This window comes from Mus musculus, chromosome 10 (genome assembly GCF_000001635.26).
Source record: "Mus musculus strain C57BL/6J chromosome 10, GRCm38.p6 C57BL/6J".
NCBI lineage: Eukaryota > Metazoa > Chordata > Mammalia > Rodentia > Muridae > Mus > Mus musculus.
This window is the reverse complement of record NC_000076.6, coordinates 10,262,002-10,550,359: the sequence shown is the minus strand read 5'-3', so window position 1 is coordinate 10,550,359 and position 288,358 is coordinate 10,262,002. Positions and strand designations below refer to the sequence as shown.

Sequence of the window (288,358 nt, the reverse complement as noted above, 5' to 3'; positions counted from 1 at the left end):
ATCTTTAAGATATGCATGGCATATGCACGACTCATACTGAACAGTCACCAACAGACTGGATTAGCTCTGAGAGCTTTAAGCAAGAGCAAAATGTCAACATTGACTGTGTGTTTCCTCATGAATAAATGAATGGATTTTTTTTCTCCTGTCTTTGGGAACTGCATTTTTTTGTTTGTTTGTTTGTTTGTTTGTTTGTTTTAGAAAATAGAAACACTAAGATACATTTTGAGAAGCTTAACAATGTGAAACCACTAGAGAACTAAGGTTAAAAAAAAATAAGAGGCCAGAGGTATAATATTACTGGAGGGTTGTATAAAAAATAAGGACCTTCTTGAGAAATTCTGTAATAAACATAACATTAATTTGCATATCTGTTATACTGTTCCAGATTATAATATGCATAGTATAGATGTATGTATGTATTCTCTCTCTCTCTCTCTCTCTCTCTCTCTCTCTCGTGTGTGTGTGTGTGTGTGTATGTGTGTGTACATTATTGTTCCTCCAATATTGTTCCAGAGTGATGGCTCTGGGATTCCTGTTGCTTTTACTTTTACCCACATGCTAAGAGATTATTTAACGTCAGTTCTCATCATAATGACGGAAGCAAGCAATGAGTGACCACATCAATGAGGGCGGCCTCAAAGTGTTGAGTCATTGGCCAAGAGTCTCCTGGAGGCATAGTGAGTGGTCCTGGCCATACATTGTTTTGATTAATATTATGCCTTATGTTTTCCTTTACTTTTATGCACAAACAGTTGTGGTAGAAGAAAGACGAATCTCAGAGGTGTTACAGGAGTTAGTCAGCCTGGCAGGAAGGAGGAAAGGCATCGTGGAGAGACTGAAGGTTTCAAGCCTGTGCTCTCTCTGCCCCATGTACAGGCTGGACAATTTGCTCTAACTTCCCATAGGAGAGCAGGATATGTATAGTTACATGTATAGTTACATGCAGGATATGTATAGTTACATGCAGGATATGTATAGTTACATGTCGATGTTGGGGAATTTCCTGTATGTAGGATTTATTTGACCTTCTAGCTAACAAATTTTAATTTTATACAAAAATCTGCTTGTAAAGTTCATAAATGATTGTCAAAGTCATAATACTTATCATTTGAAACTGTATAAGCAACTGACTGTATTACATTTTTTAGACAAGCTACCATATAGAAGAGAGGGGGGAGCATTTGGTAAGGGAACATTTTTGTCCAGTTGTATGCTTCCTTCACATAGCCTAAGAAGAGCTTCCACCTGATTTCCTGTGCAGTGACTCAGGAGGCTTCTGGACTCTAGAATCCACAGTATAACATTGCTGTGCATTTTTGCTTTAAGCGTTTGGAAGAAATTGAACTGAGGCTTTAGATACTACCAATAGATCTGTTTCTAGGATGGTCAGGAACTAACATCACATCTCGATTTTGCTGGAATTCTAGTGGTGTGGTTTTAATGGGTATATAATCAGAAGATAGTCTTGAGTTCACAAATTTATTCTTTTCTCCTTCGTGGCACAGAATGGATTTTTAATATGAAACTTTGCAGCTCATTTCACTGTAGTATGTGGTTTCTGTTCCCATTCATCTCTGAGTAACCACTGATAGAGGGCCATCCTGCTTGAAGAATAATATCTCCACAGGCTTATCTATTAAACACAGATCCATTTGATGGAGGAATTTGGGAAGGCTTAAGAGGTGTGATCTTTTCAGAGTAAATATGCCACTAGGGACCAGTTTTGAAATTTTCTGGTTCCAAATCACTTCTAGTTTTCTCTCTCTGCTTCCCACTTATAGTCTAAGATGTGATGATCTCTCCCTCTTAGCTAGTTGCTCCAGCCACCATGCCTGCCTGCTTCCACACTTCCCCTGCTTCATGATGGTAACAGAACTCCTGGGCTTCATCTTCCACCACAACCATCTGTTCAGGAAACTAACAACAGCATAAGACACCATATTTGTCAAAGCAGTGTATGGTCAGGACCACTCACTCTGCCTCCAGGAGACTCTCCTTGGCCAGTGACTCTCACCCCTCACCTCTTTGATGCTGCCCCACAATGTGGTCCCTTATCACCTGCTTTCATAGGTCTGGTGAGAACCAACATGAATAATCACCCCCTTGTAAACCCACATAAAGCCTTCCCTCCATAAGTTGCCTTGGTCATGTTGGTTATTTTCACAGCAACAAAAATATAACTAATGATGAGAGGGAATGCCAAGAACATAAAGATACTTGGGAATTCAAAGACCCTTGCTTGTGTTAAAAGTTACCCTGGGAGTATCAACACAGTCAGTACGAGAAAGCAGCCTGAATAGAAGCATCACTTCTAAACAGTCCCACTGCCCTAAACAGTCCTGCTGCCCTAAACAGTCCCCCTGCCCTAAACAGTCCCCCTGCCCTAAACAGTCCCCCTGCCCTAAACAGTCCCACTGCCCTAAACAGTCCCCCTGCCCTAAACAGTCCCACTGCCCTAAACAGTCCCCCTGCCCTAAACAGTCCCCCTGCCCTAAACAGTCCCCCTGCCCGAGAAAGTTTCTGCAAGTAGGGGAGCAGACGAGAGTGCACTGCGCTGTGTTGCATTTGGTTGGAGACATTAATGTAAATAGCTTCATACTTAAAACTCTCTGTATTCATATGTGCACTTATTTTCATGTATATTTATAAACATTTAAAAATAAGTAGGTGAGTGGTGTGTATGTGTGTGTGTGTATGTGTGTACGTGTACATATATTTAGTAGCTTTGCCAGCCAAGAGGGCAGGAGACAATAAAACCTTATAAAGTATGACCTCTCCTATTCCTTACCATCCAATTTGTAAATACAATTTATTAAACAAGCAGAATGAAGGTACTGTCAGAAAGACATGGTCCCACAGCTGATTTGAATAGAAAGTGAAGATATCTTTGAAATAGTGTGTGTTGCCTGCAAGAAAGAAAGCATTCACAGAACAGTGTGGACATATCACAGAACGTTGGTGCCTGCATGTAGAAACTACAGAATTACAGGACAATCACAAAGTGAAGAATTATTGTGATGCGTTTAATGGGTAAAACTGATAACAGTGCATGATGAGCCCAAACTAACGACAAATACATTTTCCCTTACTGTAGAGTCCTAACTAGTAAACACAGAAGGACTGGTACAAATGAAAAGATGGTTTCCACTATCATGGTGATAATTGCTTAGAGGATAATTAGTAGGTGATAAAGTTAGCGGGGAGGGGGGGCATGCAAAACAGGATTTTTACCTATTTGTAGTTACCAAGTCCAAAGGGTGAAATGTAACTTTTTAACAAGAAGCTGCCTGGCAGCAGTGACCTTAATCCAGGTGTTACCTGCATGCTGCACACATGGGATGTTGTCCCATTCCCACCAAGAATACAAAACTTGAAGTTAATCAAAAGAAACTATCAGAAAGCCCCCAGGCTGAGGGCTCTTCTCTGGTCGGTGTTTTCCAAGATGTCATAAAAGCATAGCAACCACTAAAACGTTCCCTGTGTCTCATGAAGTAACCTCCCACTCAACATTCCCTGTGTCTCATGGAGTAACCTCCCACTCAAGCTGGGGCAACAGTCCTAATGAACGCAGTGAATCACACACACACAAATAAGACTTGAAAATAGGCGGAAGGCTTCATGGGAAGAAGGGGCTTTCCAGGGGGAGAAGGAGGGCGGATCAGAGAGAGAGTCATAGAAGTGAAACTAAAATTCATTTTTCATATGTGTGAAGCTTTCAAAGAATACTTAGCAAATCAATTAAACCAGTGTCTTGACTTCTTAGTGTAGCAGACACTATCACTGAAGAAGAGGTAACTGACTTGCTTACAGTACGTCCTTTGGTGTGACTCCCTTGGCCCCTTACTGCACTGAACGTTTACTTCCCAGGTCAGCGCTAATCCTTCTTTCCTGTGCTCCCATTACAGGATAATATAAACATCGACGAGGCCACCCGCTTCCTAGTGGAAAACATGCTTGCAAACCAGCAAAGTTTTCCTAGTGAAGAAATCGACCTGGACAGAATTAAACTGGTAGAGGAGCCCCCCACAACAAAGCCCAGGTCCCAGTGCTGCTGATGTGTCTCTGTGCCCCATGTGCTGTCTCCTTGGTCCTGCCTGTATGGAGGCTGCCCCTTTCCAACCCTCGGTGCCACTGTGCCCTGTGACTCTCCCTCGGGGGGCGCTGCTTTACCGTTCAGCTGTACAGGCACCGCCCATCTGAAGATCCATGGAGAACTGTTCCCATGAGAGGCCCTGTGACTTTACCCGAGGACCCCTCAGGCTCTTGTCATACTGCCAAATGCAAACTAATGTTTACAGCCTTTGAAATATTTTTGTACATGAATTTCAAAAGTTAGCTTTTAGTGTGAGTCCTAGGTGGGGTCATAGAAAAGGTCCCCTCGGCCTGGTGATGGTGATTGTGACTTTTCAGTGACTTTGTTCCTGTATACATCCTCACCTAAGCACATTTATTTTTTCTTTTCTAAGGTGTTAGCTACAGAGACCTGAAGGTCACGTGCAGTTATATCCTAGTCAAAACTTTGTACGTCACGTAAAATTTTCATCCTTAAATAACATGATTCCATAACACATAGCTGTTGTACAATGAAGTCACTCTGACTCACCTTAAGAACACCTTCTTTAATTAGTCAAAAAGTCCCGAGCTAGGAATGTGGCTCATTTATGTAGAGTGCTTACCTAGAATGCGATAGACTCTCTGGGTCTGCAGTTCTGAGAGACCAAAAAGAGTTAGCACCATACCTGTTTTATGTGTGTCTCCTTCTGGATCCTCTCTCGGTGTGGTTGCCACTACCACTTGGAAACAATATAAATGAAGATTTTGTTTCTCTGCCCTCTATTCTGTACTTATAGCCTAGGGCCATATTGAACATACAGTGGTACTAAGAGGAACTTGTCTTTCCGGTTCTGTCATAATAATAATGGTCAGGAGGGGAATTCTTTTTCAAAACATATGCAATTATAGCCAAGTTTCTGTAGTGTAAAACCTGGAAGAAAGTAGACCATGTCTAGTTTTGTCTGTGGTTTCTAATACTGGTTATATAATGCCTCGGGCACTTAGGAAGACCCACTATACTGTATTGCCTTTAACTCAGTGAAAGAAAGGAATAAATATTTTAACCTAAGCCTGTGTGTTGAATGAATGTGGTTAGTTCTAGGAAGGAACTGTTCTGGTTTAGAAAATGTGTTTGGCTGAGGTGGTGGTTCACATCTGTCATCCCAGCCTGCAGGAGACAGAGACAAAGGGTGGGAGTGCATATCTTGGCTACATTGCAAGTTCAAGAATAGCCGGTGCTACACAAGAGGCTTTCTCCCAAAATTAAAAAAAAAATAATAAAAGGGTTTTGTGTTGAATTTTAGATTTGTCACTTTATGTGTGCGCTTTGTCTGCATTTGCTCCTATGTGCCAGATATGGACCTACTGCCTGATGTACCTAGTGTCAGAAGAGGGCACTGGAGTTATGGATGGCTGTAGACCATCATAGCAATGATGGGAGCCAGACCCACACCTCTGCAGGAGCAACAAGTGTTTTTAATCTCTGAGCCATCTCTCCAGCACTTTGATTTATTTTTATTTAAGGGGTTTATATTATGCAAAAGTTCAGCTTCTCTAAGAAATTTTTTAATATTTATTTATTTTATGTATATGAGTACACTGTCGCTGTCTTCAGACACACCAGAAGAGGGCATCAGATCCCATTACAGATGGTTGTAAGGCACCATGTAGTTGCTGGGACTTGAACACAGGACCTCTGGAAGAGCACTCAGTGCTCTTAACTGCTGAGCCATCTCTCCAGCCCTCTTAAAGGAAATGTAAAGATCCTTGGTATCATAGCCTGAAGCTAACATAACATATAATAGCGCACATAGTTGTCTCCTGAATCATGTTAACGTGGTAGGTGAGCATGCAGCCACTAACAAGATAAACATAGCAATGCAATTGTTCTGGAGTCTGTGCCCTGGGGATAAAGACGGACTCGCAGGCTCTTTTCACTAAACTTAAGCCCCACCTAGCAATATAAGTGTGGCTGTATGCAACAGAGTTAAAAAAGAAATCATCTTGACTCTTTGGCCATGTGATCATAAAGCTGGATTTTCTGAAGTGAAGGAGTGGGATACAAGGGCTTGATTAATGTGTATAATATAACACGATCCCTATGGTTTTGTCATTTATTAAATCTTGCTTTCTAAGAAATCAACAGCACCCAAGCATAAAGTACAACTTTATAGTGTGTCTGACATCTCACATCCTGTGAAGATGCATGGGATGTCATCACCCCCAGATGCTGGAAACACCACGCTCATCCTAAATCACTATCGAAAGCAATGGAGGCTGTGTGTGCAACTGGAGTTTGGTTTCCATGTAATCTATCACGAGTAAGGTCATTTAGCCAAGGTCTCCAAATCATAATTATTATATTCAATTGTCCATCTTTACAACGTTTTTTAACTTACAGTAATCATTCAGGACAGCTCCTGACAAAACCAGTTTCTGTTATGTCAAGTGGCAGGTTTTAGGCTTTGTACTGTTGATATTTCTGAGAAGAAAATGTTCATCTTTTGCCTTAATCTTAGACTCTTCTGTTTTGTAACTTGAACATAAAATATCAGTTGAGGGTAAATTATATAAAAGGAACTAAATGAAAGAAAAGTACTCTTTCTTTCCTCATTCACTTTAAAAAGCAGTTATACATTTAAACACACACCTTAATCTAGACACTGGTATAAATTAACCAGGTAAAAGATGCGGTGTGTGTGTGTGTGTGTGTGTGTGTTCCTACCTGTATTAGTCTTTGACATCAAAATACTGCCAATTTTCCTCTCTATGTGTGGGTCCTGAAACCCCAAAATGTTTCTTTTTTTTATTACATATTTTCCTCAATTACATTTCCAATGCTATCCCAAAAGTACCCCACACCCTCCCCCCCAATCCCCTACCCACCCATTCCCATTTTTTGGCCCTGGCATTCCCCTGTACTGGGGCATATAAAGTTTGCCTGTCCAATGGGCCTCTCTTTCCAGTGATGTCCGACTAGGCCATCTTTTGATACATATGAAGCTAGAGTCAAGAGCTCGGGGTACTGGTTAGTTCATAATGTTGCACCTACAGGGTTGCAGATCTCTTTAGCTCCTTGGATACTTTCTCTAGCTCCTCCATTGGGGGCCCTGTGATTCATCCAATAGTTCACTGTGAGCATCCACTTCTGTGTTTGCTAGGCCCCGGCCTAGTCTCACAAGAGACAGCTATATCACGGTCCTTGCAACAAACGCTTGCTAGTGTATGCAATGGTGTCATCCTTTGGAGGCTAATTATGGGATGGATCCCTGGATATGGCAGTCTCTAGAAGGACCATCCTTTTGTCTCAGCTCCAAACTTTGTCTCTGTAACTCCTTCCATGGGTGATTGTTCCCAATTCTAAGAAGGGGCAAAGTGTCCACACTTTGGTCTTCGTTCTTCTTCAGTTTCATGTGTTTTGCAAACTGTACCTTATATCTCGCTATACTAAGTTTCTGGGCTAATATCCACTTATCAGTGAGTACATATGTGCTGTAAGATCGAGGATTGACAAATGGGACCTCATGAAACTGCAAAGCTTCTGCAAGGCAAAAGACACCATCAATAAGACAAAAAGGCCACCAACAGACTGGGAAAGGATCTTTACCTATCTTAAATCAGATAGGGGACTAATATCCAATATATATAAAGAACTCAAGAGGGTGGACTCCAGAAAATCAAATAGCCCCATTAAAAGATGGGTCTCAGAGCTAAACAAAGAATTCTCACCCGAGGAATACCAAATAGCTGAGGAGCACCTGAAAAAATGTTCAACATCCTTAATCATCAGAGAAATGCAAATCAAAACAACCCTGAGATTCCATCTCACACCAGTCAGAATGGCTAAGATCAAAAATTCAGGTGACAGCAGATGCTGGCGAGGATGTGGAGAAAGAGGAACACTCCTCCATTGTTGGTGGGAATGCAAGCTTGTATAACCACTCTGGAAATCAGTCTGGAGGTTCCTCAGAAAATTGGACATAGTACTACCAGAGGATCCTGCAATACCTCTCCTGGGCATATATCCAGAAGATGCCCCAACCGGTAAGAAGGACACATGCTCCACTATGTTCATAGCAGCCTTATTTATAATAGCCAGAAGCTGGAAAGAACCCAGATGCCCCTCAACAGAGGAATGGATACAGAAAATGTGGTACATTTACACAATGGAGTACTACTCAGCTATTAAAAAGAATGAATTTATGAAATTCCTAGGCAAATGGTTGGACCTGGAGGGCATCATTCTGAGTGAGGTAACACAATCACAAAATGTTTCTAAAAGTGATCGGGTTGTAACACTGTGACTTCCAATGTGTAGTTTTATGTATTTCAATACATCTAAGAAGCATTTGAACTCCTTAATGAAATTTCCCAAACCTTACTTCACACTTACATGGTTTCTTGGAAATATATCTTTTATGGAAACCCACTATCTATTTTGAAACTTTCCATGCTAACTAGTATACTAAAGATTACTCTGTTTGAAACGTATAGTATACTCAAGACACTATTAAAATATAGGGCTATATTTCCATGTGTTAATCATTATTTTTTAATTGGATATTTTCTTTATTTACATTTCAAATGCTATCCCAAAAGTTCCCTATACCCTCCCCCCACCCTGCTCCCTTAAACACCCACTCCCACTTCTTGGCACTGGAGTTCCACTGTATTGGGGCATATAAAGTTTGCAATAACAAGGGGCCTCTCTTCCCAATGATGGCCGACTAGGCCATCTTCTGCTACACATGCAGCTAGAGACACGAGCTCTGGGGGTACTGGTTAGTTCATATTGTTGTTCCACCTATAGGGTTGCAGACCCCTTCAGCTCCTTGGGTGCTTTCTCTATCTTCTCCATTGTGAGTGCTGTGTTCCATCCTATAGATGACTGTGAGCATCCACTTCTGTATTTGCCAGGCAATGGCATAGCCTCATACAAGACAGCTATATCAGTGTTCCTTCAGCAAAAATCTTGCTGGCATATGCAATAGTGTCTGTGTTTGGTGGCTGATTATGGGATAGATCCCCCCGGTGGGGTAGTCTCTGGATAGTCCATTCTTTCGTCTTAGCTCCAAACTTTGTCTCTGTAACTCTTTTCATGGGTATTTTGTTTCCTATTCTAAGGAGGATTGAAGTATCCACACCATGGCCTTCCTTCTTCTTGATTTTCTTGTGTTTTGAAAATTGTATCTTGGCTATTCTAAGTTTCTGGGCTAATATCCACTAATTAGTGAGTGCATATCTAATGACTTCTTTTGTGATTGGGTTTACCTCACTAAGGATGATATCCTCCAGATACATCCATTTGACCAAGAATTTCATAAATTCATTGTTTTTAACCCAGGCATGGTGGCACACGCCTTTAATTCCAGCACTGGGGAGGCAGAGGCAGACAGATTTCTGAGTTCGAGGCCAGCCTGGTCTACAAAGTGAGTGCCAGGACAGCCAGGGCTATACAGAGAAACACTGTCTCGAAAAACAAACAAAAAATAGCTGAATAGTACTCCATTGTGTATGTATACCACATTTTCTGTATCCATTCCTCTGATGAGGGACATCTCCGGTCTTTCCAACTTCTGGCTATTAAAAGTAAGGCTGCTTTGAAAATAGTGGAACATGTGTTCTTATTACCAGTTGGAACATCTTCTGGGTATATGACCAGGAGAGGGATTGCTGGATCTACTGGTAGTAATATGTCCATTTTTCCGAGGAACCGCCAGACTGACTTCCAGAGTGGTTGTACAGCTTGCAATCCCACCAGCAATGGAGGAGTGTTCCTCTTTCTCCACATCCTCATCAGCATCTGCTGTCACCTGAATTTTTGATCTTAGCCATTCTGACTGGTGTGAGGTTGAAACTCAAGGTTGTTTTGATTTGCATTTCCTTGATGATTAAGGATGTTGAACATTTTTCCAGGTGCTTCTCAGCCATTTGGTATTCCTCAGGTGAGAATTTTTTGTTTAGCTCTGTATCCCATTATTTAATGGTGATTTTGAATTTCTGGAGTCCACCTTCTTGAGTTCTTTATATATATTGGATATTAGTCCTCTATGAGATTTAGAATTGGTAAAAATTCTTTCCCAATCTGTTGGTGACCTTTTTGTCATATTGACAGTGCCTTTGGTCTTACAAAAGCTTTGCAATTTTATGAGGTTCCATTTGTCAACTCTTGAGCTTACAGCACAAGCCATTGCTGTTCTGTTTAGGAATTTTTCCCCGTGCCCATATCTTCAAGGCTTTTCCCCACTTTCTCCTCTATTAATTTCAGTGTCTCTGTTATTATGTGGAGGACTTTGATCCACTTAGACTTGAGCTTTGTACAAGGAGATAAGAATGGATCAATTTACATTCTTCTACATGATAATCTAAAGTTGTGCCAGCACCATTTGTTGAAAATGCTGCCTTTTTTCCACTGGATGGTTTTAGCTCCCTTGTCAAAGATCAAGTGACCATAGGTGTGTGGATTCATTTCTGGGTCTTCAATTCTATTCCATTGATCTAACTGTCTGTAGATGTGCCAGTACCATGCAGTATTTTTCACAATTGCTCTGTAGTACAGCTTAATGATTGCATTGAATCTGTAGATTGCTTTTGGTAAGATAGCCGTTTTTACTATATTGATCCTGCCAATCCATGAGCATGGGAGATCTTTCCATCTTCTGAGATCTTCTTTAATTTCTTTCTTCAGAGACTTGAAGTTCTTATCATAGAGATCTTTCACTTCCTTAGTTAGAGTCACACCAAGGTATTATATATTATTTGTGACTATTGTGAAGGGTGTTGTTTCCCTAATTTCTTTCTCAGCCTGTTTACCCTTTGTGTAAAGAAAGGCCATTGATTTTTTTGAGTTAATTTTATATCCACCTACTACACTGAAGCTGTTTATCATGTTTAGGAGTTCTCTGGTGGAATTTTTAGGGTCACTTATATATACTATCATCTCATCTGCAAACAGTGATATTTTGATTTCTTCCTTTCCAATTTGTATCCCCTTGATCTCCTTTTGTTGTTGAATTGCTCTGGCTAGGACTTCAAGTGCAATGTTGAATAGGTAGGGAGAAAGTAGGCAGCCTTGTCTAGTCCCTGATTTTAGTGGTATTGCTTGGAGTTTCTCTCCATTTTGTTTGATGTTGGCTACTGGTTTGCTGTAGATTGCTTTTTATCATGTTTACGTATGGGCCTTGAATTCCTGATCTTTCCAAGACTTTTATCATGAATGGGTGTTGGATTTTGTCAAATGATTTCTCAACATCTCAGAAAATGATCATGTGGTTTTTGTCTTTGAGTTTGTTTAATTTTGGATTACATTGATGGATTTCCATAGATTAAACCATTCCTGCATCCCTGGGATGAAGCCTATTTTGTCATGATGGATGATGGTTTTGATGTGTTCTTGGATTCGATTTGCAAGGATTTTATTGAGTATTTTTGCATTGATATTCATAAGGGAAATTGGTCTGAAGTTCTCTTTCTTTGTTGGGTGGTTGTGTGGTTTATGTATCAGAGTAACTGTGGCTTCATAGAATGAATGTTTCTATTTTGTGGAATAATTTGAGGGGAGTCGGAATTAAGTCTTCTTCGAAGGTCTGATAGAACTCTGCACTAAACCCATCTGGTCCTCGGCTTTTTTTGGTTGGGAGATTATTGATGACTGCTTCTATTTCTTTAGGGGAAATGGGACTGTTTAGATCATTAATCTGATCCTGATTTAACTTTGGTACCTAGTATCTGTCTAGGAAGTTGTCCATTTCATCCAGGTTTTTAGTTTTGTTGTGTATAGCCTTTTGTAGTAGAATCTGATGATGTTTTGAATTTCCTCAGGTTCTGTTATTATGTCTCTTTTTTCATTTCAGATTTTGTGAATTAGGATGCTGTCCCTGTACCCTCTAGTTAGTTTGGCTAAGGGTTTATCTATCTTGTTGATTTTCTCAAAGAACCAGCTCCAGGTTTGGTTGATTCTCTGAATAGTTCCTTTTGTTTCCACTTGGTTGATTTCAGCCCTGAGTTGGATTATTTCATGCTGTCTACTCCTCTTGGGTGAATTTGCTTCCTTTAGTTCCAGAGCTTCTAGGTGTTCAGTCAGGCTGCTAGTGTATGCTCTCCCTAGTTTCTTTTTGGAGGCACTCAGGGCTATGAGTTTTCCTCTTAGAACTGCCTTCATTGTGTCCCAAAAGTTTGGGTATGTTGTGGCTTCATTTTCATTAAACTCTAAAAAGTCTTTAATTTCTTTCTTTATTTCATCCTTGACCAATGAATCATTGAGTAGAGTGTTGTTCAGTTTCCACGTGAATGTTGGCTTTCTATTATTTATGTTGTTATTGAAGATCAGTCTTAGTCCATGGTGATCTGATAGGATGCATGGGACAATTTCAATATTTTTGTATCTGTGGAGGCCTGTTTTGTGACCAATTATATGGTCAATTTTGGAGGAGGTACCATGTGGCGCTGAGAAGAAGGTATATCCTTTTGATTTAGGGTAAAATGTTCTGTAGATATCTATTAAATCCATTTGTTTCATAACTTCTGTTAGTGTCCATGTGTCTCTCTTTAGTTTCTGTTTCCAGGACCTGTCCATTGGTGAGAGTGGGGTGTTGAAGTCTCCCACTCTTATTGTGTGAGGTGCATTGTATGCTTTGAGATTTACTAAAGTTTCTTTAATGAATGTGGCTGCCCTTCTATTTGGAGCATAGATACTCAGAATTGAGAGTTCATCTTGGTAGATTTTACCTTTAATGAGCATGAAGTGCCTCTCATTGTCTTTTTTGATAACTTGGGGATGGAAGTCGATTTTATTTGATATTAGAATGGCTACTCCACCTTGTTTCTTCGGACCATTTGCTTGGAAAATTGTTTTCCAGCCTTTCACTCTGAGGTAGTGTCTGTCTTTTTCCCTGAGGTGAGTGTCCTTTAAGCAGCAAAATGTTGGGTCCTCTTCGTGTAGCCAGTCGATTAGTCTGTGTCCTTTTATTGGGGAATTGAGTCCATTGGTGTTAGGAGAAATTTAAGAAAAGTAATTGTTGCTTCCTGTTATTTTTGTTGTTAAATTTGGCATTCTGTTCTTGTGGCTATCTTCTTTTAGGTTTGTTTAAGGATCACTTTCTTGCTTTTTCTAGGGTGTAGTTTCCGTCCTTGTGTTGGTGTTTTCCCTTTATTATCCTTTGAAGGGCTGGATTCGTGGAAAGATATTGTGTGAATTTGGTTTTATCAGGGAATACTTTGTTTTCTCCATCTATGGTAATGAGAGTTTTGCTGGGTATAGTATCCTGGGTTGGCATTTGTGTTTTCTTAGGGTCTGAATAACATCTGTTCAGGATCTTCTGGCTTTCATAGTCTGTGGTGAGAAGTCTGATGTAATTGTACTAGGCCTGCCTTTATATGTTACTTAACCTTTTTCCCTTACTGCTTTTAATATTCTATCTTTATTTAGTGCATTTATTGTTCTGAATATTATGTGTCAGGAGGAATTTCTTTTCTCTTCCAGTCTATTTGGAGTTCTGTAGGCTTCCTGTATGTTCATGGGCATCTCTTTCTTTAGGTTAGGAAAATTTTCTTCTATAATTTTGTTGAAGATATTTGCTGGCCCTTTAAGTTCATTCTCATCTACTCTTATTATCCATAGGTTTGGTCTTCTCATTGTGTCCTGGATTTCCTGGATGTTTTGAGTTAGGATCTTTTTGTGTTTTGTATTGCCTTTGATTGTTGTGCCGATGTTCTCTATGGAATCTTCTGCACCTGAGATTCTCTCTTCCATCTCTTGTATTCTGTTGCTGATGCTCACATCTATGTTTCCTGATTTCTTTCCTAGGGTTTCTATCTCCAGAGTTGTCTCAATTTGGGTTTCCTTTATTGTTTTTACTTCTTTTTTTAGGTCTTGAATGTTTTTGTCCAATTCCATTACCTGTTTGGTTGTGCTTTTCTGTAGCTCTTTAAGGGGTTCTTGTGTTTCCTCTTTAAGGACTTCTACCTCTTTAGCATTGTTCTCCTGTATTCCTTTAAGTGAGTTATTAATGCCCTTCTTGAGGTCCTCTACCTGCATCATGAGATATGATTTTATATCCAAGTCTTGCTTTTAGGGTGTGTTAGGGTATCCAGGACTGGCTGAGGTGGGAGTGCTGGGTTCTGATGATGGTGAGTGGTCTTGGTTTCTGTTAGTAAGATTCTTATGTTTGCCTTTTGCCATCTGGTAATCTCAGGAGTTAGTTGTTATAGCTGTCACTGGCTGCAGCTTGTTCCTCTTGTGATTCTGTTAGCCTCTGTCAGCAGTCCTGGGAGTCCATCTCTCTCCTGAGTCTCAGTAGTCAGAGTTCTCTTTGCAGGCAAGCTCTCCTCTTGCAGGGAAGGTGCACAGATGTCTGATGTTCAGACGTGCCTCCTGGCTGAAGATCAAGGCCCAAAACAGGTCCTGTCTCAGAAGATATGTTGCCTCTACAGTCTGCATGCTCACCTGCACAGACTGGTCTCTGAGGGACCTGGTACCCAAGATGGCTCCCTCACCTGCTCAGGGAATCAGAGCCCTTCTGGGCAGGCACCTCTCCTCTGGCGGGAAAGGTGCCTGGATATCTGGATTCCGAAATGGGGTCTGTCCCAGAAGCTGTGTTGCTTCTGCCTGTCCCAAAAGCTGTGTTGCTTCTGCAGTCTGCACTCTCACCTGTGCAGACTGGTCTCTGAGGAACCTGGGACCCAAGATTAATCATCATCATTATAAAGTCTAGGTAGTTTAGACAATGGACTAGCAATATAAATAATGCTTTCATTTACTCTAGTCAATAAACACTTAAGATTCATGCTAACATTGGTTAGGCATTTAATTTCCATCATAGTTCTTTCTCAATTTTTCCAAATGATATATTGAAATTAGCTTAAATATGAGAAAAAGAAATCAATCTACAACAACAACAACAAAACAACAACAACAACAACAACAAAACTATAGGACTTCTATAGGGGAAAACACAATGCTAAGAAAATCCTTTGACATTCTCAAGTGCCAAGAGCAAAAATGAAAGCATACATTTGATAGAATAAGCACATAAATAAAGACAACATGGACAGAACTCTACCAAGCAACAAACAAAATATTCACAACTATTTAATTAGGAAGGAATTAAAAAGTGGAATAATAATAACAAACAATAAATGAAAATGTGCAAATAGTTCAAAGCTAGCATCTGAGTATGTGTTGCATGTGTCTGCACACTACTGAAGCCATGTGCATTCCTGTGAATAATCCAGAGGAGGACATTGGATGACCTGCTGTATCTTTTATGCCTCATCCTCTTGGTCCAGGTTTTCTCCCTGAAGTTAAAGCTTTTAAACTCTTTTGGCCATGCTCAACTTTTGCCTGGGATTAGACCCCAATTTCTCATGGGTTCACAGCAAACATTTGTACTTACTTAGCTATCTCCCCAACCCCCCAAGCCATCGTCACTTTTTGCATAAATGGTAATGTTAAATATTAGTAATCAGAGACTGAAGAGAGGCTCAGTGAGTGCTCAGTGAGTCAGAGCACTTTCTGTGCAAGCATGGACTTCTGTGTTTGGTTCCAAGCACCCACATAAACAGCTGGCTATGGGCACAAGCCTGGTTAGGGAGAGGTACCCTATGATCCCAGTGTAGTGCAGATACAGGAACATCCTAGGACTTACTGTATGTCAACTACCTCAAGATCAATGGGAGACTGTCTCAGAGGAATAAGGTGGTACATGGTGTAGAAGGCTCCCTAGTATCTTCCTCTGACATCTAAGAGCATATAGAGAGAATCTTTTACATCCCTTATCAATAAAAAGCCTAAGGGGTGGACACTAAGGATGAAGCAGGTCAGAACTGAAGGAGAGATAACTAACCATATGGAAGACATAGAATATGGTGAATAGGTGTGTGTGTATATATATACATATATATATATATACATATATATATATATATATATATATATATGTATAAACATATCACTCACTTTCACATACACATAAAATTTACTTAAAAAAATAAATCTGGGATGATGACTTGGTGAATAATGCATTTGTAACATGATGCCAGAACCCATAATCTTAGTTCTCAAGATGCAAAGACAGGGAATCCCAATGCCAGCTGATTAGCTAGAGTAGCCTGAGGTGGGAAGTTCCAAACTCAAAAAGAGATCCTGGCTCAATAAGTAAAGTAGCAAAAAATTGAGAAGAAAACTGGTGCTAAGTTTTGGTTTCCAAATGCAGTACACACATGTGTCTGTACACCTTTACGTATAAATGTACCTTTACACACATAAACACTGATATACCCACAAATGGACACTACATAGACATGCAAAAGTTAATAAAGGAAACAAAGTGATTTGCTATCAGATTAATAAAAGATGTGTAAATTTGGTTACATTTTAAATTATTTCGTTAATGCTGTGATAAATGAAAAAAATAAGGCAGTCCTAGCTGTCATATTGCATTTATTTTTAATAGATGCTGCCAAGTGTCCTTCTGAAACTGTTGCTCAGTTTACATACTAAGTCAACACCCTGCCAAGAACTGAAATGCTTACTGTTAAGAAACAATAATTAATAATAGAAAACTTTTAGTTTTGAATAAGTATAATAAAAAACAATACCCATTATTCAAATAATCCCCAAGAAACTGAAAAAATAAACAGAAAGAAATCTCACTTTTTCATATAGTGAAGTACATCGCACATATCAGTACAGTTCCTTAAGGAAAAACATTAGTCCAGCATCAAGACAAGTTGACATCATTTGTCAAACAGTTCATTCCAAGTCTACCTGGTAAATGGGAGGATTATCTCTATTAATCAGTTGTATCTGAAAGGTGAAAAATGAATTCATATTGTAAAAGTGATTTGGGGGTCTTTTCTATACCCCTCGTGCTCTCAAATGAAACAGAGACCTGGTAAATTTATTAAGAAGCTGCAAGCACTTAGCTGGGCAGGTTCTGAGCTGCTCTAACCTTGTTATGCTGGCCTGAACTACTTCCCAGCCATGTGCCCCATTACTTGCCATCAGGGTCTTGCCCTGGTTTGCCCTGATTCATGTTTGTCCTCACGGCTTTTCTCGAATTGTGACCTCATGGTCTTTCTGGCCCTTCTCATTATTCTTCTCCTGGTCCTCCTCCTCTTCACCCCCCTCTTCCTCTTCATCCTCCTCTTCCTTTTCTTTATCCTCCTCCTCCTTGTCCTCCTCCTCTACTACCTCCTCTCCTCTCTCTCTCTCTCTCTCTCTCTCTCTCTCTCTCTCTCTCTGTCTACCCCCACCCCTGCTTTTAAACCCACTTACTTGATCAAAAATCCTGCCTTATTCTTTTCTCCTGCCCAGATATTGGCTGATCATCACTTTACTAACTAATCAGAGGTGTTGGAAAAAAATCATCACATAGAGTTAATTCAGAAGATGCTCCAGTAATCATGACAATCTCACCGTTTAGACTGCAACCAGATCTCAGGGTACAGTAATCAGCATATGGAATGCACAGTGCACAAAGCCATCCCCAATCTCATATTGTCATGACAAGTAATTCTGTATCTTGTACAAGATGTTCATCAAAGTTAGTTAGCCACAGAAGCAGGGAGGCAAAGGTGGGTTTCTGTTTTTGTTTTTGTTTTTGTTTCATAATGATTACATCTCAAAGAGATGGTCCCTAGGTGCTTGGGCAAGCTGATGAGAGACTATTTTGGTTACAAAAGGACTTCCCAAATCTCAGAGACAGCAAAGGAACTTGGAAGTTTCCTAATACAAATATCTCAGAAATGGTTTGGGACGAATCACTTTATTTTCAACACAGGAATTAAGCCTTTCATTTTTAATATGGTTTGTCCTCACTATCAACCCCAGATAAGCATTCAAATGTGCACAGGAATCTGTCAACTTTCTTAAAGACCAATAGCTACCATGTCCAGATCAAAGTAAACATGTAAATATATATTTAATGACAGTCATCACTGCTTGCATTAACAAATATTCAAGAAGAGCTAGTTGTGCATCTCAATGGGGCTTTATATATAAAATCATATGGACTATCCATGTTTGTAAAATTCTGTCTTGAAAGATGAGCATTTATAAAAGCTATGACTGGGCCTGTAGTTTAGTGATTCAACATTCAGTTTGCCTACTTAAAGCCTTGATGTCAATGTCTATAAACACACACTCAGCTGTACACACACAGGCACATGCACATGCATAAGAGAGGGGAAGTGAGGAGGGCAGAGAGAGAGAGAGAGAGAGAGAGAGAGAGAGACAGAGACAGAGAGAGAGGGAGACAGAGACAGAGAGAGACAGAGCCAGAGAGCCAGAGAGCCAGAGAGCCAGAGAGCCAGAGAGCCAGAGAGCCAGAGAGCCAGAAACAGAGACAGACAGAGAGAGAGACAGAGAGAAAGAGACACAGAGAGAGGTTTCCTACATTCTTTAGATTGTATGTACAGGAGAGGAGGGTACTGAAGTATGTGTCATGGAGGCTTGAGACACGTGTAAAAAATTACTGGCCCTGTCTACACATCATGAATTAAATCCACCATCTTCAAGAAGGCATTTGAAAACCACCTAGTACCCTCTTAGAAGCCCATCAGCATTTCAAAAACTAAATTCCACTTTTTAAAAAAAATTTAATTTTTTATTTTGGTTTTTCGAGACAGGATTTCTCTGTATAGCACTAGCTGTCCTGGAACCCACTTTGTAGACCAGGCTAGCCTCAAACTCAGAAATCTGCCTGCCTCTGCCTCCCAAGTGCTGGGATTAAAGGCGTGTGCCACCATGCCCGGCTACAATGGTATTTTTCCACTGTCATTCTCCCTCCAGCTCTTTCCACACTTGCTCTAAGAGCTTAAGGGCTTATGTATTGAATGCAATAAGTAGAATTACATGGACAACATTGCATGCTGCCTTCTGGAGGCTTGCTTATGTGGTGGAAGTTTTGGGCCACATTACACTTACAGTTTACACTAATAAAAATTTTCTCTTTGAGACTTGAGGATGGTATAAGTCCTGCTTTAAGGTTATGGTTTGGGTGCTGATAGAGCTGTAAAAAGACATATTTGCTTAAAGTGGAGTCTTATAGAGATGGTGATTGAGTGTAGCTTCAATTTCAATTCAGTATACTGCTTCGCGTGTCTAGAAAGGTTAACTTTTATGTGCTTTTCCAAACTGATAATTTTTAAATTTTGTAATTAAAATAATCCCATCCTTTTCCTTCTTCTCTTTCTTCCTCTAATCTATCTCATGTACTGCCCTGCCACCTGCTCTCTCTCAAATTCATGGCCTCCTTTTCTTTGATCGTTGGCACAAGCTCACATTTTATTGATCACAAGCTTTTAGATACTACCTGAAACCTTTTCTTCTGCAGAGATTTAGTTCCACAAAGTACTAGAGAGTGTTTATGCAGCTTTGATTCAGGATGATTTTAATCTAAGTTTTTAAAGTATTGTATCTTTAAAATAGAACAGCTATTCTACAGTGTCATGTAATACTATTTGAACATATTTACATTCATTCCTACTTCACATGGCGATAATGATTAAGCGATGTTTGATAAGTTCGATGCATGCTGCTAACAATACACAATATGGGAAAGGTGTTCTTTCTGTAGAAACAAATTGTAGATAAAATGGAACTTTGATGCCAAGAGATAGTGAGGTATTTCTCAGGCACACAGAAGGCTAAGCATACTGTGTTGTAAAGCAGAGATAACAGCTAACCCAAAATCAACTGTGGTCAAATATTCTAACACTTTATCTTGCAGCATAAGATGAAGCCTGATTGTCACCATTGCTGCATCGAAAGTGTTATGATCCAATAGTACTCATGTATTTAAATACTACAATGTCTATTTCAATGATTTCACATCTCACATTCTTGTTTAACTATAGAAGGAACATGAGATATATATTTCTCTCTGTAACAGACTATCTTTGGCATTTCACAATTTAGGGAAGGTCACCAATGAAGAGAGTCTCTATAGATTTCAAAAAGCTCTCAGATGAAACAAAGTAAGGCCGTAAATAATATGAAACCCTCTGTAGTGTCAGTGCACTGTGAAACTAAGCAGGGTTGAGCCTGGTTAGTACTTGGACGGGAAACAAAACATGGAATAAACTCCTGTTTTCCACCCTTAGCTCAACACTCATGGATGTCCTGACTTGTGAGTGCCAGACAAAGTCTGCTACAACAACTGTCATCTATCTACTCAAAGCAGTAGTCTTGCTTCTAAATCATGTATTGGTTAATTAAATTATTTGTATAGTAAATGTGTGTTTTATGTTTGCTTATGTATATATTTCTATTTATGTATGTACACACAGACATACACACATAGATGCTCAAGGAGGCCAGAAGAAGGAACTGTATCTCCTGGAGATGGAAATGTAGGCAGTTGTAAGCCACTCAACATGGGTGCTGGGAACTGAAACAATACAAGCTTTTAACCGCTAAGCCATCTCTCCAGTCTGTAGATCATATATTTGCAACCAAAGACCCTAACCAAGGTTAGCTGTCCCAAACTGTGAGTCCTCATGCAAGAAATGTAATTATCAGATAAAGAAGGAAAATCATGCTTTCTTTTCTTATTCTTGAGTTGGACAGAGTTCCTTATGACTATTTTCAGCAGAGATTTTTTTTTCAGAACTATGTATTATGAAGAGTCTGTCTTTTAACTTTTACTTCATGACATATTTGTAAGTTCATTTTTAAGTCAGCTTGGTCTTTTCAAACCAAGGCTGATGATGAACCTGAAGGGAAAAGAAACAGGGTCTGTCCAATGGCGTCAATTCCCTAGGAGCTCTACACACCCACCTGCTTTTATCAGAGAAGTACACACTCTGTCTTTAAACACAGCTTTTATTCTGCTGCAATCCTGATATTTTTAGAATAGCATGGACATTTAATTCTGTTCTAATATTCATTTTAGGAGCAACCTAAACTATTGACATTCATTATATCTAATCCAAGATTTTTATATACTATTGGGAAAAAGTTAGTGTTTCCGGTTTAAACATAACTTTGAAGCAAAATTGGAAATGAGTATGCTGTTTACTAAAGTAAAATCACATTGTACTCTTGAAGCATTTGCTCTATTTCCAGATCCTTTTCATCGTTAGGAGAAATCACAGTGCTGGCTGAGTCAGTTACAACTAGAGTAGAACTCATACAAAGACATTAGCAATATGAAGATTGTCTGAGGTGTTGCATGGATGGCGGCCATGTGGAAACACAGAGGAGGTGAGCACCCTGTGAAGACAATGAGGTACTTCATCCCCAAGCCTGGCCCACCAACGATTGTGAGTAAATCTCCACATGCTGTGAGGGGTGAGGAAGTACTCCTCTACAGGTCCTGGCAGGAGCAATTGTCACACATGACAGTCTTGAGAGTCGATTTGTAGTCTTCTGAGCCCTGTACCACTGTATTGCTTTAAACCACCAAGTGAGTGTTGCGCTGGACAATGAAGAGCTACGTCTTGTGGTGGCTTGAATGAGAATGAGCCCCATAGACTCATACAACTGCTTCCTTGGTTCCCAGCTGCTAGCCAGTGGGCAATGATTAGGAGCTATGGACTTTAGAAGGCGGGGTGTCACTCACTTGCAGGCAGTGTTTCAAAGATTCACATCAGTCTCTCTCTCTCTCTCTCTCTCTCTCTCTCTCTCTCTCTCTCTCTCTCAGTCTCCTGCTATAAAACAGGTTGTAGAGCTCTCAGTTAGTGCTCAGCACCACACCTGTCTCCTTCTTCTCTATAATCATAATGAAAGCATCCTCTGAAACTGTAAGTAAGCCACCATTTAAATGATTTCTCTTATACGAGTTGCCTTGGTCATGATGTCTCCTCACAGCAACAGAGCACTGACTAAGGTACCACCTCAGCAGCTTCATTTCCTTTGGATTAGACAAAGAGGACAAAATGAGGGAGAAGCAGAAGCATCAGAAGACCAAGATCTCGGAGGAAGGAAAACAAAAGAGAATAGATGCCTGGAACCACAGGGATGGACAGAGAAAACACAAGTGCTAAAACAAATGGTGATGTGTTCAAGAGCAGGCACTGGGGTCAAGCCATCTGTGCCTTCAGTACATGCTAAAAGTAAAGTAATGCTTTTGACCTATATAACGGTAGGAGAGGCAAAGACACAGTTTGGGCAAATAAAACCAAGCAAAAATATCAAGAAAGTTGGAGTTGAGGAGGAAAGGCATCATAAAACCAAAGAAAAATGGTTTATTACAGAAAGAAGAATCCACACTAAGGATATCAGACTTGTAAGTCATTACACAAGCATCAGTACTCTGAGCGCCATGAGATATAAGAGGCAGTATGATGCAGAGGGAGGAACAGAATACCTGGAGGGCCCATGCCAAGGTGTCCACCTGAAGAATCAAGCCATGCCACAGACCTATTATATAAAAGATTTTTTTCAGGGGGGGGGGTAGGGACCTGGGAAGGGATAGAGGTAGAGAAAGTGGGGAGAAGGGAAGAAAGAGAGAGGAAGAGAGAAAGAAGAAGAGAGGCCAACTAGGAACACTTAGGAAAACAGAAAGAGTGGAAGAAGAAAGGGGATTAGGGTATTAAGCAGTCCTCTTATATGCTACCACACCCAGCTTCCACCTTGGAGAAGAGGAGAATGCAGGCTGTTGCTAGGTAGCTGTTGGGCAGAGCCTAGCAGAATTGTCTGTATGCCAATACAGGAAGCTCTACGAAGTGATAGAAGGAAAACATTTGTATGAGACTTTGATTAAACCTTCTTCAAATAAATGTGAAATAACAGAAGATCAAGCTAAGACACACACACACACACACACACACACACATACACACACACACAGCCCTTTGAGCTTCAGATAGTGTCAAAGTGAAAACACTGAAATCTGAAAATCGAGAATCAAGTTCATGAGTGAATTAATCCTTCATAAAAATGTCAAATTACTTAATAAAGGTGATATAGAACAAGCCCACAGATGTAGTATGATTTTAGCAGAACCGTGTATCTGGCATGAATCTGGAGTGATGGAATCTAAGCTTTGAGGTAATCTTTTGACAATGACTGTTATCTGAGATTTTAGGGGTTTTATTCTTTTGAAGGGTTCTCAGAGTCTTCATATAACTTTGACAGGTCTGGCAAACTAGGAAGTATCCTTTGGCAGAGAATTGCTTCAGTGATATGCTTTTCTGGAAACCCTAGCTCAGATAAGACGTTTTGGTATGTGGAAATTGACTTGCTAAAGATGCCTTTTGTGTAACAATAAAAAGAGCTTCTAGGAAGCTGTCAGGTTTCTGTTTTTCTGCTGATCATTCTGCTGCAGAGAAGACTAAACTCATTCTGCAAAGGCTCTCCTTCTTTCTTCAATCATCCTGTGTAATGGAGAACACCACCACACAGGTAGTGAGACACAGAACAATGTAACTTGAAAGTTTTAGTCAAAGATACTGGCACAAATGTGTAGGAGGCCTAGGTACAGTCTATGCATGCTCTTTGCTTGATGGTTCAGTCTCTGTGAGCCCAACACTGGGTCCAGGGTAGTTGACTCTGCAGGCCTTTCTATGAAGTTCCTGATCCCTCCAGCCAGCCCAACTAGGCCGCATACACGTTTATGGCAGATGTGCAGCTTGGTCTTTATGTGGGTCACCTAACAATTGGAGCAGGGGGAGGGGTACTGCCTCTCACTCTGTTGCCTGCCATTGGACCTCCCCTACCTGGCCTTACTGACAGAGCCTCAGAAGGAGAGGATGTGCCTAGTCCTATTGGGACTAGATATCCCATGATGGGGTAGTGGCTTACCCTTTTCTGAGGAGAAGAAGAGGAGGTACAGGGGGGCAGGGATTTGTAAGGGCAGGACTGGAAGAAGAGAAAGAAGAGGAGCTATAGAGTATATAGAGTGAATAAAAATTTTTTTGAAAAAAAGAAATCAGAATACCAACTCTTGATGCTTCTATTCAGCATGGTCCAGAGCATCTAGTCAGGAAATCAAGGCATCTAAATGAGAGTGAAAATGGTAAAAATGTCTGTATTTAAAGATAATTCATTCTTAACTATAAAAATAGACCTGAAAAGCAGACACACACACACACACACACACACACACACACACACACACACACACGACACATACCACATCACACATACACTCAGAGGCCTCTCTATCTATCTATCTATCTATCTATCTATCTATCTATCTATCTATCTCTCTCTCTCTCTCACACACACACACACACAGATATACACACAGACACACAGGCACACATCACACCCTGCCCCCCACTCAGTCATATACCCCACACACACACGTACACACACACAAATATGCACACACTATACACTGCACACTGAACACACTCAGAAGCATATCACATACTCACAAACACACACACACCACACTCAGAGGTACATCACACACACACATACACCATATACTGCACATCAAACACACTCAGAGGCATATCACACACACACAGACACACACACACAGTCTTATATCACACCCACACACATGACACCATACTACACACTCACACACCATACTCACAGATATATCACACATATACACACACATACACACACCATACACTCACACCAAACACACTCTGAGGCATATCATAAACACACACTCACACATACATACACTTACCACTCTGTCCCCCTCTACACATATATGAATCTAAATCTTGAAGTACTCTCATTGCAGCAGAGCATAAATGGCCGAGGCACACAAGTAAGTCACATGTCCATAGATAATGGTGACAAAGGAAATGTGCTATGAACACAAAATGGAGCACGGCTTCACATTTAAAGACTGGACCTATGATCCAAGTTACTCAAGAGGCTGAGACAGGAGGATCATGGAATTGGGAACACATGTAGGAGTGACCTTGAAGCTGAAAACTGTTCCTGGGAAATATTGATGTGATAGCAACCTCCTTAGTGTCTACCCTGATGGTTGTCTGTTCTACAGCCTGCTTCATGCCACCTAACCCTAATGCAGAATGAACTCTCTGCCACATGGTTGTCTGAGGCCAAGAACAGTCTATGAGTAGTGAAAGGTTCTTTTCAGTCATAAACTAATTGTTTACATTCCATTTAGGATAAGGAGAAAGATCCTCTCGAAAATAAATTAAAACAACAATGTTAACTTTAGTCCTTGTGGGATCAAAGGGACAAAAAAAAATCAGATAAAATACCATTTGTGATAGATAATCTTCAAGCAAGACATAATGGGGAATCATTATGTAACTATTTTTATGTAATATTTTTGTGTAATAATTATGTATTAAGTAAGGGCTGAGTGAGTAAAGGTACCTGAAGTCAAATGGTGCCTGAGTTTGAACCCCAGGATCCATCAATATCAACAAACCAGATCCCTCCACAGCTCCCAGGGACTAAACCACCAACCAAAGAGTATACAGGGGGCACCTATGGCTCCAGCTGCATTTGTAGCAGAGGATGGCCTTATCTAGCTAGCATCAATGGTAGGGGAGGCCCTTGGTCCTGTGGAGGCTCGATGCCCCAGCATAGGGGAATGCTAAGGCAGTTGTCGCTTCTGTCTCCGACCAGCAGAAAAGTGCAACGACACAGCATTCTTCTCAAAGCAGTTTATTCAGGAACCTTTCAACATGCAAGCAGGAATCTCCTTTAGCCTCCAATCGCAATCCCTTATATAACCCCTCAACCACGCCCCATCAGTCCAGTCCGCATAATCTCAGTTCATTGGTCTTCGTCAAATGGCCTGATCTTGCATCATGGTGTGCCTGCGCAGCTCTCACAATGGATGTGGCTTATTTTCAGGTGTATGAGGAAGTCAGGTGCAAGTCATAAGACTTGGCTGAAGTCCTGGATGTCATCTTGGGTCTACCGCCATACCCGCTCCCCACATCTCCCCCTTTTTTCTTTTTTTGGCAGAGAAAATGCCTGTCTTAGGTTGCTCCCTGTGGCAATGCCCCTTACCCATCATTGGGAGACAAACAGCTTTGGTTTGGTCCCTGTCTTAGGTTGGTGACACGCCCAGGGAGTCTTACCCGTCATTGACTACTTCTCTAGCATGCCAAGCCACACTTGAGGAGACTGTCCTGTCTCCACCACTGCAAAAGCCTGTATCATCAAGGCTTGAGTTCTGTGCTGATGAAACTGTATATGGCAAATGCACCAAAAGGCCAGGATGCTGATTAATATCAGACACAGGGCAAGTCCACCAATTCCGGCCCACTCTTTCAAGCAGAAGACAGCTGTAGATCCATCTGGCCAGTCCTTCAGCCATGGACACGTCCACACGGGTGGAGTTAATATGGATGATGGATTGTCTCAATTCCCGAACTAATCCATCAAAATTCTGAGACCAATTTCCTGTAAGGTACTGAGACATATTGCGGGATAAATGAGCAGCATGACTGGCATTCACAAACAGTATAGATGTAACACACAGTCCCAAATATTTCCATTCATAATCCAATTGTGCTAACTCCATCAAAACATCCACTTGTTCCTGGACTAAATCAACCCTTTGATTCAGCAATAAAATTCCTGCTTTCAGCTGGCTATTAATATTTCCCTGAACATCCAAAGCTTCTGCAACATCTGCAAATAAATTATTCTCAGCCACGGCAGTTTGTACCACAGAGGTAAGGGATATGGCCGCAGCCATGACTGCGGTGGCAGAAATTGACAATGGCCGCAGTAATGCCAAAAATCCCTCTTAGGTCTAAACAAAGTCATAGCAAAAAGAGCTTGAACAGGCCAAGGTACAAAGCGAGGTATCCTAGTCACAACAGCTAAATGATATTCAGATGCATTCCAGCACATACTATAATAACAAATATCACTACTACAATTAACAACATTATTTTCATAACTACTATTATAAATAATAAACACAAAAGGAGGCCACAAACAAACAGGCATAGCCTTAAAGGAAGCATTGCAAGTTGAGATACAGAGGTTTCAAACACACTAGACCCATTCCAATAAAACTTGCATTACCCCATGCCCCTCCCACTAGCATACTCAGAGGAGAAAATTCTGTGCAACTACCATTCACACCACACAACAACCACACATTAAAAGGATTACTAGCTCCTACTTGAGCTGGATTTTGATAGGTCCAATTATATCCTGAAAATGAGCTATTATGGACTGTGCCAATTTAAGGAGAAAAGGTAAAATATTTCTTTACAGCCCAAGCTGCCTTTCTAGACTGATATCCAGTTCATGGTGGAAGGGAATCATGGGTACCCTTGCAAAAGGGAGCCCATCTAGGTTGTGGAGGTATGGTATCATTGCCTTTGGAAATACTGGCAGGCCACACCCCTTGAATCCATGTGGCATTAGCTTTAGTAGAACTATTAATTGGCATATCAAACCATGCTGCTGTTTGATTATACATTTGAACCCAGCCACTATTCTGAGAAATATTTTGAATCATTTGAAAGCACAGCAATCCCCTCAACTGAAGCTGCATTGGTTCCTGCACAGGCGCTATTTCCCCATCCCATGGTAAAAAGGGTAACTGCAGCGAAGCATTAGATGTGAAAAATCGAGGAAACACTTGTGCTGAATGCGTCAACGGCATGGGTTTGGGAAACACAGATAAGATTCCCCAACGTGGATCTTCAGTAATCACCACAAGAAGTATCCTCAACACCAGGAACATCCACGCTGTCCCCACTCCACTCATTTTGGACTGCTCTGGTCAACTCTGGGACCCACAGCGCTGTCGATGATCCTGAGGAAACACACAAACAGACCCTCTTGCCCAAACCAACACTGGATCAGGGCCCTTCCAACAACCAGTTAAGACATCCTTCCACATGACCATGCCTTTTGGAGAAACATCAGAATCAACGTGACGCTCGGCTGCGACCTGTCCATGTTTGTCTTCATTAAAAAAAATTCAAGGTAAAAAGGGCAATGGCTAATCTCTCCCTAGGGTTGGAACCAGCAGCGGCAATTCCCCCCTTTTGTTTAATTAAGCATTCTTTAAGGGTGCGATGGGCTCATTCAATAATGCCCTGACCCTGAGGGTTATAGGGTGACCCATGGGTCAATCGGACACCCATCATTTTACAAAAGGAAACAAAAGAGGCAGAAGTATAAGCTGGCCCATTATCAGTCTTTAATTCTTTAGGTTGTACCCAGGCACCCCAAACTTCAAAGCAATGCGCAATCACGTGATGTGCCTTCTCTCCTGTATGCAAGGAGGCAAAAATGACACCAGAAGCTGTATCTATGGAGAAATGAAGATATTTTAACTTTCCAAAATCAGAGAAATGGATAACATCCATTTGCCATATGTGCAAGGGGCGCAATCCACGTGGATTGATCCCCACCCCTATCTGAGGCAATAATGGGGCACATATTTGGCACATTTTCATGATATCTCTCACCTCCGCTCGAGAAATTTTAAATCAGGAGGATAAGGTTTTGGAATTAACATGAAACTGTGAATGAAAATCACGTGCCAAATCAATAGGTGAGGCAATCGAAAAGGCCATGCATGCCTTAGAAGCTTTATCTACAATATCATTCCCTTCTGCAAGGGGTCCAGGCAATCTGGTATGAGCACGAATATGTTGCACCAAAAAAAAAAAAAAAAAAAAAGGTGAATGTCTATTCAAGATAAAATCTTGCATTGTAAGAACTAATTTTCCAATGGTAGATTTTAGATTAACTTTGCCTACCACCTCCAAACATTGCAACATATTAACAACATATTGGCTATCAGAAATCAAATTAAAAGGGCCTGGAATTAATTTAAACACCTTAATCACAATTTGCAATTCAATAACTTGTGGTGATGCGGGGGGGAAATTGTATGGTAACTGGTGATGATCCTGCTACTAAATATGCTCCATATCCTGTCTTAGAACCATCTGTAAAAATAAGTGGAGCATCCGGCAAAGGATGTTTTGAAGTAATGAGAGGAAAAAAAAATCACAAGATGAGCTTTAATCAATTGTAATATTGGATCTTTGGGAAAATGATGATCAAATTGGCCCTGAAAACTGCACCTCAAAATGGCCCACTCATCTGCTGTAGCTGATAACACTTCTAGCTGTTTAACATTATATGGAACTAGCAAATCCTCTGGCAGAATGCCAGAAAATTCCACACTTTGCTGAATACCAAGCAAAGCCAATTGAACAACTGAGGCAGGATAATGAACAAGTGTTTTGGCTGGGGAAATCTTTGGATGTATCCAGAGCAAGGGAGCCCCTTGCCATAAGACCCCTGTTGGTTGTGATTCTGTTGGCAAAATACACAATGCAATAGGCTTTGACTCATCTCGGCGTTTCAAGACAGCATCTTGAATGCTCTGCTCCACCAAAAGTAAAGCCGCTCTGGCAGCATTAGTAAGATATCTGGGAGAATTCAAATCTGTATTGCCTGGTAGAATATCATATAATGGCTGCAATTGTTTATTGGTTAAAGACAAATAGGGTCAGACCTATTGAATATCTCCCAATAATTTTTGAAAATCATTTAAGGTACATAAATTATCGATGTGAATTTGAATCTTTTGTGGGGACATCAATTCTGCAGTTATTTTTGTTCCTAAATAATTTACTACTATATCCTTTTGTACCTTTTCCGGGGCCACTAATAAATTTCTTTCCTTCAACTGTGTTACCACAAAGCTATACTCTTCATCAAGTAACTCTTCCATGGGAGCAGCAATAAGAATGTCATCCATGTAATGATAGCATTTTGCCTCCGGAAATCTCTTCCTAACCCCTTTCAAGGCTGTATCAACATATATTTGACACATAGTAGGACTGCTTGCCATTCCCTGTGGCAAAACCGTCCATTCAAATCTCTTATCAGGTTCAGCATGATTTTGAGAAGGGACAGTAAAAGCAAACCTGACTGTATCTTTATCATATAAAGGAATAGAGAAAAAACAATCTTTGATATCTAACACTATAATGGGCCAATTCCTGGGCAAGGCAGAAGGCAATGGCAGCCCTCTCTGTACTGGTCCCATTAAAATCATTTGCTTATTTATTTCTCTCAAATCAAGTAAAAGTCTCCATTTTTCCTGATTTTTTTTCTTTATAACAAATATAGGAGTATTCCACAGAGAGGTGGAGGGTCGTATATGGCCCAATTCTAGTTCTTGTACTAGTTCCTGTGCAGCCTTCAATTTTTCTGAGGGAAGTGGCCACTGAGGAACCCACACCGGATCCTCAATTTTTCATGTGATGGGTAATGCTCCCTCAGTGGCCCCTAGGAAAAACCCAACCCAGCACGATCATTCTTTCTGCAGACCGGCACTGTGGAGGCTCTTCCTTGTAAAGAGCAACCTAGCCCTTTTCTGGGGACATAGCCCATATTCAACATGGTATCCCGAGCCTTGGTGCTGTAGCTTCCTTCATTAGTTAAAATAAAGCCCATCTCCTTCAGCAGATCACAACCCCATAAAGACACTGGAACTGCCAATACATATGGCTGAAACTGGCCAGAATGTCCCTCTCCATCCCTCCAATGTAGGAGGTGAGAGCTCATTTCCGGCATTTGAGCATATCCCAGTCATCTTAAAGTCTGCTCTGACTGTTGCCTCAACCAACCAGAGGGCAAATCCTTGCTACTGATGATACTACGATCAGCACCTGTATCTAGGAGGCCAGACATGGACTTTCCTTCAATAGAAAGCTTTAATAAAGGTTGGGTATCAAGATCCAAAGAACAAACATTAGAAGTCCCTGTTGAGCCAAAGCCCTTGTCCCCTCGTTCTGAATCTTTTGCAGGAAATTGAAAATGACAGCTAGATAAAAGAAGCAATTGAGCTATCCTATCCCCAGGAGAAATGTCAATAATGCCTCTAGGGGAAGATACCATTATCTTAATTTGTCCGGTAAAATCTGGATCTATCACTCCCAGATGAACTATTAATCCTTGCATAGTAACCAAGCTTCTCTCTAAAATCAACCCCACTGTATCGGGCAGTAATGGGCCTTTGAAATTCGTATCCACCAGCTGGATACCCATGCGTGGGGTTAATATGAGTCGGGTGGCAGAACTGAGGTCAAGTCCTGCACTCCCTCTCATTGCTCTCCTGGGTGACTCCATTGCATTGGGGGTCTCAAACTGGGTCATCCCTCAGTTACTGCCCCATATATTTGTGGGCCCTGGGGTTGGGGGCCCCTCCTCAAGTTTTTTGGCCGAGCACCACCATTTCCAGAATCAAGAGGCTGTCCATGAATATCCTTAATTGAATGACAATCACTGGCCCAGTGGTTCCCCTTTTTGCATTTTGGGCACAGCCCAGGCATCTTAGGCTGCTGATTTCCTGACCCACTCAGCTGTGGGCATTGGCGCTTCATGTGACCTAGCTGCCCACACTTAAGGCAGTTATTGTTCTTCTGGCTGCCCCTACCTTGTGACATCTGCATGATGGCAGCAGCCAGACCAGATTTAGAGAGAGACCCTCCTAGTTCTCTGCATATTTTCATCCAAACCTCTAACCCTTTGTGTTTATATGGATTAATTGCTTACCTGCATTCTTTACTACACTGCTCAAAAATCAGCTGCTTCAACAGTGGCATAGCAGTATCAGGATCTCCAAACACCCGGCCTTCTGCCTCTACTAAATGAGCCACAAAATTTGCAAATGGCTCCGTGGGGCCTTGGACAATCTTGGTTAAATTCCCACTCACTTCCCCTCTATTAGGAAGGGATCTGCATGCTTTTGTTCCTATCTTATTGATCCTTTCATAAACTTGGATGGGATAATTTATTTGAGCCACTACAAATCTTCTTTGCCCTAACAACATGTCCTGATCCCAGGCGGGCTGGCCTGTACCTGCATTTATTGCTGCTTGTTCTGCTGCAAACTCAATGAAAAATGCTTTCCAGTCTAAATATTGGCCTGGTGACAAGCAGATGTGCAGTCTTTGGATAATTTTCCAATCAAGCAGCTCATGGTAGCGACTGCCCTGTGCATCCTGAAATACAGGGAAGCATTGGGCTCTCAGTTCTCTCCAAGTTTCTGGATGTAGACTGTGCCGTGATACTCCGCCAGGGGCATATGAAGGCAGGTGCGGTGGCCCCGGCGCTGATGGCTCTACCTTCAGTTTCACTTTCTCTAAACTGTCAGCTATGCTTTCTAGATTGTCCTCCAACATATCTCCCTCGATAGAACTCCCTTCTGCCTCCGATTTTTGAGAGCGCTCCTCTCTTATCTAATTCAGCGCCTCATTACCTCTCTGGAGTTCTGCACCACATCTTTCTCTATCTTCTATGTAATTTCTCACTAACTTCTAGACCGGCAAAACCCCTTTTGGTAAAACCCCCTGTTCCTCTGCAAACCTCAAGTCTTTCCCTAGTTTTCCCCAACTGGGTACTGTAAAATGTCCTGACACAGGAAACCATGGAGCAACTTGGTCCACGGCTTTAAAAAAAAAATTCTCCAAGGTTTCTTTCTTCAACCCTATTCCTTTCACTTTCAATAAGTCCTTAATGGCTTGGCGGACAGTCTAAACTGAGGTTGAATTCCCCATGGTGCTTGGTGCAACTTGTCCCAAAACCGGGAACCTTATAGTCTCAATCCAAGAACTTAACTCATTCCACTTACCTGGGAATTTACCAGCTAGCTGCCCTGACTGTGATGAGTTCTGACTGAAGAGAAGGTTCCGGTTCGGGCCACCACTTCTCACTTCTGTCTCTGACCAGCAGAAAAGAGCAACGACACAGCGACACAGTGTTCTTCTCAAAGCAGTTTATTCAGGAACCTTTCAACATGCAAGCAGGAATCTCCTTTAGCCCCCAATCGCAATCCCTTATATAACCCCTCAACCATGCCCCATCAGTCCAGTCCGCATAAACTCAGTTCATTGGTCTTCATCAAATGGCCTGATCTTGCATCATGGTGTACCTGCACAGCTCTCACGATGGTCGTGGCTTATTTTCAGGTGTATGAGGAAGTCAGGTGCAAGTCATAAGACTTGGCTGCAGTCCCGGACTCCATCTTGGGACTGCTGCCACACCCACTCCCCACAGGCAGTGAGGCAGGAGTGGGTGGGTGGGTGGGGGAGTACCCTCACAGAAGCAGGGGAAGGGGGATGAGATAGGGAATTTGTGGAGGGGAAACCAGGAGGGGGGATAACATTTGAAATGTAAGTAAATAAAATAACCAATAAAAAATAAAATAAAATAAAAGCTTAAGAATGTATAAGAAAAGTAAAAAAAATTTTAAAGTACACGAATTAGTTGATTTCATCGATTAACTGTACATGATGAAAGTGTATGCACATGCAATGTTGTATGCATGTAAGACAGACAATGAGTTTTAGAAGTCAGTCATCTCCTTCCACCATGTCAGACCTACAGATAGAAGTCAGATTGTCAAGCTTGGCAACAAACGACTTCCTGTGCTGGGCCATCTCACTGGTCCAAAACAAATTTTATTTAAAAGTGTCATATTCAAATACAGACTTCTATTAATCATACCTAAACAAAACACTTGTCTACAATGTTCTAGAAGACACTTGTCAGCTTCTGATTCTGTGGCACCTAACAGTTTAGAAGTCAATCGAAAAGATTGCTATGGGCTACCTACCATTGTTATTGTAGTTGAAGAAGAGAAAGATGTGTTTCTTCCAGTGATGAACTGTGGTAAGACTTCAACTAGATGTTACTGAAAAACAAAGTGGTGACCTCGTGACATTGACAATTTTGTGTGGCTATATTATATGCAGAAAGTGACTACACTGCAGAATTCAATGAGGTTCACTAGGCTGAAGCAGAGAATTACAAGCCAGGGTCTTCACTTCTTCTTAGTCAATGACAAAGACCCTGTAACATAGAAGAGACTTTAGAACGCCCAGTTGTGAACATTCATGAGATACTTAACTGGAGTGAAGTAGGTGCTGTTGTGTGAAAAACAAATCTGAATGAACACTAGAACGACCTGGAATCGTTTGGTAAAGTGCGATCTTAATCAATATTAAACCAATGGTTGCTTCTGGAGGATGAAGCGAGTTTGCTGAATGCTGCTGTTAAAGGAAGTTGATCTAAATGCCTGGGAGTGTGCTTAGTTCTTGCATGATAATGGTCATTATTAGACATCATCTGATCACACAGCACAGAGGCCACACAGACACCACTGCAGAATCCACATAACTGAGATGCAGATGAAAGTTGGAAGACACTTTTATTATCTTAAGAAACAGTATTCACTGCCCAATTTGTGTGTGCGTGCGTGCGTGCATGCGTGTGTGTGTATGTGTGTGTGTGTGTGTGTGTGTGTGTGCATTTTCCAGAGGAATCTTCTTCAAAGAATAATATGAACTAGAAACGTAAAACAATATTAGGAATACTCTTTTACTTAAGGGCAACAATCTACCTAAAATTATTCTAGAAACATCTTCTTTGGGCAGGATGTGAGGTGACATTTGTAGATGCAAGCTGGTGAAGAAGGCAGGTCACCAGTTGATACTAAAAAGCAGAAAGAGCAACATCAACAACATAAACAGCTTACAGTGGAAGACTCACTGAAAGACTATTTACCTCTTCCAATACCTTAGTCAACATGACCTATCAATTTAGCATTAGAATAGAGTGGTCAGGAACAATAGAACATCAGAAGGTTCTGAGAACTCCTTCCTTGATGATATAATGCCAAATTCCTGAGATTTGGCTTCTAAAATTGCTGTTGTGGAAGTCACTAGTTTATAGGCCAGCCTAAAATGTTAATGTATATGAAGAAGTGATGAATAAGATTAAAAAGAGCTGTGACAATTAAAAATGTTGATACAGTTTGTGTTTGTGCATAGACCAAATGATCTTACTATAAGGGGTGATGTATGCTAGGATCATTCAACATTGTGCTATAGTAAGTTTCCTATGTAGGTCCAAACTGAAATTTATTTGGTGCCAGCATAAGAATAGTAACATAGACCAGAGTTAGAAAATCCAAAAATGAATCTGAAGCCATTTATAAATATAGCATATGATGGGACGTTATTTCAAATCAACAAAGAAAAGTTGATTGCTTAGCAGAACGAGTTGCAGTAACTGGATATATACCTGGGAAAATATATTGATTTTGGATTTAGTCGCTGTTCTATTGCTTTGAAGAAACAGCAAGATCAAGGAAACTTTTATAAAAGAAGGCACTTAATTGGGGCTTGCTTAAAGACCATTATCATCAGAACAAGAAATATGGTGTAACACATGCAAACATGTTGCTAGTGAAGTAGATGAGAGCTCTACATCCTAAACTGAAGGTATCAAGAAAAGAGAAAGCTATTGAGCTTGGCATGGGCTTTTGAAAACACTAAGCCAGAGACACCCAGTGACACATTTCCTTCAACAAGGCCACACCTACCTCAACAGACACACCTCCCAATCCTTAATAGCCTTTCAAACAGTTCCATTCCCTGATGACTAAACATTAAACTACTTGAGCCTATGGGTACCATTCTTATTGAAATCACCACATCTCCCAATATCATTATTTGTACAAATATGTTTTAGATAAGATAACAATTTAAATGAACAAATATTTTCTAAATTCTTAATATAAAAACATAATACTTTTTAACAATGACTGTAAAATCAAATTTATTAAACTAAGTGAAAATAAATTCTTGCTCAACATCATCATAAATGAACTTAAAAGGTAATTCTGAAAAAAACATATTCAATTCATAGATAAACTTAGATTTCATAATTTTAAGGAATTCCCAAGAAACAAAGGAAAAGCCTAACAGAAGATTGAGTGAAGAATGGCTGATCAAAGTGAAAATTCAAATGGCAAATTAACACCTGGAAAGATGATAAAGCTTTCAATAATCCAAACTCAAAACCAAACTGAAATAGCATTCTCCTGTGTTCAGTTGGACAAATACATAATTGCTAAACATCGGTAATACAGGCTCTCATGAGCCAGGCAGTGGTGGTGCACGCCTTTAATCCCAGCACTTGGGAGGTAGAGGCATGCAAGGCCAGTCTGGTCTACAGTAAGAACAGTGAGTTCCAGGACAGCCAGGTTACACTGAGAAACCCTGTCTGAAAAAACCAAAACCAAAACCAAAAACCAAAACCAAAACAAAACACACACACAAAACAAAAAACAAAATAAAACAAAAACAAAAACAAAAACAACAACAACAAAAGCAGGTTCTTATATTGCCAATATTGTAAGAAAAAAAACAGTAAAATGTATATAATTTATGTAATATATGTAAATGTATATAAAATATCTATCACAGCTAAAACTACAGTGCTGGGATATATATAGCTCAGTGGTAAAGACTTGTCTAGCATCCACAAGGCCTCAGATCCAATTTCTTATACTGTACAGAGGAATACATATAGAGCTGGTAAGTTGGCTCATTGGGTAAAGGTGTAACTGTCCAGCAGCCATGGATTAACTGAGTACCTGAATGGGAGGCTAGAAATGAAAATGCAGGCAGGTAAGAGAAGGATGAAGCAGAGACAAAGGTTTTTGATCAAAGCTCAAGTTTAATATTTAGCACTGTATTTATATAGGGAGAGTCCACAGCCCCATCCTTTGTTCAGCTGGATTATGTTGCAAGGCAAGCTCAGCAGGCAGTCTGCTCCTGTGAGAAATTGCAGGTGCAGCAAGGCAGAAGACTCCACCTAGGTTGGTGTACTGCATCAAAGTCAGCGGAAGACCAACTGTGGCAAACACTTAAGGTCTATTTAGCCTTCTCAATGCTGGGGGAAGGGCACATAAAGGTCCCAGCCACCAAGGCTGATGACAAGTTCAAGACTCACTTAATAACAGGATATGGCTGAATCCAAAATATTGTCCTCTGCTCTAAAGTGACACTCAGGCCCCACCCCACACAGATCACTAAAAGTTAACTATCTAAGGTAAACATTTACTAAGTAAAGGAAATATGAAGACACTACTTTATATTTCCACACAGAACTTTAGCTCAGGACATACTGTTGCTTCCTGCAGTAATTCTTTCAAAGGCAGAAATTTGGAGTTCAGGGGTCAATAACAGAATGTTGCTGTGGTGTTATTTTTGTAATCAGAGACAAGCATTTATGCAAAATAAAAGCCTTTCTAAATAGGAACATAACAGTTTGACAGGTTATTCTAAAAGCAGATCACTAAAGTAACTGCCATTTGCATTCCACTTTAGAAGCAAAACCTTTCTTATTTGATGTATGTCTCTGAATTCACAGAAATGATGTTACAGTGGTCTATGCTGAACAAAAGGATCATCTTGAATATTGCACTCAATAGCTGCTTTCTGTATTACGGTGACTAATGTCACTGAAGTCCTAGCCTACTATACAAGCTATACAAAAGAAATAACATTGTCTTAAGGCAAACATACCATAACAATTTCTTATAGACTGAATAGCCTATACAAAATAGAAATTTATTCTCACAGCTCTGAAGGCTAGCAAGTCCACAATACAGGTTTTAGTAGATTCAAATGTCTTGGCAGGTTAACAGCTGTTTTCTCTGTGTGTCCTCGTGAGCCAGTGGAGGCAGGAGGGGGGCTCTCAAGTGAAGTGACATGACAGTTGTAATCCTAAATATTTTGTCCCTTGACTAATTCACCTTCCAAAAGCATAGCTCCCAAATCAATAACCTTGGAAGTTAAAAGCCAGATGATCGGAGCACTATTGTAGAGTCCTCTGCTCAACAAAGAGTTGGTCTATTTTTTTCCAGTCAGTTCAGCATATAGTGGGATAAGAAACCCTAAACCAGATCCTAACTTTGAGAAAGAAGAGTACTAAGACCTGAGGCACAAAACCTTTAGGATAGCTGCATCCATATGACATCAGGAAGTTGGGAAAGACAAACTCCTGGCTCTGACTCTCTAGGGTGGACACTTCCAAGTAACTAATAAGGGATTAAGTAGTCTCTCTTGCTGGTGTAAAACAGTACTTATTAACTGGGGTTTCAGCCAAGACTGAATCATTTGGAAACTAAATAGAAAAGCACACACATGATTCAATAATTGTTAATAAGTTAATTGGTGAATACTACAAGCCCATTGCTACACAGTCAGAAAGAAAGAAGATAACACATTCAGAATGCACTATATGATCCGAGTGTACATTTGTATGTGTGTGTGTGTGTATGTCTGTGTACTTTATTCTTTTTTAAAATATTTTATGAGGTATTTTCCTCATTTACATTTCCAATGCTATCACAAAAGTCACTCCTACCCTCCCCCACTCCCACTTCTTGGCCCTGGTGTTCCCCTGTACTGAGGCATATAAAGTTTGCATGACCAATGGGCCTCTCCTTCCAATGATGGCCAACTAGACCATCTTTGAATACATATTCAGCTAGAGACAAAAGCTCCGGGGTACTTGTTAGTTCATATTGTTGTTCCACCTATAGGGTTGCAGATCCCTTTAGCCCCTTGGGTACTTTCTCTAGCTCCTCCACTGGGGGCCCTGTGATCCATCCATTAGCTGACTGTGAGCATCCACTTCTGTGTTTTCTAGGCCCCGGCATAGTCTCACAAGAGACAATTATATCAGGGTCCTTTCAGCAAAATCTTCCTAGAGTATGCAATGGTGTCAGCATTTGGAGGCTGATTATGGGATGGATCCCTGGATATGGCAGTCTCTAGATGGTCCATCCTTTTGTCTCAGCTCCAAACTTTGTCTCTGTAACTCCTTCCATGGGTGATTGTTCCCAATTCTAAGAAGGGGCAAAGCATCCACACTTTGGTCTTCATTCTTCTTCAGTTTCATGCGTTTAACAAATTGTATTCTATATCTTGGGTATTCTAAGTTTCTGGGCTAATATCCACTTATCAGTGAGTGCATATCATTTGAGTTCTTTTGTGAATGGGTTACCTCACTCAGGATGATGCACTCCAGGTCCATCCATTTGCCTAGGTATTTCATAAATTCATTCTTTTTAATAACTGAGTAGTACCCCATTGTGTAAATGTATCACAATTTCTGTATCCATTCCTCTGTTGAGGGGCTTCTGGGTTCTTTCCAGCTTCTGGCTATTATAAATAAGGCTGCTATGAAAATAGTGGAGCATGTGTCTTTCTTACCAGTTGGAGTATATTCTGGATCCTCTGGTAGTACTATGTCCAATTTTCTGAGGAACTGCCAGACTGATTTCCAGAGTGGTTGTACAAACTTGCAATCCCACCAACAATGGAGGAGTGTTCCTCTTTCTCCACATCCTCACCAGCATCTGCTGTCACCTGAATTTTTGATCTTAGCCATTCTGACTGGTGTGAGATGGAATCTCAGGGTTGTTTTGATTTGGATTTCCCTGATGATTAAGGATGCTGAACATTTTTTCAGGTGCTTCTCAGCCATTCGGTATTCCTCAGGTGAGAATTCTATGATTACCTCTTAGCCCCATTTTTTAATGGGGTTATTTGATTTTCTGGAGTCCACCTTCTTGAGTTCTTTATATATATTGGATATTAGTCCCCTATCTGATTTAGGATAGGTAAAGATCCTTTCCCAATATGTTGGTAGCCTTTTTGTCTTATTGACTGTGACTTTTGCCTAACAGAAACTTTACAGTTTCATGAGGTCCCATTTGTCAATTCTTGATCTTACAGCACAAGCCATTGCTGTTCTATACAGGAATTTTTCCCCTGTGCCCATATCTCGAGGATTTTCCCCACTTTCAACTCTATAAGTTTCAGTGTCTTTGGTTTTATGTGGAGTTCCTTGATCCACTTAGATTTGACCTCAGTACAAGGAGATAGGAATGGATCAATTCACATTCTTCTACACGATAGCCACCAGTTGTGCCTGCACCATTTGTTGAAAATGCTGTCTTTTTTCCACTGGATGGTTTTAGCTCCGTTGTCAAACATCAAGTGACCTTTGATGTGTGGGTTCATTTCTTGGTCTTCAATTATATTCCATTGGTTTACTTGTCTGTCTTTATACCAGTACCATGCAGTATTTTACCACAATTGCTCTGTAGTACAGCTTTAGGTCAGGCGTGGTGATTCCACCAGACGTTCTTTTGTCCTCGAGAAGAGTTTTTGCTATCCTAGTTTTTTTGTTATTCCAGATGAATTTGCAGATTGCTCTTTCTAATTCGTTGAAGAATTGAGTTGTAATTTTGATGGGGATTGCATTGAATCTGTAGATTGCTTTTGGCAAGACAGGCATTTTTACTATATTGATCCTGTCATTCCATGAGCATGAAAGATCTTTCCATCTTCTGAGATCTTCTTTAATTTCTTTCTTCAGAGACTTGAAGTTCTTATCATACAGATCTTTCACTTCCTTAGTTAGAGTCCCGCCAAGGTATTTTATATTATTTGTGACCATTGAGAAGGGTGTTGTTTCCCTAATTTCTTTCTCAGCCTGTTTATCCTTTGTGTACAGAAAGGCCATTGACTTGTTTGAGTTAATTTTATATCCCGCTACTTCACCGAAGTTGTTTAACAGGTTTATGAGTTCTCTGGTGGAATTTTTAGGGTCACTTATATATACTATTATATCATCTGCAAAAAGTGATATTTTGACTTCTTCCTTTCCAATTTGTATCCCCTTGATGTCCCTTTGTTGTCAAATTACTCTGGCTACGATTTCAAGTACAACGTTGAATAGGTAGGGAGAAAGTGGGCAGCCTTGTCTAGTCCCTGATTTTAGTGGGATTGCTTCCAGCTTCAAACCGTTTACTTTGATGTTGGCTACTGGTTTGCTGTACATTGCTTTTTTCATGTTTAGGTATGGGCCTTGAATTCCTGATCTTTCCAAGACTTTTATCATGAATGGGTGTTGGATTTTGTCAAATGCTTTCTAAGGAGATGATCATGTGGTTTTTGTCTTTGAGTTTGTTTATATAATGGATTACATTGATGGATTTATGTATATTAAACCATCCCTGCATCCCTGGAATAAAACCTACTTGGTCAGGATGGATGATTGTTTTAATGTTTTCTTGGATACCATTAGCAAAAATTTTATTGAGTACTTTTGCATCAATATTCATAAGGGAAATTGTTCTAAATTTCTCTATCTTTGTTAGATCTTTCTGTGGTTTAGGTATCAGAGTAATTGTGACTTCATAGAATGAGTTGTGTAGAGTACCTTCTACTTCTATTTTGTGGAATAGTTTATGCAGAACTATAATTAGATCTTCTTTGAAGGTCTGATAGAACTTTGCACTAAACCCATCTGGTCCTGGGCTTTTTTTGGTTGGGAGACTATTAATGACTGCTTCTATTTCTTTAGGGGATATAGGACTGTTTAGATCATTAACTTGATCCTGATTTAAGTTTGGTACCTGGTATCTGTCTAGAAATTTGTCCATTTCGTCCAGGTTTTCCAGTATTGTTGAGTATAGCCTTTTGTAGAAGGATCTGATGGTGTTTTGGATTTCTTTGGGATCTGTTGTTATGTTTCCCTTTTCATTTCTGATTTTGTTAATTAGGATGCTGTCCCTGTGCCCTCTAGTGTGTCTGGCTAAGGGTTTATCTATATTGTTGATTTTCTCAAAGAACCAGCTCCTCGTTTGGTTGATTGTTTGAATAGTTCATTTTGTTTCCACTTGGTTAATTTTGCCCGTGAGTTTGATTATTTCCTGCTGTCTACTCCTCTTAGGTGAATTTGCTTCCTTTTTTTCCAGAGCATTTAGATGTGTTGTCAAGCTGCTAGTGTGTGCTCTCTCTAGTTTCTTTTTGGAGGCACTCAGAGCTATGAGTTTTCCTCTTAGAAATGCTTTCATTGTGTCCCATAGGTTTGGGTATGTTGTGGCTTCATTTTCATTAAACTCTAAAAGTCTTTAAATTCTTTCTTTATTCCTTCCTTGACCAAGGTATCAATGAGACGAGTGTTGTTCAGTTTCCACATGAATGTTGGCTTTCCATTATTTATATTGTTATTGAAGATCAGCCTTAGTCCATAGTGGTCTGATAGGATGCATGGAACAATTTCAATATTTTTGTATCTGTTGAGGCCTGTTTTGTGACAAATTATATGGTCAATTTTGAGAAAGGTGTCATGAGGTGCTGAGAAGAAGGTATACCCTTTTGTTTTAGGATAAAATGTTCTGTAGATATCTGTTAAATCCATTTGTTTCATAACTTCTGTTAGCTTCACTGTGTCCCTGTTTAGTTTCTGTTTCCATGATCTGTCCATTGATGAAAGTGGTGTGTTGAAGTCTCCCACAATTATTGTGTGAGGTGCAATGTGTGTTTTGAGCTTTACTAAAGTTTCTTTAATAAATGTGGCTGCCTTTGCATTTGGACCATAGAAATTCAGAATTGAGAGTTCCTCTTGGAGGATTTTACCTTTGATGAGTATGAAGTGTCCCTCCTTGTCTTTTTTGATAACTTTGGGTTGGAAGTCAAGTTTATTCGATATTAGAATGACTACTCCAGCTTCTTTCTTTAGATCATTTGCTTGGAAAATTGTTTTCCAGCCTTTCACTCTGAGGTAGTGTCTGTCTTTTTCCCTGAGATGGGTTTCCTGTAAGCAGCAGAATGTTGGGTCCTGTTTGTGTAGTGAGTCTGTTAGTCTGTGTCTTTTTATTGGGGAATTGAGTCCATTGATATTAAGAGATATTAAGGAAAAGTAATTGTTGCTTCCTATTATTTTTGTTGTTAGAGTTAGCATTCTGTTCTTGTGGCTGTCTTCTTGTAGGTTTGTTGATGGATTACTTTCTTGCTTTTTCTAGGGCATGGTTTCTGTCCTTGTATTTTTTTTTTCTGTTATTATCCTTTGAAGGGCTGGATTCGTGGAAAGATAATGTGTGGATTTGGTTTTGTCGGCGAATACTTTGGTTTCTCCATCTATGGTAATTGAGAGTTTGTCCGGGTACAGTAACCTGTGCTGGCATATGTGTTCCCTTAGTGTCTGTATAACATCTGTCCAGGATCTTCTGGCTTTCATAGTCTCTGGTGAAAAGTCTGGTGTAATTCTGATAGACCTGCCTTTATATGTTACTTGACCTTTTTCCCTTACTGCTTTTAATATTCTATCTTTATTTAGTGCATTTGTTGTTCTGATTATTATGTGTCGGGAGGAATTTCTTTTCTGGTCCAGTCTATTTGGAGTTCTGTAGGCTTCTTGTATGTTCATGGGCATCTCTTTCTTTAGGTTTGGGAAGTTTTCTTCTATAATTTTGTTGAAGATATTTGCTGGCCCTTTAAGTTGAAAATCTTCATTCTCATCTACTCCTATTATCCTTAGGTTTGGTCTTCTCATTGTGTCTTGGATTTCCTGGATGTTCTGAATTAGGATCTTTTTGCATTTTAAATTTTCTTTAATTGTTGTGCTGATGTTCTCTATGGAATCTTCTGCACCTGAGATTCTCTCTTCCATCTCTTGTATTCTGCTGCTGATGCTCACATCTATGGTTCCAGATTTCTTTCCTAGGATTTCTATCTCCAGCGTTGCCTCACTATGGGTTTTCTTTATTGTGTCTACTTCCCTTTTTAGGTCCTGTATGATTTTGTTCATTTCCATCACCTGTTTGCATGTGCTTTCCTGTTTTTCTTTAAGGACTTCTACCTTTTTGGTTGTGTTTTCCTGTTTTTCTTTAAGGACATGTAACTCTTTAGCAATGTTCTCTTGTATTTCTTTAAGTGAGTTATTAAAGTCCTTCTTTATGTCCTCTACCATCATCACGAGATATGCTTTTAAATCCGTGTCTAGTTTTTAGGGTGTGTTGGGGTGCCCAGGACTGGGTGGGGTGGGAGTGCTGAGTTCTGATGATGGTGAGTTGTCTTGTTTTCTGTTAGTAAGATTCTTATGTTTGCCTTTAGCCATCTGGTAATCTCTAGAGTTAGTTGTTATAGTTGTCTCTGGTTAGAGCTTGTTACTCCCATGATTCTGTTAGCCTCTATCAGCAGATCTGGGAGACTAGATCTCTCCTGAGTTTCAGTGGTCAGAGTACTCTCTGCAGACAAGTTCTCCTCTTGCAGGGAAGGTGCCCAGATATCTGGCATTCGTACCTGCCTCCTGGCAGAAGTTGTGTTCCACTCACCAGAGGTCCTAAGATCCTGTGGAGAGTCCTCTGGGGTCCTTGGGGGTGTCCGCAGACTCCTCGCCCAAAGTGCCCAGGTGCTGGTGCCGACTGGAAGGGACTTGTGACCCTGGTCAGGCCGGGTTTTCTGCTTCCCTAATTAATGCTATCTCAGGTCCTGTGCGAGTTGTGTTCCACTCACCAGAGATTCTAAGATCCCATGAAGGGTCCTCTGGGGACCTTGGTGGGTGTCAACAGACTCCGTGCCCAAGGTGCCCCAGTGCTGGCGCCGACCTGAAGGGCTGCTGGCACTAACTGGAAGGGGACTTTATTCTTAATACTTGTTAAGGTATATAGCATCAATATTCTGAGAACTGAAAAGGTAGAGGGTCTAATGTCTGAATTATTTGCCAAGAACAACTCTGTGTGATGAAGCCATTTCTGATCTACTCATTTATACATTCCCTACCCAATAAGCAATCAGCATAACTAATTATAGCATGCCATCAAATTGAGATAGTGTAAAGCATCACTCTTTTATGTTTCTCTAATAGATACAGCCCTCAAATTACCTCCACAATATAGGTATTGCACCATCTCACATTCTAGCAAATTTGTAGTGTATGCATTGATAAACTGATATTTGATATCTTGATGATAATATTTCAAAACCTGATATGCCAGCCTCTCACTGTTAAGACATTTTTTCTCTATTCTTACAGCTTCAGTTAACAAAGAATTACCTGGGTGCCTTCCTTTCTTTGGTATAATGAAGTATTCGTGATGACTGTTTATTTAGTAGTAGATACAACAAAAGAAATTGTGGCTGTCCTTTAAATGACAGACTCCACCATCCTTTTAGCTTTGCCTCACAGCAAAGTAACTACATTCCATAGCAAATCATGCTCTAAAGGAGCTCCGCTGCAGTGAGACCCTATACTTGCTCAGTAGCAACAGCAGTGATTCCCAGCTGTGAGTCAGTAAATCATAGTCAGTGACAAGTGAGTTCTCTTACAACCAGGCAATGGCAGTTGTGTCTTCTCTTCTGTCTGCTAGATGAGAATTGTGAGACTTCAACTATATATTTAAAGCTTTCAACATTAAAAAGAAAATCTAAAGTTAAAATGGACAAAAAGGGGGCATGAATCACATATGGCCCTGGGGATGCCAACAAGAGGTGGAGTGGCCAGTGTGGCCAGAGGTACAAGCCAGCAATTCATACTAGGTGTCAAGATAAATGTAAAATAAATGTGGACACAACTCTTTATATGTGTACCTTCATTCAGTCTTTATAAAAGTTTTATCAGGTGGATACTTGAAGGAGTTAAGAACCTCACTTGTTACCTGGCAGAGTTACCTAAACTTTGTTTAGAGGTTGGAGAACATTTTGTAGGAGGTACCATGTACAGGTGAATAATGGAGAACCAAAAAGCAATCGAGTTAAAGGCAGACTCTCTACAAGAGGAATCATCACAACTAAAAATACTCCTGGGAGATTTGCAACGGCATTGAGACTCATGGCTATCCGTAAAGAGGAGGACCATCCACAGCAGCATATGAATGTGGATTGCAACCTACACATAAGAAGGACCATGCCTAGTCTCATAGCACCAGAGAGACCAATCAAGAAAAACCTTTTAAGAGCTGAATGAAAAGGAATGAGAACCAGGGGGTGTGACTCGGTTAACAGAGTGTTTACCTTGCCATGCATAGGTTCCTGAGATTTGTTCTTAACACCATATAAAACCATATGGTGGTTCACTCCTGTAATCTTTCACCAAGGAAGTGAGACCAGGAGGATGAGAAATTCAGGTTCATCCTCCACTGCAAACCAAGTTCAAGATTACTCTGGGCTGCAGATGCCTTTGTTATGAAAATAACACTCAGATTAAATTTATGTCAATTTGTGAAATATAAATTCTGATATCAAAGCAATGTCCTGACTGAATAAAAGGAAGAGCAGGGCATACTAAAGTTGTGCTCCATCCCAAAAAAGATGGTAACACTGGAAGAATTCAGTTTGGGGAAACACTGGATATTAACCAAAGAGGTGTAAAAATCTCCCCAAAGCATTGTTTGACAACAGTGACCAGATGACACAGAGGCTCAAAGATTCTGAGTGTAGCCCTCTCTAATGGATTAAAACTATCAATCAATAAATAAATATTTCAAGTATTTAAAAAAAAACAAGTCTAGAAACAGGAGATAAAAATAGAAGATGGGGGGCATCATCCTGAGTGAGGTAACACATTCACAAAGGAACTCACACAATATGTACTCACTGATAAGTGGATATTAGCCCAAAACCTAGGATACCCAAGATATAAGATACAATTTCCTAAACACATGAAACTCAAGAAAAATGAAGACTAAAGTGTGGACACTATGCCCCTCCTTAGAAGTGGGAACAAAACACCCTTGGAAGGAGTTACAGAGACAAAGTTTGGAGCTGAGATGAAAGGATGGACCATGTAGAGACTGCCATATCCAGGGATCCACCCCATAATCAGCATCCAAACGCTGACACCATTGCATATACTAGCAAGATTTTATCGAAAGGACCCAGATGTAGCTGTCTCTTGTGAGACTATGCCGGGGCCTAGCAAACACAGAAGTAGATGCTCACAGTCAGCTAATGGATGGATCACAGGGCTCCCAATGGAGGAGCTAGAGAAAGTACCCAAGGAGCTAAAGGGATCTGCAACCCCATAGGTGGAACAACATTATGAACTAACCAGTACCCCTGAGCTCTTGACTCTAGCTGCATATGTATCAAAAGATGGCCTAGTCGGCCATCACTGGAAAGAGAGGCCCATTGGACAGGCAAACTTTATGTGCCCCAGTACATGGGAACACCAGGGCCAAAAAGGGGGAGTGGGTGGGTAGGGGAGTGGGGGTGGGTGGCTATGGGGGACTTTTGGTATAGCATTGGAAATGTAAATGAGCTAAATACCTAATAAAAAATGGAAAAGAAAAAAAAATAGAAGATGGGTGTTAATAAAGAATAAAATCATTTGTTGCAGACATTGCTTTGTAGTATAAAGAAATAACTCTTCTTTCTTGGGGAGGGGGATAAATGTAAAAAATTTAAAGGCAACTAACTACTCAAGTGAAGAGTTTTAACTCTGTGTAAATGGACACAAAATGTAACTTTTAAAAAATATTTTTATTACGTATTTTCCTCAAATACATTTCCAATGCTATCCCAAAAGTCCCTCATAACCCCCCCCCACTCCCCTACCCACCCATTCCCCCTTTTTGGCCCTGGCGTTCCCATGTACTGGGGCACATAAAGTTTGCGTGTCCAATGGGCCTCTTTTTCCAGTGATGGCCGACTAGGCCATCTTTTGATACATATGCAGCTAGAGTCAAGAGCTCAGGGGTACTGGTTAGTTCATAATGTTGTTCCACCTATAGGGTTGCAGATCCCTTTAGCTCCTTGGGTACTTTCTCTAGCTCCTCCATTGGGGGACCTGTGATCCATCCAATTGCTGACTGTGAGCATCCACTTATGTGTTTGCTAGGCCCCGGCCTAGTCTCACAAGAGACAGCTATATCAGGGTCCTTTCAGCCAATGCTTGCTAGTATATCCAATGGTGTGATCGTTTGGAGGCTAATTGTGGGATGGATCCCTGGATATGGCAGTCTCTAGATGGTCCATCGTTTTGTCTCAGCTCCAAACTTTGTCTCTGTAACTCCTTCCATGGGTGTTTTGTTCCCAATTCTAAGAAGGGGCAAAGTGTCCACACTTTGGTCTTCATTATTCTTCAGTTTCATGTGTTTTGCAAATTGTATCTTATATCTCAGGTATATAACTTTCTGGGCTAATATCCACTTATCAGTGAGTGCATATCATTTGAGTTCTTTTGTGATTGTGTTACCTCACTCAGGATGATGCCCTCCAGGTCCAACCATTTACCTAGGAATTTCATAGATTCTTTCTTTTTAATAGCTGAGTAGAACTCCATTGTGTAAATGTACCAAATTTTTTTATCCATTCCTCTGTTGAGGGGCATCTGGGTTCTTTCCAGCTTCTGGCTATTATAAATAAGGCTGCTATGAACATAGTGGAGCATGAGTCTTTCTTACCAGTTGGGACATCTTCTGGATATAGGCCCAGGAGAGGTATTGCAGGATCCTCCGGTAGTACTATGTCCAATTTTCTGAGGAACCGCCAGACTGATTTCCACAGTGGTTGTACAAACTTGCAATCCCACCAACAATGAAGGACTGTTCCTCTTTCTCCACATCCTCACCATCATCTGCTGTACCTGAATTTTTGATCTTAGCCATTCTGACAGGTGTGAGATGGAATCTCAGGGTTGTTTTGATTTGCATCTCTCTGATTATTAAGGATGCTGAGCATCTTTTCAGGTGCTTCTCAGCCATTCGATATTCCTCAGGTGAGAATTCTTTTTTTAGCTCTAAGCCCCATTTTTTAATGGGATTATTTAATTTTCTGGAGTCAACCTTCTTGAGTTCTTTATGTATATTGGATATTAGTCCCCTATGTGAATTAGGATAGGTAAAGATCCTTTCCCAATCTGTTGGTGGCCTTTTTGTCTTATTGACGGTGTCTTTTGCCTTGCAGAAACTTTGCAGTTTGATGAGGTCCCATTTGTCAATTTTTGATCTTAGAGCACAAGCCATTGCTGTTCTACTCAGGAATTTTTCCCCTGTGCACATATCTTTGAGGCTTTTCCCCACTTTCTCCTCTATAAGTTTCATGTCTCTGTTTTTATGTGGAGTTCCTTGATCCACTTAGATTTGACCTTAGTACAAGGAGATAGGAATGGATCAATTCACATTCTTCTACATGATAGCCACCAGTTGTGCCAGCACCATTTGTTGAAAATGCTGTCTTTCTTCCACTGGATGGTTTTAGCTACCTTGTCGAAGATCAAGTGACCACAGGTGTGTGATCAAGTGACAATAGGTGTGTGGGTTCATTTCTGGGTCTTCAATGCTAGTCCATTGGTCTACTTGTCTGTCACTATACCAGTACCATGCAGTTTTTATCACAATTGCTCTGTAGTAAAGCTTTAGGTCAGGCATGGTGATTCCACCAGAGGGACTTTTATCCTTTAGAAGAGTTTTTGCTATCCTAGGTTTTTTGTTATTCCAGATGAATTTGCAGATTGATCTTTCTAATTCGTTGAAGAATTGAGTTGGAATTGTGAAGGGGATTGCATTGAATCTGTAGATTGCTTTTGGCAAGACAGCCATTTTTACAATGTTGATCCTGCCAATCCATGGGAGCAGGGGAGATCTTTCCATCTTCTGAGATCTTCTTTAATTTCTTTCTTCAGAGACTTGAAGTTCTTATCATACAGATCTTTCACTTCCTTAGTTAGAGTCACGCCAATGTATTTTGTATTATTTGTGACTATTGAGAAGGGTGTTGTTTCCCTAATTTCTTTCTCACCCTGATTATTTTTTGTGTAGAGAAAGGCATTTGACTTGAGTTAATTTTATATCCAGCTATTTCACCGAAGCTGTTTATCAGGCTTAGGTGTTCCCTGGTGGAATTTTTAGGGTCACTTATATATACTATCATATCATCTGCAAAAAGTGATATTTTGACTTCATCTTTTCCAAATTGTATCCCCTTGATCTCCTTTTGTTGTCAAATTGCTCTGGCTAGGACTTCAAGTACAATGTTGAAGAGGTAGGGAGAAAGTGGGCAGCCTTGTTTAGTCCCTGATTTTAGTGGGATTGCTTCTAGCTTCTCACCATTTACTTTGATGTTGACTACTGTTTTGCTGTAGATTGCTTTTATCATGATTAGGTATGGGCCTTGAATTCCTGATCTTTCCAAGACTTTTATCATGAATGAGTGTTGGATCTTGTCAAATGCTTTCTCCGCATCTAAGGAGATGATCATGTGGTTTTTGTCTTTGAGTTTGTTTATATAATGGATTACATTGATGGATTTCCATATATTAAAAAATCCCTGCATCCCTGGAATAAACCCTACTTGGTCAGGATGGATGATTGCTTTAATGTGTTCTTGGATTTGGTTAGCGAGAATTTTATTGAGTATTTTTTGCATCGATATTCATAAAGGAAATTGGTCTGAAGTTCTCTATCTTTGTTGGATCTTTCTGTGGTTTAGGTATCAGAGTAATTGTGGCTTCATAGAATGAGTTGGGTAGAGAACCTTCTACTTCTATTTTGCATAATAGTTTGTGCAAAACTGGAATTAGATCTTCTTTGAAGGTCTGATAGAACTCTGCACTAAACCCATCTGATCCTGGGCTTTTTTTGTCTGGGAGACTATTAATGACTGCTTCTATTTCTTTAGGGGATATAGGACTGTTTAGATCATTAACTTGATCCTGATTTAAGTTTGGTACCTGGTATCTGTCTACAAATTTGTCCATTTCATCCAGGTTTTCCAGTTTTGTTGAGTATAGCCTTTTGTAGAAGGATCTGATGGTGTTTTGGATTTCTTCAGGATCTGTTGTTATGTCTCCCTTTTCATTTCTGATTTTCTTAATTAGGATGCTGTCCCTGTGCCCTCTAGTGAGTCTAGCTAAGGGTTTATTTATCTTGTTGATTTTCTCCAAGAACCAACTCCTCATTTGGTTAATTCTTTGAATAGTTCTTCTTGTTTCCACTTGGTTGATTTTGCCCCTGATTTTGATTATTTCCTCCCTTCTACTGCTCTTGGGTGAATTTGCTTCCTTTTTATTCTAGAGCATTTAGATGTGTTGTCAAGCTGCTAGTGTGTGCTCTCTCTAGTTTCTTTTTGGAGGCACTCAGAGCTATGAGTTTTCCTCTTAGAAATGCTTTCATTGTGTCCCATAGGTTTGGGTATGTTGTGGCTTTATTTTCATTAAACTCTAAAAAGTCTTTAATTTCTTTCTTTATTCCTTCCTTGACCAAGGTATCATTGAGGAGAGTTTTGTTCAGTTTCCACGTGAATATTGGCTTTCCATTATTTATGTTGTTATTGAAGATCAGCCTTAGTCCATGGTGATCTGATAGGATACATGGAACAATTTCAATATTTTTGTGTCTATTGAGGCCTGTTTTGTGACCAATTATATGGTCATATTTGGAGAAGGTCCCATCAGGTGCTGACAAGAAGGTATATCCTTTTGTTTTAGGATAAAATGTTCTGTAGATATCTGTTAAATCCATTTGTTTCATAACTTCTGTTAGTTTCACTGTGTCCCTGATTAGTTTCTGTTTCCATGATGTCCATTGATGAAAGTGGTGTGTTGAAGTCTCCCACTAGTATTGTGTGAGGTGCAATGTGTGTTTTGAGCTTTACTAAAGTTTCTTTAATGAATGTGGCTTCCCTTCCATTTGGAGCATAGATATTCAGAATTGAGAGTTCCTCTTGGAGGATTTTACCTTTGATGAGTATGAAGTGTCCCTCCTTGTCTTTTTTGATAACTTTGGGTTGGAAGTCGATTTTATTCGATATTAGAATGGCTACTCCAGCTTTTTTCTTCAGACCATTTGCTTGGAAAATTGTTTTCCAGCCTTTCACTCTGAGGTAGTGTCTGTCTTTTTTCCTGAGATGGGTTTCCTGTAAGCAGCAGAATGTTGGGTCCTGTTTGTTTAGCCAGTCTGTTAGTCTATGTCTTTTTATTGGGGAATTGAGTCCATTGATATTAAGAGGTATTAAGGAAAAGTAATTGTTGCTTCCTTTTATTTTTGTTGTTAGAGTTGGCATTCGGTTCTTTTGGCTGTCTTCTTTTTGGTTTGTTGAGAGATTACTTTCTTACTTTTTCTAGGGCATGATTTCTGTCCTTGTATTGGTTTTTTCTGTTATTATCTTTTGAATGTCTGAATTTGTGAAAAGATGATGTGTGAATTTGGTTTTGTTGTGGAATACTTTGGTTTCTCCATCTATGGTAATTGAGAGTTCGGCCGGGTATAGTAGCCTGGGCTGGCATTTGTGTTCTCTTAGTGTCTGTATAACATCTGTCCATGCTCTTCTGGCTTTCATAGTTTCTGTTGAAAAGTCTGGTGTAATTCTTATAGGCCTGCCTTTATATGTTACTTGACCTTTCTCCCTTACTGCTTTTAATATTCTATCTTTATTTAGTGCATTTGTTGTTCTGATTATATGTGTCGGAACGAATTTCTTTTCTGGTCCAGTCTATTTGGAGTTCTGTAGGCTTCTTGTATGTTCATGGGCATGTCATTCTTTAGGTTTGGGAAGTTTTCTTCTATAATTTTGTTGAAGATATTTGCTGGCCCTTTAAGTTGAAAATCTTCATTCTCATCTACTATTATCCTTAGGTTTGGTCTTCTCATTGTGTCCTGGATTTCCTGGATGTTTTGAGTTAGGATCTTTTTGCGTTTTGTATTGTCTTTGATTGTTGTGCCGATGTTCTCTATGGAATCTTCTGCACCTGAGATTCTCTCTTCCATCTGTTGTATTCTGTTGCTGATGCTCACATCTATGGTTCCAGATTTCTTTCCTAGGGTTTCTATCTCCAGCGTTGCCTCACTTTGGGTTTTCTTTATTGTGTCTACTTCCCTTTTCATGTCTTGGATGGTTTTATTCAATTCCATCACCTGTTTGGTCTTGTTTTCCTGCAATTCTTTAAGGAATTTTTGTATTTCCTCTTTAAGGTCTTCTACCTGTTTAGCTGTATTCTCCTGTATTTCTTTAAGTGAGTTATTAAAGTCCTTCTTGATGTCCTCTACCATCATCATGAGATATGCTTTTAAATCCGGGTCTTGCTTTTCGGGTGTGTTGGCGTGCCCAGGACTAGGTGGGTTGGGAGTGCTGCTTTCTGATGATGGTGAGTGGTCTTGATTTTTGTTAGGATTCTTCCATTTGCCTTTCGCCATCTGGTAATCTCTGAAGCTAGTTGTTATAGTTGTCTCTGGTTAGACCTTGTTCCTCAGGTGACTCTGTTAGCCTCTATCAGCAGACCTGGGAGACTAGATCTCTCCTTAGTTTCAGTGGTCAGAGTATTCTCTGCAGGCAAGCTCTCTTCTTGCAGGGAAGGTGCCCAGATATCTGGTGTTCGAACCTGCCTCCTGGCAGAAGTTGTGTTCCACTCACTAGAGGTCTTAGGATCCCATGGGTGATCCTGTGTGGGTCCTTGCGGGTGTCTGGAGACTCCGAGGGCAAGGCACCCTGATGCTGGAGTGGACCAGAAGGGCCAAAATGTAACTTTTAATAATAACTACATAAAAACTGAATGTCAGAGATATAGAAGAAAGCTTTGTATTCAATTGGATTTATTAAATTTTAAAAATAAATAGTAAAACATTAGTAGTCCTATAAGATATAACAGGATTGAACAAATTAATAATTAATTGAACTAATGATTAAATTTATAAACAAGACCCATGTGTTCATTGATGAATTATGCCAACCATCAAGGAATGATTAATTCCAACACTGGACCAACTTTCCCAGAACACAGGAAGTAAAAATACTTTCTAATTCATTTTAAAGACCATATTCTCAATGTCAATGACAAAGGTATCACACGAAATAAAAGCTAGATGAAATAACAATGCAAATCCCTTAAAAACTAACAAACTATTGTTTTAAAATATCAATATAATAAGTACACTATATTAATACAGAACAAAAAGACATGCATACCTCAATAAAAACAGAAAGAGTACAGTAGCTGTATGACCGAGTAATAGTAAGAAATAGTACATGGTATTGGCATAAAAATACACAGGTTGATCAATGGAATAAAATAGAAAACCAAGAAATAAATCCAGATACCTACAGAACTTGTTTTTGACAAAGAAACCAAAACCATACAACAGAAAAAAGAAACCATCTCCAACAAATCATACGGGTCTAACTGGATGTCTGCATGTAGATGAATGCAAATTTATTCATCTTTATCACCATGAACAAAACTCAAGTCCAAGCTTATGAAAGACCTTGACATAAAACCTGATACACTGATTATAATAAAAGAGAAACTAGCCTTGTAGGCTTTGGTAAAGGAGACAATTTCTTGAATAGTACACCAATGACAAAGACTAATGTCAACAATTACTAAACGGGACCTCATGAAACTGAAAAGCTTCTGTAAGGCAAAGGCACTGTCATTAGGACAAAATGGTAGCCTTCAGAATGGTAAAGGATCTTCACCAACATTACATCCAACAGAGAACTAATATCTGAAATATACAAAGAACTCAAGAAGTTAGACACCACCAAACCAAATAATCCAATTAAAAATGTAGTACAGAGCTAGACAGAGAATTCTCAATAGAGGAACTTGGAATGGTCAATAAGCATGTAAAGAAATGTTCAAAGTCCTTAGTCATATGGTAAGTGCAAAACAAAATGACTCTGAGGTTCCATCTTACACCAGTCAAAATGGTTAAAATCAAAACACAACTGACAGCACATGCTAGAAACGTTGTGGAGCAAGGGGGAACACTCCTCCATTGCTGATGGGATTGAAAACGTATACAACCACTTTGAAAATCAACTTGGCTGTTTCTCAAAAAATTGGGAATAATTCTAACTCAAGACTCAGCTTTATCACTCCTAGGCATATACACAAAAGATGCTCTACCATACCCCAAGGACATTTGCTCAACTATATTCATAGCAGTTTTACTCATAATAGCCAGAAACTGGAAACAACCTGGATGTCCCTCACCTAAAGAATGGATAAAGAAAATGTGCTTCATTTACACAATGGTATACTACTTAGCTACTCAAAACAAGGATGTCATGAAATTTGCAGGTCAATGGATGGAACTAGAAAATATTCTGAGTGAGGTAACCCAGACCCAAAAGGACAAGCATGCTATGTACTCATTTATAAGTGGGTATTAGCTGTAAAGTATAGGATACCCATGCTACAATTCACAGACCAAAAAAAAAGTTAAATAACAAGGAGGGCCCGAGGGAAGATACTTGGATCTCATTCTGAAGTGGAAATAAAATAATCATGGACAGTGGATAGAGGGAGGGAACTTGGTAGTAAAGGGGATCAAGAAGGGAACCAGAGTTAGGGGATATCAGGTGTAGAGAAAGTCTAGGAGAGGGGCCAGAAGAGTAAATGGAAATGGTGGCAGGCAGAGGTGCAGCATCTCTCATATGTGCTCCGGGGTAGGGGAGGCTCCAGGGAGCCTATGAGAGTGACTCTAGCTGAGACTTATAGCAGTGGGAGATTTGGAGACTGAAGTGCCTACTCCTGTAGCCAGCCAGGACTCCTAGTGGAAGGATAAGGATACCAACTCACCCACAAAAATCTTCAACACAAAATTTGACCTGCCTATAAGAATGGGAGTACAGAAAAGATGTATTTGTCTTGTTTCTGGAAGCTTAAGCAGGAACAAAGATGGAGTAGAGACAGAGGGAATGGCCAACAAATGACTGGCCAAACTTGAGGTCAATCTTATGAGAAAGAACTAATTCTTGACACTATTAGTGATACTGTGTTGTGCTTGCAGAGTAGAGCCTTGCATAACTGTCCCCTAAGAGGCTCCACCCAGCAACTGACCCAAATAGATGCAGAGACTCACAGCCAAACATTATGGAGAGCTTGAGGAGTCTTTTGGAGGAGTTATGGAATGGCTTGAAGAACCTAGAGGGGATAGGGAAGACCAACATAGTCAACTAACCTGGACCCTTGGGGGTTCCCAGACACTGAACCACCAACCAAAGAGCAATCATGGGCTAGACCTCGGCCCCCTGCACACATGTAGCAGAAGTGTAGGTTGTTTGTTTGTTTGTTTGTTTTATGGCTATCCTCCAACAACTGGGACAGGGGCTGTCTGATGCTGCTGCTTACCTGTGGATCCTATTCCCCTAACTGGGCTGCCTTATCTGGGCTCAGTGGGAGAGTAAGTACCTAGTCCTGCAGTGACTTGATGTGGTATCAGGGTAGGTTGGTACCCAGGAGAGTCTCCCCCTTTTCAGAGAAGGGTAGGAGATGGGGGGGGGGGAGTGGATATGTGAGGTAGGGAATGGGAGGGGGTTGCTATCGGGATATAAAGTGAATAAATAAAAAATGGGAAAAAATCAGTGTCAACAACATACTATATTAATACAGGAACAAAAAGATATACACACCTTAATAAAAACAGAAAAATGGCAAAAATACAGTACTAAATTTAGTATTTGTAAAAAAGAAAACACCTCCCTCTACATGCCACCAAAAGCAAAACAGAGAAAAAAAAATGTCCCCAAGGGACCATCTGTTGAAATCGCAGAATAAATATCATACTCAATGTTGAAAGATGGAAGCTTCCAGAAACAAGGCAAACACACCTTTTCTATACTTCCATCTTTATTGTGCCAGGGGCTCTTACCTGTGCATTTAGGGAAGAAAAAAAACTGGAAAGGCATTAGGATGAAAATAAAGGAGCTAACATTTCTCTTAGCTGAATACAACTTAATCTTTCCATTTAATAAGCTATTAAGAATTCATTAAAATTACAGTGTTCATTTTCAATGAAATAATTGAGCAAAATTTCAATGTATAACACCAGAGCAGAACACACAACATATACAAATCTATCATGTTTCTGTTCATAGTAATCAGCTGTCTGAAAATGAAATTAACAAATTAATTTATAACATCACCAGATACAATAAAATATTTTAAAATAAAGTTAGCTAGAGAAGCACAAACTCTTGTATAGTGAGAACTGCAAGACTATTTTTTATAAATTTAAATTATTCAAAGATCTAAACGGATGGATAAGTGTTTCGTGTTCAGGGACCTAATGAATTAATTTTGTTGCTATAGCCCTTTTTCCCAAAACTTTTTACAGATTACATGCAAACACTAACAAAGTTCCAATTGCCAAAACCTAACCAAATAAGACCAAAACCTCATCTAAGTTACTTTTGTAAAATATTAACTGCCATTTTTGTAGAAAAGAGTGAACTGATCCTGAAGGCTCCATGCTCTTATAAGGGACACGTGTTAGAAGTCCCATGGCTATGACAAAATGCCAAAAGCCAAGAGGGGGAATTCACTCTCATTCATCTTTGCAGTCTGTAGTCACTTGGCTCCTGCTGTGAGGAAGAACTTCAAACATGGCATGGCATTGGCTCACCTGCTGGCACAGAGAGGTGGGATGAGGGGAGGGTAAGAGTAGCAGCTGAGATGGAAGGAGGCAGGCCGGAGTCCCAGTACCATTCATCAGCACACCCTGGTGACCTCATGGTTCCACCCAAGGCTTAGGGGTATGCTAGGTCTATTATAATAGAACCTCAGAGAACCAAAGTTTGATTTTGAACTTCACACATGATTACAGCAATAAACTGAATTTGTAGAAGCAGTAAAATGTTAATGAAAGGGAAAACACTAAATATAATATTTAGATTTGTAATTTATGTCTTCAAGCATTTGATTTGCTTCTATAGAAGCCTACCTGAACAACACATGTATTAAAAGGAAAGTTCTATCCGTACAATTTTCCAGGCTTAGCATTAAACTCTAAGTGCTGCATGTAGCTTCTTTCTGTTGCTATGGGCAAATTATCTGGATGACTTCAACAGATCCTTGAACTGAACAGAAATCGCTTCCCACTCAGTTATAATTTTACCACGCAGAGGCTAGAGATTGGGACTAAACAATAAGAAAGTCATTCGGGTCCACGTTTAATGCTCTGTGTGGGATGGAGCAGATGACTGGAGCAGAAACATGACCTGGTGGTAGAGAGATCCTGCTTTATAATCTGAAAGACAGTCTGACAGCTCTGATTCTAATTTCACAGGAGTCAGTGGGGAAGAAAAGTGTCTTCAAGGAATAAATATGATTATTGAAGTTAAGCCTTTAAAATTGTACCTGGAGAAAAAAGAAAATAATCACCAATAAAGACAAATGTCGAAGAGAGATTTTCCTTTTATTAAGTTTTTTTATATAGTAGACAAAGTATTAGTTTTCATTACAGTATCCCTGTGTCATTTGCTCCTGATTCCCCGCACTGCTCTCCCAAGGACTCTGGCCTCTCTGACTGGCCTGCTTTTCCATGCTAGTGGACATTTAGAAAGCCGCCCCATGTTAGTGAACATTTAGAAAGCCCTGCTTTTTTCAGGCTTGTTTTTGTCCTTTGTGATGTCTGGCTGTGACATGTTGCTGATTTTTGACTGCCTTTCCTGACAGTCTTTCTTCTCTTTGATCTATTTCATCAATATTGTTTTCAATTGTGGTTTAAAAAATATTTATTGACATTTTCATTTGCAACACCAGATTTTATTATTTAGCTCTTGGTTTCATTGTTGAATTTTCTATGTTTCTTTCTTTTTTTCTCCCTCTCATAAATTAATTTGCTTATTTTATTCTTTTGCTTGTTTATTCTCACTGAAATTATTGATTATATTGCTATATAACAATTTACTATTATATGAATGATTATATTATATGCTGAAATTATGGATTTATATGTAGACATTTTCTAACTATGATATCAGATATTTTAGTATCCTTGGCTTAACCTACTGTGCCCTGTGCTCTCTTAGGGTGATCCATATTGCCTTGCTTGCCCATGTTGCTTGTATTTCTATGTTATGGTCTCTGCATCCTCTGGTTTGGACATCTCCTAGTTGTATTTGAGGATTTTCGTACCATCTTCTTACTTTTGACGATGGCTCACTTACCAGTACTGCTCAGAGAGGAGAACAGAAACCACTGCAAAAATAATGATACCAAAACAAACCAAAATACAAATATCAGGCAAGAGAACCCCACTTTGAGCTATTAGTCAGTCAGGATTGTCCAACACATAGCAGAAACACTACAGGATATTGTTGTTACCTTTGGCTGCCCCCAAGAGGTAGAAAGTAAGTTTGTATTGGTAAAAACAGCATGCATGATGGACCTGGGACCCAGAAGACCTGGGCCTGACCTCAAAGTCTCCTCTGTGAGGATTAGTTTTCATGTACCAAAGGTGTCATGCAACTTCAGAAGAGGAAAATAACCAACAGTCCTAGATAGCTGTGATGCTTATGAGCCAGCTAACTAGTATGGCACATTAACCCTAAGGGTGAAATAGTGGCAGTAATTCATTGGTGGTAGACAACAGCTGTCTAATTAGACTTAAGATCCACCCAATGAGAAAGCAAGTTTGCTTGGTACTGGATACCTAGCCAACTACCCAGGGCCAGTGAAGTCATGGGTCTAAGAGGAGATCCTACAACTGCCAGCTTACTAAAAAGGATAATCCTCAACTGCATTTTGAATATTTATCCATATATACACTGATAACTATAGTCCTCATCCTCAAAGAAACTTCTCTTTGCAACACACAGAAACCATTATAGAAAACCACAACCAACCACAATTCATAGTTATAAAGTTCAGTTCCAACTGATACATGTATGACAAAATGTTTGCCCCCAAGGCTCAAGGAAAACTGTGGAAGAGGAAGCAGAAGTATTGTAAGAGCCAGAGGACCATGAAGTTTGCCCTGAGACTCTTTCTCCTAGAAATGTGAAAGAAACTATATCCATGAGGTCTTACCAATATGGCTGCCTGTACAGATGTGCTAACATAGAAGGAAAACTCACAAGACTTCAACCCTGCACAAAGAACTACAGGCAACAAAGGAATGCTGAGAATGAGAGAACTTCTTAGCCTCAGGAAGAGCACACGGATTCATTACCCAGTACCAAATGGTCGGCCCTGAAAATAGATAAAGAGATACACAGAAGTATGTACGTATATATGTATATATATATATATATACACACACACACACACACACACACACACACACACACACACATATATATATATATATATATATACATACATACTTGAATTTGAAAGAAAGCAAGGGTGTATATATATATATGGAGATGAGATGGAAGAAAAGAGGGAAAATATCATAAATATATTATAATCTCAAAAATAGAGTAATACACAAAATTTAAAAATTATTAGCATGAAGCAATGGCAAGGGAAGCAGAAAGACAAGTTCACACAGAAGAAAAGAAGAAATGAAGAATGGTGGGAAAGGGAGATTGCCCAGTAATAAAACTGGCATGAAGTATATGAATGCAGGAAGAGCGATCAACAATGAAACTAAGATCAAAATGACAGAGGCATACAGCCAAAAGAGAAACAGGGACAAAGGGTAAGAGGAAAGAAGAAATGAGGAGAGAGTTAGATAGAGATGTGTCTTCTAAGCCCACTAGAATTGGAGCTGGCCAGGTGTATGTGTCATCACTGGATCTTGGAGTCTCTTGTCTTTCCTGTCATTCATCCTGGTGCTGATCACAGACTGGTCAAGGACGTGTTGTCTCTTGGAGCTGCAATCATTTTGTTAGCCTTCCCTTCTATGCATTCTGGAAACCTCTGTTAGCCTTTCTTAGTTTTATAGCCGATACATCCAGTAAGTTCTCACTCTGGATACTTCCCAGTTAGTATACCTCAGGGTGCCTAATGTCTGAGCCAAGAGACCCTCCCCAAGGTCATTGATATAAAGAAAGCAGAGAGAACAGAGATCATTACTGGAGAACTGGTCTTGGTTTCTAATCTCTTATCATGTGTTCTGTTAGATGTGAACTCCAGAATTTTCAGTCCTCCCAGCAGCTAACCATGCATCTGAGTAAACAGACTACTGACTATAGGCTCAGGGATAGGACTCCTCCTGCTCATCTTCAGGTGCTGGAGTTTGTTTCTTGCCAACATACAGCAGAGCCACTGACCGCTGTGCACCACAACTGGAAGCTCCTGCTACTGGTCCTTTTCGCCGTGTCTGCTTCCTATTCACCTTCTGTCTACAGTTGCCATCCAGGGACTGGGACTGTGTCCTCTGGCTCCTTCATTAGTGACCATTTCTTTTTTTTTTTTTTTGTTCCCCCTTATTTTCTAACACATTTCAAAACTTATTCCTATTTTTAAGCTCTGGAGTGGCTCAAGCTCTGTCCTCTCTCCAGATGGCACCTGGCTATAGTGATCTGAAATATAAGGAATGACAACGTGACAAAGTGAATTGCTTCCCCAGTGTTGACCTGTCACACAGGTAGAGTTACTGTCACATCAAATTTCTCCATTGGATTCAATGTTTATGAAAACTATGGATCTGCCCTATCGATAGGTTTATAATGGGCATAGCGTTTCAAGTCCCTACCTCCTTCCCAGACAGGGCTGCTGAAACAGGATTCATCGTCGTTTTTGTTCATCAGCACTCCTGTCTTTAGCTATCCTAGAACCTCTGGTGACAGCTAAGGTCCTTCTTTTACTGTTGTTGTAATAGAGTCTACCGTTCTATCCTATGCTGTCCTGACTCTTATTATTCATAGACTCAAAGGGAGTTCCTACTCTGCTATCTTGATGTGTTTCAAGATCCAATATAGGTTTCTTAACATCTGATTATTATCACGGCATTTTTGCCATCTAGCTGGAATATTGTTGAGACAAACAGTAAAGATATTTTAAGACATAGAAAATAGTTTATCCCAAAATGAATTTTTGGGAACCATAGCTTTGTTTGTTGATGAGAAATTCGGGGGTGGAGCAAGGGATGGAATGGTTCAGCTCAGCAAATCAGACTAAATGGATTCAACAACAGACAACAAACTCTCACAGATCTGGAGAACAGCACATCCAAGACTGAGGCACACGTACTGCCAGATTCTGGTGACAAACCTCTTCCCAGACTGCAAATGGCTCTTGTTTTTCTGTTCTTTTACACAAAATGGAAGGAAGGAGGACAATGAGAAGAACAAGAAGGAGGGAGAAGGTAAACAAGGAAGAGAAGATTAAACAAGAAGGGAGAACATTTATGGTACCCTTCGTTCTAATGCATTAAATCTATCTTGAAGGCACCACCCTCAGGACCTCATGAAATAAATCCCTTCCCAAAAGACCCCATCTCCAAGTATCAACCCCTCCCGGGATAACTCATCATATAAATGGTAACTATGCCCTTTGAGAAGTGGAATTGATTTTTCCTTTAGCCAAACTTACCTCTGGACTCTAGAGCTGAATTTCTGACAGTTCCAGCTGAGAAGACTTGCCTGCTTCTGCCTACAGATGCTGCTACCCCTGGAGTCCTGCTCCTCAGCATACAGCTGCTGAGCTGTGAGGCAACATATGGAAGTGCTGTGTTCAACACTCCCTGCCAGGGCTCAGAGTCTTTGCTGTCCCTGCCTGGTGGAGCCAACAGATGCTTCCTGGTCGCAAGACTAGGACTGCTAAGATGATCTCTGTCAACACACAGAACTCTCAGGAGTAACAGAATGGTTCTTTCAAACTATTAAAACTTGGCTGCTTTGTACATGCAGCCATCACTAATCAAAATGTGCATCTTGCATAATCGCTATAATAAATTGTGCTAAAAGGCTAAATATAACAGATGGCAGAATGAATTAAAAAAAAAAAAAGAGCAATTTGACCTATCTCTACCATTGTGTCTGGCTTCTCATGTCTCCAGAGAAGTTCCTCAGGGAAGTTTTTGCAATTGAGAAGATTGTCTTTGGACTTAATCTGTCCCCTTGTATCAAATTTATATTTCTCTGGTTCTGAACAAAAGGCATAAGGAACATCTATAAATAACTCCAGTGTGACACAGGGAAATGCTGTCACCCCTGAACTTCAAGCCTGGAGAGAGATAAGACTTTTACTTAGAATTTCAGGCAGTCCACTTTTTTCAGTAAGATGAGAACAAAGAAATGTCAGGAAGTCAGTTGTGCCACTAACCTTTTACACACTGACAACCATGTAAAGTGCATAGAAACTAAGGCAAACACTACCACACACACACACACACACACACACACACACACACACACACACACACGCACACACGCACACTCACGCAGGCCCCAAATAGTAAACCTAGTCACCCTGAAAGAGGAATCTATATAGGCTGAGTTAAAGTTTTAAATTCAGTGTCTGAATATATTTGTTAAATTTTGATCTGAATGAATCAATGGGAGGTGCGAACTAGTCTACCCTTATAGCTACCTGCATTTTGTGTAAGATGCAATAACTAAGTTTGATGCAAGCAAGTGCCTTGGTGAAGTGACAAAGCAAATTTCCAAGCATCGTCTAAGAGGTGCAGGACATTCCAGGAAATGAATTCCACCCGGATTGTCAGAGTTTCCAGCGCTGAGTTGTGTTCAGTTTCACAACTGTTGTTCTCTAGTGTAAGTTCTTAGTCCAGATCTGTGCAAAACAGACTCATGTCTTCTTCCTTCGATGGCTTTCGGTATCTCCATAGAAGTCATGGTACCATCTAATTTCTGACCTATTCTTTATAAATTAACCCATCTCCTACTGTCAGTATCCTTGCCTCAGATCACCAATTTATCTAAGGGAACTTTCAGTTATTTTTTTTTTAATATTCTTTGGTTTTTAGCCCAGAACAGCCTGGAACTCAGCATATATTCCAAGTTGGCCTCAAATTTACAACTCTCCCACCTCAGCTTCTGGAGTGCTGGGATAATAGGTATGTAGTGCCATGTCTGGCTTTCATTTAAACTTGCAAAACATTCTAACTGGCTTTTTACTGACTCTTTCCTCCATCTTGTTTTCAAATCCCTGTATTTTTAACATGCTCCAGTGTAAACTTTAAACTGCTTAACTCTCCCTCTGCCTTTACTCCAATTTAGTTTCCTTCATGACAATTCTTTGTGATCTGTAGTGGTCTACATTGGCCTGCTTGTTTTCTAGTAACCCAGATTGACAGATTTCTAGGTGACAATAGTCACTGTATATTTCTAACCCTCAGCATATCACCCAGATCACAGCAGTTAGATGATATTTGTTGTATTACATAAGGAATTGACAGTGGAAACTGAATGGCTTCAACAAAATCTTTTCCCTTTTGACACGTGGAGTCATGCCACTTTGTTATACAGTTCAAGATTTAGTTGCTTGTGAAGCCTTACACTCTTCTAGTTAAAGCTTCCTTTACAGTAGCGGTTGGTCTATGGAGAGGGAGAACACTAGGGCCATGTTTCCAATGAAGTTATAATCTAGGAAGTTCTAAAGTGGGAATTCCATCTAGCCAGCACTACTATTTAAAAATCGTCAACTTTACTTGACCAAATAAGACAAGCAATTGTCAACTATTTTTACACTTACCCAGTGTTTTCCCGTGTTCTTAGAAAACTATCTTATGAATCTAACACACTTCAGAGAAATGCAAATGAAATGTGCTCTCTTCTCTATCCTAGTGTTAAATGAGATATAGGAAACTCCAGAAATTTATAAAGATGCCCCTGGCCTGCCCCTGTCTAGATCAGCATTTTCTAAGATTAAAAAGCAAATATCCAAGCTTGCACCCTGCTCCCAAAGTTCCCACTTCCCTTAGCCATTGCACCATTTTGAATTAGTCAACCACACAGGAATGAAAGGCCACTCTCTGACCACAGGTAATGAAACACAGAACCCTCCTGCATTAGAAATATAAATCCAGCAGGGCCATGGCTGTGTGTGCTTGCTATTTTGATTTGGCATAGCTATGCACCCTACTCAGAAATAGAACATTTCACCTTGCCTAGATACTTCGGGCTGTGCCATCATTTTGTTGAGACCCCCAGACCCATTTCTAACACATACTCAAAGACCCTGTATTTTCTGCCAAAACAGGCTTCCTATGCCATCTTTATTTTGGAAATTAGTAGTGCAACTTTGCTACTTACTTACACTCAAATTCTTACCACAACTTTTATTCTTCTACGCCGCATACCAAAACCAATCTGTCAGGAAAAGTACCTGAATCAAAGCATCTTCACCATGCACCAGGAGTCTGCCAGTTCTCACACTCTGCCTGAGTTGCTTTTGTTGCCATGACAAAACAACTTTTGTAAAGGCAATTCACGAAAGACATCATTTACTTGGGGAATTGTGTCTCCAGAAAGGTAGAAGAGTTCTTGCCCATCGTGGTGGGGAACATGGAGACAGGCAGGCAAACATGGCACTGGAGTAGCAACTGAGAGTTCATATCTTATCTACAAGTTGGAAGCAGAGAGAGGGTGTGGCCCCGGGGAGGGAGAAGGACAGGAGGAGGTGAAAGCAAATGCTAACTGGGAATGGTGTGAAACCTCAAAGCCTAGCACCAGTGATCCACTTCCTCCAACATGTCCATGCCCCACCACCTAACCCCTACTATACAGTTCCACTAACCAGGAATTAAGCATTTAACTATGTGAGTCTATGGAGACCACTCTCATTCAAACCACCATACTCTTCTATAATTTAGGCTGCTGTCATTGATGGGGCTTTTCTCTAAACAACCCCAAAAGCATTTCAAGTGCTTTACATGGCTTCCTCCTCATCCACCAGTATTTATTTTCAACATCTCTAAATGACTGCTCCAAATTTAGTTGCTTCTATCCAACTCAGAATAAATGCCATGAGCTTGACAAGGGCATGGGGCCTGCCCCTTCCCCGGGCCCCTCTGAAGTAACCTTTTATGCTTCCCTCTGTTGGGTTCCAGAGAAGCACAGAATGCCCATAGCATGAACCCTTCTACCTCAGAAACTTCCCTTGTTGATGTCCTCTCAAGGAGTACTTTTGCCTGCAGAGGTCTGGGTGGCTTACCCTCCCTCTTGCTTATGGGTCAGGTATCTCTCCAAATGTCACATTATCAGAGCAGCCATTGCTCTGCCCTTCATATAAAATAGCAACTTCCTGCCCAGTTTCCATATTTCATGTTTCTTTTTATCTTTCTTTTTTCTGACCTAATTTTTAACAAACATAATTTATTAATTTATTTACTATGCATTTAATATCCATCTTCATTTACTGGGGTATAAATTCATGAGGGCCAAGCCTTTCCTATTTTTTAACCATTCTGTGTGGTTTTGAATAAAAATGGCCCTCCTAGGCCCATAGAGAGTGGCACTATTAGGAGGTGTGACCTTGTTGACATAGTTATGGCCTTAATTGAATAGGTACTCCCTTGTTGGAGTAGTTGTTCCTTTGTTGGAATAGGTGTGGGCTTTTTGGAGGAAGCATATCACTGTGGGGAGGCTTTGAGGTCTCAGAAGCTAAAGTCAGGCCTGGTGTCTCACTCTTTCATCCTGCTGACTGCCAATCCAGATGTAGAATGCTCACCCACCTCTCCAATACCATGCTGCCTGTGTGTCTCTGTGATGATAATAGGCTAAATCTCTTAATTGTATGCTAGCACCAATTAAATGTTCTCCTTTAGAAAAGTTGCTGTGGTCATGGTGTCTCTTCACAGCAACAGAAACCCCAAATAGGAACCTTCTTACATATCTCATCCCCAGGAACTAGGTCCTGGACATAGAGGGCATTTAATAAATACATTAAGTGAAAGTGAAAGGAGGGATGGATTTGTGGTCCTAAGCATGTTGTTACTGTGCTGTGCTCTTCCTCTGTGATGCTTTACCTTTAAAAAGCTGACTTTTTGGTAAGGAAAGCTTACTTTTATTGAATTGTCCTTTAATCAATGAACGTTGACTCTATGGGCAATCTCTGTACATGTGTGTTTGTGGGGAGAGTGATTGTACAAGCAGAAATAGCATGTGTCATATATGAGATATGCAAAAACTGTATATTTCACAAATGTAAAGAATTGCTGGCAATTCAGCAAAAAGAAAGTGGATTCTAGTCAAACTGACAGGATATGAAATCTTAAGATTCTTTGGTAGGGGAGAGAATATGCTTTATCTTAATCATCCAATTTCATTCTTCTTCTTTTTAATCTTCATGTTATAGAACTTTAAGTTAATCTTTAAGCTCCTAAAAGATGTTAAAAATTATCCAAAATCACCACAAACAAAATTTTACTATTCTCTTCTCTGCAATTTCAGGTTTTGCTAATTTATTTTAGAAACTGTATACAGATTAAGCAATCATGTCTCATAGAAGAATAACTGCTTTTATTTCATTTATCCTTTGTTAAACATAAGCAGCATGTCAATCATTGCAATAAACAAAATGAGAGAGAAAGTCAGCAGCCATGTTGTTAGATGAGAAGCAGAAGTCCAGAGTCTAGCTGGCTCACTGTGTGGTTCATCCAGAATGTGAATCCACTATGCTGATTTCCAAATGCCAAGATATTCATGCCCAGCTGTCTATATGAATCTTTTAAGTTAATGCGATGGCCTTTTTTTTTCTTTTTCTTTTTCTCTTTTTCTTTTTTCTTTTTTTTTCCCCATGGTAAGAAAAGGAAGAGGTCTATCTTCATATTCTTCCAGCTGTTTATTCCTTTCTGTCAGTCCCTTGGATGCATCTTTTTCTACTATCCACTACTTGTTGTATAGTTTCCCAGGGCTGCCCCATGGCCAGGATCTGAGCGGGCATTGCACATCCTGTCCTGTGGATATCACTTATGCAATGCTCACATGTCTTGAGCGCATCAAGGGACTTCTTTCCATGCACACCATCTTATATGTCACCTTGGAGGTGTGAAAGCTAATCTTGTCAGCTTCAATTGAAGAATCGCTCTGTCAGGTTGACCTGCAGGCACTCATAGGGGCATTTTCTTCATTGATAATTTGTGGAGGAAGGTCTTGCCTATTGTGGATGTTGACATCCCTGGACAAGGTAGGTCTGTGTTACAGTATAAATTAATTGGTGGTTTCCACCCCAGCTTTGGATCATTCCGTTCCCAAATACCTTTATATTAATGATAATCCTTAACAGCACTAGAGCTGGGCAGATATCATCTCTCTGAGCTATTTTGTCTATTTCCCGATCAATAAACCCAAGATATATCTTGCCATGTTCCACCTGGGTCACTCTTACTCCAATTGGCCAGCCTTCATGACCATGTTTTCATTCACCTACCTCATGATGTCTTCTCCTCTCTCCCTTCTCTCTCATCTCCTCTTTGTGGTCTCTGCTCAGACCCCAATCCTCTGGGAACCTCTTTTCCCAGCTACAGGCTGTAGGCATCTTTATTGATCAATCAGGGATAATTGGGGGCCAAGGTTGCATAGCACCCTTTGGTATATATGAGGATTTCCTTGTACCTAGGGTCAACCAGACCTTGGGGTGGGAGGCAGTATTTATCATCGCAATGCATAGTAAAAGACTAAACTTCAACAGGCCCAGGCTGTATTAGAAAGGTAGCTGAGCAATCCACGAGGAGCGAGATTTTTAGCAGTTTCCCCACGCTCTCTGCTTCAGGTCGGCCTTTAGGTTCCTGCTTTGATCTCTTGCAGTGACTTCTCAGGATGATGGGTTCTAATGTATAATCTAAAACAAAGTCTTTCCCAGTTTCTCTTGGTCATTTTTTTATCACAGGAAGAGAGAAGTAAACTAGGGCAGTGTCTTACTTGGGGCTACTGTAAAGCTCAATGTTTGAATATCTGGTGGAACCCACTACATTTGTAAATGCCAGTTTACTTTTTGTTTGCTTCGTCAGGGTCTGGAGCCCATTCTGCTCAGGATTAGGGTTAGAAACGCAGAATGCCTGCAATTAAATCTCCAACTAAGACCTACAGGTAAACACAAAGTAACAAAAAATGATATTTATAGTAGATGATGTAAACACAAAGCAGAACAAAATATATGTTATACCTAATAAATACAGCAAATAAAGTGAAAACTATATACTATTGAGAAAAAAGTAATCAATGAGCAGAAATTAACATGAAAGGGATACAGATGGTAAAGTTAATAGATAAGGATGCTAAAACAGCTGTTATTAGCATATTTTTAAAATGGTAACAGATAAGCTTCTTAGCCTTTATAACTCCCAGTTCCTAGAAATTTCATAGGTCTGAGATGCTATGACTCTTGGTACATGCTGCCCACTAATACCTAATTCACCACAGCTTCAAGCTTGTCTGTCACACTGTAATCCCAAATCAGTAATAACTTTCCTTAAAGTTCCACATCTAACTCCTTTTGAGATTTCTCTTTAATTGTGATTAGTTTTACACAATGTGATTATAATAATGAGCCTGAGTATAGAGCGTTTACTACTTGTTAGGCTTAGGGTTCACTTAAATGTTTGCCTCTGTAGGTTTATAATCTTCACAAATTTATAAAAGTTTCAACCTTAATTTTTCATATAACTTTTTATGTATTCAGTTTCTCGGCATCCATCATGCCTCTGGCCATTTGTGTGTTCTAACCACACAAATATTGGGCCAACTGGTGTTATTACATTATCCCAAGATTCTTTTTTTTTTTTTTTTTCAGCAGTGTTTTCTTTTCTCTTTCATTTTAGTTGGCTTCTGCTTCTGGGCCTTCAGAGGTTCCTCTAATGTCTTGTCTGGCATCAATTCAGTGTATTTCTCAATATAACCATTGCATTTTTAAAATTTTTTTTAGATGTTCCTAAATTGAAGTTAAAATATTTGATCTGTTTTCTGGGTTCTTGTGCCGCAGTCTCTGACCCACAGAGACAAGAGCGACACGGACACCAAGGCGGGTTCACGCAGCAGCTTCTTTATTTGCGGCCTTTTCACTTCCAGCTCTCTTCCTCGAAGCTTCTTTCCCCTGTCCTTCTTGCAGCAAGGGCTATACTCCTATCTTCACGGTGACTGACCTCATCTCGCTCCACACCACCTCATCCAATCAGAATCACACATGCTCCAGGCTCGAGCTCAGGTCGGTCAGAGATAGGCTGACAGATCCGGATCACGAGGAATAATCTAGCTTGGCAGGCAGCTTCACTGTGCATGTTCGGGCAAGGCAGTAAACATGTGGGGTTCACGGGGCCTGGCAATGGGCCAGGGCACCATCTTGGCCCATGCAGCCGCACCCGCTTCCTGCATTCTTGGACATATGGGTTTCAGAAATGATAACCATTGTAATATTCTGTCTGCTAACTCCATCATCTATATTGTTTTGTTTCTTATTGAATATATCTTCCTGCCTACTGGTTTGTATTGCTATCAGTCATTGTGAATTATACAATTTTTATACTGGATGTTTCTGTGGTTCTGTAAATGTTCCTGAGATTTTTTTTTTCCCCTATGATGCTGTTGTTGGAAATACTATGTTCTTATTAAGTCTTCTATATAACGCCTGTCTTGGTTGGGGTTTGCATTGCTGTGAAGAGACACCATGAGCAAGGCAATTGTTATAAAGTAAAACATTTAACTGAGGCTGGTTTACTGTTCAGAAGTTCAGTCCATTAACATCATGGCAAGAAATGTGGCAGTGTACAGGTAGACAAGCCAAGGAAAGCCAAGGATTCTATATCTTGATCAAAAAGGCAGCCAGGAGGAGACTATCTCTGCACTGGGCAAAGCCTGAGCATGGCAGACCTTCAAGTCCACCCACACAGTGTCATACTTCCTCCAACAAGGCCACACCTCCTTCTATAAGGCCACACCTTAAGAGTGCTACTCCATACGGTCAAGCATTCAAACACATGAATCTATAGGGGCAGGGGAGCAGGGTTTCTATTCCTGCACAAACATCATGACCTAGAAGCAAGTTGGGGAGGAAAGTGTTTATTTGGCTTATACTTCCATACTGCTGTTTATCACCAAGGAAGTCAGGGCTGGAACTCAAACAGGTCACAAATCAGGAGCTGATGCAGAGGCCATGGAGGGATGTTCATTACTGGCTGGCTTCCCCTGGCTAGCTCAGCCTGCTCTCTTATAGAACCAAGACTACCAGCCCAGAGATGGTCCCACCCACAAGGGACCTTTCCTCCTTGATCACTAATTGAGAAAATGCCTTACAGTTGGATCTCATGGAGGCATTTCCTCAACTGAAGCTCCTTTCTCTGTGATAACTCCAGCTGTGTCAAGTTGACACAAAACTAGCCAGTACAATTGACCCCTTGTCAACTTGAAACACAAGAACATCACTAGTAAGCCTCAACCCTTACAATCTTATTCATCCCCAAGATCTAAATAACTTTAAACATCCCACAGTCTTTACATATTCTTAAATTTTCAATCTCTTTAAAATATCCGTCTCTTAAAATCCAAAGTCTTTTTACAATTAAAAGTCTCTTACCTGTGGGCTCCACTAAAATAGTTTCTTCCTTCAAGAGGGAAAATATCAGGGCACAGTCACAATCAAAAGCAAAAATCAATCTCCAACCGTCCAATGTCTGGGATCCAACTCACAATCTTCTGGGCTCCTCCAAGGTCTTGGGTCACTTCTCCAGCCATGCTCTTTGTAGCACACACATCATCCTCTAGGCTCCAGATGCCTTTACTCCACTGCTGCTGCTGCTCTTGGTGGTCATCTCATGGTACTGGCATCTCCAAAACACTGCATGACCCCTTCAGTCCTGGGCCATCAATTGCAACTGAGGCTGCACCTTCACCAATGGCCTTCCATGGTCTCTCACAGTGCCGAGCCTCAGCTGCTCTTTGTGACCCCTTCATGCCTTCAAAACCAGTACCACCTGGAGTGACCCTTACATATTACCAAGTCCTGCTGTAGCAGGAATACAACCTTGGCTATCTCTGGAGCACAGCCTCTTTGTGCTTTCAGAAAACACTTCCCAGAGATGTCCCCTCAATGATGCTGGTCTCTTCTTAATCACTGCTAATTTCTTAGCTCCAGCTAACCAGCATCAATAGTCCCAGTAATGCAAAAGTTTCTCTTTAGTAGTTCTGGTATCTTATTAATCACAGCTGATTCTTCAGTCCCAGCTAACCAGAACCACAGAATCTCCCCCAATCAAAATAGCAATGGCCCTGAAAAGAGTCTTTAATTTTCCCTCTGAAATTTCACAAGCCAGACCTCCATCTTCTGCACTGTTCTCAACATTATCTTCCAAGCTCCTACACAACATCTGACAGAGCTCTTAACAACAAATGGATCTTCAATCTCAAAGTTCCAAAGTCCTTCCACGGTCCTCCCCAAAACATGGTCAGGTTGTCACAGGAATACCCCACTATGCTGGTACAAATTTGTCTTAGCCACGGTTTCTATTCCTGCACAAACATCATGACCAAGAAGCAAGTTGGGGAGGAAAGTGTTTATTCAGCTTACACTTCCATACTGTTGTTCATCACCAAGGAACTCAGGGCTGGAACTCAGGTCAGAAAGTAGAAGCTGATGCAGAGGCCACGGAGGGATGTTCATTACTGGCTGGCTTCCCCTGGCTTGCTCAGCCTGCTCTCTTATAGAACCAAGACTACCAGCCCAGAGATGGTCCCACCCACAAGGGGCCTTTCCCCCTTGATCACTAATTGAGAAAATGCCTTACAGTTGGATCTCATGGAGGCATTTCCTCAACTGAAGGTCCTTTCTCTGTGATAACTCCAGCTGTGTCAAGTTGACACAAAACTAGCCAGTACACAGGGTATCTATTCAAACAACACAAGATCTATTAGGAGAAAATAATTTTTTATATTATTCTTGTTTGGAATCAGGATCACAACTAAATAGGCTTGACTGTCTTTGAACTTTCTATACAGTCCAAGCTGTCTTCATACTCACAGAAACCGATCTTTCCTAAAGGTTGGGGTTAAAGACATACATTTCTGTGCTTAGCTAGGGACTAATGCCATATTTTCTAGTTACCTTATTTAAATGAATCTATATTCCAAATTTCATTTCAAGCATAACTAGTGCTAAAACTAAAGTGTATTGACTAATAAACATTTTGTGGTAGGGTCACATGGTTTTCACACATACAAAACCCAAATCACCCATTGCAAATGTGGAGGCTAAGCATTAAGGAAAAATGACTGAAATAAAATCGTGATTTGTTGCTGGCGGTCCAGCGGCTCGCGAGGAACAGGTATGGCTGAGATGGCAGACTCGAGCTGAAAGAAAAGGAAGTAGATGTACGGAAGAAAGAACGGTGCTAAGACAATCGGGTTCTGTTCAAAGCTCAATTCTACTAATTTGTGCACCGAGTTATGAAGGAGGTCCGGGAAGGGGCTAATTCCCACCAAATAATCCTGGAGTCCAGTTATAAGGTGACCACGTGTATGGCTCCAGAACAGCAAGGCGGCAGGCTCCAGCAGTGGGCGTGGCAGAACGATAGAGCGGCAGGCTCCACCCAGATGCAAACAGTGAAACCTGAGCAAACAGGTTTCAGGCTGAGGGGGTGGGGGAGGTTACAGTGATTTATAAAAAAATATTTTTAAACATCCTCAGTTTATTCAATTTAAGGATAGGCATGTAGCTCTCTGGAATTCATTTAGTATGCCCAATGCTTTGGGTTCTCTTGATTTTTTGGTGCAACAACAACAACAACAAAGTAATAATAAAAACAGAGTACAAACTCCTTTTAATTGAAAGAGGAAGGGAGTAGGTTGCCTATGAACCTGCACTGTGAAGCAAAATTATATTCTAGTTCCATTTTCTAAGCTCTTGCGTGCTTTAGATTTCAAATAAGTTACTTTGCCTTTGGACAGTTTACTTTTCCTCTCTGTAAACTGAGCTGGTAGTAATCCCATGCTCTGAGTGAATTCATAAAGGTCTTGGAGGTAGTAATCCCATGCTCGCCCTAAGTGAGTTCGTAAAGGTTCTTGGATGTGTGCCAAGCCTAAGCAAGTGCTGATTAGTCATGAGAACCAATCAATACGAGTTTAGGGGTTTTGGAAGTTCCAACTGAGTATGTTGAAAAGATAAGATAATTTCTGCTTTGAGTGATCCCGTAGTTCCATTAGTAAGAAAAGCTGATATGTAAATAAGGATAAAACAAAACAAAACAAAACAAAACAAAAACCAGAATACCATGGGTTGACACCTAGCTTTCTGGAACCACATAAACTATATGGCTTTACATTATAAACTATAAAGCTTGTTGTAATAAAGAAAAAAAAAAAAAAGTGACGGTGAGATAGCCTGCACCAAAGGAGATTCCTCATTTCAGCAGGACCTCAGAGGCCTGCTCGTTTCTGTTGATAGAAGGAAGTGCACCTTTCTAACCACTTCCCTATGAGGTTGGGCTACCACTGCTCCAAGTCAAATCTCTCTTCCTTCTAAAATCTAACTACATGCTTCATAATAATAATTACATTATTACTGCTATTACTATTATTAGAACAACAGCAATAACAACAACAGTAATAGTAACAGCAGCAGCAATAGTAATAACACACTTTTTTTTTTTTCCCCAGTCTGATGTCTGATGAAAAGCAAATTTGAAATCCCCTAAATTGAAACCCAAGGCAACTACCTAGATGATGCAATCTGACCAGTGGGTAACCTGAGGGAGTGATGAGTATGGTCTGCTATCACCTGTGCCATTTCCCCTCTTCAATGCATTTTCATTACCTGTGGGGTAATATTATCACCCTCCTGAGTGGTTGTGACATGTCAAGTACATTTGTGGTATTATTCTTTCTTATTTTTATTTGTTTATTCACTTTACTTCCTGAGTGAACCCCCAGTCCCACCCTCACATTCCCCTTCCTCCTAATACCGCTTTCCCTACTTATCACAGAAGGGAAGATCCCCTTGTATACCAACCCACTCTGGCACATCAAGTCACAGCAGGACTAAGCAAATCCTCTCCCATTGAGGCTAGACAAGGCAGGCCTGGTAGCAGAAGGGGATTCAAAGGCAGGGAACAGAATCAGAGACAGCCCCTCTTCCAGTTGCTAGGGGATCCACATGAAAACCAAGCTGTGGATCTGCTACAAATGCAGGCCTAGATCTAGCCTGTGAGTGTTCTTTGGTTGATGGTTCAGTATCTGTGAGCCCCTGTGGATTAAAATAGTGTCCTGTCTCTGGCCTACCACAGGGATAGGGCTGCTCATGGAGGCAAACATGGGAAGCTTAACTGCACACATCCCATGCAGCTGCCTAATGGGAGTTGGGCTATAAGAAGCTGCAGGACCCTGCTCAGGTGGTAGGGAGGTACAATCTTAGGTACTGGTGGACCTGCTGGAATTAGCTTGGGATCTCTGGACCACACAGAGGCCAGGGATGGCAGGTTCTAGCTCTTAGACACTGCAGACACCCCTCGATGTCACAGAAGAGCTGAGAATGGAGTAGGGGACCATGGGATTGGTTCTGGCTCAGGGCAGAAGGGAAAAGGACAGGAGGAGATCTCCAGATGGTTCCCGAGGAGAGCAGAGTGTCCTTGGCTTAGTGGAAACTGTGGCTGAGAAGGCAGAGAGGCCCCCTGTGTGAGATTAGGCACCGCTCTTTAGAGGAAGACCTGTTCCATTGCTCCAGCAAGGTGGATCCCATTGAGAAGAGACAGACCATGGTTTTAAGGTGTTTATTGTCATGGTGGAGAGTTGTGATGAGTGAAACCATACCCCACTTTCTCAATGCAGGCTTGAGGTTAAATACCTTTTGCTAGGAGGATTGTCTTGGAAGGGGAGCTAAGAGGGTAGTAGAGGCAGAGACAGGCAGAGAGAGAGGGAGAGAGTAGAGAAGTAGAGGCCAGCCATGGTCACGTGGAGAGAAGGGGGAAGGGAATGCAGAGAGAGGGGGTAAGAGAGATAGGCAAGAGTAAGAGAGAAAGGAGGGGGCAAGCAGCCCTTTTTATAGAAGTCCAGGCATACCTAGCTGTTGCTAGGTAACTGTGGGGAGGAGCATACCTGGCTGTAGCCAGGTTACCATGGGGGTAGAATCCAGACCAAATACCAAAGGCTTGGGGCATTGTCCTACGTGACTGCCACAGAATAATGGAGAGCTGAGGCCTCCTGTCAGGAGCCTGGTGTCAAGAAACATGGCAGGCAAACGCCTTTCATCCCTTGCAGGAACTGCTGGGACTCTGGGGTTTAAACCCAGCTCAACCAGAAAACAGGCTGCCTTTTCAGGTCCCACAAGCCCCTATGGGCCCAGGTTAGTTGACTCTGCATCTTTTTGTCTTTGATCTCTCAGGCTCCCTCAATCCTCTCCCCCACTCATCCACAAGACTCCCCTCTCCGGAACTCCTCCTAGTGTTTGACTATGAGTCTCTGCATCTGTTTCCATCAGCTGCTGGATGAAGTGTCTTAGGAGACAGTAATGCTAGGCTCCTGTCTATAAGCCTAGCAGAGTATCATATATCTTGTCAGCATTTGGCTCTCTTGCATGGGATGGTCTCAAGTTGGGCCAGTCATTGGTTGGCCATTCCTTCAATCTCCTCTCTATCTTTATTCCTGAACAGCTTGTAGGCAGGATAAATTTTGGGTCGAAGGTTTTGTGGATGGGTTGGTGTCCTCCTCCCTCTACTGGAAGTCCCACCAGGATACAGGAAGTGGACACTTCAGTCTCCACATCCCTTTTCTTCCCTATTTTACTAATAAAGAAAATGGAAGTTAGATATCTGGCCCATGAGCATTCAATGAACAAGAGCCTGCATTTACATTCAGGGTTATCTCTAAAGGATCCAGCATCCTTTCCCAAACATGGCATGTAGCAGACACACAGCAAGTCACAGCTGGTATTTTAACTATTATTCCAAAATTACATCTATCATAACTATAAACATGGATTTACTTTAAAGGCAGAGCTATAAGGCCACGTCTCCTTTCGTGCCCTAGGACATATGTCATTGCAAGGTTTAGAGAAACACACATGCTACTTATGTGGCTTGCTCAATGATTTAACCCCATAATGAAGACAGGTTGTATCTGTACACACTCCATTCTCAATAGATTTCTTACAGAAGGAGGAACACCAGGCTAGGCATTTCCCAAAACAGCATACTTCTTAAAATTGTTTAGTGATTCCCCTCATTTTCTTCTTGTATATTCTCTGTATTTTTACTCTAACACTAGATGTTTAGGACACAGTTTCTGAGTGAAATCATATCTCTGGCTTAAAGCAGTTTCTCCACTTAATCCTTATCCACACTGCATCAGTGTGTGGTGTTGTGATTTCCTGCAAGACACTTTGCTCCTCTTGGTCTGAGGTTCTTTATACGTAAAATATATTTGTCTTGATTTGTTTGGCATGTTATTGTTTTGATTCGCAGAACTTTTCTTCTCTCAGGGCCTCAGCATTCGCAGCCCTGGGCAAGCCTGGCAAGGACACCCCTGGCTCAGAATTAAATGTACTCTTCTGTGTGGTTAGTTCCTAAAGCTGTGTGTGTTTACACATGGGTCATTTATATCAAGTTATGGTAATATACGTTATTACTTCATTGAACTATGTTGCTAATATTGATTTCTCCTCATTTGCTCTATATTCATTTAGAAGAATTCTATGAAAATTCTAGAAGTCGGCTCACAAAGGGGGACCTTCCGTTCTCTGTAGATCCAGTTTAAAGGAAGGATTTGGGGAGAGGGTGCTTCTGTAGTCATAAATTTAACACTTCCAGCTTTGAATTGATTTTACATATAAAATATGAAGTAGTTATGTGGTTGTTTGTACATATGTAACTCTAAATAATATTAAGATTACAATCCTCTGGCAACCTGGTTCTGCAGAATGGAGAAAGTTGGGCAGTCATTTGTCAAGGTTTAAAGATTTAATTTTAAGAAGCGGCTTTTCAACTGGATGATAGACTTATCATGTTCTTATTCTCAAGAACAGAATTACTTTACTTAAGGAGGCTTACTACTTCCATGTTTATGAGAAAGGTCACCTATATGTTCTAAACTTCAGGACCATAGGTCAAATTTGACTAGAAGTTACAATGGGCTGAAAACAATAATTTGTTTTGTTTTTGTGAGTGGTGGTTTTCCAGTTCAAGCGTTTCTTATTTGAGTAGGTGATCCACAAGATCGTATTAAGCAGATTGGCCATACTCATTCATTCGTTTCATCTGCTTGCTCCCAAAGGGTGCATAAAGAGTTTTACATCTTGTGCTGAACACTTTATATCCATTTTATCCTCAGAGTAGATAAAACCATCACCTGCTAACAAATGGGCGAAGAAGGCTCGAGGAGAATCAGCCCCAAGTCAAGATAAAGAACAGAGGGCCTGAGATCAATGGTAGATCTTGGCTTTACTAAGATCCCCCACTGTCCAGCGTTTTTTTAAAGTTGTTTGTTTGTTTTAGGCCTTTGGCAAACACAGTAGTAGTAATGAAGGAACTGCTATGTTCGGCTAAGAGAACACTCGAGGTGTGACAATGATAATGTCTGTATTCTCTTAGTTGAAAAGCGGAGAGAGTCTGTGTCTAAAGTTCAGGGCCGCAGATCCAGGCATCACAAGTTACAGTGTCAGCAGTCATTTAAGCTTCTCAACGCTTGCCCGCATCACAGCTCCTTCCCAGACACCAACTCTAAAGCTGTCTTCACTCGGCCCTCCAGCCAGCTGGCCTGGGAGGAGCCTTCCGGTTGTCAGAACTCGCTGCCAGTCTCCTGGCAACAGCAGACGCTGGAAGTCTCCTGGGCCTTGGGGCGCGCTCTCAGCGGGCGGGCGGGCGCTGCTGGAGGCTGCTAGAGTGGGCCGCAGGCATGGCTTCCAAACAAGCTAAAAGGAAAGAAGTGCATCGGATCAATTCCGCGCATGGATCAGATAAATCTAAAGAGTAAGGGACCTTTATCACGCAGTGCCTTCCCCTCCCCTGCCCCCAGGCCTGTCCCACCCAGAGCTGAACCTCCTCCCAGATTTGCCTGGCTTGTGTCTGTCCTCCCTTACCGGGAATCTGTCTTAAAGATGCCTTTTCTTTATCAACCTCAGTCTAGAGCCACTTCCGTTCCAGAAAAGCTGCTTTCCTGCTCTTTAAATTCCCATTTGTGAACTCATGTAGACAGAGAATGGTAATAGTCGGTAAAAATACTTAATGGACTAAATTAATAAATAACAGCGATTGATAGATTTTACCAGGCTTGAAAAAATTTAAGTCTCTTCCCCAAATAATAATAATGGATAAAGCTAATCGACATTAAAGGCTCAAACCTATTTAGGAGCTTGGTGGGAAGTCCTGAACCCTAAATCCTTAAAGCAATCAGTTTTCATCAGTGTTTGAGTGGTATATGAGTGTCAGGATCCTGTGATAGTCACAGGTCACACTGGCAAGATGCTGGATCTTCCTTTGCCAGGACTGCTGATTTCTTTTGGAAGAGTTGATGTATTTTAGATATCTTTCCTTCTTTATAGTTATAATCTGAATTGAATTCTGCTGATACAAATGTATGTTTGATTTATAAAGACAAAAAAATAGGTACTTTCACAATATAATATTTTACAGGTAGGTTTTGCGACCATTGATTAAATATTAAGTACCAAATCTTATTTTGACATAGCAATAAAAGAGAGCATGTCAAGTGGATGGCAAATCAAGTCCTTCCTCTGCAGTTTCACCAAAGAAACAGGAGGCTGGCTCACCAGCACAGAAGCAAATGTCACACACTCCCAAAGCACAGAAGCAAGTGTCACACACTCCCAAAGCACAAAGCACTAGGGATTAAAGTCCAGCTAGATTCTGGTGCCATTGTCTTTCATAATACCGTGGGAGAAATTTAGAGAATCTGACATCATTTACCACTCCTGAGGTTACAGAGCCAACAGAATCAATCAGCTCGCCCATGGTTCAGGAAAAGGAAATAAGAGAACAAGTTTTCAGAATTTTGAAAGCAGCCATCCAGCTAGAGCCATCATTCCTAGTACCTTTGACCCTAAAATTATGCATCAGTCTGCAGACAGGGGCCCCGTCCGGCTTTTGCATACTGGGGTCACCGATACCTGATAGGCTCTTAATGTGTGCTTGGTAAGTAAGCTCTTAGTTTGGTTCCTTACCTTAGTTTTCAGTTCTTTGGGACTTGATTAAAGCCCATTTCTCCCTCCATTCCCAACTTGATTTTCTATTGGCATCTTTTATTGTTGCATTCCATGTTGCAACTGACCTACCTATGGTAAAATCCCCTAGTAGGTATGACTGAGTGGTCAGTTTTACATCCCATTAGTATTTGTATTGTAGGCACTCCTACTCTCTCAACCCATATGAAATCTTTCTAGGGCTCACCCTAGCCCCATTTATGAAGTTAAACAAATGTGTGGGTTTCAAATGTTGCATTTTTCTTTTTGAGGGTCGTGAAAATATGATTGATTTCGCCTTAACATTCCCTGCATCGTTTTTCTTTCTTATTCATTGGATTTTTGTTAACTCCAAAAATAAGTGTGGGGACATTGGTATAGTAAAATATTTAAAGTCTCAATGTAGTTGACTTTTTGGTTACCATTTAGCATAGTTTCAGTACCTTAGCCAATCCTAAGCAGTCAGGGAGAATAAAATGCCGGAACTGCAGTTACCAGTACTGGTTTCTCACACCAGAGAGTGATAGAGCAGCAAAGGGGATGGATGGTCCCTCTGGCCTCTGCATGTAAACTGTAGTCACATGTACAGCACTCCCCACCCAAGCCATTAGAATTGTTATTGTGCACTTTGAGATGCTGAAATACTTGGAACTTGAAGGGTGATTCACAGTGGGGTACAAGTTAATATTAGTAGCAACAAAATTTTCTACCTCCAGTAACATATTCAGATCATGATTTTTGAACACTATAAGAGATTTATTCAAGTAACAAGAAATGTGCCACCTTCTAGATTTGTAATGGTGATAACATGTAGTTATCAAACCTCTCTCGAACTGAGAGACACATGACTCATCTCCATGCTAATCTTATCTTTATGACCACAGCGTATGTCTTTACTGTATAGAACTTTCAGAAAAGGCCAAGGTATCTGACCATATGAAATGTGAAAAGCGGGATTATTTAAAAAATTAAATTTCAATGATATTATGAAAGCAATATAAAATAGAATAGTTTCCTTTCTGGGCATTAAATTGAGTTCTTGGCTGTCTGAAAAAGAGAGAGAGAAACCCAGAGAAAGCTGATTCCATGCAGCAGTAGTTGGTAAGTGCTACATTTCCTCTGCTTAGAGTTATCAGGAAAGCCCCACCCACTACAGAGAGTAAGGAGAATGTCAGAATTCAATGTATTTCCATCCTCACCATGCACACAAGGCAGAAGCCAGAGACGCAGAGATGGAGGGTCAGAGGAAGGACTACAGGGGCTTTGTGATTTCCTAGTTGACCTTTGTAGAGCTCAGCAACAAAGAACACCTAACAAATTAAAAAAGCTAGCTTCACTGATAGAAACCTGCTCAGAGGAAGTCCTAATTCTTCATGATATTTGGAACTACTAAATGAGCATGTCTCACAGCCACGTCATTGGAAAGCCGCAAAAGATAAGGAATTTGGGGACATGCGAATTTCCATCAATGGAGTTATGATGTAGGTTGGGTAGGGAAACAATTCATAATGGAAGCCACTAGGAAATCTATGGTAATGTTTTAATTCCCCTGGGGACTTGTTGGACAGCAAAGAAGTCATGTGTCAGCATAAGGTTAGATTAGCAAAATCATGAGACTCCTAGATTGAGGCTGTGTGTGTTAAGAGAGGAAGTTACTTTTCACTGGCGTCTTTCATAATTTCCCTCAACAGTCACTCCTTAGACAGCTAGTGTTGGGGCTGGGAATGTTTGGGGCACAAAAGGTCATCTAGACTGCTTGTGCAGAGAGATCTGTGGGTCGTGATGCAGGTACTAGCTCATTAGGCAGCTGTTTGAGTGTAGCAGAATGGGATGGATAGGCTAAAAGAGTTCAAACTGTAAATGAGTGTGGGAAACACAGACTTTAGATATCTGACAGATCCACAGAACTTCATGCTGCACTTCAAACCGAGGCAGAATGAAACGGGCAAACATTTGAGCTTGTGGGATGCCTCCTTCTGCCAACTCCTGCTGAGTATGAAGAACACAGGGTGGCAGAGCAGATCTGAAAGTAACTGGGAAAATCGACATGAGCTGTGCATACAGCAATGCTGTCCAGGTTCAGATAGGGAAGTGTTAACAAGTGATCGGTCTAGTATAATGAGCTGTTTATTCTGTAGTCTCAAGGCCTGGCACAGTGTGTAGTAATAAAAGCATGTGTAATTTAACTGAGTTGAAGTAGAAACAAGCCTGGTGGCTGGGTCATAAAACCCTCTGAATCAACATGAGAGGCAGAGGGCAGCCTCATCTCAGGACACAAGAACCCCTGCCTCTGGGTAACACTTAGCAGAGATCACGGCATTATGTAAGTGTCCGTTGCATATTTTAAAATACAAAGCAAATATAGATCTGCCTAGTGAAGCTAGGCCTGCCGTTCGACTGTAATGGACTCTGTCTTTAGTTCTCCTTCTTTGGTCTTCACTCTGAAGACTTATGTATTAATTCACTCAAGTTGATGTGATTTAAGAGTTATCTGCAGCAGGGGCTTGATTTGTTGTTGAAGTCAATCTTTTATCTATCTACCTATCTATCTATCTATCTATCTATCTATCTATCTATCTATCTATCTATCTATCTATTTTAAGTTGTAGTGTGCTATGTGTATGTGTGTGCACAGATGAGCTTGTGGCACTATGTACATGCGAAGGTCGGAGGACAACTTTGGGTGTCTGTGTTCAACCTCATCTTTTTTTGTGAGAGTCTTTTGTTTAACACTACACTGGGGAGCAGCTGGCTCATGAGATGCCAAGGGCTCCCTTGCATCTATATCTTATTCTACCCTCTCTGGGATTACAGGAGGGCACTCCCTCTGGCTTTATATGGGTAGGAGGGATTCAAACTCAGGTGCTCTTCCTTACACAGCGAGTACTGTACCCATTAAGCCATCTCCCCAGCTCAGAGTTAATCAAATTTTGACATGTTTCATTTTAAGCAGGAAATAGATTTTTAAAAAGTGACTAGATAAAAAGATTTAAAAGTAGATGCTCATAGATGCTGTTGCTCCTAAAGCATGGTCAAGTTTATGCTCTCATACTGTGGATTCCTGCATAAGGCTTCCAGTGGAGCAAATCAGGGCTTCATTGAGAGCATAATTGTAAAAACATCCCATTCACTTTCAGATTATTTGACATTTCTAGGCCTGAAATTATTTAAATGAAGGAATTAATTGAAATGGTCTGTATCCTTAGTCTGCCATGTAATATAAGGTAAAATGATTTAAGACCATAGCCAAGCAGATTAAAATAAACCTTTGGATAGCATGGAAGGATATCTGATCTTGCTTATTCTCACTCCCTCTGCCCCCATCACCCCAGCAAATGCACATGATGCAGAGCAAATGCACATGATGCAGAAGCACCCAAGCAGGTGCTTTGAAAATTTTGTTGAGAATATTTCCTCTTAGGCTCCTGGGGCTGTCTGTATGCCTTCTCAGGGTAGGTTCAAGCTAATTTCAGAATCTGAGGCCATAGCTATCCTAATTTGTATGGTTAAATTAATACATGGTGTATTTTAAACTAAATGAATATTGGACATTATTTTAATGATATCATAATGAATACTGCAGTCCAAAAATTTAGCAATTCTTTTTATCCTGTTCATTTGAGTGAATGAATATCTGAGCTTCACACATTACTCTGTTCATTTCCTAAGATCAGTGTGTCTTTTCTGCTCCCATTTCCTCAGCCTTTTGTCTGCATCCTAGGGCACCAGCTCCTACTGATAGCCTCTTTGTAGATCAAGACCCAGGGCTGTCTGTTGAACATGGGTGTAAGTGGAATTATGGCAAAGGACCACTTTATCAGGTTGTGGGATGTGTGCAGGGATATCCTGGGGCTGGTGGGGAGCATGTGTCTTGGCCAGTTAGGAACAGCAGAAGCTCCAGATCATCAGTATCTCGTGGGTGCAGAGGCAAAGGAAGAGAAAATAGAAAGAACTATGAAATGATTTAGGCAAGTCTCTGGCCCAGTTATGAACTAGACAGGTAGTTCATAAACTTAGCTAGGTGACATTCAGATAAAGACAAAGTAAAAAGCTTAAACTGGCAACAGAGCCTTTTTTGCAAACTATTGCGATGAAAACTGTAGACAGACTGAGTAGCAGTTTGTGTGGACATAGGGCTGGGAAAAATATGGGCCTTGTTTGTAACATATACAAAGAACAAGATTATGGGGGAAATTGTTGAAGTTGTTATTCATGGACTTAGTTTGAGCCTGTGCATATAAGTGCCTTTCAGTACTGTGGGCTTGTTTCAGTCCTGGATTTGGGGCAAAGAACACTATCTAGGGATTTTACTTCCTGTTATGATTGTTCTTAATAAATATGAGCATCGCTGTGGAAGTGACAGATGGTAATGATTGAAGTAGCCAATGCAGTTGATGTGTGGCCAGAGCAGCAGCAGCCTGCCTTTCAAATGGCTTACCTGATCCCTTTTCATCTCTAAGGGTTTGGAGATGGAGGGCACATGGAAGCTTACTGATTAGAATTAAGTTTCTTGGAAAGAAGCCCTACCTACATTAGACACTCTGTCAATGTTGATTGACAAGTCAAGAACTTTAGTGACTGTGCAGAGGGTGGAATTTTGCAGAGAGTGAGCCAAGTTGTCTGGGGCTATCTTAACCTTCTTAATATCTATTCATTGTTCATATCTGTCTCATCTAACATCCTTGTGACTACCATGTGAGACATTTTAACCACTAGCTTCTACCAACTCAAAATCTAAGAATGCTGTCCAAAAGCATTTGAGGCATTAGAGCCAAGATTTCCCCACTTTGCTATAATCTGTTGCCCTGATGCACTCACAGATATATTTGTCATCTAAACTTGTGTTATTAGGCTATGATCATTCACATTTGGCTCCAGAATAAACATCTCTTAGCCATAGTGAGGTAAGAGCTGTTTTGGTTTAGTTTGAGTTTTGTTGTTGTTGTTCATTTGTTTTTGTTTTAAAATTGTCATTGAAGATCTCCTTCTGGATTCTCTGTGGTTTCATAGAGATCTTCATCAAAAGAATTCAGATAAGGGACTGGAGAAATGGCTTGGAAGTTAAGAGCATTGCCTTCTCAGAGGACTAGGGTTCAATTCCTGTCACCCACATGTCAGCTTACAACTATTTATAACTCCAGTTCCAAGGCACCATACTGCTTTAAGTGGCCTCCATAGATTCATGTGTTTGAATGCTTATCCCATAAAGAGTGGCACTACGAGGAGGTGGGGCCTTGTTGGAGGAAGTGTGTCACTGTGGGCTTGACCTTTGAGGTTTCCTATGCTCAAGCTATACCCAATGTGGCAGTCAGTCTCCTGCTGCTGCCTGAGGATTAAGAAGCAGAACTCTAGGCTTCTCAGCACCATGTCTGCCTGCACATTACCATGCTTCCCAACATGATGATAATGGACAATACCTCTCAAACTGTAAGTCTGATCCAAGTTAAATGTTTTCCTTTATAAGAATTAAGTCTGTTTTCTTCAAGTATGAGGAAGACAGTTACAACCGCCTCAAGAATCATAGAGCAGTGCTCTGCGCCCCTGCCCCCATCCATCTTCATGGAACTTGCAAACAAGATCTACAAGCGGAGAAAGTGACCTCGGAATTGCAGAGGCTAGGAGGGAGGGATCTCAATAAATTATTGTTCAACAACAACAACAAAGAATTGATGTTGGCATGTTGTCTCTCCACAGCAATAAAACACTAAGACAGAAGTTGGTACCAGGAGTGGGATATTGCTGTGATAGGCCTGACTGCTTTTATTTGTAAGAATATGGACTTTAGGACTTTGTGTTAGAAAAGTAGTTGGATGCTTTAAGTAGGAATATGGAAGGCAGTGGTGCTGAGGGTGATTTGAACTATAGAGCCTAGCTTAAGAGGTTTCAAAGGAGAATTTCAGTATGTGGTCTAGAAACTGTTCTTATGATATTTTGTTGAAGAATGTGGCTGCTTTTTTCCCCTTGTCTATAAATTTTGTCTGAAGCTAAAGTTTTGGATCACTTTCAATAGCAAAGAAGATTTTGAAACAACCTAGTGTGGACTATGTAGTTATTAATGGCCATGCTTATAAAGATCTATAATGAAAAGGAGCAAACTGAGAAAGGAAAGTCACAAAACAAAAGGAAGTACCAGGAAGAACGGAGCTAAATCCTGTGTTCAAGGAAATAAACAGACTAAAGAAAAACTGCAAGCTAAGAGGAATAAAGGGAGTAGTGTACTCAGGGCAAGACCCTACCCAGCTAAGCTTTCAACAGTCAACGAAATACAGAACAGTTTGGCTCCAGTCATATACAGGTATAGTGGCACATACCTTTAATCCGAGCATTCAGGAGACAGAGGCATACAGATCTCTGGGTTCAGCCTCATCTACAAAGCAAGTTTCAGGCAAGCTTAGGCAGAAAAGGAAACCATTAAAAAAAAAACCAGAAAGCTGGTAAAGATGTAATTGAACAAGGGGGCCATGGTCCAGCCTTAGCCAGCAGCAGAACTTGGCAGCTTTGGCCAGAGGTTTCTGACTTTAGAGTCAAGGATGAAGGAATGGGGTATGGATTCTTCCTGTTTGACTAAGGAAAGCTGCTGAGGCCAGGCATGTAGCAGGGGTGTCCCTTCATGGATGCTCAGGGAGGTCATTGTGTGAAGCTGTGAAGGTGAAATACTGTGAGATATCTGCCAAGAAAAGCTGCTACCAGGTAGTGAAAACAGTCCAAGAGAAGTATGTTGCAGTCTACAAGCTGGAGGATCTGAAGAGCATTTAGACATCAAACATGGATGTGCAGAGTTTGGAGTTTGCCCTGTCTGTTTTTCATCTTGCTTTGAACCAGTATTTCCTCACTAGGCTCCCTTACCTACATTTTGGAACAGTGATGTATATCCTGTTCCATTTTATGTTGAAAGTATGTGATTTGCTTTTTTATTTTTATTTTATAGTTGAGAGATCGCATGAATCTCAGAAGAACCTTTGAACTTTTTGCTTTTAAATGTTGTTAAAACTGTGAAAGACTAGGAGGACTTTTGAAGTTGGACTAAATACATCTTTGCATTATGTCATGGTTACCAGCCTATAGTGGGCAGGGAGTGGAATGTAGTGGTTTGGATAGGTATGGCCTCCACAGACTCATGTGTTTAAATGTTTGACCTATTGGAAGTAGAACTATTAGAAAGTATGCTCTTGTTAGTGAAAGTATGTCACTGTGGAGGTGGGTTTTGAGGTCCCCTATGCTCAAGATATACTCAGTGTGGCATACAGTCTCCTTTTGCTGCCTGTGGATCAAGTTGTAAAACTTTCAGCTTCTCCATCATCATGTCTGCCTGCACACTGCCATACTTCCCACCATGATGATAATGGACTGAACCTCTCATACTGTAAGTCAGCCCAATTAAATGTTTTTCTTTATAAGAATTGCCATTCATGGTGTCTCTTCACAGCAATAAAACCCTAACCAAGACACCTAGTATCTTTGAAAGCTGCTGGTTCTGGTAAGCTACTTACCAGTATTCACCATTGATTTTATCTCCCTTTTCCACTTCTGGAGTCCATGTTTCCATCAGCCTTCAGCCTTATTTTCTTTCTTCTCCCTCCTAAGTCATTCTCCAATGGTTTGAGTTTGACCTTCACTTTCCTCCCGTTTAACCATCTAAAACAATAGTCATCAATAAAGTGTAACTCCATTAATATCTCTGCACATGCATTCTCCTGCAGTTATACTTGTACAAGTAGACAAATCTAACTGGATGTGTCCTGTTTCAAAGGAAATCTCTCCAATGTGGGGGCCATCTGTCCCCTCTCCAATCTGTGCACTACCTCCTTTACCCATTTAATGGATGCTATTGTCATCTTCCTGTCAGTCATTGCGGACTCCCACTGTCCTTTCCTCAGAGTGTCCAGTAGCTTTCCTCCCCCTTCTTTGGTTCCCCTCTTCAGCTTCATCTCCTTCTCTTCCCATCACACTGTAGTTGAGTCCCTTGTCAGCCCCAAGTAAAATCACTAAGAAAATAACCTAACCCTTTTGTGGTAATCAAGGAGATTTTTTTATCCAGTTTCTGTCATATGTAGTACTGTTAGTGAACTATTATCCACGCTGTATGTCACGTAGGATGTCTCTGATTTAAAAATTAGGTAGAGCAATGGAAAGAAGAGAGGAAAGGTGAGAAAGGAAAAGTGAGAAAGGAGGGTAGAGAGGAGAGAAAGGTGAAGGTGGAGAGAGGGATAGATGGAGGGAGGAAATAAGAGATATATCAGCACTGCAGGTGACATATGCTCCTGTGAGTCTCTGCATCAACCCAAACCCAACACATCAGTTCATGTTTATGCCAGTCTTCCACCTTTCTGCACCCTCCCTTCTTTCTACATTCCTGATCACATTACTCCATCTGACCCATCTTAAACTCAAGGGTTTTTCCCATGAGGCCAACAATGACTTCTCCAGTTGGTCTTTATACTCTAGTAATCTTGTGCCTTTATCTTTTCTAATTTGAGACTAGAAACTGAATTCTGTTAGTCTTTCTATTCACTGTGTTTTTAAAAATGGACAAATGTTGAACTGCTAAAATCAATTTCTATTTAAGTAATGTTAGTAAAACTAAGGGAATAAAAGGTCAGCATAACAACTCATTTCAAACTATTTTTCAATTACAGAATATATATATATATATATACATACATATATATATATATGTTCAATTTTGCAATATGTTTCCTTACAAATTAGATTTTCCAAAGAGTGTGACTCAGAATGCCCTTAAACCAAATTAAGTCCACTGTGTAATTCTATTCATATTCAAGCTCCTTGTGTGTGTTAGCTGACACTACTTAAGAAGGCATGCTGATTGCATTTTGCATAAATAAGCTGCCTCCCAGCAGGAGAAAAGTCATGCCCCCCCCCAACACCAAGCAGCATGCTTTGAGAAAACAATGGCAAAATTCCAGGCCCCCATTTTATTGTAGCTTTAACATCTCTATAGTGACCAACATCCACAAAATAATCTCATTGAGGCAGAGATACTGGATGATGTCTGTGTCTGGACAAACCAGATTCAGATACTGTTTAGTTCTTAAAAGTCTCCAAAGGCCTCATACCTTTGAACTGACTGTTTTCATTGAAGGATTTATTTGTATGTTTGTTTATAGCTCTTGTATAGTTTATATTGTATTAGAGTCTTGTTTATTGACTTAAGACTTACTTTTAACTAATTTATTGATTTTAATTACTTAGAGATAGGGTCCTCTTGTGGAGGCCCTGGCTGTCCTCAAATTCTGTGTCTTCCTGTTTCTACTTCCTCATTGCTTAGATAAAGGGTGTGCTATAGCATGATGGGGGCTGGGGGCAGGGAGGAGAAAGGAAATAGTACCAGAGAGTGGGGATTTGAGCAGAGAACATCAGATGCGTTTGTGGCAATCGTCTAACTAAAGCCCTGACTGTATAATGATACATGCTAAAAATAACTTTAAAATTGTTTTATTGTCTTTGCAAAGTATGAGTTAATAGTGTTCTCATGTCTCCTGAAGTTATTATGTTAATAATAGTCATATGAAATATTTTAAATTGTGGACTGATATTATCATATGTAAAGACAATTATGACCTTGTCTCAATTATGAATCGGGCAAGGTATTTAATTTACTTGCTCTGGACCCACCACAGAGCAGTCAGTGTTCAGTATTACATAGATATAAGTGAAACATGGTTTAGGTGAGAGTTTTCCTTAACTTGATTGAAATGATAGACTTTCCTAAAATGGTTTCTTCTCAGATACACCTGTTATTTTTGCCTAACCTTAATGATTCTGCATCCTCAGTTTCTTTCTTACTATAGTACAGTTTGCAATTCATTCTCCACTAACACAGATCCATCCTTTGTGTTTCCTCTGTTTCATGTCTCATGTCTCAGAGCATCTTTAATCTCTTCTCACGTACATCCATACTCGTAGGTACTCTCTGCCAAGGTCTATAGCTACCTTGTTTCTACAGAGAAACACAAGAATAATTCTATCCCTCAGAATTCCTTTTGTTATCTGTTCTAATTTTTTACATAATTTAATTATATCTTTTGAAACACACAAAGCTATTAGTATTACTATTGTGTGTTTGTAGGACATATTTTAAAAATCTTTGCTAACATGTTATATAATTTACTTACCTTTGTCATTTGAGGCCTGCCCTTATGTTTACTTTTCATTTTCCTCAAGTAATTCCTTCAGGGTTCTTGTCTGCTTTATTAAAAAAAAATGTCATAGTAGAGTCAATGCTACCATGTTTGTATCTCATTTAAGATGAACATTTTTATCTTTTGTATACGAGTTTGGCTGGATATTGACTTTAGACCTGGCAAATAGATTTACCTCCATTCTGAAGATCCCACTTTATTCCTTTCTGGTACCTCCTGTTATTAAGAATTTGAGATAGTTCTTCATTTTAGGTAATTTGGCTTTCTGTTATGGAAATAGAAATATACTATGTTTTCATTTCATACACTAGTATGTAGGCTCAGATTACCACCTGCCTATCTCCTATTCATCTTTTAAAAAATGGTTAAGCTTCGATCTGAAAACACATCTTTTGTCAATTTTACATATTTCTTAAGTCATCTGTAACATGCTAATGACCTTATCCCCATTTCCACATTCTAACAATTTTATCATTCTGGAAGCCCCAGGCTGTCTGTGTTACATTTTAGAGTCTATTCACATCTCTACTCCACACTTCCTGTTTCTTTCTTCCTAGGTAAATACCAGCTTTTAAACATCCTCTTTCTGACAATCCCCCCCACACACGTACACACACATAGCAATATATTATCTATTCTTTATGTTATTTTATAATAATTAACTTCTTACATTTTTACTACTGAATTTTTTAAAAGGTCTTTGTTCACATCTGAATTTCTGTTTAATGCCTTTCCAGTCTCACTCCTGACTAGAAATGCCCCTTTCACCCTTTTTGAGAAATCTAATTGCACTAATTTTAAAGGCTTTTAGAATTATTACTTTTCTCTTCTTTTGGGTTTAACTCTCTCCTTTTGAGACACTGACTGCTCCTGAATATCTCTATGCCTTTTGCTCTGTAGTTTCTGTTTATCTCTTGTAGCTATTCTGGGGTCTGACACTTAATTCCTGCCATCCAGTTGCTATTGTTTTTTGAGTTGATGAGGTCCCTAAGCCACTGCTGAAGCCAGTTGACCTACACTCCTGAGAAGACAGCTAATCAGTTGACAAATGGCTGCTTTGGGGAGTTACCTAAATACTGTTCCTCTTCTCTTGGGCCCTAGTCTCTCTCCAGAAACTCAAAACCTAGCTACAAGCAAGCTACAACATAGCCAGTGGACCAGCAGAGGCCCCTAGCACTTGGTTCCAACATAAAAACATTTACAATGTTTTAAAGTTTTGGCCACAGCTCCCCCCTCCTATCAAATCGTAATGCTAGAATCTTGAGTTTTCTGCCATATGGGAAATATCTTCCCTGATGTTATATTCAGAGTGGAAGTCAATCTCTGTTCAAGGTGCCCAGCGTGCTATACCATAAGCTACAGAGAGTGCAGAACCAGACTTAGTTCAAGGCTAAGGGCTTATGAGTGGCTCTGACATTTGTTCCTTATTGACACCTCCTCCTCATGACCTTTCTGGGATAGCTAGACTTTCAGTTCTTCAAGCTGCACTTTTTACTGTTCCCAGTGAATATTTATGCACTGAACTGTTTCGTCCCACAACTTACTACAAATGCTTTCTGTAATCAGTGTACTGACTGTCATCCACCACTGAGCACCGCTTCCTCACACTTCTTCTCCTCTCCAGCAACATCTTTCCTGGCTTAGCTCTTCTTCTATGGGAGGCAGCTTTTCACTCAGCTATCTGAAATGTTTCCTCCCTCCAAACGCTGTTGGGCTTTTATTATTATTGTTTCTTGCATTGTTTGTTTGTTTTTTTTATTCCATTTTAACCATTTGAAATATGTAGATTTTATGTTACAAATCTACTCCCTTAACTTGGAAGAAGTTTTTTAAAAAAAATGTTTCAATCAAATGTGTTCCATTCAAATTCTATATTTGAAAACTTGATACAGCCTGTGCTTTTAATGATATGCTGTTATCTACTAGTATTTGGGTGTATTGCTAGATAAATTAACTATGTACAACTCTTAGGTTTTTATATTGCTGATTTGAATTTTACAAAACTTGGCAGCATGTATTTTCTATCATTCCAAATTCCCAAATCTTCCTTTATTGTATAGTGGTTAAGAGCATGTGGTCCTCTTTCAGGGGACCAGGATTCTAGTCTTAGTACTTACATGGGAGCTCATAACCAAATATATATAATTCCAGTTCCAGGAGATCCAATACCCCCTTCTGATTTCCACAGCCACCAGGCATGTGGTACACATACATTCATTCTGGCAAAACAGTTATGCACATAAAAAATTTAAAAATATAAATCACATTTAAAAATTACCTTGTTCTTAGAATCATTGATACCAGGCACAAGCTACTTTCCATACTGAAAAGGACCTCAGTTATGCTAGAGCTTTTGCAAGCCAACTTCCAAGTCACACACACCGTGCTGATGAAGTCCTCATCACACACACCGTGCTGATGAAGTCCTCAGTCTACTCGACCTTGGGTTCCACTTGACCATTGTTTCCAAGGACTGGATTGACTGTCTTAAGTGGAATCTTTTAAAGTAATAGTCAGTGTCATTGAAAGACATTTGATGTGTTCTGAGGACAGGCAGCTAATTAGTTCCAAAGTTCAAGAGTGTGGAGAAGAAGCCTTGACTTATGTGACAGACTGCAAGTGGAGGCAGACAGACTGCAGGTGGAGGCAGACAGACTGCAGGTGGAGCCAGACAGACTGCAGGTGGAGCCAGACAGACTGCAGGTGGAGCCAGACAGACTGCAGGTGGAGCCAGACAGACTGCAGGTGGAGGCAGATATTACAAGAGCCCTTGTTTCTTTAAAAATGAAATCTTCCTTTTAAAAATAGTTGTTAAGACTGTTAACCCTCTAGAGCTGTGTGTAGTGGTACACACCTTAATACCAGCACCAGACAGGCAGAGGTGGTGGGAATCAGCCTCTGATCATAGGTAATTCTAGGACATCCAGGACTATATAGAGAAATCCTGCCCCACCCCCAACCAAAAAGCAAACAAACAAACAAACAAACAAAAACAAAACAAAACAAAACAAAAAACCCCAAGGAGCTGTTCACTTTCTAAAGGAGGTAACTGTATCTCTGTTCTTTCATTTGTTTGTTTGTTTGTTTTGATACAATACCATCCTTTCTTTTAACCTATATCTTGTGGCAGTACTCAATAGAACGTATAGACTTATTCCTTGCCTGGTACTTGCCTGGGTTTCTCTACTAATAGTAAGGATGTTCTATTTTTCCTGAACATTTATTCTTTGCCCCCTGACCTCTTCTATATTGTGATATACTACTTAGGGATTTTTTTAAAGCAATGCATATATCCTCAGACATTATTTTTAACCACACAGAAGATGGAGATTTAAAACAAAAACAAAACTAGAAAAACCTATAAAAAAAGCACGGGGAACTTGGGACCCAAAACTGAGGAAGAATTGAAGACAACAGCGTCTGCTAAAGCAAGGTTGGGCAGTATCATGGGATCTTTTGCTTTTAATGCATGTGGGGAAAAGGTCTTCAACACAAAGGAGGAAAGAAACAAACCCTCCAGTCTCTGCAAGCAGCCACGAAGGTGCCAGCTCAGCTCTAGGAGACGGTGACAGAGGATGCTGCAACACAACGTAGCAAAAATGCAAGCTCTTGAACCGGAAGTGTGGAGTCTTGGGGCTCCAGACAGGGAGGAATGAGGAAACTGAGCCTAACTCTTGAGCAATGTAATGGGAACTTCTACTGAATGAAGTTCCAGTCACCCTCTGGCTCCCAGTTGCTGTGGGGAGGAACATGTGACCAACCACACAGAACGTGGCTGTCCCCAGAACATGTTTGCCAAACATTTCCTCTATGTCCCTATACAAAACAATGGCCAGCTTAATTCTGGAATATTCTTGCCTTTCAGACGGTTTTGAGTGGAAGCACAAGTCTGGAAACCTTTGTTGGAATATCCTCAGCAGAGGCCAGCCCAGATTCCCAGTTCTACTGAGAAAGAAGGGGTGACTTTAACAAAAGCACCGTCAACCAGTAGGATGCTGGAATCTGAGGACTGTAGTGGGCACAGAAAGGACTTCGAGAGGGTCGCTGAGTGCCCAGGTGGCTCAGGTGTGAGGCTCAGGCCTCCCCAGGGAGCATCAGGTGTAATACTGTGGGGTAGAGCCTAGGAGGGCCTCCGGCCTAGCTCACTAGGTTACAGTTACAACAAAAATATCTGGGAACCAGTCCATTTGGAGCCTCTGTTGGTGCTAGTGAGGTCCCCCTCCCAATTGCTTCCACCTTGAACTCATTCCTCTCCTCTTGCAGCTTCCTTGTGTAACAGGCAGGGTGGGGCCTAGAAAGGAAAACTATCTTGGAATTAGGAGGGAGACAGAAAAGAAAAGAAAAGAAAAGAGAAGAGAAGAGAAGAGAAGAGAAGAGAAGAGAAGAGAGAAAAGAAAAGAAAAGAAAAGAAAAGAAAAGAAAAGAAAAGAAAAGAAAAGAAAAGAAAAGGAAAAAAGAGAGAAGGGAGAGATGGCTCAGCGGTTAAGGGCATGACTGCTCTTTGGAAGGTCCTGAGTTCAAATCCCATCAACCATGTGATGGCTCACAACCATCTGTAATGAGATCTGATGCCCTCTTCTGGTGTGTCTGAAGACAGCAACAGTGTACTCGTATATAATAAATAAATCTTAAAAAGAGAGGGAGAGAGAGAGAGAGAGAGAGAGGGAGAGAGAGAGAGAGAGAGTAAAAGAGAAGAAAAAGAAAAGAAAAGAAACTGCAAGATTTATAGCAACAAAACTTACAATTTTTTTATAACAATGAAAAATGTGGGACAGGAGAGATGGCTCAGAGATTAATAGCAATGTCTGCTATTCCAGAGGATCAGGGTTCAATTCCCAGCAAGCATGTGGTGGCTCACAACTGTCTGTAACTCCAAGATATGACACCCTCACATAGACACTCATGCAGGCAAAACACCAATGCACATGTGCCACAGACTCTCTGGGTCCCTGGTCTGTGAAGAACGGGATTTCTTAGGCAGATGGGCAAAGAATTTGGATGAAAATGACAGACAGACTACACGAGAGGTGTGTTGAATCTGAATGTATTGTTCTGGTTGAGCTTCAGACTTATATAACAACGAATTATCAGAGGATACAAATCACAAAAAGACAAGATACACTGAAATTCACCAGTTACAGCAGAAAGGAATTTACAGGGACTAATTAAATGTTTACATTAGGGATAACAAGCCCTGCCTAGGATCAGCCTAATGCCAGGCAAGAATTTCACACTTTAAGGTTAAAAGCATCAGGGGGTTGTTAACTCTTGACAGGCCTTAAGAGTAATGCGCTATCACAGAGCTCTAAATTTTTAGGTCTAATAAAACTTATCTTGTCTGGAGAGTTTCCCCTTATCAGGGTAGTATATCAACTTATACTTGACATGGAATGAAGCCTGTAGTAAAAGATTTCTATCTCAGTGAGACTTTTAGTCTCTATCTGTAAACAGCTGAGTAAAATGGCAAGTGCTTAATTGTTTACTGAATGGGTTAAGCTCCTTGCTGCTATCTGGAATCTAAGAACACTGGGAAAAGGCTTTAGCTATGTTAGAATACAATCTTAAAAGGCATTTACTATAAGGTAAAGCTATATAGAGTGCACGTGGATCCATACACTAGACTAAAGTGGATTTGGAAAATTAATTTTATGGGTTAGGGAAATAGCCAAAGATCCGGGAGTAAGTTTCCTTGAAACTTTTTCCTCATGAGAAAGCTTTCAGACTTTCATCTGTCAAGCTGACTCCACCGGAGTCCCTGGCACACATGGAATAAAAATAAATAAATATCTATGCTCCAAATACAAGGGCAGCCACATTCATTAAAGAAACTTTAGTGAAGCTCAAAGAACACATTGCACCTCACACAATAATAGTGGGAGACTTCAACACACCACTTTCACCAAGGGACAGAAAGAAACAGAAACTAAAGAGGGGCACAGTGAAACTAACAGAAGTTATGAAACAAATGGATCTAACAGATATCTACAGAACATTTTATCCTAAAACAAAAGGATATACCTTCTTCTCAGCACCTCATGGTACCTTCTCCAAAATTGACCACATAATTGGTCACAAAACAAGCCTCAACAGATATAAAAATATTGAAATTGTCCCATGCATCCTATCAGATCACCATGGACTAGGGCTGATCTACAATAACAACATAAATAATAGAAAGCCAACATTCACATGGAAACTGAAGAACACTCTTCTCAATGATACCTTGGTCAAGGAAGGAATAAAGAAAGAAATTAAAGACTTTTTAGAGTTTAATGAAAATGAAGCCACAACATACCCAAACTTATTGAACACAATGAAAGCATTTCTCAAAGGAAAACTCATAGCTCTGAGTGCCTCCAAAAAGAAACTAGACAGAGCATACACTAGCAGCTTGACAACACACCTAAAAGGTCTAGAAGAAAAGGAAGCAAATTCACCCAAGAGGAGTAGAAGGGAGGAAATAATCAAACTCAGGGGTGAAATCAACCAAGTGGAAACAAGAAGAACTATTCAAAGAATCAACCAATCAAGGAGATGGTTCTTTGAGAAAATCAACAAGATAGATAAACCCTTAGCCAGACTCACTAGAGGGCACAGGAAAAGCATCCTAATTAACAAAATCAGAAATGAAAAGGGAGACATAACAACAGATCCTGAAGAAATCCAAAACACCATCAGATCCTTCTACAAAAGGCTATACTCAACAAAACTGAAAAACCTGGATGAAATGGACAAGTTTCTAGACATATACCAGGTACCAAAACTAAATCAAGATCAGGTTAATTATCTCAACAGTCCTATATCCCATAAAGAAATAGAAGCAGTCATTAATAGTCTCCCAGCCAAAAAAAGCCCAGGACCAGATGGGTTTAGTGCAGAGTTCTATCAGACCTTCAAAGAAGACCTAATTCCAGTTCTTCACAAACTATTCCACAAAATAGAAACGGAAGGTACTCTACCCAACTCATTCTATGAAGCCACAATTACTCTGATACCTAAACCACAAAAAGACCCAACAAAGAGAGAACTTCAAACCAATTTCCCTTATGAATATCGATGCAAAAATCCTCAATAAAGTTCTTGCTAACCAAATCCAAGAACACATCAAAACAATCATCCATCCTGACCAAGTAGGTTTCATCCCAGGGATGCAGGGATGGTTTAAAATACAGAAATCCATCAATGTAATCCAGTATATAAACAAACTGAAAGACAAAAACCACATGACCATCTTTTTAGATGCTGAGAAAGCATTTGATGAAATCCAACAACCATTCATGATAAAAGTCTTGGAAAGATCAGGAATTCAAGGCCCATACCTAAACACGACAAAAGCAATCTACAGCAAACCAGTAGCCAACATCAAAGTAAATGGTGAGAAGCTGGACGCAATCCCACTAAAATAAGGAACTAGACAGGGCTGCCCACTTTCTCCCTACCTATTCAACATTGTACTTGAAGTCCTAGCCAGAGCAATTTGACAACAAAAGGAGATCAAGGGGATACAAATGGGAAAAGAAGAAGTCAAAATATCACTGTTTGTAGACGATATGATAGTATATATGTGACCCTAAAAATTCCAACAGAGAACTCCTAAGCCTGATAAACAGCTTCGGTGAAGTAGCTGGATATAAAATTAACTCAAACAAGTCAATGGCCTTTCTGTAAATAAAGGGTAAACAGGCTGAGAAAGAAATTAGGGAAACAACACCCTTCTCAATAGTCACAAATAATATAAAATACCTTGGCATGACTCTAACTAAGGAAGTGAAAGATCTGTATGATAAGAACTTCAAGTCTCTGAAGAAGGAAATTGAAGAAGATCTCAGAAGATGGAAAGAATCTCCCATGCTCATGGATTGGCAGGATCAATATAGTAAAAATGGCTATCTTGCCAAAAGCAATCTACAGATTCAATGCAATCTCCATCAAAATTCCAACTCAATTCTTCAACAAATTAGAAAGTGCAATCTGCAAATTCATCTGGAATAACAAAAAATCTAGGATAGCAAAAACTCTTCTCAAGGATAAAAGAACCTCTGGTGGAATCACCATGCCTGACCTAAAGCTGTACTTGAGAGCAATTGTGATAAAAACTGCATGGTATTGGTATATCGACAGACAAGTAGACCAATGGAATAGAATTGAAGACCCAGAAATTAACCCAAACACCTATGTTCACTTGATCTTTGACAAGGGAGCAAAAACCATCCAGTGGAAAAAAGACAGCATTTTCAACAAAAGGTGCTGGCACAACTGGTGGTTATCATGTAGAAGAATTAGAATTGATCCATTCCTATCTCCTTGTACTAAGGTCAAATCTAAGTGAATTAAGGAACTCCACATCAAACCAGAGACACTGAAACTTATAGAGGAGAGAGTGGGGAAAAGCCTGGAAGATATGGGTACAGGGGAAAAATTCCTGAATAGAACAGCAATGGCTTGTGCTGTAAGATCGAGAATTGACAAACGGGACCTCATAAAATTACAAAGCTTCTGCAAGGCAAAAGACACTGTCATTAAGACAAAAAGGCCACCAACAGATTGGGAAAGGATCTTTACCTATCCTAAATCAGATAGGGGACTAATATCCAATATATATAAAGAACTCAAGAAGGTGGACTCCAGAAAATCAAATAACCCCATTAAAAATGGGGCTCAGAGCTGAACAAAGAATTCTCACCTGAGGAATACCGAATGGCAGAGAAGCACCTGAAAAAATGTTCAACATCCTTAATCATCAGGGAAATGCAAATCAAAACAACACTGAGATTCCACTTCACTCCAGTCAGAATGGCTAAGATCAAAAACTCAGGTGACAGCAGATGCTGGCGAGGATGTGGAGAAAGGGTGACACTCCTCCATTGTTGGTGGGATTGCAAGCTTGTACAACCACTCTGGAAATCAGTCTGGCGCTTCCTCAGAAAATTGTACATAGTACTACCAGAGGATCCAGCAATACCTCTCCTGGGCATATATCCAGATGATGTTCCAACCTGTAAGAAGGAAAAATGCTCCACTATGCTCATAGCAGCCTTATTTATAATAGCCAGAAGCTGGAAAGAACCCAGATGCCCCTCAACAGAGGAGTGGATACAGAAAATGTGGTACATTTACACAATGGAGTACTACTCAGCTATTAAAAAGAATGAATTTATGAAATTCCTAGGCAATTGGATGGACCTGGAGGGCATCATCCTGAGTGAGGTAACCCAGTCACAAAAGAACTCACACAATATGTACTCACTGATAAGTGGATATTAGCCCAGAAACTTAGAATACCCAAGATATAAGATACAATTTGCTAAACACATGAAACTGAAGAAGAACGAAGACCAAAGTGTGGACACTTTGCCCCTTCTTAGAATTGGGAACAAAACACCCATTGAAGGAGTTACAGAGACACAGTTTGTAGCTGAGATGAAAGGATGGACCATCTAGAGACTGCCATATCCGGGGATCCATCCCACAATCAGCTTCCAAACGCTGACACCATTGCATACACTAGCATGATTTTGCTGAAAGGGCCCAGATATAGCTATCTCTTGTGAGACTATGGCAGGGCCTAGCAAACACAGAAGTGGATGCTCACAGTCAGCTATTGGGTGGATCACAGGGCTCCCAATGGAGGAGCTAGAGAAAGTACCCAAGGAGCTAAAGGGATCTGCAACCCTATAGGTAGAACAACAATATGAACTACCCAGTACTCCCCAGAGCTCGTGTTTCTAGCTGCATATGTATCAGAAGATTCCTAGTTGGCCATCAGTGGAATGAGAGGCCCATTGGTAGTGCAAACTTTATCTGCCTCAGTACAGGGACGCCAGGGCCAAGAAGTGGGAGTGGGTGGGGGAGTGGGTGGGGTGTGTGTGGGAGACTTTTCGGATAGCATTGGAAATGTAAATGAAATAAATACCTAATTAAAAAAAGAAATTAAAAATAAATAAAAAAATTGTATTATAGAAAGTGAAAAGCTTTGAAATAAAAATTCACAAATTTGAAATTCCAAATTATTGATGCTTAGTTAAATAAAATGTATAATAGAAAATGGTTATTATGAAATCATTATGCTATCATAATATAATAATATATACTATATATTAATATATTGTAATTTGATGCATATTATATTGTGCAATAATTAAAATAATAGATAAGCATTTGTGGACACAGGATGTACATAAGAGTGGGTGGAATATATAGTATACACATGAGTTTTTAAAAAGGAAAAAAAAATCACAGTTTTCACATTGATCTAATGGTGGTAAACAATGTGGTGATTACGGGAAGTGCTTTTTATTTAGCATTGTTTTAAATCAAAATGATGAGCATTTACTACTTTTACATATAGAAACACCAAAATCATGTTTGTGGGACTAATCCAAAACCTATTATTCTTGTAAGAAATTTTTCATGAGCATGAGTTACATTTTAATTATTTATGTTTATATGAAACTCGGCAGTATTCTATTCACACCAATTTTTGAGTGTCCTATATTAGTCATTGGGGCAGATGTTTAAAATTTGTTTTTGAAATGTTAAAACTGCTTTGTGGTGCTTTCTGTGTCTAGAATTGTCAGGTGTCAGTGGTCTTACTGACAAGTGTACCCAATACACTCTACTGTCAGTATCATTCAGTTTATGCTATGCAATTAATTCACTATTTTATCTCAGTAGTTTAATTAAGAGTCTTAAATAAGACTCTCAACTCACCTTTTCAAGTCTCTACCATTTTGGCAGCAATGTGCCACCGGGTTCTTTTGAACAGAAGAAGGGAAAGTTCCCCATCTGGCCAGAGTGGAGCGAGGCAGACATAAATGCTGAAAAGTGGGATGCAGGCAAAGGCGGGAAGGAGAAGGACAAGACCGCCAAGAGCCCCATCTTTGTAAGTAGACGTGGCTGAGGCTGCCGATGAGCGATTGCATGTTTTGCAGTCATGCAGTGAGGCCAGGGTCTTGCCCACACTAGACAAGTTCTGCCCACCAGTTGTATCCCTGGCTCATTAATAATGAGATAAGTTAATAGGAGTTTTCACTCCTCCCTCTCCCTGATCTCCATTCCAAAAGGAAACCTTTTCTTCCCCCTTGATCTCCTCCCCTATTACACTACCTTTTCATTTCCCTAACCTTTGTTATCCTGGGAAAATGTCTGGGAAGAGACATGATGGTATCCTCATGAAATATAAGGAAAACTGAAAGACAAATGAGCAACTGTTTGGGCAATGGGAACTGGTTCAGACAAATGGGAAAAGACTCGTGGTATCTACTTTGGCATTTGATGTTCAGCCTTTGACTGGCATGAGATGCTATAAAAAGAAACAGAGAGTTGGCTAATGTTCCATTTTCTCTGTTTTCCTCCCATATTCCAAACAGATTTGTGTTTTAACAACACAGATACATCCTAGAGTCTGATGCACAAGTGATTTTTTACTATGTCTGGATAGACACCCTGAGCTCCTAAAGGACTTTTTTTTTTTTATGTCACTGCCAGTTTTTAAAGCACCTTTGCCCTCCCCTCCTTAAAGTTTCTTCACATTTTGTATTGACTCATCAGATTGCCACATAGCTCCATTGCTTAACTGTGGATTTGCCCAATCTAGCCTACTGCTGTAAAATCTGAACGGTAGCCGTGTCAACAGAGACACATAGCCACACACAGGCAAACGCCAGATCCCTACAAGCTGCTAAGCATTATAATATCTCATCTTCATTTGAACTTAAAGGGTTCACAGACCTTTTGAGTCTTAAAGGTCCAGTCATTTTAGGTAGGGTGCTAAGAATGCTTTGCCTAACACATTGCTAATTTGGGCATTAAAGTGTTAACAAAGTAGTTAATTACCTTGATTAAATATCATTTGTGCTCTGGTCACTGATTACCACTTACAAATGGAAATCGAGTCTCCTCCAAGGAAGTCTCATCAAGGAGCAAACAAACTTATGATCCGGAAGTGAACAGAAAATGAACCCAAAGACATCTTTAGAGGATCTTTTTCCTACAATGCCCTGTGAGGGAGGGCCTTTTCTCTTTTTTAACTTATTTAAATTATTTTTATACACACAGATACACATTCTTTTCTCCTTTTACCCCACAGATCCTTTGCATATGTATTATGGCTTTCAGTTTAGTGTTTTATGGGATTCCTAGGTGTGCAAACAAATGGCTATGTTTCTTCTGCCTTCTGTTCTGTTTGTCTAATTCTGATGTTGTTTTACTTGTTATATTATATTATACTTCATTTAAATATTATCCCTTAGAAGAATGCTTGCTTTGTAATGAGAGAGAGAACCTGGAATCCAGATAGGAAGTGGGGGAAATTACAATAAAAGAAACTATAAGCAAGGTGCATTATGTTAGAAAAATTATTTTCAATAGAAGAAAAACATAAAAGAATAATAAAATATGGGGGAGATGGCATGTGGCCTAGACAGAACCTTGATTGGAGATTGTTCCTGGGTTAGGGATCGATGGATTGGTGTGTATTTTGATGTCTCCTTTCATGTCTAGGGTACCATCTGGCACAGACCCTTGCAGGTCCAGTGCATGCTGCTTCAGTCTCTCTTGAGTTCATAGGAGGTTTGTTCACACGGATTTAGAAGTCCTTGTTTTCTTGGTGTCTTACATCCCTTTCTGGCTCTTACACTCTCACTGTCTCCTCTTCCCCAGGGTTCCCTGAGCCCTGAGGGCTAGGATTTGATGGAGACTTTCTGTTTAGGGCTGAGTGTTCCAGGTCTCTCACCACTGGCATAGTGTCTGGCTGTGGATCTCTGTATTTCTTCCCATCTGCTTCAGGATAAAGTTTCTCTGATGATGGCTAAGGCAGGCACTAATCTATAAGTATAGCAGAATACTATTAGGAGTCATTTCATTGTCTTTTTTTTTAAGAACAGTAGTATTTAGTTTTATACTAGGCCCTGGACTATCTAGTCTTGGGGTTTTGTCAGATATTAAAATGGTTATACCAGTGAGTACATGAATTATTTATTTTAGCTAGTCGATATAAAAGACACAACATCCTGGTATTTTTAGTACCAGCTGTAAGGCTAGATTGGGCAGGTCTTGACAGATTCTAACTTACATCCCACTCCTTTGTTACTTGCTGTTTGAGTCTCTCCCAGGCTGCCTTTTTCTCCATCAACCTATCCTTAGGATTTCCTTCTCCTGGCCACGGGCTCTCATGGCACCTCCTTCTCTCTCTGTCTTTCTCCTTCTCCTTCTGGCCTCTCCTGAGACCCCTCACTCAATCTTCAAGTTCTACCTTTCTCTCTTTACTGACCAATTACATCTAGCAGGTCTGCCTTTATAAGGTACTTTGTCATTTTCCCTTGTAGCTTTTAATATTCATTATTTGTTCTGTTCATTTAATGTTTCTACTATGTTTGGAGGAGACTTTCTTTAATGGTCCAGTTGATTTGATGCTTTTTATGTTTCTTGTAGCTTTTAGGCATCTCCTTTTTAGGTTAGGCAAATTATCTTCTCTAAGTTTTTGAAAATATTTTCTGTAGGTCAGGGTTTCTTCTCCTTCCTTTACTCATTCTATCCTTAGAATTGATCTTTTCATAATGTCTCAGATTTTCTGGATGTTTTGTGCCAGGAATTTTTTTAGATTTAATCTTTTCTTTGACCTTGATATCCATTTCTTCTATGGTGTCTTTAATGCCTGAGATTCTCTCTTCCATCTTTTGTATTCTGTTGGTGAGGCTTGCCTCTGAAGTTCCTGTTCAAGTTCCTAAATTCTTTATTTTCAGATTTCCCTAGTATGAGTTTTCTTTATTAATTCTGTTTCTACTTTGGGTGTTAATTTTTTCATTTCCTTCTACTATTTGTGTGTGGATAGGCTTCATTAAAGAATTTATTTGTTTTGTTTCCTTTTTAAGGATCTTTATCATATTCATAAAGTGTATTTTGAGATCATTGTCTTATGCTTCAACTGTGTTACAATACTCGGAGCTTACTGTTGTAGAGTTCCTGAGCTCAGTGGAGGTCGTGTTCTTGTGCTAGTATCTAGGCATATGGGTTTGGGAATATTGTAATTCTAAATGCAGATATCTGGTCTTTTCCTTTTTGTGTAGGTGTTTTACTCCTTGGTTTCTATTGCATTCTCTGGTTTTTAGAAGTGTTTGATGGATGGGTGTTGCCTGATACGAAATGTGTCCCTACGTATGTATTAGAAGCTGGCATTTAGGAATGGGATGGCTTGGTGACCCACAGGAGGAAGGGTGGCAGAATGTTTCACAGGGATCTCCTTACTTCCCTGGGAATGGGGGCAGAGAGTGAGCAGACGCCAAATCATGTGGTCGGCTGCAAAGCTGGGGATGAGACTTAGCGGTTGTATTTGGAGGCCTGAGAGGGGAAGATCTGCAGTTAGCCTAGTTGTTTCCCTGGCCACTCTGAATTTCACCATTTAAATATTCCACTGGGTATTTCTGAAGACAAATCACACACACACACACACACACACACACACACACACTCACACACACAATTCTACAAATACTGCTATGTTGATCTAATATTTATATTAGTTGGTTGTTATTAAGATTGGATTTTATTATAATAAAGCCACATGGAAAAAGTTCAATTTAAGTTTTTCTTTTCCATCTAGCACTTTTTCGAAGACCCTGAGGGAAAGATTGAATTACCACAGTCATTGAAAGTATTCTCCTGGAAACGTCCGCAAGATTTTATATTTAGCAGAGTAAGAGTTATCTTCACTAGTGAATGAAATATATATTACCTACAAGGGTGGAATATCTTATTGACCAAAGTTTTCAGTCTTCAAGTACTTTACATGTTTTCCCTGTAGTTTACAGCAAAAGTAATTACCTTTTGGCCTCTAACTCAGAAGTTAATATTTATCAGTACATTTTAATTCGTTTAGTGATGGGACTATGAAGATGCTTGGTTGATTAGGTGCTTTCTGTGCAAGCATGAGGACATGAGTTCAATCCCTGAACCCCTTTAAAAAGCCAGATGTGGCAGCATACGCTTGTAAACACAGCACTGGGGATGGATACACATGCTAATCTCTGGGGCTCACTAGCCAAGCAGCCTACCTGAATTAGTGAATTTCAGGTGAAAATAAAAACTGACTCAAAACCCAGAGTAGACAGTGACTGAGGAAGACACACAAGGCTGCCCTCTGGCCTCTTTATATACCACGTACATGTCACAGCACACATACACAAACTCAGACTTGCAAACACACACACACACACACACACACACACAGAGAGAGAGAGAGAGAGAGAGAGAGAGAGAGAGAGAGAGAGAGAGAGAATAATAACAAATCTTGTACAGATGTCAAGGAGATCATTGTATTTTTATCTACAGCCTTGAGTTTTTCACTGTCTATACAAAACGCCAAATGATAGCCAAAAATATTACTCAAAATCATTCACTATTTCTGACTGACAGATTTTCCCTCTCAGCCTGAGATCACAGAACATGAAGGACTGTTTCCTCTAATGCTGACTGGCATTAATTTTCCAGTCCAAGAGGTTTGCACGTGAGTTCCCATCTTCCAGGCATCCTCCCAGCATCTTCTGAAGCTCATCTTTGTTTCTAGACTCCATACTTAGCCACTGGAATCATGTATCTGTGCAGACACCTCTAGTTTAAACAGCTCTCACACACCTCAAGACTTTAGCTGCTCTAGTCTAACATCTTAATAGCCACATTAATTTGAGTGTATTTCTTGTCCCTAGGGTTTTAATTATCACTAATGCTTTTTCCCTTGCTGAATTTCTTACTGTTTTCATTGAATGCCTAGAATACCAGTAGGGTAAAGTAATTAGTACCAGTCAAATAGTTGTAATGGAGCCGGTTCTTTCTGTGCATTTGGAGTCTATTGAGTCTCTGTTTCCACACAAAGTAGTTTTTGTTTTTCTAAGTGTTAGCCTCCATCAGAGTTGGTACTAATGCAGGAAAATGCAATTCAGTCCTCTTACTAATTGGAAAAGGCTGTATCTATGTTCACAGCGATTTACTAAAACAACAGTGCCTTTTGAATGCTTCCTTGTAAGACATTTCAAATGAGACCATTATGTACAAAACATGCTTCTAAATCAATTTCAATATCAGGCAACATTGACATGAATGTAAATCTCCACTGACTGCATAATGCACTTGAAAGTGATAGGATTTTTAATAATTCTTGGTCTGCTCACTATAAATTAATCATTGATGCCCCCGACACAAATGGTTCTACAAATTGAATCAATAGGTGTTTTGTGAATGATCTCTACTTTTTAGTAAACCTCAGGGCTAAGAGATATGTTTGTATTAAAAATAAATTCAGTCTTCACTGAGAACATCCCCACCCACAACAGATATCATCAGCTGTACACTGCTACCTGTCCTCTGTAAAAGTTTTTCCTAGATGGATCATCTTAGAATGGGGTGGCACAGAACATCTAGAAGGGAAAAATCTAACTAAGAAAAATCTCTAGAATAGGATTTTAAGATATGCCATACACACTCACAATCAGAATCATTAAATATACTCATAAGTAAGGATAAAACAATGACAAAAAAACCTCATAAAACCAAGACTTTATATGAGATTTGGTCCATGAGACCTCCCTTCCTTCCAACTGTCTCATGAAACTATTCTCTCTCTCTCTCTCTCTCTCTCTCTCTCTCTCTCTCTCTCTCTCTCTCTTAAATTGCAACATTAGACCCTTCCTTTACCTCTCTTCAAACACTTTCATATACTTCTCTTGTTGACTGCTGCTATGTGCTTTTATATGTATACACATGCATATACAATGCATAGACATATATTCCTCAATATAACCTGCTGAGTCTGAATAGTGCTACTCCTATGTATGCTTTTCAGTGAAATAGTTTAAGAAAGGTCAGGTTGCCCTGCCCCACCCTTGGGAGTCACATTTGCCTGTAAACAAATGGCTGTTCACTACACTTGATAGCAGGGTTTATTTTTTACAATACCAGAAAGGGCCCTGATTACCTGCTGAGATGGGGTCCTGGTAAGTACACATGGTTTGATTTCTCTGTAGGAATGGGCTTGCAGATGTTTTACAAGATCAAAGGTTACATAGTAAAAGCCCTTCACCTGGTGTGATGTAACCTCAGCCTTTGACTTTAAAGACCCTAATCCTGCTCTTTCTGGCAGCTGGGAGTTTTCCCAGTTCCTAGCTTGTTTTCCTGTAGCCCACTAGAGGACTTAATACACTCTCCATTGGCTCAATAAAGTGTGGTGATGTGTAACATTCTGGAGTGGATTATATCATTCAGGATTTTTGGTATTAGATAACTTCCCTGGGGAAGGCTATTTCTCTTATGAAACTGTCTCTTAGTAAGTTAGGTTTCTTTTACTTTTCTTTTTTTATTCAAATAAATGTCTTTTTTTTTTTTTAAATTTCAGACTCCTGTAGTTGTGAAAAATGAAATCACATTTGACTTATTTTCACCAAATGAACATTTACTCTGCAGTGAGGTAGGTAGGGCCACAGGGCCCCCTGTCCCCACTGAGGAATGGCTTTTTGCCAGTCTATGTTACCAGTTCCTGGGCAGCCATTGGCATTCACCCTTGTTTACCTTTGAGTCATGGTTCAATTGAATGGGCGTTTTGTTTTATTTTGTTTGCTTGATTTTTTTTCCCAAATATCTTTGAAGTGTAACTGTCAATTGAAAATTGTATCTACTTATGTGTTTATGGTACATATTTTAGTGACTCAATATGCATACACACAGAATGAACTATTTATTCATCAAATTAAGAACGCTTGCTTACTTACCATTTTAGCTTACTTGTTCTAAAAGTTCTTAGTGTTCTCTGAAGCAGTTAGCTGTCTTCCACCCCAACATAGGTGTGTGTATGCAAGGTCGATAAATATACAAGTATATGTATATGTCTGTGTATATAAATATACACACATGCACATACTCTGCTAACTCAAAGTCAGTATCAAGTCAACATTTTTAGGTCTTTTAAATTTGTTATTTCATCATACCACAAAAAGAAAAATCAAGGCCTATTTTTTTTCTGCAATTCAGAAATCAAAATGATGACTATACTGTGTGTAAAATTTACAATCACTCTTAGAAACATACTTTTATCATATTTCACTTAAAATGGCCGTATCCTTTTCAAATAACCTATCAATACTAGTGGCTTTTGCTGTTTTTCATTTAGCTTATGAGGTGGATCATCAGCGAAATCTATGCTGTGTGGAAGATATTCAATGGTGGGATTCTGAGCAATTACCACAAGGGGAATTTGGGGGAGCTTCCTATTCTGCCCTGGAAACCCTGGGAACACATATACTCTCTCTGCAAGGCCGTGAAGGGTCATGTGCCTTTGTTCAACAGCTACGGGAAGTATGTCGTCAAACTTTACTGGATGGTAAGTCATTCACACTGCTGGGCATTGGGATTCATTTACCCTTCGTATAAAAGAAGCCCGAATAAAAGAAACCACTGGATTTAGATCTCTCAGGCAACCTTGGATTTTCTCTAGGAAGGTTAGCCACCTATGGGAGATTTCTAGGAGTGTGGCTGGGCAGCCAGACTAAAGGTGGAGTTCCATGATTTCCAGCAATTCTTAGTGGTCTCATCCAAAGAGCACCCTGCAGGGGCTGTTCACAGGTAAACACTGAAACTCAGAGATTTCCATATAGGTTATTTTTGTCAGCAGGTGAGAGATTGGTGGCTACTTGGTTTTCCAGTTGATAAAAATCAGCTGTCTCTCAGCTGGGGAAAGAACTTCTACGACTTTTGAAGCAGCCTTCAGCTAGGAGGGCTCCATCCACAACTGCATATGTGTGCATTACTATTTTTAGTAAAGAATTTAAGTAAATTCTTTGGGAGAAGGTGTACTCTCCCCACCTCTGCTTTCTTGTCCCCTTCCAGACACAAACCTATGCTTTTTGCTTTTCATTTTGAAAGTTCTTCTCCAGTTCTGATGCACTACTCATATTTGTCTATCCGTTGCTTGAACCTGGGAAGCTCTAGAAAACATGCTCCTAAAAATACCCTTGGCTCCCTTTCGCTGTCATCATGGTCTGCTGCAGATGCGGTTTTGCCCTCCTTGGATGGTCCTCCTCTTCATTCTCTCTCCTCTTCTCTCATGCTTTCTTTCACTGTAGTGCAATTTCATTATCTGGTCTTGTCACTGAGATCCTTTCCTCCTTTGCATGGGTCTCTCAGAGCCTTTTTCTTTGTAACTTCTTAGAGGCAACACATGTCCTCAAGGCCTTTAATGTTTAAAATTCTGATTTTTTTTTTAAGACTGTCTTTAGTGACACATGCCAGAAATCTTCCAAACTCAAGAGACAAAGGCCTGAAGTTCAAGCCCTTTCTGGGCTACAGAATAGGTTCAAGGCTAGGGAGGGAAATTTAATGAGACACTTTCTCAAAATAAAAAGTAAAACAAAGAGAAGGACCCAGTCAAGCATGGGCGCTAAACCGTAGATGCTTGCCTAGCTGGAAAGTTCTAGGTCCAGTCCTGCCAGTCCCCAGGACTAGAACATTAAGTAATTTTGTTTTTCACACCAGAATATCATTTTTCAGGAAAATGTTCACATGATGTTCAGCCTGGATTTTCAGCTAGTTGTACAAGGTTCTTTGACATTCGTCAGAGAGCAGAGGTATTGAGTCACCACACTGGAGCAGTGCATAGAGCACAGAGCTTGATTTCCTTCTGCCTGGCTATGATGACAGAATACAGGGACACAGAGCATCTTTCCAAGCACCTTATGATTTCCATATTGCTTTGACTCGCAATTCAGCTATCGCTTCCCACTTGAGGTACAGAATTCGGTGGCCAGCCTCCCCCTGTCTCTGCGCTCTCATCTGCCTCTAGTAAACAGATAGTACATACACCAAGACCAATAATTTATTTCAGTTGTTATCAGTGCATTTATGTGAAAAATGGTTTTTGTTTTTATTTCTCACTGATCTTTATATTTTCATTCACACTATTATCTAACTTAAGTTTCTAGAACTGTGGAGTGCAGCAAAATGCTTGGGAACTTCACACCTGTTTCCCATGCCCTTTCCACAGCACTTCCTTGACCTCTTGAACCTACCCAGGAGAAGAGGCTGTAGTATTGTTTTGCTTTCTGCTGTGTTATTTTCGAGACCAGGTCTCATGTGCACTGGCTGGCCTTGAACTCATATTGTAGGATGGCCTTGAACCTTCCTGTTCTCACCTCACATCTGAGGGAATCAGCCATCAAGAAACACTTACAATCCTCCTTTTTAAATAGATTCTGCATGCTACTCCACTAATTCAATGTAGTGAACAATGCTTTCAAGACCCAAAACAATGGCAATGGAGAAATCTTCTTCTATTACTCCGTTACTGTATCCCCCAAGAAAATACTATGCTTAATTTTATTATTATTTCATATTCATTTAGTAGGCAAATTCATGGACTATTAACATGTTCAAGATAGAGTTCTTTTTAATTCTAGCATATTTAGAAAATCACAGTCATGATTCATATATATATCTTTCCTATTTATTTATTCATTCATTCATTCATTCATTCTTTCATTCACTTTACATCCCAATCATGGCCCTTCCCTCTCAGTCCCCCCTAAACCCCATCCCTTCCCCATGCCTCTTCTCCTCTCAGAAGACAGAGGCCCCTTCTCGGTATTCCTATACCCTGGCACTGCAGGATTAGGCATGCAATCTACTGACCTCAGTTAGGGAAACTGGACCCACAGGCTAGCAACAGAGTCGGAGACAGCCCCTGCTCTAGTAGTTGGGGGACCCACATGAAGACCAAGCTGCACATCTGTGCAGGGGGCCTAGGTACAGCCTATACATGCTCTTTGGTTGGTGGTTCAGACTCTGGGAGCCCCCCAAGAATCCAGGTTAGTTGACTCTGTTGGTCGTCCTGCATAGTCCCTATCCCCTCTAGGTCCCTCAATCCATCTGCCAGCTCTTCCACAAGACTCCCCAAGCTTTGTCTAGTATTTGGCTATGGGTCTGTGGCATTTGTTTGAGTCAGCTGCTTGGTGGAGCTGTTATGGAACTGCCAGAGGACAGTTATGCTAGGTGCCCGCCTGCAAGAATAACACAGTACTGTTCATAATATCAGGGATTGGTTCTTGCCCATGGGATGGATTTAAAGTTGGTTGGCCATTCCCTTAGTCTCTACTCCATCTTTTTCCCTGCATATCTTGTAGGCAGGATTTGGGGTTGAAGGTTTTGTGGGTGGATTGGTGTCCTTATCCCTTCACTGTGAATCCTCCATGGCTACTGGAGGTGGCCCCCCTCATGCTCAATATCTCCCATTACTAGGAGTCTCAGCTAGAGTTAATCCCATAGACTCTTTGGAGGCTCCTCTGACCCAGGTCTTTGGCACATACAAGAGATGCCTCCCCCCACCACTAATTTCTATTCTCTTTCCCCCACTCTTCCTACATGTGGCTCCTCTTCTACATTCCTCTCCTCATTTTCTCTACCACCCAGTTTCCTCTTTCCATTCACCTCTGATGTCTTTTTTCCCTGTCTGAGTGAGATTCAGGCATCTTCCTTTGAGCCCTCCCTGTTAGTTTGTGGGGCATTGGGCTATGCAAAGACAGTCTGGTTTCCAGTCAAGTTGAGGACTGAAATTCGGGAACTGGTGGTGATAATCCACCTACTTGGGACTGAAGGGTTTCTTTCATGTCTCCTGGAACCCTGGCTCCTGTTGAAGTTACCGCTCCCACAGCCCTCACAGTAGAAACATGGCTAGTTGTCATGTAGGCAATGTCCCAAGCTTCTGACCTTCAGGCTAAACGCCTCCCCAGTTACCTAGCAACAGCATACCATAAGAGGGACTGTTTGGCCCCTCCTCACTCTCTTGCTCTCTTACTTCTCTTACTCCCCTTACTTTCCTCTCTCCTCTCCTCTCTGCTCTCTCTTCTTCTCTCTCCCTCTTCCTCTCTAGCCTTTCTTCTCTCTTCCCTTTTCCCCCTTCTCTCCTCTTGGCCATGGTGTCTCTCTCTCTCTCTCTCTCTCTCTCTCTCTCTCTTTCTCTCTCTCTCTCTCTCTCTCTCTCTCCACCTTTTATCTTTCTCCCTGCCTTTCTACAATAAAGCTCTAAAACCATAGACTGTCTCTGTTCATCAAGACCCTCTGTGCAGACTCTTGCCTGCATGGGAACCTCTCCCCCTAAGCCCTCTCTCCCATAACCCCGGGGCTACAGGGTGTCCGCTCAGGGTCCCCAGTCGGAGGCTGCCCCTTGTCCCTTCCCCTCCTTCGAGTGGGGTCAGTGGTTTAGATGCCTATTGGGGGCCAAGTAGAAAGTGTCTAGCAGCCTTCCCGCGTCTGCCTGACCAGAGCATAAGAACTACTCTGGCTGGGCACGGGTTATCCTCCCTTCCCCCTTCTTCCCCTGCCCCGTTTTAGTTCCCACATTAGTTGACTTCTTTGAGTCTGTAGATTATAGTGAGTGGGTATTCTGTGCTTTATAACTAATATCAACATATAAGTGAATATCGTGTTCATACCATGTATGTCCTTTTGGGTCTGGGTTAACTTCCCTCAACATGATACTTTTTCTTTTTGTTCTTTCTTTCTTTTTTTTTTTTTTTTTTCTTTTTGTTTTTTTCTTTCAAGACAGGGTTTCTCTATATAGCCCTGGCTGTCTTGGAACTCACTCTGTAGACCAGGCTGGCCTCAAACTCAGAAATTCGCCTGCCTCTGCCTCCCGAGTGCTGGGATTAAAGGTGTGCACCACCATGCCCGGCTTAACATGATATCTTTTCATTCTATTCATTTGCCTTCAAGTTTCATGAAGCCTGTGATTTTAATAGCCGAGTTGTTTTCCATTGTGTAAATGAACCACATTTTCTTTATCAGTTCTTCAGTTGAAGGACATCTAGGTTGTTTTCAGTTTCTGGCTATTATGAATAAAGGTGCTATGAACATGTGTTGAACATGTGTCCTTGTGGTTTGGTGGAGCAACTTTTGGGTATATGACCAGGAGTGGTACAGGTGGGTCTTGAGGCACAACTATTCCTACAATTTCTGAGAAAGAGCCAAATTGATTTCCAGAGTGGTTTTATAAGTTTACGCTCCCACAAGCAATGGAGGAGTGTTCTCCCTTGCTCCACATTCTTGCCAGCATGTGCTATCTATCACTTGAGTTTTTTTATCCTAAACATTCTACTGTGTGTGTGACAGAATCTCAGGGTCATTTTGATTTGCATTTCTATACTGATTTAACGATGCAGAACATTTCTTTAAGTGCTTCATTGCCACTGGAGAATCATAACATTGAAAATTCTCTGTTTAGCTCTGTACCCCATTTTTATTGGGGTGACTTACTTTGTTTGTATCTAACTTCTTGAGTTCTTTGTGTATTTTGGCCCTCTGACAGATGTAGGGTTGGTGATGATATTTTTCCCAACCTGTTGGCTGTTGTTTTGTCCTTTGGGCAGTGACTTTTCCTTAGAGAAGCTTTTCAATTTCATGAGATCCTATTTATTTTATTATTTATTTAATTAAAAAATATAGTTTTACTTCTTAAATACTGTGTTAGCTACATCACTCATATTCTAAGGGGAATGTTTTCTTTAGAGCTGCAAATCAGGTTTTTCTTCAAGAAGAACTTTCTCCCTGGAATCCACTCTACCCTAATTCCTTTTCTGAAAAGAGATTATTGCTATAACTAGGACTCCAAGTGCTATATTGAAGAGACAGGGGAGAGTGGACAGCCATGTCTTGTCTCTGATTTTACTGGAATTGTTTAAGTTTCTCTCCATTTAATTTGATGTTGGTTATTGGCTTAATGTATATTGCCTTTATTGTGTTTAGGTATGTGCTTTGTATTTCCAATCTAGCCACGACTTTTTAGCATGAAGTGGTGTTGTATTTTGTCAAAGGCCTTTTTAGTTTAGTATAATTAGTGAAGATTGTTAACAATTCTTTCACGGGAATCCAGTTTGCCACTTCATAAGATGTTTTACAAAGTGAGAGAGGGGACTTACCATGGCTATTTTTTATTGTGACCAAATATGCCCATCTAACACATTATTTTAACCATTTAAGGGTACCGTTAAGTTGTGTTCAGTATTATCAGAGTCTGTGAGAATGGTCAGTACTTATTTCTGGCACATCTCATCACTGGAAGTGTAGATGTTCTCAGTGGGTGATGGCTATCCATTACTTCCTGCAGCACCATTTAGTGGTCACTTTCTATTGCTAAGAGACTCCTAATTACATTTCTGTTATTGTAATAAATTATCTTGACAAAAAGCAACATGGGCAAGAAAGGGTTTATTTGTCTGAGTTTTTACAGATAATAGTTTGTCGTTGGAAAAAAGCCAAGGCAGGAAGGTACTCTATATTGAAAATTAGGTAATTAACTAGGAGCACTCAAAAATGGAGATTGGAAATATAAGATTAGTAAGCATATGTCTGTATCAGCAGTAATCAAAATTATATTTAAAGAATTTAAAATTTATTTAGAATATACATTTTTGTATGCAAATTCAATTTTATTTTTGTTAAGTCATGTTTTCATTCTGCTGTTCAAAACATATTTGCTTCATTTTATGCTCAAAAGGCATCTAAAAGAAGGAACAGTATTGATACCACTATAGACATGCTATAATAATAATTTCAGAAACTAAAATAGTCAATCAGATTAGTTCTGAAAACTGTATCTCAGTTTTCTAACATATGATGTTAACATCAGCTCTTTTTTTAATAAAAATGTGAAAGTTAGTGGAAAAATGTAGTAATGGCTGATGGTCAGAAGTGCACGATCCTTCAATCATTGAATGGCACTCCATTGCTTTCTTCTCATCTTTAGGGTTGTTGGAGAAAGATTACTGTGGATGACTTCCTGCCATTTGATGAGGAGAACAATCTCTTGCTTCCAGCTACATCCTATGAATTTGAACTCTGGCCAATGCTACTGTCGAAAGCTATCATTAAGCTGGCAAATGTTGAGTACGTAATGGGAAACTATTATTTGTGTGAAAATAACAAGGTGGGGGCAACAACATCCATGCTGAGGGCCTTTAATAAAATTAACCCAATGGAATCTTTCCTTCTACACAATGTAAACATTCAAATATAAAAGTTAATGTGATCACAGCACAGGTTTAAAGTATTGGTTTAACTGAGTAAAAGACAAAATCCACCCCAAGAAAACACACTCAAAGCGATTCTGCACTCTGTTTTCTTCTTAGGAGTGCATAGTATCACAGAAAATATTTCATGTTAATCAGAGAAATTGTTTCGTAGGGGAAATATTAAATCATTTAGATGTCGAATAATATATACTAGATCCAATTAATGTTTTTGAATCTGTGTTTGCAGCATAATGTATAAGCCTTAAAAAGAAATGAGTTCTTAGAAGGATGCCAAAGTTCTCCTGAGGCTTTTTCAGCCATTGGTCACCTGATATCGTCATGATGAAAACTATTCCTTTCCTTCAGTATATTTGCTTGTATTTATCTGCCCGCAAGACTTTTGCACCCCACATAGAAGTCAGCCATGTTCTACACACAAGCCTTCCTGCCATTTCAGGACAACTCCCCGTGAGAACAAGGCTCTCATTCTGGAGTTAAATGTGACAACATCTGAGCATCCTCACATATACTGTCCATGCCAGATCCCAGGATCTCCTGTAGGGTGCCATAGCAACTGAGGAGGCCCTGTCAGCCCTGCCAAAAGCTCAGCCCTTCCCTTCTTGAAGGATCATTAGCAATAGGATTCCTTTGGCAGGGCTGTATTATGTGGCTAGTCTTCAGACTCTGCTTCTTTTAGTTTTTCAAGGATACAAAACAAAGCAGGCACCACATTGCCAACCTCCTCCTCAGGTTTCTTGGTTATCCTCAATTCCTCCTGGCAATGTGTTTCACTCAGTGTTCAGTCCAACATTTCAATGGATTTATATATTTATTTATTTAAAACTTTTGACCAGATTATTTTTTTCTTTTAATTAGATAAATACTATTAAGTATTTCCACCAGCCACAGTTATGTCTGTTTGGCAAAAATAAGTATAATGCTCTTGGTGTCACTAAGAACTGGAGCTGCCAGGCTGGTGAAGCATTGAATAGATGACCCGGGTAGCTGTGGCAGCATTTCATTAGTTGTAAAGCCATGATTCTGTGGAATTCATTAGGAACATGACTAATAGATTTATTCGTTTAAAATAAATAAACAAAGCCAATTTGACCATAAAAGACTAATTAAAGTATATTTTAATTATAGTATATTTTTAAAAAAGATTTCTAGGAAACCTACCTTACATGACATCACTTATAATTTTTATATAAATTCATCTCAGATTTGATTTTATATGTGAGCTTTAGCATTCTACAGACAAACCTAATGCATTTTGGTGATTTACATACCCATGTGGAATATGGAGAGAAAGAGCATAATTTCCATACAGCTTGCAAAGTTGCTTATAAAATGAAACCGCCAGAAGCATTTAAGGGATACAGTGAACCATACACCACATTTATGTTGTCTTTGAGAAATGTAGAGGCATCAGAATTCATAATCCACTAAATAAGCCAGTGCAAACCATAAACAGTTGGCTATATCACTGACAGTCTATGAATTCCTTCTAAAGGAAAGGATGTATCTTGTCAGTCTGCATTGTTAGCAACATGCTTGGCAGTGTAGACTGTGCTTCCACTCTGGGGTGGAAGGGGCTATGATATGTCTCTTCGTTGACTAATTAATGTACATGTAAATTTACTAGCCAGACAAGGAAAGCACACATAGGCATAAGAACCAGCGCAGAGCGTGGTTTCTGGTTAATGGCAACTTTATGTCACACTGCCAGGTCTACTCTTTCACAGGATAGACAGATATTTCTCATTTCTGTTCTACTGTCAAAGTTTCACTAAGGATTCCTCATGCTCATCTTGAGTTGCCATGCAAGAGACTTAATATGCAGCCTCATGGTCATGTCAACATAGCCTCTGCAGTGGAAATGGTAAAACCGCTCTACTTTGGGAAGAACAGAGTCACACAGATTGTATTAACAAGTTGGCAGAAAGCTATACTATAAAATATGAGTATTTTATGTTTAGTAAATCAATGGAAAATTTCAAGCTTTCAAGTAAATACTTCCTAAAATGTGACCTACTTGTCCAAAGAAAACAACAAAAATTGTATCTTCATGCTGTCAAAATACATGTAAAAGTTTAATATTGGGTCTACTCATGCATTTTTTATAAACAAAAAAAAGCATCTAGCTTGTAAGATAACATTTCTTTATGCTGTGGTGTGCAGTTGCTAGGATTCCCTACATTGATTACTATGATGCTCTGTAGAGTGCTCCCTACTCATTATTCATTGCTATGTGTTTCCAAATGCTGGTAACTGTAATAACTAACATGTATTCTTTTTTTTTTTTCCAGCGTCCATGTAGCACACAGGAGAGAGCTAGGAGAACTCACAGTAATCCACGCTCTGACTGGGTGGTTGCCTGAAGTCATCCCTCTTCAGTAGGTTTTTCAAAAAGATATTCATCTATTTATTATCTATCTATCTATCTATCTATCTATCTATCTATCTATCTATCTATCTATCTATCTATCTACCTATTCATCCATCCACCCACCCACCCACCCATCTCTATCTATCCATCTATCATCTATCTATCTATCTATCTATCTATCTATCTATCTATCTATCTATCTATCTATTTATCTATCTATCTATTGGGCTTAGGGAGTGGTGTGCCAGGGAAGTCAGAGGACAATATGTGGGTTCCAGGAATCAAACTCAGATCAACAGGAGTAGCAAGGCGTACCATTTACATTCTTGGCTATCTCATCAACTTTTCTTCCATAGATTTAAAGACTAGGTTGCTCATATTATTTTTTTCTTTCCAACATTTCTTTAAGATGTTCTTTAAGATTAATTCAAGAATGGTCATGTTTTACAAAATGTTTGGGAGCCCAGCATTTTCTAGTATCACTGAACAAGCCTTGTAAGTTTTAGGATAAGTTACTCTTCCTTAGATAGCAGAGCAATACACTAGATTCCTTGTTGAATCAAGGACAGACTAGTCATAAAACAGACAATCAGGCAAAATCTGTCTTTATCTATCTACAAGATTTATGCCCCCAGAACACAGAAGGCAAGTCTTCCATGTGATACAGACAAACCTTTCTTCAACTATGGTTATTGGAGCACAACTCAACATGCCGATGAGCCACAGGTGCTGGAGCTGGAGGCACACGATGACTGTAAAGTCCTGCTCCGTTGGGCATCCTCACATGCAACCCAGAAGTCTGATCCCGTACCATCTTGCAGTGACACAGCAACTCCATTCTTCACTTAGCTTGCCCTCACGCCTTAGCATACCCTATCAGCCCTGTGTTCAAAGCTCAGCACCTCCTTTTCTGTAGGAACCATAGCTTTGGATAGTTATATTTCATGCATATTGGGAGACATCCAGTTACTTAAATAGCTAGTTTGGACCTCAGCTTGTACATTGCCTTCAGGAAAGAATACTGTATTGTTAGGGAAGAGGCAAAACAAAAACAAAGAGTTGCTACAGGTGGCAGTCTTGGGAAAACAAGTATATATCTTTGCTTGAGAGGACAGATTGGTATAACTTGACTTGTAGGTCATTCTGATGTGGCTTGGAGCCCCATTCAGTCCACAGTTGTCTTCAGCTGTTATTCTTTGTCTGCTGTGCTTAGCAGTGGCTCTGAGCCTGTCCTCAGTCAGTATGTGTAAGCTGAGTTAGTAATTTGTAAGGTATTTTCAAAGTCTTCCCCCCAAAAATGTGTAACAATTTTTTCAGGCTCTCCAAGCAGAAGCATGACCTTGCCTCTCGTCCTGAAACTGATGTTTATACTGACTTCAAAGGATTAGTTAAAATTAGTGTAGCTGATTAATTACTGTGGGAAAATCAACTCAGAACAGAGAAAATAAGGAAGTGGGTTAGAAAAAGTATAATCCCCCCAAAAGTGTTTGATATGTTAGTGAATTCTAGAACATGGATTGGAGAGGGACTAGGGAGGAGCATCAGATGCTATAGGCTTTTGATACCACATTAAAAAAATTCCCCTACCATCTTCAGAGGGGGAGAATATCACTGGAAAATCCTATTCAGGAGGATGCCTGAATATATATGTATACATATGGCATTTATACATGTGTATCATATATGCACATACTGCATATACACACGCATAGCATTTACAGCAAATAATCACATATAGCATATGAATACGTGCATATATTGCACATGTTGTGCATTTAGCATGCCTGTCCCCTCTGACAGCTTGACTTATCCACTAGTTTTGGTCTCTGTATCATCAAAGCAGTTTACATAGTAGGAATGCAATAAAAGCATGGTCAGTGAATAATATTTCTAACAAAAAATTAAGGTAACAATTGAAATTAGTCTTGGGAACTAAGACATTAAGTATCCTGTCAATAACATCTTGACATCAGGTAGAAAACCATCATCTGGGGATTAACACAAATGTATTTCCCCTAAGCCCAGCATATGTGGACAGAGTTTGGGAGCTCTTGAAGGAAATACTGCCTGAGTTTAAGCTCACAGAAGAGCCCAGTTCTGAAAGCAAAATCACAACGATAGACAACAAACTGAAGGAAGCCACGAAAGAGAACAAGGATGGCAAGGATGGCAAGAACGGCAAGGACCTCAAAGATGGCAAGGACATGAAAGATGGCAAGGATGGCAAGGACGGGAAGGATGGGAAGGATGGCAAGGATGGGAAGGATGGCAAGGACAGCAAGGACTTCAAGTTGGAAGTCTCCCTTACAAACCTGAAGATTCCCGAGAAGGTCGACAGAGCTGCAAAGGGTGAGGCACTGAAAGGCATCCAACAGGCCATGGCACAGAGATGCTATACAACCCCTGTGGAGGCTACTGATGTTTTTGTCTTTGTTTTTATGTTGCTATCATGTCTTAACTGTCCTTTGGATTTTAGAACTCTCAATGTGTCTTGTCACGCCCCTTTAGTAAATAGCACAGGCTGTTCTTAATTTTGCTCATATTCAATCACTGCTGCATTAGGAGGAGATAGGATACTAAAGTCTAAATCACTAGAATATCTTTCTCATATGCAGAATGGGATGGAGCTCAGCAACAAATATAAAAAACTTACCTTGTTGTTTTTAGGGAATAAGCATGGGTTACATAAATTAAAATTTTAAGATGGGGGTTCAAATATGAAGAAAATTAATTTCAAATTATGTTTTACAAAGTAGACAGTCATTCCTATTTTCAAGATAAAAAGTTGGCAAATAATTTATTCTGTGTTCACTGTGACTATCATAACTATGTATATGAAGAACCTGCTTATGAAGTAGAATGAAATCTATTAGAAATACTCAGAATTTTTCTGTATATTTTGGTAGTATCTAAAAGGTTCATTCAAATATTAATGCTTTAGAAAGTATTAACATTTTGTCAAAATTATTTTTTATGAAGATTGTTTCTAACCTAGGAGGGAGAAACAGAAGGGTCATAAATTGTAGTCAGCCTGGATAACCGTGTGAGCTACTCCAAGACCCTGTCTTAAGAATCCAAAGGTTAACTCAGTGGTGTAATACTCGCCCAGCATAGGCCATGCCTTAAGTTTGATTCCCAGCTCTGAAAAGACAAAATAAATAAGAGACCATATCTGCTAGTGTTTCTAAGTAGTATACAGAAATTTTACTTCAGATCTTCAAAAATGTACCAAGATAAGCCGTGTGAGTAATGTGTACCCACACAGGCCTAGCTTGATGAAAATAAGCAAAGAAATAGGAATGAATTACTTTTTAGTATATTCCCAATTAGTTTTCTTCTAGAAGCCCCTTTTGATGTTTCATAAATTAACTTCCAGGCATCCAACCATCAGTATTCATCTAAATATACTCTTTGCTGATGAAAGTACTATTAATTTTCTGGGCATTGGTGGTAATCTTGGGAAGCAGAAACAGATGAAACAGATGTGGAGGAAGCCACCTTCTGAACCCGTTGGTCTAGTGAGAAACACTAACAAAAGGAAGTGATGGTATTCAGAAACTAAAACATGAACTTAGAAGGGAAATACAGGAAGCAATGGCAGTCAGCGCAGGGCCTGTTGTAGCCTGAAAAGATGAATGGGGGTAACCCGAACAAAGAGGGCTGTGGCCAGAGCCTTGGCAGCAGAGGAGAACACAGGCACAGCGGCCATAAACACATGGAATATGGCAGGATATTGAAGGGCAGGGTATAGGATGTGCGCAGAGGATGCAGAGTGGAAGGGTAAGTGGGTTAGGAAGAGCTGGATTTAAAGCAGGCAGGAGTGATCAAGGTGAGTGTTCTAGATCATGTGTGGAGTCCTGCTCTTCATTGTAAGCATCGCTGACAGGCAGTGAAGACTTTACAAGGGAATCAAGATGGAATTTGCTTTTTCAAAAGTTAGTTTTGGCCACAACAGACAAGAATATTTTGGGAGATTTGAGAGAGGATTAGCGAGGAAATTGTGGACAAATGCAGAGAAACACAGTTTGGAGACTGTGGGGCCAGCTCATGTTAGACAAAGTGGCGTCTTGGGATACAGAAAGTTGAGAGACCCAGTCAGATGACTGTTTCAAAAAGAAAAAGGAAAAAGAAAACTAATTATAAAATAGCAGAACTTGGTTTGAGTCAGTTATGTAATTCTGAGTTGTTCAAACTGGATTCACGGTGAGGCGTACAGGAAGGCACCACGGAGTGATTTTGGTCATATTTAATCTGAAATGCCTTGAACATAATCACATGAACTTTTATTCTCAAATTGGCAACGGGCATTTAGGAGGCATTCACAGATTCACTCACATGGTGAGTGGTATTTCTCAAAAAAGACAGCATGGCATAAATCGGTAGGAACTGAACTTGGAGACTGCAACTATCTGAGAACTGGTACCAACAACAGGCTGAGGAAGCAGAGCGATGAGTGATCAGAGAAGTGGGGTCAAGAAAACATGTGTGTCCTGGCATTAACATCAAGGCGGGTGGGGTGGGGTTGTTTCTCCAAGAAAGAGAAACACCGTATAGGATACTATGAGAGATGAGCTATGATGTGAACTTCAGTTTCTCCATCCGATGTTGGATGTCAATAGATCCTGGGATTAGTGCACATGGAAAACTCTGGAAGAGAGTTAAGGAGACAGGGAGAAATATATCGACAACTCTGTGAGAAACTTGGCCTTGAAGAACAGCAGTAATAAATCGGAAGCTGATGGTGATTAATGTGTCATATATAGAATGTATAATTGTGAATCCAGTGAGGGTGTACACAACAGTTTCCTAGGGTGGCCCTCCAGAGGGATGTGGATCCAGCTCTCCCTCCCTCCTCAGGAAGCTGACACCACCACTGTCCTTTAAGATGGACCTTCCCAGTCACTGGGTTCCTGAGGAGCCATGGCTCCTCTGATCTAACAGTCAGGGCACAGGACGTTGGGGCCATGGAGTGAGCAGATACAAGTGTAGGTAAGTAGATGAGCTTGGTCTGGAAGAGGATGAGGACTGAATAGTCTCTGTTTCTAGGAAGCCTAGTCATGAGCTGAGAGTGAGGTTGAGCTGGAGCATAGAGACTTGCTGGGAATGTAACAGCAGTGTGGTGAGGTTTGCGGAACTAGGTAGGGAAAAGTAAAGTCCAGTGGCATGCAGACATCAAGATCAAGTTGTTTATAGTGGGGTTTTCTGAAATCATGGAACTAAATAACAGATAACATGGTAGGCTAGTGGTAAACATTTAAAAGAGCCGAATTGTTTTTCTATGTATGTGTTGTAATGAGATACATTATAAATCAAATTCCAAATAGGAATTTGAGAGTAAAGATCACTTTTAAAATTGTAAATGAAATCGCATAATTGCTTAAATTGATATTTATACAAAATAAAGGTTTTGTTAATCTAGCTTTTAATACTTAAATTCCTCAGTTAAATATCTCAGCCTATATTTAAGGTTATACTCATGTTTGCTTTTATGTCTAACATACATTTAAAGTATGTTTCAGACTCTATGAGACAGGCTTATTTTCAATGGTAAGGGACATTGTAAGTCATTTAGATAATAATCTTTATTAATTGTACATCTTTTTAAAGAAGTGAACAGGAAACTAGTGAGGTTTATAAATTTAGCAGTTGATACAGAAAATCTAAACTCACATTCTAAACTGAAGGAATTTATTAGGCAAGAAAAAAATCATGACTTCTTTTTAATTAAAAAAGATAGTCATTCATAGACCTGGTTCATGAGCAAGAATTCCAATGGTGAGGACAGCTCAGTAAATGGTTTATTGCACAAGCCATACTGAAAACAGGCCACTGGTGGATGGGGGGGGGGGTTGAACTGGGGGGTGGATGGGTGTGGTTGGATTTCAATCTCACAAAAGGATATTTTACTGAAAGAAAATGGTGTTTTCTTGAACTCAAGGCCCCAAGTAGAGGAGACTGAGAAGGCCTTGGAGAGAAAGGACTAAACATTCAATGCATGCTTTCCTGGTTTCGTTTGCTTGTTTGATTCCATTTTTAAAATGAGAAAATTGGCCTGGGATTATAACTATATATAGATAAAATATACCCCCCTGGCTGGAGAGGTGGACTCCTGGTGAAGAGCACTTCCTGCAGAGCATTAGGATCTGAATCTGGATTTTAAGCAATCACAAAGAGAGCATGAGGCCACCTGTGCAACCCCAGTGCTGTGGGGGCCAGAGTCAAGTTAATGAGCCAATGAGTCTAACTGAAACAAGGGCTCCAGATTCAGTGGAAGGGAGACCCTGTCTCAAGGGAAAGGGGAGAAACTAAGAGAAGGACACCCACATTTCTCTGTACCTCTACATGTGCATACACATCACAGATACCCATGCACAGATACACACAAGCATGTATCCAAGTTACTATCTCCATACACCATAAAATTATGTATAATAATTTAGTTTTTATGCATATAATACATTAATTCTGCCCAGATTTTACAGCCCGTGTTAATTTTTTAGGATTGTGTTCTCTTGCTTTAGTGTGATATTTCTAATCACAGGAGATTACATTTGGGGAAGAATTAAGGCTATAATTTTACATTTGAGTGTTATTGTTGGACCTTCTTTAGGACACACTGGCTGAATATGTAGCACACTCTGGGGATTTCTAGATAAAAGATTTACTATGTTTTTTTAATGTGTCAGAGAAAGCAGATGCAAGAGACCTTGGGAAGAAGAATAAGAAGGATGGAGAGAAGGAGAAGGAAAAATTCAAATTTTCACTCCATGGTTCGAGACCCTCATCAGATGTTCAGTACTCTATGCAGTCCTTGTCAGAGTGTAAGCTCTCAGTCTCTTACAGTAACTATCTTAGTCGCTACCTAAGCTGGTGGAAAATGTTGACACATAGCCATGGTACATTTTCTCCTTTGAAGTGTCTAAGTAAGCACATTCAAGTTTTCCTCAAACATCAGTCCTTTGTGTAACTGATGGGTTGCATGCTAGAGATGAAAACAGGAGCAAGACTGCCTTTGACAAAGCTTCACCTTTAAACAGGACCGAATGCTGCTAAATGCTGCTTTTCCCCCCTTTCCGTGTGAAAGTAGAGGCAATAATACATTCCCCTCCACTGCCTCAGAACTCATTATTACCCTGAGCATCGTGGTGCATGCCTTTAATCCCAAACTGTGAAATTATAAGCCTGTTAGCAAAATTTCTCTGTTGTTCAGCTTTGCATCACATTGTGGGATTATAAACACCTTCTGAAGAAAGTGGCCTGCAGTCTTCTGGTCAACCTACTCTTCTGCTATTGCTATAAAGAATAATCAATAATGGGGAGTTACCAGAAAGACTAGATAGCCTTTCCCACTCACTTCTCACACTGGCACTTTTTCAACCATGCATCTTGGATACATTTCCTAACCTATCTTCAATTTAGTTTTCTTACCTGAAAATTGATGCCATACAGTTAATTACATAGGGCTTATATGAGAACTGACTCATATAATGAACTTAATGCAGCACTTGACACAGAGGAAGCATTCAATGGAAGTTAGCCACTCTAACAAACCAAATATCACATCTGAAGATAGACGTATAACCTTTAACAGGTGTTCCAGGGACTTGTAGTAATTTTGTAATGATTTGGAGTTCATCTATTGGTAAGTCAATGTTCCAGGCTGAGCTTGTTATTTATTAAAAATTTGTTATAATTTAACAGAGGATGGATCAATGATAAAGGTGATATTTAAGTAATTCTACGTACTTTACAGCAGAGGTTTCTGATATGTGCTTAAAGGAGGCACAAAGAGCTTCGTTCCATGTAAAATGAGATATCTACATCATAGCAACAAGGCAAAATCCTCTAGGCAAGAAAACACTTACAATTAAGATGGCAGTTTTAGCAAGAAGGAAACTCATAAATACTGAAAAATATTTTAAGTCCATTTAAGAAGTTAGGATTTTAAATGTCATCCCTTCATATCAAAGTGGGTCTTGTTTTCCTCCCTCCCCTTAAATTAGTCAATTATCAAGGGTGCTGGAATGTAGGACTGTTTTACCACCTGGAAAGTTCGATAAAAAAAATCACATGGTTTTTGTCATGATTCAAATATTTACCCTTAGGATATTCCAAAGGTGTTTGGGTTTATATCTAACAAAACAAGAAGGCAATGTACTGTTCTTTGTAAAATAAAAGAGAATGACAATAGAGATCATGGCTACCTATTACTTATCTGAGCCCCACTATAAATAATTCTTACTGTTTGTGAGATAACAGTCACTGTTCAGAAGTTTTTGAAAAATCATTGACCTCCTCTACCCTCAGACACTTGGTTTGTGACCATGGAGTGTTCAGTGTTATCCTGAGATATACAGCAGGTTTCAGGCCAGCTTTGTCCTAGCACCTTGCTACAGAACTTAAAACAAATAAGAGGAAATTGTTTGTTGCAGGAAGGACTTCAGAAGTTCTGGTGTTTAATGATGGATAATTTAGGCCAAAATGCTTTTGTACATAAAGATGTTAATATCAAAACTGAGAAAGAAGTGAATGTGGTGGGTGAGTTTATGTCACCACTGGGCCATGTAGTACTCAGAAATCTGGGGAAACTCTGTGTGAGGATGCTTTTTGGACGGTTTTAATATTCAGATTAGCAGGCAGAGTGAAACAGCTTATACTGTCTCCTGTTCACAAACTTCATCCAATAAGGTAAGAGCTGGATATCAAAAGGCGCATCCTCCTCTCCCCTGAGTGCATATAGACTTAGACCAAAATACTGACTTTTTGTGGGACTGGAGTCTGTTCCTCTTCAGGCAGGAACAAGCCATTGCTTCCCCTGGGTCTCTCCCAGCTAGCTGGCGCATCCTGCAGATTGAGCAATACTTACATGGACCAACTCTTAGTAACCACTCAACTTCCATATTGAGTCTATGTCTTAGTGAGACAGGGTTCATGCAGATATTGGTACCATGACACAACATGCCAGTATAACAGATACTGAAAAATTAGGGAGATGATTTTGAACTGATTTGTGGATGCTAGGAAGAATTGAAGATTTACAAAATGAAAAATCCTGAGTGGCTCTGAATGGCTGGTTGGTAAGAGTTCCACATGTGAGAGATCCTGTGGGGAAAGTCGTTGCTGGAAACAAGGAAGATGCGATTGGAAATTGGGAAAAAGTCCCTGTTGTAAACCAGAAAGGGGAGGTTGCCAGAAGTGTTGCCTAGTGTTTTATAGAAACAAAAACCTGCTGGCAATGACACTGGATAGTTACTAGAGGTGCTTTCTCAGCACAGTATTGGGAATGAGAGTTAACTTCCTTTCTATGAGTAGTAAAATATGAGAGAGAAAGGAGGTGAATGGAAAGAATTGTAAGCTAGAAAGCAATAAAAACTTAAAGATTAGAAAATTATTTCATCTAACCTTATCCTAAAACAAGGAAGCTTGTAAAAGTGTGCCAAGGGTGTAGCTTGAAATCATCCATATGGAAGTTACCCACCATGAAGCTAAACCAATGAAGTTCACAAAGACTAGGGATAGAAATGGCATTATTCACACAGAGGCCCCTTTAGAGGAGACACAGATGTTATTGATAAGGAAGGCAGTGGGTCTGTAACTCTACTGGATAGGACCATGGTGCTATTGACTGTGAATGTGAATATGCAGGTAAGTCCCCAAGGTAATCAGAGGTGATCAGGACTGCATCTCACCACCCTCTCGGACTGTTTTCAGTTCATTTATAAAGGGTGGGCCCTGCTTCCTGTTTTCAGTAATCCATAGTACCCATGCAAAGAGCCAGATGGGCCTCTTTGCAAGGACTGTGTATAGGTGAAGCCACTGCAAAATGTTCTTACAAGTTCTCTGACCACAGCAATAAGGTAGACCCACCACTGAGGGCTGGAGGGGACAGTGGGCTCAGCAGGCTGAGACTCCAGACCAAGAGAGAAATGTTCGCAAGCCTAAGATGCAATGGAACTTGCTTTGCTAAGCTTGTATGCTGATGTGAGTGCCTATCCTGTCCTTTGTTTGTATCTCCATTGGAATATGGAGCTATATTTTTTCCCAGGGCCACAGGCTCATAGCTATGTAAGAATCCTAGGAAAAAATTTTCAGTTTTCTTTATAGATGAATAAATGTTCAATGTGTACATGTCAATAAACAAACAAACAAACAAACAAACAAACGTAAGAGTTGTAGGAAGAATTTTTGCCCCAAGATGACTCATGTCTTTAAGTCTTACTGGAGGGAACTTAGATGTTTCAGTGATACTTTGGACTGGAGCCTGAAGTTGAACTGAGTTAAAGTTCTTGGTTCTTTTGGTCTGGGTTGAAAGAAATTTATGTATGAGCATGATATATATAGTCTAAGGAGAGCAGAACATTATGGAGGATATTGTTTCTCTCTTCAATTGAAATATTGAAGCCCTAAACTTCACTATATTTTTGAGAGCTTTTTTAAGGGTAGTAGTTAAGGCTAAGTCATTATAAAAAGAGGAAAAGATACCAGCTATATTTCCCCTCTCTTTCTCTTGCCCATTTCCTTCACTTTCTCCTTCTCTTGTCTTTGCCTCTCCTCCTCTCTTTTTTTCATACCTCCCATAAGAGTCCACAATGAGAAAGTAATTGTCTTCATTCTTGTTGATGAGAATTGTTCACAGTTTAATATATGTTTATTTTCCAGGTTCCTCAGCAATACAGTTACCTCACATGGTCGTATATGCCACCTTTACACCACTCTATTTGTTTGAAAACAAAATCTTTTCATTAGAGAAGATGGTAAGAATTCAAAACCAAAGATAAATATCCTTATGTGTAGTGATGGGGAGGGACATGTTCCTTGGCTTGGACTAAGAAGTTGGAACATTTCAATCGTCTCAGTTTTGCATAGCACTATCTAATTATGTAAAGGTAAAATACAGTCACATTTTATTTTAAAATATTTTTCTATTATACACAAAGATAAAGGATAAAGATAAGGGAAGTAACAGTTCAGTAAAACTTATGTGCATTGCTCCTGATGAATAATTGCTTTTCAGCAACTCAAGTGCACATATTTTTTTATTAATTTTTTTATTTTTATTAGGTTTTTACATTTCCAATGCTATCCCAAAAGTCCTCCATACCCACCCCCCAACTCCCCTACCCACTCACTCCCCCTTTTTGGCCCTGGCATTCCCCTGTACTGGGGCATATAAAGTTTGCAAGTCCAATGGGCCTCTCTTTGCAGTGATGACCGACTAGGCCATCTTTTGATACATATGCAGCTAGAGTCAAGAGCTCTGGGGTACTGGTTAGTTCATGATGTTGTTCCACCTATAGGGTTGAAGATCCCTTTAGTTCCTTGGGTGCTTTCTCTAGCTCCTCCATTGGAGGCCCTGTGATCCATCCAATAGCTGACTGTGAGCATCCACTTCTATGTTTGCTAGGCCCCGGCCTAGTCTCACAAGAGACAGCTATATCTGGGTCCTTTCAGCAAAATCTTGCTAGTGTATGCAATGGTGTCAGCGTTTGGAAGCTGATTATGGGATGGATCCCTGGATATGGCAATCACTAGATGGTCCATCCTTTCGTCACAGCTCCAAATTTTGTCTCTGTAACTCCTTCCATGGGTGTTTTGTTCCCAATTCTAAGAAGGGGCAAAGTGTCCACACTTTGGTCTTCCTTCTTCTTGAGTTTCATGCGTTTATCAAATTGTATCTTATATCTTGGGTATCCTAAGTTTCTGGGCTAATATCCACTTATCAGTGAGTACATGTTGTGTGAGTTCCTTTGTGATTGGGTTACCTCACTCAGCATGATGCCCTCCAGGTCCATCCATTTGCCTAGGAATTTCATAAATTCATTCTTTTTAATAGCTGAGTAGTACTCCATTGTGTAAATGTACCACATTTTCTGTATCCATTCCTCTGTTGAGGGGCATCTGGTTTCTTTCCAGCTTCTGGCTATTATAAATAAGGCTGCTATGAACATAGTGGAGCATGTGTCCTTCGTACCAGTTGGGACATCTTCTGGATATATGCCCAGGAGAGGTGTTGCTGGATCCTCCGGTAGTACTATGTCCAATTTTCTGAGGAAGCGCCAGACTGATTTCCAGAGTGGTTGTATAACCTTGCAATCCCACCAACAATGGAGGAGTGTTCCTCTTTCTCCACATCCTCGCTAGCATCTGCTGTCACCTGAATTTTTCATCTTAGCCATTCTGACTGGTGTGAGGTGGAATCTCAGGGTTGATTTGATTTGCATTTCCCTAATGATTAAGGATGTTGACATTTTCTCAGGTGCTTCTCTGCCATTTGGTATTCCTCAGGTGAGAATTCTTTGTTCAGTTCTGAGCCCCATTTTTTAATGGGGTTATTTGATTTTATGGAGTCCGCCTTCTTGAGTTCTTTATATATTTTGGATATTAGTCCCCTATCCAATTTGGGATAGGTAAAGATCCTTTCCCATTCTGTTGGTGGTCTCTTTGTCTTATTGACGGTGTCTTTTGCCTTGCAGAAGCTTTGCAATTTTATGAGGTCCCATTTATCGATTCTCGATCTTACAGCACAAGCCATTGCTGTTCTAGTCAGGAATTTTTCCACTGTACCCATATCTTTGAGGCTTTTCCCTACTCTCTCCTCTATAAGTTTCAGTGTCTCTGGTTTTATGTGGAGTTTCTTTTTTTTTTTCCAATTTTTATTAGGTATTTAGCTCATTTACATTTCCAATGCTATACCAAAAGTCCCCCATAGCCACCCACCCCCACTCCCCTACCCACCCACTCCCCTTTTTTTGGCCCTGGCGTTCCCCTGTACTGGGGCATATAAAGTTTGCGTGTGCAATGGGCCTCTCTTTCCAGTGATGGCTGCCTTGGCCATCTTTTGATACATATGCAGCTAGAGTCAAGAGCTCCGGGGTACTGGTTAGTTCATAATGTTGTTTCACCTATAGGGTTGCAGATCCCTTTAGCTTCTTGGGTACTTTCTCTAACTCCTTCATTGGGGGCCATGTGATCCATCCAATAGCCGACTGTGAGCATCCACTTCTATGTTTGCTAGGCCCAGGCATACTCTGACAAGAGACAGCTATATCAGGGTCCTTTCAGCATAATCTTGCTAGTGTATGCAATGGTGTCAGCATTTGGAAGCTGATTATGGGATGGATCCCCGGATATGGCAGTCTCTACATGGTCCATCTTTTTATCTCAGCTCCAAACTTTGTCTCTGTACCTCCTTCCAAGGGTGTTTTGTTCCCACTTCTAAGGAGGGGCATAGTGTCCACACTTCAGTCTTCATTTTTCTTGAGTTTCATGTGTTTAGGAAATTGTATCTTATATCTTGGATATCCTAGGTTTTGGGCTAATATCCACTTATCAGTGAGTACATATTGTGTGAGTTCCTTTGTGAATGTGTTACCTCACTCAGGATGATGCCCTCCAGGTTTATGTGGAGTTTCTTAATCCACTTAGATTTGACCTTAGTACAAGGAGATAGAAATGGATCAATTCGCAATCTTCTACATGATAACCACCAGTTGTGCCAGCACCATTTGTGGAAAATGCTGTCTATTTTCCACTGGATAGTTTTTGCTCCCTTGTCAAAGATCAAGTAACCATAGGTGTGTGGGTTCATCTCTGGGTCTTCAATTCTATTCCATTGGTTTACTTCTCTGTCACTATACCAGTACCATGCAGTTTTTATCACAATTGCTCTGTAGTAAAGCTTTAGGTCAGGCATGGTGATTCCACCAGAGGTTCTTTTATCCTTGAGAAGAGTTTTTGCTATCCTAGGTTTTTTGTTATTCCAGATGAATTTGCAGATTGCTCTTTCTAATTCGTTGAAGAATTGAGTTGGAATTTTGATGGAGATTGAATTGAATCTGTAGATTGCTTTTGGCAAGATAGCCATTTTTACAATGTTGATCCTGCTAATCCATGAGCATGGGAGATCTTTCCATCTTCTGAGATCTTCTTCAATTTCTTTCTTCAGAGACGTGAAGTTCTTATCATACAGATCTTTCACTTCCTTAGTTAGAGTCACGCCAAGGTATTTTATATTATTTGTGACTATTGAGAAGGGTGTTGTTTCCCTAATTTCTTTCTCAGCCTGATTATCCTTTGTGTACAAAAATGCCATTGACTTGTTTGAGTTAATTTTATATCCATCAACTTCACTGAAGCTGTTTATCAGGCTTAGGAGTTCTCTGGGGGAATTTTTAGGGCCACTTATATATACAATCATATCATGTGCAAAAAGTGATATTTTTACTTCTTCCTTTCCAATTTGTATCCCCTTGATTTCCTTTTGTTTTCTAATTGCTCTGGCTAGGACTTCAAGTACAATGTTGAATAGGTATGGGGAGAGTGAACAGCCTTGTCTATTCCCTAATTTTAGTAGGATTGCTTCCAGCTTCTCACCATTTACTTTGATGTTGGCTACTGGTTTGCTGTAGATTGCTTTTATCATGTTTAGGTATCGGCCTTGAATTCCTGATCATTCCAAGACTTTTATCATGAATGGGTGTTGGATTTTGTCAAATGCTTTCTCAGCATCTAATGAGATGATCATGTGGTTTTTGTCTTTGAGTTTGTTTATATACTGGATTACATTGATGGATTTCCCTATATTGAACCATCCCTGCATCCCTGGGATGAAACCTACTTGGTCAGCTTGGATGATTGTTTTGATGTGTTCTTGGATTCAGTTAGCAAGAACTTTATTGAGGATTTTTGCATCAATATTCATAAGGGAAATTGGTCTGAAGTTCTCTATCTTTGTTGGGTCTTTTTGTGGTTTAGGTATCAGAGTAATTGTGGCTTCATAGAATGAGTTGGGTAGAGTACCTTCTGTTTCTATTTTGTGGAATAGTTTGTGAAGAACTGGGATTAGATCTTCTTTGAAGGTCTGATAGAACTCCACACTAAACCCATCTGGTCCTGGGCTTTCTTTGATTGGGAGACTATTAATGACTGCTTCTATTTCTTTGGGGTATATAGGGCTGTTTAGATCATTAACCTGATCTTGATTCAACTTTGGTAACTGGTATCTGTCTAGAAACTTTTGCATTTCATCCAGGTTCTCCAGTTTTGTTGCCTTTTGTAGAAGGATCTGATGGTGTTTTGGATTTCTTCAGGATCTGTTGTTATGTCTCCCTTTTTATTTCTGATTTTGTTAATTAGAATCCTTTCCCTGTGCCCTCTAGTGAGTCTGGTTAAGGGTTTGTCTATCTAGTTGGTTTTCTCAAAGAACCAGCTCCTCGTTCGGTTGATTCTTTGAATAGTTCTTCTTGTTTCCACTTGGTTGTTTCGCCTCTGAGTTTGATTATTTCCTGATGTCTACTCCTCTTGGGTGAATTTGCTTCCTTTTGTTCTAGAGCTTTTAGGTGTGTTGTCAAGCTGCTAGTGTGTGCTCTCTCTACTTTCTTTTTGGAGGCACTCAGAGCTATAAGTTTTCCTCTTAGGAATGCTTTCATTGTGTCCCATAAGTTTGGGTATGTTGTGGCTTCATTTTCATTGAACTCAAAAAGTCCTTAATTTCTTTCTTTATTCCTTCCTTGACCAAGGTATCATTGAGAAGAGTGTTCTTCAGTTTCCATGTGAATGTTGGCTTTCTATTATTTATTTTGTTATTGAAGATCATCCTTAGTCCATGGTGATCTGATAGGATGCATGGGACAATTTCAATATTTTTGTATCTGTTGAGGCTTGTTTGTGACCAATTATGTGGTCAATTTTGGAGAAGGTTCCATGAGGTGCTGAGAAGAAGGTATATCGTTTTCTTTTAGGATAAAATGTTCTGTAGATATCTGTCAGATCCATTTGTTTCATAACTTCTGTAGTTTCACTGTGTCCCTGTTTAGTTTCTGTTTCCATGATCTGTCCATTGGTGAAAGTAGTGTGTTGAAGTCTCCCACTATTATTGTGTGAGGTGCAATGTGTGCTTTGAGCTTTGCTAAAGTTTCTTTAATGAATGTAGCTGCCCTTGTATTTGGAGCATAGATATTCAGAATTGATAGTTCCCCTTGGAGGATTTTACCTTTGATGAGTATGAAGTGCCCTTCCTTGTCTTTTTTGATGATTTTGGGTTGTAAGTCAATTTTATTAGATATTAGAATGGCTACTCCAGCTTGTTTCTTCATACCATTTGCTTGGAAAATTGTTTTCCAGCCTTTCATTCTGAGGTAGTGCCTATCTTTTTCTCTGAGATGAGTTTCCTGTAAGCAGCAAAATGTTGGGTCTTGTTTGTGTAGCCAGTTTGCTAGTCTATGTCTTTTTATTGGGGAGTTGAGTCCATTGATATTAAGAGATATTAAAGAAAAGTAATTGTTGCTTCCTATTATTTTTGTTGTTAAAGTTGGCATTCTGTTCTTGTGGCTGTCTTCTTTTAGGTTTGCTGAGGGATTACCTTCTTGCTTTTTCTAGGGCGTGGTTCCCGTTCTTGTATTGGATTTTTTCTGTTATTATCCTTTGAAGGGCTGGATTTGTGGAAAGGTAATGTGTGAATTTGGTTTTGTCGTGGAATACTTTGGTTTCTCCATCTATGGTAATTGAGAGTTTGGCTGGGTATAGTAGCCTTAGCTGGAATTTGTGTTCTCTTAGTGTCTGTATAACATCTGTCCAGGCTCTTCTGGGTTTCATAGTCTCTGGTGAAAAATCTGGTGTAATTCTGATAGGCTTGTCTTTATAAGTTACTTGACCTTTTTCCCTTACTGCCTTTAGTATTCTATCTTTTTTATTGCATTTGTTGTTGTGATTATTATGTCTCGGGAGGAATTATTTTTCTGGTCCCGTCTACTTGGAGTTCTGTATGCTTCTTGTATGTTCATGGGCATCTCTTTCTTTAGATTTGGGAAGTTTTCTTCTATAATGTTGTTGAAGATATTTACTGGTCCTTTGAGTTGAAAATCTTCATTCTCATCCACTCCTATTATCCGTAGGTTTGGTCTTCTCATTGTGTCCTGGATTTCCTGGATGTTTTGAGTTAGGATCTTTTTGCATTTTCCATTTTCTTTGATTGTTGTGCCAATGTTCTCTATGGAATCTTCTGCACCTGAGATTCTCTCTTCCATCTCTTGTATTCTGTTGCTGATGCTCGCATCTATGGTTCCAGATTTCTTTCCTAGGGTTTCTATCTCCAGCGTTGCCTCACTTTGGGTTTTCTTTATTGTGTCTACTTCCCTTTTTATGTCTAGTATGGTTTTGTTTATTTCCATCACCTGTTTGGATGTGTTTTCCTGTTTTTCTTTAAGGACATCTACCTGTTTGGTTGTGTTTTCCTGTTTTTCTTTAAGGACTTGTAACTCTTTAGCAGTGTTCTCCTGTATTTCTTTAAATGAGTTATTAAAGTCCTTCTTGATGTCCTCTACCATCCTCATGAGATATGCTTTTAAGTCCGGGTCTAGCTTTTCGGGTGTGTTGGGGTGCCCTGGACTGGGCAAAGTGGGAGTGGTGGGTTCTGATGATGGTGAGTGGTCTTGGTTTCTGTTAGTAAGATTCTTACGTTTACCTTTCGCCTTCTGGTAATCTCTGGAGTTAGTTGTTATAATTGTCTCTGTTTAGAGATTGTTCCTCTGGTGATTCTGTTACGCTCTATCAGCAGACCTGGGAGATTAGCTCTCTCCTCTGAGTTTCAGTGGTCAGAGCAGTCTCTGCAGGCAAGCTCATATCTTACAGGGAAGGTGCATAGTTATCTGGCATTTGGACCTCCTCCTGGACGAAGATGAAGGGCCAAAACAGGACCTTTCCCAGAAGCTGTGTTGCTTTGGCCTGTCCCAGAAGCTGTTAATTTCAGTAGTCTACACTCTCACCTGTGCAGACTACTTTCTGCGGAGTCCCAGAACCAAAATGGCTCCCGCGGATCCTGAGGCTAGGGCCTCCCGGGCCGGGCGGATACCTGACCTCTGGCCAGGAATGTGGCCGGATGTCTGGAGCCCGAAAACGGTGCTGCCTCAGAAGCTCTGTGGCTCTTGCCTGACCCAGAAGCTGTTAGCTTCTGTGGTCCACACTCTCGCCTGTGCAGTCAACTTTTTGCGGAGTCCCGGAGACAAGATGGCTCCCACAGATCCTCCATATTTTTTTATTTTATGTAATTTTTTAAAGATTTATTCATTCATTTATTTATTTTATGTATGCGAGTACATTGTCACTCTCTTCAGATGTACCAGAAGAGGGCATTGGATCCCATTACAGATGGTTGTGAGCCACCATGTGGTTGCTGGGAATTGAACTCAGGACCTCTTTGAGAGCAGCCAGTGCTCTAAACTGCTGAGCCATCTCTGCAGCCCCATATATTCTTAAAGTGGGATGATGTACATAAATTTCCACTAAGTTTGGGGAGCAACTGCCATGGTCTTCTTACATTATAAAGCAATGCAGAATAAATGCTTTTTGTTTTTAGACAATACAAGAAAAGAATTACAATCAAGAAAAGAAAAGTTAATAAGTGTAGCCAATGGTAATAGAGTTAAATTATGCATAGTGTAAACATTTAGGCATAGGCATTCTATACATGTTGGTATATATAATTTGGTTTTCTTCCTATGCATGTATTCTGTATTGTGCTCTATACTTTTGCTCAGAGTGGAATTCTATTTCACATTCCATTTGGAGGCCAGGTTTTTGTTTAACGGTATTATTAAGGTTTCCAATGGCATTACTTTTTAATTAACATGTTTAGGAATTACATGATATTTATGGAATTCTGCAATTTTGAGCCATTTCTTTGGTTCTGAGGGTGGAAAGCAATTGCTTTCCTTTCATAATGATAAAATCTACCTATCTAGCATATTTAGACCAATGTAATACATTGAGGACTTGTTCAGTCCTGGCCCTGTGTGGGGACTTTAGACCCCCTAGCACCTTACCACTGGGGTTCTACATGCTCTACAGTTGATACATTAAAGTAGTGATATTCTAAAAGTAGTGTAGGGATACACTGTACACTGGTTGTACACTGGTACAACTGCACATTATATCCATTTGTGAGAGTTGAACATTAAAACTTAAATGAGGATTAGCTTGAGAAGTAAATATTCCAGTAGGGTCACGTGGCCACATGAGTCACTCTCATCCTTGAAGTTAGCATGGGAGCCTGATGCCATCGTCCCAGAATCCACTATTACTAGCAAAAGTCTGCCACACAACAGCCATAACATTATAAAAATGATAGGACACATGCAGTAGTGTACACAATAGGGACAAAGGCAGTTTAAGTTACTTTTTATCCAAAGTTAAAGAGCAATGGCAGTGGTTGATAGCAGAATCAGAAATTTTCATGGTATCTGGAAATCTGTAGCTCCCTACAATTAAGTCTGTACCCAATTCTTCTCTCAAGCCCAGCCTTCTGTTGACTTTAGGGCTTCCCTCCTCTTCCCGATGTTCTTTAAACAATCTGTGTGTCATGGGCACCATCTCAGATGCTCTAGATGTTAACAACTCAATGTATGGACCACTAAAGAGCATCAGCCATCTTTTGTGTCGTGTCATGCCTCCTATCCAGGAACTACTCAAGCTGCTTATTAAAAGTGTAACACTCAATACACATCAACTCATGTTTTATAATAAATATATGCTAGGCCAATGTGCTCTGCTTCATACTGTAGAGAGATAATTATCACAGACCAAGTTCTTTACCACAAAGTTCAGAGAACAGAAGTAAGAGGAAAGCGACAATTAAAAAACTGTTATAAAAGAGATTATGTATGATTCCTAGATAAATAGTGGTTTCTGGAGTAGTGGCAGAAATAAACACCTATGTGAGTGAGGGGGGAAACAAAAAATCAGTGGGGGAGGGGAGACAGGACACAAACCATAAACCTCTTCTCTTTCTCTTTCTTCTAAAGGAAGCTAATTGTTTAACCTGAGGGGTGTGAGAAGTGATGCTAGTAAATAACAAAAAGCATATTCAAAGCAGAGAGAAATTTATCTGCGTCTGGAAGCAAGGAGACCCTGTGTTCAAGGAACTAACAGAGATTGAGTTAATTGTAGAGAATTCTCATAAGCAATTCAAGTTATAGTCAGGATTGAATAGAGAATATAAATACACTATTTTAATCATAAATCCATAAGAAATGATTTCCTCTCTATTGAAAATTTGTAAAACAGAGTATATCGCTAAACTCACAGCCCCAAAGAGTGTTAAGATCACATGCAATTAAAAGCTTGCTCAGTTAAGAAGCAATGGAGACTATTAGAAACTACCTTATGTGGTCCAGTACCCCTCCTCCTCTCAGGCAATCTAAACAGCTCAGGTTGTACAAGAGTAAGATGACCCCACCTGTCAACTCTGTCCAGTTCTTTTAGAGAGTTTGAAATAGAATTGAGAGAGGAGTAAAGGAGTCTTGGAAAAGAAAATTTTGAGCTTACTTTTTTTGCACGAATCATTCAACAATGATTACTCTCAGTGGGTGACTTGATTTCATTGAGGCTTTTTACACCTAACAGAATAAAGGTTGCAGGGAAGTTTACTTTTTAGATGGTGTAGAGAAATATTTGCTTTCAAGCTACTCTATAAATTACAGAAATTTCTGAATTTTTTTATTAGTAAAGTGGTAAGAGACTGTAAGAAAAAAAAGATAAAACACGGTTTCTCTTTTAGGCTACTTTTAAAATCCAGAGTATCATTTTTCTCTTAATGTTAAATTTGTCTCATAGTCAGACATTCAGAGAGATAGAGAGACACAGAGAATAGAGACAGGAGAGAGAGAGAGAGAGAGAGTTGAATTAATCCACACTGTCACAGATTATGTTAACATTTAAAGGAAAAATAGCAAAATACCAGTTATACCAAAACCAGTTCCTCTAGGAACTATTTTCTTTGTAAGAATTTCCCATGATAAGTTTCTATAACAAGATACAAATACTGTGTCTCTATGTCTCTGTGTCTCTGCCTCTCCATGTCTCTCCTCTCTCTGTCTCTGTTTCTCTGTCTCTCTGTCTCTCTGTCTGTCTGTCTGTCTGTCTCTCTCTCTGTCACACACACACACACACACATACACACACACACTTCAGGCAGTAGTTAGGGAGTAACTTTTGGAATAATGGTTTGACTTATTGCCAATGACTTCAGAGCTGAATGTCTGACTATGAAACATATCCACTAGGGCAGCTTCTGTCCCCAGTGTCAATGTCTCCATTGTCTCCAATGATGGGGACTTCCTGAGGAAAAACCCCCTGTTAAAAGATTACAGTTTTTCACAGATAAAGCCACTCTTGCCACCTCACAACTCCTTAATACTTTTAAAACATTTTAAAATGTTAAGTAACAATTGGTAGCAAGTCTTTTTTTTTTTTTATTTTTAGATAATCAGAACTTGTTTTACAGCTTCAACATAGAAAAGCAGTACCTAGCAATTGTATATTCTCACTGAAACTTAAGCTTGAGAATGGCCTAATTTCTTCCTTTTTAATAAGCAGACAGGGTCTCAGGCAAACTTAAACTTGCAAAGAAATAGAAATGGTAGTGTCATTTCTGTTAAAGAGTTAGGGACATGGGTGTTCCCCCTTTTCTGTATTGGCAAAAGTGTTATTAAATACAAGCGCCAGTGAAAGAGTCCAAATCCTCTTTCTGTCTTTTAGGCGAATTCTGCGGAGAAACTTAGGGAATATGGTCTTTCTCACATCTGTAGCCATCCTGTGCTGGTGACCAGAAGTAGGTCTTGCCCTCTTGTGTCACCCCCCAAACCTCCTCCCTTACCTGCCTGGAAACTCATTCGCCATAAAAAGGAAACAGTGATAACCGATGAAGCTCAAGGTATGTGCCGCGTTGTCATGCACTTCTCTGGGGGCTTACCTCTCTCTTCCATGGACTATGGTAGGTATTGAGGTACACCATACAGTCCTGCACCTAAAGCTGCTCAACTCTTATGTCCAAATTATGTATTTAAAAAGTAAGGATGTATGTGTACTATACTCTGCCTTCCAATGTCAGTGGCTTATGCTAGGGCTTATTGTATATTTCTCTTTCTTCTTTCTGTTCGGTTTAATATGTAAACTAAAAAACTAATAATAACATAATAACATTATCTGAAGGACAATGCAGAATGATAGAGGCATTTGCTACCTAATTGAGCTTTATTTCTTTTCTTGTTCAGCTTCAGGGTACACCGTGGTGATGTGTGTTGCTCTCCTTTCTCACCAGGATTTTCTTTCTTCTAAACTCGCTTAACACTTAGGCATACCCACAGTCCTCTCTCAGCATACCGTTTCCTTGTTATTTATGACACTTCCTGTTTCTGCCTCTGCGGTAGCTCCCATGGACCAAGTGGTTGTCTGGGGAGGTTAATTGAGGGACCTATTTCTTTTTAAAGGAAAGATTTATGTGAAAAGTCAACTTTGCTGCAAATGCAAAGACTTGTGAAACGTCACCATTTCATATCATTGTTCCATGCACAGCCATAATAGAAACTGGCTCTAGACAAAAGAAAGCTGATATTAGCAAGATCTGTAAACAGTTTCAGCTAACTGAAATGTCTCTGATTGTTCTCGCTTACCTCTACTGAAAACCCTGGATAAACATGTGCTCTCACTGGCACTGCCTTAGAATCTGAAGGATTCTGGCAGTGTGCATCACACTTGTCAACTTTTCAGATGCTGTCCCGAAGAAGCCTGAGCAGTTCCTTGAGATTTCAAGTCCATTTTTGAATTATAGAATGACTCCATTTACGATTCCAACAGAAACGTAAGTTATGTGACCTTCTCACTGGTGCCTCTTCTTAACTTTGCATCTGTGATGTATGTGGTTAAATAAAAAAGTCACCTTAATGGGAAGAGTGTTGGAAGGATATGGAAGCCGAATACATAGGCATATTCACACAACTATCAAAGGGAATATCTTACAGACCCTGCTGACATCATCTCATTTATTATCAAATACTTTGGTTTATATTTTTATGTATGAGCGTTAGAGAGTAAATATTTGCTATCCCCTCTGTCTTAGTCAGGGTTTCTATTCCTGCACAAACATCATGACCAAGAAGCAAGGTGGGGAGGAAAGGGTTTATTCAGCTTACACTTCCATACTGCTGTTTATCACCAAAGGATGTCAGGACTGGAACTCAAGCAGGTCAGAAAGCAGGAGCTGATGCAGAAGCCACGGAGGGGTGTCAAACTCCAACTGTCCAATGTCTGCGATCCAACTCATGATCTTCTGGGCTCCTCCAAGGCTTGGGTCACTTCTCCAGCCTTGCCCTTTGTAGCATACACATTGTCTTCTAGGCTCCAGCTGCCTGTACTCCACTGCTGCTGCTGTTCTTGGTGGTCATCTCATGGTACTGGCATCAAAACCAGTACCACCTGGGTGACTCTTACACATTACCAAGTTCTGTTGCTGCACGAGGTACAACTTTGGATATCTTTGGAACACAGCTTCTTTGTGCTCTCAGAAAGCACTTCCCAGAAGATGTCATCTCAACGATGCTGTTCTCTTCTTAATCACCGCTAATTTCTTAGCTCCAGCTAACCTTCATCAATAGTCCCAGTAATGCAAAAGTTTCACTTTAGTAGTTCTGATATCTTGTTAATCACAGCTGATTCTTCAGCCCCAGCTAACCAGAACTACAGAATCTTCCCAATCAAAATAGCAATGGCCCTGAAAAAAGTCTTTAATTTTCCCTCTGGAATTTCACAAGCCAGACCTCCGTCTTCTGCACTATTCCAAGCTCCTACACAACATTCGAACACCGAATGGATCTTCTGGCCAAAGTTCCAAAGTCCTTCCACAGTCCTCCCTAAAACATGGTCAGGCTGTCACAGGAATACCCCACTATGCTGGTACCAATTTCTGTATTAGTTAGGGTTCTCTAGAGTTACAGAACTTATACATAGTATCTATATAGTAAAAAAAAATTATTGATGACGTACAGTCTGCAGTTCAATTCCCAACAATGGTTCAGTAGTAGCTGTGAATGGAAGCTGTGAATGGAAGGATCTAGCAGTTGCTCAGACCCACACGACAAGCAGGCAAAAGAGTGAAAGTGAGACTCCCTTCTTCCAATGTCCTTATATGGTCTCCAGCAGAAGGTGTAGCCCAGATTAAAGGTGTGTGTCAGATGACCTTGAACTCGGAGATCTCCCTGTCTTAATCTTCCGGAATCTATAGCCACTATGCCTCAAGATCTCCATACCAAGATCCAGATCAGAAACTTATATCTGCCAGCCTCCAGATTAGGGTCACTGGTGAGCCTTCCAATTCTGGATTGTAGTTCATTCCAAATATAGTCAAGTTGACAACCAGGAATAGCCACTACACCCTCCAAAATGAAATGGGGGGGGGATTCTAGCCTGTGAGTAGCTGGGTTTATAAGGAATGATTCTTTTCAAGGTAGAATTGAGTTATGTGGGGACTGTGATTTGTTACCATCTGTCTGTGAGGAGACTCCATGACCTTTTGCTCTTACTGATAACTGCCAGACCCCATTGCTAGCAGAGGAGCTATTGGCAGTTGATGGCTAAGGGAGAGTCAGTTTTCTTTGTATGTGTGGACTCTGTTACATTGCCCCTGTGGATAGTCCCACAGCCATGCATATGGGCAGCTATTATTGGATTCAGCAGCTTCTCTGAATAAGAGAAATAGCCTTCTCCAGGGAAGACCCCCCCCAACATACACTTAACTGGTTATCTAACATCAAGTGGTCAGCCTTGAAATCATATATATATACAATTAACATTACATGAACTACGTGGGTTTTATTTATATATTTAGAAATATATGTACATATATAAGTTCACCAAATTGCTCCCATACCCGAATTTCTTTAAGTTCTACCTTTACTATTTGATTAAGTAAAACTCTAGTACCCAGAAACAGGCAACCGACACTTTTCTGTCTTCCACTAACCTATTAATTGCTGAAATCTGTTATAATTCATTTGCATCTTCAAGCTCTGGAGCAAAGCCAAAGGCAAAGATATGGGAATATCATTGCACTGTTTGTGGAAGACATGCCCTAAACCTGTTCTGCAATATAACCAGATTTCTTGGGTTAGCATACGAGCAATTCTTATGGAGAGTGACTACTGCTATGATTTCCTTTCATTGAAATTTCATCAGTGTAACACCATAGCTTTGCTCATTCTTGGCTCATGATTTTATGAGACAACTGGAGCCTCATAAATATGTTTCTGCTACCCCCTAGTGGGAGTTACATGAAAGTTGGAGAAGTCGGTCTAAGAAGGCTACATGTTAAGAAATTATTTTTGGTTTGGTTTTGAGGTATGATCTCTCTATGTCTTTCTAGCTAACCAGGAGCTTAATATATAGGCGAGGCTAGCTGTGAATTCACAGAGATTCACCTGTCTCTGCTTCCTGCATGCTGGGATTAAAGGCATGTACCACCGTGCCCAGCTATATGAGTAGAATTTGATTTTTTCTTTGAAGCAGTTGTGTAAAATGCAGGTAGTATGATAAACATCTCATTGTGCCAAAGAAAGTCATGCAAGAGTGATATTGTCTGAACTATGTCAATGAGTTCTTGAGGAAGTGCCTTGGATACACAGTATGAAAGTCACAATTAGAATCCTAAGGGCTTAGAGTCCAGGATTAAATTTCTCACACCAAGATTTTCATTGGTACACATACTCTGCTAACTCCACTAATGCTCATAATCAAATTCCCTGTATTTTGATCATCAACACACACATCTTTAAAACAGTGTCCCAGAAAAACAAAACAAAACAACTTTTATGGCAATACGTTGACTGATGAGGTAGTAGGATAGGAAGTAATGTAATAAGTTATTCAGGAGTAATTTTTAAAATTTTCTCTGTAAAAGAATAAGAACAAAATGAGCAGAATCCACCCTTTTATTGTTGTTGACAAAACTAAGCTTATTCATTGATCACTGTTAGTCAGAAATCACAGTAACAGAAGTTTTGTGGGATTTCTTTTCTCTACTAGACATTTTGTCCAATCTGTCATTAAGAAAGGAACACCGCTGGGATCCAGTCTTCCTCCCCTCGTGGAAAATGATTTAGTTGCAAGTACCAGCCAAGGGGAAATGAGCATAGTAAATGGAAACCAGTCTCAGGTACCAATGAGCTCAAGCCTGGACCATACGAGGCTTATCTTCAACTGTGTGCTATCTTCTGTCTGCAAAGTGCATACACCAGATGTCAGAAGAATGAAGAATTCTCTTAAACCCTACTTCCTAAGAACCTTATGTATCTGTGGCCATTTAGAAAGTGGCATATCTTTCCATTGCACAAGTCTACCATGTCCTCTCTGGCTTGCATTGCCTATAAACTGTTAAAGAAACTATATAGATTTCTAACTTGGGCAATTACGTGCATACTTATAATTGTTCCTTTTCACTTTGCAGGGCAATATTGCATTGCAAATTACACTTGGAAAAGGTAAATTAATAATCCTCTCATGTTTTTGTTCTCTCATAGAGATTAAAGCACACCAAATTCTTGCTTCTGGACAGACTTAGTTCTCCCTTCTCCCACCTTAGCCTCTTCTCAACATTCCCTATGACTTCCTAATTCTAGTCTACTCCAACCTAGAAACATGTGACAATTTTATAGGTTAAATTTAAACTAAAATAGAAATGGAGGAGGTTGTGATTAAGGGTCTGTCATAAAAAGGGTCATCTGATCATTTTATTTTGGTGTTTTGTGTCATGTAAGACAGGGTCTCGCTAATCACTCAGACTGGCATACAACTCATTAAGGTCCAAATTGGTCTCAAGCTCTTAATCCTCAAGGTTGCTGGGTCTGCAGGCAAGTGCCCACAAGCTCTTGCCATTTAATGTATGCATGCTGTGGTCAAAATACTGAAACCATTGTTGTTTCCTGTTAGTAACTAAAGACTTGGTCAGAACTCAAGCCCAAAAGAAATGTCCACATATATCTATGAAAATGTTGGCTGAGATTCTATGTAAGCTTTGTGACAGAGCTTGATTAAATATAAGTTGTAGTTACATTGCCACTGAGAGGGGTGATTAAAGGGCTGAATGAACACACCAGGGCAATAGACCTGTTATATTTTCATAGTGCCTCTGAACTCTGGACTGTCCTGTTTTAAAAGAAGATCTCTGTAATGATTTTAAGAACATAGACTAGTTAATTTGTGTTGTAACTTTGCAATTTCTAAAGAACTTGTTCCTAACTTACCAAAGTGGTTTTAAGTTTCCTGGATTATAAAAGCCAAGTATGTGCATGACCCATCCCTTCACAAACTTTAGGACTGCATTTAAGTGACTATTGTTTACGCTTTCTCAGAAATAGGACTTGAATTTGAAATGTTCTCTGCCTTTCACTTTTCAAACTTTAGCAGCCTGTCACTTAACAGTTTAAGATATTCCTGATATATATGTCCTCTCTTCTTCCCAGATGAACCTTCAGAGCCTGCATTGGCGGACTTCCACCAACTTGAGGCTACTAGTTTGGACAGGGATTTGATCAGCCTGACTACAGCGACACTGGACAAGTCACAGGAAGAGTTAGCAATAAACGAAGGGGTTGCCAAAGAGATATGGTTAGACTTCGAAGACTTTTGTGTGTGCTTTCAGTAAGTATTCAAATGCCATTCATCTGACCAGATTCTGCTGGATCAGCTCCAAGCTCTAGTACCATACAGGCTCACAGCTGGGACAGTTTCTGTGTTTTTTTTATTTATAGTTTTTATGATCTATCAATTATTAACTATCATTTAAAAGAGGAAAGCAAATATCAGCTGGGGGTTAGTATAACACAAATATTTTTTCTTTTTATTGAAAATGGAGTCTCCAATAAATGGATATGGTACATCCAGACTACAGTTTCCTATCTCCAAGGGAAAGGACCCAATGGAGAGCTCCTATTTACTTTCCCCATAGCGTGGGGCTATGGGTGTCTGCACCCTCTTCCACCTGCTGCTGGGAGAAATACCGGATGCATTGACTATCTATCCACAGAGCACTCTATCAGCCAAACCCCTGTCCGGATGCTCTTTGTTCCTCTTCAAATGCTTCTTAATATGAATTTTCCCACTGAGATAATTTTGTCCCTTTATAACAACAAATGTTGCAATTCTTTAAAAGTTTTCCTGCCTATGATTATTTGAGTCTAAGCAACTAAACATGTGGTGCTAGTTTTGTATGTAATGGCAATAATCGATTATAAATGTTTTCTTTTTCAGCCATATATATATTTTCCACAAGCCACATTCTTATTGTCTTAATTTTCAAAAATCAGAATTCAAGGTAAGTGCATTAAGCTTTTCATCTTATGCATAAGGTTTATGTAGAATCACATTACTAAAAGATACTTTTATATATCTCAAGCATTTCTAAATCTCTTATCTAATTATAATTTAAACACCAGTTTTTAGTTTTTCTATTCACCCCTTGTCCAGACCATGAGCCATACTAGTTTGCATCCCCAAAAGTCACTCACCCACATGTTTGGATACAATTTGAGATAATGTATGTAATATACATAGAAGAATGCCTATTAGTAAATCATGATATATGTTGGCTGCCATTTATCAAATACAGTTCACAGATTTTTGAAACCTCTCAACTGTTTTAAAATATGTGCATGTGTAGTGGCACAGTCAACTATTCTTTGTCCTGTTATTTTTATAAAGTGATGGTCATAATTTTTTCCTGTAAAATGTCTATTAAGCAAAATAAGGTGGCATGCCTATGTGACTCTTTCTTTCTTTCTTTCTTTCTTTTTTTTTTTTTTGAAGATCTTGATGGGTAGTCCTGCACAGCAGCAAATTTGAAGCTAGTTTTGTCTCTAAAACAAATTTTTTAAAATCTGTACCTTTTGTTTGGAATAAGTGACCTTTCTTCTTTTTAATGTATTTATTTCCTCACAAAAAACAATAGATGTGCATCTATTTGACTAAACAAAATAATATGTTAGAGAGAGATGAGGAAGACATCACTGTGAGAATGTTTCTCATTGCAAAGTATATTGCTATAGTGAGGTATAAAGGGTATAAAATATATTGCTATAGTGAGGTATAAAGGGTTCTTGATTGAGATCTAGGAAACCTATGAAAATCTATGGGTCTTTTCAGTTTGGAGGCAGCCACCTCAAGCCTTTGTTGCAAGGACGGTGATATAGCTGTCCCTTGTGAGACTAGGCCGGGGCCTAGCAAACACAGAAGTGGATGCTCACAGTGAACTATTGGATGAATCACAGGGCTCCCAATGGAGGAGCTAGAGAAAGAACCCAAGAAGCTAAAGAGATCTGCAACCCTATAGGTGGAACAACATTATGAACTAACCAGTACCCCAGAGCTCTTGACTCTAGCTGCATAGGTATCAAAAGATGGCCTAGTTGGCCATCACTAGAAAGAGAGGCCCATTGGTCAGGCAAACTTTATATGCCCCAGTACAGGGGAACGCCAGGGCGAAAAAATGGGAATGGGTGGGTAGGGGAGTGTGGGGGGGGGACTTTTGGGATAGCATTGGAAATGTAATTGAGGAAAATATGTAATAAAAAAATTAAAAAAAAAAGACGCACAACCTTACTCCAAATTGCCTACTTCTATCACCTGAGGTGGCTGCCTCCAACCTGAAAAGACCCTATGTGACTCTTTCATTCCCTAATATGGTGCAACTTAAAGGAAACGTGAAGTAGATGTTTGGATGGTTACTGATAAAAACTATTGGAGGAAGCAGTGATTTGGAACATTTTATGTCATGCCAGACATGTCTCTCTATCGTATAGTTTATTGACTAACAAGGTTTTCTTTCTCATAGTGTGGCTAGAGAATCATCTTTCCTATATTAACTGGTTATTTAATGTGGTGGTAAAGGAGCACTTCTATACATACATCTACAGCAGAATGGCAATTATATCTGTTGAATATACTTACTTTATTCCACCATTCAAAACGATCCGAAAGGACCACAGTGTTAGGAAGCACTTAAAAGGCAGTAGTCACAAGTGCAGTGTTAGAGTCAAGCTTGTGTTCCAACCCTGGCTTTGCTGCCTACACACTGTGCCTTTGGCAACCCACTCACCCTCCTTTGTATTTTCCTGGAAATTCGGTATACTTATAGTTTTCTATAGAATGCACTGAAATCCAAACCACATAGCCATACATGACTGTCTTTCCAAACAACTCTGGTCTGATCAATCACTTCACTGTGTGTTCAAAACAAAACCCCACCCTGGATGAGCACCAGCAAGCCATGGTTATATTTCTGAAGATCTTGTGAGAAGAATGAAAAGAGGTTTTTGTTTGTCTGGTTTTACCATATACCACGCTATAAAATGCCTAAATGCATCCCTAGTAGGCATTTCTTTTTGCTGCCATCTGACTATGCCCTTATGCCCAGTCTGGGTCTCCTTACCTGTCTGGATCTGTCTCTCTAGCCTCAGCCTGCTCACTTTCTCATAACTTTAGTTCTGGAATTTGCTGTTGTCCTATCTTTGTTTATGAAGAAGCCTGTGAACTACCCTGTGACTGACAGGATGAATGAACTGCTAAGCTTGACACCTGCTCTGATTTCTTGCAGTTTGTGGAAGAGCGTGTGCCTTACTATCTATTTGTGGACAGCCTGAAGCCTATAGAACTACTGGTTTGCTTTTCCGCTTTGGTGCGCTGGGGGGAATCTGGAGGTAAGAGGGTTCTGAGAGTGGGACCATCTGGATGTCCAGAGCACAGGTGGGATTAGGAACATATAATGATAACATTCAGGATATAGGTGACGAAACAGTACACAGGACTGCCCTGCCACTGCCTCTCTTGCTCTTGCTTCTCTCACACTGGGGACTGTGCTAACTGTGCCCCCTAATTCTCTCTTGGTCACATTCTTTCACTCACATCATGGGCACACTTAGTCTTGCCTTTCTTTTTATCTCTACTGGTCATCATCCTCATGTTCTTTGGTACTTGATTGGACGATGATCCAAGGTAATCCTTTCCTTTCACTCCTTTTAAGTTCCTCTGTGACTTGTGGTGCCATTTCCTCCATGGTTGTATGCCACAGGCTTATCCCCCAGTGCTGGTGATGTTGCTGTGAGATCTTTATGTGGTAGAGCTTTGTGGGAAACATCTAAGTCCTTGGAAGTGCTGCACATGGATTGGGTTAATACTGGTCTCAGACAGAGTCTGATTTAATGAAAGCAGGTTGTTACTTGTGGAACCTCTACATATTCTTGGCCCCTTGTGCACACAGCTAGCTCCCATTGCTGTGTTATACAGATCAAAAGAGTGCTAACATGGAATCTAGTGCAGTTTCCTTGGATTTCTAGACTCTTGTGTGGCAGTTTTAAGTTATTACTTTTCAAAATCAGTACTTTTTAATGGAAACAACTTGACCAAAAATCTGTCACAGAATTTTGAGACCATTAAAACAAGTTTAATGAGAAAAAAAAACAAAAACAAAACAAAACAGATTTGTAGACTCTGAACTAAATGAGACTTTTTGTTTTCTCTTTCCTTCCTTTCCCTGATATGCATATGAGTGCTTAGCTAAACTCTGCCTAATCTTTGGATGCAAAGAGCATCTGGATATGCCTGGGAAAAGGGAAATCCCTCCTGGCCAGCCCAGTCAACACTGAGAGCACTGACATCAGCAAGCCCCTCCTCTGCAGGCATTCTCTAGTGTGCTCTTTCATCCACTCTCTCTCTCTCATAAGTGACTACTTGAAACCTTGAAGTTTCCTTTCTTCCAGTCTCTTCTCTTATTGGCATTCATTTCCATTGAAAGCTATGCTGCTGGATTTAGTGAGAGATTGTAGCCTTATTTACCCACACAAACTCTAGGAGGCCCTACCCTACCCTACCTCTTACTTACTAGGTTGACTTCCCTGACTTGTGCAAGACCATCTTATATGTATACAAGATCCCTCTGTGACCCTTTGGCCTATTTTGTTAAAGCATGTCTTTAACTCAGGTTGACCATGTCACATTATCGTTGTTCAATAAACATATCACAAGTACTCCAGAATTGTGAATGGTGACAGTATTAATGGTCAGGTCTTTTATGCTTCTGTGTGGGTTCCAATTGTGTTGGATAGTGACTGTTTCATGGTAGGCACCAAGTAATCACTTAATAAACTTTCTAAAATTTAGTGATCTCAGTTTAATACATTGACTTGGCTTACAGCTCTGAAGTTCTCATGTTTTAAGACATCGAAGTTCTCCAGGCATGAGGATGCTGTGGCCTTGTATCTTTAGCCTGAGAGTGTTCTAGAAGAAGGGAGCAATGCATTTTGTTCTCAGTCAGTCATTGATGAAAAGCAATTATTGATGCACATTTAAAGAAGCACTTACTTGACTTTAAAGTTAATTTTTTTCCTTTCAACTTCTATATAAATTCAAAGACTGAATTTGAAAGACAAACACTTACATATTTAAAGGAATATTTTGATTTTCTTAAACACTTTCTCAGAAATCTCTTACTATCCTGGGTATTGCACAATTTTCCCCAATAAAATTGACTCCTGGAAGATATTCTAATCATGTGCATAGAGATGATTAAAAAAAAAGCAGAGTGGCAGACTACGATGAAGTATCCCTGCATGTTCTGCTTTCCCCAACTTTCTCATCCTAATTTTTCTACCTGAGGAGAAGAGTATGAAGGGCAAACTGAACAGGGAGGCAGAGCCAGGTAGGCGCCATTTCCCAAACTTACATACGCAGCTTCTGGCATTTCAGCAATGCTTTTAGACTATCTTCAGTACCTGATTCACCTTCATGATTACATATGGTATTACTGGACAGAAAGCAATGCAAGTGAAGGCCAGTTATTCTTCCATGATCATATCTCAACACATCTCTCCGTCTCCCAAAGCCTTAACAAAAGATAGCCCTCCTGTGGAGCCTGGACTCCTGACAGCTGAAGCCATCACCTGGAAATCCCTGAAGCCTCTTAGTGTTGTTCTGAGAATTCACACCTATGCTACGAAGGCCAGCGTGGTGCGCCTGCCTGCCGGGTATGGTCTGACATCATGTTTCCTTGTTTGAGGCGTTTAGGTAGACAATGGGGAGTCTACCTTATTGTTTTCTGAAGTAAGATTCAACAAGGTACCTGTCTATCATTGGGATTCTTGAGAGAAAGAGAGAGAATCCTTTCAATAAGTGATATTCTCAGGGCCTTTGGAAGGATCTTTGTTGCACATCCAGGGACTGTATATGTAAAGAACATGGCTTAACCCAGAATTTTCTAAAATGAATCTGTCAATAATTTCTCTAGTATTCTCATAAATCTTACTATTTTTTAACAAGAATTCTACATGATTCTGCTTAAATTTGGATTCCATTTAGATTATAAAATAGCATTTCTTCCTACCAACCTAGAATTCCACCTGTGGTATATTGTTGTTCGATGTTATTTTTATTTATAATAAAACTGGGCAAACACATCACACTTTCTGTTTGAAAGAAATTATAAACCATGAAAGCATTGTATTGATTTTTAGCATATAAAATTTCATACTTCAAATGGAAAATATTTTACTGGAATTTTATCCTGAGATCAATCTTTTTAATTATATGCCATCAGTGAAAAGTTATAGACTGTGCAGAAAGCAGGTCCTAAGCAACAAAACAAAATGCTAAAGAAATGTGTGCTATGCATCCAGAATGTCTAAAAAATAAAATAAAATCTAAAAAAGAAAATCAAATTTCTCAGTCTAGTCTTTGTATGGAGAGATTCTCCAGAAACCAAATTAATTCTCTAATTCAGTGGGTCTCAGCCTTCCTAATGTTAATTCCGTGGGTCTCAGCCTTCCTAATGTTAATTCCGTGGGTCTCAGCCTTCCTAATGTTAATTCCGTGGGTCTCAGCCTTCCAAACGCTCTGAACCTTTATTACAGTTCCTTACATTATGGTGACTTCTCAACCATAAAATATTTGTGTTTCTACTTCATAACTATAATTTTGCTACTGTTAAGAATAGTAATGTAGATATCTCATATGCAGGATGTCTACTGGGTGACCCCTGTAAAAAAAGGTTGGTTGACCCAAAAGGGTTCACAACCCACAAGTTGAGAACCACTGATCTTACGGTTTATACATGAAGCACAAGGGATTAAAAGGGGATGGACCTGGAGTTGCATCTTTCCACAAAGGCCCTGAGCCATCATGTGTTTTGAGCATCCTCTAAAGGACTGGAAGGGAGGAAAGTGGTTATCTCTGTTTTCAGTCATACTGGATGGAGGGAAAGAATTTACATATGTGAAATAAGATGTGTTTGTGATTCTATAAAGCCCTGTACTCAACAAGAAAAAAAATCTAGAGTCCTTGTTAGCAGCACAGGATGTGTGGGAGACATCTTCAGTTTGTGAAAGTCTGTCATTTTGTCTAATTGTTTCTGTCTTCTACAATTAGTAAAACACAGGCTTTTTTTGATTGTCCTATAGTGCAAATCTAGGTAGTTATCCCTTCTGTCTTAAAAAAGATACCAAAACAAAACACTAACTTCTTACTTCCAAAGTTAACTCTTCACTAACTTCTGACTTCCAAAGTCTGATCAGGCAACTAGCAGAGGTGAAATGCATTTAACAGAGGCAGCATGATCGTCACATGGATTTCATTCTCTCTAGGAGGCATATGCTGCTCTTCAATGCGTATTCCCCTGTGGGCCATGCCATACATGTCTGCAGCATGACAACATTTGTCATTGGGGATGAAGATATTGTACTGCCCAACTTTGAGCCGGTAAATATCTTAGCAAACCTGCCACCTCTGTTTTCAAGGTTTTAACTCAATTATATTATCTATCTATCTATCTATCTATCTATCTATCTATCTATCTATCTATCTATTTATCTATCTATTCATTTAGCCAACCCCCTCCCTATTAAACTATTTGTATATCCTCTAATAAATGGTGAGGTGTGATCTCTGAGAACCACAGTTACTTCATCCCTGACAACTGTGCATACCTCTTCTCTGTTGATCTTCCATGCTTATCCGAATCTCCTCAGATAGATGCACTGGTGCTTGAGAGGGAAGAAGCACCAGTAGAGTCCTTTGGATGTCGCTCAAAATCTGAGTGCTCCTTCCTGTCCATCCTTTCCTTACTCGTGGATTTAGAATGTGTGTCTCTGGGATGAGGAGGAGTCAGAGAGTTCCACTAGAAGCATCTGGCACTTTTTCTCCTTTCCTCTTTCTTCTTGTCCTTTCTCTGCTCTGAGAGAAATTGGGTGCAGTAACTCTAAAACCCTCCCTTTGCTTAAAATGTCCTCCATGTACCTGTGTGTCTAGGGAGGTAAGAATTTTCTATGTTCTGCTGCCTGACACATAGTACTTTCTCATCTCTAATGACTTACTAAATACTCCATAATAAACAAACAGAAAACCCAAGAAAACTAGCTGAAACCTCCAGATGGTACAAACAAAGGATTCTCAAAGGCAGCCAGAAAACCTTACAACAAAAAGAGGCTTGAAGCCTGGGTCTTTCCACTATGTTCTGACGGCCTAGCCATGTCTGACTCATCTCCCCTAGCCTGTCTAGACAGGGTTCTACAGGTTTTTTTCTGGGCTTCCTTCTGTTGGTTGTACTGTCTCTTCTCCACAAGATTTTTATTCTGCTCAGTAGGCACTAAGGGAACAACCACAAGTTGATCTCCTCAGATGTTCTCTGTTTCCTTGACTCTTCTGGAATGTTTGTCTGTTTGTTTGCTTTGTTACTTTGGTTTTGTGGAGAGAGGAGCTCATGATGGATCCCAGGCTAACCTAGACCTCATGGTCCTCTTGCATCAGCTTCGAGAGTATCTGGGCTTACAAGCATGTACTGCCATGCTTCGCTTTATTCTGCTTATTTCAAATTCTTCTTTAAAAGAATACTTGGGCCGGGCGTGGTGGCGCACACCTTTAATCCCAGCACTTGGGAGGCAGAGGCAGGTGGATTTCTGAGTTCGAGGCCAGCCTGGTCTACAGAGTGAGTTCCAGGACAGCCAGGGCTACAAAAAGAAACCTTGTCTCAAAAAAAAAACAAAAAAAAAAAACAAAAAAAAAAAAACAAAAAAAAAAAACCAAAAAAACAAAAAACAAAAAAAAACTTGTGTGCCATGCATTATCCAGCTTGCAGGGGAATTAACTCCTAATGATTATTTTGTTGGGAGAGTTCTTATTTCTCTGATGGCATAATGTTCCTATGTTATAAGGGTTATTGGACTCAAGATTAATCTCTATTATGCTTTTATTCTAATGGAAGTACAAAAGGCATACCCTTGGCCATGAGCTGAGAGACCCTAACTCCCCAGTGTCATTACTGGTCATTGCCAGATCTTCTACAAAGCCTGATAATTTCTACTTTAAGTAGTCCACCACTGTGTCAAGACCTTCCTCAGTGCTGATGCTTGGCGTGATCCTGTAGCTCAAGCATGAACATGAGAATGCACCTTTTTACCAACAGTTTCTCACCCAGCAGGCATCTGTGCTTCCCAGGCACATTTGCTGGGCCTACTCTCAGTCCTCTAGAACAATGACAATGACACCCCCTAGAGAAACAGTAAAGATGGTTCAGTCAGTTTTCCTCCAACTTCCTCTAAGTAGGAATGTGCTGCTCCAGGCAACTCAAGTACTACCCAATATACACTAACCAGGGCAGTCTTCAGACATCTCAGACTGGTTGATTCTTGGAATCTCTTGGCAACTTGGAGCTCCTATTATTTCTCAGATAGCTGGAGGGCGGCACCAGCCCAAGCTTTATATTATATTGCAAAACTCTCTCTCTGAAATCTTCTCTAGCCTTCAGTCCTCAAAATCCAGGTGTCTGTCAGCCTAACTCCTAGACATCCTTTAGACCTAACTGTGGACATTACCACAGAGTTTTCTCCACTCCATTATAAGGCTAGAGTTCCATTTCCATTGCCACTTTCGGAGGACTTCCAGCCTTTGTTTCTTGTCTTCTAGACCATCGAATCAAATAAAAAGACTCAGTTCACTCTATTCTATACAAATAAAATAGCCCTAAATCCATCACAAAGCAGACGATATTCTTCCCTAGAGGTTGAACATTTGCAAACTTAGTTGCCCTTTAATAACCAGGAGTATGACTGCTACACACATGCTCTTTCTTCACAGGAGAGCTACCGATTTACAGAACAGTCTATAATAATTATGAAAGCTATTGGCAACGTGATTGCTAATTTCAAAGACAAAGGTAAATTGCCTGCAGCTCTGAGGGATCTGCAAGCAGCTCACTACCCTATCCCCCTCAACAACAAAGAACTCACTGCTCAACACTTCCGGGTAAGCACTTTCTGGTTATGATGCTGACAGCAGGAAACCACCCATCTGAAAGTTTTAGTCCAAATGCTGAGTCTGAGGAAGTGGTTTGCAGAGAGGAATCTAGGGGAAAAGAATATGATAGTGGTTTCTGGGGGCTACTGAGCCTCACTCACCCAGAGGTTTTTGCTAAACTGGGAATGATGTTTCCATAAAGGAAATTCATCAGGCAGTGGATTTTTTTTTCCAATAGTCCAAGTTGCCCTCAAGAACCTCCCTCATATAACACTAGCTTCTGCTAAGGCTGAGTAGCTTTCTGGATACCCTGCAGGAAGGGAAGTCAGGATATTCTTGGTTATCTCTTGAGGAAGGAAACTGAGGGGTCCTATTCAGATCACTTGTCGCCACTGTATATGCTGACAACATCCAGTTGTGACAACAAAAAATGCCTCTTATATTTTCACATGCCATTTGAGGGAGGAATTTCATAGCCAGAATGAAAAGCACAGGGCTTTCAGTTAAGCTGTAATTTTGTGTAAGTTGATAGTATGCATCATGCTTAATATAAGCACAAGGAAATTTTCCTTTGCATTAAAAATATATTTTATCATTACGTACATGTAAGCTGATGTTGTCTGTTGTTGGCAAAGTCTTTATAAACTACAACTATGCTCAACATGGAAGAGCACCTTGCCAAGCAGGAGAAAGAAACCATTTTATTGTTGTATGAACATCAAGGAAGAATTCAATATACATCCCAGACAATCAGCTGAATTGGCAATGACAAATGTCCACCTTATCATATAAATTTTACAGATATACTGTAGTAAAGAAGAACTAGCTCCATTTGCTATGTATAGTTCAACCTACATTGTCCACTATTGTTAACTATACGTGTGTGTGTGAGAGAGAGAGAGAGAGAGAGAGAGAGAGAGAGAGAGAGAAAATATTTTTATCTTTTCCAGGTTTTCCATATATCATTGTGGCGTTTAATGAAAAAATCTCAAGTAGCCAAGCCTCCTTCAAACTTCAAGTTTGCATTTCGGGCTATGGTTTTTGACACGGACTTACTGGATTCTTTCTCAGAGGATGTTTCTTTAGGTGCTGATTCATTTTAAGTATCTGTGCACGGAAGTGGTAATTTAAAATGGCTGTGCTCAGCTCTTGTGTAGCAGAGACAGCAGCTCTGTCTAAGAACCGTGAAGTTCTAGCTTTCTCTAGGATGCTTCAGACTGCCATGGTCTGCCATGGTCTGCCATGGTCTGCTGAGGAAGCATCATAACCCCTGTCACATGTACTTCCTGGGGACCCAGAATTCCTCTGTATTTGTCATTGACCTGCCTGACTTGAATTGAGGACCCATGAGGAGATGCTCCAGTTCCTTCTTTCCTCTTACCATATTGTTTCCTTTCAGTTCTGAGGGATGCCTCTGTCCCCTTTCTGATGGAAATCCAAGGCAGGTCATTGAAATGTTACAGCTTCCTTCTCCAGACCTTTACCTAAGCTCAGTGGGCATTGTGAAACAGGATGTTCAGTCCACCTTTGTGGAATTTTATGTCTGAAGGCTTTCATAGCTGCAGGCATGAAGTTTGGGGGGAAGGAAGTCAATACAGATCCCAATCCAGAGTTTGTCTTTCTCTTGTCAGCGGAATGGGTCGACCTTAAATATTCTACACCAATAAATGAGAAGGAGTATACCTCCGAGGAAATAGCTGCTGCGGTGAAAATTCAATCCATGTGGAAAGGGTGCTATGTCAGACTGCTCATGAAAGCCAGAAAGCCAGGTATGGTTTTACGAAACTTGAAATAGACCCAAGATGTATAGGAATGAGTGGTATTTTAGAGCCCCCCCCTGCTCCACAGAACAGTTCAATAATTTTACCTACTAAGTACTGAAATCCCCCGAGGCAAGGAACTGGTTAGAGTACATTTTCTCATTCTCAGAATTCATCAGTGTTAGAGATGTCACACACACAGACAATAAATATTTACTGAAATGGCGAATGTTAGGACTGGGACAATGAGGTAGAAAGAGTTCTTGGTACACAAGCAGGAGGACTGGAGTTCATAGATGCTACAGGAAAGGCATGCAGGTGTGGTAACCAAAGACCCCTAGCACTTGGAGGGCAGAGAGTGAGGATCCCTGTCTAACCAGATGAGCCATGTCCTGGTGCCACGTTCTGCAGTAGACTCTACCTTGGTAAGTAATTAGAGAGCAAAAGAGAAAGACACCTGATATCACCTTCTGGCTACTACATGTATGTGCTCAGATGCATGTCCATCCCACACAGATGCACACATGCACTGATATCGCACACTACATACTGGAAAAGAATATATGTTCCATGAGTCACTGAGAAAATGATTGGCTTAATTTTCTGAATCTGTCATGAGTTCTCTTTAGTCATCTCCAGTTTGTTTGCAGACATTTGAAGTGTCAATCACCTTCAGCTAGGTAGGAGATGCTTGTATATTTCTAGATTGAATTTCACAGGAGTAGCTGGATGTTGCAGGAATGAAGGATGCCAGGACTTCTGTGCATGATGAGGTTGATGTTAAGTTAGGGGCAAGAATGTGTTTAAATATGCTCTAACATTTGTGACATGAAATATTTTCAGGTATATCAAATAAATTTGTGAGGAGTAATGCCTTCTTTATCAAATTAAAACTCAAAAGTATATTTAATCACTTCCATCATGTAATATCCATTGATCTATTGAGAGGAAAAATTTACTTTAATAGAATATTTTAGTTAGACTAAATACTTTGTTATAAAAATATCTCTATGAAAAACATTTAGTAATAGCATTGAAGTGTTTGTCTAAGGAGCAAAAAGTCTAGATGCCCAATGGTTTTTAGAATACACAATAAATAGTTTGTGATAAAAACATTGCTAGTGAAGGAATGGTGTTGTATAGTGTAGTTCCAGCAGTAAGAAAGATGAGGGCAAAGGATTGCTAGTGTTAACTGGAGACTGACCTGGGCTATCAAATCAAGAAATAAGGAAGGAAGGCAAGATGAAAGGAAAGAAGAAAGGGAAGAGAAGATGAGAGGAGGAGAAGGAAAGGAAAGGAAAGGAAAGGGAAGGGAAGAGAACAGAGGGGAAGTTGAAGGGAAGGGAGAGGAAGGGAGGGGAGGAGATGGGAGAAGAGGGGAAAGAAAAGAGCAAGCTAGAGATAGAGGTAAATTATAATTACTTGATTTTTATGTTTTTCTGCATTAGAAAACAAATGCATTTCTCAAACGTATCATATGGTAAAATATTTGTGGTTCTTTCTGTAAGTAGTAACTATTATATTCCTATTATGATCCTCCTTCCCCATTCTGGAAACTGAAAAGAAAATGCAAGCAATTTCATAATGCAATTCTTTCACTCAGCTTGTCTTCATTGACTGAATCTCAGGGATGACTCGCTCATGATGGTTTCAGTCAGAGAAGCTGGCTGGCCAAGCAGGTGAAACTGCTCTATGCTATCAGGCAAAAGGTAGATACGCAAACACTAAGGTTCCCATTTCAGATCCTCATCAAACAATGAGAAAACTCAGGCAGAACTTAAAAAAAAAAAAAAAAAAAAAAAAAAAAAAAAAAAAAAAAAAAAAAAAGAGTGCCCTTTTCTGTCCTGTTGCCTTGAAGATGTTTACTCAGGATAGCATTTCCCCTGCTAGTTACTTTGTCCATCTGCTGGAAAGCATTTGTGGGCAGTGTAGCCAGAAGTTCATGCCATCTATACAGGTATTATTCTTTAGAATTATTAGGTAGTTGCTTTTTGTGAGCAAAGGTTTTCCACTGGACCTTTTGGTATTACAGAAGATCTTTTGATGCAAACTGTTTCAGGAATCACTTAAACAACATTAAAAAAAAAGACCTATATTTTTAGACTGAAGATGAGAGAAAACAGAATACCATGAGCAGTGCTTTCTTCTAGACATTGATAGCTCTATGCTTTAAACACACTCTCACAATTTGGAGCCTAGAACCTTCTTACTTGGGGATTGTGGGGGTCTTTTGGAGTATTAATCCATGAGAGGCAAGAAGCCCTGTTCAACACAACTCAGTAGCCTGTGTTGGTTCAAACTTCAAGAGTCTGACCCTACTGCATTTATTTTAGTCATGTTTAAGCACAGCACAATTTTCTGGTGATAATTAACTCAATCCTGGCTGTGCAACTACATCAAAACTCTTGCAAAGTAAAGTGATATTTTCCATAAAGATCTGTTGTGATAGATTAACTTGAAAGACAGGCTTCAGATAACCAAGCTCATGATGGGATCTGAAGGAGCTGATGTGGTCCGGCCATTCAGATAGCACAGAAGTTGCTTGACTGTTAACCACATCCATTCACAACCTTCTGGCTGGAAAGCAGGTTATATATCTCTTTCTCTGATGAGAGTCCCCTATGTGTTTAACATTCCTGCTTTCCCTAGCACTTATCTGTGAGCACAAGGACCTGCAAAATGAAAATTGTACAAGATCATTGTGCAGATATCACACAGTTCTAATATTGTTATTGCTATTACTGTTATTAGTACCATTACCATTATTGCTACTGTTGTTTTGCTTAGAAACAAAGGAAAATGTCACCGTTGCAGATACACTTCAGAAAATTTGGGCAGTATTGGAGATGAATTTGGAGCAATATGCATTGTCTCTCTTAAGGTAAAGAATACCACTAGGCCTCTTGTAGCTAAAGAATACTTCTACATCTCCAGGAAAGAATGGTCCTGTGTGGCTACAATGCCCTCTATCCCAGATGGCTCCCGAGATAGCCTGAAAAAGATGCAGGATTCGTGGTGCTTGTGAGGCTAGATCTAGATTCAGTCAGGAAGGGAAGAATCCTCGCTGTTGTGGAAATCAGACAACACAGAAGACACCAGGCCCTGCATGGAGCCAGGCGGGTCTCATGATTTGTTTAGTCAGCTGCATGAGCCAGAAAACACAGAAGATGAAAAATTCTATTATTATACTCTTGTTCGTGTCCTTGGTTTTTCATATCTGAAGTTTCCAAACCCATTGCTCATATTAACTTTACAAGCTCCTTTCTAATCTCTTCTGTCTATCAGGATCCTTCAATGGCCCGAACAGGCTTACAATTGTTTTGCCTTGCTTTATGCTTAAACATCAAGCCTCATTTCCCTCTATGATCATGAATTACTCTCTTGCTTAGGAATATATTCTCCTTCAGTTATGTGCCTTTGAAAGATACCATTCACACTTGAGCTGTAGTGTACTTTTCCCCATTGACAGCAGATGCTATGAATCACACTGTGCCTCTTTGACCTTAACTTGGCAAACTTTGGCGGGCTCTTTCAGGGGATAGGTCTCTTCTGTAAATGGAGTTTATTTTAAAAGTGCTTTGTCATTGATACTCAAGTTGTTTTTTACATTCCTAGACTAATGTTTAAAAGCAAATGTAAGTCTATGGAATCCTACCCATGCTATCAAGATGAAGAAACCAAGTTGGCCTTTGCTGACCACACTGTGAACTATGCAGACCAGCCTCCGAATTCTTGGTTTATAGTATTCAGGCAAGTGGTGAATGATGGCGTCTTGGCAGAGAGTGTTCAAATCTGTACTTTCAAGAGTAAAAATATGGTTAGCAGTAAAAATATCAGCCTCTAGACTCTCTCATATTTGCTTAAAACTTTTTCATATATAAGTTTTCCATATGTGTGTGTGTGTGTGTGTGTGTGTGTATGTATATGTACATGATATGATGTCAGAGAATTTGTATCAATATTCCTTACATCATGAAATATGTAAACAATTTATAGATTTTCAATAAATCAGTCTGTTGTCAGTTCAGATAGATATCATTTATCCAAGCAATAGCATATTAAGTACAAGTCACAAGTGACATAAAATGGGAATTCTTAAGGGAATTTGCATTTGTACAAGAAAATGACACAGTAATAGTAACTTGGAATGGAAAAGATATGTAAGGCTTTTACTTACTTGCAACTTGAAGTTTTTGCAAAGATTTTTTGGGATTAAATTCTATATCATGCTTTGAAAATCACCATTAAGAAAGTCTTGTGTTTTTATAATTACAGAGAAATATTTTTGGTTCCTCAAGATATGATCATACTCCCCAAAGTGTACACTACACTCCCGATCTGTATATTGCATGTCATTAACAATGACACGTTGGAGCAGGTGCCAAAAGTGTTTCAGAAAGTGGTGCCTTTCCTTTACACCAAGAACAAGGTAGGTGAAAACTGTAGCCCCAGGTGATAAAACAGCATCCAACAGCAAGGCTGGCCACTCTGCTAGGAGGATGGGTGCCCAGCTCCATCCCTGTACAACGGGAGAGAGCAACCATTTCCATTTCAGAAAAAACACAGTACACATGACCAGGATTGAAACCAAAGCCACATTAATTCTGAAAACAGAAGTGGATCCCAGGAGTTCTTTTGGTCCCATACTGAAACAAGTCAAAGGGGTGTCTCTATCTCACAGGGAGCCGTGTTCTCTTCAGAATTCCAAGGGACCCATAGCACACACACAGCCCCTACCTATAGTCTTCAAAGGTAGCATGACTTCCTCAGGCCAAGAAGCAGTGTGGGCTGCCTGCTGAATGGATGAGAGACCCTGGCCTTCCACCAGATGTTGCCTCTCGCCTTATTTTAATTCCTTCATGTTTTTAATCACATTCCACATTAGCGAATCATGACAAACTTAGTGGATATAGGCTGAAAGCCAAGAGACCTGCTTTTGCTCCTAGTTTCCTTTCTGTAACTCTATTATTTTGAAATTATTCCTGTTTTCTATGGATGATTTTTTTGTTCACTTGCTTGCTTGCTTTTTGTTTGTTTTGAGGTTCATTTCAGCCTTTCATCTCATGCACTATTTTATGAAAATTAGAAATACCTTTCTAATGAATGGTAGGAACAGGGACTGTTTCTGACTCTGTTGCCTGACTTTGGATCCCTTTCCCCTAACTGGACAGCTTTATCTCATAGAAGCAGGGGGAGGGAGGATGTGATAGGGTGTTTCTGGGAGGAAGGAAAACTGGGAAAGGAGATTTGAAATGTAAATAAAGTAAATATCCAATAAAAAAATAAGGACATATGGTAACATATCCAGCTAAAATTTTGCTAAATCAATACAATCCAACTGATTATTTATATATGTGTATACATATGCATAGTGAGATTTTAAAAATTGCTTTTACTAAATCTCTCAGTACTCCCTATAATTTTAAAAGTTTATATTTTAGTAAAAACAGTACTTCTATTATGGAAGTCATCTGTATCTGATATTATGTTCTGTAGAATAATTTAAGCTTTTTCATTTTTTAAATTAACTTATTTACTTTACATCCCAATTGCAACATCCCATTCCTCCTTTCTTCTGAGTCCCTTCCTCCCTCTCTCTCCCCTCTCTCTCTCTCTCTCTCTCTCTCTCTCTCTCTCTCTCTCTCTCTGCTCCTCTTCCCCCCCCCCAACACTCCTCCAAATCCTCAGAAAATGGGAGGCCTCCCATGGATAACAACCTACTTTGGCATATGTAGTTGCAGTAGGACTAGACACATCCTCTCCTATTGAGGTGAGATAAAGCTGTCCAGTTAGGGGAAAGGGATCCAAAGTCAGGCAACAGAGTCAGAAACAGTTCCTGTTCCTACTGTTGGGAGTCCCACATGATGACCCACCTGCACAACTCTTACAAATGTGCAGAGGGCCTAGGCCCATCCCATGGATACTCTCTGGTTGGTAGTTCAGTCTCTGTGAGCCCTAGGGGTCTAGGTTTTCTTGTGGTGTTTTTGACCTCTCAGGGTCCTTCGAATCCATCCTGCCCTTCTTCCACAGGGTTCCCCAAGCTCCACTTAATGTTTGGCTGCAGATCTCTGCATCATTTTCCATCAGTTACTGGGTGAAGCCTCTCAGATAACAGTTATGCTAGGATCCTGTTTCTAAGTATACCAGAATATCATTACTACTGTCAGGGTAGGCTCCTCTCTCTCGCCATAGGTCTCAAGTTGGGCCACCCATTTGCTGGACATTCCCACAATTTCTGCCCCATCTTTACCCTGCACATTTTGAGGCTGGATAAATTAAGGATTGAAGGTTTTGTGGCTGGATGGGTGGCCCCATTCCTCTATTGGAAGCTTTGGCTCTTTAAGGTTCCACATCCATTACTAGCAGTCTTAACTAGCAGACATCTTCCTGAACAGAAGAAAATCAACAGGTCAGTACTAAGATTAACAGTAAATGGGACCTCATGAAACAAAAAAGCCTCTCTAAGGCAAAGGATACCATCAAAAAGACAAAGCAGCAGCCTAAGGAATGGGAAAAGATCTTCATCAACTCTATCAGAGGGCTGATATCCAGACTATAGAAATAACTCAAGGAACTAGACATCAATAAATGAAATAACCCAATTAAAAATTAGATACAGATATAAACAGAGAATTCTCTACACAGGAATCTCTAATGACTGAGAAGCACTTAAAAAAATGTTTTGATTCATTTGTCAAAACTTAAGTGTCTGTGGGTGTGTGGATTGCTTCTGGGTCTTCGATTGGATTCCATTAACTGATCTGTCTGTTTTTATGCCAATACAATGAGGTTTTTATTACTATTGCTCTGTATTTTGTCTTGAAAACAGGGATAGTGATACTTCCAGAAGTTTTTATATTGTATAGATAGTTTTAGCTCTCCTGGATTTTTTTTTGTTTGTTTTTCTATATGAAGTTGAGTATTGTTCTTTCAAGACCTGTAAGAGTTTGTTGGAATTTTGATGAAAATTGCATTGAATCTGTAGATTGCTTTTGGTAAAATGGCTACTTTTACTATGTTAATTCTACTAATCCATGAACATGGAAGATCTTTCCATCATCTGAAACTTTCCTTGATTTTTTTTCTTCAAGGTCTTGAGGTTTCTGTCATTCAGGTCTTTCATTTGCTTGGTTACAGTTATACCAAAATATTTTATATTATTTGTGGCTATTGTAAGGGGTGCTGTTTTGTTAATTTCTTTCTCACCTCATTGATCATTTCTATAATGGAGGGCTACAGATTTTTTCCAGTTACTTTTGTATCTAGCCACTTTGCTAAAGCTGTTTATCAATAGTAGGAGTTCTCTTCTAGAATTTTTGGGGTCACTTATGTGTACTATCATATCATCTGAGAATAGCAATACTTTTACTTCTTCCTTTCCATTTTGTATCCCATCGATCACCTTTATTTGTCTTATTCCTCTAGCTAAAACTTTTAGTGCTTATATTAAATCGACATGAAGAGAGTAGGCAGCCTTATCTTGTCCCTATTTTAGTAGAATTTCTTTAGGTATATCTCCACTTTATTTGATGTTGGCTATTGGTTTACTTTGTAAGCCTTTATTGTGTTTAGACACGGGCTTTATATCCCTGATCTCTGCAAGACGTTTAGCATGAGTAGGTGTTAGATTTTGTCCAAGGCATGTTCAGCATCTAATGGGATAGTTTTGTGGTTTCTTTCTTTCAGTTTGTTTATGTGATGGATTATGATGATGACTTTTTATATATTGAATCCTCCCTGCATCCCTGGGATGAAATCTACTTGATTTGATTGGATGATGTCTTTGATGTGTTCTTTGATTTGGTTTGCAAGTATTTTCCTGAGTATTTGTGTGTCAATGTTCATAAGGGAGATTGGGCTGAAATTCTCTTTGTTAAGTCTTTGTGTGGGTTAAGTGTCAAGGTGGCTGTGATCTCATAGAATGAGTTTGGCAGTATTCCTTCTGTTTCTATTTTGGGGAATAGTTTGAGAAGTATTGTTATTAGCTCTTCTTTGAAAGTTTGTGCCAAAATCATTAAGCCCTGGGATCTTTTTGGTTGGAGACTTTTAATGACTGCTTGTATTTCCTTAGAATTTATGTGTCTACGTAAATTATTTACCTGGTCTATATTTAATTTTGGTAAGTAGTATCCATCAAGAAAATCATGCAATTTTCTTTAGATTTTTCCAATTTTGAGGAGTATACATTTTTGAAGTAATAGCTAAGGATTCTCTGAATTTCCTCAATGTCTGCCTTTATACACCTCCCTTTCACTTCTGATTTTGTTAATTTGGATATTCTCCCTCTGTCTCTTACTTAGTTTGGCTAAGAGTTTATCTATCTTCTTGATTTTTCTCAAAAATATAGCTTTTGGTTTCATGGATTCTTTGTATTGTTTTTGTTGTTTCTAATATTTGATTTCAGCCCTGAGTTTATTTTCTGCCATCTACTCCTCTTGGGTGTGTTTGCTTCAGTTTTTCTAGAGTTCTCAGGTGCTGTTATTACAAGTATGAGATGTCAATAATTTCTTTATGGAGGTATTTGAAACTATGAATTTTCCTCTTAGGACTTCTTTCATGGTGTACCATAAGTTTGGATGTGTTATACTTTGATTTTCATTGAATTGTAGAAAGTCTTTAATTTCTTCCTTTATTTCTTCCTTGATCCTGTGTTCACTGAGTTGAGAGTTCTTCAGTTTCTATGAGTTTGTAGACGTCCAGCTTTAATCCATTGTAGTCTAATAAGATGCAGGAGGTTATTTGGATTTAAATGTATCTATTATGACTTGTTTTGTGACAGTGTATACGGTCAATATTGGAAAAGGTTCCATGAGGTTCTGAGAATAATGTATATTGTTTTGTATTTGGATGAAATGTTCTGTAGATATCTGTCAGGTCTATTTGATTCATAACATCTGTTTTATTATTTTTCTCTTTAGTTTTTGTCTGGATGACTTGTTCATTGATGAGATTTGGGTGTTGAAATCTCCCCCATTATTAATGTGTGGGGTTTGATGTGTGATTATGCTTTAGTAATATTTAGTAATATTAAATAATGTGGTGTACTTGCATTGGGGCATATTTAGTATTGAGACATCATTTTGGTGAATTTTTCCATTAATGAGTATGGCGTGTCCTTCTTCATCTTTTTTGAATAATTTTGGCTGAAAGTCTATTTTATTAGATATTAGAATGACAGCTTGCTTCTTGGTGTATATGCTTGGAAAATCTTTGCCTAGTTCTTTATGTGGAGGTAATATCTATCTTTGATGCTGACGCGTGTTTCTTATATGCACTATAATGATGAATCCTGTTGTCATATCCATTCTATTAGCCTGTGTCGTTTTGTTGGGGAAGTGAGTCAATTGGTGTTGAAAGGTAGCCATGACCAATGATTGTTAATTCATGTTATTTTGATGTTGCTGGTGGTTGTGTGTGTGTGTATGTGTGTGTGTGAGAGAGAGAGAGAGAGAGGGAGAGAGAGAGAGAGAGACAGACAGACAGACAGACAGAGACAGAGACAGAGACAGAGAGACAGAGACAGAGAGACAGACAGAGTTTCCCTTCTTGTGATTTTGCTAGTGTGGAATTATTTCCTGTGTTTTCTTGGGTGTAGTTAACTCTCTTGGGTTGTTTGTTGCTACTTCATAACTATAATTTTGCAACTGTTATGAATGGTGATGTTAAAAAAAAACATGTTTTCCAATGGTCTTAGGTGACCTGTGTGAAAGGGTCATTGGGCTCCCAAAGGGATAGAGGCCCACAGGTTGAGAACCATTTTGTGTAAAGGACAAGTCCAGCAAAGTCATATATGCCATCAAAATCTGGCAATAATCTTTCCTTCATGAAATATGTTATACTAATATAATATGGCTCTTTATTTGTGTAAAGACATTTAAAGAGTATTTAATTGAACAGACCAAGAATCTAAATTTGTCTACAGGTTTTGGGCTCAGTGTGTGCTTGCATGAGTACGTGTGTGTTGGGGGTGGGGCGAGGTTGAGGGTTTGTTTTGTTTTCACTAGTTAGCTCCTTAAACTAAGGTTAAATCACACAGATTTCCTTCAAGGATGCAAGTTGAATCAAAATGCAGAAGCACATTCCATCTCCACTTAGCTATTATTTTGCTAATTTTGAATTTGTGTTGCAAATTCAGATGGCACCACTTGGGTCTCTACCCTCTGTGCCAATTTAAATTTAGGGAAAGAAATGAGAAGGTTGTGGAAGAGAAGTTAGAGATGTATGACTCCAGAACTAGCTTCCCTCTGTGCTTTTTGTGCATGACTTTTCATCTCTTCAGAACCCTGAAGACCCTCAGTCTCTAAACATGCTTGCACCCAGAGCTGAATGTCACCTCAGAACAGAGCTGATGAAAAGAAAGTTATTTCTTCAGTCTTTGTTCTATAGTCTGTGACTGCTTTAACACGCTGGGATCTGAAGAGTATTATGACATGTCTGTAGCTTACTGAAAATCATCAGTTTCCAAAATATCACTGTAAAGTTTGTGTCTTTTAGGTGTCTTTTTCTATTAAAAATATGGTTTACTGAAGTTAAGAAAAAATACAGGATAAATTAGTTTTTTTTTCAAGATTTCTCATAAACTAACATATATTGACTATCGCCAGAGGAAAAAAGATGTAAGTTTTCTCAAAAGTACTATATCATAGAAACCCATTTTTACAAAATATATTGGATCAATATTTCACAAAACACATCTTGGAATACACTACTGAAAGTTGAAGGTCTAATCATTTTCCTGCATGGCATTTCTATCAGTTAATCTCTCTTTTTTAAAAATTTTTATTAGATATTTTCTTCATTTACATTTCAAATGCTATCTCAAAAGTCCCCTATAACCTCCTCCTGCCCTGCTCCCCTACCCACCCACTCTCTTAATCTCTTAACCTTTAAATAATTTGTTCCAGCACTGATGAGCCATCTTCATGTGATATCCTAGCGATGTTCTCCAGAGACAGGTGAACATCTTCACCCACATAGAGGATTCTAAAACTAATGCAAAGACACATAAACTATATCCCTGGGTGCTACCCAACTCGAATATCTGCTGGTCTTGATGTGAGACCTCATCTAGAGTCATCCTGCTCCATGTGGACTTCAACAGCTTTGTCATAATTTACCTGTGCTTTAGCTATGTGATCTAACGAAGTCCTTCCATATAAACTCATAAACTTCCTTATAAACTTAACTTATTAGGAGTCTTTTTGTGCCTTTGCATTTTCTCAAGGCAAGCTTTGAAGGTTGATAAGGACCCTAATTAGACCTAGGCTTGCAAATATATATACTTCTTCAATTCAAACAGATGTTTCCTCTACTGCTGTCATAATTCCTGGAAGATCAAACAGTATAATTTAGAACACTGACCTGTGAGATTTTTCAGGGTTTACTTGTTTGTTTAGTGCACTGGGGATCTAACCCAGGAATTCACACAAGCTAAGCAAGCATTCTGTCACTTGGATACACCCTCAGCCCTAAAATGATTATTTCTAAGAAGAATGTTAAATGGAATGTTAATGGCTTGATAATCCTTAGGAGATTCTGGGCTCTGTCCTCTGGATATATCAATATAGTAACATTTATTTCAATGTGTGAACCACATATTTGAGAAGCTAGTGGCAATATGGCTCCTATGTGTGTGTCTGCCCTCTCTTTTAGAAGGGATACACATTTGTGGCTGAAGCATATACTGGTGACACATTCGTATCAGGAGCACGATGGAAACTGCGGCTCATCGGCTCTTACAACCCGCTCCCGTTTCTCGCCCGTGACTCACCATGCAACACCTTCTCCATAAAGGAAATCAGAGACTACTACATTCCTAATGACAGGAAGATCCTGTTCAGGTACGAGTATGTGATAGATGGGTAAAGGTGTTCTTTAAAAATAGTAATATTTCTATTAAAATGAGTTCATAATTCTGAATTCATTAAGTTTTAAGCTCTCTCATTTTATGGAAATAACAAATTAGCAATAACATGGCTAAGTGGATACTTGAGCAAGCCTACATAATGCTGATCTCATTTCTTATGTTTCCTTTTACCCGACTTTCACTGAAATTCTTCCAGATTCACTTCTAGGTACTTGACCCTCTCCTTGCTCTGCCTTATCTGTGGCTCCTCTCTGGTGGGACAATCCTTCTTTTCATCTCAACTTTCTGTTTATGCTCCCCTATCTACCACCCCTGAATTCCCAGTACTGAGTCTACTTTGCTTCATTAGTTGTTTCTGTGGATTGCAATTCCAATCAATAGACCACTCCTTTTGTGTTCTCCCATCTCTTCCCAATGCTCCTACACTACTCTAGGGTCTTCATTATGTTTCTTACATGAAATTGTTGTTTTTGGAAACTAGGAGTCCATTATATTCCTTTTAAAAAATTGCATTGTCACCCCACCTTCTTGATATATGTTTATCCTTTATCAAGGATAATACCTTTCTAACATACATATTTACATTACACATGTGCTATAAAACGTTTGTAAATTGACTGTAGGGTAAAATCTCGAGCTGCAGAGTCTAATGGCCTTACCTAGCCACCAAGTCATAACCAGGACTTTCTCTTAATAGAACAAAAGTCTCCCTTCCCCCAAACATGTCAGTTGTACAGATCTTATTTTCTTCGCATATTATTTTGTGATATTCTATTTTTATTTTGCCACTTCGATAAAACACTAGTGATAATTTTCAGATTGTAAACCTTTTGCATTGAAATCTGCAAATATATGGAGTTGGTCCTGGTGTCATTCCTATGGTACACATTTTATGTGTTGTATACATTTTAGTTGATTATCTGTGCATCAGCCTTTTAGGGAATTAATGTGAAGTGAAGGCATATGTTTTTTTCAACATAGAAACTAGCAGAGTGCCCAATGTATAATTGGCTTGCATTAACTATCTTCTCTTTTTCATAGAAAATGTTCTTCCACTCAAATTTAGGAAACACATTAGATGTGTAGATGTCATTCTAAATCAGAAAACCAATAACTAACCTTAGGTTTCAGTTTTGTTATTGTCTCTTACACCATTTCTTTCTGGTCATAGTTTACTACTTCTAAAATCATAAAAATGGGAGCTTTGTGGCTCTCACATTTCATATAGCATCCTGTAATAATCATTTATTAATAAAATCGAGTTGTTTTTACCTATTTTATGACTGCCCATTTTATTGATGTGACTATGCAATCATTGATATAGTTAAAGTCATGACAGGAATGGTCTATGGTACCTAGAAAAAAAAAACCCACCCTATTTCTAGGGCTTTATTGTATGGAAGAGATATGTTTTAAAGGCACCATACATTGATGAGTTGGTTTTCAGAAGGAAAAACTAAGTTTTTCTGATAAAATTTGACAAACAATATGCTTTGCCTGATTTTTTCCTATAATAATTTTAATGCAGAAATTTTCCTCCTTAAAAATGTAATTCTTAAACAGAAACTAAATAAGCAATATCATTCAACTATAGAACGATGTATATAGTACAACCTTAAGCACACATTTGGCTTTCTACACGAACATATTTTATACCTAGGAGAAGACATAAAGAACACTCTAAGGGAAGGAAGCCCACTGAGGGGCAGGCGGGCATGTTATGGACTTGCCTCTCAGTTTGTCTTCCTGCAACATATTTTCAACATTTTCCGTAGAAAAAATTAGAAAAAAAGGAAAGTAAAAACTAAAAAAGAGTGATTAATTTGCTTCTCACTGTGGCCTCCTAATACAGGAAATAGAGGCTTTTATCTTAGCAGCAACAGAACGCTTTAAAGAGTTTTAAGAAAACTGACACTATCAGACTTGTATCAAAAAATATGTCTATAACACATGAATTTGAAAAAAATCAATGTAATTCCTAAGGAAAAAAACTATCATCATATTATTATGGAATTCTATTTAATTATTCAAGGTATAGATTATTGACAGATTGAGATGGCTGCCAGATGTTGATTTTAATGAAACGGATATTCGAATGGTAGAGGGACAGACAGTGTAAGATAGCTCAGATAGTAACCCTGGCAATAGGAACTTCAGTCAATGGGGATGCTATAGTTTCCCTGTCAAGGTCTTGGCAAAACACTGGGTAGCTGACAAAAATGTTTCATCTCACACTCTGGAAGTTCACCCTGAAGTTAAGTTGTCATCAGGGTAGGAGTCTCCAGAGCATTCTGGGAAGACTCTATTTTACTTCCTCTCAGCATTCTATGCTTGCTGGTGTTCTCTTGCTTCTTGGGACATCATTCAGATCTCTGTTTTCATCTTTATACAGTGTTTTATTGTATGGCTGCTTCTAAATTCCACCCTATTATTCTGAGGCCACCAGCCCTATTGATTTGGCCTCATCCTTTAGGTTTTTCCTGTAGTAAATTATCTCTACATAAGATGACCTTGTGAGGGCTCCAACATGGCTTTTGTAGGAAGAAGAGATATAATTTAAGCCAATCATAAAGAGGCGCATGAATCTGGAGAGAAAACGTTTTAAAATGCTGAGGTAAACTTGACAGCCTAGGCTGGTTGAGCGTACCCTGGGGAAATGTCTGGATGCCATCATTTACTTTGGACAAGAACACAGGGCAGAAGCTAATTGTAAAGTGGTCAGTAGAAAATGTCAGTAACAGCCATGCTACCCTTTGAAGAGAGAGCTCAGCTTGAGGCTTCCATTTAGGAACCTGGATTCCATTTTTTTTTTCAGTCTATGAATGAGAACAGAGCACCGTTTCCCTGATAAGCATGGGATATCAATGACAGAGGGGCATGAGAAAGCAGACCTGAAGAGAAGGGACAGCATGAAATTGCTTTACTCAGGGATGACCTGTTTCTAAAGACAAGGCACCAATGATCCTTTCACCCCTGCTAGACCCTCCCAAGAGGTCATCAGATAAAATCAGAAGTTTCCATATGGGAAATACTGCTTGGACTCCTGAGCAGTTCAAACCAAGGCTCTGGGTTTGTGCTGAGCAAGTTAGTGGGAGGTGTGGGAGATGAATTAGTGAACAAAGCAAACACGGAGGGGCCAGGAAGGGAAGGCATGTCACTCTGGAGTTCAAAGTGATGGACTTGCCTGATTTGCCTTTGTTTTATTTCATTCACTTAGAGAAATTGAACATCCTGGGCACTCGTGAAGAGTTACTAGAGAAAGCCACAATTTTTTTAAAGGGACTAGAAAGATGGCTTGGAGGATAAAGTGCTTGCCATGAAATACTCAATTGTGACAACCTAAGTTCCATCCCAAGAATTCATGGAAAGCTGGAAAGATAACCCATATGTGCTTTCATGTTCTCTCCCCCCCAATATCTCTGGCTCTCTCTCACTATCTTGCTCTTGTTCTCTCTCTCTCTCTCTCCTACTCTATCACACACACATTGCAATAATAATTTTTTAATTAAAAGCACACGCAGTGGTGCATGATGGTCACACGACTGTCAGGGGAGGTAGCTTTTAGATCTACACTGCTTCATAAACGTCTTCTCATCATACTTAACAAAAAGATACATGTACTACTTGGGATTTTCTAATGACAGAAACATACACTGCTGTTTTTCTCAGCTGTATGGTATCGGGCTCTTTGTCGAAGTCTGCAGTGACACTAAGGCGCATGTCCATGGGCCTTACGAAGCTGTATTACTTTCAGACAATCAAATGAGAACAGTCACCACAGTTTCTATGCTGACTTAAGGGACACAGAGCAGTGTATTTGCTCATAGAGATGAACCTTTCTCCCAACAGGTACTCCATTAAAGTGACAGTGGCACAGTCTATTACAATCCAGGTCCGCACATCCAAACCCGACACCTTCATCAAGCTGCAGGTGCTGGAGAGTGAGGAGGTTATCACCAGCACCGTGGGCAAAGGGCAAGCTGTCATCCCTGCCTTCTACTTCCTTGGAAATGAAAAAGCCCTGAGCTCCCAGTGTGAGTACCTGTCTGGAGTTTGGCCTCCATTCAGAAACAGATGCTTGTGTTGCTGGCATTTAAAATGGTTAAAATCAAAAAAATCAAAAGTCGACACTTGACAAACACTGGGGCCAACTCCAATGACTGACGCCATTGTAATTCTATGCCTAAGTAGGCTCCTAAAAAACCATAGATTGGTTAGGATTATCCTTTAAAGACTGTTCTTTGAGAAAAATTATTTCTTATACACGAGATCCTGCTTTTATTCTTTAAGATTTATTTATGTGAATATATATGACTGTTTTCCTACGTGTCTGAATGGGCACCATGAGGAAGCCTGGTCCTATGAAGGAGGAGGAGTTAGATCTATTGATGCTGGGGACACAGTGGTTTAAGGCATCACGTGGGTGCTGGGAACTGAACAAGGATCCTCTTCTTAAGCAGTGTGTGCTCTTAACTGATGAGCTAGCTCTCCAGCCCAATGTGAAATTTCGTAATTGTTGATAATCTAATGTATTTTTATTTTATCTTCTTAAAATAATCATGTCCTTTTAATCATACTATATTCTGTATGTATATATGTAACCTATTTATTTATTCAATCATATCAAATATTCTAACATATTATTTCTCCTTTTTAGCTAGCAAGCAAGTTCTCTTATCTCACCCCTCACCTAAGAAAGATCCAGAAGTGCTGACCAAGAAAAAGTCTGGCCAACCAGGTCAGAAATCCTTCAAAGGAAGATCTGGAGGTGGACTAACTGACACAGGAATGCCCCTGCTGGAAGAAGAAATTTTGAACATACCCACTCTAGAAGAAAATTCTAGCACGCCACAACAGGTACATTAACTGAAAAGAACAATTAGTTATTTGAGGCTAGGAAGATGGTTCAGTGGGTAAATTGTATGTGTGTAACTCCAACCTGGAAGGCCTAGACAAGTAGACGTCACTTGCCAGCTAGCCTAGTAAAAGGTAGAAGGTTCTGTATCTAGCGAGATAGTCTTTCGAAAAAATAAGGTAGAGAAAGACGGAGAAAGAAACTCCAAGCTGACTCTGGCCTCCATGTACATATTTACCCTAGTGCCCTGTATTCACATGTGCACAGGCACACAGAACGAGCATATATGTAAAAGAGAGGGAAGAACTTATGTCACAGAATGTAAACAGTGACTGGGCAATAACTGCGATGATGATCAAATCACATGACTTAGAAATCACTAGAGACAGATGTAAAATTGAAAGAATGAATCAAGAAGCAGTGGGCTTAATTAACATGAAAACACCCAACTACCCAACTCAACAGAAACCAAACAACTATTGGAATGGTGTAGAAAAAAGTGTAAGTCATTTATCCAATTGAAATGTTCAATGTCTGCTTCCTGCAAACTGATGAAGCTGAGGTTAAAAGAAGAACCATTTGGGGGATTTGAAATTTCTAATTGTAGTGCCTTTGTCTTGGCATATACTGGACATTTGATTACTTCCTATGTGTGTGCCTGTCAACACTCCCGTGTGTGAATATGGGAGCACATGTGTCAAGGCATACTATGGAAAGCCAGAGGACAGCCTCTGGTGGAGGTCCTTGCCTTCTCTCTCATTTGTAACAGGGTCTCTTTGTTGTTTGCTACAGCACATACTCTGGTTAGCTGACTCAGAACTTCCAAGGATGTCACACCTCCAGCCCCTATCTTGCCACAGGAACACTGGATTACAGACAGAGCTACTGTACCTACCCTTAAAAGGGTTGTTGAAATTTGAATACAGGTTCTCACACTTTCAGCAGAAGTACTTCATTCCCTCAGGCATTTCCTACTCTATTCAGGATAGAGAATGGATAGATTTGGGGCTGGAGAGATAGTTTAAGGGTTAAGAATGTTTGTTGCTCTTGTAAAGGATACAAGTTTGGTTCTCAGAACCCATACAAGGTAGCTCACACCCTGCAACAACTCCAGCTCCAGAGACTGAATATTCTCTGACCCCTCAGAACCCCTGGATTCATATGCAAGCACATGCAAAACTAAAGTACTTATTTTTTAAAAGATAAAAAATAAAAATAAAGATAGGCACCTCAACAAAAACTAAAGTACCTATAGATGGGCAGTATTAGCATAATGCAATTATAAATACATTAATAATAGTTAATAGCTTAAAAGCCCACACATGTGAAAACATGATAATGTTAAATATCATTTAGGTAAAAAAGATCAACTTAGTATTTATAATGCATAGAACTCAATAATGAGTTTTTAATAACAACTCTAAAATTATACTTTATCAGCAACATTAATGTGTGTTTAATGAAATACTGACTTTTCAATTAATCAGTGAGCAATGAATGTTCAGAAGTATGTAAGCTAACCTCAGACAGCCAGAGTTAGAAATGAGCTGCTTAGTAACTTACTGAAAAGAGACAAGGTTCTGAGAATGATGTAAAAATAAGCCAATGAAACTTACAAACAAAATGCCTCCAAGTGAATTATCCATAGTTTTTGCTTTTTATGATTCTAAAGCATATGTGCTACTCACAAGACCTGGGAGAACACAGAAGGCATACATTTACCAAACACAGGAAAATGGTACAGGGCTCCAAGGCTGTTGAGTAGCACAGACTTGTTGATGCTTGCAGAGTTAAACACTAGGGCAGGTGAGGCTAGTGGTGGGAGAGAAAGGAGTTTGGCAAAACCCATTAATAAGGAAATAACGATCAGAGCAATGTGATAAGAAAAAAGTTGCAATTATAATACCTTCAAAGTTTTTCCTTGCTAAATACCACATCACCAGCTGGCTTATGGAATGAATCAAGCAATAGTATTTTCTAGAAAACACAACAAAAACCTTGTCTTATTTGAATAGGGCATTTGAGACAGGGTCTCGCTCTACAACCTGTGACTGTCCTGGAACTTGCTATGTATTCCAAGCTGGCCTTACTTGCAGTAGCCCACAGACCTCAGTCTCCCAAGTGCTGGAATTAGAGTCATGAGGCCTGGCACCTAGATTCTTATGATAATTTTACAGACATCCACACAATCTTGACTCTATATCCAGATAAGGAGAACATGAGGGAAATGAATAAATTTAGGTGATCAAATGGTGAGAAATTATAAATGATATACCAGTTAAACAGTTCCAGCAGTGGTAAGAGTGGGCAGAGAGCATCTCTCCAGGAATTCATGAGGTCTGTCATTAGAAAGATCTATTAATATAAATCCACAGAAATAACTACATGACAATAGTCATGTGGCCCTTAGACAGCTTATCATGCTCAGCATCTACTTACAGATGCGTAATGTAAAACTAATACAAATCCTACAAACCAGGAGCTTTCATCTAGAAATTTGTACAAAACAATATATTCATATTTGAACTTGTCATATTTTCCTTAAAATAGCATAAGAAAAGAATCCTCAGTATTATTGATAATATTTAATAACATTGCAACATTTTGGCAGCAGAGGAACAAACTGGTTAGCAGCAAAGTAAAAGAACTACTAAGTTATTTGTAGATAAGATAATTACTTGTCTATACAAGTATCTATACATACCTTAAAAATTCCACCAGAATATACAAAACATAGAGCTGATGAGATTTTAGAAGCTTGCCAGGTACAATGTGTCTGCATTTACTCAACTCTTTGTATGACACAGATCTTCAGTGTTCCAGTTAACCATTGAACATGCACCCTTATCATTCCCATATAACAGAAAGAGACCTGGGCACAGAGAGACACAGCTCAGTAGCAATCAGCTGGCATTTGTAAAAGCAAGGCTTGAATGGACACTGCTCCCTCTTGTGACACTGTGCCCTTAACTACCAATTATGCTGCTCCTAGAGTCACACCAATCATCAGCTTTGCTCTATATCAACGCTGGAACATGAGACAGTACAATGTGTTGTCTTTCTTAACAGCCATGTAATTGCAAAATAACTGGCAGTTGACCTCAGCAAGCACACTCAAGTTCTCCACTCAATAAGCATTTACACTTTAATGCTGGACAATTAAAGTCAGTAAGCCACCCAAAACACTGTAATGACCTTCCTGCTTAATAGAAGTAGTCTGTGCTTTTCAGTCACGTGACACAACAGTAGAAAGACATTAGTAAACTTTTAAAGTCAGGCTTAAAATTGGGGGAGTGTTATATACAAGCTCCCCTGTTGTAAAAAAAATAAATTTTGTCTCCATCTGGGATTTTTACTCTTCCTTTAATAACATAATTTCCAGAAAAAAGACACACACAACCTTTATATTTACAATAAGCCTTAATCAGCATATGACCTGGGCAGATATCTATCCTCTATGTTATTATGTCTATTTTGCAGTCAATAATTCCATTGTATAATTGCCTTGTTTTGTCTAGGCTGCTCTTAACTCCAATTAGCCAACTCACATGGCCATTATTTTATGACTGTCCTAACCCATGGTGGCATTCTCCTCTCTCCACCTTCTTCTACCCCTCATGGTTTTCCTCTAATCCCAAACTGAGAACCCTAAACCCCACCTATGTCTCTTCTGCCCGGCTATTGGCAGCTGGCATCTTTATTTACTAATCAGAAATAAGCTTGGGGGCAAGATCATGTAACATCATTTGGATGCAGACTCTCTTTGGGGCAATCAGGTCTTGAGGACCTGCACTTAGCATTACAATGCAGAGCAAAAGGCCCAAACCTCAACAGTTCTCCTTTTTAGTTCAATAAAAGCTTCCTTTTCTCTCAGATATGAATTGAGTGTAATTATAACAATTATGAAATGTATAATGTATACATTTATAACGTCTAATCCATTATATTTGGCAATTTAGATAAAGTATTTTATCATCTATTTTGGTGAGTTAGAATTTTGTATATAAATTAGTTATTATTTTAACATGTATTAGTATTCTAAAAACATCTTTTAAGACTTAGAATATCTTCTTAAATCCTAAACAACTTAAGTTAAATTGTGAGACTATAACTAACTCATCTTCAACCCCATCAGAGATTGAGAAGGAATAAATATTATTTGACTATGTAGGAAGTATAGGGACACATCTTTAAGAAATTATAGAAATGACAGAGATAGATTATCACCTGGACAGTCCCCAAATTGCTTATCATGTTGGAGCATCTATCTTCAGCCTTCTGGCCCAGAACATCTGACAGACCTTAAGTGAAGCACGAATTATGAAGGACAACTTACCCTGTAATAATTACATAACAACAAATCAGAGCCTAGTAATCAACTACTTTGTGTCTGATTGTCCTTTGTGGACAGCTTTCTGTCTGCATATAAAGTTAGAGCATTTCTTTTTTATATAATATTTTTTATTACATATTTTCCTCAATTACATTTCCAATGCTATCCCAAAAGTCCCCCATACCCTCCCCCCCCACACCCCTACTCACCCATTCCCACTTTTTGGCTCTGGCGTTCCCCTGTACTGGGGCATATAAAGTTTGGCTGTCCAGTGGGCCTCTCTTTCCAGTGATGGCCGACTTTTGATACATATGCAGCTAGAGTCAAGAGCTCCGGGGTACTGGTTAGTTCATAATGTTGTTGCACCTACAGGGTTGCAGATCTCTTTAGCTCCTTGGTTAACTTTCTCTAGCTCCTCCATTGGGGGCCCTGTGATCCATCCACTAGCTGACTGTGAGCATCCACTTATGTGTTTGCTAGGCCCCGGCCTAGTCTCACAAGAGACAAGTTAGAGCATTTCTTACCCAGTGGCTAGCTTTCCACAATTATAGCAACTCCACATAGATGTTATTGATGCTTATTTTCTTCTTTAAAGTGGGATGGAGTACTTCCAGAATAAAATCTAATAGTCAAAAGATCCTTTAATAATGAAATGATTTTAAATGTCATATTCTGTGGATCTCTGATGCTTGTGAAGTCTATTTATCTACATATAGCATATATGAATTGTTAAACATTGCTTATTTTTAGTTATTTACTATTTGAATAAATTTGAAAATATGTTATTGCAATTTACTAAATTAGTATCTAATATGATCATGAGTGTGACTGTCTATTAACTTTCATTACTTAGTTTTCCTAAACAATTTGTTAAAAGAACTGGGATTCAACTTTGTATTTTTAAATGTGTTGCATAGGGACAATGCCTATCTAAGAGTAACATAATTAATCTTAAATTTTGTATCAATATACAAAGATTTGTACCAGTGAAAACCTTAAACCTGTATCAATATATAAAATTCTGCATCAATATAACAAAATACAACCTCAATTCTGCATCTAAATATAAAGATCTCTATCAACATAAGATTATTGCTATAAAATGCTTTTGTTTAAGATTAGATTTAATAACCCAACAATATTTGTCTCATTCCTTATAATATTACTATATCTCCCCATTTTTTTTTCATTTCAACACTCTTCCCTTTGCCTAAGAAAGAAGGATAGAGAAGAGGAAAGAAAAGATAGAAATCCCTGATTCTAAACTTCCGAATTTGTTTCTTTTCTGTACAAGACCATAATTATTTATAAATTATCCCCTAAAATGACAACATATCTATAATTTATAGAATAACCAAAACTGTACATTCCAACTTAAGGGATTGAGATGATGTTTTTGTTTATTTGTTTGTTTATATTTTTAATAATTGCTTTCTGCTGAATTGGGATAAAGAATTCCTATTTGGGGCCCAAAAGGAAATTGAAAAAAATAGTTAAGTCAAAATAAAGCTGGCTGGCATTATTTGTTGTCCAGTCTTTATGTGTTGCTAAAGATCAGGGTTTAACTGAAGTCCTGACTGGAACAGTCTGAAAGGCTGGATGGACCCAGGTCATCAGGGATTTAGCAGACTTTCCTGAAGTTGTTCTTGAAGCAAGTCTCTGGAAAGAGCATCAGTTGAGACAGAATCAGGCAGGGAGCTGGAACAGTGGTCATCTCAGCATCCCTGAGGGTGAATCTTGTCAGGGCTGCCCTCCTGGTGTTTCATTCTGTAATATATAAACCTTAAAGCCAACATTTAGTTCTATAAAGATATTTGTATGGGATGTAAAGGACGACTTTGCAGTTCTTGTTTAAGTTGTGAACTATAACTGTCTTTCTTTATGAGTTAGTGTTTTCTTTATGAGTTAGTGTGATCATATGCTCAAGCTACAGTGTACATCTGTATGCATGCTGTATGAAAGGATGCCATGATGAAGTTAGAGGACTCTGTAGCTGACAAGATCCCTTGGCTATGCATAGCTTAAGTTTGGGCTAGAGACACTTTTCTAGCCCAGCCAGTTTCAGGGCTATTCCTATGTAGAGGGATCAGCAAATCATGTTACCTGACTTGTTTGTTTTTTTGTGATTTCTTTTTCTGCTGCAGCCAAGATCTTTAGGGGGCCTTCCTCTATCAAATTTGATCCTTACTACTTTGGAAGAAGTCCAAAGCCATTCTAAATTTTCTGTTAACACAAATACAGAGCCTCTCTCCCAAAATAGCATTTCCTTGGTCCAGCAACCCAAAATCATCAAAAGTATAGATTTATTTAATTTAACAACCTATTTTTAATTTAGGTTTGCTCTATTTTGTCCTCTCTCATAGATGATTTGTAATTCCATTATAACCACTGAAGTTTATACCCATCTTTATACTGATAATTAAAATAATTTAAAATAATAATTATTATTTATTGACATAGGGTTTCTCTGTGTAGCCTGAGCTGACCTGAAAATGTTCTGTACATTAGGCGGGCCTCAGACTCACAAGTAACCTATCTGTCCTTGCCTTTTTGTCCTAAACATTGAGATCAAAGGCCTGGATTGATCCATTTATCCATGTATCCTTAAAAACATTTATATTGATTTTCATTTATTTCTCCCTTATTTGGAGATTAATATTTCTGTAGATAAATATACTTATATCCCCTTTCTCTTTATATAAAGTAAGTTAATATCCTTTTTATATTTAACTTTATTTAAATTTCATTTTATTTACTGTATAACCGTATTCTCAAGCCATCATGTATATGTCATGTGCTAGGCCAAGCAGTCCCAGTTTTCCCGTGGAGGCCACGTTGAAGGAAACCAGATGCCTAAGGTAGCGTGGACATCTTAATTTATTTAACTTTTTATAAGTTTTTTGATTGCCGGAGGCATGCAGCCTTGCTTTTCGCTCTCTGAGCAGAAGGACTTTGCTTCATTGCTCAGCAGGGGTGTTTAACATCTGCTCATTAAAGCTGCATCTCCAAGACAGCATAGGGCAGCATTTGGGAAGGCCCCAGTCTGAACTTTGAGATTTCCACTTAGTGTGTTGTTTCTTTTCGGTTTGGGGGGCACAGCTATGTCTTAGCTTACACTATACAAACCGGAATTATAGGTGCCAAATTAGCACGCATTTAGTCTTTGTCTGGAATTCCGCATGGTTTTGGGGGAAAACCACGAGGTTTGGAGAAAAACTGACTTTAGTAAGAAACCAATTTTACTGAGAAGTTTGAGGGGTTTTTTTTTTTTGTTTTGTTTTTTTAATTTGGGAATCTGAAATTAGATTTTTAAAGTGAGCTTTTGCCCAACATTGGGCAGTAATATATTGTAAATTTTTAAAAATCTCAATCTGGTCCCACACCATCTTTGGCGCAATCTCAGCTGAGGGCCACAAGGTGCCCAGAGGACTCTCCAGGCACCCTAGCACAGCTGGGACCTTGAGAGCACTGGTGAATGGAATGCAACATCAGTTCCAAAATACTCAGAGGGTCTTGTGCTAGCAGGAACAGGGACAAAGGACACCTGCCTGACCAGCAGCTGGGGTTCTTTCTGGTCGGTGCCACCCCCAAATCATCTTTGGCACGATATCAGCTGAAGGCCCCCAAGGTCCCCAGAGGACTCTACACACTGCGGGCACACTAGCACAACTGGGACCATGAGATCACTGCCAGAAAACAGAGCTGAGACCCAGACCCCTGGACACCTTCCCTGCCAGAGGAGAGTCGGTTTCCAGGGAGGACTCTGAACCCAGGACTCAGGAGGTGGATCTGAGCTCCAGACTTCTGTGCACCTTCCCTGCAAGAGGAGAGCCTGCCTGCAGAGAGAGCTCTGACTACTGGGACTCAGGAGAGAGTTGAACTCTCAGGAGTGCTAACAGAGGCTAACAGAATCACAGGAAGAACAAGCTCCAGGCAGAGACAGCTAGAACATCTAACACCAGAGGTTACCAGATGGCAAAAGGCAAACCAAAGAATCTTACTAACAGAAACCAAGACCACTGGGTAACATCAGAACCCAGTAAGCCCACCATAGTGAGTCCTGGATACCCCAACACACCTGAAAAGCAAGATTCAGATCTAAAATCATATCTCATGATGCTGGTAGAGGATTTTAAGAAGGGCATTAATAACTCAGTTAAAGAAATACAGGAGAACACGGTGAATCAGATAGAAGCCCTTAAAGAGGAATCACAAAAATCTCTCAAGGAATTACAGGAAAACACTACTAAACAGGTAGAAGACCTTAAAGAGGAAATACAAAATTCCCTTAAAGAATTATAGGAAAACACAATCAAACAGGTGATGGAATTGAACAAAACATTCCAAGATCTAAAAATGGAAGTAGAAACAATGAAGAAAACACAAAGGGAAACAACTTTGGAGATAAGAACCCTAGGAAAGAAATCAAGAACCATAGATGCGAGCATCACTAACAGAATACAAGAGATGGAAGGGAGAATCTCAGGTGCAGAAGATTCCATAGAGAGCAGGGGCACAACAATCAAAGAAAATGCAAAATGCAAAAAGATCCTAACTCAAAACATCCAGAAAACCCAGGACACAATGAGAAGACCAAACCTACAGATAATAGGAATAGATGAGAATGAAGATGTTCAACTTAAAGGACCAGCAAATATCTTCAACAAAATTATAGAAAAAAAACTCCCCAAACATAAAGAAAGAGATGCCCATGAATATACGAAAAGCCTACAGAACTCCAGACAGACTGGACCAGAAAAGAAATTCCTCCTGACACATAATATTCAGAACAACAAATGCACTAAATAAAGACAGAATATTAAAAGCAATAAGGGAAAAAGGTCAAGTAACATAAAAATGTAGGCCTATTAGACTTGCACCAGACTTCTCACCAGAGACTATGAAAGCCAGAAGATCCTGGACAGATGTTTCAGACCCTAAGAGAACACAAATGCAAACCCAGGCTACTATGCCCAGCAAAACTCTCAATTACCATAGAAGGAGAAACCAAAGTATTCCATGATAAAAGCAAATTCATACAATATCTTTCCATAAATCCAGCCCTTCAAAGGATAACTACTCAAACCAGGAGCTGGTTCTTTGAGAAAATCAACAAGATAGATAAACCTTTTAGCCAGACTCACTAGAGGGCAAAGGGACATATCCTAATTAACAAAATCAGAAATGAAAAGGGAGACATAACAACAGAATCTGAGGAAATCCAAAACACCATCAAATCATACTAAAAAGGCTATACTCAACAAAACTGGAAAGCCTGGATGAAATGGACAAATTTCTAGACAGATACCACATAATAAAGTTAAATGAGAATCAGATCAATGATCTTAACAGTCCCATCTCCTCTAAAGAAATAGAAGCAATCATTGTCTCCCAACCAAAAAAAGCCCAGGACCAGATGGGTTTAGTGGAGAGTTCTATCAGACCTTCAAAGAAGACCTAATTGCACTTCTCCTCAAACTATTCCACAAAATAGAAACAGAAGGTACTCTACCCAATTCACTCTATGAAGCCACAATTACACTGATACCAAAACCACATAAAGACCCAACAAAGATAGAAAACATCAGACCAATTTCCCTTATTAATATCGATGCAAAAATAATCATTACAATTCACAGTAACGGAATCCAAGAACACATCAAAGCAATCATCCATCATGATCAAATAGGCTTCATTCGAGGGATGCAGAGATGGTTTAATATGTGGAGATCCATCAGTGTAATCCACTGTTTGAACAAACTCAAAGACAAAAACCACGTGCTCACCTCTTAGATGCTGAGAAAGCATTTGACAAAATCCAGCACCCCTTCATAATAAAAGTCTTGAAAAAAAATTAGGAATTCAAGGCCCATAATAAAAGCAATATACAGCAAAACAGTAGCCAACATCAAACTAAATGGAGAGAAACTCAAAGCAATCCCAAAAAAATCAGGGACTAGACAAGGCTGCCCTCTCTCTCCCTACTTATTCAATATAGTACTTGAAGTCCTAGCCAGAGAAATTAGACAACAAAAGGAGGTCAAGGGGATACAAATTGGAAAGGAAGAAGTCAAAATATCACTATTTGCTGATGATATGATAGTATATATAAGTGATCCTAAAAATTCCACCATAGAAACCCTAAACCTGATAAACAGCTTCAGTGAAGTAGCTGGATATAAAATTAGCTCAAACAAATCAGTGGCCTTTCTCTACACAAAGGATAAGCAGGCTGAGAAAGAAATTAGGGAAACAACACTCTTCACAATAGTCACAAATAATATAAAATACCTTGGCGTGACTCTAACTAAGGAAGTGAAAGATCTGTATGATAAGAACTTTAAGTCTCTAAAGAAAGAAATCAAAGAAGATCTCAGAAGATGGAAAGTTCTCCCATGCTCATGGATTGGCAGGATCAATATATTAAAAATGGCAATCTTGCCGAAAGCAATCTACAGATTCAATGCAATCCCCATGAAAATTCCAACTCAATTCTTCAACGAATTAGAAAGGGCAATTTGCAAACTCATCTGGAATAACCAAAAAAAAAAAAAAAAAAAACTAGGCTAGCAAAACCTCTTCTCAGTGATGGAATCACCATGCCTGACCTCAAGTTGTACTACAGAGCAATTGTGATAAAAAAAAAAAAAAAAAAACTGCATGGTACTGGGACAGCAACACACAGCTAGATCAATGGAATAGAATTGAAGACCCAGAAATGAACCCACACACCTATGGTCACTTGATGTTTGACCAAGGAGCTAAAACCATCCAGTGGAAAAAAGACAGCATTTTCAACAAATGGTGCTGGCACAACTGGCAATAATCATGTAGAAAAATGTGAATTGATCCATTCTTATCTTCATGTAGGAAGGTCTAGTCTTCATTGATCAAGGAACTCCACGTAAAACCAGAGACACTGAAACTTATGGAGGAGAAAGTGGGGAAAAGCCTCAAAGCTATGGGTACAGGGGGAAAATTCCTGAACAGAACAGCAATGGCTTGTGCTTTAAGATCTATAATTGACAAATGGGACCTCATAAAATTGCAAAGCTTCTGTAAGGCAAAAGACACTGTCAATAAGACAAAAAGGCCACGAAAAAATTGGGAAAGGATCTTTACCAATCTTAAATCAGATAGGGGATTAATATCTAATATATATAAAGAAATCAAGAAGATGGACTCGAGAAAATCAAATAACCCTATTAAAAAATGGAATACAGAGCTAAACAAAGAATTCCCAACTGAGGAATATCGAATGGCTGAGAAGCACCTGAAAAAATGTTCAACATCCTTAATCATCAGGGAAATGCAAATCAAAACAACCCTGAAATTCAACCTCACACCAGTCAGAATGGCTAAGATCAAAAATTCAGTTGACAGCAGGGGCTGGTGAGGATGTGGAGAAAGAGGGACACTCCTCCATTGCTGGTGGGATTGCAAGCTGGGACAACCACTCTGGAAATCAGTCTGGCAGTTTCTCAGTAAACTGGACATAGTACTACCGGAAGATCCAGCAATTCCTCTCTAGGCATATATCCAGAAGATGTTCCAACTGGTAATAAGGACACATGCTCCACTATGTTCATAGCAGCCTTATTTATAATAGCCAGAAGCTGGAAAGAACCCAGATGTCCCTCAACAGAGGAATAGATACAGAAAATGTGGTACATTTATAGAATGGAGTACTACCCTGCTATTAAAAAGAATGATTTTATGAAATTCTTGGGCAAATGGATAAATATGGAGGATATCATCCTGAGTGAGGTAACCCAATCACAAAAGAACACACATGATATGCACTCACTGATAAGCGGATATTATCCCAGAAACTTAGAATATCCACGATACAATTTGCAAAACACCTGAAATTCAAGAGGAAGGAAGACCAAAGTGTGGATACTTTGTTCCTTCTTAGAATAGGGAACAAAATACCCATGGAAGGAATTACAGAGACAAAATTAAAGAGAGCTAAGATGGAAGGAAATACCATCTAGAGACTGTCCCACCCGGGGATCCATCCCATATACAAATACCAAACTCAGACACTATTGCAAATGCCAGAAAGATTTTGCTGACAGGACCCTGACATAGCTCTCTCTTGTGAGTCTATGCCAATGCCTGGCAAATACAGAAGTGGATGTTCAGAGTCATCCTTTGGATGGAACACAGGGCCCCTAATGAAGGAGTTAGAGAAAGTACCCAAGGAGCTAAAGGGGTCTACAACCCTATAGGAAGAACAACGATATGAACTAACCAGTACCTCCAGAGCTCATGTCTCTAGTTGCATATGTAGCAGAGGAAAGATTATTGGCCATCAATGAGAGGAAAGACCCTTGGTATTGTGAAGATCATATGCCCCAGTACAAGGGAATGCCAAGGCCAGGAAGCAGGAGTGGGTGGTTTGGGGAGCAGGGCAGGGGGATAGTATAGGGGACTTTGGGGATAGCATTTGAAATGTAAATGAAGAAAATATCTAATAAAAATATTTTACAAAAACAAGAAAAAAAGAAAAAGAAAGAAAAATCTCAATCTGGGGGTTTTACCCCACTTTTAATCATTTAGTTTCCAGAGAAAAGACACACACAACCTTTATATTTACAGTAAGCCTTAATCAGCACAAGAACTGGGCACATATCTCTTCTCTATGTTATTATTTCTATTTTTGCAGCCAATAATTCCATTATATAATTTGCCATGTTTTGTCTGGGCTGCTCTTAACTCCAACTAACCAACCCACATGGTCATTATTTTATGACTGTCCTAACCCATGGTGGCTTCCTCCTGTCTCCACCTTCTCCCCTTGTGGTTTTCCTCTGATCCCAAGCTGGGAACCCTAAACCCCACCTATGTCTTCTCTGCCCAGCTATTGGCTGCTGGCATCTTTATTTACTAATCAGAAATAACTTGGGGGCAAGGTAATATAGCACACTTGAATCTAAGTTTGGACTCTCTTATCTCTGGTACTAGGTCTTGAGGACCTGCACTTAGCATTACAATACATAACAACAGACCACATGTCATCTCCCATCTGTCAAGTAGCCTGCAGTGAACCTTGAAATTCAGTGCAATCATAATCCAGATTAAAAAAAAAAAAAACTCTCACCATTCCAAGAAATTATCTGAAATTACTCTAAAATGTATAAGTGTGAATTGTAATCTGAATAAGTCATTGTTGAAAAGCAAGAACAAAGAGAACTTTCCTTTTTAGATATTAAGACATACTAAACCAGTGTTTCTCAACCTTCCTAATGCTATGACCCTTTAATATAGTAGTTCCTCATACTAGGGTGACCCCAATCCATAAAATTATTTTTGTAGCAACATCCTAACTGTAATTTTGCTACTGATATGAGTCACAAGTATCTGGTATTCAGGATACCAGATATGGTTGACCCCTGTGAAAGGGTTATTCTACCCCTAAAAGGGATCACTACCCGCAGGTTGAGAGCCCCTGCACTAACAATCTTTTAGTGATAATTAATATTGGTTAGTATAGAAGTACTGAGTAAAGTAGGAAAGTAGAGAAGTTTAAAAGTCCCACAATTTTTAAAAATTGAAACATATACAATTTCAGTCTCTTTGAAATACCTATCTCTTTTAAAATTTAAAGTCTTTTAGAATCTACTATCTCTTAACTGTGGTCTCCAAGGACCAAGGCACACTCACAATCAAATCCAAACAAAACCATATTTAACCAGTAAATAACTTAACGGCCAATGTCTGGGCTCTTCCAAACGGCTTCGCCACTTCCCTGGCCTCATCTGCAGCACACACAGCCTGTCTTCTAAGCTCAGGGAGGCCCCACTCCAATGCTGCTGTGCTCTCAATGTTCAGTCTGGGGTACTAGCATCTCCAAAATGCTGGGCTACACTTGTGTAGCAGAACTATATTCTGCCACAGCTGAGCTGCTCTTTCATTAATAGCCTCATTTAGCCTCTCCTCCTGGTGCCAAGCCTCAACTTCTTTGCATGACCCCTGCAGTCCTGGACCTTAACCTGCCACTGAGGCTGCAGCTTCACACATGACCTCTTCTTACCTTTCATGTCTCAAGCCTCAGCTGCTGTCGATGACCCCTTCCTGCCTTCGAAACCAGTATCACTTGGCAGACTCTATACACAACCATTCATTGTCCCAGCAAGCAAAGGTTTTACTTAAGTGGTTCTGGTCTCTTGTTAATCACAGTTGATTCTCCAAAATCAAAAGTGAATTGGGAAAGAAAGGATTCATTTGACAGTATTCTTGTACATCATAATTCATCATCAAGGGAAGTCAGAGCAGGAATTCAAACAGAGCTGGCGACTGGAGATAGGAGCTGATACAGAAGCTATGGAGGGGTGCTGCTTATTGGCTTACTCCCTCTGGCTTGCTCCACCTGCTTTTTTATAGAACCCATGGATCCACCCACAATGTAATATGGGCCCTGGCCCCACATTAATTAAGAAAATGCACTTCAGGCTTGCCTGCAACCTGATTTTAGGAAGGCATTTTCTCACTTAAGGTTACTTCCTTTAAATGGCTTTGCCTGTGTCAACTTGATGTAAAATTAGTCAACATATAAAGAAAAACTGATTTAAAAAAATACAAGTGAAATTATTAGTCAAGGGATAAAAAGTAACATGTCCATCAGAGTCTAGAGAACTTTCTTGTCCCTCCCCAGAGCTAACACCATAAATACACGTGGATTCCAGGGCTGCTTCAGGTTATATTTTTTCAAATTTTTATTAGATATTTTCATTATTTACATTTCAAATGCTATCCCTAAAGTCCCCTATACCCCCCCCCCCGCTCCTCTACCCAGCCACTCCCACTTCTGGGCCCTGGCATTCCCCTGAACTGGGGCATGCAAAGTTTGCAAGACCAAGGGGCCACTCTTCTCAATGATGGCCTACTAGGCCATCCTCTGCTACATATGCAGATAGAGACACGAGCTCTGGGGGATACTGGTTAATTCATATTTTTGTTCCACCTATAGGGTTGTAGACCCCTTCAGCTCCTTGGGTACTTTCTCTAGCTCCTCCATTGGGGGCCCTGTGTTCCATCCTATAGATGACTGTGAGCATCCTCTTCTGTACTTGCCAGGGACTGGCATAGCCTCATATGAGACAGCTATAACAGGGTCCCTTCAGCAAAATCTTGTTGGCATATGCAATAGTGTCTGCATTTGGTGGCTGATTATGGGATGGATCCCCAGGTGGGGCAGTCTCTGGATGGTCCATCCTTTTGTCTCAGCTCCAAACTTTGTCTCTGTAACTCCTTCCATGGGTATTTTGTTCCCTATTCTAAAGATGAATGAAGTATCCAAGTGTTGGTCTTCCTTCTTCTTGATTTTCTTGTGTTTTGCAAATTGTATCTTGGGTATTCTAAGTTTCTGGGCTAATATCCACTTATCAGTGAATGCATATCAAGTGACTTCTTTTGTGATTGGGTTACTTCACTCAGGATGATATCCTCCATATTCATCCATTTGCCCAAGAATTTCATAAGTTCATTGTTTTTAATAGCTGAGTAGTACTACATTGTATAAATATACCACACTATCTGTAACCATTCCTCTGTTGAGGGACTTCTGGGTTCTTTCCAGCTTCTAGCTATTATAAATAAGGCTGCTATGAACATAGTGGAGCATGTGTCCTTATTACCAGTTGGAACATCTTCTGGGTATATGCCCAGGAGAAGTATTGCTGGATCCTAAGGTGGTACTATGTCCAATTTTCTGAGGAACTGCCAGACTGATTTCCAGAGTCATTGTACAAGTTTGCAATCCCACCAACAATGGAGGAGTGTTCCTCTTTCTCCACATCCTCGCCAGCATCTGCTATCACCTGAATTTTTGATCTTAGCCATTCTGACTGGTGTGAGGTTAAATCTCAGGGTTGTTTTGATTTGCATTTCCCTGACGATTAAGGATGTTGAACATTTTTTTCAGGTGCTTCTCAGCCATTCAGTATTCCTCAGTTGAGAATTCTTTGTTTAGTTTTGAATCCCATTTTTAAATGGGGTTATTTGACTTTCTGGAGTCCATCTTCTTGAGCTTTTTGTATATATTGGATATTAGTCCCCTATCAGATTTAGGATTGGTAAAAATCCTTTCCCAAACTGTTGGTGGCCTTTTTGTCTTCTTAACAGTATATTTTGCTTTGCAATTTTAAGAGGTCCTATTTGTCGACTATCGATCTTACAGCACAAGCCATTGCTGTTCTGTTCAGGAATCTTTCCCCTGTGCCCATATCTTCGAGGCTTTTCCCCCACTTTCTCCTCTATTAATTTCATTGTCTCTCGTTTTATGTGGAGTTCCTTGATCCATGTAGACTTGAGCTTTGTACAAGGAGATAAGAATGAATCCATTTGCATTATTCTACATGATAACCTCTACTTGTGCCAGCCCCATTTGTAGAAAATGCTGTCTTTTTTCCACTATATGGTTTTAGCACCTTTGTCAAACATCAAGTGACCATAGGTGTGTGGGTTTATTTCTGGGTCTTCAGTTCTATTCCATTGATCTGCCTGTGTGTCTCTGTCCCAGAACCATGCAGTTTTTTATCACAATTGCTCTGTAGTACAGCTTGAGGTCAGGCATGGTGATTCCATCATTAAGAAGAGGTTTTGCTAGCCTAGTTTTTTTTTTTTTTTTTTTTTGTTATTCCAGATGAGTTTGCAAATTGCCCTTTCTAATTCGTTGAAGAATTGAGTTGGAATTTTCATGGGGATTGCATTGAATCTGTAGATTGCTTTCGGCAAGATTGCCATTTTTAATATATTGATCCTGCCAATCCATGAGCATGGGAGAACTTTCCATCTTCTGAGATCTTCTTTGATTTCTTTCTTTAGAGACTTGAAGTTCTTATCATACAGATCTTTTACTTCCTTAGTTAGAGTCACACCAAGGTATTTTATATTATTTGTGACTATTGTGAAGAGTATTGTTTCCCTAATTTCTTTCTCAGCCTGCTTATCCTTTGTGTAGAGAAAGGCCACTGATTTGTTTGAGCTAATTTTATATCCAGCTACTTCACTGAAGCTGTTTATCAGGTTTAGGAGTTCTCTGGTGAAATTTTTAGGATCACTTATATATACTATCATATCATCAGCAAATAGTGATATTTTGACTTCTTCCTTTCCAATTTTTATCCCCTTGACGTCCTCCTTTTTTTGTCTAATTTCTCTGGCTAGGACTTTAAGTACTATATTGAATAGGTAGGGAGAAAGTGGCCAGCCTTGTATAGTCTCTGATTTTAGTGGGATTGCTTTGAGTTTCTCTCCATTTAGTTTGATGTTGACTACTGGTTTGCTGTATATTGCTTTTATTATATTTAGGTATGGGCTTTGAATTCTTTTTGAGGGGGTTCTTTTTAATATATTTTTAATATTTTTTATTAGGTATTTTGCTCAATTACATTTCCAATGCTATCCATACCCTCCCCCCCACTCCCTTACCCTCCCACTCCCACTTTTTGGCCCTGGCGTTCCCCTGTACTGGGGCATATAAAGTTTGCAAGTCCAATGGGCCTCTCTTTCCAGTGATGGCTGACTAGGCCATCTTTTGATACATATGCATCTAGAGTCAAGAGCTCCGGGGTACTGGTTAGTTCATAATGTTGTTCCACCTATAGCCAGAAGCTGAAAAGAACCCAGATGCCCCTCAACAGAGGAATGGATACAGAAAATGAGGTACATTTACACAATGGAGTACTACTCAGCTATTAAAAAGAATGAATTTATGAAATTCCTAGCCAAATGGATGGACCTGGAGGGCATCATCCTGAGTGAGGTAACCCAATCACAAAGGAACTCACACAATATGTACTCACTGATAAGTGGATATTAGCCCAGAAACTTAGGATACCTAAGATATAAGATACAATTTGCTAAATGCATGAAACTCAAGAAGAATAAAGACCAAAGTGTGGACACTTTGACCCCTTCTTAGAATTGGGAACAAAACACCCATGGAAGGAGTTACAGAGACAAAGTTTGGAGCTGTGACGAAAGGATGGACCATCTAGAAACTGCCATATCCAGGGATCCATCCCATAATCAGCTTCTAAATGCTGACACCATTGCATGCACTAGCAAGATTTTGCTGAAAGGACCCTGATATAGCTGTCTCTTGTGAGACTATGCCTGGGCCTAGCAAACAGAAGTGGATGCTCACAGTCAGCTATTGGATGGATCACAGGGCCCCCAATGGAGGAGCTAGAGAAAGTACCCAAGGGCCTTGAATTCTTGATCTTTCCATGACTTTTATTATGAAGGGGTGTTGGATTTTGTCAAATGCTTTCTCAGCATCTAAGGAGATGAGCATGTGATTTTTTTTGTCTTTGAGTTTGTTCATACAGTGGATTACATTGATGGATTTCCATATATTAAACCATTTCTGCATCCCTGAAATGAAGCCTACCTGGTCATGATGGATGATTGTTTTGATGTGTTCTTGGATTCAGTTTGCGAGGATTTTATTGACTATTTTTGCATTGCTATTCATAAGGGAAATTGGTCTGAAGTTTTCTGTCTTTGTTGGATCTTTGTGTGGTTTAGGTATCATTATAACTGTTTCATAGACTGAATTGGGTAGAGAACCTTCTCTTTCTATTTTGTGGAATAGTTTGAGGAGAAGTTAGGTCTTCTTTGAAGGTCTGATAGAATTCTGCACTAAACCCATCTGGTCCTGGGCTTTTTTTTTTTTTTTTTTTTTTCTTTTTTTGGTTGGGAGACTATTAATGACTGCTTCTATTTCTTTAGGGGAAATAGGATTGTTTAGATCATTAATCTGATCCTGATTTAACTTTGATACCTGGTATCTGTCTAGGAAATTGTCCCTTTCATCCAAGTTTTCCAGTTTTGTTGAGTATAGCCATTTATAGTATGATCTGATGGTGTTTTGAATTTCCTCGGGTTCTGTTGTTATGTCTCCCTTTTCATTTCTGATTTTGTTAATTAGGATTATTTCCCTGTGCCCTCTAGTTAGTCTGGCTAAGGATTTATCTATCTTGTTGATTTTCTCACAGAACCAGCTCCTGGTTTGGTTGGTGTTTTGAATAGTTGTTTTTTTTCCCACTTGGTTGATTTCAGCCCTAAATTTGAATATTTCCTGCCGTCTACTCCTCTTGGTTAAATTTGCTTCCTTCTGTTTCAGAGCTTTTAGGTGTGCTGTCAGGGGCATCCAAGACTTGCTGTGGTGGGCATTCTGGGTTCTGATGATGCCCAGTGTTCTTTTTTTCTGTTAGTAAGATTCTTACATTTGTCTTTCGCCATCTGGTAATCTCTGGTGTTAGTTGTTATAGCTGTCTCTGGCTGGAGCTTGTTCCTCCTGTGATTCTGTTAGCCTCTGTCAGCACTCCTGAGAGTCCAACTCTCTCCTGAGTCTCAGTGGTCAGGTGGTCTGTGGTCTGCAGGCAATCTCACCTCTTTCAGGGAAGGTGCACAGAGGTCTGGCCCTCAGATCTGCCTCCTGGCTTGACCTAATGTCTTTCAATGAGTATACTGTATAGGTTCTTTTGGTTGTCCTGACTCACATTTTTTCCTTTTACAGTGCTATAAGTACATCATACAGTGCCTGGTGTTGTTTAACAGCTGGCCTCTAAACGAAACTCAACTGACATTTGTTCAAGCACTAAAAGACATGGAGAAAATGGATATCAAAGGTATGTCAGCTTAAATACTTTTAAAGCATTTATTTTATTTCCTGTGTATAGGTAGTTTGCCTGCATGTATGTATGTACACCATGTACATGTGTGGTGCCTGTGGAGTTCTAAAGAGGTCATTGGAGCTCTTGAGACTGGAGTTGCAGTCAATTGTGTGTCTCCTTGTGGTTACTTGGAACAGAACTCTGGTCCTCTACAACAGCAGCAGTGTTCTTAATACTGTGCCATCTATCCAGCCCCATGCCTTAATTATTACTCATGCCACTTATAGTCTAAATACTAAAAAGTAAGTTGATCACAAAATTCTAAAATGGTATTGCTCATAACCTATAGCCTCTTATATTTTCTGTCATATTAAGTGTGATGGTTTGTATATCCTTGGACCATGGAGTGGCACCATCTGAAGGTGTGGCCTTGTTGGAATGGGTGTGTCACTGTGGGTGTGGGTATAAGATCCTCACCCTAGTTGCCTGGAAGTCAGTCTTCCACTAGCAGCCTTCAGATGAAGATGTAGAACTCTCAGCTCTGCCTGTACCATGCCTGCCTGGATACTGCCATGTTCCCACCTTGATGATAATGGACTGAACCTGTAAGCCAGCCCCAATTAAATGTTGTTTTTATAAGACTTGCCTTTGTCATGGTGTCTGTTCACAGCAGTAAAACCCTGACTAAGACATTAAGTTTCAATATTTTACTTCATAATTTATGAAAAATAAAAATATTTCATCACTAAGGCCCTGTATAAAGATGTTTCATGTATTTAGCCAAACTTATGTACTGATTATAGTTGTAACTTTTCAAGAAATATAGATGACTTTTTTGATTATAAAATTTTATTTCTCATAGTTGTTAGGGAAGAATAGCAATGAAGTTAGACCCTGAAAGTACACAGGACTCAGGAGGTAGATGCAGGTGGATTTCCGTGAGTTCAAGGCCATTGTGGTCTCCAAAACTATAGCGATCCATAGTTGCATAGTGAGGGATTCTCTCAAAAATATGTCATGCTGAATTGGAGAGAAGACTCAGAAGCGAAGAGCACCGACTACTCAACACAAACTCACCTACTTCAACTTTTGAATATGGAGGTCAGAGAGCACCCGTGGGAGGTCCTTCTCTCTTGAATCACTTTAGGATTTGATGTCAAACTTTATATCCTTTTATCCCAGAATTAAAACAAAACCAAACTGAAACACTCAAACAAACCAAGATTAAAAAACCAAACAAGAATTCCAGGTCTAATGTATAGATATAGAGGCATATCTGAACTGGAGTCTTCCCTTCCCTTCCCTTCCCTTCCCCTCCCCCCTTTCCCTTCCCCCTTCCCTTCCCTTCCCTTCCCTTCCCTTCCCTTCCCCCTTCCCTTCCCTTCCCTTCCCTTCCCTTCCCTTCCCTTCCCTTCCCTTCCCTTCCCTTCCCTTCCCTTCCCTTCCCTCCCCCTCCCCCTCCCTTCCCTTCCCTTCCCTTCCCTTCTCTTCTCTCCCTACCTCTCTTCTTTCTCTTCCCTTTTTCTTCCCTTTTTCTTTCCTTCCTTCCTTCCTTCCTTCCTTCCTTCCTTCCTTCCTTCCTTCCTTCCTTCCTTCCTTTCTTCCCTTCTCTCTCTCTCTCTCTTTCTTTCTTTCTTTCTTTCTTTCTTTCTTTCTTTCCTTCCTTCTTTTTTCTTCTTTACTTTATATCTAGATTGCAGCCCTCTTCCCTCCTCTCCTCCCAGTCCTGCCCTCCAACCCTCTCCCTCCAGCTTCCCCTCCCCTTCTCTGAAAAGGAAGCTCCCCAGCCCCTATGGGTACCAACCCAACCTGGCACATCAAACCACAGCAGAACTAGGCTCATCCTCTCTCACTTAGGCCAGACAAGGCAGCCCAGCTAGGGGCATGGGATTCAAAGGCAGGCAACAGAGTCAACCCCTGCTCCACTTATTAGGACACCCACGTGGAGACCATACCATCCGTCTGCTACATATGTGTAGGTGGTCTCTGTCCAGCCCACACATGCTCTTTTATTGTTAGTTCAGTCTCTGTGAGCCCCCATGGCCCTGACCTGGGGTATTTCTGCTACTGTTTATAGGAACTGTGGCTTCATGCTATTGTAAGACAATAGTGCCACCTTCTGTTTATTTTAGTACCCACAGTTCACTAAAGCATCTGGCTATACAGTATAACAGCTAACCTATACAGAATACTAAAGCAGTTGGCTGACTCACCGAAGGAAACAGACAGGAAGATAGTGATCTGGGAGTTCTCAGTGGCATATGCCTTCAGATTTGCAACGCTGTCATTCTAAACTCCTGTTGTCAAAATTCTGCCTCCTTATGTTGATAATCAAGGCCTTTGACTCCTAATTTATTTATTAAAACATATATAATTTCAATCTTTATCAAAAATGCTTGCTTTAGGGGATCAGGTCATAAAGTGCTTGATGGGATCTTTTTTTTTTTTTGGTAAGGAGAGGACTACACGATGAATCATTGTGAATATAAGTCAAAAAGTCTTTGAGGACACAAAATATTACATGTTACACATTAATATAATTAAAATGCTTACATAAAATAAACATTTTAAGATACATTACAAAACAAACATATATATATATGGTCTTTACTTACAAGGAAGTGAGTCTCTTATAAACAAGTACCTTGCCCTAAACAAATTTAGAAATTACAAGAATGTTCAAACAGCAACTAGATTTCAGTTTCAGGGGATACAGATCAAAGCACTGACTTAATCATCAAACTAAACTTGCATTTCTATCTCTATGGAGGTTTCTTCATCTACTGAAGGTTCCCCTCTGCTGTGCACTGGGTAGAACAAAAACCCAAAGGAACTCACAGGAAAGGCTTCTAAACCTATTGTCATCAGCAGGTACTCTCACTCAGCACTTCTCCACCAGGGGTGTGCAGGTTCAGTCTTCCAGGGCTTTCTAATTACATACACATACATGAGACACATCTTCCATAACTTTTGAATCAGTAGGATGTTTTCCATTCCATATCTTATTCTCATACATGCTTACCAATGTACGCAGATTTCTTGTAAGCCTCAAACAGTAAAGTAAGCAACCCGATGACTGTATCCTATGAATTAGTCGATTTAAAACACACTGCATGAATATAAAGTTTTACTTTTTATCAGCACTCAGAGGAAAGAATAATATAAGAGCAATTGTCTTTGTATATTAATGACATTAAGCTGGTATTAATTTAAGCTTATTATAAAAAGACATTTTAATTATAATCTTACTCAGAGACATGAAGAAGAAAATGAAAATGTACAGAAAAAAAACCTGAGAGAGTTAAAATTCTGCAGTAGTGAGTATGGTTTTGAAGCAAGAGAAGGTAGTAACAGAAGATTAGAGGAAAAAAATGATATGAAATATGTAATAAAATAAATATCAAAATACCAGACATAAATCCTTCCTTTTGGGCAACTATATTTAATGCAAATTAAGTGTGCTTTACAACATATACATGATATAACTACATATGTTTATAAGAGGGACGTACTTTAATTTCAAAGATATAAACAGTTTTATGACAAAAGGAAGGAACACACATTACAAAGAGTAGCCCAGAATAGTCATACTATGTATGTACTATAGCCTGGAATGGTCATACTATGTATGTACTATAGCTTGGAATGGTCATGCTCTTGTCAAAAATAGATTTTTAAAAACCAAAACAGGTGCATGAGTTATTTTATAATGCTGAAGAAACCACATATTCCTAAAACAAAACCATTATAAACATCTGAATCTAACACCAGTTTAAAATGTATGAAGCAAATGCTATTATTGAAAGAAAAAATTGGCTAACTTTGCAACTAGTGGGAAATTTCATTACTGCACTTTAAGTAGTCAGAGGAAACAAACAGAATTCATGATGATATAATGCTTGAATAACATGGAGAACAACCTGCCCTAAGAGAAGAATTCTCTACTCCAAACTTCCAGAGCACACAAACCTCATGAACCCTATAGAACATCAGGAGGACGACAGCTGATGAAGCAACACCTGGAATCCAAACAGCTGGGCAGGGAGAGAAATTGGGAAGCTATGCTTTCTGATCACAATGGAAGAAAACTAGAAACTAGTAGGAAATGGATGTGGAGACTTCATAGATGTGTAAAAAGCAACCTGATCTTAATGTAATTATCTACATTTTTAAAAAGTAACCTGGTGGCTCAGTGGCTAAAGAGTGCTTAACTGCCTTACAGAGAGCAAGGGCTCGGTTCCTAACACCTACATGGTGGATCACAACTCGAGCTTCACAGGAATCTCCTGGTGCCTGAAGTGCTGTACATGTGTGTGCATATGCACGTGTGCACACGCACACACACACACACACACACACACATACATACATGTATGTGCACACAATAAGTAACCTTTTTCTTAGAAAAGCAAACTGTAAAGATAAAGAAAGGAAAGAAAAGAAATTCCAAATCAAAAGGAAGGAAATAGTACAGCTTAGAGCAGAGATAAATGAATTGTAACAGTCAGCTTAACAGTGCTATGAGGAGATAAAAGGCCCCCTCGCAAGGCAAGCATGGTGTTAGTGATCTGATGGTTGCATAACCTTAATATTCTAAAGCCCACTACTTTATATATACCAATATTGAGTTTATGCTGTATTATCTATGTCCCAATTATTAAAAATCTTAACTAGTTCTTATGAACTATTTTTTTTACAAGGAAAGAAATCCAATCTCTTTAGATGAAGCATCTTTCTCAGGTGCTCTTCCTACTGGAAGAGCTCTCGTTAGCACGCCAGATCTCACTGGTTTCCTTTCTCATGTCTACTCATGTCAAGCAGAGAAACATGAAGAACCAGCTCCCATGGGAAGCCCAGATTCCCATGCAGTCAGCGAAGGGCAGAAATCTGTAGGAGTGCCCAAAACAACCCGGAAAGGCAAGGAGAAATCTGCCGAGAAAGAAAAGTTAGCTAAGGAAAAGCAAGCTCCTCGATTTGAACCTCAGGTGGGTGCACACACCATAGATAACCTCCTTAGGAACAGAGCCAGTGGCACTTCCCAAATGGAAAGTGTGTGTGTGGGGGGGGGGGTAGCAACAGGGAGCAAGGAGGACTCCAGAAGTGAGTGAGGGATCCTCTCCACTTGCATTTAAAGATCTCTTGTGCCTGTGGGAGTATCATGAAGTATTTGCAAGTTTGACTATATCCTCAGATTCATCTGTTAGCACTTTGACTATTTCTGTCAGTCAAAACTCTATACTGGAAAAGTTCCTGGTCAACTCACTTTTTGAGCTGTTTAAAGAGAAAAGCTAACATTCTAAGTAAGAAAGAAAAGAATTATCATCTAAGAGACTTTGTTCTCATTAAACACTAAGGGAAACGCATAGGAAGCAAGGTTTTCTGGGTAATAATGAAACCAAATTTTAAGTAAAAACTTCACTCAGTGGCTGCAACCTCCTCTTCCCTGATTGCATTGTTTCAAATGGACAAAGCCTTGACCTTATGTAATGTATTCTGCAACCACGTCCGGTGGGCTCCTACTTCCAGAACCTTATGACTCAATGCTGGTTAACCAAGAAAACCTCCTCTTTTCCAAGTTGCTCTTGGTCTTGGTGTTTAATAAACCAACAGAAAAACATACAAAGCAGTATATTAAATGGAAATTTGAGAGTGAAATTGGCAGAAAAAAATTACTTGGAGAATAAAGGTATCTCTCCCTCTTTGATTGTCCAGGAGGGAACCTCTCCTATCTGAAAGTCAACCCCATTTCTGCTGCCTCCAGTCCTTGCAAGTGGTTCTATAACCTTAAAGGACCACTCACTTCCAGAGTGAATCTAGAGGAGGAAGCACATTCAGAGCTAGAAATGACTAGTTATATTACTCAGTTTTGTGAAGTATACCTTAAGTATACTATAATTTAGATTTTACTTAAAATATTTTAAATATTGTGTGTGTGATTGTGAGTGTGTGTGCTCATGAGCACGTGTGTGCGAGGTGGTGAACACACTCATGGGTATATTTGCAGGTCTGAGGACAAAGTGTGGAAGGCAGTTCTCTTCTTCTACCATTATGCCCTAGGGCTAGAACTCAGAGCATCAGGTTTGGTTGCAAGCACTCTTACCTACCTCACTGGCTACCTCTTATTTTTTAAGCTGATATAGCCCAGAGTGGCTTAGCAAGTCAATTGAAAATGTGCAGATTGGTTTATGGCCATGTCTATAAGAAATCATCTTTGATGATTGATGGAGGGCCCACCCCACCGTAGGCAGCACACTCCCTACGCAGGTGAGTCTGGGCTAACTAAGAAAGTTAGTTGAGCATGAGCCAGTGAATTAGCCACAAGCAGCCTACTTCTATGCTGTTTGCTTCAGTTCACGACTGAGCTTTTGTCCTGACTTTCTTCCAGTGATGGACCTCAGAGTAGAAGATGAAATAAACCCTTTCTTTTCCTAAATGCTTTTGGCCATTACATTGATTTATTACATCAACAGGAAACTCCAACACTCATGGCCCCAAGGCCCATAGACTTTATTGTGTCTAATCTTAAGCCAAGATTGCATAAAGCGAAGGGAAGGGCGTAAACACTCGTTTTTTTCTTTTTCTTGTGTGCATGTGATATGCCTGAATATGTGTGGGTATGTGCACATGTGTGCAGGTACATGTGTGTGCGTGTGCCTGTAGAGGCCCAGGGTTGATATTGGGAGTATTTCTCAATCACTTTTCACTGCATTCATTGAGGTAAACCCCCTCAGCTGAATCCAGAACTCATTCTTGTGGCCTGCTTAGACAGCCAGCTTGCTCTAGAGGCATCCCATCTTTGCCTGCTGAGCACTGGCATACCAAATGGGCTGCTGTGCACCATCAGCATTGGAACACCAGGATTCTGAACTCGACTCCTCACAATCTCAAAGGAAGCATGGTTTATCTACTGAGCCATATTCCCAGTTCCACAGGCACAACTCATCATTGCACAATTCATTGACTTCCAACAAATATACCCACCGTGCAGCACAAGGTAAAGATTATGCCCACGAACCCACTGCTGTTTATTTTGCCATCCCTGCACCAAAGCTCCAGGTACCAACCCATTATCTCACTACCATCCACTGTCACAGAGTGCATATAAATGCCTCACACAGTTGAATTAGTTTGTGTTGAACTTCCTCATTTTACTAAAACCTGTGCCTGCAGAGTTCTCCAATAGTCTGATGTTTGTTTTCAATTCAGTGCTCAGCACCCAACGTAGGAACATGCTATAAGTTGTCCATTCACTGGCTGATACACTTTTATGCTGCTCCTTTCCCTGTAATTGCTGCTGTGAAAAAGAATATAATGAGCATTCTCACAAGAGTATTACGCAAATTATGGTTGTTTTTCTGTATGGTAAGTAGCAAACAGTGAAATCTCAGTTTAGGGAGTCCTTTCTAGAAGCATTCATTTTTATAAACTTTTTTCCCCCTAGCAAGTACAAATGCCTACTGCTGTTCACTCTCAGCAAGAAGATCCAAACAAACCCTACTGGATCTTGAGGCTGGTCTCTGAACACACCGACTCAGACTATGTTGACGTAAAAAAAGACACAGAACGAGCAGATGAAATACGGGCCATGAAGCAAGCTTGGGAGACGACTGAACCGGGGAGGGCCATCAAGGTCGCCTGCCTGAAAGGCAGTTCTTTCTTTCCACATTGTTAGATGTAGTTTGGGAGCTGAGCCCTATGGATGAAGGTGTGGGATTGGAATTGTGACCTGAGTTAGTGCTCATGTGTCCAAACTATGACTGCCTTCTTTATATTTAGCCATGAAGTCTGGATTCACACGGATCCGGAGAAGCTTCAAGTAGGAGAGCATGCGAGTGTTTAATTCCCGCTTTCCTACTACAAACAGCTTTAGAATAAAAAGTAGTGCTTCTCCCTTATGAAGGTATTTAAATACCTCTCCCGGTATATGGCAGAGGCTCTCAACCTTCCTAACCCTGCAGCCCTTTAATATAGCTCTTCATGTTGTGGTGACCCCCACCATAAGATCATTTTTGTTGTTACTGTTATGATCCACTATGTAAATATGTTTGGAGAGAGGTGAACAAGGGAGTTGCAGCCCACAGGTTGAGGACACTGCCTTGAGGGCTTAGACCTTTAGTATTAGTTAACAGAGAGTTGGCTCGGTCTAAACTACCCTTCTTTGTGTTTTCTTTTTCAATTTTGGTTTTGGAACCCACATTTCTCTCTTCTTCTGAGTACCTTGCTTCAGCCTGCACTTCATGCTGCTTTTCAAAGACCTCACCAGGCTGACATTTGTCTTCCAGGCTGCTCAGGCCCGTTTGAAGTACCTGACCCAATTCATTAAGAAGCCAGTCACCACCGATACCACCACCTCTGCCCCCAGCCCTGAGACTTTGTCTGTGAGTCAAAGCCAAACTAAATCCTCAGAGGAAGGTCAGTGGAAGTCACAAGCTGCTCAGGAATTTTGGTGGGGCTTCCTTAGCCACAAGGAATCATTTCTGAGTTTCTAGTCCTTAGGATTGTGAAAGACCATGAGGCTTCAAATGAGGACACAAATAGCTTTCTACTATCAAGCCTCTTGTACTTATTTTCTCATCTAAGATTCATGTGCCCATTATCGATATATAGGCAGAAATGGTTTTCCTTGCATAAGAACATTTGATGAATATGATGTATTCTCACACAGCTATAACATTACAATTTGGAAGGCAGAGGCAGGAGTACTAGGAGGTTATGTCCATCCTCAGCTGTATAGAGAATTCAAGGTCAGCCTGGGCTACAGGAGACCCTGTGTTTAAAAGAAAAAAGCTAAGATGAAACCAGATATGAGATAAGGTTGTTATTCAGGATGATGGTAGCCATGGGGAATTGGAGGCAGTCCTGCTACTTAATAATACAGCACCGTCTGTAAGAATAAGAATAAGAATAAGAATAAGAATAAGAATAAGAATAAGAATAAGAATAAGAATAAGAATAAGAATAAGAATAAGAAGGAATAAGCAGATAGATAAGATTAAGAATGATAAACATAACTACTGTCTTAGGGTTTTACTGCTGAGAACAGATACCATGACCAAAGCAACTCTTTTAAGGACAACATTTAATTGGGGCTGGCTTAAAAGTTTCGAGGTTCAGTCCATTATCCTCAATGTGAGAGCATGGTAGCATCCAGGTACACATGGTGCAGGAGGAGCTGAGAGCTCTACATTTTCATCTGAAGGCCAATAGAAGACTGGCTCCCATATGATTAGGAGGAGGATCTCATTGCTCAACCCCACAGTGGCATGCTTCCCTAACAAGGTGACACCTACTCCAACAAGACCACACCTCCTAATAGTAACCCTCCCTGGGCCAAGCATATACAAACCACTGCATTCCACTCCTTGGCTCCCATAGGCTTGGTCAAACACACGAGTCTATGGGGGCATACCTAGCCATAGTATAATAAAAAATACATTTAGTCCAATTTCCAAAGACCCTATAATCTATAGCAGTCTCAACAGTATTAAAAGTCCAAAGTTCAAAGTCTCTCCTGAGATAAATCCAGTCACTTAACTGTAATCCCCAAAATAAGACAGAAAACCAGCTGGGCAAACTCCAAACTCTGCCACACCTACTCCAACAAGGCTATACCTCCAAACAGGGCCCCTCCCTGGGTCAAGAAAATTCAAACCACCACAACTACTTGTATGGAATTACTGTCATGGCTTGGCAACTTGCATTACTTAAATTATAGTTGACTCTATTTTCCAAAGGTGATTGCTTCTAAGACCTACAGTGTATACCAAATTGCACAGGGGTTCAATACCCTTCAAGTAAATGGTGGCATGTTTTCATATAATCTGTGCACATTCTCCTACATACTTTTAATTATCCTTATATATCTTATAATCATAATTCAACCTTTCTAAGTAGTTGTTACACGGTATCATTTAGAGAATGTAAAGGCAAACACGTATATGTGTTCAGTACAAAGAAAACTAACATAGAACTAACTATGTCGTAAATAACCACATAGGATTTTTAAACAATATATTTTAAATTATTTAGTATTTTTTGTACTATGTGTATGTGCATGCTGTTTAGAGGGTTCCTACACTACACATACAGAAGACCAACAATTCTGTGGAGTCAGTTTTCGCCTATACACAGATCCTAGGAGCTGAACTCAGGTCACTAGGCTTACACAGTAAGCATTACTTTACCTCCTTTGGCGTCTTGTCATTCTTTAACTAGATATGTTTACAATGTTGTATTAACTAATTAATTTTTATGTTACGTGTATATGTGTTTTTCCTGCATGTATGTTGGTGTACCACATGTGTGTCTGGTGTCCAAGGAGGCCAGAAGACAGCAGCAAATCTCCTAAGACTATAGTTATAGACAGTTGCCATATGAGTGCTGGGAATCAAATTTGACTTTTCCAGTGCTCTTAAATACTGAACCACCTTTCTAGCTCTGCCTTAACAAATTCTCGATCAATGGTTAGTTGACTGAATCCATGGATGAAGAACCGGGATACCGAAGACAAACTATATTTTATTTTACACTTATATACCAACCCGTTGATGTATATGCCAATTTCCAAGGTGGAGAGAGTCTCAGTAATAGTTATAAGTCAGTGAGACACAGAACCAGAAAGCTTGCAGACCTGGCCCTCCTTTGATCTATTGTCTTGTCACATGTATAGTTAGACCTAACTCTATCCAGGTACCATTGTAGGCAGAAGCAATTCACATCCCAAACCGTTCATTTCATTCAAATCAGAATGTGGTGCAAAGCAGATAACCTACAAAGTATAAACCCATAGGAGACTAATGCATGGCTAATGCCCAGGCTGAGGTTGGTTTGTATGATTTCTTCATGGTCAAAGAGTCACTATTAGAATTGCTGCTAAGGAAAATTCTCCCAGCTTTAGGATCTTCTCAAGTAAAAATGCTTTTCAGTTGATTTTAAGACAACTTCAATAAGTATCTAGACTCACTAGTCCCTTCCCAAAGAGAAGTGCCTTGCTTATATACAGTGGTCCCAATGCTTAAAGACCTCTTCTCTGTCAAAATTGTCTCATTTTTAAGGCCTCTGATTGGATGTGGTTTTCTTATCCTGAAGAGGCTTCCAGGCACACCTCACACTTGGCCTACAGTAACTATATCACACTTTGCCATCCCCAGATGGGTCATGTTGCTTGTGCCCTGGTAACACACTGCAAAGATTTGGAATCATGTCCTCCAAATCTGGTCTCCTACAAACAAGCCCTGTTAGATTTGTTTGCATGGACTTAGCAGCGTGCAAGTTATTTTTTTCAGGAACATATACATTGTGCTATAGGAGAACTAGATACTGGGAAATATGCAGACATCAAAGAACTGCCACCAAACGCAGCAGGAAGTGTGCTGTGGAAGAAGTGGCAAATGACCAAGACCATCACCTCTCTGACAAAATTCACAAGCAGTGAGAGTGTACCGAAGGAAGAGCCACCACAGAAGGAGATCCCTGGTGAGTCCTGATCCTGCTGGTAAGGTAATCCATACACCTGTTTTGAAATAACACTGTCACAGATTATAACCGCTGGTGAGTCCTGATCCTGTTTGGTAAGTTAACACATACAGCTGTCTTTGAAATAACAATATGTCACAGGTTATAACGAATACATGTGAAATTAGGGCTCCCCAAAATAGAAAAATATATATACCCATCACAGCTGGGAACACAGCATGTCTCCCTGGCATATTAATCTAGATTTCTCCAATTGCACTGCTCCCTGATGTCTCCAGCAAACACTGAAATGAAAAGAAAATGCTGTTGACTAACAATTCTTAAGCAAAAACCAGCTGTAAAAACCTGAGGCAAAATAGGAGTGGGGTATAGTTCAATTGTAGAGCATTTGCCTAGCACATGCAATGTTCTAAGTTCAATTTTCAACACAAGAAAGAAAGAAAGAAAGAAAGAAAGAAAGAAAGAAAGAAAGAAAGAAAGAAAGAAAAAGAAAGAAAGAGAAAAAGAAAGAAAGAAAGAAAGAAAGAAAGAAAGAAAGAAAGAAAGAAAGAAAGAAAGAAAGAAAGAAAGAAAGAAAGAAAGAAAAAGAAGGAAAGAAAGAGAGAAAAAAAGAAAAAAGAAAAAAGTATGTATGGTGGGTTGGGGGTGGGGGGAGTGATTACAGGAAGACAGGTGACTCTTCCTAAATTCAAACCCTGGTGAATGTGATTAAACACCTTCAAATAAGTGTCAAAGGAAATCACCTGGATCAAGAGAAAACAACCTCAGAAAGTGATCTTGTTTCTGCACGGGAAGGTCATTCTATATATGTTTGAAAACTCAGCATTATAATTCTGAATCCAAATTTTTTTAAAAATTGATTTGAGAAGAGTAATTGGAAAGCTGTACTTTGGCTTCTGACACATAACCAGCATGCCAATAATAGTACAAATGGTGGCCAAAGGACAAGAGCTCTATAAGAAAAATGTTTTGTTTTTTTTTACCCTGATTGCATGAATACTGATGTGATGCAAATGCAAATGTGTGTTTTAAAAACTATTGTTAAGCATAAAAATAGCAACATAGCAAAGCCACCCAGGACATAACCAAGGCAGTGCTGAGGGGCAGCCTATCTCTCAGCATGAATATCTCCTTCAAAAAGCAACCTCACCATCATCTCTGTAGCTACAGAACTAGAGAACTGAGAACAGAGAAAACTCAAAGCTTAGAAGGAAAGAAGTAAAAACTACAGCAGAGATAAATGAAATAAGGACACAAAATCAAAATTCAAATGAGTAGCTACACTAACCTTTAAAATGGGGTAGATAATCACACAAATAATCATAGGAGGTGGAAAGGAAGAAATTCAAGTTAACCACAGAGAAATACAAAGGTATTATTAGAGATAATATGCTGGTAATGACCTTAACTAGGACAAATTCCTGGATGCACAGCTTACAGCGATTAGATGGTTTGATTGACTGGTTGATTGATGCAGGGCTCGGAGGTGCCTAGGAGTGGGTAATGTGCCTGCTATGGAAACAGGAATTCAGGCGTGGAGGTTCAGTGCTTGGCAGCTTGGAAACAAGTTGATACACAGAGTTTGCTGACAGTTACTCTAGTGAAGCTGTCAGCTCCAGGTTCAGGGAGAGCCCATGTCTCAAAAGTAGGTGGCCAGCCAGAGTGGAAGACACCTGTTGATCTCTGGCTTCTATATGCTTTTTTTTTTTTTTGTATACACACACACACACACACACACAAATAATTAAAATATAAATAGTTCATGATGAAGAAATAAAACCTAAATAGAACAACTGCAAGGCTGAATCAATAGTAAATTCTCCATCAGAGGAAATCTTGGGACAAGATATCTTCTCTATTTTATTAAATTAGATTTGTGTCAATCAACCTGAGGTTTTGTTTTTTTTTTTTCCCTCAAAAAGTGACAGAGAGAGAAAGAGCAAAACAAACAAACAAGCAAACAAAAGACAAGATATCTATCCCTTGGCTCCCTTCCCTCCAAGCTCCAGGTGTTCCTTGCCCCCCAACCCCCGACTGCACACTGGGCTAGAGCCAGCAAGCAGGACAGCCCCTCAAATGAGGTCAGCAAGGTTGAGGGGCATCTCTTCAATGGAGGTGTTGTAGAAAGTCTCAATGTCTCAGAGAGTCCTCTTGTCTTCTTCTGTCACCATGTTAATAGCCACACCCTTCCGGCCAAACCAACCACCTTAACCAGTTCTGTGAACATAGTTTCCCTGTTGGTGAAAGGTCATTGTTGATGACTAAGGAAACCCGCTGCACATCAGTGGCTCTGGCCAACAAGTCTGTGGTAATTAATAACTCTGCTAGAGCCAGACTGGAACTCCCTCATGATCACACCTCATTGCTTTTGGTCCATAGCTCCATGCATGGTGGAAACAGTGAAATCCCAGGCACGCATCTTCTCAGTGAGCCAGCCCACCTTCCTTCTGGTATTGACAAAGGTTACTGCCTGGTTGATGGCCAATGTTTTATACAAGTCGCACAATGTATCAAGCTTCCACTCCTCTCGTTCCACATTGACGTAGAATTAGCAGATACTGGACAAGGTCAACTTTTCCTTCTTGACAGGATTCCGAATAGGGTCTCTCATGAACTTCTTGTTCACATCAAGGACATCAGAAGGCATTGTAGCAGATAACAAAACTACCTGTGTGTTTTTGTTGAGACTTTGGAATATGTCATAGATCTGATCTTTGAACCCACAGCTTAATATTTCATCTTCTTCATCCAGTATGAACATCTTGACGTATTTGAAAGACAGGTATCTCCATTTAAGCATATCAAACACCCAGCCAGGGCTGCCCACAATGATATGGAGAGCTTCCATTTGCAGCCTCAGCACATAAGTTGGTGTCCCCCCCCCCAATATAGGCATGACAGGAGGCACTCATGTAGTCTCTCCTATTGCCATAACCACCTTTTGTATTTGCTGAACCAATCACAAGTGGATACCAGAACCAAAGCCTGTGTGGCCTTTAGATCTAATTCAATCTGCTAAAGAATTGATATGGCAAATGTAGCTGTTTTCCCAGTCCCAGACTGGGCTTGAGCAATCATAACCCTTGATAAAAGGAAGAATAGCTTGCTGCTGGATGGGAGAGGGCTTCTCAAGACCATAGGCACAAATACCATGGAGGAGGGATTCTGAGAAATTCATGTCATGGAAGCTATCCACAATCTCATTCCAGTTACGCTCAATGACATCTTACTCTCAATGCTCCATCCCATTGGGGCCATTGTCTCTGGATCGAGAATCCTGACTCTCAGACATAATCCTTAGAATCTAGACAACATGAGTTCTTATGATATTCACACTTGTTCTGTGGCGTTAGCATTGCACTGGTCTCAAGTCAGACAGGTACAGAAATACAAAGGAGCCAATATCCTTGATGAAACTAGATGAAGAAAACGTTCTCAACCAAACCTGACAAACCAGAGTGTTGGATAAGTCTTTGAGTGCTTGCTGATCCCAAAGAGGACCTGAGCTTTATTATTAGAATCCATGTCTTCAGGCTCACAACCACTTATAATTCCAGTTCCAGGGGAATCTGATATTTTCTTCTTCTGATTTTCATGGAACATACACACTCCTGTGAAGATTACCACCACCACCACCACCACCCCCCCACACACACAACACACACACATGTAATTAAAGAGTAATATGCCTTTAAATCCCAGACAAACCATGTACAACAGCACATTAAAATATTCACTGTAACCAAGTAGGAATCAAACCAAGGATGTAACTATAGTTCAAAAGACCATTAAAGAGGTGATGCCACACGAACAGAATGAAGGACAAGAAAGCAGAGAGGCTGGGCCAAACTCAACTTGTTGCTCAGAAACCCAGTCCTATGATAACCAAGCAATCCATGCAGTGTCTTATGGACCTATGCATGAAGGTCTTGTGACCTAATTTACTAGTTCTAACTGCTCTGTATATAGGCACATTTCATCTGTAAACAGTGATGACATCATTTCATTCCAATTTAAGTAAGATTTCTTACTCTTCCTCTTGCCTAATCGCTCTGGTAAGGCCTCCCAGACTAGGTTGGATGAAAACAATGAAAGTGAAAATCTTTATCTTATTCCAGACCAGAAAGATACTTCTTTCAACTTTGTTCTGTTCAGTAATGTTAAATTGGTCTCCATATGGCCTTTGTCTTATTCATTGAGAAGTGAACATGGAGTCTGAAAAGGCAAGTAGAGGGAGTGATCAGGAAAGCCTTTTTATCTTCATACCATACAATTACAACACTGTTGCCTTCTGGAAAACGTATCAGTAGGAACAGTAGCTGAGTGGGCTTGGTATGGGAGAAAAATATAAGAGTGCCTGGAGTCCTTCCAGGTGAGTGAATGTACTCTCGATGATACCCAAGACTCTCTACAGTTACGCAAACTCATGCAGTATATAAGACCTAGAGTGAATGCTAAAGTAACCCTTGGTGTTTGGGAGGTAACAGATATCGGGAAATATTGACCACGGGAGAGATATGTGTGTATCTGTAAAGGGTTAAGCAAAAGAGTCCCCAGTATGGCTGCAAGTCCAAATCGCCTCTTAGAATTAAGAATTGAAACCATAGAGAATGAGATGAAAATAGTTTTTTTCTTTGTCATCTCTACTTTTATCATGATATAAATAACTTACTTTTGGTAGAGGGCTGAAGTTGGGTTAGTGGGATAAAGTACCTGCTTGCCACATAAGCCTGACAACCTGAGTTCACTCCCACCTTAAAAAGTCAGATGTGGGTAGCCTGCATCTGTCATCCTAGTATTCCTGAGGATGGGAAGTGGAGAGAGGAGAACAAGTGGGAGGGAAGGTCACTGGACAGCTGGCCTTGAGCATGCGGCACAGCATCAGAGATAAGAGAAACTCTGTCTCAGGAAGGTGGAAGGTGAGAACTAACTCCCAAAAGTCGGCCTCTGACCTCCCCTGGAATACCATGGTGTATATGCATGCAGACACATCAGAAAAAAAGGAACAAAAGCCCACGGTAGTTTGAAAGTCCCTTAAGAGGGTAGCTGTAATTTCACCATGTCACGCAACCCATTCCTGTTCATTGAAGCTATCCAGGAGAAACAAACAAACAAATAAAAACTAGACTTAATGATATAAATTAAAGTCAGCCATATTTCTGGGGGTGGGGCATTGCCATGACAATAGATGGTTGGGAAGTTCATTTGAATAATATAAAGGTCTTGGAGTTAGATTATTTATGATCAAAGGACCTAGCAGATTTATTTAAAGTATTGCATTTCACCCTTCATATTGGGTGGGTTTGGTTTGGTTTTGCATGTAAACTATGCTTTCTTTTTATTTTGAAGACATAGGGGCTTGGAAAAGTCAAAGGGTCACTATCATCTAAAGATTTAAATTTTTTATTAAATCTTTTCTTGTGGCTTCCTCTGGATGTATAGAGTAAAATTGTTCCTTTGATCTTTAGTATGCTTATTTTATATATTGCTTAATCCAGTGGGAGGTACAACACTGTGTTAAGAACATTTAAATTCTACCATAGTGTTTAGCATGACTGTCAGACATTTCTCAAACTCTTTAAATTTTCAATCATTTAACTCGCTTATATTACAAACTTTGTAATTTGAAGAAAGAGTCTGTTTTTCCTCCTTCATTTAATTGTAATTAGAATAGAATTTGCTACTGTTCCTTCGTTTAGCTATACATAAATGTACATCAAACAAAGACAAACTATAAAATATAACTCATCTGAATAAATCAATAAAATCATAACAAAACCACAGGGTTGTTCTGTAAAGAGAAAACATTGCTTTCAACCAGGAGATATAATAGCGTTAAGGTTATTTAATTCTGGAAGCCTGTCTGCTTTGCTTTTTAACAGTGGTCCGACAACGATCACCGACAATTTTGGAAACATCTCCACAACAAATTCGTAAAGCACTAGAGTTTTTGGATTTCAGTCATTATGTACGGTAAGTTGTACATACCACATGTACAAATATGTGCAGACAAGTGTTTTCATAGACTCTTAGATATATCCCCAATGGACAGTTGGTCAGTAACCAAAAAGTTGAAATTAAGTGCCTATTATGTCTTAATTCTGTGTGTGACTTTAGAGCTACATAATTTTGAAGCTTAAATTTGTCAAATATTCCATTATTTCATCCCAACTCATTTATGTGACTTGTGTTTGAAAAAAAAAAAAAAGCAACAGCAACAAATTCCTTTGGACCTACAAAAAGTCCTTGTAATACCCACTATTATTTCATGAAGCTATATTTTCTTCAGAACTAAATAATAGGATTAATAGAGCCTATCATGTATGCTTTTATGTTTAAGAATGTCACATTTACTAACTAGATAAAGTCAGAAGTAAACCCCACAAAATACTCATAGTTTCACAGTCATTAATGATGTATCTGAGTTTACTGACATTCTCCATAATATTGTTAAAATATCAATGAGTCAGTATACAGTACCTAACCCAGTTTTGAAAAGCTAATGTTTTATTCTGCCATCGTCAGGTTTGGTTTGACTCACTATTAACACAATTCCAAATTACTTTGCATTCTGAAGTACTGTTTACTTTCAAGTTCTCAAATGACATATATATATATATATATATATATATATATATATATATATATATTCATTTTATCAATATTCTACATCAAGGAAAACAGCTGCGGAGGCCGTGCTGCAGACAGAGGAACTGAATAAGCAGCAAGCGATGCAGAAGGCAGAAGAAATCCACCAGTTTCGGCAGCACCGCTCCCGCATCCTCAGCATCAGAGACATTGATCAAGAAGAACGGTTTAAGCAAAAGGATGAGGTTCTGGAAATGTATGGAGAGATGCGGGTAAGTCTAGCGGTATAAATAGCAACATTTGCCAAGTTCATTTGTTATAGTAAAACGAAAGCAGACTCACTCATCTGACCAGAAAGAAGTCATAATATTTGGCTTTACAGTTTACCACCTCCCAGGAAGGATAGGTACAGGTTCACTTCTCTTATTCATTCACAGCTCCCTTAAAACCCCACTAACCTGTCATAATAGGAATCTATCTTATGAGATGAATGTTGAAAACTATTGGCGGAAACTGCTTTGCCTGAGTTGGACAGGCTGTCTGTGGGAAAATACTTTAAAACCTTCCTGCTTGCTCACAGGGTTCATGCAGGATACCCCACAGACCCAGCAGGCTGATACCATGGATGCTATAAAGAGAAAATGAAATGAAATATAATGGTATTTACTTAGTTTACATGTATTTAAAAGCTGCAGATCAAAACCACAACTCTTCACTGTGGGTGGCCATTATCCCCACCCCATTTCAGCAGCAGCATGGTCCAAAGAAAAACTTTCTGTGCCATGGAAGGCCTAACCTAATTAAAAAAAAAAAAAAAAAGACTGTGGTACTAGAAGTGGAGAGACAAAGTGACAAAGTAGATGTGTAAGGATGGCTTCTGTCTGTGGATGATAGGATTTATTCATTTCCTCTTCCTTCCCTAAACTCATTACATATGAATACTCTCAAACATGCTCATATTGACACACACACTACATACGTATACACAAACTCACACATACACACAGTCACACATTCACATACCCATGCTATACACACTCATATATACACATACAGGTAGACACACAAACACACACATATACACACACTCATACCTACACATACTGGTAGATTCACACATATACACTTACAGAGAGAAAGAGAGAGAGAATGGGGGAGGGGGACAGGGAGAGGAAGAGAGAGAGAGAGAGGCACTGGGAGCTACAGAACTTTCTAGGTATTTTATCCATCTTTGACCTTCTTTGATATGGTCTGTCTTTAGCAACCAAAGGGACCTGTCATTAAGGATAAACTGTTTTATTCTCTGGTAACAATCTCATTATTTCAGTGTCTGATGCAGGGATCTTGCAAACTTGTTTTTTTTTTTTTTGTTTGTTTTTTTTTTTTTTTATAAAAGATGGCGAATCTTTTGTCTCTGTGGGTCCTATGGCTTTTTGTCCAGCACATATATGGCTTCTAGTTACTTCACCCTACCAAAAGTAACACAGTCAAAGATAATACTTAACTGAGTGGGAATACATCAAATGAGCAATACTTTAGGAAAAAAATTCAGACAAACAATAGACAGGTTTCATAGGCTTCAGCTTATCAGACCCTGGCATTTCTCATTTTAAGAACGTGTCTAATGCAGCTCATTGGGGTCCTTCTTTTACTTATTAAGACACTGAATGAAGCTGAAAGAGCTCTCATGCAGAAAACTCTTCTGTGACTATACTGGCAGTGATATATAATATATGAGGCTATATAAGAGACCACCGCTGACCTAAGCATGGCAGTTCAGCCATGACATTTCAGTCCAGAAATAGCACACTATTGCCACTTGCATTTAATTGGTTAAAGCAAACCATGTGGCCACTTACAGCTTCAAAGATGGAGCCAGCTTTGATTGAATGGGTGACATAAAGCACAGTGAAACAATTGGTTTCTGGTACCTAAGTACTGGCTGCTGATATTTTGTTTTAGGAGCTCTATCAATCTGATAACAGGTGGCAAGAGGTTAACTTGAGCCTGAGAAAGAATGGAGAAGTATATATCCATTGCACCAATTGCATGATCATGCCTCACTTTGATTTTTAAAGTTATATTCCTACCTATGTATTTCCTTATTGTTTAACTTGAAAGAGTAATGTAGACTCGAGGTATGAGTGCGTTTAACATCTGTCTTTCCTAGAGAAGGCCTTCACTCTGCTCTACTCTTATGCTTGAAAGGGAAGAAATGCAATTGTGTTGCCAAAAAAAAAAAAGAGAATCGAATTATTATTAAAATTGCATAGATTCAACATAACATAATATTATCAGAAATAGGGAATTTCAAGGTCACTTGTCATTCTGGGTTAAGTAGCTGAGCTAATGCAATAGACAAGGGTGATGTAGAAAAAACATATTTACTGGTACAGTGAATTTAGAGCCTAGTCATTCAAGGATGAGATACAAATAAACACACTTATTTTGATTGAAGCCATTTAAAAAGAAACCCAATAGTAACACATTCCTTATCAAGCAGGAGAAAATAACTCTCTAAAAAAAAGTCAAGTATTCACCTGACTTTATACACACCCCTAAGATGTTTGTGTCTCGCTCACTCTCTTTTCCCTAGCAAGCACTCTCATCTTGTACTCATGAAGTTCACTTTAGAAATCCAATTTTAGGGTTCATATCACAGTTTTATTTAATCAAAAGCATTTTGAAGTCTGACGCTGACATCCAGCTAAGCCAGCCTCTCAATAAAATCATGCCAGTTGCAGAGATGTGGGGAGGAAAGAAAAACCTCAAACAATTCAGCATGAAGAGAATGCTTCCCTTTCGAGAAAGTTCTCTTTATGTTACAGTCAGTGCACTAATCCTTGTTATTCCATTGTAGTGGGTTTGAAGCCTAAGCAGCAGCGAGGCTTCATTCAGAGAGGAAAGAGAAAATGAGAGGTGAACCAGGGAGACGGGAAGAGTTAGTAATATGACATCCATTGAGCCAACAGCCATCCACTAATGGCAAAGAGGTTCTTAAATAGGAACAGAATCAAGATGCAAGCTCAAATCCAACTGCATGCTGCTGGCCAGTGTCCGAGATAAATACTGTGATCTACTGCTCCTAGACTGAGAGAAAGATAGTGGGCTAGGTGCTTTTTCTCTGAAGGCCTGCCTCACTCTGATATATCTTGTCAGAGCTAGAATACAGCTTGCAAGCTAGTGACTTATAACACACAGCTGCTGTGTGACTGACAAATTGATCCAGAACTCATTCAAAGCAAAGTTCTGCCACCAAAACCTCTACCAACTTCTCCACCTTTATACATATTTTTCCTCACTGGTATTTACTTTTTCTTTTCTTTTCTTTTCTTTTCTTTTCTTTTCTTTTCTTTTCTTTTCTTTCCTTTCCTTTCCTTTCCTTTCCTTTCCTTTCCTTTCCTTTCCTTTCCTTTTTTTCTTTTTTCTTTCTTTTTCTTTTTCTTTCTTTTTTTTTTTTTTGGTGATTCATTCCGAGTTAAAATCTAACTGGCCATGCATCACAATTTCCTGTTTTGTTTATTTCTAAGTGATAAAGGACAAACCTAGCTCTTGTCTTCAGTGACTTTCCCCGTTAGTCTGTTGGCATCAGGAAAGAATAAAGGGAAAGTATTCCTATTGTTTGTTTGTTTTCTGGTACTTCTGCATTAGTATCAGTGAGACTGACAGGCGTGGGATTTGCCTTGGAACAGGACTCTGTAGATGAAGCCCGGCAGAAGATCCTTGATATCCGGGAAGTGTACCGAAACAAGTTGCTGGAGGCAGAGCGCTTGAGGATGGAGGCCTTGGCAGCTCAGGAAGCTGCAGTGAAGATAGAGATAGAGAAGAAGTCACCAGCTTCTGACTCACAGAAGAAGAAGAAAGTAGGAAAGAAAAAGTAACGCCCCCATGGTGCACTATGCCACAGAGGAGGGAGTGTTGGACGCACTATCAATCACTTTCCTCTTGATCAAGCATTAGGTCAATAGAAACAGGAGAAAATGTTCCTCGCTCTTGGTTTCTACATTTTAATGTTAACATGTTGGTTTCTGTTACAAAGGATTTGAAGACACTAGCTTCTCAAATGTTCTAATTTCATTAAAATTGCTAACAAATAAATGCTTAGGTTGTAAATAACATTCTGTGGTTTTCACTTTGAGCTTCCTGTATTAAAATAAATTTGTGTGTACATAGTGCATGCATGTGTGTATGTCTGTATGTATGTCTGTGTGTGTGTGTGTCTGTGTGTGTCTGTGTGTGTGTGTGTGTGTGTGTGTGTTTGTGTGTGTGTGTGTGTGTGTGTGTGTGTGTGTGTGTGTGTGTGTGTGTGTGTGTGTGTGTGTGTGTGTGTGTGTGTGTGTGTGTGTGTGTGTGTGTGTGTGTGTGTGTGTGTGTGTGTGTGTGTGTGTGTGTGTGTGTGTGTGTGTGTGTGTGTGTGTGTGTGTGTGTGTGTGTGTGTGTGTGTGTGTGTGTGTGTGTGTGTGTGTGTGTGTGTGTGTGTGTGTCTGTGTGTGTGTGTGTCTGTGTGTGTCTGTGTGTGTGTGTGTGTGTGTGTGTGTCTGTGTGTGTGTGTGTGTGTGTGTGTGTGTGTGTGTGTGTGTATTTTCCTGCCATGCATTTAGGGGCCAGAAACACTTAGGAGATGGTCTGTCTCTTCTTCCACATCCTTTGATCAGAGTACCTAGTTTCTGCCGCTTGCTGTGAACTCCACGCTGGCTGGGCCCCAAGCTTCCAGATGAGCTCATTCTGTATCCACTTCCCACCTCAGCACAGGAACACCAGGATTGCAGATGTGCTAACATGTGGAACTATATATAGGTTATTGGGAATTCTAACTCAGGGCACCAGAGTCTCACGACAACTTCCTTGTATCTGCAGCAAGGGTTCCTGACTGCAGAGCCATTTCTCCAGGCCCCTGAATTTTTATCCAGTTAGCAAAAAAAAAAAAAAACCTTAAATAACTCAAGAGGATTATCTCTGGGGGGAAAAAATCAATGAAGGTAGGTATGTAGTGTACATAAAAGAAGCTGTTTCAAATTTTAAATATTTTAGAAGATTAATATGGATTCTTTATAATTGCACTAGTTTTTAAAAAGCTGATATTTAGTAAACTAATACAGTATTGGGCAAACTGGTTCCAGAGCAACTGACAGGGTGTCAGGACTCAGAGCCTGGCAGTGAGCATGAGAACCTGGCAGAGATACTATGATCACAAGCGCAAGCCTTTCACACCCTCAGCAACTTCTTCCCCCTGTAAAATGGACATTTCTTATGCACCCGTTTTCTTTGTTGTTGTTGTTTCTTTTTTGTTTTTTTGTTTGTTCGTTTGTTTTTTAAATGCAATGAGCAGATCGTCTAGGGAGAAAAGTGGGAAAGTCTCTGTCCAGCAGCTTCCAGCCCAGCATCCAGATGGGAACCACCAGAGAGCTTTTTACTCAAAATCGCTTCATTTTAATGGATGCTTTGGGTTATTTTCACCCTTAGCAAAATCTTTGCTTACAGCATTTAATTAGCCTACATGACTATGGCCAAATGACTTTTGACAAGGGTATCAAGAATTAAAAAGTAGAAAATGGAAGCCTTCAATAAATGATTTGGATGAGGTGAGTTTCCAGAAAAAAATAAAAATAAAACAGCCACACCCATGTTTCAACCAAGATTCTACAAGGCTGATTGACAGCTTAGTTCTTCATAACTGTGGAGACTGGAATGTTTCAAGCATAAGATAAAAGTGTTATGGGCAAATTTTGTTCTCTTAATAGCTACTCATTCCCCATGTCTGTATCTCACATCCTTTAGACTATCAGACACAACCTCTCATCCCAGCACTAACCAGATCTGACATGTGTAAGGTTAAGCCTTTATGGTTCAGCTAGAAGACCATTAGCATTGCTCGATCCCAAAGCTAAAAACATTGCTACATAGCCTCTAAGACACATAGCAGAAATTCCCCTGCTCTGTTGTCTCCACCAACGATTTTGGAAAAATGTATTGATTTGTGACTTTTTTTTTTGGGGTTCTATATTCTTAAAAACCTCATCGAACCATTTCCACCTTACAGCATAGACTTGAGGAAGCCTGAATTTGTGTTCCCACACTCTGGTCACTCACATTCTGCACAAGAAGGAACTTCTCTTGGAAGTGAAAGCCATGCTTTGTGACCAACATACAAAATATATGCCACGTGCAAAAATTAACTCAAAACCTGTTGGCATTCAGAAAGTGTGAATCTCTTAGAAGCAAATAGTAGAACAGCCCTTGACATTGGCCCCCTCAAGGAAGTTTTGGATATGATACCCAAATGTAGGCAACCAGCAAAACTATGCAAATGGAACCACGTGATACCAAAGGAAATAATAAGACCCAAGCATCATCTCCAGAACTACTCACGACTCATAGATGACAAAGTCAGCTGAGGAACCTGTTGCTAGGTGACCGGGTTCTTCTAAACATAGAGTGCACAATGAAATGGTCTCCAGTTCTAAACGTAAAACATAAAGAATCCTAGCAACATGAGTGGAATATTATATTAAATAAATCAAACCATGTGCAAAACAGTTCTATTTATCTTCATATCTGGAAGCTGAGAGATTTGATTTTTTGGAAGTCCTGGTTAGGAATGGTGGGCAGAAGAGATCGTGGTACGGAAGACAGTTACATGGGGGAAATATGTTCTCATGTTCTATAGCTTAGGAAGCTGATTATACTTAATAACCATTTAACAGACATGGCTTAAAGAACTAGAAGGGCAGTTTGAAGATTGCCAATACAAAGAAATGATAAATGAATAAGAGGAAGAAATTATTTATTACTTAGCCCCCTGAATTTTAGTTAGTAGTAAAACAAATGAATAAAGTATCATTTTGGAAAGTAGCAACGTGTGCATACTCTTATAAAGCAGCGCCAAATAATATTGTGACTTTACCTTTTAAATTAATCCTCTGCCCAATCCTGTCTAGGTCTTGCATTTATTTATTTATTTATTTATTTATTTATTTATTTATTTATTATTTACTGTATGTGGACATGTGTGTTTGGGTATGGGTGTGGGTGTGTGCATGTGAACACATGTGCTCATGCTTCTTTCCATGTCGTGGCACACAGGATAACTTGTGGGAGTCAGTTCTTCCTCCTCCCATGTTGATGCCGGGGGATGAACTCAGGACTTCAAGCTTGACAGCCAGTGGTTTTAAATGCTTGAGAAAGCAGAGCTATAAAACAGCCCACAAAGAGCATCAACCCTTGGGGCCTGGCCACTGAGTTCCCAACCTTTCTTTCTGTGTTTCTGAGTGTATGGGTGTGTCTGTGTCTGCGTGTATGTGATACACATGTGTATGTGTTTGCATGTGTGTGCAGGCCCACAGAGCTGGAATTGAAAGTTGACTAGCTTCCTTCATCTTTCTCTGCTACACTTTTTTGAGACAAGGTTCCTCACTGAATGTGGAACTCAGCAAATGGGTAACTTCAGTTTGTCAGCCACCTCTGGAGATCTTTCTGTCCCTGCCTCTCCAAAACAAGGATTGCAAGAACACACCAGCACACAGAGTTTTACTCTGCTGTTGGTGATCCAGAATCATGTCCTGGTGCTTGGACTTCTGCGCTCTGCTCCAAACACTTTATTCTTTCATAACAAAATGTCTCTATTTTGACTATTGTCCATGCGCCTCTGTCCAAATTCTTGTTCTGGGACAGTAGAGCCTGAAAATCCTAGTGGACGCCTGCAAGACTTCTATCCACTGATAACAGCAGGAACATTAGATTGAGGGATCTCTAATTTGATCATTATCTATCTTACATATGTATCATTATCTCACTGCACCTCATAAATATGCACAATTAATATACATTAAAAAAACCTAGATGACACTGTGGCTGACTTAACATCTTCTTTTTCTGTTTGTTTTGTCGTTTGTTTATGTATTGAGACAAAGTCTCATGTCTGGCCTGGAACTCTATATGCAGCCAAGGATGGCCCATTATGTCCCATCCTCCTCTTCCACTTCTTGTGTGGTGGCATTAAAGGCATATGTTACAACTGAGTTCTGTAGTGTGGAACCCAGAGTTTCACCCATTCCTGGCAGCCTTCTTTCTCCCAACTGAGCCACATTCTCCAGCCTTGACTAAATTCTTCATAGACAAATATATAGTAGATATTTAAAACGAATGAAAAATTAAACATTTACAGAACACTTCAGAAGTCACTTTATGAAGATGCTTTATTTCAATTTGTTGTTATAAAGTTTTTGTCCAGTTAAATACATAGCAGGTGGTGCTTTTTTTAATTTAGAAAAAAATGGCTTCTACCCTTGGGTGTGTTTCCACAGAACAGTACCAATGTATTTTGAAAGTCCTTACTAGTGTAGCTGATCACTCTTATTTTGTCCTCTTTGGTTGCACACAGATGGCTACACTACCACACATGCAAATGGTCTAATTTTGAAATATCCAATCATTTAACCAGTCATTCATACCTGTTCATGATTTGGCCAGATAGACCGGCATGCCTGTGATTTAACCAGACATACATGTTTACTTGTAATTCAATCAAGCATACACGTGTTTCTATGATTTAATCAGGCAAACATGTATGCCTATGACTTAATTGTTAACCAGATGTATTTGCATGCCTACAATTTAACCAGGAATATACATCTGCCTAGGTTTTAATCAGATGTACACAGGTGCTTACAAGTTAACAAGGCATAAATGTGTGAATGTGCCTATAATTTTACAAAATTCTTTGTTTTCTTCAAATTAACTGAAGATGTCTTGTTCACTTTGTTAATTTCAAAAGCTCACCCCTCTAATCTGCTGATCTTTTTCCTACCTGACATTTCCTGTTGTCACCAACTAAGAACTTATGCAGATGCTTCATCAGTGGACTCCCCTATGGCTCCTGTAGAAAGAACCCCCCTAAAACGAATGGCTTTGTGAGAACATTCTAGGTAAACACATTAAGTACTAAAGACTGATTGATTAAATCATGAAAGTTTGGACCAAGTCTTGACTGTTCTGCATACATATGTCTATCACTCAATCTTTTTTTTTTTTAAACCTGAAATTCAAGTCAGAACCCCAAAGATGGACACAGGAAGTCTCCTGGGCCTCTTGATTTCTTCTTTTCTTAAATGTCACCAAATTTAATAAATTTTCTTTCTCTGATTTTAATTATTCCTTGTCTCTTTAATTAGCATATTGAAGAAGTTGGATAAACTCATTAGGGTGGCCAGAGCCCAGATTTGTACCTTAAAACTACAGTGGTGCTACTTGCAGTCCCTTGTCATGAAACACAGTTACAGAATGAGGAAATGACACAGATTAGATATTTGTTTGCAGGCCACCAAAGCAAAATGCAACCACAAATCACTAAAAGTTAGCATAAACTGGAAGTCCCTCTCAATATTGGGTGAACAGATATCACAAGTAAAGACCACCCACGTGGTGCCTCACCATTAGCAAGTGGCCAAAGGAAGCGTTTTCTCTCTGCATGTTCAGACACTTTCTTTGTCTGGTGAGCAATAGCCAGCAGGTCAACAGAAGTATCAGGGAACTTCTTTGACCCTACTGGCCCAAGCTTCTTCCCCAACTGAGAGATATGAGGACAAGAAGTCAGAATCAGCAAGAGACCTCATTTAGATGGTCTGCTTGTACCTGCAGCCTGAGCCTGTTCTGGTCAGGTGAGGAGACAAGTCGGGGCATTAGTGAGACTCATCTCTCCTCATGCTTACTGATAACCACCCATAACTGGCCTAAGGATATCACTTGTTGAGTCCTGTGGCAGCACTGGCATAGAGAAGCAGCAACATCAAGGAAACCATGTCAACATAGATCTCACCATGAATCTGTGCAGACTAAAACACTACAACCGTAGTTCCCAAGAAAGAGCAAAATTGTCCGTGCTAATAGTCAGCTGAGAGGCAGCTTTACAAAGTAACATATCAAAGCAGGCCCTAGGGTAGCCTAACATGGGAAATGAAGAAATATACAATATATTTGGTTCATACCAGTGACCTGTAAATGTCCCAGTCTGTGGGATTCTGAGATTCTGTACTTTCTCTGTCAGCCCTGAGCAATTTCTACTATGAAAAAGAAGAAAATACTTTTTGTAGAGGAAATGACTTACCTTGAGGGCTTGGAGTCTGCTTAGTTTTCCCTGGCGGCTTATGAAGTAGCAAATATGAACTAGCCTAGCAGCCCGGAACTCCAATTGGCTTGGGCAATAAACACACCCCCTTTCTGAAAATATACCTGGCAACCTGTTGGAAACCTGGGGACCCTACCTAGAGCAGGTTGCACGGACACCTCCTTTAAACTAAGGGATTCCATTTCTTCCCCAGCAGCTCCCTGATAATGTCCTGGTTGTATTCAAACATCATGGTGGTTTGAATATGCTTGACCCAGGGAGTGGCACTATTAGGAAATGTGGCCTTGTTGGAGGAAGTGTGTCACTGTGGTAGCGAGCTTTGGGATCTTTCTCCTAGCTGCCTGGAAGACAGTCTCTCCCAGTTGCCTTTGAATCAAGATGTAGAGCTCTTAGCTCCTTCTCTACCACCATGTCTGCCTGTATGCTGCCATGCTTCCTGCTAATGATGATAATGGACTATACTTCTGAAACTGCAAGACAGCCTCAATTAAATGTTTGCCTTTATAAGAGTTGCCTTAGTCATGATGTCTCTTCACAGCAATGGAAACCCAAAGTTTAGGCTGGTTTTGTCTGTATGCACAGTAAGGCAGTGTCCTCTGAGTGAATTTTTAGGGAGTCTCCTATTTATCATCTTATGCCTATGAGCAAGGAGAGGTGCATCTGATTAAAATCATATCATTTTATGCCAAAATCCAAAGGGGATATAGATTAAAGAAACACAAAGTCAAGCTTATTGAAACCAAGAGACCACCTACACTCTACCTCTGTAGTAATCAGCAGCTCCTCCTGAACTCCATGTAACAGAGATTACAAACAATGCTGTGGGGCCCTTGAGTATTCTAAGGGCTCTTCCAGGGTCTGAGGCTAGCTGCAGTGTATTGACCTGTATCGTTCCCTGATTTCTACATAAAATTTACTTTAAAACTCTTCAATGTCTGGACTAAAGAACTAAAGAACTTTCAGTTCTTCTAACCAAATCCCAAGAGTCTGGAAGCACTTGGTTCAGACAGCAACCTCCGTAAAAGTTACGATTTGCTTACCATTCTAGGTATGAGTGGGCTTATGTATAGCAAACACCAAGCTGGCATTGTGACAGCTACTCTCCAGGCCAGCAAACACAACACAACACGACAAGGAGCTCCGTACTGATGATGTGCAGGACAAACAACAGGGTTGGTAAAGAAATGTCGTTGTGTAAGGCTCCAAAGAAACCCCCATTGCTACATGAATTCTCAAGCCAGTCATGTTCCAAATGTCAAGGGTCTGAAATGTACCCTCAATTGTTTTAAATCGGCATAGTAATTCTCTCTTTCATAAAAAAAAAGTAAAATTATTTTATTATACTTCTTTCTGAATGGTTCTCCCATCTGTTTTATAATATGGCTGGAATTTTGTGGTTAAAAACAAAGAAAAATTTGGTCATGAGGCACCCCGAAGTTTGCTGAGATGTGACATGATTCAGAGCCTCAGATACAAGGCTGAGTAATTTGGTGTCTATAGCAATCCTAACCAGAGAGGATGTAAAATTAAGTAAGCCAACGGGAAAAGTTTGCTGTAAAGCTTGAAGTCAGCTCAGACCAAGCTGTGTGTGCATGTGTGCATGCACACTCAAGCTCGTGCATGCACATGTGTGCACATCATGTGTGGTGGGTACATACTATGGAGCTCCTATGGAGGTCAGAGGACAACTTTGTCAAATTGGATCTATTTATATCCTGTGTTCTAGGACAAACTAAGACATCCATGCTTGAATAGTATGTGGCTTTCTTTACCCACCTCTTGTCAGTCCACTAAGCCCTCACCATCCTACCCTATGTTTATTTTCTCATGAACAGGACAGGGAATAAAGCTACATTTTGTTAAGTCAGCAGAGATTTAAACCTTCTCTTAGTTCTTCCATAGTCTTTCTTTTACATTTCTCCCTCCCACTCACCACTCATCCTCCTGATCTTAGCTGATAGGCAGTGTGCTCTTATATTTCAAGAGAAGATCTCCTGCTTCACATTGTTTTGTGCCTTTTATCCTCCAGGAAATTTTAAAAATGTATTTACATTTCACCTGTTATCCCTTTACCCAGTATTCCTCCTCCTGGAAACCCCCTATCACATCCCTGCTTCTATGAGGGTATTCCTCCACCCACCCACCTACACTGGGGCATCTATTGAGCCTTCATAGGTCCAAGGACCTCTCCTTCCATTGAGGCCTGACAAGGCCATCCTCTGCTACATATGCAGCTGAAGCCATGTGTACTCCTTGGTTGGTGGCTTAGTCCCTGGAAGCTCAGGGGTGTCTGGTTGGTTGATCTTGTTCTTCCTATGGGGTTGCAAACCCCTTCAACTCGTTCAGTACTTTCTCTAACTCTTCCATTGGGGAATCCCACACTCACCGCAATGGTTGGCTGTGAGTATCCATCTCTCTCTGTATTTGTAAGGCTCTGGCAGGGCCTCTCAGGAGACAGCTATATCAGGCTCCTTTCAGCAAGAATTTCTTAGGATCCACAATAATGTTGGGGTATGGTGATTGTATCTGGGATGGATCCCCAGGTGGGACAGTCTCTGGGTGGCCTTTCCTTCAGTCTCTGCTCCACACTTTGTTTCCTTATTTGCTCCTATGAATATTTTGTTCCCCTTTCTAAGAAGGACTGAAGTACCCACACTTTGGTCTTCCTTCTTCTTGAGCTTCTGTGGATTGTATGTTGGGTATTTGGAGCCTTTGGGCTAATATCTGCTTATCAGTGAGTGCATACCATGTGTGTTCTTTTGTGATTGGGTTACCTCACTCAGAACTATATTTTCTAGGTCCATCTATTTGCCTAAGAATTTCATGAATTCATTTATAATAGGCTGAATAGTTCTCTATCGTGTAAATGTACCACATTTTCTGTATCCATTCCTCTGTTGAGGGACATCTGCGTTCTTTCCAGCTTCTAGCTATTATGAATAAGGATGCTATGAACATAGTGGAGCATGTATCCTTATAACATGTTGGAGCATCTTCTGGGTATATGCCCAGGAGTGGTATAGCTGGGTCATCAGGTAGTACTATCTCCAATTTTCTGAGGAACCGCCAAACTGATTTCCAGAGTGGTTGTATCAGCTTGCAATCCCACCAGCAATGGAGGAGTGTTCCTCTTTCTCCACACAGGAAAAATTTTTAAAAAAGATTAATTCATTTTTCTTTTATGGGTATGAGTGTTTGTCTTACATGTACATAAATGTACTCCTTGTAAGCTCGCTGCTCAAGGGGGCTGGAAGAGGACGTCAGATCACCTGAGACTGGAGTTATAGATGGTATAAGGCTGATATGTCTGTACTGGGGACTGACTCCGGTCCTCTGCATATGTGGCCAGCTTTTACTCACTGAGCCACCTCTTCCAGCCTCTGCTTTGTATTCCTTAAGTAAGCCACCAAGGTTCTTGATAGTTTGTCTGAAATGAGATGGGGGTTACTCTGATAACTCCCTCCCCTGCAATGATTTTCCTGAGAGGGTTCCCAGCTTGAAGGCTGAAGTGGAAACTTGAGGGTTCTTTGAGAAACCAGTTGGATGGTGTTTTGCTGGGGCAAACACATGAAGGAATGTTCCGTTAAAGTGGACACAGGTAAAAGACTAAAGCAGATTCATGAAGGAACATTTCAATGAAGCAGATACAGGAGAGAGGCTGTTTTGTTAAACCAAGCACATGAAAGGACACCTGAATGATGAATTCCTTGCAAATAACACATGTATGTATATTCATCTGCCATACATTGCATAGTTAAACTGTATTTGTTGGGCTGCCATTCAGAGAAACCAAATAACTTCTGGTGTTGTGCTATAGTTTCTTGCAGCTTCCAAGGACTAGGGCTGACTGGATGAAGATTCTGAGGCAAGGCATATTCAGGACATGTGATATTTTGAGGGTATAAATAGGGCCTGAGTCAGAGCTTGGCTCACTGGTACAGCTAGCTGTGCAATGCTTGTGGGTCTGAGTCTTCGCTGATCTTCACTTCCTGGAGGGACGCACAGCCTAGAACTTCTCCTGGAGTTCCTGCTGGTCCTCCCTGCTGACTGGAGCCAAGGCTGAGGCCTGGCTGTCTCTGCTAGTTTGTGTTACCACTGTTGCTAACCAACTCTACAGAACTGGACTGCTGGTGTATCCGTGAGGTGTTTGCCAGTGGATCGAGCTGCTTCTGCCTGCCAACCTGTGAACGGAGCTGATTTCAGACAATAAAGACAGGAGTTACTCCAAAGAATCTTTCTAAACAGGTTCACTTCCCCCATATCCTTTTTTTCCCCACTACCTTTGGTGGGCTGTGGGTTACAAGGAAGGTTAAAGCATTTACGAACCATCATTAAAAATAAGATTAAAAAAATTAAAGTTACAGAGGGCAGAGGTAAACAGAAGACTATTATCTCACTACCTTGCTTAGTCCCACTGATCAGTGCCCACAGCTAGTGGGTGAGTACAATCGTGGTTCAGGGTTACTGTGAATGCTCTGTCATCATGAACACACTGTCATAGTTGCCAAATCTCTTCTCCGTTAAAAATGCAAACGAAAAGCAATATGAGAAAGTGATAATGATTAATTGATGATCAGAATTTATACTATACAGAAAAACAAAACACTTTCATATTCAAATAAAAAGGCCTACTTTCTCTTTTTAACCTCCAGATCCCAAGTTAGAGACCCTTCTTGATGTGTGGAAAGGGAACCTGAATTAGACCCAGAAAATGTGGCCAGCCAAGATCAGACCAGATTGTTAGTTATACAGCAAAGTTAATGGCTTGCTCTTCCCACTCAGAGTTGTAGGCTGCACTTGTGCTGTCTGCTGCCCGGCCTCTATTCTGCCCTCATGATCTCTGGAACCGTTAGCCAGACTAAGCTCCCTCTTCCATGACCATTGACCACGGAACTTTGCCTCAGTCAGAGGAGAGAAACCGATTCACTCACTTTCCTTATTTCCTGATTTCACTCACTTTCCAGTAGGTCTCATCACATCGCAAAAGCTGACCTTGAACCTCTGACTCTCATAGTTCAGCATCCTCATAACTACCTGATGGCACTCGTCCTAGCTCTCTTCTTTCCGTAACACTCTTAACTTAGAGTCACTTGGGAACTTGTGGTTTGCTTTTAAGAAAATATTTAAAAACAAAGTTATAACACAGGAACTTAAGGGCACAGCAAACATTAAACACTCAGTTAAAACCCTCAGAAGTGGTAACACAGTTATGTAAAGAGCCAAATTCACCACGTTTTCATTTCCCACCTGTGCTGTGTTCCTGCATAAAGTAAACTCTTGGGTTCAGACAAACATGTCCATCGTTTTATCTGTCCCACACATCTCTGTGTACACAGTGCAGTGTGGAATCAATTTTTGAACATATGCCCTTGTTAAAATATTAAAATCAAGCTATCATTTTAAGATCAAATAAACTTTGTTTGATTTTTTTAAAATGAAAACATCATTACTCCTAGTATAGTTAAGCAAAATTAGCACAAAATTTTCAAAAACTGTTATAATAAAAAGTTAGTAATAAAGTTATCACTGTGTGAGGTAGAACTATCATTTCGTAAATTGTTGAGTTGGATGCAGTCGATGAGATATCAACTTGACTGGTCCCCTACTAGTTTTTTAAAAGTTTTATTTTATTTTATGTGTGTCGGTGATTTGCCTTCATGAATGTCTGTGTATGTCTTCCTGTATATCTGTGTATGTCTTCCTGTATGTCTGTGTATGTCTTCGTGTATGTCTGTGTATGTCTTCGTGTATGTCTGTGTATGTCTTCGTGTATGTCTGTGTATGTCTTCCTGTATGTCTGTGTATGTCTTCCTGTATGTCTGTGTATGTCTTCGTGTATGTCTGTGTATGTCTTCATGTATGTCTGTGTATGTCTTCATGTATGTCTGTGTATGTCTTTGTGTATATCTGTGTACCACTTGCATCTTGAGCTCCCTGATGAGTCCAGAAAAGACATTGGAGCCTCTGAAAGTGGGGTTAGATAGATATGAGCTGCCATGTGGTGGCTGGCAGTCAAGTGCAGGTCCTCTGAAAGAGCAGCTAGTGTTTTAACCATGACATCATCTCTCCAGTCTGAAATTTTGATACACATGCACACTATATTACATCATATTTGCCCCCCACCCAACTTCCTCCTCTAATTATTCCAGATTCACTTCAACTCTTCTGCACTCTCCTGCATCCCTACCAAACTCATGCCTTTTAAAAAAATAATGCCTCTTGGGAATCTGGGGTCTGAATTGCAGGGCATATTTGACCAAGAGATGCCAGGCAACAGACCTTTGAGGGCTCTCAAAGACAAGGAGCCTTAAAGACTTACAACAAACACCCCAAGAGAGCAAGGAAACACGGGGGAGGCCAGAGGGTATCAGCACTAGACGACGACTCTATGGGCCCACCACTCTTTGCTCATTGTCCTTCCTTATCTCTCCTTGGACACCATGCCGTGGGCTTAAAATGACAGCATCTGGCAAATGAGGAAAGATGCAGAAGCAGAAGGCAGAGAGAAGGCCGGGCTTCCTGCCTTTTCCCAGGCACACAGGCTTGGCTTGGATGCAAGCCTGAGCGTGAAGCTTCAGATTGCATGAACCATCTGAGCTTCGATTCTTACAGTGAGTGGGAGGAGCCATGTGATGACTCGCTAAGCTTTTAATACCAAATTAACGGGTATTTCTTTAGTATCCAAGACCTCCCTAAACGCCTCCCGAGTGGTCTATATTAGCTGGGGGTTTCTAAAGGAAGAGGTCGGGCAGAATGAATATATATTAAAACAGGATTTCTTAGATTGACTTATAATCTCTGGCCTAGGTAGCCCCACAGTGAAGAGGCTGAGAGCTGGTAGCTTCTCGGTCCATGATCAGTAGTCTCGTCTCTATCTGGCACTGGAGGTCTGGGAGGTTTCTGGAGAGCCGCTGGTCTCCAGTGCATATCATAAGGTCAAAGAAGCTGAATTTTGATGTCAGTGAAGGATGGTTCTCCAGCAGCAGAGTAGGTGATGAACCAGCAATACAAGAAGGTAACCAAGACTACGATTTCTATCTCCCTTTAAGCCTGGCTTCCCAGACACTTTGGACTTTCTTTAATGCTCCCACCCCTACCATTCGGCTGCTTGTCCATCATGTGACTGACCACAATATCTGCCTTACCTCAGAGAATGGCTTTCCTCTTTCTCTCTTCTACCTTCTTTTCCTGAGAAACTGCCATACTGTATTTCTTCCCTGTGTGGGGGAGGTGGAGGTTGGGGGTGTCTTTTAAATGCTAGTAAAAGGACCCCAAGCTTTCTTTTGAGTTCATTCTCAATTTTATTAGTGAGACTAAGCACTCAAAGAGGGAACTCCAATTTCTGTAGTAATATGCATCAACTCTGGTGAGAGCCCCCCAAATTCTCCATAACAAAATGGAAGACGTTGTTCTATATGAAACACGCCCCAAAGGAAGTGCTCACAGGAGATTATGCAGAATACAGGGAGCCAAGAAAAGTCAGGGGCCAGCCTTACTATCTTACAACCCTCTCTAAAGAACAAATTACAGGGGGAGGGGTAAATAATGCCGGGGATGGTGGAAGAATTGGAGGGGGAGGAGCGGGTTTGATCACAAAGCATTCGTGCAAGTATGATGTTATCAAGTGGAAAGAAGGAAGGAAGGAGGGAAGGAAGGAAGGAAGGAAGGAAGGAAGGAAGGAAGGAAGGAAGGGGATTCTACTCCATTTGCTCCTTCCAAAGGGAGAAAGTACTTAGTGATCTCAGATCATTCTAAAACCCACCTCTTATAAGCCCTTTCACATTCGAGTCACGCTACTGGAGACCAACTCTGCAATATTTAACCCTACGGTTACATATTGAAAGAGAGTGAGAGGCTGGTTTGAATACCATTGAATGTCTTACAATAAAGTGGGGCTAATAGCTAACATCAAAAGGGGCTTTTATGAATTTATAGAGGGATCAGCAGCTGGGAAGGAATGAAGGGCAAGGAATAAGTTTTGGATAGTCCTGCAGTCTGAGGAGTTGTTCGCTTCTATGACGTGATTAGAGTCAGAGGGAAGTGAAAACCCAATCCCGCCACATCTGCCCCCGAGCCCCACACCAGCCACTCGCCAGGACCGATGCAGTTCTTCTGGCTGAGGCCCCTTCTCCCCACCTTGCAGATGTAGGAAGAGGACTGATTCCTCCTACTTGTGGGAACTGAAGAATTAGCCCCTCCCACGCACAATCCGTACATATGTCGACACACTTGAGGCTGTTTTTGCTGCACGTGGAAGTTCAATTCCCTTTTTTGCGCAGAAAATTCCCTTCTCGTGCAGTGCAAGGAGAAATTATGTCCCAGAAGTGGAGAAAGCCTGACATGCCAGACAAGATGCAATTTCCCATATTTTCCAGGAGGGGGCACAAGGGGACCAGCGTGCAGGCGGAGTAGCCACAGTAGGGAGATTATGCAATGATGAGGACGCAGACTCCAGGGACTGAGATGGCTGACTCGGGAGAAAACCCGCACAGCTGCGGCCCAAGAGGCCCGAGTCCCCAGAGGGCAGGACGGTGTTAAGGAACCTTCCTCCTATCCATGAAAAAATGGAAATTGCTTAGGTGTTTTGTTGTTGTTGTTTTATTTTTTTTGTTTGTTTTGTTTTGTTGTGTGTGTGTGTGTGTGTGTGTGTGTGTGTGTGTGTGTGTGTGTGTGTAGTTTTTTTGGTTGTTTTTTTGTTTTGTTTTGTTTTGTTTTGTTTTGTTTTGTTTGTTTGTTTGTATGTTTGTTTTGGTTGACTTGAGGCTGCACTCAGCTGTCAGCTGCCTGTAAACGCGGTGACACTGTCTCAGTGCTGGCGATTGTTTTCTAAGCAGACTGCCCAGAATTTTTTTTTTCTCGAGACTAAATAATAATAGTTATTAAAGGCACCAACCATTTCTTGTGCTACTCCTCCATGCCTTCAGGGTGATAGGAGCTGGGTGAGCATCATGTAGCTTTTCCTACCATTTTTTTTTTCTCCCTCCCACCTGCTGCCGGGGTCCTGCTAGCATCTTGTATCAGCCTCCCCACTGAGTTAAACACAGCTTGTTAGAAACCCAGAGAGGGGGGAGAAAGCATAGGACATTAGTCTCTTCCCAAATATCCCCAAATATATTCCACGTATTTACCCTGGAAAGAGCATGTGCCCGTGTTCAGAGGGTGAGAAGGGTTCTGCGCATGGCTGTTTACCCAACTCGGCTTCTTCTTGCTGCTAAGTTGAGGCTTAGGGATTTGTTTTGTTCTGCTTTTAATTTCCTTTAGACGTATTAGTGCTCTGGCTGGATACTGTATTTAGAAAAAGGATCCCAGGAAAGCAGGAGATGAGAGCTATTATGGGATTCTCTCTGGGTAGGGAAATAGGCTGGTAGCGTGTGCCTTTTCTTATGTGGTAAGAAAAGCCATAAATTACTTTAAAAAGAAATTAAAATATCAAAACGAGGCTTGTTTCATTGAAGACTTCAGGGGACTTGGAAAACATAGATCTGGAGGAAGAGAGCATAAATAAATTTACAGTCTTATAGTCCAGAGATCATTGCTGCCATGTAATTCTTTGCATAAACAGATGCATGCGTGCTGTGCTTCAAAGAGTTATGTTAGTCATTCTGGCTACAGTACATTACCTCCCTCCTGAAAATATTCATAGTTCAGATATTTTCAAGTTAGTTCTCATCATGTATCAGGCAAACCTAACACAATGTATCTGGCTAATACAGGAAGAAAGGACAAGGAGGTGGTCTCATTATGTTCAGTGTTTTGTTCCTGATGCCATCACTAAGTCAGTATGTTTTGACCACTCTGCTATTCCTCCCTTTCCTTCCTGGGGGGTTGCTAGAAGAGGAATTGATGGTGAGTGGGTGTTTTAAGATACTCCAGTATTTATGCAAATGCTTTCCCAGACTCATGGGGCCAGTTTGTATTCTAGCCAACTGAGGGTCAGTTTTGCAGTTACAAAGAAACTTCTCTCATTGTTCTAACTGTGTCTTTTCCTCTTGGATTGCTCAGATTTTTTTTAAAAGGGCCTTTGCAAGTGAAGGAGAAACAGATTCACTCACTAAAAACCATGAGTAGAAGATGAGGAACAAGGGAGCGCTGGAGGCTGAGTGTGGGGGTGGTTAGGACTTGGTGAGACTGTCTCTCATAAAGCGATGTTTTTGTGGGCATCTGACCTGCATGGGATTGGATACTCTCACCTCCCTGAAATTCATATTCTCAATAGTCTTCAAGTGGATGGTCTTAGGAAGACTTTGGGATGTGATTGGCTAATAGAAATGGAAAATCCATCAATTGGATCGACAGACTTGTCAAGGACACACTGTGGAAACTTCCCTTGCCCTCCACCATGTGAGCACTCAATGAAAAGACAACATCTGTGATCCAGAAAGGGGCCTCACTAGACTGCAAACTGGTTAGTGCATCGATTTTGGACTTAGCAGTCTCCAGATCTGTGAGAAGTGCACTCATTTTTTATAATGGTGTCCTGTGATAGTGACTCAAGGGGGCAGGGCTCAATAGCTATTGATGCTCAGGAAGAGATGACCCCAGGATTCTTGAATTTGGTCACTCACCTGTGTGATTCCCATTCTGAGTACCGGGAATGCTGGGGGTTGTGGCCTCACATGAGGCAGAACTGTGACTCGGAGGGGAGATGGGATTTGACAAGTACATCACACTCATGTCCAAGAGTGTGCATCATGTGCGGGCGGATTAGTGTCATCTCCTGTCTGCAAGTGAATCTCTTTGCTGATGTCACTTCCCTTATTTTAGTGCATATGCAAGCCACAGGGAAGCTATGTGAGAAGGAGACCATTAAGAAACAGCCATGCATTGGGGAAAGAACTCCATTTGCTCAAGTACCAATTTGCTGAAAAACAATTTGCCAGAAACCTAATTTACAAAGTTTTAAGAAAGCTTAAAAAGTTTGAATTTCAGTCAGCCTTGCCCCACACTTTGAGTTGCTCACATCTGCAGCATTTACCTGGGCTTTGCTTTTTAAAAAACAAACAAAAAAACAAAGTCAAAGTTAAGTTCAGAGGCAGGTGCAAGAATAGGCAGCAGAGGTAAGGGCAGAATTTCAACTAATGCTTATGTATAGAACCTTCAATGAGTCAGGAAAATTGGTCATTTTTCCAGTTAATTTTAGCAAACCAGCTTTCAGTAAATTGGCTCCTACCCCTGTTTGGTACCAGCTCCCAGAATTACCTCCTTTTATTTTCTTCTATAGAGTTGTTTCCAACCAAGGAACTTGACCCGAACCTTAAGATTATGCCATTCCTAAGAATGCCCTCAACGTTCAACCTTTTCACACAGAACATAAAGATTTAAGCACCGGCTGGCTTAAACTAGATGCAGGCTCTGAGAAAAGCTGAGTCAAACCATGTGAATATTCAAAGAGCCCAGAGCTGGGGGGAAATTCACACAAGTGAAACAGAGAACTTTACACAGGATATTCTGAAATGATAATCCTCAATGAAGAACACTAACAACAAGGTTGTCCCAAGTTAAACAGACAGGTGGGCAGATGGTTTTGGAAAAGTATGTTTCATGGATACTAGATTATGGTCTGGGACTCCTTTGCCTTTGTAATGATCAGACATTCTTCATAGTCTTTGCAGTTAATATAGTCACTTGTTGTTAATATAGTCAATGTGTCACAAATGTGACTCCATTTTGGTTCTTACTTTTATGAGTATGAAGTTTCCGTGGTCATGAACTGCTGAGCATGGGCTCACTAACCTTTCCGACCTCTGTCCGTAGCAATGAGCCTGGGGTAGCATCATTTTAGGGCAGATGACCCACCAGTTTTCTTCACCACACACCTCTTTTCAACAATGCTTTCATGTTCTTCTAATCATCAAAACTGAGCAAAAAATAAGTAAGCAACAATGTCTGCTCTCTCTGATTTCTTTTGCCCCAGGAATGAGTTGTCAAGCCTTTGGTCCACTTCAAGAAAATGAATTCAAAAGCTTGTGTGTGTGTGTGTGTGTGTGAGAGAGAGGGGGGGGGGAAGGGGGAGGGGGAGGGGGAAGGAGAGGAGGGGGAAGTGGGGAAGGGGAGAGAGAGGGAGAGAGGAAAAGGAGGGATTGGTGGAAGTTGCTTTCTGCCAGTTTGTAGGCATTTTCCTAATTTAAGACTTGATCTCCTTCATCCTTTACTATTGTAGCCATAGAAGGTAGGAGACTTCAGGGAGAGTTAGAGATGGTAGGGGATGCTCAGAAAAACAAACAGGCCCTAGACAAAAGTCATCTTTCTGCATATTGAATGATGATGGAAATCCATTAGGCATGTATTATTGGCTGTGTACCACAGTGTCTCCTGAGAAATGTCATGTTCACTGTATGTATAGCATGTAAGGAAAGAGAAACATATTTATAGAAATTATAACACGGTGTTTACATATTGAATCTGAAGTTCTTAGGTTGATTGTAATGTGGACAGGAATAATAAATATCTCCGCAGATGTGGCATGGGAATTCAAATTATGACTGTGGAAGTTGCAAGAGTGGGCTGGAGAAAAGGTCAAAGGTGCATTGATGTATGGCCCAAAGAGATAAACAAGGAAATGGACTTGACCAATACATAGAGAACACTTTCTTTCATCTGTCACTCTGGAAATTCAGAGAAGTCTGAGTGGTCGCTCACTTAAACTCACCTCTACAGACTTCTAGAGCCGAGGATGACTTATCTGTGTGATCAAACAAGACATGCTCTTAGTCAAGCAAGAATGTGTACTGTATACACTCCTTCAAGGAAATACAGTGCAAGACAGACTGATGGATTTATAGATAAATACATGATAGCTAGTTACCTGAGAGAATTAAGGCAGGTGGGAACATAATCAATAACAATATAAAACTGCTCATGCTCCACTTTTTGTTGTTGATCCACCTTTCTCCCAACAGAGGGAACATGCTCACACTTTATAAGAGGCAACATTACCTCTGATCTATGAGACATTTCATTTCAGAACATCTAACCTCTCTGTTAGAGAAAGGACTTTCCATAAATCCCTCACTGCAGAGCAATCCGATTTTCTCATAGTATCCATCTGGTGTTTATAGCCATCTCTTGAAACACAAGGGCTGTTGGAAATTAGATCAGAGTTATTCCACCTGGAATGGAGTAGAGATGCATGTTACACACAAGAAAATAAAGAGGTTTGTTTGAGATGTCACCAGGGCACAGCTAGGGCCCTTCAAAATCTTTGGAAGGCTAGGCTGTATCATTCCTAATCCATTAACTACTATAGTTTTTCATTCATTATCTACAATAATTGTGGCTGTTGGCCAGAAGCAGCAGAGCCCCTGGTTCACTCTGAAGGAGCTTTTGTGATTAGTTTCTCATTGGAATGGACAGAAGAGCTGGAATGATCACACTGTGTCATTGATGAAAGCCTTCCACTTACAGTGTCTGTCTTTAAGATAGTCAGAGGCTGTGATATGTTGATCAAAGTAAATAAACTGGTCTGTGAGGTGGCACAGGGAACCCTGACTGGGATCTAGTGTCCTGCAGGAAAAGCATCCGCAGGCCTACAGTGTTTGCCTCTCCAAGAGAAAGAGGAGAGAGCATGTAACAGAACTATCTGGTATTCAACACATGGGCCAGCCTTGCGTCCTCTGCCATCCCACACACTGACTTTTGTAGAATCCATGGGGCTCTCAGGCACCTAGATTTCTATTTATCCTTCACTATGCTGGGCATACAGCATCCCTGCTATGGAACATGGCTTGTCTTCAGGTGGCTGCTTCAGATTAGTCCTTATAGCTGCACTACAAGGTACAAGAGTCCAAATGGCAGAGACTCCAAAGGACAGCCTTTCCCAGCAAAGCAATGTCATCGCAATCCAGAAACCACAGCAATACTTGTTGTTGTGTCTCATGGTCAGAGTTAACCACAGAGTCAAGTTGTGAAAGTGGCTAAGCAATGTGTTTCTTTGGCTGAAGTGCCCATCCTGTCACATGAAGTCATAGCTCCGTTTCTAGTAAGTAAAGCTCAATAAAATAAACCCATTAATGTGGCAAAAATAGAGGTACCTGTCACACTATATTTGTACCACTGGACACTGCTCTTGTGCCCTATGTTAACTGCAAGTCACCAGCATCATGCCAATAACTTCTGATCAGAGCCATGTTCTCTACACAATATCAGTGAACCAGTCAGCCAGTATCCTAGTGGGTGGTGGAGTTACATAAATAAGTAACATGCTATCCTATATACATCTTTCTGGAAAGCATTGCCCCTCATGAGTAAGTAAATGTTGATTTCTGCATACTTATCTTTCTTTGAGTTGGGTTGTCCAAACACTGTCTAAATATGCCTTATCAATTCCTCTCTTGGTATACTAGTATCTAGATCTGTTATCAAGAGCTTCCAGACTCACACAGCTAAAATATTTTGAGAATCTTATTCAAGTGATTCATAATGTTTGATGTCTCCACTCAAGGATTGTACCTGTTCTTTAACTTAAAAGCCTGTACATTAGGTTACCAAACATATGTTATCCCTATTTAGTGTGAACTTGAGGATGCTATGCCCAATTCCGCCTAAAGTTCTTTACCATTTCATTTCACGTTGCATTTCTTGCCCAGGTCTCAGGTGTTAAGTACACAGAAGTAATATATTTTTTTTGGTTTTCATTTTTTTATCCCTTGAAAGGCAAATCCAATGACAATGTCACTTAACACTTGCTCAGAAGAACTGTGAGTCACTAGGGACAATCTTTCTGTCAATATTCAGAGGGGTGATACAAAATGTCCGCAAGCCAAAAACAAGGGAAGCCTGCCACAGTGTGCACAGAAGGAAAGAAATCAGACCGTTGGATCAGCATGCAATTATGTATTAATAATAGATGGAATGATAGCCAAAAAGGAGCTTGGCAAAACTCCCAGGTGCTTCACATAGCATAATTTCTATGATCTGTTTTGCCTGTGAAGAGTAGAACACACTTCTAGGTTCGCTCAGGGCCAGAGGGCTTGGCACCAGTCCAAAGACTAGTACATTGACCCTGCTCTTAGAATGACACCTCTGCACAACTTTACCTTCTCCCTAGTAGCCTGTAGAGCCATTAGAAGGAGGCCACGGATTTGGCTAGCTCCACAGAATGAAACCCCAAGTCCATCCAACAAGCATGTACGGGGTCGTCTCCATCTTTTGCTGAAGTTCAATCCTAGGAAGAGAATGGAGTTCTATTCTCCAAATGAATGGTTGCATGTAAATGCACCTGGGGAAATTGTAGAAGCACATGTGAACATGGTCTTATTTAAAACAGGCCAATACCTAGAAAAGGAATCTATTCCTGTCCAAAAAAATGGTTCCCTGGAGATTCTCAAAGCTTCTTCCGTTACTGCTCCTATAATGCTCTTCCCATGCCTGTTCACTTCAGCTTAGCATGTATCTGCATGTTTAAAGTCCTCAAGCCCAAGTACATAGCTAAAGTCCCAGAACAGAGATATCTACATTTCAAGTTTATACATTTAGTAATGCTTCTATAGCAGCACAAGTCACTTTATTTCCTAATGGTAGTTTTAAAAAGATTGTGTTTCAAGTCCTGCACATGATGCCCCCTTTATTGAGTGGTGCACGCCTTTAATCCAGCTCTTGGGATTTTGTAGACAGTCTGATCTATAGAGTGAGTTCTAGGACAGCCAGGGCTACACAGAGAAATCCTGTATTAAATAGCAAACAAAGACGCAAAACCAGAAACAAAATGAACCACAACTAGATCACATCTTTTTATGCTTCCACACTCAATTACTAGAACACTCCAATTAATTTTTAAGAAAACAGCAAGCATAACGTTGGGAAGCTCCTTAACTCACCCAAGAATGTAGTACTTCATCTGCTGGGATTTGAATGTAAAATGCTGGCGTAGGCTCCTGTGTTTGAATACTTGGTCACCAGCTGGTGGAGCTGCTTGGAAAGACTGTGGAACCCTTAGGAGGTGGAGCCTTCCTGGTGGATGTACAGGAAGTAGAATAACAGGGAATAGGGTTTCATACCCTGGCCACACTTTCTTTTATATATATATATATATACTTCTTTTTTTTTAATTAGGTATTTTCTTCATTTACATTTCAAATGCTATCCCAAAAGTCCCCCATACCCTCCCCTCTCCCGCCCTACTCCCCTACCCACCCACTCCCACTTCTTGGCCCTGGTGTTCCCCTGTACTGAGGCATATAAAGTTTGCAAGACCAAGGGACCTCTCTTCCCAATGATGGCCAACTAGGCCATCTTCTGCTACATATGCAGCTAGAGACACGAGCTCTGAGGGGTACTGGTTAGTTCATAATGTTGTTCCACCTATAGGGTTGCAGATTCCTTTAGCTCCTTGGGTACTTTCTCTAGCTCCTCCACTGGGGGACCTGTGTTCCATCCAATTGCTGACTGTGAGCATCCACTTCTGTGTTTGCCAGACACCGGCATATCCTCACAAGAGACAGCTTTATCAGGGTCATTTCAGCAAAATCTTGCTGGTGTATGCAATGGTGTCAGTGTTTGGAAGCTGATTATGGGATGGGTCCCCGGTTGTGGCATTCTCTAGATGGTCCATCTTTTCGTTTCAGCTCCAAACTTTGTCTCTGTAACTCCTTCCATGGGTGTTTTGTTCCCAATTCTAAGAAGGGGCAAAGTGGCCACACTTTGGTCTCCGTTATTTTTGAGTTTCATATGTTTTACAAATTGTATCTTGTATCTTGGGTATTCTAAGTTTCTGGGATAATATCCACTTATCAGTGAGTACATATCATGTGAGTTCTTTTGTGATTGGGTTACCTCACTCAGGTTGATGCCCTCCAGGTCCATCCATTTGCCTAGGAATTTCATAAATTCATTCTTTTTAATAGCTGAGTAGTACTCCCTTGTATAAATGTACCACATTTTCTGTATCCATTCCTCTGTTCAGGGGCATCTGGTTTCTTTTCAGCTTCTGGCTATTATAAATAAGGCTGCTATGAACATAGTGGAGCATATATCCTTCTTACCAGTTGGAACATCTTCTGGATATATGCCCAGGAGAGGTATTGCTGGATCCTCTGATAGTGCTATGTCCAATTTTCTGAGGAACTGCCAGACTGATTTCCAGAGTGGTTGTACAAGCTTGCAATCCCACCAACAATGGAGGAGTGTCCTTCTTTCTCCACATCCTCGCCAGCATGTGCTGTCACCTGAATTTTTGATCTTAGCCATTCTGACTGGTGTGCGGTGAAATCTCAGGATTGTTTTGATTTGCATTTCCCTGATGATTAAGGATGTTGAACATTTTTTCAGGTGCTTCTCAGCCATTCAGTATTCCTCAGGTGAGAATTCTTTGTTTAGCTCTGAGTCCCATTTTTTAATGGGGTTATTTGATTTTCTGGAGTCCACCTTCTTGAGTTCTTTATATATATTAGATATTAGTCCCCTATCTGATTTAGGATTGGTAAAGATCCTTTCCCAATCTGTTGGTGGCCTTTTTGTCTTATTTATAGTGTCTTTTGCCTTACAGAAGCTTTGCAATTTTATGAGGTCCCATTTGTCGATTCTCGATCTTACAGCACAAGACACTGCTGTTCTATTCAGAAAATTTTCCCCTGTGAAAGCCTCTTTGAGGCTTTCCCCCACTTTCTCTTCTATAAGTTTCAGTGTCTCTGGTTTTATGTGGAGCTCCTTGATCCACTTAGATTTGACCTTAGCACAAGGAGATAAGAATGGATCAATTTGCATTCTTCTACATGATAACTGCCAGTTGTGCCTAGCCACACTTTCTGTTTGGTTGGTTGTTTTGTTGTTATTGTTTGAAGAGAAATGTGACTAAAGGAGCTCTCTCTCTCTCTCTCTCTCTCTCTCTCTCTCTCTCTCTCTCTCCTGTACCCATGCCTCTCTCTCACCATGAGAATAGATCCATCTAACTGCAAACCAGAATAAAACGCTCCTTCTTTAACTGGCTTGTCAGATATTTGGTCACAGCCATTACAGAAATGATTACTATAAGCTCAGCCACTGCAAAGTGTTGGTTCTTCATAGGAATGGCAGGGGTCAGACTAGAGAAGGGGCTGGGAGGGCAGTTTTCTCAGGGCATACTATAGCAAGACTGGTTCCAGGAACCAGAGCCTAGACTTGCCTAATCAAAGCCAACTGTTCCTAATCTTCAAAAGATTTCAGTTGCACTAAACCCATTTATTTCCATCAGCTTCTCCATTCTTGATAACTGATCGCTATGTCATCTAAAACAAGCTCTCCCAACTCCAAAAGACATGAAAGTGAATATACCATTTCTAAAGTTGGCTCAGGAAGGTGAGCTTCAGATTAGTCAAAGGTTCTGCTTCAAACAGGGCAAGAGGTACCTCTTCGAAATGCCTATGAACATCCAAAGGTAGCCGGGTGGTGGTGGCGCACGCCTTTAATCCCAGCACTTGGGAGGCAGAGGCAGGCAGATTTCTGAGTTCGAGGCCAGACTGGTCTACAATGTGAGTTCCAGGACAGCCAGGGCTACACAGAGAAATACTGTCTTGAAAAACAAACAAAGAAAAGAGAAAAGAAGAGAAAAAAAAGAGAAAAGAAAAGAGAAAAGAAAAGAAAAAAAATCCAAAGGTCCCTATTGGTACACTCATATAATTTTCATAGTAGTTTCCATTCTTACTTTAGTCAGGATGTGTGTGTGCGTGCGTGTGTGTGTGTGTGTGTGTGTGTGTGTGTGTGTAATACTTTTCTTATTGTAGTATGCTCCAGGAATCGGGTTGTATCTTACACATTTTATATGGTCCCAATTGAACTAGCATACATCATTTCAAAGACAGAGCTCTACAAAGAGCTGATATAAAAACTTAATGGAAACAGATTCAAGAGCCCAGAAACCAATTCTGAATGGCACAGTTTGTTTGAGTTCAGCTTGTCATTGAGTTTAGCTGGCAGAGTGTATTTTCAGTCTTGCTTCAAGTGACGTTGCTTGATGCTTTGCTTTGCCTGACACCATGTAATGTAACCTCATCTGCCCCAGAGTCCATCTCCTCCTGAGCAGGCAGGCCTGTGTGGCTAAAATCAAAAGTCCTTATTGTGCAACTAGACCTTTTAATGGACCCCTAAGAAGCAAAGTTACTTTTTGAAGTATTTTTCCCTAAACAAAAGCCATCTATACATATAGAAAATGAATAATGGTTAAAATATCATTATGCTCCCCTGATTGTAACCTGAGTTACGGAATTTTTATGATATGCCACACCATTGGATGCACAGTCCCATACACACTTCAGAGCCATCATGTTGAGGATATTATTACTATTCCCACTTTTATAAGTGAAGAACTTGCAAGGGAGAGACAACTAGTCATCTGATAAAAGCTACACAAGAGCAAAAAACCCAAACACAAGCGGAGATCGTCCGATGCTTTAGGGCTTGTTGCCAGGATTTTATTTTCCTCCACATAATTCAGACCTCATCAGCAGTAAATGCCTAGGCAACAGGATGTCTGCTGTCAGGTTGTGCTGCTCCGGGGAAAGCCGGAGACCCTGTTTGTCATCTCGCTGCTCTGAAAAAGGCTCAAGATAAAAAGTCCTGCAAGACAACTAAATCATGTCACTTTTTCCCTTTAGGATGTGTGCCACAGAGGCCATTGGTGGAGTTCTCACTTCCAGGCTCAGAAAGGCAATCCAAGGAGGCAGTGGCTTGTCATGACCAGTGTGTGTGGGAGGGAGGGGGTTGAAGAAAGGGTTGTGGAGGCGGCACCTAAGCAGGCAGCTGCTGGTGATGGGGGTCCTTAGACTCAGGTACTGCACACGTTCTTTCTGGTCATAGTGAGCTTTAAGTGAAGCAGAAAGGCACACTGGGGAATCCTAACATGGATAAGATCAGGCACGCTTCAGGGCACAGAAGATGCAATGAGCTGTTTTCCTCCACCAAAAGATGCCAGCGTAACTGTGTGGCCCTTAAACTAGTAAGGCATGAACAACGGCCCATCTCTGTCTTAACCCCCGGTCAGCCCAAATTCAAACTCAGCCTGTCCCTCTGCCACTGCAAGAAAGAAAACTTGCATTGCAGTTGATTTTTACCATCTTACCATCTTGGATTGATTTCCATCTCAATACAATAATACCCTTGAGATGCAGGACTGTTTTTTTTTTTTTTTTTGTCAGTTTCTTGCATCTCACCTGTCGGCAGTAGTTTCTGCTGAGCCACACTCCAGCAGTTGTTGATGAGTCTGTTTACCTAACTCCTGCTTCTCTGCAGATTTTCATTGCTTCCGGTGTCACAGAGAAGGCTCACAGTATCGATCCCTGTTGCTGCAAAGAACCCTCCTGAAATACTGAAAGCCAATTACCTCATACTGCACTGAGCAGTAAATTTCAGGATAGCCTTAGCAAAAAAGGAGTTAGTGTAGTGTTTTACAAGAAAGGAAACTATAAAAGGAGTGTCCTTTGGATTCTTCTCTTGCTGTATCCCATTCAGGTCAAGTTTTATTGGCACCTGTTATCAAGGCAGAGAGTGATAAGCGTAGAAACCATAGCAACCTCTTATGACCAAATTGATGTTGCTTCGAAACACCAGTGAATCCTGCTGTGAAATACGTCCTGTGATCCATTAAGATGGGTCTTAGGGTTTTGTCAAAAGGGTCTGCTATGTGTGCATTCTAGAATAGATGTCAGCCACATGCTCACCAGGGAATCTCTCCCAATTAAATGGCTTGCAAGTCATGAGGGTTTCCCTGGAAATGACACACCAGCCTTTATCAGTTTATTCAATCGAATGTCCTGAGTTATGAAGACTATATAAAATCCCTACTGAATACCCACCCAGCCCTTCTCTTTCCCATCAATTATTTGCCTTTGAGTCTTAAAGAGTTAAGGAAGAGTAAACACTCAGGGGCAAGCCAACATGATGGGCTACCAGAGTCCTAATGCTTATTGTTCCCGTGAAGCACAACTGGAACAATGACTGCACAGCTTAGTGAATGTGATGGTGATGCAGCTCCAACATACAGTGTGAAGCACAGGAACTCTGGAGGGTCACAAGGCAAAGGGAATGAAACAGCATCCACCCACCTCCCATCTGTCAATCAGCTCACAACTAGAATGGACTTCACAGTGAGGAGGAAAAAGTGAGCAACCCTAACATCACTGTGGAGTCCTGCACCTTTCTTACTCTTTGTCCAGTTCTCCAGGTCCTTAGCTCAGGTTAGACATCTGCCTGAGGTTCACACAGCCGTGCTGCTCTAGACCTTAGGCCCATCAGAACAGCCATAACTACATTACCTGAGCCCAAAAGATGTCCTGCTCCAATAGGAGCAGTGGTCAAGCACAGAGGGGAAGCTCCACCTGTGCTGGCAGAATAGCCCATGTTCCCTCAATGCTTGACCATAAACCAGTATTGTGACCCCATAAAATAGGAGCTGTTCCCTAATGGGGACAGACACAGTCACTCATTTTACCCCATGAGAGATGCTTTGGACCAGAGAAGGAAGCATATCTGAGCTACTAACATACCCCATCCCTTTGGCACCTGAGGTAACCTAGTAGTTTGTGGGCATGGGCTATGGGTAAGTCTTAGTGGTAGAGGCATTCTTTAGGGCTCCCCTCTCTCCCTCTCCCTCTCCCTCTCCCTCTCCCTCTCCCTCTCCCTCTCCCTCTCCCTCTCCCTCTCCCTCTCCCTCTCCCTCTCCCTCTCCCTCTCCCTCCCTCTCTCTCTCTCTCCCTCTCCCTCCCTCTCTCTCTCTCTCTCCCTCCCTCCCTCCCAGTCTTAATCCAGGATAATAGCTATGATTAAGTGCTTGAACCTACAGTGTCTTGTATCCTGTAGAATTGTAAGCTTAGCTCGTCCTCAGACCTATACTTTCTTTCTACATCAGGATCACCTGAGCCCCTTGCTCCTGAGACTAGAGACCTACTCCTGACTAGAGAAGCTTACATGGTACTGTTTCCTAGTCCACAGAGCCTGTGTCACAGAGGCACCACACTATTCCCAGGACCTGGGTGCCACTGCATTGGCACAGGACTGACTGAGCTCTTTACCTGGTTCCACTAGTCTCGGGTGCAGAGTTGTCACGGTACAGTACCTTCTCATCTGCTGTTGAGTTGACATAGTGCTCTGTTGACTCTAGAACCTAATTGCAGCCCCGCCCTGGTTCTCGAAGGCCTGAACCTCAAGAACGCCCTTCCTTCCTGGCACTTTGCCAGTGGTGCATTCTGCCTACTGGAATCAACCACAGATGCATCTCTGCTTCCTGAGTCTGAGTTAGCAGGAAATGCTTCTGAGTGGGAAGGCTAATGTCTGCCTGTGACTAAGAGAGTGGACATGGACCCCAGTGACACATTCAACAGCAGCTCAACAAGACACTTATGCAGAAACCCAGTTCCACTGTGTCTTAGCACCTGTATCCCCAAATACAGCATTACTGCAGCTGCCTGTGGTGCAAATCAGGGTTGCTATCAAGAGGGATCCTGGTAGCTAAGTCATTTGACTATAGAGAAAATAAGAACAGAGAAACCAGAAAAGTCCTTGCTACTAAGATGGCATATGACTTGCTCTCCATCCACCAACACAGTTTTAAATCCAGTCCACTGAGGTGGCTGTTGTCACCACTGATGTTGGCACCATTGACCAAGCTGTAGAGACTATAGGCCCACACCCAACCAAAACCATAGTTGTGGTGTGAATGTGAAATATCTCCCTTATAGGTTCAAATGCTGGAATACTCTGTTTTAATGGAGTCCACGGAATAAAGACTTTTGGTTATATTTTATTACCATTCTTTTATAATTTTGTTTGCATTTAATTTTTAAATTGTTTCAATGTACTTTGGTACATACAGAAGAAGTGTTTCCTAGCACATTTTGCACTAGAGGGCATGTAAGGAAGGTTCGCTTTTCCATGGGTATGTGTAAATGAATGTGCACGCGGGGAGAGTAATAGAGTATAACATAGAGAAAGAACGGGAAAGGGTGACATGAGGTGACTAGAAAGGACAGGAAGTAGGCAAAGGACACATGCCATGAAAGAGAATATAAAGATAATGTCTTTTCTGATTTGTTAACTCTCATTTCTTTCTCTCTCTCTCTCTTTTTTTTTTTTTGTGGTGGCTAAGTAAATAAAAATGTAACTCATAGTGAAAGTCTAGAACTCTAAGGGAAGGCCCACAGCGTCAGAATGACGGTTCTAACTGGACAAGCTCACTGAGATTACAGAATGTAGAGCTAGGTAACTGTTCGTTTGAGTGGCTATGTTCATCAAGCTATGTGACATTTTAATTTGTGAGTTCATTACAATAAAGAGCTCTGTATATTAGAAAGAAAGGTAGGAAGAAACGAGGGAGGGAGGGAGGAAGGGAGGGAAGGAGGGGAAGTTTGCTTCATTCTGTTGTGGGATAAGTCAAGGGGCTGTCCCCAGGGAGCTTCTCCGTGGTTCCAGCAGCTGGGAGGACCACTGAGCTCATCTGCCACCCAGGCCCAATAGAACACAGGCTTTGCCACTTAAGATATAAGGACCTTTTGAAAATACAGCCCGTCGTTCAAGCTGTTGGAACCAGTTTATTCCCGCCCCTACCCACCCCCCCCGGCCCCCGCAACGCCAGTAACCTGAAGTTCACTTGAGGTGCCATTTTAATGTATGCTGGACCACCTATAGTGGTCTCTATGCTAGTGTGCCTACTGATTCAGTCATCCAAGTCAGTATGTTTCACAGTTGGGACTTTCTAACATGCTTTAATTTTCAGTAATGCAAATCCCATCAATAATTTTCTTTCCAAAATCTTACCACTCTCTGCCTTCAGATGGAGACTGGAAGTGTTCTCAACAGTTCGGGTGTTTCTAAGGGTTTGAATTACATAGGAGCATCGCTTCTCAGTGGCGTTAGCACTTAGGCTGTACTTTGTTTTCCAATTTAGAGAACATTTATTATAACGGTCCACATGATTCTCAGAAAAGGTTATTAGCTCTTGTTTCCATATAGACTACCACTTCCTTCAATGTACTTGCTTCCTATATTTGGTATTTCAAATAATGTATTTTCATCTCAAATTAGCACCTATTAATTATATTCTATCATACTTTCCTTGGTTGTTATACGTGGTCATTGTAATGAAAGAGCTAAACTTTCTATTTGTTTGTTTGTTTGTTTGTTTGTTTGTTTGGGTTTTTTGTTTTTGTTTTGTTGTTGTTGTTTTTTGAGGCAGGGTTTCTCTGTATAGCACTGGATGTCCTGGAACTCACTCTGTAGGCCAGGCTGGTCTTGAACTCAGAAATCTGCCTGCTTCTGCCTCCCAAGTGCTGGGATTAAAGGCGTGCACCACCACCTGGCTAAACATTCTAGTTTTAATCAGACACTGACCAATCTTCTTTGTCATGTTCCGTTTAGTATGGACAAAGTTCCTCATCCTTCTGACAAATCACAAACTCAGAGAACTGATCTCTGAGTGGTTCCTTATTTGAGGAAATATTTTTCTATAAAAGCATGCTGCTATAAATCAAGATTACAGAATACTCTTCCATACCACAATTTGATTTTAGCTGTCAGACCTAAAAATATTACTAAGATAGATTCTTAGCAAACAAAAGATATTAAAGCTGCAACACCAAGTATCTTAATAAATTTCACTTCTTGTAAAATCTCTAATTATTTTTACATTCAACTATGGTTTTATGGAGGTCTTTGTGGTGAGAATGGTTTTGGTAAACTATTGTCTTTGTAAGTGAATCTTTCCCCACAGTAGCACCAACAGTAAAGTACCTAAATGTATATTTCAAAGCATAAAACTAAATCATCAAATGAGAAAACACATGGCCCACAGTTATTTGTACTTCCAAAATTATGCCTGAGTAGATAGAGGGGTGAGACCATTTTGAAGTTTTTGTGCCATCTTGCCCTAGGTTGAAAACTATCTTAATTCTACTGACAGCATGCCTTGGACAAGGGGAGAGAAGTCTGTAGATGTCTCATGACTACTGAACAGACCTCAGGCCAGTTGTGCTCAGCTACTTCAGGTCCTTGAAAATTGTCTTGGGCTTGATTGAATTGCTGGTTAATACACAGGAACTAAATTAAGTCTGCCATTCAGATGGCCTTTTCTAATGACTCATTGTTTTTCTGTCAAGAAAACTGACAACGGGGACTGGCGAAGTCCCTTTGCCCAACTCTGGTCTGTCATGTCATGTCATATGACAGAGTGGAGTGTTGCCAGGCATACACTGTTACTCCTCCCTAGAGTTCCAATAGAAATGGGGTTACAGAGTCAGGCCGTGCAAATGCAGGGGCTTTCTCTGCAGACAAGGGGAAGGCGGCATCCATCATTCACTGGAAGGTTTCCCAGAGGGCATTTTCTTTGATGGTACAGACTAATGTGTGGAAATATAAGCAAGTCTGCTTTTCTGGTTAAAACCATCTCTTTTGGTGCAGAACTTCCTACACTGACCTCAGATCTTCCTAAGAGATTTAGATGGCTTATCTTGCTTCCATTCCTGAGAACATACAAGAATCTCTAAGAAAATTTAGGGAAGTTGGGTACAGTGGCAAATTGAAATTACAAAAGAAAATTTAAAAGGTTTTATTCACAAGGGATTTTTTTCCCCCACAGTCCTTTTCAAAGGACTGCTTTCTCTTTGTTCTGATATTTCCTTGACATCAATCCAATTGCTAATCAGTTCATGTATGTATAGAATGGCTATACTCAAGAATATTCTGACACTTAAACAGGTAATGAAGGGACAGATCATGAACTTACCGATGTAATCCAGATTAAAAACAACTGTGATGATAACATAACTCAGGATGTTCACACTTGCCTGTGTGAATTCACCCACACATTCTCAAATGCTAGTATACACACACACACACACATGCACACGCCTTCACACATACCTTTACTTATCTGAGAAAGATGAAGTAGCTCAGAGAAGATGGAGCGAGGCCAATTGTAGACAATCAGTTGTCACAAAACTATAAATCATAAAGCCACTTTCAAAGTTAACTGTTTTTAAGATTTATTTATTTTACATATATGATTACACTGTCGATGTCTCCAGACACACCAGAAGAGGGCATCGGATCCCATTACAGATGGTTGTGAGCCACCATGTGATTGCTGGGAATTGAACTCAGGACCTCTGGAAGAGCAGTCAGTGCTCTTATCCTCTGAGCCATCTCTTCAGCCCTCAAAGTTAATTTTTAAGACCATTGTTGAGTAATATTTAAATAAAAATGTTGAAGAATAAGTTTTCGGAAACAATGCTTGACAATCTAGAAAAGGCATAAAATTTCCTTTAAAATATAATTAGATATTTGTTCTCATTCAAAGTAAGAAAACTTTAAAATATTGAGATATTTTTGCATGATTAAAATTGGCAGAGAGGGGCTAAAGAGGCTTAGTTGCTAAAGTGTTGGCCATGTAAGCATTAGGACTCCAGTCCCAAGCCAAGTTACCTGCCACCCCCCACCCCACCCAAAAAATAAATAAATAAATAAAACTTGGCTAAGCAGTGTGCCCTGGAGAGGAAGAAGCAAGATGATCTCTGGAGTTGCCTCGCTAGCCAATTTAGCCTGTTAATGAAGAATTAATGAGCACCATGTTCAGTGGAGACCCTGTCTCAAAAGAAAAGATAAAGAGACACTGAGAAAGACTCCTGGCATTGACCTTTGGTCTCCATACACATGTATGTGCATCCACTCACATATGTATACACACACACACACACACACACACACATTACCCTGAAATTAAAGTGTTAGCATTCTCATTGACCAGGTTTTGGGCAAATTATCATTCTTTGACTCAACCTGAACTTCATAGAAGTTCTAAAGTAAGCAAATTGACCACGTCCATTAACATTCTAGATGTACAAACCAGGCTAATTCAGAACATTCCATTTACAGGAATACTTATAGTGCACGAGTAATGTACTTTAGAGTACTACAGGAATACTGTTCTGATATCTAATGTGATGAAGATCTATAGGAGTCTAATAGGTTACTAATAATGTACTTTATCAGTGCATTTGTTGTAGAGAAAAAATGCTTTTGAACAGAGATTACTAATTGAAGTGTTGATGATGATAAAAAGAACTAAAAACAGTACAAATATGCACCCTGTGCATAGATTGAAAAATATTGATCTTCACCTTACAACGTAAATGAAATCTATAGCACTTCAGAGAGATACAATGGATGAGGCCGGTGAGATGGATCAGTGAGTAAAACTGGTTGCTTCTGAACGGTGCTTAACTTGATACTCAGAGCCCATGTCAAATGGTTGGCGTAACCCTAGCCCTCCAGCAGTGAGATAGAGCACTGAGAATGTACAGCAGCCTGGATGCTCATGGTTCAGGGAGCCTGGAGTGTGCAGTATGGCAAAACCAGCAAGAATCCTGTGTCAGCACACTGAAAGAAGAGAAACTGACTCCTGAATATTGTCCCCTGACTTCCACAGGCAACATTACCTGTGTATACCCACAGGCTCACACACTAATAATAATAACAGAAAAGTTAAAATTGAAAGAAGAAAGATAAGGCAGGGAATGCACAAAAATTGTCAGGGCAAATACAAAACCAAAAATGAAGAATAACACGCAAAATATAATTCTTTTTTTGCACATGAACTTAGTAATCTACCAGCTCTGTAGTGGTGCAGGAGAATCTCAGAACATGTTGCTTTCTTAAGTAAAACTGAGATAATGAGACAGCAATGCTGTGGGTTTGATTTACATTGTGTTCTTGTGTTATCTTGACTCAGGGAGAGAAAAACTGAAATAATTCAAGAAAACAGAAAGTCAGAAGAAATAGAAAGGGAAGGAAAGACCCAAAGCCTTCCTCTGTTATACTCATTTCCACATGAAGAGTGACGTGCTTCCGATGGGAAGGAACCCAAACCCTCAACAGCAAGTGTGCTCTGTTTTTACAGAACGTAGAGATCAAAGCATTTTCCTACAGCGAGTGCCAGGGAATCTATATTTCAAAACCTGAGCTCATGCTGAGTCATTGTCTACAAGGGAAAAGTTGTTTTATCTTTTTATACTTTTTCACAACCATCATAAGATTCTTCTTCTCAATCCAAAATGCTACTCAGCTGGGATTTGGGGGGGTGGGGGGGTGGGATTGTTTGTTTTGGTCTGTTTCCAAACCAGCTTCATTGTCTTAAAAACCATTCTTTAGCTGGGATCTTCAGGAAAAAAAAAAAAAAAAAAGAGTAGACTATGCTAAAGCTAACCCTTTTTATTCCCAGTATTCATTTCTTACATTGTTTTTCTGTTGAATTTTTTTTTTCTGATATGTCACATATTTTTAGCTGCTTCTTTATGTGGGTTTTTGTTGACAGGTTCCCCAAACAGCATTTATACAGCTGCCACACAGTGAGTTATTTAACCTTTGACCGTTGGTGAACTCAACCGTGTAATTGCGGTGTGCCTGACAGGCCCTCCCTGGGCTACTACCTTGGCTACTTGTTTATGGCTCTCGTGCAGTTTTCTTCTAGTGTCTCTCCCAGCCAGGTACCCAATCACACTGTTCTTCTGCTGAGGAGGCAAAGAGCGGCTGTCAGCTCTGATAAGATTCGAGCTCTCACAACAAGGATATTGTGGAATGTGCCTCCATAATAAAATGTAGTCTGAAATAGACTGTGTTCTCAGGGTCAAATTGTTACAGCCTTTGGCTCCACTCTAGCTGCTAAACTAATGTTCCGGTTCATGAAACTCTTTGATATTTGCTTGCAGACTGGCAAAATCTCAGTGGAAAATCCTTCTCGTAACTCATTTATCCATCCTTACTGCCTTGGGTGGCTTGCCTTAGAACAGACTAGATTCTGGAAGTTTGAAATCCCTGCTGCTCTAAAATGAAGTCATGAAGGTCACTGTCCCTCCATGTCAGTGTTGCCTCCAGTCTCCCTTTTTCTTTGTATGTGTCACCCTCTTTCCCTTATGTTAATACAAAAGACACTATACTTGAGTTATCCTCAGCATGCTTCAGTTATTCTAATAGCACAGGGGAGAGAGGCAATGACTTACAAGAGATAACTAAGACCCCAGGGGATTCTCCAAGGTTACAACCAGCAGACCTTTATTAAGTATGCATTATGGAGCCTGAAATAGCTGTCAGTGCTGTTGGAAGAAGACACAGAGGCAAGGCAATAGACAATACCAGCAAATGACTCTATACACAAGGCACACAAATTATTATGGCCTGGGTGAATCTCATCGAGGCAGCAATCACTTTTCAGTGAAGTAGGAATGAAAGACTTACTGGACAACTCTGTCTTAAGAGTAGGTAGAGTTTATAGAACTTCCCGAGAGATGAAGCATCATCAATAGAAGAAAAGACACATCAAAGAAGAAAAGTTGCCAAGTACCAAGTGGGTCCATAGTTCAGTGAGCACTCTTACAAGCAGGCATGGTGGTATGTTGGATATGCATGCCATAGGTCTTGCCGTTCTCAAAGAGCCCTTCATGCTTCGATGAACAACCTACTACCATCTGGTGTAGAAACCACAGCATGCCCTTTTGAGGAGGTAGGTGGATCCATAAGCAACCTAAACAATCATTGAGATGCTGTCATGTCACAACTAGTGTGCCTAGAAAAGCCACACATGGATTGAATTTGAAACCTGAACCATAGCATACGCATGTTTTTACGTGGAGTCATCAGCCAGTGGTACTGTTTGGGAGTCTGTGGAATCTCTGGAAAAAGAGGCATAAGCAGCCAGAAAGGCTGGCCATGAAAGTTATTCTAGCTCTAATTCTGGTCCAGTTTCTTGCTTCCTGATCTACTCTGATGGGAGGGAGCTGACCAAAACAGTTGTGCCAGCACAAACAGGAGCTTGCCCTGTGGTTTCTCTGAAATGGATTTATATACCTTGCCATTGTGAGGCAAAATAAATCCTTCCTTAACCTATTTCTGTCTTATATTTGTTGACAAGAGAGAAAAGAAACTGATAAAAGTACCTGGATGCCTTGCTTGTACCAATTAGCTTTGAAAACTAAAATCTGATAACAAAGGAGAGAAAACAACAGGAGAGGAAGACCCAGCAGGGCATGGCCTCTCCCCATACCTCCTCAATCCACAAGAGAACAGTGATCCCAAAGGCTCATAGGATATATGGATGTTAATTGAGGGGTATAGGACAAAACTCTGGATATCCTGAATTTTCAAAGTTTATATATATGTGTGTACTGAATATCACATAATTTTCCCTCCAACCAGGTCCACAATGACATATATAAAATTCACAAAGCCACTTTCCTCATGAGTAAATGACATGATAGCATAAGGTATCTTATTGGAATATTGACTATCCTTCTAGTTTGGGTAACAAGAACAAATTAAATGACCCAAGATACTTACGATCAAGGACAATAATAGCACTGGGAAGGGGCTGGAGAGATGTCTCAATATTAAGTGTGCTTACTGGTCCTCCACTGGACCATAGATCTGTTCCCAGCACCCATGTCAAAACTGCTCATGGACACATATAATTCCAGTTTCAGGTGATCCAGTGTTTTCTGGCAGATTCTCTCTCTCTCTCTCTCTCTCTCTCTCTCTCTCTCTCTCTCTCTCTCTTTCACACACACACACACACACACACACACACACACACACACACACACACACACACACACAAAACAAACTCTTAAAACACAAAGACAACTACAGCAGAGTGGGGACTGTGCAGAAACAGTACTAGAAACAGAAATGTGAAAAGCAGAACATCCTGGCTATCTTTTCCATGTACAAATTCATGACTGTGGCACACACTTGGGGGTAAGAGAAAACATTGGAGGAGACTCAACCTTTTCATTGGAAGAAAAGATGAAGAGCCTTACAATACAAAGACTGTCTAAGTAAGATACATCTTTAAAATGGTTTGTCTTTTGAACTCTTTTAAAACTAAACAACAAAGAAGTAGCAGCAGGAGTATCCAGTACACAAGCCCAGCAAGCTGTCAATCATACAGGCATGACATCTCTTCTAGGTGAGACACTGTAGGCACCTGGAGCCACAGTAGGTACAAGGTACATGGGGATTATTTCTTAGCAAGTCCAGGAAGAAAGAACTGGAGAAAAGTAGCCAAGGATCAGCTGTCCATTACAGATGCCTGGAAGGATGGAAACTGAGAGGGGCAGGAGCTAGAAGACAGAGTCCAATGCTCTTCTTGCATCCAGTGTCACCAAATGCATGTCAGGCACACAAAAAGAGTGTCTTTCTTCCCAAGTGCCCACAGGAGATCTTCTCTGACTTATGTCACCCCTTTTTGTTCCCACAGCTTTCCTTCTGTAGCACATCTCCAACTGTACTCTCAGGACAGCCATTACCAGAGCCTTAAAACGTTGGATCCAAAGATCTTTTTTTGCTAGCATATGCAATCGTGCCTGGGTTTGGTGGCTAATTATGGGATGGATCCCCGAGTGGGGTAGTCTCTGGATAGTCCATCCTTTCGTCTTAGCTCCAAACTTTGTCTCTGTAACTCCTTCCATGGGTATTTTGTTCCCTATTCTAAATAGGAATGAAGTATCCACACCTTGGTCTTCCTTCTTCTTAGTTTTCTTGTTTTGCAAATTGTATGCCAGCAAGATTTTGCTGAAAGGACCCTGATATAACTGTCTCATGTGAGACTATGCCAGTGCCTGGCAAATATAGAAGTGGATGCTCACAGTCACCCATCGGACTGATCACAGGGTCCCCAATGAAGGAGCTAGAGAAAGTACCCAAGGAGCTGAAGGGGTCTGCAACCCTATAGGTGAACCAACAATATGAACTAACCAGTACCCCCAGAGCTCGTGTCTCTAGCTGCATATGTAGCAGAAGATGGCCTAGTTGGCCATCATTGGGAAGAGAGGCTCCTTGGTCTTGCAAACTTTATATGCCCCAGTACAGGGGAACACTAGGGCCAAGAAGTGGGAGTGGGTGGATAGGGGAGCAGGGTGGGGGGAGGGTATACTGAACTTTTGGGATAGCATTTGAAATGTAAATAAAGAAAATATTTAATTTAAAAAAGTCAAATAAAACAAAACAAAACAAAAAGATCTTTTTTCTTCTTTTTTTGTCTGAGTTTGCTCTATCTTAGAAACTTCTTCCTCTTATGGTTTCAATTATTGACAAGCTATTCTAAGTCCTTGAAAAGACATTATTTTTCTAACCATCACTTTGACAATATTTCCTTTAGCTTATCACGATTGCTTCTGAAATCCAATTACAATCTGAGACCATGGCTCTGCTGTTTTCCAGATCTTAGGGTTCCTGTCTGTCCACATCTCATTCTTACCTGACTGCTTTGTTTCAGTAATATTTAAGAAAATAGAAATTTACCATTGTTACAATCAGAACATTTTGTCATTTTCTCTCTCATACCTACCACACATGGCATATTTTCTATTTGAACACAACCACATTTCCTTGTTCAGCCATGTCCTGAAACTTCCAGAATAATAAGGTGTCACTCAAGATTTTTCTTACTGCCTTAGTTAGGTTTTCTCTTGCCGTGATGAAACACTATGATCAAAAACAACTTGTGGAGCAAAGGGTTTATTGTGCTGACATGTCCATATTATAGTTTATTATTGAAGAAAGTCAGGGCAAGAACTCAAGCAAGACAAGAACCTGGAGGCAGGAGCTGATGCAGAGGCCATGGAAGGGTGTGGTTCTTTCTGGCTAGCTCCTCATGGCTTGCTTAGTCTGCTTCCTTATACCAGCTGGGACTACCAGCCTAGGGGCGGCACCATCCACAATGAGCTGGGTCCTTCCCACATCAGTGACTAACTAAGAAAACTCCCTACAGGCTGCCTGAAGTCCAATCTTATAAATAGAGGGAGCGTCTTAGATGACTTTAGCTTGGGTTGAGTTGACCTAAAAACTACACAGCATGGTGACACAGCAGCAGTTTATTCCCAGGTAAGAACCATTGCTTTTTCTTCTCAGTCCCTTAGAACAGCATAGTCATAAATACAGAAGATAAGAAAGATGGTGGTACCTTTGATAAATACAACAGTAATAATGTTAATTATAGCTTCCATGTAGACAGGCATTTATGGTATATATGGTGACTCTTTTCCTATATCCCCTTAGACTATTCTTAATGTATAAATGGAAAAATACGCGCAAAACTCCTTTCTTCCTTACATCTTTGCACATTTCACACAGAGTCTTATATGCAGAGGGCAAACCACCATCCACTTGGTAGATAAATTGAGGTTAATCGCATGACTTTAGACAATAGCTTTCCATGAAATCTTCTCTCACTTTACAAGCTGGGATGATAAATAATTTGCTACTTCCTGCTCTCTACCAAGAGAGTTCTTGAGAATTAGAGACAGAATCATAAAAGGGTTCATTTTACAAAGTTACCAAGAAAAATAGAATTGGAAAAAATCACAGCCTACAGGGACAATAGACAATAAATTCCTCTTTCCTGCTGTCAACCCATCTTTATGGACATCAACAATGAGATAACCCAGAACTCAGATTTTATCCTAAAAATGAAGGCTGACACTGGACCCTATGCTAAGTAGCAGCTTTGACAGGCAGACCTTTTAAAGGGACAGTACTACCTGCACAGGACTCCAAGGCAATGTCTGCAAAATGACCTTTATAAATACACACACACACACACACACACACACACACACACACACACACACACACACACACACAAAAGCATCTCACCACGAGGAGGGTTCTAAGAAAGAAAAATCATGGCTTTGGATTACTAAATTTACAACCTGTTCAGTTCCATTCCAATAAGTACTTGGTCTATTTTTATATTTTTAAAAAATGATGTAATATTTTAGGGGGTTTGTTTGTTTAAACTTTTGGTTTTTGTCCTCTTAACTGCGGATGATGTCACAGTGAATACTTGGAAATGGCTATCACTTGGGCTGTGCTGCCGTGATTACCATCTCTGGCAATTTACTCACCTATCTCTGCTTGGTGCTTCTTCAGAAACTACTATATTTTAATGGGAAATATAACTAACCTCAAATATTTATGTAGACATTAATTAATCCAGCACTCCCTGGCCCTTACAGTGAAGTCATCTGAACCTTCCCGTGTGTTTACAGACGCAAATGAATCTTTAAAATTACTCGTGGCGAAGACTAGGCCTTTAGTTTTCCATTGGCCTCCTGCTCTTCTGAGGATTACATCTGAAGGAGAATGCGAAGAAAGAGTGAAATGCCATTAAACAATGTCCCCAATTGAGTCCAGGAAAAAGTAAAACCAGTCACTATGTGTGAAGCCCTGGAAGAAGTCAGCAGGGAGCTTATATGCTTTCAGGTTTCCATCTCTTCACCTCGGTGAGGTACTAACTGTAAGCAAACACCAGAGGTAATGAGAGTGGATCAGCCTCCATGTAGATGGGGCACGTTCTGCATATATGATTTACAGTAACTCATTAGAAGCTATTCTTGGAGTTTTTCTCCTAAAGTAAAAGGTGACTGTTACATGCCTAAGACAATAAAGACAAGGCAACTTGCGAGAAAGCCATTTTAAAATAAATACAGATGTTTCAGCATCAGTGTTCAGCTAAGGCAATTATTTTCTATCTCTAACTGAATTAAAAACAGACACCAAATGTCCCCAAGCCAGACCAAAATCAGATTTAATATAAGCAAAACATTACGAGATTTTTGCAATTGTTGCTTTAATTATGTTAACATTTTTAGTTGTTTTTTTTTAAAGATTTAGTAATTTTTTAGCAGTTTTTTTTCTTTACTGTAATTTGGGGCAGAGGAGCAGAGCTACAGACAGTACAGATGCACGCGTGCACATCTGGGTAATATCTGCACATGTTAAATAGTGGATATATTTTATTCAAGTGGCAATTGCAACAATGTTTACCTCAAGCAACAGCTATTCTGAAAGAGACACTTCAACCTTTCTCTTTTTATGACATTCAGGTTCCAGTTCATACCACACACATACCACTAGACTTGGAAAGTAAGAAAAATGTCACTCTCACACTTGTTCTCAGGATGCTAGAAATTATACAGCCTTCCAGTGGTTTAGCTACTCTCGGCTAGCCTGTTTCAGGAGGGTGAACGTGACATGCAAACGCAGTCTTTTTGCATCCCTGTGTCTGGCCAGGCCAAACCAGCTGCTGCTTTATCGACTCCTTCTGCTGCTCCCACATTTCAGTTGTCTCTGTCCAGTGCATCATAGCTTTGAAAGAGTTCCCTGCTTTATGAAAAGGGAGTTCCAAGGTTAGAGCGGGTGTGCTCATTGCCGATGACATCGTCTACAGAGAAATGGTCCATCAAGAAGTGGCAATAAGAGAAGCAGAGCATTTCTGTTGCTATCCCCTTTCTTAGACAGGATCACGATGAACTGGTTTATTCTTCTAACTGTGATCCTGTGCTTTGGCAGAGGGGAGATACTCTCAACAGGTGCTGTGCCTCTTTCTATGGCTGTCAGATCTCCATCTAGTTACAAAATTAGTAGGATCAGAGGAGATGGATTTACATCAAAGGAACAGACAAAGAACTCACCCAGGCCTACAACAGGTGTGCTTTTATACATCTCAAAAAAAATCAACATTCCTTTTTGTTTTCAATAATGGAGGATGTAGGGGCTGGGAAAGACAGGTCAGTGGGCAAAGTGCTTGGTACACAAGCGTGAATACCTGAGTTTGATCACAGGTAAAAAGCTGTAACCCCTGTACTGGGGTTGGGACAGCAACAGGAGGACCCTTAGAGCTCCCTGGCTAACCAATCTGGTCTAAATGGAGAGCCTCAAATATACTAAACGACTCCATCCCTTAAATATGTGGTGGAGAACAATAGAGAAAGATGTCAACCTTGACCTCTAACTTACACACACACACACACACACATACACACACACAAACACACTAGCACACCACCCACATATGCTCATTGCATATATGTAGATACCTCATAGACAAATCAAAATTGGGAGGTCTTTGAAATTTCATTTTGCTTATCTTCCACTTGAATGAAAAAACTGCCTTAGTAAGAGAGTTGGATCCTAGGTCTTCTTAACTGTGGGATATCTCAGTTCAAGTTACATGTGGTCTAGCCTTTGCTTCCAGCTTTTAAATAATCCATGAGGTGAGAGGAAGTTAGACCTTCCTATTCCCTTTCCCTTCCCAATTTCTGCTTCCTAACTTTTAAAATGCATGTTGTGGTTGTGTAGCTTGGCACTCTTGAGGGACTCCTAAAAGTAGGAAGGGGGTTGTCTCTAACTCTTTTCCTTCTCCTGGGACCCCTTTCCTCTGACTGGGTTACCTTTTCCAGCCCGAATCTGAGGGACTGTGCCTAGTTACTGAATCTTCTTATGGTGTGTTTGGTTGATATCCCATGGAAGCCTACTCTCTTCCTGTGGGAAATGGAGGAACAGTGGATCTGGGGAAAAGAAAGGAAGGGGAAGAGGAGGGGCAGAGGGAGGAGAGGCTGTGGTCAGGATGCTTCGCATGAGAGAAAAATAAATGAAAAGAAAAAAGGAGGAATAACTACAGGGAGACTGTCAGCACCTTGAAAGACATAAAGTCCTCAGCAACAGCCTGATGACATCACTGCTTTCTTACTACCACTCGTCCTGTGGATACATATATTTCACTCTTCTCTACTCCTAGCTTTCAGAAATGATGTAGCCTATAGCAAACCGGCAGAAAGACAATGTTGACCTATTCCAGGGTCAGACAGAGGGATGCTTGTAAGTGATTGAGGGGAAGATGTCTGTTGGGAAATTCTGGTAGGTTTTTGGATGGGGAATTTCCAAAGAGGAAAGAAGAATGTGCCAAGAGATGGTAAATATACTGGTTCACTGCTGCAAACAAAATTCTGATCTTTTTAGGGGAATCAGAAGCCGATGTTTGTTATGAAATGATATATTTTCTTTAATATCATCCCAAAAGTAGAAAAATTTTAAAGAACAAATTTTGCAGCCAGTGAAGGGGAAAGCGTTAACCTGATAGCCATATCAAACTGCAAAAAGTACATTAAATTTTGATTGCTATGAGATAATGCGTAATATCTCACAGTTTTTAAGGCATTCCAAGCAGATTAGTCTCATTTTAAAGATAAGAAAAATAAGACTCAAAGAAGTAACAGAATTTGTGTAAGTTTTAAATTTTATACTTAATGAGTGACAACGAAACTAAATACAACCTGCCCCAAACCCAGGTTTTGAAAACTAGACTTGCAAACAGAACACAAAACAAGTCCCAAATGTTCCTTTCAGGTGATCGAGTTCTGTCTTATGACTATGCCACAGCTTTAAAAACCAACTTTTTGACTCCAGAGAGCCAAATAGCCCTATTAAAAAAAATGGGAAACAGAGCTAAACAGAGAATTCTCAACTGAGGAAACTTGAATGGCAGAGAAACACCTGAACATCCTTAGTCATCAGGGAAATTCAAATCAAAACAACCCTGAGATTCCACCTCACACCAGTCAGAATGGCTAAGATCAAAAATTCAGGTGACATCAGATGCTGGCGAGGATGTGGAGTAAGAGGAACACTCCTCCATTGTTGGTGGGATTGCAAGCTTGTACAACCACTCTGGAAATCAGTCTGGCAGTTCCTCAGAAAACCGGACATAGTACTACCAGAGGACCCTTCAATACCTCTCCTGTGCATATACCCAGAAGATGTTCCAACATGTAATAAGGACACAGGCTCCACTATGTTCATAGCAGCCTTATTTATACTAGCCAGAAGCTGGAAAGAACCCAGATGTCCCTCAACAGAGGAATGGATACAGAAAATGTGGTACCTTTACACAATGGAATACTACTCAGCTATTAAAAACAATGACTTCATGAAATTCCTAGGCAAAATGATAGAACTTGAGAATACCATCCTGAGTGAGGTAACTCAGTCACCAAAGAACACACATGTATGTACACACTGATAAGTGAATAATAGCCCAAAATTTGGAATATCCAAGATACTATTCACAGACCATATGAAACCCAAGAAGACTGAATACCAAAATGTGGATGCCTCAGTGCTTCTTAGAAGGGTGAACAAAATACTCATAGGAGGAAATATGGAGAGAAATTGTGGAGCAGAGACTGAAGGAAAGGCCATCCAGAGACTGCCCCACCTGAGGATCAATATCATATACAGACATCAAACCCAGATGCTATTGCGGATGCTGGGTTCCAGAAAGTGCTTGCTGACAGGAGCCTGATATGACTGTCTCCTGAGAAATGCAGAGGTGGATGCTTGCAACTAACCATTGGACTGAACGAGATGGAGGAGTTGGAGAAGGGACTGAAGGAACTGAAGGGGTTTGCAACACATGAAGGGAGGAACTGTGTCAACAGGCCAGAACCCCGGAGCTCCCAGGGACTGGATCACCAACCAGAGAGTGTACATGGAGGGACCCATGGTTCTGGCCACATATGTGTCAGACGATGGCCTTGTTGGACATCAGTGAGAGGAGAAACCCTGGGGCCTGAGGATGTTCAATGCCCCAGTGTAGGGAAATGCCTGGGGGAGGTAGGAAGACAGCAGTGGGTGGGAGAGCACCCTCATAGAGGTAGGGAGAGAATGGATGGGATAGGGGGGTTCTGAAGGGGAGACCTGGAAAGGGGAAAACATTTGAAATGTAAATAAAGAAAATATTCGATCAAAAAAATTCAATAAAAACCAACTTTTCATTAATTCTCTCTGTACTGCCTTTAGATGAACTAAAGAGAAACAATTGAAAAATAGATTGCCATGAGGGGGCAGTGGAGTTTTATGGGTTGTATGAAGAATACTGGAGGGTTTGGAGGTGAGCACAGAGTGTCCTGGGTGGTAAGCATGAGTCTGGCAGAGAATAGAGACCAGGACGAGACTTGCAGTATCTAAAAGCTGCCATGTAGGTGGACATGAGTGTAGATGGAACATACTAGAAAAGTTTCACAGCGGGAGGGAGCACCGCAAACCTGCCTGGTGATTCTCATATTTGCTTTGACAGTGTCCACTACAACTGAAGCAGAAAGAATACAGAGCCCCAGGGAAAGCAAAGCTACCCTCTCTCTCCCTAGAGGGAAGGATCTGGACCAGTCTTGGATGCTCCCTGTGGAGTGAGGTCTGCCATCAGCACTAAAGTGGCCCCGCATATGTGACTTTCTTAGCTTTCAGATCCTAGCTTCAGTTAAGCCCTCGGAGATAAGTAAACACCAGCAACACTTTCCAATCAGCCAGGTACAATTTTACCTTCCCTTCACTCACTGTCAAGTCTGTCTTGACTGTGTCAGCAGAATCAGTGTTCAGAATGAAAACCTCAGAGGAACAAGGCCTTTAATCTTGTACTGATATCCCTCTGTCTAGTGACAAGAATAATACTGTCGGGGTGCAGGAAGTGGAGGTCAACCTTATGAAGGAAAAAGTGGGATGGCAGCGAGGCGCTACAGGCTCCGGTGACTCCTTGTTATCTGTTGTACACAACATTAGATCTATGATGGCTCCCCAAACACTGGTGAGACAGCACAAAGGAACAGCCAGGGCAGTGGGTGGATACTTCCGTCCATGTAGAAGTTCTAACAGGTGACCATCGGTCCCCGCCCTCCGCCTTCTTCAGAGCTATCATCAGTCAGGGTTTTCATTGTGACATTGCAGCAAGATACCATTGGCCAGGAGTTTAGGGACTTGGCATTGGCTAAAACACTGGATATAAGCTTAGGTGCTGCACAGAATAAACTCAGATCTGCACCCGGCTGCTGTTTCCCGGGATTTGTCAGGCTCCTCCATTGCCTCTCATCACCCCCACCCTTGGTCCTGTTCCCAAAAGATGGCACTCCTCAGGGACCTACTACAACCGGAATTGTTAGTGTCTGTACAGCGTAATGAAGATTAAAGTGAGGAGTGCGTATGATTGCTGTAAATAATGAACACATTACTTCAAACACACATATTAACGCTATTAACTAGGGAGCCTGTGATATGCTTGATGAGGAGTCGGTATAAAAGGGGGGTCCTTTTGAAGTCACCTGCTCTACTGGCTTTCAATAAGGTTTTAAAAATAATGTTGTATTTGACCTCTAAATCATTTAGTAATAGCTTCCTATTTTACGTAGTTCCTTTGCTCACTACAGTAATTCTGATCATTTCACAAAAACATTTCACCCACAAATAGAATTTGGTTGTTTAGTTCAGGAAGTAGTACCTATTTCTTCTTGAAACAGTTTTCAGAAATTTGGAAAGGGTATTGAGAAATAAATAAGAAAGCCTGGGTTATGGAGGTCTATCCACACAATGAGTCCTTGGGTACCCTGCTGCTGAGATTTACAGCACACACTTGCACGCACACACACATGCACACCAACGCACATATGCATGGGCTCATGTGTGCACATGCACACACACAGACACACACACACACACCCACAGACACAAACACACACACACACAAGAATGTGGCCCACCTAGGTATGCCTTTTACAGCTGAACCTCCCGGATTGCTAGCCCCTCTACTCACCTGCCACACTCCCTCCAGTTAACACACCATGAATGGCATTCACATGAACTTGTGAGATCTGCATAAACCCAATAAAATCTTTGTTTCTCCCAGATGAGGATGTAAGCAACAGGCTCAAGTATGCTCAAATCCCAGAAAACCAAGGAAGCCTCTGATTTTTTTTTTTTTTTTTTTTTTTTTTTGTGGGGAGGTGAGGTTGCTTTGAACTCAGTAATCCTAAACCAATACCACATACCAGTGACATATAAAGGAAAGAAGTCAAAGACTTCCCCATGGTGTCAGACAAACACGAGTGAGCCCAGATTTGAAAGTTAGACTTAACTCTCTTTGTGTCTCCCAAGGTCCCTATTTATCTGTTTGGTGATCCGAATCTGTGCTTCTGGATCTGTGCTTGCCTGAAGGAAGCCTTGTGAATCTGTCACTGTCCCTCTGTCTGCCTGACTGAACACATCCATCCCTAGCTGTACTCTCTCTGTTGATGATCAGCACAGAAAGCGTCACACGGGGGAAGCAACGAAGGATACTTTACAGTTTTATAAGAGATTAAGTCAGTGATTCCAACTGACCCAAATATCAAGCAGACACTATCAATTCATATCTAAATGCTGCTTCCAACTCTTATGGTGGATATTTATTTTATAAGGCTACTTTCAGCCTTTTTTTCCTAGCAAGCAATTTTCATGACACAAATACAAATATACATGCATTAACATTGGGCCATGGCCGTGGAAGAGCACATACATATCTTAAGCTCATAGTCATGCATATATTTAGAGTAAAAAAGCTTGATTATTTGGGATCCAAGGCAAGTAAGGTTAATTGTTGCATTGTTCTCTTAAAGGTAGATTAAATAAACAGGCTGAGTACATATTAGGGCAGTAGTCTTAAATCTTCAGTGACCCCATGGTGTATTACTAAGTTGGACTGTGAAGTCCAGCTGGTACATATACCAGCGGAATCGGACATGCGCTGCACAAGGGAGAAGTTGGAACACAGAAACAGTTTGCTCCCAAAAAAACAATGTCACTGTAGCTTTTATTTAAAGAGGAAAGTCTTCTGGGGAGACAGCTCAGTAGTTAAGAATACTGGCTGTTCTTCCAGAGGTCCTGAGTTCAATTCCCAGCACCCACATGGTGGCTCACAAATATTTAGGATGGGGTTTGATGCCCTCTTCTGGTATGCATGTGTGCATGCATATAGAGCACTCATATACATGAAGTAAATAAATCTATTTAAAAATAAAAAAGAGGGAAGTCACTCAAATTGACATGTATGTATGCATTTTTTCTATCAATTGGTGAAAGATTTGACACACCCCAGATTAGAGGCAGATAACGATATTTTGTATGAAAGGCTGTGAGCTCTAATTTAAGATCCACCGGGATCTTTTGCTTTTTAAAGCTGCCACATTAAAATAAGGGATTCCAAGTTTAGTTTTACTGAGAGGTTTGCTCAGCCTGGTGGCCTGCTGCTGCATACCATACATTATTACTCCAATTTGGTTTGATTAATTCATGCTTATTTTCTATCAGTGTTACAAAGCAGATAAAATTACAATCTGATGGTACTTTCTTCCCAAATGTTTAAGCAAAAAATAGGCTCACATCAGTGGTCTCCTGCTTCTGAGTCATCCTTACTTCCCCTTTTCTGGTAGCATGAGCCCGTCTGCCCTTTAACTATGTCTCCAGGCTTTTGAATCATTCTCTCTGCACTTCAGGGGGTGGTGAGCAACTTCTCTGCAGTTTAAAGGATCAAAGCCTGTCCTCTCCCCACTGGATGTACACCCAGGATCCTACTCATTCTTTGGAAAAGAATGACTCATTCCAACACAGAGATAAAAGTAATTTCTCAGATAGGTAATAGCTCTATGAGCTGATGGGGCCAGCTATTGTGGTGGGAGTTGAGGAATGGTAGGGCGTGGTCAGCACAGAGAAGGAAACAGTTGCTCCATGACCATCAGCATGTATTTAATGGCATTTATGGGATTTTAGTTTGCTGTATTGTGCATGGGAACAGACCTCAGCCCATAACATTATTAGTTTCCTTGAGTTGCTATAAGAAAATTGATACTTATTAGTTTTGAAACATATGTCATTTTGATCATTGACTAAGCCTCTAGTAAAGGAAATAGTCATTAATTATTATAAGCTATGTATGTATCATCTCAGACATTTAAAAGGAGTAGGTACTTATTTTGTTTAGGGAATACAAATAAATACTATACCTCTATATATCTCTCTATACAGAACTTAAAGAATTTGTAAACATAAATGTGTGCTTATATTATTTTTTACATTTCAAATAAAAACAGTATAGTAAGTAAATTACGCATATGACAAAGTTTAAGATATTCTCTCTCTCTCTCTCTCTCTCTCTCTCTCTCTCTCTCTCTCTCTCTCTCTCTCTCTCTCTCTCTGAAACAGGATTTCTCTGTATAGCCCTGGGTGTCCTGGAACTCACTGCCCGACTAGTCTTGAACTCAGAAATCCACCTGCCTCTGCCTCCCAAGTGCTAGGATTAAAGGCATGTGCCACCACTGCCCAAGATTTATTTGTTTGTTTGGACACACCAAAGAGGGCATAGAATTCCATTACAGATGGTTGTGAGCCACCATGTAGGGAACTCTAATGAGAAAGACAGGGGAGATCAAAATGGGACTTTAGAAACATTTACTGCTATGTAAACCTATGAATGCAGACACTAGTAAGTTCTAACTTAATATCTGGTAGGCATAATTCATGGTGTCTGCTAAAGCAGACGTTAGAGAAGACTCATTGGGGAATTCACTGTGAACAGAGAGTGACGAACCAATTTAATGCATCAAATTCTAAGTCAATGGAGAATGGCAGCTATATCAGAGTCATGGTGAGGATAGAAAGTGATTCTCAGAATTTGGCATCCGGACAATGGTCTGGGAGGAACTCCCCTCAGACCCAGAGATCTGTTAGAGGCAGGATGATCTGCTATAGTGTCAGAGATAAGTAAACAGTTCCAGAGTCAAGGCTAAAGATAGGAGTGGCGAGAGAGGTATCTCGATCTTGAGTGTCACATATATTTGATCATATAATAGTCACCATTGGTATGAGAAATAGGATCTCAAAACCTTAGAGCTGAATTGTCCAAAGTGAAAGTCTATCTGGGACATTGAAAAGACAGTAAATGAATGTGACTTGAACAATAAATCACAATCCTTTAGAATCGCTAAAGGATTGAGTAGGGCTGATGCACCGAAAGGCAGGTGTAGGAACTAAATTTTCTTGAGGGGATGGTGAACATAAACTACAGACCTCAAGAAGTAAGACAGATAATGGAAGGCAACGTGCTCAGAGGTCTGTCATGATGAGTGTGGGACCTTGAGAGCTGTGTTCTCAAATGGGAAAAGGTGATAGTTATTAGAACCTGGACCCTTGGGGCTCTCAGAGACTAAACCACCAACCAAAGAACATACATGGGCTGGACCTAAGCCTCCCTGAACATATGTAGAAGATGTGTGGCTTGACCTTCATGTGGGTCCTGAAACTGGAGCAGAGGCTATCTCAAAAGCTGTTGCCTGTACATAGCATATGTTCTTCTGGCTGGGCTGCTTAGTCCGGCCTCAGTGGGAGATGATATGCCTAGTCTCATAGATACTTGATGTACCATGGTGGGGAGATACCCAGTAGGGGAGAGAATGGGAGGGGAGATGAGGAAAGGATTGTGGGAGAGGGTGATGACTGGGAAGGAGGACAGTGAAAGGGATGTGAAGTGAATAAGTAAAACAATAATACAAATTCTAACACACACACACTCTCTATAGGACCAAGCTTTCAGAAGCAAAGGTGTCCCACAGAGGGACATAAACAGGGAAGAAAACTCAGATGAAGATGGGCATTAGGGGAAAGACTAAAGCTAAGACAGGTACTTCCAAGAACAACAAAAGAATGAAGCAAAGGCATATGGTGAGAAGAGATGGTGTTGTAAGTCTCAAGTGAGCAAGAAGTTTGAGTGGGAAGAGACCCTGGGCCTGGAAATGGTGAGAATGGAGAGAATGTTAAGGCATTGTACTGGTTGGTTTTGGGTGTCAACTTGACACAGCTGGAGTTATCCCAGAGAAAGGAGCTTCAGTTGAGGAAATGCCTCCAGGAGATCCAACTGGAAGGCATTTTCTCAATTAGTGATCAAGGATGAAAGGCCCCTTGTGTGTAGGCTGGGCTGGTAGTCTTGGGTTCTATAAGAGAGCAGACTGAGCAAGCAAGTAATGAACATCCCTCCATGGCCTCTGCATCAGCTCCTGCTTTCTGACCTGCTTGAGTTCCAGTCCTGACTTCCTTGGTGATGAACAGCAGTATGGAAGTGTAAGCCAAATAAACCCTTTCCTCCCCAACTTGCTTCTTGGTCATGATGTTTGTGCAGGAATAGAAACCCTAACTAAGACAGGCATGTTGCTAGAGGTTGGAGGTTGGGCCACCTGTAGTTGGAAGAAATAATGTCTTCTCAGTGAACTATTCATCAGATAAAGCAGAGACTTGGAAGGGATGTTCAGTGAAGCATTCTGAAAACATACATGAGTTATGGATATATAGCTATAGAATAAGAAAGGGTAGGAGAGAAGCTTATGGGTGAAATAATTAGATAACAGGAAGAAAAGCAAAGAAGAACTTGAAAGCATGATGGACAAAAGAGGAATAGAGACTTCTGTGCTACACAGTCAGCTGATCAGGAGGACAAAGAGACATCATCACATCAGTGCCCGAGCAAGAGATACTGATGGGAGCAATGGGTAAAGCTTTGACAGAAGCAATATCACAACGTGAACTGTGCTATTTTCTAGAGAATTAGGAGGCTGAGCTAGTTTTAACCCAAAAGAACAACTGAAAGGAAGAGTCGTGGTTGAATTGGGGCAAGCTTCTTGCTTCACTCACAGTCTGGACTCCACCCTTATGTCAAAGGCTTATCAGAGTTCCTGTCTATGAGAACGTTTACCTGCTTCACTGTTCCCCTTGGATTTCACTGCACTCAGAACACTTCCTCAATACTAGGATCTTGAATGTGAAGGGAACATGGTTGAATGAAGAGTAGTGTAAGCAGCAAGGGTGGTAGTGTCTCATGGTATGTCTATAATACTGTATTTTGGTTCGTCTACTAGGAGATTTCATGTTTGGAACCTGCCTTAGTCAGGGTTTCTATTCCTGCACAAACATCATGACCAAGAAGCAAGTTGGGGAGGAAAGGGTTTATTTGGCTTACACTTCCATACTGCTGTTCATCACCAAGGAAGTCAGGACTGGAACTCAAGCAGGTCAGAAAGCAGGAGCTGATGCAGAGGCCATGGAGGGATGTCCTTTACTGGCTTGCTTCCTCTGGCTTGGTCAGCCTGCTCTCTTATAGAACCAAGACTACCAGCCCAGAGATGGCACCACCCACAAGGAGCCTTTCCCCCTTGATCACTAATTGAGAAAATGCCTTACAGTTGGGTCTCATGGAGGCATTTTTTCAACTGAAGCTCCTTTCTCTGTGATAACTCCAGCTGTGTCAAGTTGACACAAAACCAGCCAGTACAGAACCCAAGGGATAAAGGCAGCCTGTTGCTGCATTATCTATAAAATGCAAAGCACAGGTCCTTCTTTATTATGCTTTAGCTCCTCCACCCGCAAAGGATGCCACCTCCCTTTCCATGCTCCTGATCCTCCCTCCCTGTGCTTAAAGCAATGTTCCGCCAACAGATGACTTTTCTTAGACAAGATAAGGGAGGATTTGGGCTTGTCCAAGTACAGCCTGAGCAGACAGCACTCTTATCTGTTCAGATTCTCTCGGCTTCATTAACTATTAAATGCTAACCTTTCCTGTTTAACAAGAGGAGACTCTTAATTTTCCACCGTCTGATGAGAAAGACGTAGAGGTCTTTTGGGGCTGTGTCTTTCACATTTTTACCTTCTAGAGGATTTGAAATAAAAAAAAAAGTTAAATCATTTTTTAAAGAAGCTCACTAAGTATTTCTCAGGGCTGTCATGATTATATTGCTCTTCTCTTAGTCTAGAGCTGGTTGGATGAATCTTATATTTTTTGTGTCTGCAGTAGCCATGTCTATAAAGATAGTGGGAAATGTTGGATATACCCTGCAGCAACATTGGCCTCACAGAACGAGAAAGTTCTCCAAGGAGTAGTCTTGCCCTGCCTGTGGGTACTTAAGACTATTCCTGGGCTGTGGGTTAGTCATTTATCCTTGGCATTGCACTTCTTTTTCAGTTGGGTATTTTCTCCTTAGCCTTTGATTACTGATGGACCAAGCCATGGAGAGTCAGAACTCAGAGCGCAAGGAAGGGGGGTTGTTCTCGGAGTTAGTCATTTATGAGTGGAAAAGTCTTTTATTTTCCAACTTCTCATTGAGATTTTTATTTGTTAATGTTCTCAAGACTCAAGGCTCACCTAATCAAGAAATCATGTGAATAACCTATGCTGATAGGTTGCTTTTTTTGTTTTATAATAGTTCAGCATGTGCTAAGGAGAGGAATTTTCTTTTGGAAAGTCCTGATCAAAGGAAGAGGTTAGCTCACAGCTATTCTGAACTGTTAGATGGAAGATACCAGCATGAAAAAACCCCCACCCCGCAGATGTGTGCCTGCCCTTACCTGACTCACCATGCAAATCAGGTAGGACATTTGTCACTGCTTACAAAGTGTAAATATTGGAAATCTCTTCTCTTGCCATTTGCACTTTTAATCAAAGTGATTCTTCCACTTTTCCTATGAAGAATTATTCTAGATATATGCTTGTTCTATTCCTGTTGATGCCTCGGCAAACTGACAGTCAGGTGTTCTCATAGAGTTAGGAGCAGGGCTGTCTAACTTTTGATTTAGATTTTCTAATAATTAAAATCTATGGGGTGTGTGTGTGTGTGTGTGTTGCTGTAGCTGGGATAAAAAATGCAAGGTGATAATGGTTTTAACTGATGTCCTATTTGTCTTTTTTATATTTTTCCAAGTTTTCAGCAATAACTTTTTAAAATATTCTGTGATGGTACTTTGGGCTTCATTGGAATCTGTTACAACATTCTCTCTTTCATCTCCAATCTTTTAAAAAAATTTTTAAATATATCTTTAAAAAATGTCTATGGAATGCATGGCTTCTTTAAAACACATAGCTAAAAGCAAGTGTGGTGGAGATGGGATTAAGGAAGTGTTAAAAGAACATGATTGTGCTGGCAGAAGCAATGTTGCCATTTTTCAGGTAGAGAGTATAAGCCCAGAGACAATGATGGCTCCCACTACCCAGGTATGTGAGTCATGTGAGTACAGTGTCCATGGAAGCCAGGGGAGGTCATTCATCACCTGGAATGGGGGTTTCAGGAAGTTGTGAAATGCCAGATGTGTGCTAGGAATTGAACTTGGGTCCCATAAAAGGGCAGTATATGCTTTTAAGTAACAAGCCATCATCTCTCTTACCCAATGTCTTTTTAACTTTTCTTTTTTTCAAGAAAAATCTTCCAAACACCATTATAAGACATAAAGTGAAAGATTTCCCATAATTTCTTGAACATATACTTCGCATAATTCCCATAACGTCCTGTAGTCACACATGTCAAACATTCTTGGACTTCCCTGAAATTCAATTATCATTTTTACAGAGCTATACAGAATCATCTTTGTGAAACTGTGTACATGATGGATCCCTGAGGGAAGGAGCGTTATTAGCTTTGTTTGCAATAGCAGTGCGTATGTTAACACTCTGGTAAATGTTAATAGACATTGAGATCAATCACCAGGGGCCACCAAGATAGCTCAGAGTGCACCATGAAAACATAGCAACCTGAGTTCAATCCCTGGAAGCTACATGAAGATGAGAGGGGAGAAGTGACTTCTTAAAGTCTCTCAGAAGCCCATCTGTGCTATGGAAAGTGTATCTACAGATATTACACACTAATAACACTAATACTATCTTGGTAAAAACCAATAATGAGGATACATGCTCTGCTATGTTCACTGCAGCCTTATTCATACTACCCAGAAACTGGAAGCATCCCAGATATCCCCAACTGGAGAATGAATACACAAAGTGTGGTTAATTTACACAATGGAATACTATTCAGCTACTAAAAACAGGGACATCATGAATTTTGCAGGCAAAAGGATAGAACTAGAAAATATTATCTTTAGTGAGGTAACCAAGATCCAAAATGACACGCATGGTATGTTCTCATTGATAAGTGAATACTAGCCAAAAATTACAGAATACTCATGTATAATCCACAGACCCAAGAAGCTAAACAAGAAGGCCAAGTGAAGATGCTTAAATCTCACTGAGAAATGAGAACAAAATAATGGGAGGCAGAGAGAGAGAAAGATAACTGGGTGGAAGGGGGAGGTGAAAAGGAGGCAGGATCAGGTAGTGGGAAGGATACAGGAGAGAAGCCCAGAGGGCTAGGAGAATGAATGGAAATATGTAGCTGCAGGGGTAGGGGAAGCTCTAGAGAGTTCCAGATACCTGGGATGGAGGAGGCTTCCAGGACTCAAGGTAGGTGACCTTAGGTGAAATATCCAACAGTGGGGATATGGAACCTGAAGAGACTACCTCTAGTTGTTAGACAGGACACCCTGTAGAGAGATGGGAACATCAACCTATCCACAAAACTTTCACCCCAAAATTGTTCCTGTCTAAAAATGGGAGATGATATGCCTAGTCTCACAGATACTTGATGTACCATGGGGGGGGGGATACCCAGTAGGGGAGAGAATGGGAGGGGAGATGAGGAAAGGATTGTGGGAGAGGGTGATGACTGGGAAGGAGGATAGTGAAAGGGATGTAAAGTGAATAAGTAAAACAATAATAAAAATTCTAACACACACACACACTCTCTATAGGAGCAAGCTTTCAGAAGCAAAGGTGTCCCACAGAGGGACATAAACAGGAAAGAACACTCTGGAGATGGGCATTAGGGGAAAGACTAAAGCTACAAGACAGGTACTTTCAAGACCAACAAAAGAATGAAGCAAAGGTGTATGGTGAGAAGAGATGGTGTTGTAAGTCTCAAGTGAGCAAGAAGTTTGAGTGGGAAGAGACCCTGGGCCTGGAAATGACATTGAAAATGGAGAGAATGTTAAGGCATGTTGCTAGAGGTTGGAGGTTGGGCCACCTGTAGTTGGAAGAAATAATGTCTTCTCAGTGAACTATTCATCAAATAAAGCAGAGACATGGAAGGGATGTTCAGTGAAGCATTCTGAAAACATATATGAGTTATGGATATATAGCTATAGAATAAGAAAGGGTAGGAGAGAAGCTTATGGGTGAAATAATTAGATAACAGGAAGAAAAGCAAAGAAGAACTTGAAAGCATGATGGACAAAAGAGGAATAGAGACTTCTGTGCTACATAGTCAGCCGATCAGGAGGACAAAGAGACATCATCACATCCGTCCCCGAGCAAGAGATACTGATGGGAACAATGGGTAATGCTTTGATAGAAGCAATATCACAACGTGAACTGTGCTATTTTCTAGAGAATTAGGAGGCTGAGCTAGTTTTAACCCAAAAGAACAACTGAAAGGAAGAGTCGTGGTTGAATTGGGGCAAGCTTCTTACTTCACTCACAGTCTACCCAGAGAAGACATAGGAGGTCACTTTAGCTTTGGTACTGTGTCAGATATGGTGGATTCTACCACAGTCATCTTTGATCATTTGTTTTTGAATGAAATTTATTCTGTTGTGATCTCTTGGTTGATACCTCTTTCTCCTGTATTTGTAGGATTTCTTTAAGCAATTACCTACATTTTGGTTTAATGGTCACTGGTTGGTTTGTGCTTGTCTTGAAATCTCTTACTTCTCTGTTAATTTTCCTATGTGCTTTTGAGATTATATTAATGATAAATAGACAGTTATTTACTTTCAGGCCTTGGTATACATTGGTACACATGTTCCTAGAATTTATGGTATCAAGATTTATGGTGTTATTTTGATGAGTCTTTATTTGTAAGTGAATTGCAATTTTTCCTCAATAGATTCCACTATTGCTTATTTGATTTGTTCTTTTGGCATTTTGACTAATCATCATGCTGGAGGGATGCAGTGTGGATGTCTCTATGAAGCTTTAAATATCTCAGCCTCTGCAACAGTGACATGTAGCTCTACATGTTTGTTTTGAGCCAATGATCTTAGGCTAAATGTTATCAAATTTCAAAAGTACACGTAGATGAGGGTGTCAGCTCCATAGTCATTAAGGATGGGGTTATCTTCCTCTATCCACTCTCCCAATCTAATCCTTTCATCATCTGTGCTTTGGGTTTGTTGGTTCTGTTCCTCCCACTGTCTGAAATGGCTTCCTATTGCTCTGTCTTTCACATAAAGCCATGACCCCCAGGATAGCTCAGTTTTAAACAATACGTTCTGTCTCTTGGTGGTACTTGATCACAGCTCTCTATCTAAGCCACTGCCGTCTCACCAAAAGCCAAACCAGGATTCCAGTGTGAGCTTGTCCTGTGGTAACGTACTCAGTCTTCTCTCAGCAGGGCCACCCGGCTTTCCTTTTAAATGAGGCTTCTTTTCTTCCCTGTCTTCATGACTGGAGCTACATGGGGACTTGTCCCTTTGGCTGGTATCCTTTTGTTTCTCCACACCAATCAGCTGTCCCATCATCCCCCTTTCTTTTCTTCTGTTTTTATTGAGGATGCAGTTAGATTCTTTCGTAACCCAACTCTCTTCATTCACTGTGTCTCATGGAGGCAACATGCAATCTGTTGTCTTCTGTGGAAGTCTTGGTTTCTTTCAAGACAATATTGTTGTATGAAAGAAAGTCGTGGACAAAGTAGGAAGTAAAGCTAATGGAGATCTCAGCAATGTTTAAATTTTTTGCTTATCAGTTGACTGTTGGATTTCAGGTACTAGGTATTGCATCTCAATTCTTGTATACCAGGAAAGTGTACTATTACTGAGCCACAATCTAGCTTTTTTCATTAAAATTGTAATATTTTATTAATTCTTTGATTCAGATAACATATTTTGAACACATTCAGCACTTCTCTGTTTGTCTGCAAACTGACCTCTTCTCCTACCCCTTGTTCACTGAAGTTTGACATGTCTTCTTTTTGTCCTAACTTTTCCCCATTGAGTCCAGTTTGTTACTCAGCTAGTAGTCTTGGGAGTAGAACCTATTGTGTCATGCAATGAACCTAGTGGGGCATGTAGAGTCACGTTGTTAGGACTGCCTCTATTGTAGCTGTCCAATTCTGGTAGTCCCTCTGCTACTCATGAAATTTGTACCTGCCTTCCCTATGATGGGATTTTATCTGACTGTAGCAGGTCTTGTGCATGCTGTCACAACTGATGCGAATTTTTACGCCCCACTGCCCTGTTGTCCCAGGATAACACGGTAGCCAGCTCTGGCTGAACAACATGGTTTCCAGCCCTACCTCTGGCATTCCTTGTTAAAGGGGCCAAGGGCCTATGTCTAGATAGGTCACAATCTCTAGGGGAGAACCCACCGCTCTGCCAAATGAACACTGTCAAACAACTCCATGTGGTTTATTACTGTAACCATAAGTCAGATCATTTCTCAGCCCTCCCCAGAGAAGCTTCCCCTTGTAGGTGATGACAATTAACAGAGACCCTCAACTGATCAACTTGCAGAGACTAAGAGTGTGCACAGTGCTTAGCCCTAAGTGGGGCATGTGTTATCTTCTTAATTTTTTAACGTTCAGTTGCAATTTGAAAGATTTAGAATGTTCTTGAAACAGTGCATTTTTGTTTCTGCAAGATTTATGCTATAGTGTTATTAGGTGAGCAGATAAGAGTGGAGATAAATCTTTCTTTTATTTTAGAAAGCTTGGAGCAGCATTATTTGTGAGGCTATGCCAGTGTTGGTTGGGATCATACTCTGTGTACAACATGGCATGGCCACAGAGACTGAGTCCCTTCTTCTCTCTTGACTTCACCCATCTCTTTTTGTTCCTTTACCTCTGTGGTTTATCTTAAGGATTATAGTTCTTTTTTGTTTTTGCTTTTGTTTTTAATTTTTTATTAGATATTTTCTTCATTTACATTTCAAATGCTATCCCGAAAGTCCCCATACCCGCCCACAGCCCTGTTCCCCAACCAACCCTCTCCAACTTCCTGGCCCTGGTACTCCCCTGTACTGGGGCATATGATCTTTGTATGACCAAGGGCCTCTCCTCCCATGGATGGCTGAATGGGCCATCCTCTGCTACATATGCAACTAGAGACACAGTTCTGGGGGGGTATTTGTTCATATTGTTAATCCTCCTATAGGGTTGCAGACCCCTTTAACTCCTTGGGTATTTCCTCTAGCTCCTTCATTAGGAGCCCTGTGTTCCACCCAATAGATAACTATGAGAATCCACTTCTGATTTTCACCAGGCACTGGGATAGCCTCACAAGAGATAGCTATATCATGGTCCTGTCAGCTAAATCTTGCTGGCACATGCAATAGTGTCTGGGTTTGGTGGTTGTATATGGGATGGATTCCCAGGTGAGGCAGTCTCTGGATGGTCCTTTCTTCTGTCTCAGCTCCGAACTTTGTCTCTGTAACTCCCTCCATGGGTATTTTGTTCCACATTTTAAGAAGGAATGAAGTATCCAAGCTTTAGCGGATTTCCTTCTTCTTGAGTTTCAAGTGTTTTGTAAATTGTATCTTGGATATTATAAGTTTCTGGGTTAATAACTGCTTATCAGTGAGTGCATATCATGTGTTTTCTTTTGTGATTGGGTTACCTCACTCAGGTAGATATCCTCCAGATCCATCCATTTGCCTAAGAATTTCATAAATTCATTGTTTTTAATTGCTGAGTAGTACTCCATTGTGTAAATGTACCACATTTTCTGTATCCATTCCTCTGTTGAGGGACATCTGGGTTCTTTCCAGCTTCTGGCTATTATAAATAAGGCTGCTATGAACATAGTGGAGCGTGTGTCCTTATTACAATTTGGAATATCTTCTGGGTATATGCCCAGGAGAGGTATTGCTGGATCTTCCTATAGTACTATGTCCAATTTTCTGAGGAACAACCAGGCTGATTTCCAGAGTTGTTGTACCAGCTTGCAATCCCAACAGGATTGGAGGAGTGTTTCTCTTTCTCCACATCCTCTCCAGGATCTGTTGTCACATGATTTTTGATCTTAGCCATTCTGACTGGTGTGAGGTTGAATATCAGGATTGTTTTTATTTGCATGTCCCTGATGATTAAGGATGCTGAACATTTTTTCAGGTGCTTCTCAGCCATTCGGTATTTCTCATTTAAGAATTCTTTGTTTAGTTCTGTAGCCCACTTTTTAATAGGGTTATTTGTTTTTCTGGTATTCATCTTCTTGAGTTATTTATATATATATTGGATATTAGTTACCTATCTGATTTAGGTTTGGTAAAGATCCTTTCCATATCTGTTGGTGGCCTTTTTGTCTTATTAACATTATCTTTTGCCTTACAGAAGCTTTGCAATTTTATGAGGTCCCATTTGTCTATTATCAATCTTACAGCAAAAGGTATCGTTGTTATGTTCAGGAATTTTTTTCCCTTTGCCCATACCTTCGAGGCTTTTCCCAACTTTCTCCTCTATAAGTTTTAGTGTCTCTGGTTTTATGTGGAGTTCCTTAATCCACTTAGATTCGACCTAAGTACAAGGAGATAAGAATGGATCAATTCACATTCTTCAACATGATAACTGCCAGTTGTGCCAGCACCATTTGTTGAAAATGTTTCCCCAACCCCCAACGGGTGGTTTTAGCTTCCTTGTCAAAGATCAAGTGACCATAGGTGTGTGGGTTCATTTCTGGGTCTTCAATTCTATTCCATTGGTCTACCTGTCTGTTGCTGTACCAGTACCATGCAGTCTTTATCACAATTGTCTGTAGTACAGCTTGAGGTCAGGCATGATGATTCCACCAGAGTTCTTTTATTGTTGACAATAATATTTGCTATCCTAGGTTTTTTGTTACTCCAGATGAATTTGCAAATGACCCTTTCTAACTTAGTGTAGAATTTTGAGTTGGAATTTTGCATTGAATCTGTAGATTGCTTTCAGCAAGATAGCCATTTTTATTGAATTAATCTTGCCAATCCATGAGCATGGGAGATCTTTTCATCTTCCGTGATCTTCTTTGATTTCTTTCTTCAGAGGCTTGAAGGTCTTGTCATACAGATTTTTCACTTCCGTAGTTAGAGTCACCCAAGGTATTTTATATTATTTGTGACTATTGTGAAGTGTTGTTTCTCTAGTTTCTTTCTCAGCCTGTTTATCTTTTGTGTAGAGAAAGGCCACTGATTTGAGTTAATTTTATATCCAGCTACTTTACTGAAGCTGTTTATAAGGTTTAGGAGTTCCCTAGTGGAATTTTTAGGGTCAGTTATATATACTATCATATCTTAAGCAAATAGTGATATTTTGACTTCTTCCTTTCCAATTTGCATCCCTTGATCTTCTTTTGTTGTCTAATTGCTCTGGCTAGGGCTTCAAGTACAGTGTTGAATAGGTAGGGAGAAAGTGGGCAGCCTTGATTTTAGTGGGATTGTTTCAAGTTTCTCTCCATTTAGTTTGATATATATTGGTTTGCTGTATATTGCTTTTATTGTGTTTGCGTATGGGCCTTGAATTTCTGATATTTCTAAGACTTTTTTCATGAATGGGTTTTAGATTTTGTCAAATACTTTCTCAGCATCTAATGAGATGATCATGTGGTTTTTGTCTTTGATTATGTTGATGGATTTCTGTATATTAAACCATCACTGCTTCCCTGGAATGAAGCCTATGATGGATGATTGTTTTGATGTGTTCTTGGATTTGGTTAGCTAGAATTTTATTGAGTATTTTTGCATCAATATTCGTAAGGGAAATTGGTCTGAAGTTCTCTTTCTTTGTTGGGTTTTACGTGGTTTAATATCAGAGAAATTGTGGCTTCATAGAATGAATTGGGTAGAGTGCCTTCTGTTTCTATTTTGTGGAATAGTTTGAGGATAGTTGGAATTAGGTCTTCTTTGAAGGTCTGATAGAATTCTGCACTAAACCCATCTGGTCCTGGCCTTGTTTTGGTTGGGAGACTATTAATGACTACTTCTATTTCTTTAGGGGACATGGGACTGTTTAGATCATTAATCTGATCATGATTTAATTTTGGTACCTGGTATCTGTCTAGAAATTTGTCCATTTCATCTAGGTTTTCCAGTTTTGTTGAGTATAGCCTTTTGTAGTAGGGTCTGATGATGTTTTGAATTTCTTCTTGTTCTGTTGTTATGTCTCCCTTTTCATTTCTGATTTTGTTAATTAGGATACTGTCCTTCTGCCCTCTAGTTAGTCTGGCTAAGGGTTTATCTATCTTTGATTTTCTCAAAGAACCAGCTCCTGGTTTGGTTGATTCTCTGAGTAGTTCTTTTTGTTTCAATTTGGTTGTTTTCAGCCATGAGTTTGATTATTTCCTGCTGTCTACTCCTCTTGGGTGAATTTGCTTCCTTTTGTTCTAGAGTTTTCAGGTGTGCTGTCAAGCTGCTAGCGTGTGCTCTCTCTAGTTTCTTTTTGGAGGCAGTCAGAGTTATGAGTTTTCCTCTTAGGAATGCTTTCATTGTGTCTCATAAGTTTGGGTATGTTGTGGCTTCATCTTCATTAAACTCTTTAATTAAAGTCTTTACTTTCTTTCTTTAATTCTTCCTTGACCATGGTATCATTGGGTAGAGTGTTGTTCAATGAATTTTGACTTTCTATTATTATTATTATTATTATTTGGTTTTTTGAGACAGGGTTTCTCTGTATAGCCCTGGCTTTCCTGGAACTCACTTTGTAGACCAGGCTGGCTTTGAACTTAGAAATCCACCTGCCTCTGCCTCCTGAGTGCTGGGATTAAAGACTTGCACCACCCTGCCTGGCAACTTTCTATTATTTATGTTGTTATTGAAGATTAGCCTTAATATGTCATGATCTGATAGGATGCATGGGATAATTTCAATATTTCTGTATCTGTTGAGGCCTGTTTTGTGACCAATATGGTCAGTTTTGGAGAAGGTACCATGAAGTGCTGAGAAGAAGGTACATCCTTTTGTTTTAGGATAAAATGTTCTGTAGATATCTGTTAAATCCCTTTGTTTCATAACTTCTGTTAGTTTCAATGTGTCTCTGTTTAGTTTCTGTTTCCAGGATCTGTCCACTGATGAGTGTGGGGTGTTGAAGCCTCCCACTATTATTGTGTGAGGTGCAATGTGTGGTTTGAGCTTTACTACAGTTTCTTTAATGAATGTGGCTGCCCTTGCATTTGGAGCATAGATATTCAGAATTGAGAGTTCATCTTGGTGGATTTTACGTTTGATGAATATGAAGTGCCCCTCCTTGTCTTTTTTGATAACTTTGGGTTGGAATTTGATTTTATTCGATAGTAGAATGGCTACTCCATCTTGTTTCTTCGGGCCATATGCTTAAAAAATTGTTTTCCAGCCTTTTACTCTGAAGTAGTGTCTGTCTTTTTCCCTGAGGTGGGTTTCCTGTAAGCAGCAAAATTTTGGGTCCTGTTTATGTAGCCAGCCTGTTAGTCTATGTCTTTTTTGGGGGGGTGGGGGGAACTTAGTTCACTGATATTAAGAGATATTAAGGAAAAGTAATTGTTACTTCCTGTTATTTTTGTTGTTTAAGTTGGGATTCTGTTCTTGTTGCTGTCTTCTTTTTGGTTTATTGAAGGATTACTTTCTTGCTTTTCCTAGGGTGTAGTTTCCGTCCTTGTGTTGGTGTTTTTCCTTTATTATCCTTGAAGGGCTGGATTCGTAGAAAGATATTGTGTGAATTTGGTTTTGTCATGGAATACTTTGGTTTCTTCATCTATAGTAATTGAGAGTTTTCTTGGATATAGTAGCCTGGGATGGCATTTGTATTCTCTTAGGGTCTGTAGAACATCTGTCCAGGATCTTCTGGCTTTCATAGTCTCTGGTGAGAAGTCTGGTGTAATTCTAATAGGTCTGCCTTTATATGTTATTTGACATTTTTCCCTTACTGCTTTTAATATTTTATCTCTATTTACTGCATTTGTTGTTCTGATTATTATGTGTCGGGAGGAATTTCTTTTCTGGCCCAGTCTATTTGGAGTTCCGTAGGGTTCATGTATGTTCATGGGCATCTCTTTCTTTAGATTAGGAAAGTTTTCATCTATAGTTTTGTTGAGGATATTTGCTGGCCCTTTAAGCTGACAATCTTCATTCTCATCTATACCAATTATCCTTAGTTTTGGTTTTCTCATTTTGTACTGGATTTCCTGGATGTTTTGAGTTAGGATCTTTGTGCATTTTGCATTTTCTTTGATTGTTTTGTCCATGTTCTCTATGGAATCTTCTGTACCTGAGATTCTCTCTTCCATCTCTTGTATTCTGTTGCTGATACTCACATCTATGGTTCCTGATTTCTTTCCTAGGGTTTCTATCTCCAGAGTTGTCTCCCTTTGGGTTTTCTTTATTGTTTCTATTTCCCATTTTAGATCTAGGATGGTTTTGTTCTATTCTATCACCTGTTTGGTTGTATTTTTCTGTAATTTTTTAAGGGATTTTTTAATTTCTTCTTTAAGGCCTTCTACCTGTTTAGCTGTGTTCGCCTATATTTCTTTAAGTGAGTTATTTAGTGTCCTTCTTAAAATCCTCTATCAGCTTAATGAGATATGATTTTAAATCCAAATCTTACTTTTCGGGTGTTTTGAGATATCCAGGACTTGGTGTGGTGGGAGTGGTGGGTACTGATGATGCTGAGTGGTCTTGGTTTCCCTTAGTAAGATTCTTTTGTTTGCCTTTCACCCTCTGGTAATCTCTGGCATTAGTTGTTATATCTGTGTCTGGCTCTAGCTTGTTCCTCCTGTGATTCTGTTAGCCTCTGTCAGCACTCCCGGGAGTCCACCACTCTCCTGAGTCTCAGTGGTCTGAGTACTCTCTGAAAACCACCTCTCCTCTTGCAGGGAAGGTGCACAGAGGTCTGGAGCTCAGCAATGCCTCCTGGTTGAAGATGAAGGCCCGAAAGTGACATTGTCCCAGAAGCCATGCTTTCTTCTGCAGCTCCCGTGCTCTCCTGCACAGACTAGCCTCTGAGGGACCCGGGATACAAGGTCAGGATTATAGTTCTTAGATATTACAATAAACATATATTTTGCTTACCTGTTTTCCCTATTAGTCTACTAGAGCACAAGTCTCCTGAGAGCAGGGAGCTAGTCCATTCTTGCCTGATGAATCCCTCACACTAACATCTAGTAGAGTACTGTACACACAGCCAGTTTCCATGTTTGTTGAATGTTTGGATGGAAGGATACATGTGAACTCCTCTTCCTATTCATGTCATTTTCATTGATGGACAACAACTCGAATGGGGCGATTTCTACTTATTCCTATTCATGTAATAACTATCAAAATAGGTAGTTATTGAAGTCATGAACTCCTGCCAGTTAACTGGACTTATGTCATATTTTTTTCTGGTGAATTTTCACCAGCCTCTGCAATATGAACTTAAGACATTGATCACAGTGACACTAAGAAGTTCAACTATGTCAATATCTACTTACAACAGATTATAAGCAAGCATGTATCTATATATGTATTTTAAGCAGCTTGCTTAATATTGTATTGATATTAGTTCCCAACTATAAGCTAACAGATTATGTTGCCAGTTCATTGATACCAAGTAAAATATATATTTATATACTTAAATATATATTTAGATCTTAGAAAACCTTGTGTATGAATAATCAGAATATGGACAATATTATGTAGTTGTAGTCACTAGACATACTTGAGTCTATTTATTATACATTGTCACGCACCTCTTTATTATTATTATTTTTTTTTTTTTTTGCTTGAGTCAGTCAGCAGGGAATTTCAATTTTGCTGACTCATCAAAATTCCCTTATCTATCCATGATGCATCATGACATATCAGACCATGTGTTGTTTACCCAGAAGACCTTTATTATTTATGAAAGCAACTTGAAAAGAGAAAAAAATAATTACTTCAGAGAATGCTGGTTTGGTTTAACAACAAACAGCCACAGTTTAAGTTGAGGCAATTTGGAAAACGTTGTGTAAGGGATCTCCATGAGGTGGCACTCACTGTCCTTCTGCCAGGTACAGTTTCAGTGCATTCATAGAGTACCTATGTAGCTATAGAAATATATGCACATACACTTTTACATGTGCACATATACTTGTTCAAATATGCTAAGATGAAAAAAAGCACCAACTTGGTTTTGTGCCTTATTGTATTAGGGTAGGATGAGGCATATAACATACATGGAGACTAAATGGGGGTAAAATGCCATGAACTAGTAGAACAGGAAAAACTACATATCTTGGGGACACTGAGTAGATTAGCAGTTTAGAATTCGGTAATGTTTTCTAGAAAGCATCTATGTTTAGTCCCTAGTTTAATTAATATCTCCACTCAAAGTTCTCTCCTGTTCCTATCCAAGTCCTAGTTGGAATGCTCCAGCAGCAACAAACTTCAGAATGGATTTTGAGGTCACAGGCTCACAATGATAGCCAACTGCAGAATCAACTAAGGTTTGGATTATTTTTGAAGTCATTATTTTTATTATATTGGCACTAATGTGGGAAAGGATCAAGCAAAGGCATTCTATAGACAGGGAGAGAATGTAGCAGGGAGAGAAATGTCTATTTCTCAACATCAACAACCACAACCCATATTAGCAGTAGAGATAATCACCATCAACTGGCCACATAGGTATCCAACCCAAGTGGGCACTTGGGAGTTAGAAATGGAGAAGATACTTACATAGATAGCACTGGCTTTGCCATCCTTCACTTCAGCCTCTGTAAGATACCCTTCTTCTCCCTCCCTGCCCGGATGCTCCTCCTTCAGTAAGCTTTGTCTTCTTGGTGTGTGTGCAGCAGTTTCTCTCTAGGAGCATCCCTGATATCTTGAGTCATATTTGTAAGGGAGTTTATTTTTAAACCATTTGGCATCTAAAAGTCATTTTTCTTTTGGTTATCTGTTGTGTCCAGCCAGCGGCTCACATGTCTGGGTTCTAGTCTGGAAAGGCATCTTGGAATCTGGAAGAGAAGTGGGAGCTAGGCGGACGAAAGATGAAGCTAAGACAAAATTCTGATCAAAGCTCAATTTTAATGTCAACAAACACGCTTTATAAAGAAGAGGGGAGGCCCATCCTAGCCATGCAAAGTTCCTTTGAAGTAGATAGGTCAGCCTTCTAGTGGGAACTCCTGAAGGTAACAGTTCGGTGCTAACTCAGGAAAATCTTGGAAGAGAACTGGTTGGGCCTCAGGCAGGTAGTGGCACATCAAAGGAGCAGCACAGCAGGTGGCTCCGCTTAAGCTGGGGATGGTCACAGCCAGCCTTGCTAGGCTGGAAGAAGGTAACAGTTATCTTTAGCCAAGCAATTTGGAAATTTTTCAGATAAGACTCCCGGATAAAAGAAATAACTTGGCCAAGATCAGAAAGTAGACAGTATCAAGGCCACACTTGACTAGAACTTTACACCTACAGTTAGTTAGTTCACTGTGCTTTTTACCTGACCAGGGAAATTGCTTGTGACTGACATGCTACCAGAAATGAAGTCTTCATTATCTTCTCTGTACAGGAAAGCTGTATTGCAAAGACCTCTTCCAAGTGGCTATTTTATGTGTGGCTGCTCTTTTCACTCCCAAGCATTGTTTGCTAAAATCTTCTTGAGATTCATCTCCTCCCAGGAAAGATATAGTATATTAAATTGCTTCTAGCCCTAGAACTGGATTTTCATTAAGGCCAGTCAGGGCCTGATTCTTTTTTAGTATTGCCCATGGGCACTTAGGAAAGAGCTCATTTTCATGGCTGGCAAGGGCATCATTCAAAAGACAATTTGAATGTGGCCTTTGATGTGTTCTTTTCAGAGCTACTGTTTGGATAACCTGTAGGGAAATCTTTAAAATATGCTAAAAGTGAATGCTATTTTCAGGTTCGTGGACACATACATAAAGCATAGATAAAATTCTGAATGCTGTTGTGTTTTTGTATAAACATCTGTCCAGATGTGTGTATGTTTGGGGGGGCAATGTATGTTCTCTAGAAAATAGCCTATCCATAATTTCTGATTCATTTATAGGCCAACAAACCAATCCCCAAATTTTCAGTACTTTCTGTCTGAGCTTAAAAGACTGAGTATATGTAGATAAGCCAAGAAACAAGTATCAGAAGTTGGAAGTATCGTTACCACCATGAAAGAAACATCCAGTTAGCATTCTTCAAAGGTTTACCTTAAATTACTTGGGTTCCATCCCTTAAATTGCCATACTGTTCCTAGATATGATAAAGATATATGAAAGAAAAACTTAAACAGCTTATCTTGGATCATGTCTTCAAAAGGCTCATTCAGTGGCAGCTTCGTACATTAGAGCAGGGTATCACGATGGCAGAGGACATTTTATCCCCCACTTTAGACCATAAACATAGGCAGAGAACTGAGAGTGCTTTGATGGTGGTTTTGTTTTTCTTCTTTTATTCAGTCCAGCCCCCAGCCCAAGGAATAGTGTTCCCTACATTTTGGTGTCACGTGGGTTCATCCTTAGTTAATTTTTACATATGTACACTCACAGAGACACGCAGAAGAGGGGACTCACTGATCTTCTAGGTCATTCTAAATCTAATGAAGTACACAACTGTAGGACAGACAGGCTCTGCAGATCCTAAAGTAGTTCCATCCTCTAATGAATGGCTTTCTGCTTATTTCCTAAGCAGCTAAATGTTGCCATGAACTGGTACACATATGTGAATGAATCAGAAAAGTCTGAGGGGTGTATTGTACATATACAACATGATTACAAATACGTATTATCTAAAGGTAAATTAGGAGTCACACTTCTCATGCAGTTTGCTGACATTTAGCATTTACTGATATTCCATAAATAAACAGCAGTTACTATTCCATCCAGTACAAACACCTTGATAGCACATATGTCATTCATATACACACATAAATGTGTATTTGCACACATACATGAACAACACATAAGGATCATGAATGTAGAGATACCCACTGATTTATTATGATGTACCTGATTATTATCAATTTTAACTATGCCTTTTAAGAAAAGCATTCTTAGGGACCAACCCTTGGCTGAGAATCAGGAGATTTCTGTGACACTGTCGATTCTGTTCACTGCCAAATTTCACATCGTGCAAAACAATGGCTTAATATTGGAGTGATTGAATTCCAGGGAAGGCTGACAGAACAGAGTTCTCCAAAACCTAAACACTGCCAATGTTGATGCCCCTAATTTATTCTAACAACAATTTAAGTCTGAATGCCTCCATTTTAATCACATTAGCAGTACATTACAGAGCTGTAACACCCAAAGACCTCCAGAGGCAAGGTGAATCTGGCTGTTCTGCCTCCTTTTCTTTGGAATGATTTTTGCTGGTAGAAATCTCTAGGCAAACCCAGTCCTCTGGTAATTTCCCATTGACTCCTTTTGCTTCGTAGATGCTGGGACCTTGGTGTTTGCCCAAAGATAATGGGGGAAATAAGCATACCTACTCTCTGAGTAGCAGCCTAGGTGCCAGGCTTCCCACTGCTGCCATTTACCTAAACTTGGGAACTCATTTCCCATGTACTTGATTGCCATTAAAGGAAAATTGTTTGAACAAACTCACATCAAATGTTATCAACCTCAAATGCAAGCCTGATTGGCATCATGCTGTAAGCACAGGGGGTGAAATCTCCCAGGAAACCATGTGCCCCAGTTTACATCTCTTGATCCTACCTGGTGATAATATATTCATCAATGGCACCATTGTAAAGATTTGTCTCTGTGAGGCCAGAACCATGGCCAGTCTGCGCATACCTCTAAGGCCCTCATACTTATCTGCGGCCAGTCTGCCCATACCGCTAAGGCCCTCATACTTATCTGCAGGATAGCTGACTATTCCATGCAGGCTAGGTTTTTTGGTTGTTTTGTGTGAGTGTGTGTGTGCATATGTGTTTATGTGTGCATGTTTGGTTTTTTTGTTGTTGTTTGTTTGTTTGTTTGTTTTGGTCAAGTGCTTCCCTTCTCCTGGGCCCAGTTTCTGCCCACAACCCCAGGAAATAGAATAAAGCTGTGTCTGTCCTGTGCAAGCAGAACAACCTTCACATTTAAGTTCCCAAAAGAATCAAATCGCATGTGCACAGACTCTGAAAACACCTATGCTATGTTGCCAGGCTTGGGTTGACAGAGAAGATGATGTTTGTGGTAGTCTTGGTTATGCCATTGCTATTCAATATTTAGGAAGTCATTAGTAGTCTTTGAGATTGTGTTTTCTCAGCTATTAAGATGAGAGAAATAACTGTGTCTATTTCATACAGTACTGCTGTGAGAAACAAGTAGGATACTGTACAAAAATAGAAAACACAGCTTAATAATCCATTTAATATGCTCAGTGTTAAGAGTGGAGGGAATAGTTGTTATTTGTATTCTGTTTCAGATCAAAACTCTTTGGAGAGACGATGAAGCTTTGAGTCATTCTGAGGTCCAGAGAAGATCTCTTCAGAGGTTTGCTATGGTTCCTGTTAGACTAGATATTCGTTGCTTCCCAAGCATCTCTACACAGTCTATGCTTAAGGGGCAGCTCAGAAGAGCAAAGTTCAGATTCAGTTTGTATTTGCATAGAAAGTGTCCTCCTTTACCTTGGCCTATGCAGTTATTCTGTAGGTCAGTGAATGAAGTGATAATACAGGACCAGGAGTGTTATCCTATACTGCCTTAGCATCTGCACACTTTTATTATAACATGGAGTGTTCCTGGTCATACTTTCTCTTGGAATTTTATCTCCCATGCCCAAGAATATTTAAACATTTTAAATTATGTTATAAAGTCCTGTTTCAACTTCTAAAAAAGTCCTTAAGAGACAACATGACAATAAATTTGAATACCTAGACACACACTGGTTTCTTTTTTATTAAACCAAAATAGCACTTCTCATCCATTCACATTTATTTTGCATCCCAATTACAGCCCCCTCCCTCCTCTCCTTCCAGTCCCACTCTCATACCCCCCCCCCCATTCCTCCTTCCCATTCTCCTCAGAGACAGTGGCTCCTATGGGTACCAGCCCCCAGCCCTGCCTGCCTCCCTGTTCCTGGGACATCCTCTTCTACTGAGGCCAGGAAAGGCAGCACAGCTAGGGGAAAACAATGCAAGGGTGGGCCCCAAAGACAGCCCCTGCTTCAATTATTAGGGGCACTACATGAAGACCAAGCTGCACTTCTGCTACAAATGTGTACAGGGTCTATGTCCAACCTCTGCATGCTCTTTTGTTGGTTGTTCAGTCTCTGTGAGCCTCCAAGGGCCCAGGTTAGTTGACTCTGTATGTCTTCTTGTAGTGACCTCTGGGACTCCCTCAATCTCTCCTCCACCCCCAGCTCTACTAATGTTTGGCTGTGGGTCTCTGTATCTGTTTCCATCAGCTACTGAATGAAGCCTCTCAGGAGACAGTTATGCTAGGCTCTTGTCTGCAAGTATAGCAGAGTATCAATAACAATGTCAGGAGTTGGCTCTCTCCCATGAGATGGGCATCAAGTTGGGCCAGTCATTGGCTGACCACAACCTCGATCTCTGCTCCATGGTTATCCCGGCATATCTTGTAGGCAGGATGAATTTTGGAGTCAAGGTTTTGTGTGTAGGGTTGGTGGTCCCATCCTTCCAATGAAAGTCTCAACTGGCTACAGGAGGTGGCCACTTCAGGCTCCATATCCCCTGCTGCTAAGAGTCTCAGCTAGGGTCACTCCATAGACTCCCTGGAGCTTTCTCTGTCTCAGAAATGCCCCCTACCAAATTCTATCCTCTCCCAGCCCCCCTCTCTCCTGTTCTCGCCACACCTGATCCTCACTTCTGTTCTCTTCCCCATTCCCTCTCCCACTCAGTTTCTTCCCTCCCTTTTTCTCTAATGTCTATTTGATTTCCCCCTTTGAATGATATTCAAGCATTCTCCTGTGGGACCTCCTTGTTACTTAGCTTCTTTGGGTCTGTGGATTGTAGCAGATTATCTTATACTTTATGGCTAATATCCAATTATAAGTGACTATGTATCATACCAGTCTTTCTGCATCTTGGTTACATCACTCAGAATGATCTTTCCTAGTTTCATCCATTTGCCTCTAACTTTCCTGTTGTCTTTTTTGACACCTGAATAATATTTCATTGTATGAGTGTGTAGTGGCTATTCCTGGTTGTCAACTTGACAATATTTGGAATGAACTACAGTCCAGAATTGGAAGGCTCACCAGTGACCCTTATCTGGAGGCTTGGAGATCCTTATCTGGATCTTGGTTTGAAGATCTTGAGCCATAGTGGCTATGGATTCCAGAAGATTGAATCTCCGAGTTTAAGGAACACACCTTTAATCTGGGCTACACCTTTTATCTGGGATTAAAGGTGTGATGGAACACACCTTTAATCTGGGCTACACCTTCTGCTGGAGACAATATAAGGACATTGGAAGAAGGGAGTCTAGCTCTAGCTCTTGCTCCTTCGCCTGCTTGCTGCATGAGACTGAGTAACTGCTAGATCCTTGGACTTCCATTCACAGCTGCGACTGAACCATTGTTGGGAATTGGGCTGCCGATTGTAAGTCATCAATAAATTCCTTTACTATCTAGAGACTGTCCATAAGTTCTGTGACTCTAGAGAACCCTGACTAATACAGAGTGTATCATGTATTATTTATACATTCTTCACTTGAGGGACATCTAGGTTGTTTCCAGTTTCTGGCTATGAACACAGTTGAGCAAATGTCCTTGTGGTACAGTAGAACATGTTTTGGGTAAATTCCTGGGAGTAGTTAGCTAGGTCTTGGGTTAGAATTATTCCCAAATTTTTGAGAAACTACCAAATTGATTTCTGAAGTGGTTGTGCAAGTTTGCACTCCCACCAGCAATGGAGAAGTGTTTGCCTTGCTCCATATCTTCATCAGCACATACCATCTCTTGAGTTTTTGATTTTAATCTTTCTAAAAGATATAAGATAGAATCTCAGAGTTATTTTGATTTTCATGTTCCTGTTGACTAAGGACATTGAATATTTCTTTAAGAACTTCTCAGGCACTAGAGATTCCTCTGCTGAAAATTCTGTTTCTCTTAGAGCCTGAGCTGTTGGTCTTCTCTTCAGGAAGTTGTCTTCTATACCAATGTGTTCAAGGATATTTGCCTCTCTTTTCCATTAGATTTAGTTTATCCAGTTTTATGGTGAGGGTTTTGATTCACTTGGACTTAAGTTTTGTGCAGGGTGATAAATATGAATCTATTTTCATTCTTCTACATGCAGACATCAAGTTACATCAGCACAATTTCTCAAAGATCCTTTTCGCCCCATTGTATAGTTTTGGTTTCTTTCTCAAATATCAAGTGTCCATAGATGTGTGGGTTTATTTCTGAGTCTTTGATTAGATTCTACTGATCAACCTGTCTGTTTTTAGGCCAATGCCATGTGGCATGTGTGTTTTTATTTTATTGCTCTGAAGTACAGTTTGAAATCAGGTATGGTGATACTCTAGAAGTTCTCTTATTGTGTAGCGTTATTTTAGATATCCTGATTTTTTAATTTTTCTATATAAAGTTGAGAGTTGCTCTTTCCATGTTTGTAAAGAATTGTGTTGGAATTTTGATAGGAATAGCATTGAATCTGGAGATAAATTTTAATAAGATGGCTATTTTCACTACATTAATCCTATGGATCCATGAGCATTGGAACTCTTTTTATATGCTGACATCTTCAATCTCAGACTTGAAGTTCTTATCATACAAATATTTTACTTGCCTGGATAGAGTTACAGCAACATATTTTATGTTATTTTTGGCTACTGAGAAGATATTGTTTCCCTAATTTCTTATCATTTGTGATAGCAATACTTTGACTTCTTCCTTTCAAATTTGTATCTTCTTGATCTACTTTAGTTGTCTTATTGCTTTAGATAGGACTTCAAGTACTATATTGAATAGATACAGAGGGAGTTGTCAGCCTTGTCTCATTCCTGATTTTAGTGGAATTGGTTTAAGTTTCTGTCTTCTTAATTTGATGTTGGCTATTGGCTTGCTATATATTTCCTTATTGTATTTAGACTTTTAACGTAAGGGGTGTTAGGTTTTTTCAAAGGCCTTTTCATCATCTAGTGAGATGATCATGTACTTTCTATTTTCTTTTCAGTTCATTTATATGGTAGATCATGTTGATAAATTTTCTTATATTGAATCATCCCTACATCCCTGGGTTAAAGCCTAATTGATTATAGTGAATTATGTTTTTGTTGTGTTTTTTGATTTAGTTTCGAGGCTTTTTTTTTTAATTTCATCAATATTTATAAGGAAAATGAGTCTGAAACTCTTTGTTGTGTTTTTCTGTGGTTTTGGAATTAGGATTACTGTG

General features: G+C 40.2%; 2 protein-coding genes and 1 pseudogene across 12 annotated transcripts in view; 2 read left to right on the top strand and 1 right to left on the bottom strand.

Moving 5' to 3' along the window:
* Positions 1 to 5,321, top strand: part of Rab32 (RAB32, member RAS oncogene family) — a 13,169-nt gene extending 7,848 nt beyond the window's left edge. The window contains exon 3 of the mRNA NM_026405.3: positions 3,909 to 5,321. Within this exon, the coding sequence (NP_080681.1) occupies positions 3,909 to 4,058 (150 nt within the window). The 3' untranslated portion in view covers positions 4,059 to 5,321. The remainder of the gene's footprint in view (positions 1 to 3,908) is intronic.
* Positions 5,322 to 75,266: 69,945 nt separating this feature from the next.
* Positions 75,267 to 214,657, top strand: Adgb (androglobin). Of its 11 annotated transcripts, none has more exons than XM_011243160.3 (37): positions 75,267 to 75,499; positions 100,249 to 100,393; positions 104,111 to 104,203; positions 106,895 to 106,966; positions 107,666 to 107,875; positions 114,287 to 114,426; positions 116,861 to 116,947; positions 118,961 to 119,289; positions 123,627 to 123,761; positions 127,600 to 127,694; positions 138,472 to 138,646; positions 139,483 to 139,573; positions 142,789 to 142,918; positions 143,210 to 143,243; positions 144,225 to 144,402; positions 145,012 to 145,075; positions 147,353 to 147,455; positions 149,636 to 149,777; positions 151,389 to 151,503; positions 153,877 to 154,044; positions 154,986 to 155,121; positions 155,667 to 155,804; positions 158,583 to 158,676; positions 159,411 to 159,545; positions 160,071 to 160,224; positions 167,448 to 167,635; positions 171,511 to 171,695; positions 172,319 to 172,518; positions 179,651 to 179,707; positions 192,382 to 192,493; positions 197,300 to 197,463; positions 199,920 to 200,108; positions 200,761 to 200,890; positions 203,786 to 203,953; positions 209,836 to 209,926; positions 210,630 to 210,813; positions 214,234 to 214,657. In XM_011243160.3, exons 1-37 carry the CDS (start codon positions 75,384 to 75,386, stop codon positions 214,420 to 214,422), a joined length of 5,136 nt encoding a protein of 1,711 aa, XP_011241462.1. In that variant the 5' UTR covers positions 75,267 to 75,383; the 3' UTR covers positions 214,423 to 214,657. The 11 variants fall into 11 exon arrangements, with proteins under 11 accessions (XP_011241462.1, XP_017169364.1, XP_011241465.1 ...); XM_017313875.2 differs by having other exon boundaries at positions 197,297 to 197,463; XM_006512658.4 differs by lacking the exon at positions 75,267 to 75,499 and adding an exon at positions 77,941 to 78,119 and having other exon boundaries at positions 197,297 to 197,463.
* Positions 205,852 to 207,261, bottom strand: Gm15568 (predicted gene 15568; annotated as a pseudogene).
* Positions 214,658 to 288,358: the final 73,701 nt, after the last annotated feature.

Bases quoted from the DNA above. Each gene is read 5' to 3' on its own strand.
- Adgb (XM_017313875.2), top strand. From the start codon at position 75,384: ATGGCAGGCAAACGCCTTTCATCCCTTGCAGGAACTGCTGGGACTCTG. The intron at 100,394-104,110 runs GTAAGTAGACGT...TTTTCCATCTAG, and splicing joins CCGCCAAGAGCCCCATCTTT to CACTTTTTCGAAGACCCTGA. The intron at 158,677-159,410 runs GTAAAGAATACC...TTACATTCCTAG, and splicing joins TATGCATTGTCTCTCTTAAG to ACTAATGTTTAAAAGCAAAT.